The sequence below is a fragment of the Carcharodon carcharias genome, chromosome 1 (assembly GCF_017639515.1).
Source record: "Carcharodon carcharias isolate sCarCar2 chromosome 1, sCarCar2.pri, whole genome shotgun sequence".
NCBI lineage: Eukaryota > Metazoa > Chordata > Chondrichthyes > Lamniformes > Lamnidae > Carcharodon > Carcharodon carcharias.
In genome coordinates, this window is record NC_054467.1 from 76918464 (window position 1) to 77206821 (window position 288358).

At 43.7% G+C, this 288358-nt stretch overlaps 2 protein-coding genes across 3 annotated transcripts; one reads left to right on the forward strand and one right to left on the reverse strand.

Moving 5' to 3' along the window:
• The first annotated feature begins 13264 nt into the window (after window positions 1-13264).
• On the forward strand, window positions 13265-133414 carry cpe (carboxypeptidase E). Of its 2 annotated transcripts, XM_041196561.1 has the most exons (10): window positions 13265-13652; window positions 69738-69863; window positions 72850-73046; window positions 85845-86012; window positions 97198-97315; window positions 99943-100125; window positions 112650-112789; window positions 114530-114629; window positions 130778-130896; window positions 132083-133414. In XM_041196561.1, the coding sequence occupies exons 1-10, from the start codon at window positions 13367-13369 to the stop codon at window positions 132179-132181; spliced, it is 1536 nt and encodes a 511-aa protein (XP_041052495.1). In that variant the 5' UTR covers window positions 13265-13366; the 3' UTR covers window positions 132182-133414. The 2 variants fall into 2 exon arrangements, with proteins under 2 accessions (XP_041052495.1, XP_041052504.1); XM_041196570.1 differs by lacking the exon at window positions 69738-69863.
• Window positions 133415-150580: 17166 nt separating this feature from the next.
• Window positions 150581-167782, reverse strand: LOC121277418. Its single transcript, XM_041186900.1, has 3 exons — window positions 167654-167782; window positions 159411-159572; window positions 150581-156439 (listed from the first exon to the last, which is right to left on the reverse strand). Exons 1-3 carry the CDS (start codon window positions 167714-167716, stop codon window positions 155420-155422), a joined length of 1245 nt encoding a protein of 414 aa, XP_041042834.1. The 5' UTR covers window positions 167717-167782; the 3' UTR covers window positions 150581-155419.
• Between the last annotated feature and the right edge of the window lie 120576 nt (window positions 167783-288358).

Consider the following 288358-nt stretch of genomic DNA (forward strand, 5'->3'; position numbering starts at 1 on the left):
AAGTTTTATGGCTACATCACCATGATATGGCTCTGATCACAGAGAGTAAGTGAGCTGCCCTCAGCCAGACAGGAGTCAAACAGAGGCAATGTGAAGTTCTATGGAGTGTCCTCACTGCATGTCGTTGTCATCTTCCTGAAATCTAGAGACTATTTGGGACTCTGCTGCATCTCCATGACATGAGCTTGAGTACTGAGGGTATATGCACTGCCATCAGCCACACAGGAGTCAAACATTCACAGATGCAAGGTGAGGATATCAAGACTGCCTTCACTGCATCTCATCATCATCCTTGACGAGTCTTACAGCTATGAGGGCTCCTGAGTGTGCCTGCCTTGCCTGACCAGTGTGATTGCCTCATCGTCAGCATCCTCGCCTTCGAACACCTCATCACCATCATCCCCTTCGATGTCCACCTCATCAGAGGATACGGGCTATCTCCTCCTCAGCCAGGTCCTCTCCCTGTTACAATGTCAGGCTGTGGAGCACGCAGCAAGTGACGATGATGCACGACACCCTCTGGGGACTGTATTGCAGTGCTCCACTGGACCTGTCGAGGCACCAGAACCTCATTTTCAAAAGTCCTATGGTTTGCTCTACCAAAGTCCAGGTCGTGGCATGAGTCTCGTTAAACTGTCACTCTGCTGCAGTCTGAGGCCACTGTACAGATGTCATCAGCCATGTCCTCCGTGGATAGCCCTTGTCCCCAAGGAACCAATCCTGCAGCCTCTCTGGACCCTGGAAGATGTCAAGAATCTGAGACCCACTAAGGAAGTAGGGGTCATGGACTCATGCGCAGACCTTTAGGATGTGCTTGTGGTGGTCACAGACCAGCTGAAGATTTAGTGAATGGAAGCCCTTGTAGTTGATTTAGTCGACTGCTTGTTGCCACGGAGATCTACTCACCAGGTCAGTGCAGTTGATGGCACTCTGCACCTGTGGAAGACCTGAGACCTGCGCAAGTCCCAGCCCTCTTTTTTCCCATCTTTCCTGATCCCAGGCAAAATGCACAAAGTTCTGTGCCTTCACAAAAATGGTGTCAATGACCTCCTGGATACACTTGTGCATGGAGGCTTGTGAGATCCTGCACAGGTCACCTGTGGAGCCCTGCAAGGAGCCACTGGCATAAAAATTGAGCACTGTGGTCACTTTCAAGGCCAATGGCAGTGGATGCCCTCCATATCCCCAAATAGACTACATCAACTGCATTATCTCATCTACACAGCTAGTCACCGCCTCAAAAAATTCAATCAAATTTGTTAGACATGATCTCCCCCTGACAAAATCATGCCGACTATCCTTGATTAATCCTTGCCTCTCCAAGTGGAGATTAATACTATCTTTCAGAATTTTTTTCCAAAGGTTTTGCTACCACTGATGTTAGACTCACTGGCATATAGTTCCCTGGTTTATCCCTACCACCCTTCTTGAATAATGGTACCACATTAGCTGTCCTCCAGTCTTCTGGCACCTCTCCTGTGGCCAGAGGAGATTTGAAAATTAATGTCAGGGCCCCTGCAATCTTCTCCCTTGCCTCCCACAGCAGGCTGGGATACACCTCTTTTGGGCGTGGGGATTTATCCACTTTTAAGCCCACTAAAACTGTTAATACCTCTTCCCTCTCAATGCTAATTTGTTCAAGTACATCACAGTTTTCCTCCCCGATTTCTATACCTACATCATCCTTGTCTATAGTGAATACAGAAGCAAAGTACTCATTTAAAACCTCACTTACGTCTTCCGGCTCCTCACACAGATTGCCACTTTGGTCCATAATGGGCCCTACTCCTTCCCTGGTTATCCACTTGCCCCTAATATATTTATAAAATGCCTGTGGATTTTCCTTTATTTTACCCACCAGAGTTTTTTCATGCTCTCCTAACTTCTGCCCCTGCACTTTCTATACTCCTCTAGAGCTTCCGCTGTTTTGAGCCCTCGGCCAATATCATAAGCTTCCCTTTTTTCCTTATCCAATCCTGTACCTTCCTCGATATCCAGGGTTCTCTGAACTTGCCATCCCACCCTTCACCTTTACTGGAACATGTTTGTCCTGCACTCTCGTGACTTCCTTTTTGAATGACTCCCACTGATCTGATATAGACTTTCCTATTTGTCCACTTTGGCCAGATCCTTCTTATCATATTAAAAATGGCCTTCCCCCAATTCAGGATCTTTATTTCTGGTCTATCTTTGCACTTTTTCATAACCACCTTAAATTTTACTGAGTTATGGTCACTATCACCAAAATGCTCCCCCACTGACACTTCTACCACTTGTCTGGCTTTGTTCCCTAAAACTAAGCCCAGTACCACCCCATATCTTGTAGGACTTCAATGTCCTGGCTTAAAAAGCTCACCTGGATACATTTCAAGAATTCCGCCCCCTCTAAGCCTTTCATACTTTCTCTATCCCAGTTAATATTGAGGAAGTTGAAATCCCCTACTATTATTACCCTATCATTTTTACACTTCTCTGGGATTTGGCTATATATCTGCCCTTCTATCTCTCCCTGACTATTTGGGGGACTATAGTACACTCCCAGCAATGTGACTGCCCCCTTTTTGTTTTTAAGTTCTATCCATATGGCCTCTTTTGAGGAATCTTCTAAGATATTATCCCTCCTTATTGAGTAATTGATTCCTTGAACAATATTACGACATCACCTCCTCTTTTACATCCCCCTCATCTTGCCTGAAGTTTCTATACCCCGGAATATTGAGCAACCAGTCCTGCCCCTGCCTCAATCATGTCTCTATGATAGCAATGATATCATATCATCATGTGTTAATCAACACCCTCAACTCATCTGCCTTACTCATAAGACTCCTTGCATTAAAATAAAAACCATCCAGCCTTGCCATGCTCCCTTGTGTCTTAACTTGACTATATACGCTCTGCCTTCCAGGCTGACTTGATTTGTCTGTACATCATCCCCTACTATACCTTCACTCCATATCCCACCCCCTGCCAAATTAGTTTAGACTCCCACCAACAGCACTAGCAAACATCCCCGGAAGGACATTGGTCCCATTCAGGTGCCACCCATCGGACTTGTACAGGCCCCACCTTCCCGAGAAATAGACCTAGTGATTTAGGAATCTAAAGCCTTCCCTCCTGCACCGGCTCTTCTGCCATGCATTCATCTGCTCTATCCGGCTATTCCTATACCTACTAGCATGGGGCACTGGGAGTAATCCAGAGTTTACAACCTTTGAGGTCCTCCTTTTCAATCTGCTACCTAGCTCCCTAAATTCTTGTTACAGGACCTCATCCCTCTTTCTACCTATGTTGTTGGTACCAATGTGAACCACAATCTCTGACTGTTTTCCCTCCCCGTTCAGAATGCGCTGCAGCCATTCAGTGACATCCTTGTCCCTAGCCCCAGGGAGTCACATCTGCGGCTGCAGAAAGGCCTGTATATACCCGTCACTATTGAGTCTCCAACCACTATTGCTCTTCCTCTCTTTCTTCTACCCCTTGTGCAGCTGGCCTTTGGCTGCACTCCTCAGAGGAACTGTCACTCTCAACATTTTCCAACACAGAAAAACTATTCTTGAGTGAGAAGCACTCTGGGGCTTTCCTGACTACCTGCCTCCCTTCTTCTGATTGGTGGTCACTCATTCCTTCTCTGACTGCACTTCCTTAAACTGTGGGATGACCACCTCTAAAAGGTGCTATCCATATAACTCTAAGTCTCACAGATGCACTGCTGTGTTTCCAGCTGATGCTAAATCTCCGAAATCCAGTGCTCAAGCTGGTCAAATCGGTGGCACTTCCTGTAGATGTGGTCATCCAGACTTCCAGGAGCGTCTAAGACTTCCCACATCCTGCAGGCCATGCAACACAGGGGACTGAGCTCCCCTGCCATATCTTTAGTTAAAGTACTCTTGCCTAAATTTAAGCCAAGTAGAAAATTATTTAAGTTCCTTTCTTTAAAAAAAAAGCTAAAACTCTTACCTTTCCTCAACGTAGCTTTAAAATGGAGAAAAGCAAGTTACCCACAACCTAACAATCAGCTCTCTACTATGTGTTGCGTCAACTTTCGAATTCTGGCGAGGTTCTTGTTTTATCTCTTGAACTCTCACTGTTTTATCTCCTGAACTCTCGCTGTTTTATCCACTGAACTCTTGCTGCTTTATCTCCCAAACTCTCGCTTTTTTATCCGCTGAATTCTCGCTGTTTTAGCTCCTGAACTCTTGCTGTTTAACCTCCTGAACTCTCGCTTTTTTAACACCTGAACTCCCACTGTTTTATTTCCTGAACTCACTATTTTATCTCCTGAACTCTTGTTAATTTATCTCCCTAACTATCGCTGTTTAACCCCCTGAACTCTCGCTTTTTTATCCCCTGAACTCTCACTGTTTTATCCGCTGAACCTTCACTGTTTTATTTCCTGAACTCTTGTCATTTTGCCTCTTGAACTCTCGCTGTTTTATCTCCCAAACTCTTGTTGTTTTATCCTCTGATCTTTCGCTGTTCCACCTTCTGAACTCTCACTGTTTCATCTCTTGAACTCTTGAAAGTACAGTATTCTGCAAGTAAATGTCATGATATGAAGAGCATAATGTGGAAGTGTTTTCTTCCCAGATAGGGCTGGTAAGTTTGTTGCTTTAGGTTATTTCAGATTTTGATTTTCTCAGTAGTTTTCAGTTGCTGGTTTCTGTAGGTTAGTGACCATTCAGGTTAGCAGGAAGAATGTCATGTTTGACTTTCTTCCAGGAGTTTTGTTTTATATGAACAGCAAAAGGTAGTTTCTATAAGCAAGCTAAGTCTCCTATGATTCAAATGCGCTATATATGAGACACTGAATACATAAACTGACATGGCATTACACTGTCCTGTAATTATGATTGTTATGACCCCAGCTGAGATTACCCCTGGACAAGCCTGATCGTAACTTTTGTCTATTTGTTTAGCTACATAGAGAATAGCTACTGAACAGAGTCAAGGGAGTCAGCCGATGAACTTTTAACAAAATAATGAAACATTTTTTTTATTCATTCATGGGACGTGGGCTTCTCTGGCTGGACCAGCATTTATTGCCCATATCTAATTGCCCTTAAGAAGGTGGTGGTGAGCTGCCTTCTTGAACCACTGCAGTCAGCGTGGTGTAGGCATACCCACAGTGCTGTTAGGAAGGAAGTTCCAGGATTTTGACCCAGTGACAGTGAAGGAACTGCAATATATTTCCAAGTCAGAGTGGTGAGTGACTCGGAAGGGATCTTCCAGGTGATGATGTTCGCATCTATCTGCTGCCCATGTCCTTCTGGATGGCAGTGGCCATGGGTTTGGAAGGTGTTATCTAAGGAGCCTTGGTGAATTCCTCCAGTGCATCTTGTAGATGGTACACACTGCTGCCACCGTGCATCGGTGGTGGAGGGATTGAATGTTTGTGGATGTGGATGCCAATCAAGAGGGCTGCTTTGTCCTGGATGGTGTCAAGTTTCTTGAGTGTAGTGGGAGCTGCACTTGTCCAGGCAAGAGGGGAGTATTCCATCATGCTCCTGACTTGTGCCTTGTAGATGGTGGACAGGATTTGGGGAGTCAGGAGTTGAGTTACTCATCACACGATTCCTAGCTTCTGAACTTCTCTTGTAGCCACAGTATTTATGTAGCTCATCCAGTTCAGTTTCTGGAAAATGGTAATCTTCAGAATGTTGATAGTGGGAGATTCAGTGAAAGTAGTACCATTGAATGTCAAGGGGCAATGGTTAGATTCTCTCTTGTTGGAGATGGTCATTGCCTGGGACTTGTGTGGCACAAATGTTACTTGCCACTTGTCAGCCCAAGCCTGGATACTGTCCAGGTCTTGCTGCATTTGGACATGGACTGCTTCAGTATCTGACGAGTCACAAATGGTGCTAAACATGGTGCAATCATCAGCGAACATCCCCACTTCTGACCTTATGATGGAAGGCAGGTCATTGATGAAGCAGCTGAAGATGGTTGGGCCTAGGACACCACCCTGAGGAACTCTTTTAAAAAGTATTTGGAACTGCACCTTAAGTGCTGTAAGCTGCAGGGCTATGTGCCGGGTGCAGGAAGGTGGGATTAGAAAGGGCACCTGGGTGTCCTTGGGCTGGCATGGACAAGATGGGCCAAATGGCCTCCTTCTGTGCTGTAACTTTCCTATGGTTCTTGCAGTGATGTCCTGGAGCTGCGATGACTGACCTCCAACAACCACAACCATCTCCCTTTGTGCTAGCTATGACTTCAACTAGCGGTGAGTTTACTCCATGATTCCCATTGACACCAGTTTTGCTAAGGCTCCTTGATGCCACACTCAGTCAAATGCAGCCTTGATGTCAAGGACAGTCACTCTCACCTCACCTCGGGAGTTCATCTCTTTTATCCATGTTTAAACCAAGGCTGTAATGAGGTCAGGAGCTGAGTTGCCCTGGCAGAATCCAAACTGGGCATCAGTGAGAAGGTTATTACTAAGCAAGTGTTGCTTGAAAGCACTGGTGATGACCCCTTCCATTACTTTACTGATGGTTGAGAGTAGACTGATGGGGCTGTAATTGACTGGGTTGGATTTGTCCTGTTTTTTGTGTACTGGACATACCTGGGCAAGTTACCACCATAGCCACGTAGATGCCAATGTTGTAGCTTATTCAACAAGAAAAATGAACAATGTTACAATATTCCTTCACCCACAACTATACCTTTACAGATATATACAAATTTATAATTTAAAACAAGTTACAAAAGCTATCTTATAGTTTAATGTTCATAGTAAGTGCACAGACACATCACACTCTGAAGCCAAGTGACAGATGCCACCTCAGCCAAATGCTATGTATCTCTCCTCAACTCCCAGCAGACGCTTGTCACACCTTGAGCCAACCAGTCTCACTGAACTTCATCTTTCACACGAGGGTCTCCACTCTCCAAAGACTCGCTTTGTAATCTTTTCCCAAACTGACGCTTTCTCTCAGAAGTCTTCCACAAGGGTTTACCTACAGGGTTTTGAACTCTCCTTCAGATGTTCCTCTCCCCTGAGTTATCACATGAATTCAAGATATCCTCCACTCACTCTATCTTGCCAACTCATCTGAAAACAGTACACATTGCTTCACCTGCCTGTAGCAAAGATTTACTCGCCTTTAGATGTTGCTGTGTACATTCTTGCATCTTGCAAGCTGTTCTTGTTTTAAATCTGCTTTCTGCAGCTTTTGTCTCTTTAAACTTGAAGCTTGGAGCCTTTTGTTTTGCCTCTCACTCTTAACTTTACTTAACTGGACCTTTTCCTTGTCCCTGTACTTCCTTTGACTAGAAGGTTATCTTTGGACTTTCCCTTCTTCCGCTCCTCTGGATTTTGCGGTTTTTCTTCAGCCTGGGACTTGTTATCTATCCCTTCTAGGCTGTTTCTGCCTGGCAGCTATCTTCAAAACCAGCTGAACTCCAACAGCTTCCAAATCAAACAGCTGTTCCTCCTCTTCTGTGTTTGTGTCTGTGAGAGGGATCTGCCTCCCTGTCCCCCTATTGCTAGGCAACAGTCTAATTCTTCTACCCTTGTGTTTGCTTAACTTCTTAAGTCATAAAATCTCATTAGAAATGCAAGCACCTTTTTAAAGTGAAACTAAAACTCCATCTGACCCTTCTTAACACACAGATACAGAAATACAAATCAAACTTAAGCGTTAAAGTGAAAACTAATTCCTAACGCCTACAAATACCAATACAACTTGCATAAACTGTCTCTATTTCCTAATATGATTTTGCTACTGTAGGTTACTTGGATTGTCCACCACTTACACATTTGACAAGTGTTAAATACCATGCCACCACCAGATCTACATGGGGAACCTCAGCTGGAACTGAAGTTAGTCTCCTGTTCACTCCCTCTTGACATGAAATCATAGAATCATAGAAGTTTATGGCATAGAAAGAAGTCACTTGGCCCATCGTGTTTGCACTGGCCAAAAAACGTGCCACCCAACCTGATCATGCTTTCTAGCATTTGGCCCATAGCCCTGCAGGTTATGGCACTTGAGGCGCATAGCCAGACACCTTTTAAGTAACTTGAGAGATTCTGCCTCCTGCCCTTTCAGGCAGTGAGTTCCCGATCCCCACAACCCTTTGGATGAGATATGTTTTCCTCACCTCTAATCTTTAAATCTATGCCCTCTCGTCATTGACCTCTCTGCTAAAGTAAATAGGCCCTTCCCATCTACTCAATCCAGATCTTTCACAATTTTGTATGTCTCAATCAAAAATACCCTCAGCCTCCTCTGTTCTAAGGAGAGCAACACCAGCCTATCCAATCTTTCCTCATAGCTGCAATTTTCCATCCCTGCAACATCATAAATCTCCTCTGTACCCTCTCTAATGCAATTACAACCTCTCTGTAATGAGGTGACCAGAACTGCACACAGTACTCAAGTTGTGGCCTAACTAATGTTTTATTATTTAGCATAGCTTCTCTGCTCTTATGTTCAATGCCTCGGGTAATAAATGGAAGGATTCCATATGCCTTTTTAACCACCTTATCAACCTGCCCTGCTACCTTCAGGGATCTGTGGACATTCAATCCAAGGCCTCGCATTTCCTCTACATCTTTCAATATCCTCCCATTTATTGTGTAATCCTTTGCCCTGTTTCATCTCCCCAAATGCATCCCCTCACAATTCTCTGGATTGAATTCCATTTGCCACTTTTCTGCCCACCTGACCAATCCATTGATATCTTCCTGCAGTCTTCAGCAATCCGTCTTGCTATCTACCACGCAGCCAGTTTCTGTGTCATCTGTAAACTTCTTGATCATTCCCCCTAAATTTACATCCAAATTATTAATACATACCACAAAAAGCAGGGGACATAGTCCTGAGCCCTGCAGAATCCCATTGGAAACAGCCTTCCAGTCACAAAAATATCCAGCAACAGTTACTCTTTGCTTCCTGTCACTGAGCCAATTTTGTATCCAACTTGCTGCATTTCCATGGATCCTGCAGGCTTTTATTTTTTTAACCAGTCTTCCCTGTGGGACCTTGTCAAAAGCCTTGATAAAATCCATGTAGATCACACCAAAGGCATTACCCTCATCTATACTTCTTGTTACTTCCTCATATAATTTAATGAAATTAGTCACACACGGCCTTCCCTTAACAAACCCAAGATGACTATCCTTGATAAATCCATGACTTTCTAAGTGACAGTTTATCCTGTCCCTCAGAATAGATTCCGATAATTTGCCCATTACCGAGGTCAGATTGACTGGCTGTACTTATTCGGTCTATCTCTTGCTCCCTTTTTAAACGAAGGTACAACATGAGCAGACTTCCAATGCTCGGCACCTCACCTGTATCCAGTGAGGATTGGAAAATGACAGCCAGGCCCTCCACAATTTCCTCCCTGCTTCTTTTAACAGCCTGGGGCGCATTTCGTCCGGCCCTGGTGATTTATTCATTTTCAAGGATGCTAATCCTCTAAATATTTCCTCTCCCCCTATGTTTTTCACATCCAATACTTCACATTCCTTCTCCTTAAGTATAATATCTGCAATGTGCCCCTCTTTTGCGAAGACAGATGCAAAGTATTCATTAAGACCCATACCCACATCCTTTGCCTCTGCACATTGATTACCTTTTCGGTCTTTTATGGGCCCTACTCTTTCCTTAGTTATCCTCTTACTCTTAATGTATTTATAAAACATCTTTGGATGCTCCTTGATTTTGCTTGCCTATATTCTTTCATGCCCTCTCTTTGCTTTCCTAATTTCCTTTTGGATTTCACCCCTCCTCTTTCTATACTCCTCTCGACTGCCGAAGTATTGAGTTCTCGATATCTGACATAAGCTTTCCTTTTCTGCCTTATCTTACCCTGTAAGTTCCTTGACATCGAGCATGCTCTAGATTTTACCACCCCATCCATTCTTTTGTGGGAATCTGTTTACTCTGAACCGTCTGAATCTCCCCTTTGAATGCCTCCCACTACTCTGACACCAATTTACCTTCAAATTTGCTAAATTACTCCTCTGCTTAGTAAAATTAGCCTTGCCCCAATCTAGAACTTTAACTCTTGTTCTATCTTTGTCCTTTTCCTTGATTATGTTAAAACTAACAGAATTATAATCACTACTACCAAAATGCTCTCCCACTGTCTCTCCTTCCACCTGCCCAGTTTCATTTCCTAAAGCTAAGTTGAAAAACACATCCCCTCTTGTTGGACTTACTAAATACTGGCCAAAAAAATTCTCCTGAATGCACCTTAAGAATTCTGCTCCCTCCATTCCTTTCACACTAAAACTATCTCAGTTAATATTGGGGTGGTTAAAATACCCTACTATTACTGCTCTACTATTTTTGCACTTCTCAGAGATTTGCCTACATATTTGCTCCTCTATCTTCCTCTGACTGTTTGGGTGTCTATAGTACATCCCCAGTAGTGTGACTGCCCCTTTTGTGTTCTGAAGAGCAATCCATATGGCCTCAGTTGATGATCCTTCCACCATATCACCAATCCTCACAGCTGTAATTGCTTCTCTAACCAATATTGCCATGTCCCCTTCCCTTTTTATTCCCTCTCTATCCTATCTGAAAACCCTGTAACCAGGAAAATAACTGGTATTTCAGGCATGCTTCAGTATGAAGGAGTTATGATGGGTCCCTGAATAAAGTGTACATTATCCTGTGATGGTGGTCAATGACAAGTTGGATGTTAATTTGAAACCCTTTGTAGTTCAGGTAAGATGCTATATCAATTAAAGGAACTTGAATGGTATCAAGGGTATTGTTGTTGGCACCTTGAACTGTGGGAATCCTGCAACTAGATAGAAACCCACTACTCTATCCCACTAAGAGTTTGCCTCCATAGGGAAGCTTATCAGGTTGCTAGCTCTTCCAAATAACTGATCTGTTACATCCTGTCGATAGCACGCTGTGAACCATTGTCCCTCATGAAAGCTCGGAAATGACCTGGATATAATAAAATTCAGGAATATTGCAACTTTCGCTTCTGCATAGAATCCTTTGGGAGTTGTGAAGGTGGAATGACGTCTTCATGTCAACATGTCACAGAGGTCTTTCATTGTTTCTTTAAAGAAGTGAAACCTTAGTGTATATAGCATCTGGGATAGGTTTTGAAATATGCAACAGGATACCTTCTGATTCCCAGGTACCAATAGATGAAGAATGGGGAAGTTTTGTGCAGTTGGGCCCACCTCTGGTTCTTCTATGTTTCCTTCTATTCATCCTCTGCCAAAACCAGGAAGATTTCTGGGTATGTCATAGTTGGTTGAAACTCCAGGGAAGGTTGAGAAGGGGAAGCTGCTCATTTTGTTTCAGCTAAACAAGTGGCCTAAATCACCAAAACTTTCTCCAGGATTCCAAAGTTCCACACACCACCCTGACTTGGAACTATATTTCCGTTCCTTCACCATCGCTGGATCAAAAGTCTGGAACTCCCTTCCTAACAGTACTGTGGGTGTATCTATGCAAAATGAACTGCAGTGGTTCAAGGAGGCGGTTCACCAGTACCTTCTCCTTTAGGGATGGGCAACAAATGCTGGCCCTGCCAGCAATGCTCATATCACATGAAAGAATTTTTAAAAAGCCATGAAACATAAAACAATAATGAATAATTATAAAGCTGTGAATTGACTATGTTGATCAATCAAATCCTGTGACTGTAAAGAACCATTTCCACTTCATGTGGAGTACCTTATCAATAGGGAGTGCATAGCTTATATCAGCATCCCTGATATTGCAACATCACTTGCCAACCAATCAACACTCTCTTCACTTATGGTATAAATTGTTGTTTGCCCTTACATTGGTATTCTTGCGCGTGTCCTGATGAGTGCAAGACGAAAAGCCGAGACATGTCTCTTTTTTCAGAAATATTCAAGTTCTGTACTACCAAATGGCTATCCCCAATACTTGGCACTGATTTCCATGTAATGGCAGAAGTAGTGACAAGTGGTGTCATTCTGCCATATCTCCATAATTATAGTATTTTCAAAAGATTGTAGGGGACAAAATGATACTTCTGGTGGAAATTTGAACTGATGTGAAAAATGGATGGGTATGAAGTTAAGCATGTTCCCAATCTACTTCCCCCTCCCACCCGCCTGAAAGTTTAGCTGAGTGGGCAGAAAGTCTCAACCAAAGTATCTACAGAAAGAGATTTCAATAGGTCTAGCCTATTATTGACAGCAAAATCTGCAAAGATTTGAAGTTCGTGATAATGCAGAAGATTGCATTAAATGAATTAATCATATAAAAGATGTGATAACACTGAGAATACTAATGAAAAATGATCAATTAATGTTGCCTAAAGATTTTGACTTGCTCTTCCCTTTCCTCAAAAAAAAAAGACTGACATAGGCAGAAGCAAAGATTACAGGATGCGTAATCAATGTGACTTCAGATTAGAAACATAGAAACATAGAAAATAGGGGCAGAAGTAGGTCATTCAGCCCTTCCAGCCTTGGAGACCTAGCACCAGGATTGCAGCCCCTGGCATCTGCCAGGCTTCAGCCCCAGTGGGTGGGGGGGTTGGGGGGGGCATGGTGGTGGCTGTGGTGGGGAATGCTGCTGATAATTTCCTGCCAGCGTAACCAATTTGACCCTAAGTGGACATTCAATAGCTGATAATGAGCTATCTGTTGCTGCTGGCTGGGTAGCCGGTACCGTTCCGAACCTGCCTCTGGCAAGGTCGCCTGGAAGAGGGAACGTGTCAGAGATTTCTTTTGAAATTCCTCACCCTCTTGCCCCCAAAAGCCCCCACCCTGCATTGGCTGAAGTTCTCCCCAATGATTTGTTCCCTCATTAGAATTGAATCAGGTCATTTGCATGATATTATTTCCTGTTGGCAGTGCTCATTTTTTTTTGCATTCTTTAAGAGGAGTCAGCTCTGATCTCTTGTTAACTTCCTGACAACCTCCAACCGTAACTCACCGGATCAGATAGGCAATGGTGGGCGTCAGGATTTTATCATTATTGCGGAATGATAAGAAAAATGTTCTTCGATTCGACAGAAGTGTAGGAAAATGCTTTGGCCCCAACATCTTGAATTTTTTTGGAAAAATATACTTTATTCATAAAATATCTGAAAGAACATTACAAAATATTTCAAAATGGCCATCATAAAAAGTGCAATCATATAATGGAAGGAACAAAGAGATGTTAGAACACACTGGTGCAACTGTGCAGTTAGTATGATCTCCTTTACCCTTGGCAATGCCCTTTTAAAGTGTGTGTGTATGTGTGTGTGGTGCGTGTCAGCAATGAGTGGCTCCTCCCCTTTGCCGGGCTGTCAATTATTCGCACTGCTGCTTATTATCGGGGCGCCGGGTTCAGTTTCTCCCCATTCCCTCACTCGGCTCAGCTACTTTGAGAGGCGGGAGCAGCCAGCCCGATTGAACATGACCTTGTGGCGCCTTTTCCTGATCTGCTCGGCGGGGTGGGCAGCAGCAGCCTGGGCGAGGGCAACGATGCCCGCTGACACCCCGCGAGCCCGCACAGCTCCCGGCTGGGTGCCCGAGGGCATCCCATTCGAGTATCACCGGTACGCGGAGCTGCGCGAAGCCCTGGTGGGAGTCTGGCTCCAGTGCCCCAGCATCAGTCGCATCTACACGGTGGGCAAGAGCTTCGAGGGACGGGAGCTGCTGGCCATTGAGATGACGGACAATCCCGGAAAGCACGAACCGGGTAATTGAGACCGCGAACAGCGCAGAATAATCCATTCTTGCAATCCCAAAGTCAGCTTCTAAATTAAACTGTCTTTAGAGGGACATGAAGGAAATGAAATGATTAAGGTTTTATTAAAGACTGCAATAATGAAAATAGTAATGAATGAAAATTTTATTTCTCATTGTTTTTGTTATATTTCAAAGGCTTTCTTTTGTATTAATCATTGGGTAAACGTTATATAAGTATTGCAGTTGCAATATACTAAACTGGAGGGGGGTCACAGCTTTCTCTAGATTCTGCTCATTGGTGGATCTGTGCTGCTTTTTGTCTGAGTATATCGTTTCTTATGATTATGCTATTTAATCAAATCATCCTGAAGTGTTTTATGTTGGTAATAGACCGGATTTTGTGAGAGGGCTTTAGTCGAAGGGATGGGGTTTAGTTAAGGTGCTGATGAACTATTTCCCGATCTTAATCTCTACACCGGGATCTGTCTTGTCACCTGCCTGGCAGTCCGTGTAGAAGGACCTGTCTTTAAATCACTTCAGTACAGACGTTCTGACTTTTCCAGCCATTTTATCTCTATTATTTAGTCCTGGTTATACTTAATGGGCCTGTGCCGGTTTAGATCCCCTTCCCCAAAGATTAAATGTAAGCTCGCCTCTCTCACCTTCCCATTTTCAAATAGCTGGTGTTAAACCTTCCTAATGTAACAGCGTTTATATGAAAATCCAGAGCTCGCACCGCGGCACCGATGTAGCCATAATGTATTTTTGAATCTATAACAAGAACGTCATGGGGAGGGAGGGACATTATTGTTAGGGTTGGGTTACTTCCAAGTTATAAAGACGTGTGGATGGATAGTGATGTATAATTAACCGGATCCAACTGAATTCGCCCCCACATTTCCCACTGTAGGTGACGATGTGTGATCCGGCTGCGGTTGTCATGGAGGCTACTGGTATCTCCAGTTTGAAGATGAATATTTTCACACTCAAAAGGCAGATGTATTTCAATTTAAGAATGTGTCAGCGTGTTTCGAAATGTGCTTCCTTTTGAAAAAAAGACTATATTCATTGTGAGGGAATGGAAGCGTTCACAAGGTGGAAATGCCTCGAATGTCGCCGTGTTGTGTAACAGGGCATTTCACGGTATTCCCCCCTCTGGCGGGGTTCAGTTTGCACTGAAAGCATTGTTGTTTGGGGAGGAGCTTGTTCAAAAAGATGTTCTCCAAATAGGTAGCACAGGGGAATATTTATTTCAAGCTCAATTTCAAGAACTGGTTCGGCTTCTTTTGAAAAATACCCATGACATTATTTGTAAATGCTCCAAATATCTCAGCCACTCAAAGAGTGAAAGTTATCATCCCTTTTAGGCCATGAAGCTATTTCTGAAGGGAGAGAGAAGGGACTAATACAAAAATAATATGCTGGAGATTCAAGATATTGGGGATAGATCAAAATATCTTATCTTGCAAAAATTCATGTTGCAGGGAGGGGGAACTAAGAAGAAAAAGTTACTTCCTTGTGTAATTTCTAACTATAAGTTGAAGGTTGACTGGCAATTATTTTCAGATACCTGGCATCCTTTTTAAATTAATATATTTAATAATATTACATTAGCTTAAATCCAGGTAATTGTTGCAACATCTTTCAACATTGTAGTTGCTGGTGGCATTTAAATCAGCAGTTGTGCATAAGGTTCCTTTCAGACTGGAAAGCAAAGGTACCTTTCTAAAAAAAAGGAACATGACCTTTCAGAAGTAATTCATTTTAATAACTGTCTGAATAGAAACACATGCAGCCTTTATTCTGCCTGCTGTTTGGTGCCCTTTACTATGCAGTTGGAGCAGACATCTGATTCATGTTAATGATGTAGATTGAGGGATGTTTTCAACTGTGTGGTGCTGCTGAAAGCTAAGTGAGCCACATTTCAGGTTTCTCTGGGTTTGTTTGCATTAATGTAGCGATTCTGTTTAATTTTATGCAGTCCAATGCCAACTGCATCTTGCTGGTCAATACCTTGTGCATTCCCAAAAAAGTCCATAGACTAGCAGCAAATAACTAATGCTTTCTGCATGATACTGGCACCCACATGCTTCCATTATTATTCCTAAACGGCACTGAGAATAGACAACGTGTAGAGGGGTAGATGGATGGAAACTGTAACATGGGTTAAACAACTTGTGAAGCACTGAAGGAATGTAAAACACTGAATGAACAGCTGTTTATTGTTTAACAGTAAAAGGCTATGAATGAATAAACTGAGGTTAGTACAGTATGTCTTTTGGATGCTGTCTTTCTTGTGCATAAATGTTGACTTAGTCACAACATAAGTGTATTCATCTACTTCTGTCTTTTTGAGATTCCCTGATCTTAATCACTTCACCATTGGTGGTTGTGCCTACAGTTGCCTGGGCCCTAAGATCTGGAATCCCTGCCCCGCTCCTGCCTACCTTGCTTTCCTCCTTTAAGACACTACTTAGAACTGACCTCTATGATCAAGTGTTTGGTCGTCTGAGCTAATATCACCTTATGTGGCTTGGTGCTGTATTTGTTTTATAATCTTCCTGTGAAGCACTGTTTTATTACATTCAAAGGTTCTATAATTAAAATAAGTTATTATTTGCTAGTGAGCACTTTATTCTTGAGGCAAGGTACTGTAGCAGCTTGAATACTGATTTGTCTGCAAACGTGAAAATGCAGTGGGGAAACTGCATGTTTCTGAACTATACATTTACTACTTTAACCAAAATTGCTCAGGTGTCATGGGCCATGTACTTGTGCAAAATTGTTCTGTTATTGTAGTGTAAGAACACCTGCAATTAATTTGTTAGTAATGTAATACCAACCCTTTTCAGTTTGTTTGCTTTCTCCTCCACTGCATATGTTATTCCATGAAAACAACCGAGGCAGGCAAGCCAGAAATGAGAATGTTCACTCATTAACCATCCTATTAGAAATGTTAGTCAGTACGAGGTGTGCATCTTTCCAAAGGTCTATAGGAAAAAAATCGACATCACCTTTTTTCTTGAAGAGAGGAGAAAGGCCCCTTTGAACACTTGCCAGTTCACTGAGGATGGACACATATGGCAAGCAGATTGGTGAGTCAGGTTCCCTCAGGCTTTCAATATTAACCCCAGAAATTTGAAACAAGCACTATCAAGGTCTGTGTGTGTGTGCCTGTGTGTAAAATGTATCTTCTACCATTTTTAACCATGTGGTGCAAATTTGTCATTGATCTCAAAGAGCAACGGAAGTGAAAGGCATCTTGAAAGGAAATGTAAAATGAGTGAAGGTAAATCAGCAGCCTGAAGATAGATCAATCAGGGTCAAGCTGCCTGGCTTAAATTTCAGACAATGCTTGGCAGTTCACTGTCAGTCACCATCACTGGTGCATTCTGCATAGTTACGCTACTTGCCAACCAATCAGCACTCTCTTCACATACAGCATAAGTTGTTGTTTTCCCCTTATATTGGTATTCTTGCAAGTGTCCTGATGAGTGCAAGATGAAAAGCCTTGACATACCTTTTTTCAGTAATATTTCATTATCCTAAATGTCATTGAATGCCCTGTGATAACACAACAGGAAATAGGAAAAGTAGCAAATATTTTAATGGATGATAAGCTTTTCAATGTAGTATGAAAAATCGGACAGCCATTTGAAACCAGGGAGTAGATTATTGTCACGCTTTGAAAGGTTTTGACCATTTATCCCCAGAATGGATTTGGGGAAAAAAGAGTTACTTTTTACTTGTAAGATATTTAAATCCAAGTTAATTCAAAAATGTTTAAAAAAAAGGTTCTGAGATAAAAAAAATTGCTAAAATGATGACAGGTCACTGACCAGAAACTTTGACTCTGTTTTTCTCACCAGAGTTTCTGCCAAACCTGCTGAGTATTTCCAGCACCTTCTGTTTTTATTTGTGGCTAAAATGTTATCGGGCAAAGTTTTGATGTTGTTTCCCTGTAGATTGCAAATAGTGAGTACCTCACACCCACTGTACTTTGAAATCTTCAATTCTTTCTGGCTGAAAACAAATGGAGATTTTGGAAAAAAAAAGAGACACAAGCGATCAAGTAGACTTTAAATGAAAAGCATGAGGGAAAGGCATTGGCCAGATTGTGAAAGAGAATGGAGGAGGGTAGTGACGAGTTATTTTGTTTGAGCCAAGCAAAATTATCTGTTGTATTCAGAAGCATGACTTAATACAAATTGAATCAACTGATTTAATTGAATCTGATAATAACCGTTATTCTGTCAAGTACAGCAGCTTAATGATTTGCACATGGAGGGAAGCACAAGCAAAAGAAACAAATTCCTGATTTAAATGACAAGTGCACAGATTGTTGCAATTTTGGATTGTGCTATCATATAAATAGATATTGAATAATTTGAGCCTATTTCACACATATGTAGCATGTATTTCACTAATGGGAAGGAGCAACTAATGCTACCGCACCTATAAAGATATTCGCAATAGGCCAGAATTTATACAATTTTTCGCTCCTCAATCCAATGATCAAAAGTTAAGTTACTAACGGTGTACTGTATGTCGTGTCCGAATAGTTCATCTATGTTAATATTACCCATCAATTGAGCAGGTTGGTCTGCTTGGTCTAGCTGCTTAGCATTCTCTTAAGCACTGAATTGTTGCTTCTGACATGGCTGAAATCCTATTACTGTGCATACTAATATCTGTAGCTACTTGACAGATTTTTTTAAACTAAAAGGTAGCTGAATCATTTATATAACACCTTATTAATTCCTCACTATATCCCACAATGTTTTATGATTAATTTTAAGTGCTTTTAAAGTGTAGTTACTGTTGTTCTGCAGGCATATGCAGCAGTCAGTTTGTATGCAACAATCAAAGTACAGCAAGGTCCCACAAACAAGAACTGAACCAGATAATCCCAGTGCAAAATTAATTTGGGTAGTGCTGCTTTTAGAGTGTCTGATGACTTCCAGCAGAGAGCTGCAAGTTATGACTGATGCAGTTAGTAAAGCAGAGTTATTTAAGAAAGTCAGAGGGAAACTTTAAACAACTGTCATAACCTATAATTATGGTTGTGTTATGGTTGAGTTATGTTTGAGTTAGGGTTTAAGTTATGGTTATGTTATGGCGTTATGGTGAGATGTGACTCTAAATTCAGGAATCAGGCCACCAGTTCTTGAGGTTTTACATTAAACAAAATGAAACACTTTATTAATTTACACAGGTTAAATATATATACACATGGCTACAAATTACTACTATCATAACTTTTAACAAATTCCCAAACTAATCTCCGTTAAGGCAACAGCAACCCATAGACTTAACCTGACACCAGACAAAGAATTTTCACCTTACAAATTCAAAAATGAGGTTATTTTCTCTTTGGTTCCTGTGGAGACAGTTGGAGGCTTACAGCTGACTTTTGATCTCACATTTCCTCTGCCCTATACACACACAACACTGCTGAAGTTATACCTTGCCCAGCCTATTGAATGTTAATTCGCATTATATCACCAGCCTCTTCTAACAATAAAACCTCTTTCTTAGTTCCAATTTTATTAATATTATAAACATATTACTTGGTATCTGTTAGAAAGATGTCAATTTTCACCCCGGTTTTTGAATGCTCTATTCAAAAAATGCAAACGCTCTCTCTCTTACATTTCAAAACAAAGCACCCAGACTAGCTGGCTTTAATCAAATTAAAACACACCCAAGATTAAGCCTCTATTTTAAAGAAAAAATGTTTTCCAATAATATTACATACAACAATAGCTTTATGACATGCATAGGCTGTTTCCCACGTGGTGGAACTTAACTGGGAGTGGCGCACTCGGGTATGTCCATTGCGTCGCTGAAGGTGTGTGATCATGATGTCACTGATGAGAATGGGCTGATGCAACACCAGGATACCAAAATCCATGTGCAGGCAGTGCCTTCCTTATTCACTTCTGAAGCATCAAATGTCATGAAGCAAGATAGTGCCTGGCCTGGATCTATTTAAATGGCCTCAATTGGCAGCACGGCAGGATGGTCTTCCCACCAATGATTTAATGGGGTGGAGGCGGGAAGATAGCAGGGCCCCCAGCCGCCATCCTCCCACCTGATCAAATGTCCTCCATGCCACTAAATTGGCCATGGGAAAGGGCATTAAATTCTGCCCTATGTTACTAACTTGCTCAGTGTTATAACTTAGAGATTAACTTCATATCTGACTGCTTAACCAGTAACAATTGCAGACCTGGCCATTACTTATTTCCAATTCTGTGAATTCACTGTTGTTGCTTGCTGCTCTTAATCCTCCAGCAATGTTTACATTGGCTGGATCTTGTGGCAATTTTGGTAATTACTTTATGTTCCCTTCTGGAACTTGAAAATTGAGGCCATTATTTCAATAAAGAGGGAGAGGCTCTCCGTTTTAGCCAAAATGACACCAGAGACGCAATTGCGGAAGTCCTGCCCCAGAACATGGCATCCACCATTTTCGCCAGGATGGCAGGGGACAGAGGTGGGTACTAGTTTGCACATCTGTGGCTCATGGAGGCAGCTGTACCATGTAAAACTTCCGATGCCCAAAACACGACTTGTGGGCTTTAGACTTTTTAGGGCAAGGTCTAAAGCTGCCTGAGTTCTTTGGAGTAGTTCAGTGACACCTTTGGGAGAGGTCAGGTGTTCTTTGGGATTGTTAAAATTAGAGTTGAATGTGCGTAAAAGGTGGATAAACTCACTGGAGCTGCCAAAGGAACTGTCTAGCTATCAAGACATTTAACTCCCCTGGCCTTGAGTTTTTTTAAAAAAACAGTGCTTGTTATTTCACTCTGTTGATTATATGCCAGAAAGTTATCATTTTAGGATTTGTGCTGCATGCCTGATTTCACTACTTATTAGGCACTCAGCTGTGATAATATCAGTTCACAGATTCACAGCTACACGTAGTTATAAATAATACAAATGCTTTTTTTCAGAAGGGGTGAAGTAAGCCAAATGTAGCGAATGGGTTTTTATCAATTGAAGTTTTTTTTGAAATAGTGAATTCATCAATAAATGCTTAGAACCCATGCTGAGATTAAATTCATTTCTTGAGATCTGCCCGTGGTGAGTTGGTGTGGAGGTTGTAAGGGCAAAGGGTGATGTGTGGGGAGCTTGGGTTGGCATGAGTTGGCAATATGATTGGCACTAAGTTGTCATGGGTCTATGAAGGGCCATGGGGGTCATTGAGGGAAATAGGTTGTCGTGGTTGGTATAGGGATATAGGTTGGCATAGGGGCTTTATAGGGCCATGGGGGTGGGTAGAGGGGCATGGTTTGGCATGGGTAGGGCATGGCAAGTGTGTCAGGGATGAGGGTTGGAGAGTTACGTTTTAATTTTTTTTGAACAGTTGGCACTAAGTCCCAGAGCACAGAGGCCGGCCTTTCACGCAATTTGCCTCTACATCCCGTGAGCCCTGTGGCTGCCTTTGCACTGTTTCTGGGACCGGTGGGCTGTACTCCCGTTAACATCTGCCCTCCAGGAATGAAAATTAGACCATCTGTGGCACGCTTTGCTGAACCGGGTTTGCGGAGTCAAAATGAAACATTTTAGGCTCCAATGAAGAACTTTTCAGCTGTAACATTCACTGCTGCTGTGACGACAAGAGAAGCATTCAGTACCTGAGCGAGGAATGAATCTGGAATGAATCTGGTAGACAAAAAGAAGAATGAAGAACATCCCTGAAAACACTGCTGGAGTTGAGGAAAGGAAGGCTTCTTTACTACTCTTAGGATAGGATTTTCTTTTTCTGTAGACAGTGGTATCACTTCCATGCTTGCTTCAGCGTGAGGCTGCTCTGCTACAGGCAATGAGATCTCAGAGTTAGCTGCAGAAAGTAGGATTGCACCATCAACAACAATGGAATAAACTTCAAGATTGGGATCTATAGGCAGTTCCTGTGTAGTACTCTGGTCTGCAGACTTGCTTGAAATTTGAACATCAGCATCGGGTGTTCTTACTACCAGACCCAGTAGATTGGAAAGACAGCTAATGTCAGTATTTCTTCAGATAGTTGCTCTGTAATCAACTCTTTTGTCTGATGCTGTGGCTAGTTCCTTAAGGAAGAATTTTATGGCTGATGTGCGAGTGGCGGATCCTGCACATTAGCGCTTAAAATGTTGCGCACTGACATCAGACGAGGGTCCCGACGTCAGCGTGCGGTATCACGATAATTAGGTGGGTGGGCACGTAATGAAGCCGGACGCGCGCCCACCATTAATTAAAGGCTTTATTAAAGCCCTTAACTTGGTAATCGATGCTGATTTTGAGGAGTCCGTGTTATCTTCGCCTCGGCACGTGGGCCCAACGGGCAGGTGGGTAAATGATTTTTGAAGAAACCTCATCCACGGGCGGGATATGTGGGATCAGAGGGGTTGTTAATGTTTTATGTGAAGTATTTATTGCAGAACGTGTTCTAAACTTGCCTGTGTGATTGTTAGCAGTTCAGATCAATTTCCAACAGCTTTCTTTGTACTTTGAAGCTTCAGCTCACCAGTCTGCAGACAATAATATTTATCGGGCCTGCAGCTTTCTGGAGGCCTCCATTTAGCCTGGGTATAGGTTCTGACATCTCCCCTGAAGGCAGCTCCTCTGAGGAGGAAGGGAGGGATAGAATAAGGAGGAGGCCAGGAGTGGACAATCAGCCTCCAGGGAAGCCACCTTTGGGAGGCCAGGCGCAGGCACAAGGAGCACAGGGCCAAGAGGTTGTCTAAGGTGGAAGGGGCCACAGAAGATGCCACAATCCTGCTGTCAGGGTTTACAGGCGGCGAAGCAGCTACCTCAGTTTGACTGAGATGCAGTGCCAAAGGAGGCTCTGACTGTCAAGGGAGACAGTGAACTATATCTGTCAGATGATTGGTCCTGAGATCTCCCCTAACTGTGTGGACAGACACCCCATGCCAACAGCTCTGAAGCTCACAGTTGCCCTCCACTTCTATGCCTCTGGCTCCTTCCAGGGCTCGGTGGGTGATCTTTACGGTGTCTCCCAATCAGCTGTCCACACTTGTGTCATGCAGGTTACAGATGCTCTGTTCAGACGGGCATTGATCTTCATCCACTTCTTCTACGACTAGGCAAGTCAGATACAGCAAGCCAGGGGTGCAATATACTGTACACATGTGGCCATCAAGGCGCCAGCAGGTGAGCTGGGTGCCTTTGTCAACAGGAAGGGCTTCCACTCCATGAACGTGCAGATAGTGTGTGATCATAGGATGCAGATTCTGCAAGTCTCTGCAAGGTTCCAGGCAGCTCCCACGACGCCTACATCCTCAGACACTCCCAGGTGCCGGGGCTCTTCAGTGCTCTGGCTCAGCTGGATGGATGAGTGCTGGGTGATAAGGGTTATACCCTCAGAAGGTGGCTCATGATGCCTCTCTGCCATCCAAGAACAGAAGCTGAGCAGCGGTACAATAGCATCCACCGCACCACAAGGGCTATGGTGGAGAGAGCCATCGGTCTTCTCAAGATGCGCTTCCATTTCCTGGACCACTCAGAGGGCGCACTCCAGTTTCCCCCAGATCATGTCTCTGTGATAGTGGTAGCATGCTGCGCTCTGCACTATCTTGCGCTGGAAAGGGGGGACACAGTTGACGATGAAGACCTTGACGCAGTGGATGCAGCTGCACATGATGAATCCAGCAGTGGCTCAGAAGATGAGGAAGCACAGAGCAATGATGAGGGGCAGCACGCCAACTCGCAGCTACACCCAGGAGACAGGGGCATGCAGGACACTTTAGTCCAATGAACCTTCAGCTAGCTCTACACACACATGGATCAGCAGGACCAGCATTGCCTGGCGCTTCCACACGTGGCACTTTCATGCTACATCTTCCACCTCATCAGCTGCAACCATGGGCTTAGTGCAGAAACATCAATGGCCACTCAAACACTCATGATATGTCTGTGAAACAGACAAATGCAGCACAAAGGAAGCACCCTCAGCCATGGTCAGAAAAGTGGACTTTATTCAGTCCAAAATAAAGTGCAAACGTCGCTCAGACATACATAATTATATTTTCCCTAATCTCAGGCCAACACAAAATCACCAGTGACATACCTGTGGCATGCCTAACGTGCCTTAAGCTTACGTTTGCGGGTGCTACGTCTTGGTGATGCCCCATTGCTTGGAATGGTTTGAAAGACAGCCTGCTGACTGCTGTCCTGTTGGCCTCGATGACCTTGGCAGCCGTCCTCTGGCCCGTGGAGCCTGTGCTGGCCCCACCTTGTAGGGAGTAACCAGTTCCAGAGCTGGCACCTCCCCAGTTGTCGCAGCCTCAACAGATACAACGGTCACTGGCAGAGGGGCTGAGGAGCTGCTGCCCTTATCCAGAGCGGCCTGAGAGGAGCTTGCAGCGATGACAGGCAGCTGCTGCGCTGATGTGAGGTCACGTTGGACCTCTCTGCTCACTGCAGATGGATGGGCACCGAGCAGTGACACTTGGTGCGCAGAACATCTCCCACATTGTGAATGACCATCTGTGGCCATTAGCGCTGTGAGGGCTTGCAGGTCTGAATGTAACCCCATCAGAAGATTCTCAATACGATTGAAGCCCCTCTCCATGAGAGTCGCCAATCTCTCTATGGAGGAAGCCTGACGCTCTGTCCTGAGGTTTAAGCCATCACTGACGCTTCTGCCTGGATTCCTGCATCACAGAGACCAAGTGAAGCACACCCTCATGCAACCCTGCCAGATGCTCCCGCGCACCCGCTTGTCCTGCCGCTGCTGCATGGCGGACATCTCCAGAGGCACATCATCACTGCCGAACTCAGCATGTGCCTGGTCCCCTGCAGTCCTCCGGCTGCTGGCGCCATCGGCACTCTCTGTCCGTGCCATCTCCTCCAGCGATTGTGAAGTGCCCTCTCCACTGAGCCCCGGGACACTAGCCGACGTCATAATCTCCACCGACGTGTTTGTTGCTGCGCTGGTGCCTGGCTTGCTGAAAGGCTGTGATGCAAGTTGCAAGTGTTAGCCCTCAGGTGTGAAGGGGGGACTCCGGCCATGTTGGGGGAGGCCATGCGGTGGTGATGTTGAAATTAACAACAAGGACGGTGCATCATTTAGCGTTCAGTCAGTAACACTATTCATCCCTTTCACCCCCAGCCTCATAATGCGCTCACCCTTCAAGAACCTAAGGAGACGAACATTGGTGGGGTGGTAAATAGTCAAGAGGAGGCCCAAACATTGCACATGCATACAGACAGGCTGGTCAGATGGCCTAAGGAATGCCACATGGAATGTTATGTGGGTATGTGTTCGGTTAAGCACTTGGGCAAGACAAGCAAGGTATGGGAATACATGAGTAATGGTAGGACCGTGGGAAGTCACGACAATTACAGGGGCCTTGCTGGGCAGACCCGTTAAGGTAGCAGAACAGGAACATAAGGCGTTTAACAAGGTAAAAGCCAGACTTGCCTTTATTAGACAAGGAATAGAATGTAGGAAAAGGGAAGTCATGTTGCAAGTGCAGAAAACGCTGTCGAGGCCACATCTACACTTTTACGTTTAGTTGTGACCTGCGCTTCATGGGAGGGATGGCATTGGAGTGGAGAGAGTGCAGAGGTTCCTGACCAGGTTGCATGCTGACCTGGAAAGTTGGAGTGATGAGGAAACATTGCATACACTTGTGACAGTTGCCATGGAGCACAGGTGATTGACAGGTCACATTATTAACCTTCATACTGTTATGAGGGGCATAGAATGGGTGGACACAAGGCAACATTTCCCCTTGGCACGGGGATGACTAACATGGTGGCATTTATTTAAGTTGAGTGCCATGAGGTTGACAGGTGAGGTGCTGAGGACCTTTTGGACAGAGTAATGTGGGAAGCACTGGCTGAAAGGGTGGTGGAGGTACAAACCCTCCTAAGATGCAATAAGTCCTTGGATGTGCAGCAGCGATGCCATGGCATGTTAGGCTGTGGGGATAGTGGTCACAAATGGGATAAGGCAACTTTAGAAGGTGCTAGAGACTCACACCCTCAAGGGGCCAAGGGACCTTTGTGTATAACCCACGTATCTGACTGTATCAGTCTGTGAATGAACAGTATTGCTGCATTAACGATTGCAGCAATCATCAGTGCTTTGGATGGTGGGAAGACAGAGTGGATGGGACTGTGGCGCTCAAATACCTGGCCGCTGCACCTCAACCTCTCTGACACCTACCAACCTGGTCGGCTGCCTCCTCACCAGCTCCATGGCCTGCTCCTCATAAGTGGTGAGGCGCTGGAGCAGGGCGTGCCCATCACCAGTCTGCTGATGCTTCTGGCTATTGTTCTCAGTTTTTGCCTGCAGAACAGAGAAGGGCATTTATTGAGGCCGACTGCTCATTGCTCTGCATGCGCACACTGCACCCCAACCACAGTGGCCCATCTGAGGCCTCCAGCGGCTCCTGTCCACACTACTGGTGATCAGTTACCAGAAGATAGTACGGCTGCTCCCAATCTCCTCCCCCAACATTGGACGTCCATCACTTTGAATAACACACGGGTCTTAGCGCCCATGGCAAGGAGATCCAACCAGGTGTGGTGCTGAGGCCAGCAGATGGCTCTTGGCCACGACACCTTGAGGCTCCCCTTCTACCATCTCATCACCATCAATAAGACTTGTGTTGGAGTTCTGAGTATGTGTCTAGCTGCTTCCCCTGCAGTTGCCCCAGACTACTCAAATGCGACAAACACCAACATCTGCTGCGGGGAGAACACATCTTCTCCTCAACCACTAAGGCATTAACGATTGCAGCAATCATCAGTGCTTTGGATGGTGGGAAGACAGAGTGGATGGGAATGTAGCTCTCAAATACCTGTAAGCATGGTCACTATCTGTTTGCCCACCCAGCATGCGCCAAATGCCCAATGCAGTAATGACACTAAGACGGGGGGCCTCAAAGGCTAAGGCTACCTGCTGGGTAAAATGGCCAAGGCCAAGGTACTCACCCTTCTAGAGTGCAACAAATCATTGATTTGTTCCTGTGTGCCGCACAGCATCTTGAGAGCTTACAGCCTCTGTCACCTCCTGTCACGCCTACCTGGTCACGTGGGGGACCCTCCTTCTCCCATCCTCTGGAAACAACACCTCCCGATGGTTTGATACCTCTTCCAAGAGTGCAGCAAGGCAGGCATCAGAGAACCGAGGGGCACAGTGGCCCCTGATGGCCTACCCTGCAGCCTGCCCCCTCTTCGTCCTCTGCCCTCACCTCTTCTGGTGCCCAGTCACTGGCCATGGTGAACAGCCTAAAGGAGGCTGCCTGGCTGTTCTTTACAGACTGCTGGTTCCCCATTGGAATCTGAAACACGCTGGGTGGGCCTTAATTGGCCACTCCTGTGCAAAATGGCGCCGCGGTCCGTTTCGCTGGCAGTGATCGGCTCCGCAGCGGCTGCCGATTGGGTCAAGCCCGCCAGCCCGACAAACACAAAATTCAGCCCTTAGATGCAGTACAACATTTATATACTCGTGTACTGCAATATGTTCATTTTCTTTTGTTGCATCATTTCTAATGTGTAAATCCCTCTCTGTGGCTTGGTAGTGCTGTTTTCCTAAGGTATCCTTCCGAAGCTCTGTAGTTTAGTTTCTATATCTTTACTGAAAGAAAGCTTGAGTACTTCCATGGCTTGCTGATGAGATCCAACTGCAAGGTCTTGCTTACATTTGTATGGATTAATAACCTCGAACTTTCACTATTGGTTTGCTCCAATTTGGAGTTAAACATCTCATTCTCCCTGGATAGCTTTTTGCTGGCTGCTTACAATTGTTGCATGTCATTGGTATGCTCAGTGTAATAAACATTCATCTCTCTATTACCTTCTTCAATAAAAAGGTATTTTTCCTCAAAGAGACAACAAAGACTTCATGATCATTGGTCGTGGAGTCAAAGGGTATAGTAAGCACCAGGCCCTCTTCTTCCATTTGGTCTTCTGCCTTCGTTCTCTTCCACTCTTTTCTAAAAGAACAAATTAAGGTCTAGAATGTAATTTTGTGCATGGTCACCGTCATTCTTGGTGCATCCTGTTTCTGCTTTTTCCATCCTTTCCCCAAAGAGAAGGGAAAAATCTGCAATAACTTCCTGTGGTCCTTGAAGTTGAATAGAGGACAGTTATAGTGTCACTTTATTCAGACATGAAACTCTTGTCAGGTAACACTAAGACACGGCAGCTCCCATGTCTACCTTCAATTCGGCCAGATGCTCATTTATTTCCCCTAGAAAGTTTTGAAAGGAGGTTCCTTTAACAGATTTCTCCTTCTGACTTGTAAACACAGATCTCCTGGAATGGAAGACCAGTTTAAAATGGCCTAACTTGCCACAGCCATGGCTCTGCGCAATTCGGACAGGGCATTCTTCCCACCTGAGGACCTTCCACCTGCTACAACAGGGACATTGGAAATGGCGGTTGGCATCTTTTCAGGGTGTTTCCCTGGTTGCTGCCTTGCTACACTTTCGGTTTTACAGCCCACAAATTGAACAACTTCATTGGGCTGTTCTTGGGAAATCTCCCTCCCGTCTCTGACAAAAGCCTTATTCTGCCTTTGCTCTTCAGCATGTCCAGCCAGTTGTGCAGCTTTGCTTAAGTTTAAACCTTCCCGAGATTTAAAGAAGTCAGAGAGATCCTCATGTAACAAGTCAACAGCTATTCTATCTCTCATTAGGTCGTCTTTTAGTATTCCATACACCCAATTGTTAGCTAGGCGGTATAATTCATTGATGAATGTGTCAATCCTTTCATCCTATCTTTGACTGTGCCGATTAAATTATGCCTTCTCAATGACTATTTTTACGAAGACTGAAGTATGAGGCAAAGGCCCGGATGACTTCCTTGCATGAGGTTGTTTCTTTGTTCACCCCCTGTCTTACCAGCACATCGTCTGCTATGCTCCCAACAGCATATAACAAAGTGCTAACTTGATCTTTGTTCTCTTTACTTGCAAGACCTGAAGCTTTGCGGTACTGGGTGAAACATCTTCAATTTTGCCATAGCTCAGCCTGTCTGTGGCCCTTTGTATTTTGAAATGATTCTAGTAGGGGCAAATTAACAGCCATTTCTCACCCTGATTTGAGGTTGCCTTTTCTCACACTGCTTGTCTCACCAGTCGCTGGGCCGCCCTTGTTATTTTGTTGTCTCCAGTGTGGTCGCTGGGTTGGCCTTGAAGTCTTTCACCCACTGAGCTGCACCGTTGCAGGGCTTCACTTGAGACTTTTCCCATCATTTTCCACTGTTTCTCTGTGGGTGTAGTCACTGCTGCCACCATCTGTTATTGTGGTTTTATCTTGGGATTTGTTAGCTTCTTACTTTAGAAGAGATCTTTCTGGAGACAATGATCTTTTGTTGAAAACACATTTACTTACATACTAACTATTTACAAAGATTAAGTAAGGACAAGACATGGCTGGAGCTACTCTCTAAGATGCCTCTCCATCATCTTCGCTCAGTGAGTGACATCACTGTGACATAGATACTGAGCATATGTGTAAGGAGCTATCATTAGAGTTAACCCTTTTCGATATAGTGATAGGATTCAGATGAGCAAAAAAGCCTCACTTGTGCGGTTTCACATCATCTATTGGACATAAAAGAAAGAAAAATGGATGCAGGAAACCTGGTGTAAAATAAAAATGCTGGAATTGCAACAGATTGATTAAAACGGCCATAGATCTCACTCTTAGGTATCTATATCAGTGCATTTGGAATTTGCTAAAGTAAGAAATATTATTAGGTGAAGAGAGATTGGGTAACAGACTTTAAATTTACTTGGATTTTAGTTGTTTTCTCCTGAAAAGTGGGTTCAATGACACTGCTGGTTTGTGTACCCTTTCCTGGTTGTCACCAGACAGCACCTATTGCATTGAGTACCTTATGCTTGATTAGGGAAGCATTGTGGAACAATGACTAAAATCCCTGTTTGTTTACTTGGCTGAAAATTGAAGGATTATTAAGACTAAGATGTTACCATAGTGACTGAAGGGATTAGCCAGTGTGAGTTATAATTCTTTGTTTTACTAAGGAGCTCAATCATTTGCATGTTTAAAGCATTTCCAATTTAAACATTTTGCCATCCTGTCTAGTGAGGTCTGGTATTACAGATTTAGCATATTATGAAAGCAGAAGGACTCCCATAAACATGAGGTAGTTACGTTTTTAAAATGTATATGGCATTTTAAAAGACTACTGATTGAAAGCTGGGGAACTGCTTAATAGCAACATATTAGTTCAAAGCTAACTGCCAAAAAAATCTAATTCAACCTGGATATCAAAGGGCATAAGATACTGGTTTGTAACAGTCTGAAGCACATGGTTGAAGTATTTCCTCTTGTTATGAGCAACAACCAAATTTCATCCTGGTTCACGTTAATGGTAGCACAATGGAGTCCTGTTCTATGGAGGAAATAGTGAAATCTGAATGAGTTGTTTATGTTGCCAGATGTACACGAAACAGCAGCAGTTCTCCAAATTCAACTATGCAACAAACAAACAAGGTGTGTGAGGATTTGTCTGTCAGGTTTACTGAAGTCCAGAGTTTTATCTAACCAGAATATGTGACAAATGAGTGAGGACAAATTTGGCGTGTCTATCCGTGAAAAGCCTTTCAACTCATTTGATCTCATCTTTTCTGAATATCAACCCAGGCACCTTAGATCCAGACACCTCAGCTTCACCTGATTTATTAATTAGGGGATTTAACCAAATTTCCTTCAGGAGATTGAAATTGTTTTTCTAAATCCAAAATTTGTTCATAAATTATTAATTTAAAAATACTCCGGTTGTTTAATTGGAAATGCATGTGTGTAGTAACTCATCTTTTAACAAGTAGTGTGAATAGCACTCTTAAAATTAATAGTCAAGTAGCAATTCATTTGTTTTAAAAGATTTAGGTTTATTTTGTTCTAATTAAGCATTTTATCGTGTGTCCTCTTTCCTTGGATTATTATTTTAAAATGTCCATTGCATCCCTAACCCAGACAGCTGTGTGGCTTTGTCTACATCATGTGGAGTCAGCCATGATAAATTCGTTGTTGTGTCTGTCACTCTCATTTGTTGCCTGGGAACTGACGTTGGATGGTAAGTAGTTAGGGGATGTACTGCTGCAGTTTGCACACCAAACCAGGACTGCAGTTTAATTTAGTACGTTAAACTAAATATTTGGCACCTTGACCCTCTTAATAACAAATTGCTAATGGCAGCATCGGCATATTAAAGATTCAGTTGCTAACATTAAAGCAGTCTCCCTATTTTCTGAGTCTAATCCTTTGTGAAGTGGCTTGGCACACTTCCCTATGTACATGTCAATTCTTAATGTGACATGGGCTGGAATTGGATGCCAACCCCGCCCCCCACCCCCGCCCGTGGATCAGGCTGTCAGGCGGGTGGGTGCAAAATAGTGTGCTATGGAGGGGTTTGCTGCGCCTACCCACCGCTGCTGGGATTTTCCCAGTGGCAGGTAGGTGACATGACTTGTCTGTCTTTGGGCTAATTGAAGCTCTTAAGTGGTCAGTTAATGACCATGTAAGTGTCTCTTCCCACTGCCGCTGGTATTTTACCAATGGCAGGAGGTAACCATGCCATGTGGTGAGGCGACCAAGTAAATCCTGGCAGTCTGGCTGTAGGATCGGGGTGGGAGGTGCTCTATTCCTCAGGCACTCTATGCCCACTGGAGATCCCCACCTTGTGCCAAGGGCCACCCCTGCTGGTCTCCCCTTCTCTGATTGCGGCACACTTACATCCTGTTAAATATGATTCCTGGGCTGGTAGAGGCGAGCTGGCCCCTGACTTTCCAGTCTGAAGGCTGCTTCTGCAAAAAAATTCTGGCCATTCTTTGCAAACCAATATTACATAAAGTACATTGTTAATCAGAGAAGTCTGTCATGCCACAAAAATAGATTAAAAATCGTAAAACTGTGTCTACTGAAGAGCAATCTTAATGAAACCAAATTAGCCTCAAATTTCCTTTTTGTTTGTCAATAAATATTATCATAACGCATTTCCTAAAATTATCCAGTTATAACACAGCCAAAGAAACTGTGGGTCTGAGATTTACTCAGAGCTGGGAAAAGAGTTGGGGCAGGGGCGTGAATTTCTGGATGAGATATCTGGAAGTAAGAGTTTTTGCATGCCCTATCGAATTTACTGGCTGCCTAGGCCTTGTGCATTCAGAATGGACAGCTTCATTATCTGAGGAATTGTGAATCAAGTTGAACTCCATACAACCATTATTGACATGACCTTATGATGGAAAAAAAATCATTGAAACAGATTAAGGTGGTTGCACCTACAGGACACTTCCCTGAGGAATTCCTGCAATGGTGTCCTGGGCTTGGGATGATTGGGCTCCAACAACCACAACCACCTTCTTCTGTGCTAGGTATGGCTCCAACCTGTTTTCCACCAATCTCCATTAACTTTACTTTCACTCGTGCTCCTTGACTGCATGTTGCTTTGATGTCAAGAAGCATTACTCTCTCTTCACCTGTGGAATTCAGCTCTTTTGTTCATATTTGGACCAAGGCGGTAAGCCGAGCGATCCTGAAGGAACCCAAAAGGCACATCTCAATAGCAATTAGGGATGGATCATGCCAGCAATGCTCACATCCCAAGAATGAGTTAGAAAAAAAATTGGCAAGCTGGATTTTGGTAAGTGTCACTTGATAGCACAGTTGACTATTCTTTCATCACTTTGCTGATGATTGGGAATAGGCTAGCAGGATGGTGATAAGACCAAGTGGATTTGCCCTGCTTTGGTTGACATTATATTTTGTGCACTTCAAAAATGCTTCATTTGCAGAAAGTGGTTTGGAATATTGTGGGGACATGAAAGGCACTATAACAATACAAGATTTCTACTTCTTTATATGTTTGATCGTAAAATTGGCCTTTTGAATATAGTTTCAACCATGGTTCTTGATAATTCAGGCCAACGCTTTGAAACAGGAGTAGTGTACTTTTTAATCAGTTGTACAGGACCTTGAGAAAATATAGTGGTTAGAGCTTTTTCTGCAATATTATGCCTTGTTAATTCAGATTTTTATGTTGAATAAACCTGCTTTTGCTTGCTATGATGCTTGCATGATAACTGACATCTGATTTATATTTTCTACAATAAAAGAAATGTTTGCTTTCACAATCAATCTAAAAATTGAGTCTATAACATGGTCTGTAATTTGGTTATCCATTGTACAATGAAAAGTGTCAATTTGGAAATAGGATATTAAGTTATATAGGACCCGTGACCCTGAATTGGATGAAGCGGTTCTGGAAAAGTGAGTGAGTGAGTGAGTTACACAGGATATACAGCACAGACACAGGCCATTTGTCCCAACCTGTTTATGTTCCATTCAAGCCTCCTCATCTAAATCTATTATGGTAACCCTCTATTACCTTCTCCCTCATTGCCAATATTCAAAAGAATTTGGAGAAACACTTAATTGACTTTGACTGAATTTTGAAGAATATAAATCACATATGATTTGAAGGATCATTAGAATTCTAACTTTGAAGTAGAACCCATTTGGCGTACAGCTATGTGCCAAATTGTGTTACTGAGGATCCTTCAGTCAATGTCTGTAGAAAAGATGGTACACTGAGCTTGACATTAAAATGACACAAAAACCTCTTTATTGGTAATTTAACATTTTTTTCAGCAATCCATTAAAAGATAATTGACAGCTTTGTGCTTGATTATTAAAGCTGCATCATACCTGCTAAACAAACCCTGTCTTTCTCTGCTAGGTACAGCTAATATTCTTTTGTATTAGATTTCCTTTGTTCACTGAAACAAACGCCCTGTCATCACCCAATGTAAAATACTTGCCCTTCTGCTTTGACGCAGATTGGCATAAATTATTCAGCGTTTATAGTTTAATGTTAAGTCTACATCACCCCTTAGCAATATAAATGAATCTCACACTCACTTGGCCATATTAAGTGATGTCTGTACTCAGGCCCACTCACATAACTAGTCTAAATTGGCTTGAAATCTCCTGAACAAAAACAAAAATACCTGGAAAAACTCAGCAGGTCTGACAGCATCTGTGGAGAGGAAGACAGTTAAGGTTTCAAGTCTGTTTCAAGGCTTCAACAGAACTAAGTAAAAATAGAAAAGAGCTGAAAATAAGCTGGTTTAAGTGTGGGGGGGTGGGGGGGAGAGATGGGGGGAGGGGTTGGGGGGAGGGGGTAGAGCTGGATAGAGGGCCAGTGATAGGTGAAGGTAACCAAAAGATGTCATAGACAAAAGGACAAAGAGGTGTTGAAGCTGGTGATATTATCTAAGGAATGTGATAATAAAGATACAGATAGCCCTAGTGGGGGTGGGGTGAGGGGAAGGGATTGAAATAGGCTAAAAGGCAGAGATAAAAACAATGGATGGAAATACATTTAAAAATAATGGAAATAGGTGGGAAAAGAAAAATCTAAATAAATATTTGGAAAAAAGGGGGGATCGGAACAAGGGTGGGGATGGAGGAAAGAGTTCATGATCTAAAATTGTTGAACTCAATATTCTGTCCGGAAGGCTGTAAAGTGTCTAGTCGGAAGATGAGGTGCTGTTCCTCCAGTTTTCGTTGTGCTTCACTAGAACAATGCAGCAGGCCAAGGACGGACATGTGGGCATGAGAGCAGGGTGGAGTGTTGAAATGGCAAGCAACAGGGAGGTCTGGGTCATGCTTGCAGACAGATCGAAGGCGTTCCGCAAAGCGGTCACCCAGTCTGTGTTTGGTCTCTCCAATGTAGAGGAAACCGCATTGGGAGCAGCGAATGCAGTAGACTAAATTGAGGGAAGTGCAAGTGAAATGCTGCTTGACTTGAAAGGAGTGTTTGAGCCCTTGGACGGTGAGGAGAGTGGAAGTAAAGGGGCAGGTGTTGCACCTTCTGCGGTTGCATGGGAAGATCCCGTGGGAGGGGTTGAGGTGTAGGGAGTGATGGAAGAGTGGACCAGGGTGTCCTGGAGGGAACGATCCCTGTGGAATGCCACCAAGGGGGGTGAAGGGAAAATGTGTTTGGTGGTGGCATCATGCTGGAGTTGGCAGAAATGGCGGAGGATGATCCTTTGAATGCAGAGTTTGGTGGGGTGATAAGTGAGGACAAGGGGGACCCTATCGTGGTTCTGGGAGGGAGAGGAAGGTGTGAGGGCGGATGCACGGGAGATGGGCTGGACATGGTTGAGGGCCCTGTCAATCACCGTGGGTGGAAAAGCTCGGTCAAGGAAGAAGGAAGACATGTCAGAGGAACTATTTTTGAAAGTGGCATCATCAGAACAGGTGCAACGGAGGCGAAGGAACTGAGAGAATGGGATGGAGTCCTTACAGGAAGCAGGGTGTGAGGAGCTGTAGTTGAGGTAGCTGTAGGAGTCAGTAGGCTTGTAATGAATATTGGTGGACAGTCTATCACCAGAAATTGAGACAGAGAGGTCAAGGAAGGGAAGGAAAGTGTCAGAGATGGACCATGCGAAAGTGATGGAGGGATGGAAAGAGCCATTAGGACTCGAAATGTTAATTGTGTTCCTCTCCGCAGATGCTGTCAGACCTGCTGAGTTTTTCCAGGTATTTTTGTTTTTGTTTTGGATTTCCAGCATCCGCAGTTTTTTGCTTTTATCTTAATGTTGAAATCTCCTGATATTGGTTTGAATTGCTAACGCCCACGTTCATTTTGGTGTCAGTAAATTAGTGAAAGTAACGAACGTCATTGGTCACAATAAGATGGCTTGCAAAACCCTACATTGTATCGAGGTCCCAATTGAACATATTCCCATTAATAGTAATGCTCATTTTGGGGATTACAACCAGTTCGCTATCCAACCTAATAGCTGTCTCCTATAATTCCAAATGATCTGTTTTTGCCAAGTTACATATTGAGCATATTTGAAAGTCAAGATTTACAGCACTAACAGGTCAATCTTCATTTACTATTTTGGTCACTTTCTCACAGAACTCAGTTTAGAGAGGCAGGAGCTACAGTCAGTAATTTCCCTCCAGCTAATTTAATGATTGTAAATGCAACAGAATTCGTGCTTAGGCTCAAAAGTGGGATTTCTGCTGTTTCCCTGATAATGTTAAAGTGTAGCAACGAAAGCAGTGCCGAGGAAATTCCCAACCTGTTTCCTAAAGCCATACTGGGAGCTGCAATAGCCACTGAACCCTCCAGATAATTTTAAACTGGTTCCTGTATAATGCTTTCCAGTAGTTCTTCCACACCAAAGTCAAGTGCACAGATCTATAACTGAGGATTCAATTTCATCCCTGCTTTTTGTGCACACATGAGTTTTTTGAAGAGCAGAATGTTGTCCAGAAGTATTATAAATATTAACTATGGCATTTATTGGGGTAAAAATTCATTATGGCCCATTTTAGGCACATGACTGGTGCACTTTGACCTTGGGAGCCCCAAGGTTTGACAGAAATTGAGGCCTCTATAATACATGCCTTTTGCATCCCTGTAGGCAGCTGTCTAAGCCTGCAGTAGCTGTAAAGTAAATCCTCCTAGCTCCGCAGCAGGGAGGTCGTAAAGAAAATGGTTTGTTTGTTGATGGCTGCCGACTAGGCCATAACAAACTTCAAAACTGAGTGGAGTGGAGGCCTAGTTGACGAATTTATACAAAGGATTCTTAAACTGGCATTAGGCCCCTCACTAACATATACAAGGCCATTTCTACAGGTACCTGTAGCAGATCTTCTGAGGTTTTGATGGACAGTGATTGTGTGTTTATGTATGTATGTATATATATATATATATATATATGAAGAAAGATATGTGTATATGTGGTGCATGCATTCTGTTATGTGGGTGTGAGTAAAGCCACAAAATTAATTTGTTCTTGTATGCTGCAGGAGAGATCTCCACCTGGGTTCTCCAGCAGGAGATCAGTCTAAACCCAGGGAAACAGTGCATACAATTAAAAATGCCAGATAATGCACTTTTTTTCTGAGATTTCCATTATGTTGATGTTTGCCCAGTTGTCAAAAAAATCAGTTGAATTTTAGAGCAAAGCACTAACAATGATGTTATGATTTAGTTTTATAAGTTTTCCTTTTGTTGAAAGCGTATTTTATGCTGAATCTTGTTGGATAAATAATGGTTTGTTAACGATACACTGTGAATAATGCACACATTGACCAGCAGTTTCCAGGAAATATGACATGAGTTGTGAACCTCTGGAACTTGCTCTCAATGCACCCACTTTGTGGGGAGAAAGAGCAGAAGTCACTGAACTACTGAGTGTATTTTATAGGCTACCAATTATAGAAAAGATAGAGGAGAACATTTGCATAGAAATTACAGAGAGGTACAAAAACTATAGAGTAGGTGTAATGAAACCAATCAATCTCTCTGGCCCAAAGAGTCGATGTTTTAAACTGTACGCTCTCATTCCTGCTTGTTGTGCAATTTTTATAGTTTAAACAATTCAGCAATTTTATTATTTTTTTTACTACTTTTCGAAATCTCTCTCTTTCTCCATTTCTTATTCAAATATTTTATTCCCCTCTCTATTTCTGTTTCTGTAGAACCATAGAACTATGGAACACTACAGCACAGAAAACAAGCCATTCGGCCCTTCTAGTCTGTGCCAAAATATTCCGCTAGTTCCATTGACCTGCACCTAGTCCATAACCCTCCAGACCTCTCCCATCCATGTATCTATCTAATTTATTCTTAAATTGACTGTACCTGACTTAATTTCAAATTTGTCTACTCTAATTCACCCTCCTTCTCGGTTTATTTTACGTTTATGTTTGGACCCCACCACTCTGGTTTTTGCTTTTTCTGCAGTTCCTCACCAGCTCTTACCAAAGTCACAAATGACATCCTATATGACTCCTCCTGCTCGGCCTGTTTACAGCTTTGAAATGGTTGAACACGCCATCCTTTTCCAACACCTTTCTGCTGTCATCCAGATGGTTAGGCCTGCGCTAGCCTGGTGCCATTCTTATCTATCAAATCATAGTCAGATGCCTTCTTTTCCTGTTCTCTCACTGCTATCTCTGGTGATCCCCAAGGATCTATCCTTGGCCTCTATTTCTTTTCTATATTTTGCCCCTTGGCAACATCATCTGAAACAAGGGTCAGTTTTCACATGCATGCTGATGGTACCCACCTCTATCTCACCACCACCTCTCTTGACTGCTCCATTGGTTCTACCATATCAGACTGCTTGTCCAACATGCAGTACTGGATGAACAGAAATTTCCTCCAATTAAATATTGGGAAGCCTGAAGCCATTATCTTCAGCCCTCGCTCCAAATTCTGTTCCCTAGCTACTGACTCCATCCCTGTCCCTGGCAATAGTCTGAGGCTGAACCAGGCTGCTTGAAACCTTGGTGTCATTTTTGACCTTGAGGTGACTTTCAGGCCACATAATCACCCTCTTAATAAAGCTGCTTATTTCTACCTATAACATCACCTGACTCTGCCCCGCCTCTGCTCATCAGCTGCTGAAACCCTCATCCTTGCCTTTGTTCCTTCAACAATTGGCTATTCCAATGCTCTCCTGGCAGGATTCCCACATTCTGCTTTCCATGAACTTTATAGCTCAGTGTGTGGGTGCGTGCCCGACCCGCTCAAGTGTAAAATGGTGCTTGATGTCATCGGTCGAGCATCCCAACATCATCCTGTATTCGCGTGACATTTTGACTGCAGGGTGCACTCGAAATTCGGAAGTGTGCCCGCCGACAATTAAGAGGCTCCATTAAAGTCCCAATTGACGCCGATTTCTCCTGGTCCATCTAACCTCATGGTTGGCAGACGGGTGAATCTGGCAGTCGGACTTTGCATTTTTGATGAAACCTCATCCAAGGACGGGATAAGGTTTCCGTTATTAAATTTAAAAAAATGTTTGGACAGAATTTTCATAATCCATGTGTATCATGTGATATGTGGACATTTTTGTGCAGATATTAAAATCTTTATTGATTGAATTTAAATTCTTCAGCTCCCTGGGGCAGCTCTCTGCCTTCAGGGAGCTTTCATTCCACGCTCCCCTGCGCCCATGCTTATGTCATCGCTCACCCTCCTCCTGCCCCCACCCTGTCAGCGCTGAACCTTTCAGCGTTGTGTTTCATGCTGGCTGGCCGTTAATTGGCCAACCAGTGTGAAATCACGGTCGGGGACTGATCACGGTCAGTGGTCTGTTCCCTGGCTCCTCCCGGGCCCGCCGATTGTGCATGCCCACCAAACTAAAATTCCTGCCCTATGTCATCCAAAACTCTGCTGCTTGTGTCCTTAACCACACAAAGTCCCATTCACCCATCACCTTGGAGTTCACTGAACTACTGTGGCTCCCAGTTAAGCAATACACTGGATTTGAAATCATTATCCTAGCTTTATATGGGTCCTTTCATAACTTCAGAATATCTCAAAATGCTTTACAGCCAATGAAGCATTTTCACTTTTGTAGTGTAGGAATTGCAGCAGCAAATTTGCAGACAGCAAGTTCCCACAAACAACAATGTAACAAGTATCAGATAATCTAACTTGGGTGAGGGATAAATATTGGTCAGGACCATTTATTAAAATTATTAGTTGTTCCCTTTAAAAGGGCAACATGCAAATGTATTTGTTCTGTTGATGGTTGTGACTACGCAGTGTCACCCTTATTCTGCTTTTGAGGCTTTAGAAATCTGTTTCTATGCCTGGGTAGTCAAGGAGAAGGAGCATCTGCTGTCTGTTGGTCCACTTGAGGTCTTCTGTAACCAGTAAGCACTGCAGGGAGTGAAGAGCATAGTCAATACAGGCAATAATATAATTTAATTTGTTAAGTGTCCTTTGTTTTATGATTTATAATTTGGTGTTTATTGTTTGTGTCCTTTTAAAATGGAGCACTGCTGTCAAATTATTTTGGATTGATAGCCCAGTGTCGTCCTGATTCGCCAATTGGAAAAGTAGCCATCTGTTCCTATAGCAACTCATAACATTCAGGTGTCGGACTCAGAATCCTATCACAAATTACCAATCATCCAGCTGTGTTTTTCAGACGGTTAGAAAAGATAATTGCTAATTCCTTTCACCTCTGAGAGAGAGATTCTAAACCAAAGCGAGGCAGAGACGGACAGAAAGATAGGAAGGCAGATCGACATTGACCATGAAGATCTGAGAGCTATGTATCTATCTGTTTGTTGCGGTCCATGTTAATATTGCACACACCAGTGCTGGAGTTTGTGGGTCAGTGTGTTTGCTGGAAGCCTGCCTGTCTCATGTTACTGGAAAATCCGGTGCCCAAAGTCTCCCCCAAGAGACCATGCCATCCCCTGAATGTAACTCCTAACATTTTTCAATACCCTTACCTTTGAGAGCACAGACTGCTTCCCACATCAACTCTAACAGAGACCAACGTGCCTCATCCCATTAGGTGGGGCGTAGTGGTATTGTCACTGGACTAGTATTCTAGAGACCCAGGGTAATGCTCTAGGGACCTGGGTTCGAACCCCACCAGGTTGACATGTAATGGTGAAACTTGAATTCAATAAAAACTTGGAATTAAAAAGTGTGACAAAACCATTGCCAATTGTTGTAAAAAAACTTATCTGATCTACTAATGTCCTTTAGGGAAGGAAATCTGCCGTCCTTACCTGGTCTGGCTCACAAGTGATTCCAGACCCACAGCAATGTGGTTGACTCTTAAATGCCCTCTGACCAAGGGCACTTAGGGATGGGCAATAAATGCTGACCTAGCCAGTGATGCTCACATCCCATGAATGAATTTAAAAAAGTACCATCTTCAATATTACACTAGATTCCTTACTGGGTAAGTACCAACTCCCTCTGCACAATAATATGGTTGACTTTGCAGGGCATGAGCAGAAGCTTCAGTCCTTTATAAGACCTATTGAGATTTCCAAACCCACTGTCTGGTTCCAGTATATCCAGGCTTACATAATGAGGCTTGGGAGAGAGCCCAACCAGCTATTACAATGCAAAAACACCTGCACCCCAGAGGAAACATTGTTTTATTGACAGCTCAGTCTCCCTGAATGCTGCAGTCAGTTTCAGTGTTCGTTGACATAGATGAAGTGGTTTCAAGTTTTTGTGGTTTGTGGCTTTTGAAACTTTAAAGGGTTGGGTGGTGGACACTTTTATTACCTTGGTCCAGACTTTCTTTTTCAAACATATGAGAAAGTTATCGTTCTTTAAAAGCCTTTTCTTTACACATAACATTATACACTATGTTTTTCATAGGTTCCAGAAAGTGTACAGTGGGTCAGTGGGTTTGGAAGTGCCAGAGCTTGGCATAGGGGGCATGAGGAGCCTGAGGGGGGTGGGTAGAAGGGCAGAGCTTGGCATCGAGGCCTTGAGGGGGCATGGGGGTGGGGGAGTGTAACTTGGCATAGGGGGCATTAGGGGGATCTTTTGAATTTGCCTTTAAAAAGGCCCCTCATGTACACTAGGGCTCATGGCTCCTCTGAAGGGCTGTGAACCACGATTCTCCATGAAAATTGTGGAGGAGCAGGAGATACCTATCCCCATAATGAAGACGACCAGGTTGGGAGTGCCAGATGCGGGTTTCTGACAGGAACCTGCCCGCACCCTTTAAAGGCACTCCCAAAAATTAGACAGCTTGGGAATGAGACCAGGAATCCCAGAATTGGGACCTGTCCACCATTTTTAAAGGGTTAAAAACAAAAAAAACTGCGGATGCTGGAAATCCAAAACAAAAACAGAATTACCTGGAAAAACTCAGCAGGTCTGGCAGCATCGGCGGAGAAGAAAAGAGTTGACGTTTCGAGTCCTCATGACCCTTCGACAGAACTTGAGTTCGAGTCCAGGAAAGAGCTTATATTTCAGCTCTTTCCTGGACTCGAACTCAAGTTCTGTCGAAGGGTCATGAGGACTCGAAACGTCAACTCTTTTCTTCTCCGCCGATGCTGCCAGACCTGCTATTTTTAAAGGGTTCCTGAGTCAACCCAACATGGGGGAAAATCCAGGTCAATGTCTGAAAAACGGCAACCATGGGATCGAGGCAGTGGCGGATTTTGGATCTTGCTGGTTCTTGGGTGGGGTGGCTCAGGCCAGTTCAGGTCAAGGCAGGTTGGGTGGGGCCAAGGGTTGTTTGCAGTGTGGGGATAGACTGATGCACAAGCGTCAAAGGGATTAACTAGTCAGGAGCCACACTGCGCCAATGCAGCGCCTAGCTGAACTGTCCAGGTAAGTTTTTTTTTACTTAGTCAATTAAAACTGACGCATGGCACATTCTAAAAATGTCTGCTTTTGGACTTCTCCAGTTTTTTGACTGCTGAATTTGAGACACTGTAATGTAATTTCTTCTTTAGGGATCATTTGGCAAATTTGGTTATTTTTATTTTGGCTCCCCCAGGGGGATTGTAACAGCATGAGAAAGAATTTGCAGGTTCAGATTTATGTTTTAACCTGATTTGTGCAATGAAAATTTTGAATGAGATGGAACCATTTTGTTGCATTTATTGTTTCAGCTAGTGCTGTGTCCTGGATTGCAGCATCCATTTTATGTGTGATAATCAGTAGAAAAGGCCGTTCAAATCACAGTAAATTGCATTTCGACAATCAGCAGGAATAGATGACTTGTGTTTTTGTGTTGTCTGTACCGGGAAACTGCAATGCCTTTTGAAGATATTTTTAATATTTTCATAGAAAGGTGTCTGCTGGAGCTAAATGACAATTCCAACCTGCCGGAGAAACAGCTTTTCTACCGTACAATCTCTTGCCCTTGTGCGCATGTTAAGTAAAGCATAAAGTCTCCGGAGAATTTGTTTTACCTCCCACATAATTGTTTTTAATGTAGAACAGATTGGATAGGCAGGTGTTTCTTGCAGAACCAGCGGAGTTTTCATCAAAGATAACCAGCTTGGTCAATATGCCACCCAAATCTTAACCCTGTACAATACTTAAGCATTTCTAATGCACTTGAAATATTCAGACTGATCCCTTACCTTTTTAATTTGACAGGCCTATTTATTTCTGGCCTTACTGCACCAAGGCTTTACAAAGGCTGTGTAGTCTATTTGTTGTTTGCATGCTGTTTGAATTCATGTGCTCCAATCACACTGAACTTTGTTCAGGATCATGAATGTGGAATTAACTTTTGCTATATACGGCTGGAGGATGCATCAGAAGTACAAATTTCCATTGGCTACATTATGCTTGATGCATTAATTTTCTTCATTTGCACAGTGGAGGTCTGACAGATTTACTGGGGGTGGATTACATTACATTAAAGTTACATGCTGTATAGATTTCAGGAAATTGAGCATAAATTGCCATCAGCTCAGTGTTGAATATGGCAACAGTATGCCTGACTACTTCATCCTAAGAAAATCAAGAAGGCTGGGTGCACATATTTCACATTTCTGTTACCTTCTCAATGTATTATATTGCATCCATCCTAATCTTTTAAGCTTTCAAAAGTGATTATTACTAGCCTAGCATAGGGCTGATATTTTTATAATGGTACCATCATTCTGATAGATTCCGACTCATAATGCTGCTGTTAACCGAGAAGCAGAATTCTTTTAAATTTTAAAGAACACCCTTGAATATTTGCAGGATTCTTTAACGTTCTAGCCTTTGTTGTTGAATTACACAATGCTCAAGATGTAGACTGACCAGGCAACTACACATTTTTAGCATGATACCATCTAACGGATTCTCCTGAATTAGGAATATCCACTATTCTGTTTGCTTCTTTGAATACTGCTGCACAGTGATTTATTCTGTAAATTACTGCGTTTCTTTTTGACAGAAGCTTCAGCTAGTTTCACACTATCTACACTGTATGCATGACAGCAGTTTGTTCTTCCCCTATACCATACACAGTATTGCATTTCATCAGTCAGTGTTTTGCCCGCTTACAGATTTCTTTTCTAACTCCTGTTGTGAATCTTTTCATCACACTGGCTGTCCAAGCTTGACACACTTTGTTTGCAGTCCCATCCCTGTACTTCAAAGCCCTTTCCTCTTGTGTCAGATAACTTTTTCTGAACTTCATCTTTACAATTTGAACAGACCCTTAGCTGTTTCCTCCAGTCTAACAAATGCATCCGAGATGCCATTCAGACCATCAGAACTGTAAATTATTTGCTGAAAGTTGTGGGAGTGAATTTCCATTAGGGTTTTCCTAGTCATCTGCAATAACTTTGGAAGAGTCCTGGAAACCGTGGAGAAAATAGCATAACTGCTGTTTTTCCAAGTTTTTGAAACATTTCTATTGAGATTTTGATGGACAAGTAGGAAAATTTCTTCAAAAATGTGTTGTCTCCAACCCAATGTTTTAGGTTTTTAACTTCCCATAATATAGAGTCATGGAGACTTAATGGCACAGAAGGAGGCCATTCACCTATTAAGTCTATGCTGTCTGCTTGTAGAGCAAGCCAATCAGCGCTGTTCTGCCACACTATCCACATTTTTCGTCCAATTTCCTTTCAAACTTATTGATTGCCTCCACTTCCACCACCCTTGTAGGTAATGAGTTCCAGGTCATTATCATTCCCTATGTTTAAAAAAAAATCGACCACCCCCCCAACCAACACACCTTTTGCTCAAAACTTTAAATTTGTGTCCCCTTAGCCTTTGTACTGTCAGCTAATGGGAGCAGCTTTTCTTTGCGTACCTGATCTAAGCCTGTCATAATCTTCTACACCTCCACCAAACCCCCTTCAATCTCCTTTGCTCCAAAAAGATCAACCCGAGTTTCTTCAACCTAACCATATAGCTAAAATCTCTGGCCTAGAATCGTTCTGGTAAATCTCCTTTGCACCCTCTCAAGGATCCTCAAATCCAGTAGTGGCAATAATGTCAAAATGGAGGTGCTTAACTGAAAGGGGTCTCTGTAAGCTGGAACATTTATACAGAATTAGGCTCCACCGTGGCCTTTTCAATAGTTTAAGTATTTGCTAAATCTGCTCACACTTTGGAAAAATGGGAAAATTTTGAGTGAGAGTGAAAAGTAATGCCAGCCTTGCATTCTCATATATAGATTCTGATATTTCCTCGTTATTTTGTGAAATGGCAGTAATTTTTGCAATATTGAAATTTACGTTATATTTAATTAAAATTGAAGTTTGCTACAATCTAACTATCATTAGTTGAAATTCTGTGGGCCGTGCCTTGGAAACCACAATGAAGAGTAGCTGCAAATACTTACCATTTAATTCATTGAAATGATGTGGGGGTCACTGGCTAAGCCAGCATTTATTGCCCATCCCTAATTACCCTTGAGAAGCTGGTAGTGAGCTGCCTTCTTGAACCACTGCAGTCCATGTGGTTGTAAGTGCACCCGCAGTGCTGTTAAGGAGGGAGATCCAGGATTTTGACCCAGTGACAGTGAAGGATTGGCGATATATTTCCAAGTCAGGATGGTGAGTGCCTTGGAGGGGAACTTTCAGGTAGTGGTGTTCTCATGTATCTGCTGCCCTTGTCCTTCTAGATGGTAGTGGTCGTGGGTTTGGAAGGTGCTGCCTAAGGATCCTTGGTGAGTTTCTGCAGTGCATCTTGTAGATGGTACACGTTGCTGCTACTGTGCATCGGTGGTGGAGGGAGTGAATGTTTGTGGAAAGGATGCCAATTAAATGGGCTGCTTTGTTCTGGATGGTGTCAAGCTTCTTGAGTGTTGTTGGAGCTGCACTCATCCAGGCAAGTGGAGAGTATTCCATCACACTCCTAACTTGTGCCTTGTGGATGGTGGACAGGCTTTGGGGAGTCAGGAGATGAGTTACTTGCTGCAGGATTTCTGGCCTTTGACCTGATCATGTAGCCACAGTATTTGTATGGCTAGTCCAGTTCATTTTCTGGTCAATGGTAACCCCCAGGATGTTGATAGTGGGGGATTCAGTGATGGTAATGCCATTGAATGTCAAGGAGAGATGGTTAGACTCTCTCTTGTTGGAGGTGGTACTTGTGTGGCACAAATATTACTTGTCACTTGCCACTTGTCCGCCCAAGCCTGGATATTGTCCAGGTTGTGCTGCATTTGGACATGGACTGCTTCAGTATCTGAGGAGTTGCGAACAGTGCTGAACATTGTACAATCATCAGTGAACATCCCCATTTCTGACCTTGTGTTGGAAGGAAGGCCATTGATGAAGCAGGTGAAGATGATTGAGCCTAGGACACTACTCTGAGGAACTCCTGCAGTGATGTCCTGGGACTGAGATGATTGATTGACCTCCAACAACCTCGACCTTCCTTTCTGCTAGGTATGACTCCAACCAGCAGAGAGTTTTCCTCCTGATTCCCATTGACTCCAGTTTTGCTAGGGCTCCTTGATACCACACTCGGTCAAATGCTGCCTTGATGTCAAAGGCAGTCACTCTCACTTCACCTCTGGATCTCAGCTGTTTTGTCCATGTCTGAACCAAGGATGTAATGAGGTCAGAAGCTGAGTGACCCTGGCAGAACCCAAACTGAGTGTCAGTGAGCAGGTTATTGCTAAGCAAGTGCTGCTTGATAGCACTGTTGATGACCCCTTCCATCACTTTATTGATTATCGAGTTGTAGGCAACAATTGGCCAGGTTGAATTTGTCCTGGTTTTTGTTTTCAGGACATACCTGAACAATTTTTCACATTGTAGGGTAGATGCCAGTGTTGTAGCTGTTCTGGAACAGCTTGACTAGGGGCACGGCAAGTTCTGGAGCACAAGTCTTCAGTACTGTAGATGGAATATTGTCAGGGCCCATAGCCCTTGCAGTATCCTGTGCCTTCAGTCATTTTTTGATATTGCGTATTGTGAATCAAACTGGCTGAAGACTGGCATCTGTGATGCTGGGGTCCTCTGGAGGCGACTGAGATGAATAATTCACTCGGCACTCCTGGCTGAAGATTGTTGCTTCGGCTTTATCTTTTGCACTGGAATGCTGGCGTCTTCCTGCAGGCTTACAAGGCAAAAGGATATGGCAGCATTGCGGGCAGCTATTTAGGTAACGTTACCCAGAGTGTGACAGCAAGGGACAGTGTGTACAAACTTAAAAAAAACAGCAACAAATAGGGCCAAAGGGGGAAAAATGGTAAAAAGGCAAAATTAATGGCTCTTTACTTAAATGCATGTATTATTCGGAACAAAATAAATGATTTAACGGCACAAATAGAGGTTAATGGGCATGATCTTATAGCCATTACTGAGACATGGTTATAAGGAGATCAAATCTGGGAACTAAATATTCAGGGTATGTGACTTTTCAAAAGGACAGGCAGGATTAGCATTGTTAGTACGAGATGAAATAAGTACGATAGAAAGAAATGATCTTGTATTGGAAGATGTGGAATTCATATGGGTAGAGGTAAGAAATAACAAGGGAAAGAGGACACTGGTGGGAGTAGTTTATAGGCCCTATAATTGTAGCTATACTGTAGGACAGAGAATAAATAAATAGGTAATGAGGGCACGTAAAAAAGGCTGTACCTTAATCATGGGAATTCGAAAAATCAAATTGATAGAGGTAGCCACAAGGAGGAATTCACAGAGTGTATTTGGGACAGTTTCCTAGAACAATCTGTTGTGGATCCAACCAGGGATCAGGCTATTTTGGATCCGGTAATGTGTTATGAGGCAGGTTTAATAAATTGTCGCAGAGTAAGAGATCCTCTAGGGAACAGTGACCATAACATGGTAGAATTTAGCATTCAGTTTGAGAGTGAGAGACTTGGGTCGGAAACAACTGTGCCAAACTTAAATAAGAGTAATTACAAAGGAATGATGGCAGAGTTGGCTGGAGTGGACTGGGAAAGGAGTTTAGCAGAAAAGACAGTTGATGAACAATGGCAGACGTTTAAGACAAAGGTTCATGACTCACAACCAAATATTTTTCCCACTGAGGAAAAAGAGTTCTAGGAAGGGGATAAACCAACCATGGTTAACCAAGGAAGCTAAGGATATTATCAAATTGAAAGAAAAAAACCATACAATGTGGCAAAGATTAGTGGTAAGCCAGAGGATTGGGAAAGTTTTAAAAACCAACAAAATGTGACCAAAAAAAAGGGAGAAAATAAACTTTGAGGGTAAACTAGCAAGTAAAATAAAAATAGACAGTAAGAGCTTCTTTAAATATAAAAAGGAAGAGAGAGACCAAAATGAACATAGGCCCCTCAGAAAATGAGGCTGGGAAAATAATAATGGGGAACCAGGAAATGGCAGAGGAATTGAATAAATACTTTGCATCAGTCTTCACGGTAGAAGACAATAATAGCATTCCAAAAATACTAAATGATCAAGGGGCAAAAGGAGGGGAGGACATAAATACAATAACTATCACCAGAAAAAAAGTACTAGGGAAACTAATGGGGCTAATGGCCAATTAGTCCCTTAGACCTGATGTTTGCATCCTAGGATATTAACGGAAGTAGCTGAAAAGATAGTGGGTGCACTGGTAGTAATCTTCCAAGAATCCTTAGATTCTGGAAAAGTCCCAGAGGATTGGAAGACTGCCAATGTAACACCCTTGTTCAAAAAGGGAGGGAGACAAAAAAACAGGTAACTATATGCCAGTTAGCTTAACATCTGTCATTGGGAAAATGTTAGTCTGTTATAAAGGATGTAGTAGCAGAACATTTAGAAATACATAATCTAATCAAGCAGGGTCAGCATGGCTTCATGAAGGGGGAATCATGCATGACAAATTTATTAGAATTCTTTGAGGAGGTAATAAGCAGGACGGATAAAGGGGGACCAGTAGGTGTAATATATTTGGATTTCCAAAAGGCGTTTGATAAGGTACTGCACATATGGCTACTTAATAAGATAAGGGCCCATGGTGTTGGGGATAGTATATTAGCATGGATAGAGGATTGGCTAACTAATAGGAGAAAGAGAGTTGGGATAAGGGGGTCATTTTCAGGGATGGCAACCTGTAAATAGTGGAGTGCCGCAGGGATTATTGCTGGTGCCACCATTATTTACAACATGTATTAATGATTTGGATGAGGGAAGTGAATGTATTATCACCAGGTTTGTGGATGATGCAAAAGTAGGTGGGAGGCAAGCAGTGAGGAAGGCATAGGATCTACAGAGGGATATAGACAGATTAAGTGAGTGGGCAAAAACTTGGCAGATGGAATATAATGTGGAAAAATGTGAGGTTATGCACTTTGGCAGGAAGAGTAGAGGAGCTGAATATTATTTAAATGGAGAAAGACTGCAGAAAGCCGCAGCACAGAAGGATTTGGGGATCCTTGTGCATGAATCGCAAAAAGCTAACATACAAGTTCAGCAGGTAATAAGGAAGACAAATGGAATGTTGGCCTTTATTTCAAAGGAAATGGATTATAAAAATTGGGAAGTCTTGCTAAAACTATACAAGGCATTGGTTAGACCACATCTAGAATACTGTGAACAATTTTGGCCCTCTTATCTAAGGAAAGATGTACTGGTATTGGAGGCAGTCCAGAGAAAGTTCACAAGGTTGATCCCAGGTATGGAGGGATTTCCTTATGAGGAGAGGTTGATTAGATTGGGCCTGTACTCATTGGAGTTTAGAAGAATGAGAGGTTGCCTTATCGAAGCATATAGGCCAGAATTTAACGCTCGTCGGGTGGCCTGGCACCCGAGCTAACTGAGCTTAAGATGACGTGCGATGATGTTGGGTAAGTGTCCCGACATCATTGCACACTTGTGCGATATTTCAGTTGGCGGGCGCACGCAGGAAACGGCTGTGAGTGTGCCCACCAACAATTAAAAGGCCTATTAAGGCCATTATAGTTATAATTGAAATGAATTTTTCACTGCCCGTCCATCTTTACGGTTGGCGGGCAGGGGAAAAGGCCAACTGGCCTTTGCATTTTTTAGAAACGCTCATCTACGGGTGGGATGAGGCTTCCAACAGCAAATAAAGATAAAAAAATGTAAACATTTCATTAAGAACATGTCCTTGCTCATGTGACAGAGTCACATGAGGGGACATGTTTTTTAACAATTTAAAATCTTAATTTTTCATGTTCAAAACTCATCATCTCCCTGAGGCAGCTCTGTACATGCGAGCTTATACTCTCACCCTCCCCCCCTCCCTCTCCCCCAAAGGCTAGGCTGAGCGCTGCCATGTGCATTTCACATTGGGCAGGCCTTAACTGGCCCAACAGTGTGAATTCGCGGTCTAGCCCCGATTGCAGGCGGCGGTCGACTTCCCAACAGCTCCCGCTTGCCCAGCCAAGCCTGCATGACAAGGGAAAAATCCTGGCCATAAGATTCTTAGAGGGCTTGACAGGATAGATGCTGAGAGGTTGTTTCCTCTTGTGGGAGATCCTAGGACCAATCTCAGAGTAAGGGCTTGCCCATTTAAGACAGAGATGAGGAGTAATTTCTTCTCTGAGGTAGTGAATCTGAGGAATTCTTTACCGCAGAGGGCTGTAGAGGTTGGGTCGTTAAGTATATTCAAGACAGAGATGGACAGATTTTTAATCAATAAGGGAATCAAGGGTTATAGGGAAAAGGCAGGGAAGTGGAGTTGAGGGTTATCAGATCATCCATAATCTCATTGAATGGTGGAGCAGACTTGATGGGCTGAATGGCCTACTTCTGCTCCTATGTCTTCTGGTCTTATGGTCTTATGATTGAGGATGGGGATATTTTTGGAGCCTCTTCCTCCAGTGAATTGTTTGATAGTCTTCTGCCATTCATGCCTGGAGTGGCAGAACCGTAGAGCTTAGATCTGATCCGTTGATTGTGGAATCGTTTAACTCTTCCTATCACTTATTGCTTATGCTGTTTGGCATGCAAGTAGCCCTGTGTTGTAGCTTCACCAGGTTGACACCTCATTTTTAGGTATGCCTGGTGCTGCTCCTGACATATCCTCCTGCACTCTTCATTGAACCACGGTTGATCCATTGGTAATGATAGAGTGGGGGATATGCCGGGCCATGAGGTTACAGATTGTGTTTGAGTACAATTCTGCTGCTGCTGATGATCCACAGCATCTCATGGATACCCAGTCTTGAGTTGCTAGATCTGTTTGAAATCTATCCCGTTTAACATGGTGCTAGTGCCACACAACATGATGGAGGGGATCCTCAATATGAAGATGACTCTCTCCATCGTGTTGTGTGGCACCACCACTGTGCTAAATTGGATAGCTTTCGAACAGATCTAGCAACTCGAGGGTGTGACTTATATTGCTATTTAATGGTTCTAACTTGGAGCCCCATGATTTTTTTAACAATATTGCCCCTATGTCACCTAGAGAAGTCTTGTGCAGTAATACTTAAAACATTGGATCCAGTTAAGAAACGTCGTTTCCTTATGTGCCTCTATGTTGAATTTTGTTTGATAACACTCCTGTAAAATGCCCTGGGATGCTTTACAATGAAAAAGGATGTAAAGACAAGTTATTTTTGAAAAAAAAGGAACAACTTGCAGTTATATAGCCTCTGCCATGACCTCAACCTGCCAAAAGTGCTTCACAGTCAGTGAAGTACATTTGAAGTATGGCTGTTGGTATAATGTAGGTAAGAGCAGCAGTCAATATGCAAGCAGCAAAGCCCACCAACAGCAAGGAGGTAGTTGATTGGATATTCTGTTTTTTAATCATGTTGGCCGAGGGACAAATTTTGGCCACGGCACCAGGTGAGCGCCTTTGTTCGTCTTTGAATAGTGCCATTAGGTCTGTTATATCCAACTGAGAGGGAATACAGGCCCTTGGTTTATCTTCCTGTTCAAAAGATGGTGGCTTTGACAGTACAACACTGAAATGTTAGAATAGATATTTTGTTCAGATCTCTGGCTTGAGCCCACCACCTTCTGGCTCAGAGTTGAGCATGTTACCACTGAGCTGAAGTGAAAAAAGTCAAGGTTTTGTACGTGTGTATGCAGTGCCTTGTTGGTTAAATTCAAACCCTGTCAGGAACTAAAATCCTAATTTATTTTTACTGTCATGTGTATATTGGACAATTTGGGAAGCTATTTTTGGGAGCTAAATAGCCCAAAGGTCAACTAACATTTTCAGGGTGTGCTTTCAGCATTGCTAAAACGTTTCCACCTGAGGTGATGAATGACTCATACCTGGCATCACTAATTGCTTAAAGCAACCTGAAGGGAACATCTGTCTAGTGGTAATTACATCCATAAATAGCACGGTATCTGAGCAACATGTGTCATTAGCACAATAAAATGTCACTGTGGGGAAATTCTGACAAATCGTCAAATAAAGTCGGACACTCATTATCTTCTAAAAGGATGTTGTTTTCATCTTGGTTAGTTTTTGAGCATGTTCAATTCCAGGAACAGCTCAGAATTTTCTGCTCTGAAAATGTGCCTGAGAATTTAAAAAACCCACTAATGGCTGCCTTTTAAATGTTTTTTTTAACACGTGAGATCCTTTATCTGCTAATTAAATAAACCACAACGTTGTTGTTGATTTATTAATAAATTTAGTTTGTCCAAAATTTGTTTTGCTCCAGAATTTTCTTTCTCATAAATTGGAATTACAATGCAACGAAGGTGTGGGTCCTCTCAAATTCATTTAGTTTGGATTTTCGTGATTGGCCTCCTCCATCCCACCCTCTAACTTTACCAGGCTTTGCAGTACAAAAAAGCTGACTGTTTCGAGCGTTTGGTCTTTGATGTATCTGCTATCATATATGGATGACCTAGATACAGCATCATCAGAAGTATGATGGAGTTCAGCTATAATACTAGATTTATTCTGCAATTCTATGCATTGTGCAGGATTTTACAGGTGGCAGGATCTCCTCACCCCACCACATGAAGAGACAGTAGTGAATGCATCCTCACCAATTAAGCAGTCGCACAGCCGTTTAGAACTCCGAGGAGCATTAATTTGCTGGAGATGGGACTCACGCCCCTCACTTGGGCAGAAGTCCCACCTCATAGAGCTTCCAGCCAATCTGACTTGCCTGCAGCTAAGTAAACCCCAGAAATAAGTGTAGGGGTAGGGGAGGGGGGGCACGGTGGGGAGGGGAGATGAAGCCTGTGGTGGTGGGGGTCTTGATGGAGAGGCTGAGGCGAGGGAGCAAATGAGGGGGACAGACCTTTGTGGGGAGGGCACCTGATATGGAAAGGGGGCCCTTGAGGGAGGCTTACCCGCTTCACCCCCGAGTAGGGTAATCTACTAGGCTTCCCCAGGCAACTGAACTACTCCCGCAAGCCGGAAATTGAGGCTGGGGAGAATATTGGCCACTCAAGGGTCTCAAATGGGATGAGGGTGGGCCCTAGGCTTTGCCTACCCCATGTAAAACTGCAAAGAGGTCAGGGGTGAGTGGGAGAGTGGCAGGAAGGCTTCTCAAAGAATTAGACAGGCTTCCCTCCACCTGCAAACCCGCTGGCAGGGGACCATAAAATTCTGCCCAAATTCAAATTTTATGTACAGTGGTGTTAAAAATGCTGTCATATTTGAGTAATAAACATCTTAAAGAGTTCTTTCACTTTTAATCTGAAAAATTTGAGTTTAAGTGAAGAGTTAAGTTTTAAGTGAAAAGGCATTTGTCCTTGTTCTGTTTTAGCGCTGGGTGTCTGCTGTGTGTCAAGGGCAACATTCTTGCCTCTGTGTCAGCAGGTCATGAGTTCAAGCCCACTCCAAAGACTTGAACACATAGGGTCAGATTTCCAGTGTCGGAAACCTCTGCAGACCTTTAAAAATGGCAGATGGGTCCTGGATGTGGAAGTTGCACCACATTTCTGACATCTAAGTTTTTGCTGGCAGGGGGAAGCGGATGGAACGTGACTCACACAGGCGGAAAACCCAAACTGAGCAGGGCCATTTGAACTTGAGTTTAAACATACCTTTTGCAAGGGCCTTAACCCACAGTGTGGGAGTCGAGAATTGATGTTGCAGACGTAAACGCTCTTGAAGGGTGGATAAAGTCTGTTTTAAATGTCATGATCTGAATTTTTAAAAATCTCCCACTTGTTAAACATGGAAAAAAACAGACATAAGCTGTTTAAAAAAATCTTCTGATGGACTGCTTTGATTCAGAGGCCACCTGGTATAGGTCGGAAAGAAAGTACCATCTGGTCATTCAGTATTGATAGATGTCTTGGTTGATATTTCCTTAAGGGCTGTTAGTATGTTCTTATGAATGTTTGGCTGAGTTTCAAAAGGTGATTTATCTCACCCGGGATTTTTAAGTTCACAGTTCATTTGACAGTTTAAAGAAGCTATTAAAGGATTTTGTCTTTGATGTGGGATCTGAATAGCATTTTGTTTGTTTTTATAAGAGATTAGCCACTTGAGATTTGGAAGTTTTGAATGGGTTTCTTGAATACAAGTTTTTTTTTATTATCAAGTATGTATGAGAGCTGTATTAGATTTTTAGAAGTTTATGTTTTCATTTCCACATGGCTTCTATGGAGACTTGGTTGGTGGCCATGGAGGGGGCATGGTGGGTAGGAGGGGCAATGGGTGAAGGGAATTATCTGCATGGGGGTGGCTTGGGAAATATGAGGGATCACGTGGGTATGGGTGGAAGGGTGAGGAGGGTAGGGATGGGTGAGGACTAGGGGACCTAACAATGTCTAAAGCAACTGGGGTGAAGTCCCAAAGAACATCCAGGCAAGTGGGGTGTATTCCATCACACCCCTGACTTGTCCCTTGTGGATGGTGCTTAGGCTTTGGGGAGTCAGGAAGTGAGTTACTTGCCACAAAATTCCCAGCCTCTGACCTGTTCTTGTTGCCACAGTATTTGTATGTTTGGTCCAGTTCAGTTTCTGGACAATGGTAATGCCAGCCTGTTGATAGAGGGGGATTCAGCGATGGTAATGCCATTGAATGTCAAGGGGCAATGGTTAGATTCTCTCTTGTTGGAGGAAAATCCAGCTCCTTGTGTGAAAACTGGCTGTCGCATGTTGTATTACAACAGTGTTTACACTTTACAAAGTATTTCATTGGCTGAAAAGCATTTTGGGATGTCCTGAGACCATAGAAAGTACAGTAGGAATGCAAGTTACTTCTTTCCTTATTAAATTTGGCAGCTACTATAAGGAAGCTAGTGAACACCGAATGGATAAATGATTGGCAGTAGCCTGTGGTACCGGAGCTTGTAACATTACTCAAATATAGTAAAGGTAAATCCTAAAATGTGGGGGCTGACCCTGGATTATAAGAAAGGATGAAATGTTGTACAGTCATGATTTGATGAAGGAAAGATGAACTGTGGGGTGCCCTGTGTCATCACGAGATGTTTGTAGCCGTTAGTGTGGAATAGTCCTTGTTATAATGATTGAGCCCCTGTTAGTTGCCTTACTGTGAATTGATTTTAATAATGTTTAAATATATATAAGACACCCTCCTGTACCTTCTATTTAAATTGTGCATCACATTATAACTTTCCAATGAGTTGAATTGACGCTTAAAAATGATTTAGGTTGGGGGAATGGAGGTTTAAAGTCGGAAGTTCTTGGCTGTTTCTGGAATTGTCTGTCCAACATGAAAACAAAGTTCCTTTAACATTCAAACATTTCTAATAATCCACTACCATTTTAAGACATGAAAGGAAGATAATGAGCTTATGGCCCTGGGTTATTAGTCCAGCGACATTACCACTATGCCAATGTCTCCCCAATTTTAATTATAGTGGGTATCAATTGTATCTACTAACACAGACTAGTTCATTGCTGTTGACAAAAGTGTTGGTTACACTACCTGACAATGGGACAGTTCTGATATTCGTGGGGCAGGAGTTTTACCTTGTTGGGTGGGTGTGGTGGATGGGCCCAGGAGCAGTCGCAAAGCCGATCGCCGCATGTGATCGTGCCCCAAAACATCAATTTCAGCACAGAGCTGCCTCAGGGAGCTGAAGATATTTAAATAAAAAATTAAAAACTTATCAATGTTAATAACGCCCCTCATGACTCTGTCACTTGAGCAGGGACATCTTATAAATGATATTTCAAAACTTCTATTTTATTTTTAATTCCCTTTGGAAACCCCATCCTGCCTATGTGTGAGGTTTCATAAAAAATCCAATTGCCACTTGGCCTTTTCGCCTGTCTGCCAACTGAAAGGTTGGACATGCAGCGAAAATTTGCATTCAATTAATACTTTAATGGCCTTAATAGGCCTGTTAATTGTTGGCGGTCATGCTGCTGACTCCTGTGCGCGCCTACCGACTGAAATATCGCGCAAATATATGATGACGTCAGGAAGCTGGCCTGACATCATCGCGTGTCATTTTACGCTTGAGCAGGTCGGGCATGCCCGCCTGCTCAGCGAAAAATTCAGCCTATGGTTTAAGCCACAGGGCTGCCTTATTTTGTCTATTATTTTGTTGTTGCTTTTGTATTAGATAAGCCCTTTAAATCTGGGATTTGATCTTTAAGTTACAAAGGTGATTAATAGATGGTTTAACCATTAAGAGATTAGAATTACAGTATGAAACTTCAACTCTTTACATGCTGATATGAAAGAGCCTTTGTAAACATCTCATGTTCAGAATGGTAAATAGTACATCAGATGGACAGGAACATCGTCATCAATCTTTGAGTCATGTTCGTAGAGTGTTTCAGAGAGCCTTGTTGAAAGCGAAATAAATGTATGTTAGATCACTGTGCAATTGCACATTGTGCAACAGTAAGTTTGCATAGGAGTGTGCATATTTGCTTGCAGTGATTTTTCAATTGTAATGACTTCATGAAAAATTGTTTAGTGGATACATTTTTGTTTAGTGGGATGGGACTTGTGGGAAATAAGGGGACTATGAGCTGGTAGAGACATGCGTCAATAGCTCATGATGGTTTCATATGCAGTGAAGGTGGTAATTGGATGTAATTTAGATCATTGCATCATGTCTTCATCATTAATTGCAGGCTGTAAGGTCTACCAAATGTGTCATTATAAACAATAATATGGTGTCTCTTTAGGTGCTCTTAGATTGGTATCTGTTAGTTCAGGCAGCAAGACAGCAGCATCACAACATTCGATATATTAATCAATGCTTTCACATTTATGCGTGGTTAACTCCAATTGCGGGAGATCACCAGCCACCAATCCACCCTCCTGGATTGTCAGGAGTCCACTGGAATAAGTATCAATCTCCTGGTGGCCAAAAAAAGCATTTCGGGAACAAAAACAGCAAATGCTGATTAAACTCAGCAGGTCTGTGGAGAGAGAAACAGAGTTTACGAGTCTGTTTGGCCCTTCTTCAGAGCTTTGAAGACCTGCTTAGTTTCTCCAGTATTTTCTGTTTTTGTTTCAGATTTCCAGCATCCGCAGTATTTTGCTTTTATCAAAGCATTTCAGGAGACTGGAATGCACTTGCTTCCTTTGCCAGTATCCAGCCTGGGCATATGTTTCATCATGTGCTGCAACGTCAGCAGCGAAAGGAGCAGGGAAGCTCTCTTTTGCCTTGTTCACCTTCATTGCTTTCCAACTCTCTTCTATGTTTGTTTCGTCTACGCCATCTTTAATACAGGTAGCTGACACTGCATAATGTACACATGTGTGGGGCCTGCATCCTCGGTGCTTTGCTTGATTCCTGGGGGAAAAAAGCTTTCAACTGGGGGGAGGGATGTCCCTCCAGGCTCATTTACTGAGGCATTGAAGGGAGTGCTTTGGAAATAAACTCACAATGAGTAGCCAGCAGCCATTCTGCTGAAACTAACTCCAACCTCCCCTTTACTGCACAGATTATGTGTTCCATTTTAGATGCACAGATTCATTCTGGGAAGATGCTGTTGGTTCGAAAGCCTGGTAGTGCTTTGCTCTCGAGCAGAAGGTAAGAGGAACTCACAGGTTTGAGAGGAATATAGAGCATATTGATTTAATTGTGACTGTCCATATGTGACCGCCTGGACATTATTACACTCTAGGGGGTTGAAACTTTATTTTATTCATTCATAGCATGTGGGCTTTGCTGGCTGGGCCAGCATATATTGCCCATCCCTAGTTGCCCTTGAAAAGGTGGTGGTGAGCTGCCTTCTTGAACTGCTGCAGTCCATGATGTGTAGGTACACCCCCAGTGCTGTTAAGAAGGGAGTTCCGGGATTTTGACCCAGTGACAGTGAAGGAACGGCGGTATATTTCCAAGTTAGGGTGGTGAGTGGCTAGGAGGGGAGCTTCTAGGTGGTGATGTTCCCATCTATCTGCTTCCCTTGTCCTTCTAGATGGTAGTGGTCATGGGTTTGGAAGGTGCTGTTGAAGGAGAATTAGTGAATTCCTGCAGTGCATCTTGTAGATGGTACACACTGCTGCCTCTGTATGTCAGTGGTGGAGGGAGCGAATGTTTGTGGATGTGGTGCCAATCAAGCAGGCTGCTTTGTCCTGGATGGTGCCAAGTTTCTTGAGTGTTGTTGGAGCTGCACTCATCCCAGCAAGTGGGGAGTATTCCATCACACTCCTGACTTGTGCCTTGTAGATGGTGGACAGGCTTTGAGGAGTCGGGAGCTGAGTTACTTGTCACCCGATTCCTAGCCTCTGACCTGCTCTTGTAGCCACAATATTTATATGGCTCGTCCAGTTCAGTTTCTGGCCAATGGTAACCCGTGGATGTTGATAATGGGGGATTCAGTGATGGCAATGCCACTGAACGTCAAGGGGTTATGGTTTTATTCTCTCTTGCTGGGGATGGTTATTGCCTGACACTTATGTGGCGCGAATGTTATTTGTTGCTTGTCAACCCAAGCCTGGATATTGTCCAGGCTGTGCTACATTTAGAGATGGACTGCTTGAGTGTCTGAGGAGTTGTGAATGCTGCACATTGAACATTGTGCAATCATCAGCGATCATCCCCGGTTCTGACTTTATGTTGGAAGGAAGGTCATTGATGAAGCAGCTGAAGATGGTTGGGCCATGGACACTACCCTGAGGAATTCCTGCAGTGATGTTCTGGAGCTGAGATGACTGACCTTAAAGAACCACAACCATCTTTCTTTGTGCTAGGTATGACTCCAAGCAGTGGAGAGTTTCCCCCCGGTTCCCACTGACTCCGGTTTTGCTAGGGCTCCTTGATGCCACACTCGGTCAAATGCGGCCTTGATGTCAAGGGCAGTCACTCTCACCTCACCGCAGGAGTTCAGATCTTTTGTCCATGTTTGAACCAAGGCTGTAATGAGGTCAGGAGCTGAGTGGCCCTGGCGAAACCCAAACTGGGTGTCAGAGAGCAGATTATTGTTAAGTAAGTGCTGTTTGATAGCACAGTTGACCACCCCTTCTGTTACTTTACTGATGATTGAGAGTAGACTGATAGGGCAGTAATTGTCTGGGTTGGATTTGTCCTGCTTTTTGTGTACAGGATATACCTGGGCAATTTTCCACATAGCTGGTTAGATGCCAGTGTTGTAGCTGTACTGGAACAGCTTGGCTGGGGGCGCGGCAAGTTCTGGAGCACAATTTTTCAGTACTATTGCCAGAATATTGTCAGGTCCCATAGCCTTTGCAGTATCCAGTGCCTTCAGCCATTTCTTGATATCAAGTGGAGTGAATCAAATTTGCTGAAGACTGGCTTGGTGATGATGGGGACCTCTGGAGGAGGCTGAGATGGATCATCCACTCGGCACTTCTGGCTGAAGATTGTAGCAAATGCTTCAGCCTTATCTTTTGCACTGATGTGCTGGGCTCCTTCATCATTGAAGATGGGAATATTTGTGGAGGCTCCTCCTCCAGTGAGTTGTTCAATTATCCAACACCATTCATGATTGGAGGTGGCAGGACTGCAGAAGTTAGATCTGATCCGTTGGTTGTGGGATTGCTATTTGCATTGCCAAATCTTTCTCCTTTATCCCAACGGCTGAATCATTGAGCAAATTCTTTGTGGGTCTCTAAGTTTGTTGCTAGGTTAAGGGAGATGGTTTTTAGCAAAAGAAACACAGAGATACCTCAATTTCATAGCTTTGAACTAAATGAGAGTCAACGTGAAAGATTTCTAGTGATGTGTTCCTGCATAATGATTCTGCACAGAGAAATCAAGTATTCAAATTAGTACACTGCGCGCTGTCTCCTTGTTGGGTTTGATTCCAATCCAGAGTAATAGAACAGAACTCTTCCTTCATTACTGGCTATAGTATTCCTGCAGGGTCTGAGTTTGGGCCCGTTTAACCCTGTTTATAGTGGATGTGGCCCCACAACATAAAATTAACTTAAGTTAGCCCAAAAATAGCAATCTCCCTTAGGCTTATGGTTAAGTGTGAAGGACAGAATCTGTTCACATTGGGCAGCAGGTGGACTCCTCTAAGTTTGAGCACATTTTTGGAGTAAAAGAAGTGGCATTCTTGTAATGATCCCAGCTGGTGTTACTACTGGGCAAGTTGGATCCAAGGGTGGAACCCAACTTGATAGATCCTAATTTTTATTTTTTGTTTAGAAGCATGGAGGGCAGCTACTGAACAGAGTCACAGGAGTCAGTTAATGAACTTTTAACAAAAGAAGAAAACTTTCAACAAGATGAACAATATTGTACTACTCCTTCACCCATAACTATACCTTTACAGACACATACAGATTTGTGAGGTTAACACAAATTACAAAGGGTTTCTTGCACTATAATGTTCACAGTAAGTATGTAGTCCATGTACACCAATAGGTGACCTGTGGTCAGGCACACCACACTCTGAAACTAAGTGGGGTGCTACCCCAAACAAATGATCCTTCATCAACTCCCCCAGAGGCTTGTCACACTGTGAGCCAACCGGTTTCACTGAACTCTGTCTTTCACATGAGGATTTCCAACCTCCACTATTGAACAAACTGCTTTGGAATCTTCTCCCAAATGACTCTTTCTCTCTGATGCCTTCCCGAGGGTCCACCTCTGGGCCTCCTCTCCCCTGGATCACCACGTGTATTCAAGCTTTGCCTTCCACACGCTCTCCCATAGATACTCAGCTGTGTCAACAGAACATCACTAGTTTACATGCCCACAGTAAGGAGTTACAGACCTTTGGCTGTCTCCTTGGATCTCCTGGCTTCTCGCAGCCTATTTTGCTTTAAGTCTGCATTCTACAGCTTTCTCCTTTTAAGCTTGGAGCCTTACTCTACTTCTCACTCTTGACTTCACTTAACAGGACCTTTTCGGGATTCCTGTTCTTTCTTCCTTTAACTAGAAGGTCTTCTTGTGACCTTTTCCCTGTTCCACTGCCTGGTTTTGGCTTCCTCTTTAGTTTAGGACTCTCCTAAACTGCTTCTCCTGGCAGCTCCTTTCAGCTAACCTGAAACTACTTTTCTTTTTTTCTCTGTCTCTGTAGGCCCCTCTCTCTGGACCCCAGTTGCTACGCAACAACACAATTTTTTTTCTACCTCGTATTTGTTTAACTTCCCCTCAAGCGTCATAAAACCTCATTAGAATGCAGGCATCTTTTAGAGTGAAACCAAAACTCAAGTTTCCCCTTTCTCAACACACCAATACAGAAACACAAATCAAGCTTAAACTTAAAGCTAAAACTCATTCCTCACACCCACAAATATAAATATAACTGACTTAAACTATCCCTGATTACTAACACCCTGCAACTATCTGTCCAGGAAGTCTTGAGAATAACACTGGTTTAACATGCACTAATCACACACAAATAATCAAAACGGAAATAATCTGTCCATTGGCTATGTACTGTCTTTACAAACCATTAATAGCAAAAATAACTTTTTGTATAGTGCCTTTAATACAGTAAAACATTCCAAGGAGCTTTACAGTAATGTTATAAAGCAAAATATGACACCAAACCCAATGAGGAGATATTAGGTCAGATGACCAAATCTAGGTCAAAGGTAGGTTTTAAGGAGCGTTTTAAGGAGGAAAGTGAAATAAAGAGGCGGAATGGTGTACAGAGGAAATTCCAGATCCTGGGGCCTAGGTAACTGAAGGTGTGACCACCAATGGTGCAGTGATTAAACTCAGGGATAATCGAGAGGCCAGAATTAGAGGAGCACAGATATCTCGGAGGGTTGTGAGGCTGGAGGAGATTACATAGATTGGGGGTTGGTGGGGGGGTGGGGGGGTGGGGGAGGGGCGGGGGTTGGGGTAGATGGTGGTTATATGGGGTGGCATGAACCCATGGAAGGATTTGAAAACTGGAATGAGAATTTTTGCTTGACCTGGAGCCAACATAGGTCAGTGAGCAGATGGGTGATAGGGAAACAGGACTTGGTTTGAGGCATAAAAGTAATTTGGATGAGCTTTCCTTCCATAATGTGAGGTTTAAGCAGTCTTGCATTGCAGATTTTAGATTTAAACCAATTTGAATTTTGTTTAAGGTTCAAATGTCCTTACTAATATATATAGGGGTCATTGCAATCTTGTGCTCTCAGCAGTGAAACTGCTCTTGAAAAGTGCACAGTTTGGAAGGGCTACAATAAGTATTTTCTGACAAAGCATGATGGGCATTCCCCTGGCTTCTACTGTGGCTAAAAGGAAATTTGATAGTCCTTTGGCATGCAATCCTACTCACCTCATGTATAGAGGTGCAGGTTTTCAGTGATAGGAGACTCAAGCCCTGGTTTCTTGGTTGGCATTATTCGTACATAAGCAATATCTTATAGCCTCCTGCAGCATTAAAGTCACAAAAATCAGAAAGTCTAGTCATTGATCTACTTAGGAAACTGCCTCTATGCTGCGACTGTAACATAACATTTTTGGGAAAAAGCTCAAACTATAACCTAGGATCAAATGTTAGGGGTTAAAGAAGTTTCTACTCAATGACGTAATGTAGAAGAAGAATTTTTTCCAGAAATCACAAGCTTCAGCCTTGTAAGTCAGGTGCCTGCATGATAGAGCTTGCTTCTTTTCGGGATGAAAATTAATACTAGCGGTATAAGTTAATATCACCAATAATAATTACCAACTTGTAAGTGCTTAACTTTTGTGTGACATTTCTAGTATGTTGACTCATTGATTTTAAATAGATTAATGCCTCAGTCTAAATAGCAGAAAAATAAATGTTAAATGATTTATCCTTTTAATTCATCAACAGGCTTGTTATTATTGCTGTTTCCATCTTTTTGCTTAATAAATGAATGAAATCTACCATGTGACTCTGCTTTCGGGTGTTCTGCTGTGTTGCAAAACAGGAAAACATATAGAAATGAATATTTATATCTATTATGATCTATCTTTTTCAGAACAGGTGCAGATAGGACCTTCTTCTTCCTAAGTTCTCTGCCTGAAGGCTGGTCTTTGGCCACTATTTGATTTTTTTTTACTATGGGTAGGAAGCAGAGGCAGGCCCCAAGTCTGCCTCAGCCAGAATAGGAACAAATCCCATGCTGTTGGCGTTCATCTGCTCTACATGCTAGCCATCTAGCCAACTGAGCTAACCGGTCCCCCAGATAGAGCCTAATAATCTGCAATTGGGTAAAAATAGTACCCAGGATCTCTGCCCATTTTGCTACCCCTCTTAAATATTGCAGTCAGGCCTGAAGCGGGTTGCACAACTGTTTTATTTGTTCATGGGATTCTGGCATCACGGGCATGGCCAGCATGCATTGCCCATCCCTAAATGACCTTGAAGGTGGTGGTTAGCCATCCTCTTGAGCCACTGCAGTCCCCGTGGTGTAGGTACACCCACAGTGCTGTTCGGAAGGGAGTTCCAGGATTTTGACACAATGGCGATGAAGGAACAGTGATATAATTCCAAGTCAAATTGGTTTGGGGGGGAACTTGCTGGCTGTGGTGTTCCTATGCATCTGCTGCCCTTGACCTTTAGGTGGTAGAGGTTGCGGATGTGGAATGTGCTGTCAAAAAGAGCTTTGGTGAAGTACTGCAGAGTATGCTGCAGATAGTACACATTGCAGCTGCTGTGCATGGCTAGTGGAGGGAATATGATGGATGGGGTGCCAATCAAACAGGCTGCTTTGTCTTGGATGTTGTCAAGCTTCTTGAGTATTGTTGGAGCTGCACTGATCCAGGTGAGTGAAGAGTATTCCATCACAGGCTTGACTTGTTTGACTTGTAGATAATGGACAGGGTTTGGGGAGTCAGGAGGTGAGTTATTTGCTGCAGAACTTGCAGCCTTTGAACTGCTCTTATTGTCACAGTACTTATAAAAATAGTGGCTGGTCCAGTTAAGTTTTTGGTCAATGATAAACCTCAAAGTGTTGATAGTGAGGGATACAGTGATGGTAATACCATTGAATGTCAAGGGGCGATGGTTAAATTCTTTCTTTTTGGAGATATCATTGTCTAGCACTTGTGTGGCATGAATGTTACTTGCCAATAATCAGCTCAAAAGTGAATGGTGTGCATGTCTTGCTACACATTAGCACACAGGCTGCGTCATTATCTGAGGAGTGAGTTGCAGTTGGAACCGAACTCTTTGCAGTCATTGGCAAACATCTTATCTTCTGACCTTATGGTGCAGGGAAGGCCATTGATGACGAGACTGGAGATGGTTGTCCCCAGATACGGCCTTGAGGAATTCCTGAACAATGTCTTGGGGTTGAGATGATTGGTCTCCAACAACTACAGCCATCTTCCTTTGTGCTAGGCACGATCCGACCTCCTCCAGCAGGGAGTCAGTCCATCACTGATAAACCAGGAGTCCAGAATGTTTACCCCAGTTGATCCTGGCGGAGGACGCCATGGAGTAGGCCTGCTGAGACTTGTGCATCCTCTGCAGGTCAACGGGATCCGTGACCATGAGGAGCATGTCATTGGCGTAAGCAGCGATGAAGTCTTCCACATATAGTCCGCGCTGAGGCGGTCCCTTCAACCTCCCCCGCAAGAGGCATAGGAAAGGCTCCATGGAGATGGAATACAACTGGCTAGACACTTTTTTTTTACTCATTCACGGGATGTGGACTTCACTGGCTGGGTCATCATTTATTGCCCATCCCTAGTTGCCCTTGAGAAGGTGGCGGTGAGCTGCCTTCTTGAACCACTAGAATCTATGGGCATCTCTGACATGCCCCTCTCCCATAGCGCCATCAAGGACCCATTAACCTTCATTAGAGACTCCGCAGCGACAGACAAAAGTCAAACCTGGGTGACGAAATGCATCTTGAACCCGAATTGCCGCAGAGTTTGAGTATTTGTGATCCACCCTGTTGAATGCCTTCTTCTGATCCAGGGAAAGAAAGGTGATTGACAGACTAGCTCTCTGAAAATAGTGGATCAGGTCCCAGCCAACATGGATGTTATTGTGGATGGTTCAACCACGGACAGTGTACAACTGGTTCGGGTGGATCAGGTGGGCCAGCATGGTGCCAAGGCCAGCAGATAAAGTCCTTATAGTCAGTGCTGAGGTGAGTGCTCGTTCTTAAGCAAGTGGAGATTGCCACTCTTGGGCAAAAGGACAATGATGGCCCTAAACCAGGAGTGGGGCGTCTCCTGGTCGCCAGACTTTTCCCTGGGATCCACATGTAGTTGCCCCCCAGAATGTCCCAAATGCTCTATGGTCAGTTCGTTCAGCCATGGGGACTTGCCCCTTGAGCCAATGAATGGAGCATTGAGCCACTTGGCGCCCTCCAGGCTGACCTTTGGGGCCCTCTGGACCAGCCTTTGGCAGGTCCACCCAAAAGACTATGCGAGCATCCATTTTGGACGGATGTGGAGAAAACAGAGCAACATAATAGGCTTGGGCCTTGGCACAGACTCCATCCAGATCTAAGACCAGGAATCCATCGTCCAGCATCCCCAGGAGCTGTTTACAGATCCCAGGAGGAGGCAGTGGGGTTCCTCCCTGGGCTCTGCTGGGGCTCTGGGCCAGAGGGCAGCAGTGGTTTGGAACACTGCTCTGCCTCTGACACTGGGACACATGGTAACTCAGGGAAACGATCTGTCTCAAGCACCAATCGTCCACTTTGCCTATCAAAGGCGGGCCGTCGGACATAGGGAATTTCATTGTAATACATCTGCATATCATTATAGGCCCAGCTCGCCAGAATCAACCCCCCACACCGGACCATCTGGGCACGTCAACGTGACTGCATGCTGACGTGTTTCACAACTGTACATAAGTGACGTGCAGCTGGTGAGCTACACTTGGCTTGGAGCTTCGAGGTTTATTTGCTGATTGGCTTTGGGCAGCACTGGCAGTCATCAGCTCCAGGCTTTACAGGTGGCACCACATCACTTATAGGGGGCTCATGGGAAGAGTATGTGTGAGAGTGAATGGTGATGCCTCTTGAGCTGGCAGTGTGTGAGATGCCAGTGAATGTGGGATGAGCTTGGGTGTGTGAGTTTAGAGCGATGAGATGCTAGCCTTACCCTGGCAGCATGAATGTGATCATTCATCCTCTTTCTGCACTGGATGGCGAACCTCTTTTGTGCATTGTAGGCACTGACCATCACTGCCAACGCCTCCCAAGCTGGAGTGGTGAGATCGCTGGACCTCCTGTGGTCAGAGCAGGGACATCCTGGCGGGCTTCTGAAAGGCATTCTAGTGATGAGTCACTGAACTCTCCTTGGCTTTCAAGGCCACTGGAGCAGCCCTGGGCTGCAAGCATTGAGAACTGTGTGGATGACTGCAGTTTTGATATGGCGCCCGGAGTGAGGGAATGGTGAGGTAACGGAATGGCAGGGATTCAGAGGCTGCTGGCCAGTGAGACGTCGTGTTTCCTGTGGCTGCATAATTAATGAGGTTGGATTGGGATGATACGGCGCGAAAAGCCATTGTGGCCGGGTACAACGTTATTTTTCTTGTCGCTACTGCACTTAGTGCAAATCTGGGATGATTCCGCCCTTAGATGTGCACAGATATCGGAGGGTTGTTGAGCTGGAGGAGATTATAGAGAAGGGGAGGGGTGAGGCCATGGAGAGATGTGAAAAAAGGGAAGAGACTCTTAAAATTGCACTGTTGCTTGGCTTGGAGCCAATGTAGCTCGGTGAGCAGAGGGCTGATAGGTGAATGCGAGTAGTCACTTATACATTGCAGCAGATTGTAGAGAATGAACTCTACAAATAGGCAATGAAAAGTGAGTCTTCTACTTGTTTAGAGGTCAGTACAGCCAAAGCAATCTCTTGCATTTAGCTTTATAGAGTTTTTTTAAAGTCAACATTTGCAGATAAACTTGACAATGCTGCAGTTCAATTATACAATTTTCAAATGTTGCAGAACAATTAACAAATAATATATAGTAGGCAACTGCGGGACTCAATCATACAATCCAATCAGTAGGAAACTATCCAAACATCTAGGACAGTAATTTATCACTATAAAAAATTGATGTGAATCCATTTTAAGCTTGAATCAGTTAAGCTTTTTCCTGTAATTTGGAAGGAAACAAAGCAATTAAAATACTTTTCAATATGTATAAATGAGACAAGTTTCCAATATATTAGTTAAGGTTTCCAGGTCGAGCATTGCGCTGTACATAGTTGGCTTGACAAGATAATAGAAACGTATCATTGTAAGACATTTGGGTATAGTTCACTCTTCTCTTTTAATATTCTTGTACCTATATTGATCCTATTCATCATAGTTTATTAGGGGATTCATTTGTAATTAAGCTCAACAACTTTAAAATTGGAGACATTCTATTTATCTGCCAGATCCAGCATAAACCTCGCTATAATTGATTATAGCATATCACAGTACCAAATGTACAATAAGCCTGCAGTGTGCACCAAAATTTGCACCCTGTTTTTAATTGCAAAAATGACAGTGGTCTGGTTCACAATTAGCATTCAGCATAGTGCTCTAGAAATGGTACAGTTTTGTGTTGAGGGGTAGACCACACACATGTAATTAATTCATTTCAACTCTGTTTTACATCAGTGAGATGCTTTTCCTCTATTTTTGATTAATATCTTGATAAATTGTTTATTATTCCAATGTTATCTCAACCGTGAAGTGACTTTACAGGTAAATCGAGACCAAGGGATGAAACTTAACTCACTAAAATGGGTCTGTTGGGGTCATGTCAAAGGTTAAAAGGCAGAATATCTGGAACAGGTGCAGGATTTCAAGTTGAACACATCCACTCCTAGTTTTAATGGAAACGGGACACAGGATGGGTGATTGGAGATGGCAACTGTAATTCAATGTATTCCTGGAGGTTTCATCACATGTCTTGTTCCCACTCTCCAGCCATTAGTTGGCCACTGCATCTATCCTTGTGATGCACTGCTTTCCTATGCCAATTGGAAAGCAAAAAAACTCATTACCCAATTGGATGATGCTTGACTGACAGCTAAAGAGCCTTTTTCTCTCCCCATTTGCAACATTTTTATATCTGGTAAAGAGAAAAGCTCAAAGAAAATGACCAAAAAAACCCCCAATCTTTTACACTGTCCCAATGATTTTTCTCCAGGATTGCACACAGTGGTGTCCAGGAGATTACCTTCAACTCCTGGAGACTCCAGAACAATCCTGGAGGTTGGCAGCTCAATCTATTCATGAGAAGCAGCATGGTAATTTTTCTCCATTATAATGAGGCTGCTTGCCTTCATTTTGCCAGTCATTCTATTTTGAATTCATGTTGGTTGGGCTTCACAGGCCTGAGGGAACTTGTCATCTGACAGAAGGTGAGAAGGGCTGAGTCAATAAGATGAATGCCTTTCTGGCACTGCTTGTGCCAGGAGAAGGAGTCTCAGTCTCAGAAGATGTTCCAGGCCTAACAAGCTGTCCAGTAAATCCCATTCCTTCATCCCTGCCCCACCCCATCGTGCTCCTGCTCCCTGTGGTCAGCTTGCTCCCTGTCCCTTCCCCACCATAACTACAATTTGGCTGAATGTGGGCGGGAGCCTAACAATAAAACACTTAAAGGAGTCCCAGCCTGCAGGAAAGTTATGCAGGATGTTTAGGAAAACTGGTCTTCTGAGTTTCCCACCTTCATAATAGCAACACCCCTGCCGCCCCACCTTGCGCTCGCCTCAGGCTAAAATCTAGGCCCAGTGTTACAGCAGAACATGCTGCACGGTCGTGGATACTAATAATAATGTTGTCACCCATCCTCAGATGTAGTATTTCTCTGAAAGGATAGTCATCTCCTTGTAAAATATTTTGCAGTTTTTTCTATTCAGGATGGGCCAAACAAAAGTTTGTTTTCCTCTGCTGTTCTCAAGTCACAGAGGAATGCAGTTCAGCAATGTTCCATTTGTCATATGTGAGCTTCGACAGTAATTTTCAGCTGGCTAGTTCGCCATGGAGGTCATCATAGCTAAGACTGACTGATTGCCTTCTCACTTGGTAGCCACACCTCTGTAATTTCCAGTCGGGAATCACTAGGCCATTGCAGTAGAAAGAAGCGGTCAGACCGGGATGGAACGAAGGAGGGACAGTAGGAAAGTGGTGGTACCAGTAGCCTGTGTGCCAGTCCGCCACCTCCGTTCATGATTCTGCTGACTCTCCCGAGGACGAGGTGGGTGTTGTGTTCATTAGAGAGCTTGTTAAGAGCCCGCCTTCTGACCTCCTGCGATTGACATGGGGCGGGCGACCATTAGGGGATCTCTGAAGCTCACCAGCTGCAGCCTGGCGGGAACACGGGTGGCAGCAATGAAACAGTTTTATTTGATGGAAAGAAGCGCATGTTTGGACATACAAACTACTGAGCAGCAATAAAATTTTACTAACCAACCTTCCCCTACCTTATCCTGGGTCTAGTGCTCCATTTGCTCTAGTTACTTTGAAGATGAAGATCCTCTCTTGTTGGCTGTTGATTGGGGCTTGAATTTGGGCTGCTTCCCTAGTATTCTGTCTCTGTTCCCATGCCCCAACCACTAATCGGGCAACAGACCTGCCATTAACCCTGTGAAAATTCCACCTCCTGGCAGGTTGGCAACAGAGATGGAACTACGAGCCAGGATTGGTCCCACCTCAAACTGGAAAATCCGCCCAAGAAGTCCGGGGATATCTTTGCTGTCCAGGATAATCCTGGAATGGCCTATGGTTTTTGTGCAGGAATAGGAAGCCTGTTAGTGCTTGACATGGTCCAGCAGCATTAGTGATGGATGGCTAAACCAGTCTGTGACCGTTAGAGCTCAGGAAGTGGAGATTTAAGGAACAACTAAGGTGGGAAAGAGTGAAAGTTTTATCGGGAACAAGGGCATCTAAGATGAGAGAGTAGCTAGGTAGATTGATAGCAGCAGAAATATAGGTAGGTGAGAGTTTGGAAATGCATTGCTTGATGACTTGAGGAAAGAGTTTTACCTGGATGCTGGTACAGAGGGAATGGGTTTGGAAAGTGGTCAGGGGATGGAAGTGGTTGTGCTTGGTTTTGTCTGTAATTGAGCCTCTTCATTATGTAAATAGGATCCTTGCTCTCCTTTCAACCCACTTGATCTACAGGAACTGTCATTAAACTATTTCAATTTTAAAAATGTTATTTACCTGTGCAGACAAGCGATGCTGCACATGTTGGACCTTAGCATTGCTCCACCCACTCAACAGATGCGAGTGCCTGGCAGAGTGCACCAGCACAAACAGAAGACTTACACTACAGAACGGTCCATTCAAGAGAAAGGGTAATATCACTTTGTGCCGTATAATTTATCTGCTTTAGTGGCTTTGTTTGGTGGCGTGAGCGGACAATACGGCGAGAAGGTCAAAAATTGGTTTCACAACGTTGTGAAACCAGTTTGCAATCACCTGCTCAATAGAGGGCCGTGTTTCCCACTGTCAGACATCGTGAAAGTCATTGTACTACACCTGCATATTGTTATAAGCTCAGCTTGCTGGAATCACCCTCCGCACGCGGGATCATCTGAGCACATCAGCGTGATTGCATGCTGACGTGTTTCACAACTGTACATAAGCAACGTGCACTTGGCGAGCTGCACTTCACTCAGGACTTTGAGGTTTGTTTGCCTGTCTTGCTTCAGGCAGCACTCATGGTTATCAGCTTCAGGCTTCGCAGGCAGCACCACATCACTTTAAGGGGGCCTCTAGGTAGGTAGGTCTCTACCTACCACACCAGCCAAAAGGCTGGGGTGGCTTCACAATGTCTGCAGGGCGCGGGTTTGCTTGGGGAAGGGGCTGCAAGGTGAAGGCTGTACTGGGGAAGGGGGTATCCCATGTGTGTGTGGGGCACAAGCTGATCTGTGCAAGTGGCTTCAAGATGGTGAGGGCTGAGGAGGCAGTCTCCAGAGGAGATGAGGTCAGATGGAGATGTAAGGGTGTGTGTGCGAGTGTAAGTGCTGATGCCCCTTGAGCTGGCAGTGAGTGAGATGACAGTGAATGTGTGATGGGCTTGTGAGTGTGTGAGTTTAGAATGATGAAATGGTTGCCTTACCCTGGCAGCATGGATGAGATTATTCATTCTCTTTTTCCATTGGATAGCCAACATCTTCTGTGCAGCATTGGCACTGATCCTCACTGCCATCCCAACTAAGTTGGCTCCTCCTGCAGTCAGAACAGGGGCAGAGGACATCATGCGGGCCTCCACGGTGTCCAAAAGGCACTCGAGGGACTTGTCACTGAATTGGGGAGCTGCAGTCTTCTTGCCTTTCGGGGCCATGTCTTCTGTGCAGCAGTCCTGGGCTGGAAGCACTGAGAGGTGTGCACATGGCTGCATTTTAAAAATGGCACTTGGCGTGAGGAAGCGGCGAGGTGATGGTGTGATGGGCCAAGTGACAGCCCGTCCACCATTCCCGGGAATGCATGATTAATGAGGCGGGATTGGGACGATTCAGTGTGAAAAGCCGCTATTGCAGTCAGTGGGTAAAATACTCTTTCTCCCACCCACTATCACACTTAGTGCAAATTTGGGATAATTTCACCCAAACCGTAGCTCTACCTTGCATTTTCGGTTGGAATTTTAAATCAATATTATAAGTAAATGTGTGTGAATTAATATATTCCTTTGGTCTGCAAAGTGCTTGGCCTAAAGCCCAATGTGCTTACTGCATTTGTCCCATTACCATCAATGTATTCTCTTTCCTTGCTTGATTTGTTTTAATTAACTTTAGAGCTATAGTTTGAAATGAAAACACTAACACAAGCCTGTGATTTATAAAACGACAAAAGAGTGTTTGTCGGGGGGCTGGCTAGCATGGTGTGTTAGCAGACCATTGTCCTTTCACAGACTAAACGTAGCTCCAATGCAGTGAAAGCCTGCTCTGTTGTAAGCTCCTAAATGAAATGAGTGGGCAACCTTTTAACATCTTCTCAGTGGGAACTTGTTACAATTGGCACTTAGTTGACAATTTCTCGCTTAGAGAGGTGTTGAAGGGAACAGTTAGGATGGTGCAGCAGCAGTTGCTCTTCTGAAATCAGATTTGGGTATCAAATAGATAAAGGGCAGAAAGACCTAGAGCCTGAGGGCAAATGCATAGTGCTACAGTCCTTCTGACCTACATGTCAGGTCTGGAAATGTTTGAGTGAAAAATGGTAAATCTTTCAATTTTTCCCAGTGTTGTTACTCTTCAGTCTGCCATGTGTGAATGCAAGCGTGACATATGTTATTGTTAAATTAGAATTTCACCCAAAAATTACAACCTTTCACAATTCTTTTTTAGAATATTATTTCAAACCCATCCATATACAGATGTTCAAACCACAACTGATTTCTCTTTAGATGTGAATGGCTTGTCAAATTTTTATTGGTATTCTAATGACCATTTTGGCCTTGCTCTTATGTTAATCTTTGGTTTTGAACTGTTATTATTCTGCAGGGGTGGCTGTGTTTGCCGTGCAATAAGCTATAAACTCTGTGGTGGGGGGGGTGGGGGGGAGGTGGGAGGGAAGGGTGGTAATTGTCTTTTTGGCATTAGCACAAAATAGACAAATGAGAAACTCATTTCATTCCCTGACTTTCTTTTCTGTTGAAGTCAAACAGGCTCCCGTTTCACTATTGCTTGTTTTATGCTGTCACTGAAGACCGGTTTAATCCCCGGTAAATCAGTTGATGGCAACGTAAACACTTTGCAGCATTCTGTAATCCTTTCAAAAAAGATTTTTGCTTAGTCTTTCTCTTTCTTTTCACTTCACCTGCTACTTGAGTAAAAAGCTGCTGCTTTATTTTCTTCTTGTGTCTGCTCCCATCCATGCTGTTAAATTCATGCTCACAGATACATGCGATTTTTCTCTCTCTCTCTCTCTGCTTAGCCTCCATGATCTCCATAAGCGTGTTGCTGTTATCTCAGGAGGTGGGGGCCAGACCTGTTGTCAGGTCTTTGCCACCAATGTCGGTCTCTGTGGGCAGCCAAGGAGGGATGAAGTACCTCCCATGTAGTGCATTAAAGTGGGATGATCTGTTGACTTTTATGCAGCTGGCTTGGGCTGGTATTGTGGGCTTTAGTGCAGATTGGGCTTCCATCCTCTTGATCACAGTTAAGGCATAGCCTAGAGCAGTCAAGAGATATGGGTAACAAAAGAAATCTCTGGTGTTGGAGCTAAGTATAACACCACCCTTTAAAGATCCCCAGTGAACAGTTTAACTAGTTCCTAAAGTGTGTGAACATTAAATTTCGGAAAACTGCTTATTGTTCTTCTCTGTCTTTTGCCTTACAGGGGAGCCAGAATTTAAATACGTTGGCAACATGCATGGGAATGAGGCAGTGGGAAGAGAGATGCTTGTCTTCTTGGCACAGCATCTGTGCAATGAATACCAAAAAGGAAATGAAACGATTGTCAGTCTGATTCACAGCACACGGATACACATCATGCCATCCATGAATCCTGATGGGTTTGAGAAAGCAGCTACACAGGTAAACAGACACCAAGGGCTGAACATTAGCTCCCAAAAGACAGGTGGATTTGGGTTATGTCAGATTAAAATGCAAAAATCTGGAACAGGAAAATGAACCCATCTCAAACGTGCCCAATTCTGATTTTAGTGGGAGCATTTAAATATTATAAGAAGGTTCCCACCTTCATTTTTAACTGTGATTCTATTTTTAACTTTTGCTGGTTGGGTTTTCCAAGCCTCTGGAAACATGGCCAGCGCAAAGAGCAAAGAAGGGCTGAATCCATGAGCTAAGTGTCTTTATAGCACTGCTTATGGGCTAGGAGGAGCAGGAGTGTTTCCTTCAGGCTCAATAAGCTATTCAGTAAATGCTGCACTATGATCTGGCTGCTCCCTCCCGCCAGTCGCCACAGGAACCTGTCACGACCACCAAGTACTTCACCCATGTTCACTGTCTGCCTCACTCCCTCCGTGACCACTGTCTGCTCCCTGATCTGTGACCACCATCTACTTCCCCCTCCTCTGTGACCAGCATCGACTGACCCCTTCCATGGTGCCATCTAATTCCCTCCTCCGTGACCACCATCTGCTTCATTCCTCCGTGACCACCATCTGCTTCATTCCTCCGTGACCACCGTCTGCTTCCCTCCTCCATGACCACTGTCTGCTTCACTCCTCTGTGACCACCATCTAATTCCCTCCTCTGTGACCACCATCTGCTTCTCTCCTCCGTGACCACCACCTGCTTCTCTCTGTGACCACGTCAGTTCCCTTCCTCCCATCTGCCCTCCCCTTGCGGCTAATGTTCTGCTCCCCCTTTCACGACCACTTTCAGCTCCCCCTGCCGTGACCATCATCTTCTCCCCACCTCTCCAACCATGATCTATTTCCCCTCTGCAACACCATCTGCTCCGGCCTAATCTCTCTCACGCCCCCAGTACACCTACCTCTTCTCGTAAGTTCTTGTCTTTGGAGTAGGCTTCCCAACTGACAAGCTTCCAGCTTGTCAATCAAGCTGAATGTTGGTGGGGGGGAGCTCTACAGAAACAAAAGGAGTCCTGGCCTGCAGTTAAATTCTGTTGGATATTTGGAGGACATGTACTTCTAGATTTCCCGAGCTCATAACAGCAATGACCCCTCTCCCTCAAGCTTACATAGAACTCAACTATAGGTTAAAATCCAGGCCCAAGTGTGACAACAGAATTTGCCCCACATCCCATTCACAGATATATCATTTCTTTGAAAGGATATCCATCTGGTTGGGAAAAACTGTGCTTGGAAACATTCAGTTTTGCTGATTATGATGACTCATCTAAGACTTGAAACAATTCACCAGATTTTATTCTCGCTCTGCTTCTGAAGGCATTGTGTCTGGAATGTGTTTAGCAAGTTGGGTGAAATTCCGTTCATCATAGCTAAGACTGATCATTTTCCCATCCAATAGTTATAACTTTGCAGTTTCCAGTTGGGATCACTAAATGGGAAGTCCTTACCAGCCAGACCAGAATTGGTAATAGCAACCTTCTGAGCTCAGCAACTCAACAGAAACTGGAGATTAAACTGGGACCTTCCAGATATGTACTTGGTTCCATACTTGGTGATGCTATTGCAGCTGGGCAGCCAGAATCATCAGATTTTAACTACATTTTATTGGGGAAAAGAACTGCAAATGTATAAAAATTGAAAATAAAAACTAAATGCTGGCAAAGCACCTCGGGCCGATCATTATCTGAAAAGACACTGTGCCAACATAACATTAACCTGCATTGGCTATAGTCACAAATAACTTCCTATGACGGACTTTCTCATTCTCCTCAACCTCTTTACCTGTTACCATTTCATTCTCCTCCAGTGCCTCTTTTCTGCCCTCCACCTCTGTGCCACTGGTGTCTCTCTTTCAGCTCCACTCATGCCATTCACTGTGAAGCCACTGCATTTGGCCCAGCAGCTTCTCCTCTGCACTATCCATCGTGGTCCCCTTGCCTTCACCATGGACATGAGATCTTATGACAAAATTATCAGGAAGTATGGAGTCAGCTTCCAAATGTATGCCAATCATACAGAAACATTGGTTTATAAAATGTAGAAACACATTACAATGCACTTTAAAGAGGCAATCAGACAAAATGAACACCAAACCAAAGAAGGTTATATTAGGGGTGCTTGATCAAAGAGGTGAATTTTAGTTTGCCTTGTTCGAGACTTGTTGTATGAGCAATAACACGTGCACAGCTGTGCAAAAGAATTTAAAGGGACCGCTCACTAAAATATATGAGCTATGCACAACTAAATTTTAAAGGCAACAAAGATCTTAACCGATGATAGGTAGGTGGCAATTTAGGGGGGAATTCCGAAACTTAAGTCCAGTATGTGTGCCAGGGTGAAGGTATGCTCACCAATGGTCGAGTGAACAGGAGGTCAGAGTTGGGGGAACACAACAGTCTCAGGGGGTCCTTGGGCTGGAGAAGTTTACAGAGATAGATGGTGATTAGATTATGAAGGGATTCAAAGGCAAAAATAAGAATCTTAGGTGAAGATTATCAGAAGTGTCGAGTGGATGATTTATCTCAGCCTGTCTCTGGAGGATCCCAGCATCACAGATGCCAGCCTTCCGCCAATTCAATTCTCTCCATGTGATATCAAGAAACAGCTGAAGACACTGGATACTGCAAAGGATATGGGCCCTGACAATATTCCAGCAATAGTACTGAAGACCTGTGCTCCAGAACTTGCCGCACCCTGAGCCAAGCTCTTCCAGTACAGCTACAACACTGGCATCTATGTGGCAATTTCGAAAATTGCCCAGATATGTCCTGTACACAAAAAGCACAACAGATCTAACCTAGCCAATTACTGCCCCATCAGCCTACTCTCAATCATCAGTAAGGTGATGAAAAGGGTCATCAATGGTGCTATCAAGTAGTACTTGCTTAGAAATAACCTGCTCACTGATGCTCAGTTTGGGTCCTGCCAGGGTCACTTAGCTTCTGACCTCATTACAACCTTGGTTCTTTTTTATTATTCATTTATGGGATGTGGGCGTCGCTAGCTAGGCCAGCATTTATTGCCCATCCCTAATTGCCCATGAGAAAGTGGTGGTGGTGAGTTGCCTTCTTGAACCGCTGCAGTCCATGTGGTGTAGGCACCCCACACTGCTGTTAGGGAGGGACTTCCAGGATTTTGACCCAGCGACAGTGAAGGAACGGCGATATATTTCCAGGTCAGGATGGTTTGTGGTTTGGAGGGGAACGTCCAAGTGGTGGTGTTCCTATGTGTTTGTTGCCCTTGTCCTTTTAGGTGGTAGTGGTTGTGGGTTTGGAAGGTGCTGTCTAAGGAGCCTTGGTGAATTCCTGCAGTGCACCTTGTAGATGGTACACACTGCTGCCATTGTTCGTTGGTGGTGGAGGGAGTGAATGTTTTTGGAGGGGGTGCCAATCAAGTGGGCTGCTTTGTCCTGGTTGGTGTCAAGCATCTTGAGTGTTGGAGCTGCACTCATCCAGGCAAGTGGAGAGTAGTCCATCACACCCCTGACTCGTGCCTTGTAGATGGTGGACAGGCTTTGGAGAACCAGGAGGTGAATTACTCGCTGCAGGATTCCTAGCCTCTGACTGGCTCTTGTAGCTACAGTATTTATATCGCTAGTCCATTTCAGGTTCTGGTCAATGGTAACCCCCGCTGATAGTGGAGCCTTCAGCGATGGTAATTCCATTGAACATAAAGGGACGATGGTTAGATTCTCTCTTGTTGGAGATGGTCATTGCTTGGCACTTGTGTGGTGCAAATGTTACTTGCCACTTGTTTTGCTGCATTTGGACATGGACAAAAGATCAGATCTTCAGAGGTGTAGTGAGAGTGACTGCCCTTGACATCAAGGCAGCATTTGACCAAGTGTGGCATCAAGAAGCCCAAGCAAAACTAGAGGCAGTGGGAATTGGGGGTGAAACTCTTTGCTGGTTGGAGTCATACCTAGCACAAAGGAAGATGGTTGTGGTTGTTGGAGATCAGTCATCTCAGCTCCAGGACATCATTGCAGGAGTTTGTCAGGGTAGTGTCCCCGTCTTCAGCTGTTTCATCAATGACCTTCCTTCCATCATAAGATCAGAAGTGGGGATGTTTGCTGATAATTGCACAACATTCAGCACCATTCATGACTCCTCAGATACTGAAGCAGTTCAGGTTAGTTTAATTGTCAAGATCTGAATGTTTTAAAAATTCACTGCATCTTAAACCTGAGTAAAAATAGGTTTAAGCTGTCAGTGAGGGTTAAAAACCATTCTGCGAGACTGCTTTGATTGATGGGCCATCTGGTGTACGTAAGAAAAAAAAATTACCATCTGGTTGTGCAGTTTCAGTAGAGTTCTTTGTTGGCATTATACCAAAGGCATACCAATATGTCATTATGAATGCTTGGCTGAGTTTCAAAAGCTACAATTATCTCAACAAGTCCTGAGTTCACAGCTTGACAGTTCAAAGAGGCTATTAAAGGATTAGCTGTCTTAGATATGGTGTCTGAATAGAAGTTTGTTTTTAAAGAAATTAACCACTTGAGATTTAAAAGCTTTGAATGAAGTTTTGAGAATTTTTTTTATTATCGAGGGCAGGATTTTTCAGATGGCAGGATATCTCACTCTGCCATCTGAAATGTTGGCAGGGAATGCAACCCTGTCGATACCAGCTGTCTTGCAACCATTTAACATTTGTTAAATTGACTAATTGGCTGACGGTGAGACTTTTGCCCCCATCTGGGGAGGAAGTCCCACCTTAGAATGCTGCCGGTCGAAGAGGTGGCTGGCAGCTCTGTAGTCCCAGCAGAACTACTTTCGAGCAGCGGCCACTACTGGGACTAAGTCAAAAACAAAAATACCTGGAAAAACTCAGCAGGTCTGGCAGCATCGGTGGAGAGGAACACAGTTAACGTTTCAAGTCCGAATGACCCTTCATCAGAGCTATGTAAAAATAGAAGAGAGGTGAAATATAAGCTGGTTTAAGGGGGTGTGGGACAAGTAGAGCTGGATAGAGGGTCAGTGATAGGTGGTGATAACCAAAAGATGTCATAGACAAAAGGACAAAGAGGTGTTGAAGGTGGTGATATTATCTAAGGAATGTGCTAATTAAGGGTAGAAAGCAGGACAAACAGGGTACAGATAGCCCTGGTGGGGGTGGGGTGAGGTGAAGGAATCAAAAAAGGCTAAAAGGTAGAGATAAAACAATGGATGGAAATACATTTAAAAATAATGGAAATAGGTGGGAAAAGAAAAATCTATATAAATTATTGGAAAAAAAGGGGGGATCGGAAAGGGGGTGGGGATGGAGGAGAGAGTTCATGATCTAAAATTGTTGAATTCAATATTCAGTCCGGAAGGCTGTAAAGTGCCTAGTCGGAAGATGAGGTGCTGTTCCTCCAGTTGCGTTGAGCTTCACTGGAACAATGCAGCAGGCCAAGGACGGACATGTGGGCATGAGAGCAGAGTGGAGTGTTGCAATGGCAAGTGACAGGGATGTCTGGGTAGTGCTTGCGGACAGGCCGAAGGTGTTCTGCAAAGCGGTCACCCAGTCTGCGTTTGGTCCCTCCAGTGTAGAGCAAACCGCATTGGGAGCAGCAAATGCAGTAGACTAAATTGAGGGAAGTGCAAGTGAAATGCTGCTTGACTTGAAAGGTGTGTTTGGGCCCTTGGACGGTGAGGAGAGGGGAAGTGAAGGGGCAGGTGTTGCACCTTCTGCGGTTGCATGGGAAGGTGCCGTAGGAGGGTGTTGAGGTGTTGGGAGTGATGGAGGGAACGATCCCTGCGGAATGCCACCAGGGGAGGTGAAGGGAAGATGTGTTTAGTGGTGGCATCATGCTGGAGTTGGCGGAAATGGCGGAGGATGATCCTTTGAATGCGGAGGCTGGTGGGGTGATAAGTGAGGACAAGGAGGACCCTATCATGTTTCTGGGAGGGAGAGGAAGTTGTGAGGGCGGATGCGCAGGAGATGGCCCGGACATGGTTGAGGGCCCAGTCAACCACCGTGGGTGGAAAACCTCGGTCAAGGAAGAAGGAAGACATGTCAGAGGAACTGTTTTTGAAAGTGGCATCGTCAGAACAGATGCAATGGAGGCGAAGGAACTGAGAGAATGGGATGGAGTCCTTACAGGAGGCGGGGTGTGAGGAGCTGTAGTCGAGGTAGCTGTGGGAGTTGGTAGGCTTGTAATGGATATTGGTGGACAGTCTATCACCAGAAATTGAGACAGAGAGGTCAAGGAAGGGAAGGGAAGTGTCAGAGATGGACCATGTGAAAATGATGGAGGGGTGGAAATTGGAACCAAAATTAATAAATTTTTCCAGGTCCAGATAAGAGCATGAAGCAGCACCGAAGTAATCATCGATGTACCGGAGAAAGAGTTGTGGGAGGGAGCCGGAATATGACTGGAACAAGGAATGTTCCACATACCCCATAAAGAGACAGGCATAGCTGGGGCCCATGCGGGTATCCATAGCCACACCTTTTATTTGGAGGAAGTGAGAGGAGTTTAAGGAGAAATTGTTCAGTGTGAGAACAAGTTCAGCCAGACGGAGGAGAGTAGTGGTGGATGGGGATTGTTCGGGCCTCTGTTCGAGGAAGAAGCTAAGGGCCATCAGACCATCCTGGTGGGGGATGGAGGTGTAGAGGGATTGGATGTCCATGGTGAAGAGGAGGCGGTTGGGGCCAGGAAATGGAAATTGTTGATATGATGTAGGGTGTCAGAGGAATCATGGATGTGGGTGGGAAGGGACTGGACAAGGGGGGAGAGAATGGAGTCAAGATAGCAAGAAATGAGTTCCGTGGGGCAGGAACAGGCTGACACGATCGGTTTGCCGGGACAGTCCTGTTCGTGGATTTGGGTAGGAGGTAAAAGCGGGCCGTCTAAATCAGTGTGTGAAGAATAGGAGGTTATGGAGGCCTGACTAAAGGCAAGTTTGGGGCATTGGTAGGGCTTGACTGACAGGCCCCAGTGAGGGGAGTGAAGTGGGGAGGCTGGGTTTGAGATGCAGGTAGGGAAGGGTTAAAGGGAGATATGATGCCTCTGATGGGCACAGGAGGAACTTGCCTTACCTCCCCCACCACCCTCCCCAGCTTGCCTGACACCAGCCCCTCCAGCTAAAGCTGGTGGGCTACCCATTTGGCGTAGGCCTCCCCTGCCAGGGGTAAAATAGTCATTAATTGGCTAAGTGGGCATTAATTGGTGAGCTACCCAATGTCTTCACATATATTGTATGGGGGCTGGGTGGCAGGCGTGGGTTGGCATGGAAGCAGCATGGGGTTATGAGGGGCCAAATTGGGGAGAGGTGTTGCATATGATGCCAGAAAGGGTGGGGGGGAAGACATGGTTGGGTGAGGACTAGAGGGCCAAACAGCATCTAAAACAACTGAGACAAAGCCCCAGAGAACTGAAGCGTGCCTTTTAACAAGTTTGCCTTGGTACTCACCCGCCCCCCATGGCTGCCTAGGATCTGCTTCAGGTGTTGGCAGGCCCGACTCTATCCCACCATCCTGGAGTAAAGATTGGATCTAACCAAGATGGGGCTGCTGAATCGGGAAGCTTCCTGTCTCGAGCTCCCCACCTCTGTAGCAAAAATCCAGCCCAAGTAGTCTGACAGTTCAGGTTCAGTGGTGGGGTTGCATGGTGGTGTTTAGGTAGTGCTGCCCTGCCAACATAGAGTTTAACTGATGAATGTGTGCAACGTAGAACTCTTGCTGAGGCTTGGAAGGATCAGACAGTATGAAAGCTTCATGTTGTGGTAACTTATACTGCCATGGAAAGAAATCCCTCTGACCCAGCTGATGTGTGCAGGTCATTATGCAACCTATGGCGCAATTCTGTAGTCAATGAAGACCTACCATATTTTTACCTTTCATGGTGAGCTGTAGTCCTTTAAAATCCCCCAAAGTGTAAGCTCTCCGGAAAGTTTTCCCTGTGCCTGCAGCCTATTCAAATAGACATTGGGCAGAATTTTCCGGTCGGTGTGTGGGGGTGGGCCTGACGCCCCAATGTGTAAAATAACGCGTGATGACATCGGGCGTGCGTCCCGACATCATCGCGATATTTCATTCGGCAGGCGTGCGCCGCAGTCGGCTGTGCGCCCGCCGAAATGTCAACGGCCTAATAAAGTCATTAAGAAATTAATTAAAGCACTTGTGAACGCTGCCCGTCCAACCTTAAAGTTGACGGGCAGGCGCAAAGCCCAAGCAGCCTTCGCTGCTTGGCAGGATGAGGTTTCCTGGAGCATTTATTAAATAAATAAATAAATCATCATAAATTTAAAAATGTGTCCCAACTCATCACATGAGGGGATATGTTTAAATAAATTTTTCAATCATTTATTCAATCCTTTTAATATCCATTCAATCTCCCTGAGGCAGCCCTGTGCCTCAGGGAGATTGCTGCCCTCTTGAGCACGCATGTGTGAAAGAGCTGAGCGCTACCGGCCGTGTATTACGCTGGATGGGCCTTAATTGGCCTGCCCGTGTAAAATGGCGGCATTCAGCCTAATGCAGGCGGCGATTGGTTCCGCTCCCACCCAGCCCACCCGCCAAAGGAAAGATCCTGCCCATTAACCCACAAAATGTGGTCTTAAATGAGGATAATTCGCTGAAACGGAGTGGACTATATTAGTGAGAACATTTTAACAGAAATAACAACAACTTGTATTTATATAGTACCTTTAACGTAATAAAATGTTCCAAGGAGCTTCACAGCAGTGTTATAAAGCAAAAATTGACACTGAGCCACATAATGTGATATTAGGGTAGATGGCTAAAAGCTTGGTCATATGTAAGTTTGAATGAGCGAGTTAAAGGAGGGAAAAGAGGGAATTCCATAGCTTAGGGCTAGGCTGCTGAAGGCACAGTGACTAATGATGGGGCAGTTAAAATCCTAGATGCTCAAGGTTCCAAAATTACAGGTGCATAGATATCTCAAATGGCTTGTGGGACTGGAGGGTGGAGATTGATAGACGTGTGATTATATTATTCTTTTGTTGAGTTGCAGCAGTTTCAATGATTCCTGAAGACTGCTACCTTATAAACACTGAAACTTTAATTTGAACATATTTACAGATCATGGTGAGCTCTCTCTCACAAGCTTATGACCACGCTTGCTTTCCTTGTACATTCACTTTAGACTGTCCAGAGTCTCACATCACGAGTCTGTCAGTCTCTTCTACGTAATATGGCACAGCAGAAGGTAAAAGCTGAGTTGTTCAAACCCCAAAGGGAAACTTGAAACAACTGTCATAAGCCATTTTTTTGCAATTTGTATGTTTCGAGATACAGGCTTTGAATTCAGTAATAATAAGATCACTGAGTGTCAAGAGGTTTTTATAAAACTAAATTAAACATTTATTAATACAAGAAAGATTGTAAACACATACATATGCCTACAAAATTACTACTATAATAACTACAAAAATCCCCTAATTAATCTGACTCAGTTACACACTCGTTAAGGTAAATCTCATAGATTCAAAGAGACACCTGGCAAAGCACACCCTAGACAGTTCAAAATGAGTTTCTTTCAGCTGTAGATCCTTGCAGACAGCAGCTTCAGGCTTACAGGTTGGAGGCTTCTCGCACTTGATTTTAAAGTGCCTCTGCCTTAAACACAATCTCCATTCTCCTTTATACATTCCTTTCTCTTTGAATCATTGTATCACTTGGCTTTTAACTTTACCTCTTCTAACAATAACATCCTTTCATCCTACCAATTTTATTAGTGAGCCGAAAAAAATAAACACATCGCTTGGCATCTTTTAGCTAGGTGTAAGATTTCACCCGCAGTCTTGAATGGTTTCTTTTAACAAATGCAACTTTACACTTTACCTTCTACCCTTCTTATGTTTACCTAATTAACATCTCAAAAGCACTATACATCAAAGCATCCAGACTAGCTGGCTTTGATCCAATTAAGACACCCACAGGCACACACATAGACATATACCCCACTAGAACTCTATTTTAAAATAATTTCCAATATCATTGTTATATCTTCTCAACATATGACATCACAGACTTTACAATTAACCCTTTCTGGGACTTAGTCTAATACTCCATTATACTACAGTCGTGAGGATGTTATCAACATTTATGTAGAATTTGGGTCTGCAACTTTTCTACTTTGATTGTGTTCTTTATTATTTACAGATTGAATTGTAGAAGTGCTGTACAAACTATGAACAAACTTCTGATTAAGATTCATTGTCTGTCAGATTTGCTTCTACCACCATCTAGTGGACAACCATAGCCCTGGCACAAAAAAAGCCTGAGAACAGTTGTAATGGCAAGTCTGCCATAAGACAAAATCAGTGCTCATTAAAATTGGATAGATGTTTTTGAACACTTGGATTTCAGTTATTATTATGTACATTATTACTCATTATTTGTGTCGCAACAACACTTAAAAAGTAATTTTGTTTGCTAGCACAGAACTTGAATATTGCTGAAAAGAGAGACATGTTGCCAAAGCTTTTCATCTTGCACTCATCACCACAAATGCATAAGTGCCAACTTTCAAATGATCACAACAGTTTAAACTACAGGAGAAAAAGGTATTGATTGGCGACTCGACTCTGATTGCCATGGAGAAAGAAATGGGGAACTATGGGCTCCCCAAGCCCCCAAGTAATTCAAAAAAAGGCATATGACTTGAACCTGTTCCTTTTATTTGCGGAGAGTGGCTCCCTGAGTGTGAATGTATGTCACTTCTAGCAAGTGTAAATGAGCCATGTTATGAGCTCGACTAATTATTTTAAATTGGCTATTAGCGCACTCAGGGTTGTTTAGCAAGTGCTGCCCAATTGTGAAATCACGTGTCGCAGTGAACATTTTGTTTTACATTTTGCAAGTGTGAGCTGGTTGAGTACGGTCTGTATTCTTTCTATTATGAACAACCATACCTCTGTTTTCAGCAAAATGAAAGGTAACTTATTGAGTGGACTGCTTTAAGATATTCAGTGTGATGATATAAATGCAAATATTTACCACTGCAAAACAGCTGCATTCCAATGAAGGAGTGTTGAGTGGTAATGAGGTGCTTCCACATTTGCAGGGAATTGAAGAGAGAAGAGGGAGCGAGGGAGGGAGGGTCAACAGTTTGTGACACAATTCCTATTGCCTTGTTTCAGACAATATACAGGCTACCCTAAAAATAAAAATAACATTCAATTGCTGTAAATTGGGTGCCAATGGCATTCTTTTTGAATCAGTGTAAATATTCAATTGCCAGCAGATTTTCCCTGTTCTTGCAGCAGGTACAAAGTTTGGCTATCTTTTTTAAACTAGCCATGTAAAAAAAAATAGTTCATCATTGGTTTGCAGATGACAATCGATTGTATCTCTACTACATTTCCCTCAGAGATGATTTGAGACAGTCCTTTGCATTGGCAGGCACTCAAAAACAAATCTTCCTGACAGAGGAGATCCCATTTTAGTTCCTTTGTGTGGCACTTCTGCTTTTATTTCCCCTTCTAATTATATTGAACTAATAAACTAAGAGCACATTTTAATTTCTAACCGTTCTTAAAAGCATATCCTTAGCATTGTATTTCTGAATTTAATCGTGTCCTGTCACTTCTAGTTTCTTTTCTTTTTGGAAATATGTTTTTGTTCCCCTTATCCCTAAGGTAATCTCTCTTGCCGTTCTAATTACTGGCCTAAGCCAACCCCACCACAGCTCCCATGGCAATAAAAGACCAGTGAAAGAAATTTGGGTTAGAATGCATCACTTTGCAATTTTGGGCTTAATTCAAGGGTGCCAGTATGGTTCCTGACACCTTTTCCTTGGCGACTTATGTATTTGTACGTACATATGTACAAGTACAAACATAAACACTTTTTCAGTGCTATTCCTGAACACCTTGGTGCATAATTGTTATTGTTTTGGGACTCCCAAGGCTCTTGATGGCTGATACTCTGCACTTCTAATCAAATTTCGTCAGATAGTCTCCCATCAAAGTTTAGTCCATTACTATCCACTTCCTTCACAAATTAACTATCTGTGTTTTAGCTGACTGCTGATTCTCTGGACCTTTTCTCTCAACTGTTGGTCAATGGGATTATTAGGCATTGCAAGATCTGAACCATGCCCCTTGACTAGGAGTCCTGTCCTCTGACCCATATTGTTTCTGCTTAATATCAATGAACTATTTTACTTGTTCAGTAGTATTTACGCTCCATTCTGTGCATAGAGCCTAGAGTGTTTTCACAGTGTAATAGTTGAGTTGTTACACCATGATCCTTCATGTTCTGTGGTGACATGGTCATCGTTGTTTCTTTAAATTCTTCAAAGGCACAGTTTCTTCATGTCTCTCACAAATCTAACAACTAGCTTCTGTTCTTTGCCTTTGATGGATCTACCCTTAGTTCCTCTTTGTCTGTCAGTATTTCTGGCCTTGCCATCTCCTCGGATCTCAAATGGAATTCCTGCATCGCCTCCATCTTTCAGGGGGCTGGATTTCTTTTTTACTTCAAACGTTTGCTTCCCTCTAACAGAACTGACTTTAAAGCTTTTGTACAGCTAGGAAAGTCTTCTAACAGTTCTGTCACACTGCTGTTATTTGTTAGGTGATCCTTCATTCACTTCCAGCTTCCAGCTTCTATCATTATCACAGGTTTTCTCATTTCTTTATTTTCCTATTTTCATAAATTATGTCCAGTTGAGAATAAACATGTAATTTAAGTCATTGCTAGTAATATAAATGTCTCTAGTTTTTGAGAAATATTTAGCATCTGTTTTACAGATAACTTTAATTGCTTTCAGCAGTATATTTTTACGTAGTTTTTCTTTCCCCTTGTTTCTCCCTTCCAGACTGGTGATCTGAAGGACTGGTTTGTGGGTCGCAATAACGCACAAGGAACCGACCTCAACAGAAATTTTCCCGACCTTGACAGAATCGTCTATGTGTATGAAAGGGAAGGAGGGCCCAATAACCATCTTCTGAAAAACATAAAGCTTTCTGTAGACAGAAACACAAAGGTAGGAGGGTGACTGCAGGGATCTGGGACAAAGTAACTGCTCCCTGAGTAACTTGTGGCTTCTTTTTGCATGTTCAGAATTTGTCCCAATGTTTTCTTCATATTTTGTCTTGTATGGAATTATTAGGATAGAACGATGTCCTAATTAGTACTCCCCAGCTATCTCTCTTAAAAACAAAGATGCATACATACAGGCACACAAGACGGGGCTGATATCCACAAAAGGCACTTCTGCCAGAAATGTTTCTTGCAGGCAACATTGCTCACGGAATTGTGGGCCCTTCATGCCTAATTGTTCCAATTGTTTTAGTGGACTGGAAAAGAAGATGCAGACCTGTGATTTCCTGATGAGCACGTACTGGGAGCACCCGTTCTGGGAGCTGGCTCAAGTCTCTCCTACCTACCTGGAGAGAAAATAAAGACAGAATGTGCTGGAAATGCTCAGCAGGTCTGGCAACATCTGTGAAGAGAGAAACAGAGTTAATGGCCCGTAACTTCCAAGCTCCAGGATGTTGTAACTGGGGGCTACCCCAAAGAGGCGCTGGGGAACCCCACTCCCCCGCCACCCTGAGAATCCCCAGGTTAGGATTGCACAGCAATTACCTGGGAAGTTCAAACTTCCGTTGGGCAATTGCTTTGCAATGGGAGCCATCTGAAAGTACAATATAAATCACAAACTTTGGATGGTTGTGACTGTCTTACAGTAACAGTTACCCAGGAAAAATTAGGAGAATTTAAACCATTTCAAATTCCTGGGTAACTATAGTACTCACACGGCCCTGCCCCATGCCCCCCTGCTGAGTCCCCTGAACCCCCATGAGATCCCCCCCAACTGAGCAACCACCCCTCACCCCCCTGACCATCAGGCCCCCAACCAACAGATCCCACCCCATGGACCAGCCGGCTCTCACACCCCCATGAACCAACCAACTCCCACACCCAACCCCCACCCTCCCCGACCACCCAACTGACCCCACACCTCAATCCTACGCACTTACTTTCCAAACTTACCTTCTCCCTGGCTTCTGAAATTGACTGGACCTTTGAACTTACCTGCTTTACGGCAGCTAGTGCTGTATAAAAAGGGGGCATGGCTTCCTTACTTCTGACTCTCTGGTCCTCCAAACAAGGCTCAGCATCCGCTGGACTAGACAGTTCTTACCCAGCCTGAGATGGAAGGTTGGGCAAGAAAGGAGTGGCTGGATTTTAAGGTAAGAAACTAGGAGTGGAGTGGCAATCCAATTCTAATTGGCCTGGAAATTCCGTAGAGTGGCAAAGTTTGATGACCTTTCATCAGAACATGTGTGGTCCCAACATGGAGTCTAATGGAGCTCTACTTGTGATCAAGTTACTAAACACAGAATGTTCATTTTCCCTGCCCCAGCTTTCTGTTCTCCTTAGACCTCCATGAAACTGAAAAACCTTTGAGATTTTCAAACTCTTTCCTCAGTGTTTCCTGCAGGCTGTTCCACAGAGTGGTAGGGCATTATTTAAATTCGTTAAACCCCACTTTGTTATTTTGTGGTGTCAGCTCCATCAGGGGAGTTATCGATGGAGTTAGAAAATAGAAACTACCAATTATCCAAAGTGTCATTAAAAGCCACATATCCTTAAAGTTGCTGTTAGTTGCCAAAGTTTCATAGGTTGAGGCCTGACAACAAGCTGATCAGCAGGCATATCATCTGTCGCAAGAAGAACGAAGGATAAAACGGATAAAGCAGATTGTTATGATGTGGCAGATGATGTGTGCCAGGTGGATCAAATCCATGAGGGAAGCTTGACCACGTGGTTATAACTGTTTTGCAATTTGTATTCTATTTTGAGATGCGTGTCCTGAATTCAGAAGTAATACCATGACTTAAGGGGTTCTTAGAAAATTGACTTAAACATTTATTAACAAAAGAGAAGATTTCAAGCAATACATTGGTCTACAAATTACAACTAAAATAACTCCTATAACCCCTAATTAATCTGGCTCCCAGTTACACCTCTGCTAAGGCAACAGTGAAAACAAATAGATTTAAACAGAATCAAGCAAAGCAACATGATACCCTGGACAGTGAGTTTCAAAGTGAGTTTTGTCAGCTTTGGTTCCTATAGACAGTAACTTCATTCACTGAGACTGGAGGCTTTTCACACGTGCTAGATCTTAGAATACCTTCTCCTCTTACACATAGCCTCATCTCCTGTATACATGTTTCTTCCTTTTCAATGCAAATTCCATTGTTACATTATGTCTTTGGAACTTTACCTTTCTGATAATATAAATCTTTTCATAGTGCTAATTTTATCAGTAACCTTTGGGAAAATAAACACATTGTTCGGCTTGGCTTCTTCTGGCTAGGTGTAACATCTTACCATCTCTTTGAAATTCAAACTAACCTAATTTATCTAAAACTGCAAATTTTCTTTGTACCTTGCATTCTAAAACTTAAGCCATGTTTGCATGTTTAGCATTTGAAACCTAGCTTCTTGTTGATAACTCAAAGCTTCTAGACCAGCTGTCTCCAATTCAATTAAATTCCGCACACACACATACTCACAGAGAAACTAATCCAAAACCCACTATTAACCCACTTTTACTATAAATCACAAATTTTCATGACCCCCCCCCCCCCACCCCCGTACGGGAAAATGAACCATCATAATTTAAAAGGACGGCTTCATTTTCTTAACCCATCTTACACTACCTCATATACTTATCTATATGCTCACACTATTACATTACAAGATGCATACATTAACAGAACAATATATATACAAATCCTTGGTTTCAACAGAAATCATTCCAGTCCAGTGTCCAGGATTTTAAATGTCCAATTTTTGCTTTGAGCTTCAAACTTTGACAATGTATTTGCAATTAGATTTTCTCGACCAGTCACATGTATAATCTGTAGATTAAATGGTCGCAGTAATAAACTCCATCTGAATAGCCTTGCACTTCTGTCCAAAAATTTGTCCAGAAACTTTAAATGGTTTGTATAAACCATTACAAACTGTATAAACAATTGTTTCTGAAGACTTGTTTGCAATGTAAATCTCAAAATGCTGCAATGCTAACACCAGGCCCAGAGCCTCCTTTTTGATTGTTGAATATCTTCTCTGTTGTACATTCAACTTCTGTGAAAAATACACTATTGGTTTCTCAATTCCAATTTCATCTTCTTGTAACAATACAGCCCCAATAATGCCTGTGTTGCTTGCATCGAAGGCCAACTTAAATTGCTTGGCATAATTGGGTACTGCCAAAACTGGTGTCATAGTCAATACAGTTTTAAAACTGTCAAATGCTTCTGACACTCCTGTGCCCATTGAAACTTCTTGTTTTTTAATGGTTCAGTCAATGGAGCAACCACACTGCTAAAGTTTGGTACAAATTTCCGTTAAAACCCATCCAGGCCCAGAAATCTCAAAGCTTCACGGTTTGTTGTAGGCATGGGGAAATCCATGATAGCTTTGACTTTCACATCTCTTGGAGCCACCTTACCATGTCCAGTGGCATGGCCGAGATATGTAACTTGCGCTTTTGAAAATTCACATTTAGCCACTTTCATTACCAAATTAAATCCTTGTAATTGACTAAATAATTCTTCCAGATGTTGAAAATGCTCCTCCCACATTTGACTGAAAACTATCAAGTCACCAATATAAACAGCACAATCAATCAGTCCTGCAATTACTTTGTTTGTCAGTTCTTGAAATATTGCAGTGCATTTTCCATGCCAAATGGCATGGCTTTAAGATGATTTGTTCATGTGGAATCACAATAGCCGATATCTTCTTTGCTCTTTCTGGCAACAGTACTTGTCAATAACCACTTAGCAAATCAATCTTTGTGATAAACGTTGATTTCTCAATGCAATCTTCCAATTGTGATATAGGATATGAATCAGCTTTTGTCACTGCAGTCACCTTTTGATAGTCCACACACAGTCTAAGTGTGCCATCTGGTTTCGGTACCATCACAATAGGTAAACTCCAGTTACTGCAGCTAGAGTCAATGATGTCATTTTGAAACATGAATTCAATTTCTTCCTGTACTTATGATAACTTTGCCAGGTTTAATCTATAAGGATGTTGCCTTATCAAAGATGAAACTTCTACACACACATTGTGTACAGCTAAATTTGTCCTCCCCAGCTTATTCTCACAAATAGCTTTGTGTGACTACAATAGCTTCTCCAAATCACTTTGATACTTACCTGAAAGGTAACTCAATATTACATTTAAATTTTCAAGTACCCCCTTATTAACCAATTTGATTAGAGGAAAATCAATTTCAGAATCACTCGTTTCTACCTCTTCCTCCTTATCTACCACCTTCCTTTTGGTCCCTTTCTCTGTCAAAATGCTTTTTAGATATATTTACATGACATAACATCTGCTTCTTTCTTCTATCTGGAGTATTTATTCAATAATTTACTTCACTCAGTTTCTTTTCAACCCTGTAAGACCCACTAAACCTTGCCTTTAATGAGTCACCCAGTACTGGTAACAAAACTAGCACTTTCCCCCCAGCAACAAAACTATGAGCTGTAGCTTTCCTGTATGCCTTCATTTTCATCACTTGTTATGATATTTTAAAATATTCCCTAGCTAACTCACATGCTGTTTCCAACCTTTCTCTGAAGTTTGATAGATAATCCAGGAGAGTAGTTGCTGAATATCGACCCACCAATTTCTCATGAATCAATTTCAGTGGTCCCCTTACCTCATGACCATAGATTAATTTGAAAGGGATCAATCCATTGATGTATTAGGAACACCCCTAATAGTAACTAGCAAGAATTGAATTCCCCTAACCCAGTCCTGTGGATAGTCCTGACTATACACCCTCATTATAGTTTTTAAAGTTTGACGCCATCTTTCCAGAGCCCCTTGTGACTCACGATGGAAAGCTGTTGACTTAAACTGTTTTTTCCCTAAACTATTCATTACTTCCTTAAACAGCTGTGAAATTTGAACCCTGATCTGATTGTATTTCTTTTGATACACTATACCTTGTAAAAAATTTAGTCAACTCTTCCACAATTCTTTTTGTTGTAATATTTCTCAAAGATATTGCTTCAGGAAACCTTGTAGACATACTCATTATTGTCAGTAAGTACTGATTTCCACTTTTCGTTTTAGGGAGGGGTCCTACACCATCAATCATGACCCTAGTAAAAAGTTCTTCAAATGCTTGAATTAGAATTAAAGGTGCTGGCTTAATCACTGTCTTAATCACTGTGGTTTCCCTATAACCTGACATGTGTGACGTGTTGTACAGAATTTAACTTAATCTCTACACAATCCAGATCAAAAAAAATGTTTTTGTATTTTTGCCTGTGTCTTCCTAATTCCTAAGTGTCCCCCCATTTGAATTTATGAACTGTTATCAGGGTTTCATTTCTATATCCAAATAGTATAATAATCTGATGCACTTCCCTCCGGCTTTCATCTGCTGAAACATGATAAGGCCGCCACTTTCTCATTGAAGTGTTACACTTAAGGTAATAACATTCTGGAATACATTCTGCCTCTGTTTCCGAGTGAGCTGTCTGATATAACTGTTGTATTTGCATATCTTTTTTCTGTAGCTCTACCATCTGCCTTGAGCTAAATACCTCAGCTGCATTATCCTCCAGTCTTTCCTCCTGAACAATGTTATCAAAAACAGTGCCGGCTAATTGGACTTCAACACCTTCTCCTGCCTTTTAACTTCCAATTCTTCTTCTTTCGACCTGTGAGCCTGTGATCTTGTTATCACACAATCTGGAAACAATCCAGGATGCTCTTTCTGTAACACTTCTGTTGAAAACACCTCTGCAGGCTGCTCAACAGCCATAGGCATCACCCACATCTGTGACCCAACCATATCATTACCTAAAATAAAAATTGAACTCCTGCAATGGACAATTTTTCCACTACTCCAACATTACCTCACTTGTTTTCCACTTACTCTTTAAATTTATCTTCCACAATGGAATAGGTTTAGCATCTCCATGAACCCCACTTATTACCACCTGTTCCTGCAATACTCCCTCTGAATAACAAAAATCACTATCCCACAACATTAAGGATTGATTAGCCCCTGTGTCTCTTAAAATTTTAATATCTTCACCTACTCCACCCTGTACACATGGAAATACTTCCCGCTCACATATAAAATCTTTAAACATTTCTACAATCTGCTCCTCAGAATTCCCTTCGGTAAATTGTGAACACATTCCCACACCTTTACCTATCACTGATTCTTCCTGTTTTACCTGTACACAAACCACTGGGTTTTCCTGTGCCTGAACCTCAGAACACAAAGTATTTTTGCTTCCATAACTTTTCTGCATCCCAATAATCCCAACAGATTTTTCCTGTAATTTCCAAAACACTGACTTTCATGTACCCAACTTTATTACAATGAAAACACCTTAATTTTCGAGTGTCACTTCTACCCTCAGCACCTTCCTTTTTATTCTGAAAAAAAAACTTATTGGGAATTTATCTTCCCTGACTACCCACCTTCCTTCACCTTCCCATTTTCTATTGTTCTCTGATTTAAAAGGTGATGAAAAAAAAGTTTAGATCTATGAACAAACTCATAATCATCAACTGTCTCTGCTGCTTGTCTTACAGTTTTAACCCTTTGGTCCTCTAGATGAGCTCTCACTACCAAAGGAATTGAATCTTTAAATTCTTCCAAAGGAATTACTTCTTTAAGAGTGGCATATGTTGTCTCTATCTTTAATGCCCGTATCCACTGGTCAAAATTACTTTGTTTTACTTTCTCAAACTCAAATATAAGTTTGCCCAGGCTGTTTTCTCATATTCATAAATTTCTGCCTGTATGACCCAGGAACCAACTCGTATGCACTCAAAATAGCCTTTTTTCAGAGTTCACTGACATTTCTTCTGACAGTGAAGCATAAATCTCATGTGGTCTACCCACCAACCTAGATTGTAACAACGATGTCCAGTTTTCTTGTGGCCATTTCATCTGTTTAGGTATCTTCTCAAATGAAATAAAGAACTCCTCCGCATCTCTTTCCTCAAACTTTAGAAGAGCTTGCACAAATTTAAACATCTCCCCACTAGGTTTTAGGTTCAAGGTTTTCTCATCATCGGAACCTTTCTCAGCATCTGATGTCTCCTTTTTAAAATGTAGCTTTTTAAGCCGGTACTCTCTGTCTCTTTCCTTCATTCTCGCTTCCTTTTCTAACCTCAGCATTTCAAATTCCCTCTCTTGTCTTTTTCCTTTCTCCTGCCTTTCCACCAGCTCCCTTTGGAATGCCATTTCTCGTTCCTTTTTCTGCTGCCTCTAGTTCCAATTTTCTCATTTCCATTGCTTGTTCAAATTCAAGACCCTTCATTTCTAACTGAAGTCTCACTACCTCCAGCTGTGACTCATGAGTGGCAAGTATCCCTTCCAACTTTAAATGCTGAGCTGCTTTCTTTGCCCCTACAGATAACCTCAACTACAACTTATCCACCAACTCTGTTAACTTACCCTTAGATACATTTTGCATCCCAATCAGTTATATCCTCTACTCCCAAAAAAGTTTTAGTCATGGATACAGCCATTTTGCAGTCTCACCACTTTAAAAATGCCTCACATTAACTCCTGAATTCAAAGTATTTCTTGTACTCATAACCTTAAGATTCACCAACTCCATAACAACTAAAGAATTACAAATATATCCCGCCAATAGCCCCCAATTTTGTTATGACATAGCAGATGATGTGTGCCAGGTGGGTCAAATCCATGAGAGAAATTTGATCACACGGTCACAACTGTTTTGCAATTTGTATTTTATTTTGAGATGCGTGCCCTGAGTTCAGAAGTAATAAAACTACCATGAGTTCAGAGGTTTTAAGAAAATTAAATTAAACATTTATTAACAAAAGAGAAGGTTTCAAGCACATACATTGGTCTACAAATTACTACTATAATAACTCCTAAAACCCCAATTAATCTGGCCACCAGTTACGCCTCCATTAAGGCAACAGTAACAACAATTAGATTTAAACAGACCCAGGTAAAGCAGTGCAATACCCTGGACAGTGAGTTTCAAAGTGAGTTTTCTCAGCTTCGGTTCCTATGGCCAGCAACTTGATTCACAGAGGCTGGAGGCTTTTCATGCTTGTGTTGGATCTTAGAATGCCTTTCTCCTTACACGTAACCTCACCTCCGTTACACATGTTTTTCCCTTTTTAATGCAAATTCCATTGTTCTAATATGTCTTTGGAATTTTACCTTTCTCATAATATAACTCTCCATATAGCTAATTTTATCAGTAACCTTTGGGAAAATAAACACACTGTTTGGCTTGGCTTCTTCTGACTGGGTCTAACATCTTACCATCTCTTTGAAATTCAAACTAACCTAAATTAGCTAAAAATACAAATGTTCCTTACCCCTCGCATTCTAAAATTCAACCACGTCTATGCATTTAGCATTTCAAACCTAGCTTCTTGTTGATAACTCTAAGCCTCCAGACCAGCTGTCTCCAATGTAATTCAATTAAATTACACACACACACACACACTTTTCATGACAAGATGAAAATGTAATCTGTGTACTGGAAAATTTGCAGTAATCCATACGTAAAGTCCTCACTTAACCTCCATGTGCATACCCATTCTGCGCAGGAAATACCTGTTTAGCACAAACAAAAAAGAAATGTAGAAGGGCTGCTTTTATGGTGGGCAGGGTAATTTCAATACATTTGATGGATTCTTGGTGGAATTTCCAACTCTGGGGAGTAGGGTTGCCAACTGTGATTATATGTATTCCTGGAGGTTCCATCACATGATTTGCCTCACGCTCCAACCATTAGTTAACCCTTGTGATATACTGCCTTCCTACGCCAATTGAAAAGCAAAACGACTCATTACCCAATTGGGTGATGCTTGATTGTCAGCCAAACAGCCTTCCCCCATCCACCCCCACCTATTTTCAATATTATTATATCTGGTAAAGAGAAATGTTCAAAGAAAACAACCAAAAAATAATTTTTAATGTCCATATGATTTTTCTCCAGAGTTGCAAACAGCATCATCCTGGAGATTCCTGGAGACTCCAAGCCAATCTTTGAGCTTTGACAGCCCTAGGGGAATCTGCTTTGGAGTGGTGGGCAGGGGTCTTGGGATGCTTGAGAAAGTGGCTGCGTCAGATCTCAGATTGTTGCTGCACTATAACATGATCAATGGCCTCTCAAACTAGCCATAAAGTTTAGATACCCCTGAGCAATCAGGTGCCTCATGATCAAAACCAGAGACAATGGCCTTTGAATTTTAAATCCATCCCTTCACTGCCATAGATAACCCCAGATCTCAACATTTGTAAGCTACAAATGATGGGAAATACACAATATAACATATCCTGTCATTTGCATCTAATTTGAGTACTTTGGCAAAGATGTTGTAATATATATTTAGCAAATCACCATCATCAATGATTACCCTTTGTCAAAAACCTATCATGCAGTGGGCTGTCCAAACAATTTCTCATCTAGGGCTGCTGGAGTTGCTTCAGAGAGCTGATGTACTGGAATTCCAATGGAAAATCTTGGTCTAGATCTTGTTAGGGTTTTGACATCCAGAGCAAATGGGAACAACCTTAAAATGAGAGCTAGCCCATTCAGGAGTTAAATTAAAAAGCACTTTTTCACACAAAGGGTAGTGGAAATGTGGGATTCTCTCCCCTTTGAGCTGTGGATGCAGGTGAATTAAAATGATAAAGACCAAGATTGACAGATTTTTACTAGGTAAGGGTATCACGGAATATGGAGAAAAGGTGGATAAATAGAATTGAGGTGTGAATCAGCCATGATTGAATAGTGTAACAGACTCAAGGGGCTGAATGGCCTCCTCCTGTTCCAGAGTTCCATTTGATGCACTTAGTGGATGAGGGGATGTTTCTAATTGTAATCTATTCACCATGTTCCAATTGGAAATACCAAAAAGCATTTTTGATGTGGATTTGTTCAAGTTTGCCATTGGGCAGTTAATATTGTTGAACTGTTTCCAGCAATTTCCTCTTATATTGCAGGACTTATTCCAGAGTAATAGTGGTAACAGAAGACCAACTGTGAAGGTCCAATACAGTGCATGCAATGGTCGAAAGTTGTGACCATGTCTTGCACTTTCACCCTTTAACATTCCCTAATGTGGGAGAAAGGTTCACTGAGGCGAGCAATATATACACCATATTTTGTTGGTCTGTATGGGCCCAAGGCTAGAAAAATGTCAGCCTATGGTGAATTGTGTGTTAACTACAGACTCCTACTCTGTTGTGGATTTCCCTTATTCCTGTTACTTCTGTTGAAATTGGGTCAGCCATCAGCAGAAATAATTCATTGTAAGCTGTTTGTATATTGCTCTCATGCTGTGCAACTATCAATGTACAGGTCCCACACAGCCAGCGGCATCAGCAAAGTGAACTTGCTGGATTTGCTGAGACCAGCAGTTAGGATAACTCATTTTCCATGCTTCATAATTCTAAGGCACCAGCAAAACACTACAGCAATATAAAATCAAGCACTAACATAGTAAATGTGATGGGAAAATCGACTGTAAGATAGAAGTTACTGGGTATCCTATTGTGATTCATTGCAGTGACTGGTTCAAGGAATTTATGGTACTGCCTGTTTTGTTAACATGGGTTCCTATAGGCCAGTAATATGTGCTTTGCACATTAAATAGTATCACAATGCTGCTAAATGTGCACAAGTATGGAAAGAGCCTTTGTTGCCCTGAATCTTTATGATAATGTATATGACTGAGTGGCAGGTAAACAGTGTTGCTGTATAGCATGTGCTGTGCTTACTCATGTTTGAATTTGTTCCCAAGTCCACTAGGTGGGGCATTGCTCTATGTTCATCTCAAGCCACGGAGCTCCCTTGCACACAGAGGCAAAGTTGCGAGCCGCTCTGATTGTAAGGAGGGAAGCTGAGTGGCTAGGAATGGGAGAAGGAAACCTTTGGCTTAAAAAAGATAATGCCACAAGTGCAAGTATGGATTGAAAGTATATAGATTGAAGACTTTTAGAGCAACAAATCCAAAACTGTTCTTGTAAACAACTTGTGTTCAAGAGTATACAAATTCATAGTGTGCGTGTATGGGAGTATATTCTTTACTGCTTGTACTTCTAGAGGATCTTATGTAAATGTGTGATGCATTATTGTACTGAGAGAATCTTATTCCTACAGCTCGCACCAGAGACTAAAGCTATCATTCACTGGATCATGGATATTCCATTTGTTCTCTCAGCAAATCTTCATGGTGGCGATGTTGTAGCGAACTACCCATATGATGAGACTCGCACTGGTAAATACAAAAGAAAACTGATGATAAATGATATTTCCTAGGTATATATGAAACACAAAATGAACAAAGTGCTGTCAGCATGTCAGTCTTTCTGAAGATTGCTACATTTATATCAATTCCAAACCTGGACAAGGGGCAGCAAACAGGCAGGGTAGTGGGATATTGCAAGGTGCAGAGGAGGGAGTAAATAATGTTATTATGTCACCTGAAGTTTGTACAGTAGCAGTTATCAGGCATGTTCCAACACAAATATTTGCTAAATGCAAACTTCCCACTGTGGTAAAAATTCCAAGTTGATCTTTCAGAACTTTGCAGTTCTGTTAACTAACCTTGTTTTGGATTTTCTCATTATCATGTTTTTAGAAATAAAAAATCAGTCTGGTGGATATTTAGTAAAAGTGGAGTAACAAGGATTACCAAGTTAATTTATTTATCTGATGATACCTTAGCCGACAGTTTTACAAGAACCTCAAGACAGTTCATTTTGGTGAAACTGATCACTTAATTACAATGACAAACATAATATTTTAAGATGCTTCCTGGACATTGTTCTTTTAAAAATTCAATTTTCAGATAAAGGCAGGTTCTACACTTGAAACCCGTAGCACTACAAAATATTGGCTTTTGCTTTAAAATATACTTGTAATTGGTTTTTCATTTTCCACTTTCCCTGATATTACACATGTTCTGAAATCGAAGTTTAATTCAGGTTTCACTGGCACATACTTATTTCTGCTATCAAACCAATTATTTTCCCTGCCCCTATGATTAGGTATCAATGAGAGTCATAATGTAGCCCAGTCCCAACAGCTTTATTATCATGTAAGTGATTGTTGAGGGAAACTAGCAAACTAGTATTATGTTTTCAACAGACTTTAATATTTGCTTAAAAATGTTGAAAATATTGTAAATGTTGAGTTCAAACTGTTGCAAAGGAGAATCTAGGTAGATTATCAGGGACTGACCAGGCGTAATAAACTAGCAAGTGAACTTGCTACCTTGGAAAGGGCCTGTTTTTCCCTCTTGTATGCTGTAGTAGTTTTGACAGGAGTAGCAGTTTGACCTTGCACAACATGCTGACCAAAGCTAGGTGGCGCTATTGATTAGGGTAATTTACATAAAACCATTAATGTGTTGGCACAGTTAGCAATCGAGAATTTAGGATTTAGGATCTTTTTTACTGTTAAATGGAAATTAAATTTCAATTCCGGCTATTGGATTGAATCAACCTGACTCTATGACTCAGAAATATGGCTCCATGTTGAGCAACTCCTTAAGCCTCCCACTCACACATAAGCCAGATGTGCACAATCTGCCATACTGGTAAAGGTCAAAAAATTGGCATTCACGATTCACGCCCAAATCAGCTGTTGTACCTTTTGCATATGCAAACCAATTTTAACTCTCTAATTCATGTCTGAGCACAGTTTGATAGATTCTAACTACTGCCAGTACCTCATTCCAGGTACTCACTCGTCATAATGGTTGAAGTAGAAACTGAAATAAAGCAAGATTTATTTTTCAAAATTGTGCACAAATGTACACAATTGTACCTGAGATATTTGCCCAGTCTAATTTTGTTAAAATTTTGTTTGACAGTTCAAGCAGCAGGGATGGCAAACTGTGACAGAGCAAATGTATATGAATTGGCAGTGGAGTTTTTGCAATCCTTTATTTCCTGAATAGCAGTGACCTGGAAAACATTTGTAGTTTATTGCAACACTATTTCTTTAAACCCCTATCCCATGCTAGTCTATCCCTCCCATGCCATCCCTCTCCTGCTACACCCTTCCCATTCCTTCATTCATTCACATATCATCCTCATCCCTTCCCCCATCCCACCCCATTCTTCCTATGCCTTCCACGTCCCGCTCCATCCCCAACCCCATTTCACACCTTCCAGGCCATCTCAGCTTCTCTCCCATGTCTCCCCCTTCCACCCTGCGCTCCCTCCCTTGCTGTCCCCCTCCTACTGCCTCCCCATTGCAGTCCCTCTCCCTCTCATGTCATCTATCACCTTCTTCCCTCCCTCTCTCTCATACTGTACTGCCTTCCTACACCCAATCACTACTGGGGATGGGGAGAGGTGAGAGCAGGGGGCTGGCGCCCAGTAACCAAGGCCAAAATTTGTATCCCCATCTTCTGCCTGGCTAACATTAGAGTAGCATTCAGGGCTCCCCTTCCCAATGGAATTTTATACTCAAGTTCTCTCCTTCCACTTTGCTGTTAGAGTGCTAGCCTAGTAACTGAGACTGGGAAATGGCGAGAACCAGGGACCAGTAACAGAGGTGCATGCCCCAGGTTCTGCCCACCAATTCAACCCATCGGCTGATCATAGTATGTGGATGGACAGAAACTGTATTATAGATAAGATTTGTCCATATCTCATATCATTGGCAGAAGTTGGGTCTGGTCAATCATCTAAAGTACACAACTGAACAACAACAAAGTACAAATCCAATGTAATGTGTAGTGAACTAGGCAAAGTGAATCAGCTAATTGACACTTGCTAAAATGGCATCTTTAAGTGTTAAGATCAGTGATCATAGCAGAAACGGCATTTGCAGTAGAACTATTCATGTTTATTTAAACAGATTGCTTCAAAAAGTGTATGCATGTTTTGGCAGGTTCTACCCATGAATATAGTGCGTGTCCAGATGATAAGATTTTTAAAAGCCTGGCTGAGGGTTATGCCTCATTGAATTCAGTCATGTCTAACCCCAATAGACCACCATGCCGCAAGAATGATGACGATTCTAGCTTTGTTGATGGAATAACCAATGGAGGAGCTTGGTACAATGTTCCAGGGGGTAAGTGAAAATGAATTTCTGAAGAACACTGCATTAGACAATGACATCAAATTCTACCCTGTGTAATAGGTATCTACTGTATATGCTTTAACTATTGGTTTAATTGCACTTTGTTACATAACTTGTAAAAGAACCAATACTTTTTCTAGTTATACATTATTTGCATTTAAAAAGTATAGAAGTGCATTTATATTGCCTTTCAAGTTCTCAACACACCCCAAAGGAATTAATTTCAAGCCCAGTGACTATTGTTATGTGGGCAACTGGGGCAGCCAATTTCCATACAAATCTACAAGCAGTAAATGTGATAAATGGCAAGTTAATCTGCCTTGTTGGGATTAGTTGAGGAATGAATTTAACCCGACGCCCAGGACTATCCTTTTTCTTTGATCTTCATGTCCGCCTGATAAGGCAGATGGAGCCTCAAGTTACTGTTTCATCTGTAAGGTGGTATCTCTGACAATGTACCAATCCCTCTGTACAACAGTTGCATATCTTCTAAATTATGTGCTGAAGTCCTGGAGTGAACTTTGAAACCACAACCTTCTGACTCAGAGGTGAGAGAGCTATGAACTAAGCTAAACAGTTGAGCCACAGCGATACATTTAAGGTTAAATTTGGTGCGGCCTAGGCTTCTAATGTTTCTTGAACCTCGGTCAACAGCAGCAACTATTTGTGAAACAGGCATGTTAACCTATTTATCGCCAATTCTCTGAGCCATACGTCTTTCAAACAGAGCAAGGCCAGGTACAGAGCCCTGTATTATAGATTTATAGATAAAATTTATCCTTCTTTTCATATTCTTATGTCAGTTCCTTGAGATTAGTTGGAGGCTGGTTGGAAGCATTCTACATATCCTATCTGACAGCCATTAATTTTGAGCTTTTAAAAGCAAGCCCTCATAAAGGTTTTAATTTTACTTTTAAGAAAATATAGGTTAATGGATGACAAGTCTTTTAATTACAGTGATGATATTGGAAATACTCCATGAGTTGCTTTTATATTTATGGAGAAGTGCCAGTCTAGCTAGTGGATAGGAAGGACCTATTTTCATTAATGTAAAATTTGTCATGACTTAGCAGGTTAAAAATTTGACCATATTATTAGTGAAATAATGTTACATGCAGTGGGTCAGAATAAGCAAAAAAGTCCAGCCAGAATATCAAGGTTTGCTCTGTGATGTTCTTCCGATTGTCAGCTGTTTTGCAGGCATTTTTATGCTACTAAATGGAATTAGGTCTTCCAGATTTTTTTAAATGCAAGGGAGAATGTACTCCCAGGGTTACTTCTGAATGTGTAGGATTATATACTCTTAGTGAACCTAACTTAAGGAGCCATTTATTTGTGACTTCCGTTGTACCCATATATAATTTCTCAAACAAGGGGAAATGAGCTGGGCAGTAAATAAAAGCTGTTTTTACCACAACTGTGTAGTTTACTTTTGGATGGATTCACATGGTAAGCAAATGCCAGACTGAACAAATCAAAAAAGCAAAGTCTAATTTGTATTCTTTTGAAGTTGACGTCCCATTAGACACAATTTTGCAACTCACTAGAGCAGCTTGTTTAGATCAATGATTGGTAGAAAAGAAATATACAGATGTGATCCCCATAGAGACCAATAACTTTGAAAAAAATATTTGAATTTCCAGTGACTGACTGGAAAGATCACACACCAAGATTTCAAGTTTTCGGACCTTTACAGTAACAATGAAACTGAAAACAACATTGACTAAACGCTGTTTTTGTAAGCAACTTAAACTCTAGATTTCAGCCAGCTTTCCACCATTTAACTTTTAAAACAACCAAAAACCTCCCCTGTCCCTTTTGGAGTTTACTCTGTCCCTTAAATGGACACTTTATCCTTTAGGAACCAGTTCAAAGCTATTCTCAGCACCCAGTGGCTGGCTTCCATTTTCCTTTTCCAGCTGGATAACTTCTGATCCTCAAACTGACTGTCACAACAAAGGTTACCTTGGAGATTTCTCCCTCTAGCCAAAGCAGGGTGAATATTCCAGCCTTGCTTAAATCCTCAAGAACATGGTCTCTTCAATTTGAGCATGAGCTCCCACTTGCAGTCTGTGTAGTGAACAATAGAGACCAGCTGCCTCACTGCTTTTTCTCATTGCTCTCTATCTCACTCTCTGCTCTCTATCTCACTTTCTGCTCTCACTCACTCTCTGCTCTCTCACTTCATGCTCCTTCTCTCTGCTCTCTCTCTCTCTTTCTCTCCTCTCTCTCTCTGCTCTCACTCCCCCTCAGATTCTTGCAAGCTGTCTGTTTTCTGTCAGACTCAGCAATATCTTAGAAAACCCTTTAAGCCAATACTACAATGGCTTGCTATGGACTTTTCCCATTTCAAAGATCACCTCCATTGCAACATGAATCACAGGGCCTTGTATCCAGGTAGAAATGCTATTAGGCTATCCTCTAGACCGCCACCTGCATTCTAGCTTGAAATTGAACAGGCAGTTTAAAGTGTAGCTGTTAATAAAACCTGACATTCCTAACACCTTCCTGAGAGACTTGGAGACTACCAGTCTACCCACAGTCATCACAGATGCTCTTGCCATTGTCTACAGGTGTGAACATCTTGCACCTTCTTCCCAGTAAAACAAACTGCCCCCCACTCCCCCAACTTTTTAACCTTTACCAACCAAGACACGCAAGCTTGTTGTCAGGCAGAATTCAGACAGATCACATGACCCCCCTTCATTCCTTCATTTTACCCTAAATTAAAAAGCCTGTCCTAAAACTTATAAACGTCATATTTGTAACAATATGCACAGATTGCAGTGTGCTAATGAATTTTTTGATAAATAATTAGAAGCAAAATCCTTGGAGAGCCTTAAAAAGGGGTATTCTTGTTCCTCTGGGGAAAACTATATGTGTGGGCTGCTCTTTTGTATCAAGTGCTTGACCCAACTGGGTAATATGGAGACCCAGGGCACAAGCGCACATGATTGACTCCCCCTTTACTTTGCAGGACTAGAAGGCATTAATTCAAAAAAATTTTTGATTTGGAACACAGTCCAGGCTACTTCCAGTGTCGTAGAATTGTATAGAAATGTCATACATTCTTAGGTGGGTGTGTCACATTGGAGATCAATGCACATTTCAGTCCTGACTGTTATGGTACAATATTGGATTAACTTTGCTTGGGATATAGATGACAGCATAACCTTTATAAACACTAGCTTTGCTTTTAGCACTATTGCATGTTGCATGCCAGCCCATATCAAATCTGTTCCAAATGTACTTCTGGGGTAGGAATTACGGAAAAAATTACTTAAACTGGAAAATGACTATTTTTGTGCAAATTTATTATACCTTACATTGCTAGAAGTGTTTTTGAAACATAACACAGTATTATAATTGAGAGCTGCTGCCAATTCTTCAATGCATTTACCATTAAGAACTATTCAACTGATTTTTCACAATTAAAGTTTCTGAGAAGGGAATCCAGCAATATAAAATAGTGCAACAAAAGTGGTTTGTAGAACTAACCAGTGCACCAGTCGCCAAATACGTCTATGCCAGTGATTGCAGAAATAATACTTGTGAGTAGGGACCTTTGCTGGCATTTTAGGAGAGGAAGCAACAGGATGCTGACAGGATTGGATGTGAATGAATGGACTCAAAGCAACTACATCATTGTCTTTATCGTTAAGAATTTATTTAAACATAGTGATATGGACAGGAGGGAATCAGTTCAAGCAGCACCATTTTCCTCTTACTACCTGTTGATAAACAGAAGGTATTTTGAATTAACTTGTTTCAAAGAATAAGCGGTGGCATATTTTTTCCCAACCCCTCAATTTTTGTGAGATCCAATTTTACTAATAATCTATGGCAAACTTGTGTTAGGATTAACTCAGAAGGTTAGTTTCCTGCACACGTTCAAAGTCCATGAAAGGAGTGTCTGCAACATCCCACTCTGCGTTCACACAACAATGAGGAGATAGAGAAAAGCAGGTTTACAGTACAAGGACTGCAGAAAAACTGAATATTGGTTCATGCGAGTTCCAGAGTCCCAAAGTCAGAGTCCAATGAGGTGTTTTGAGTTCAGCTGGTTGGAGACCGGTGTTGTAAGATTCACTTTTCAGGTCGTGTAAATATCACAAGATAAAGTAGGCATGCAGAGATTGAGTTGGTTCTGTAGGTGATAGGTCACAATCTTCTAGCAGAGTCAGGTTAGAAGGGCTGGTTGTCCTGTCAGGGCAGAGCTGGCTCCTTTGTGTCTTGCCAGTTGGAAAACAAAAATGGGTGCGCAGCTCAGAAAGGTAATATTAAATCGTTCAAAAGGCCAGAGTCTTGGGTCATGTGACCTTCCTTCTGCACAATGACTTCAAAAAAAAATGCCTATCCAACATCTGGAATTGGCTTTGTTTTCAGGACTGATAATGTCTCAACCATTATGGGTTGAAAGGGTTGAAAGGGATGCCATGGCCTAAATGCCACTGAACCACCCTAGGAAACTGTACATAGTGCAGATGCTTGCCATAATGTTTGATTTTAGCTAACTGTGCTCTGACCAAAAATATCAAGACCAATTCTAGGTTTTGAGATCAGCTGACGCCTTCAAGTAAAAACTTTAATTTTGGTATTAAGGAAACAAAAAAAAATCTATTGTGTAAAGTTAATAATATTTTGTAATATATATATTTTATATTTTATGTTGAGGCTGCATTTTTGAAATTATGATGTCAAAGCTTAGCGAGAATGGTACCAGGACTGAGGAAATTCAGCTATGTAAAGAGACCAGAGGACACAACAATGATTTGCATTTATATAGCACTTTTAAATTAGTAAGATGCCTTAAGGGGTTTCTCAAGTCTGTTATTTAACAAAAGTTGACACCAAGCCATGTAAGGGGTGATTAAAAAATTCTGAAAAGGGCATTTCAAGTACAGTCATAAAGGAAGAGGTAGAAAGGAGGAGAATTTTAAGGAGAAAATTCCAAAGCTTAAAGCCTGGGCAGGGGAAGGCACAATGGCATTGGTGAAGTGATGAAAATTGAGGATGTGGAAGTAGCCAGAATTGGAGGAGTTCGGAGCTCAAATCTTTGAGATCAGGAGATGCAACTAAAGGATTTGAAAGAAATGTTAAGTATCTTAAGATCAAGGTGTTGATATAAGTCAGTGAGCACAGGGGTAACCAGTCAACAGGACTTGGTGACAATTAGAATGGAGGCAGCTGAGTTTTGGATGAGCATGTGGGAAACTCGGATTATCCTCCTTAGAGTTGAGAAGGGTAAAGGCAGATTTAATGGAGTTGTTCAATATTATAAAAGTTTTGAGAGTAAGTAAAATAATTTCCACTGGAAAAGGGGTTTGTAACTAAGGAAACAAAACTAAAAGAACTGGGGAGGCGAGAGATTATGTTTTATGCATACACTGTTATGGTCTTGAGTACATTGTCTGAAAAGGTGGAGGAAGAAGATTCAACAGTAAATTACAAAAGGGCTTTTAATATATAATTGAAAAGGTAAAGATTTTCAGGGCTATGGCAAAAGAGAAAGGAGAGGGATTAATACAATAGCTTTTTCAAAGAGCTGGCACAGGCAGGATGGGTCACATGGCATCTTTCTGTGCCGTACGATTCTATGATTAGAGGTTTCAGTTCAGAAAGAAATGCAGATTTTATCAGAAAAGTATTTTAAGTGATTCAGTTGTTTCACAACAAACTTTGACTAGGCAAAATGTTAACATTTTTTAATGTTGACAGGGGTGTTGGTTAACTCAGTTGGCTAGAATATGGTGCAAAACTGAGGAGGACAGTGAAGAACTTCAAAAGGACACAGACAAATTGGTGGAGTGGGCAGAGAGGTTGCAGATGAAGTTCAATGCAGAGAAGTGTGAGGTGATTCATTTTGTTAGGAAGAACATGGAGAGACAATATAAAATAATGGGTACAACTCTAAAGGGGGTGCAGGAGCAAAGGGACCTGGGTATATATGTGTATAAGTCATTAAAGGCATACAGTATCCCAGGCTTTATTAATAGGGGCATAGAGTGCAAATGCAAGGAGGTTATGCTGTTAGACCTCAGCTGGAGTATGGTGTACAGTTCTGGGTGCCACACTTTAGGAAGAATGTGAAAGCATTAGAGAGAATGCAGAAGAGGTTTACAAAAATGGTTCCAGGGATGAGACACTTCAGTTATAAAGATAGATTGGAGTAGTTGAGTCTGTTCTCCTTGGAGAGCAGAAGACAAAGATTTGATAGAGGCGTTCAAAATGTTCAAAATCATGAGAGGGATGGACAGAGTAGATAGGGAGAAACTGTTTCCACTCATAAAAGGATCAAGAATGAGAGGGCACAGATTTAAATCGATTTACAAAAGAAGCAAATGCAATGTGAGAAAGAACTTTTTCACACAGTGAGTGGTTCAGGTCTGGAATGCACTGCCTGGAAGTGTGGCAGAGGCAGGTTCAATCAAGGCATTCAAGAGAGCATTGGATGGTTATTTAAATAGAAACAATGTGCAGGGTTATGGGGAAAAGGCAGGAGAATCCCACTGACTCATATTGCTCATTCAGAAAGCCAGTACAGACACGAAGGGCCAAATGGCCTCCTTCTGCACCGTAACAGTTCTGTGATTTATGTTGAGGGTCTGGTGCTTGGAAGCCATTGTCTCAGTAGACCCACTGACTCCACTAGCAAGATCGGTTTATCAAATGCAAATTGCCTTCCTGTAACTCCCTTTGAATTTGGTCTGACCAACCCTAGGTTGTCTTTTAGTAGCTCCTTAAGCATAACGAGGTGTGACATTCCTGTAACTGAGAGGAGAATTATTTTGTTCTGGAGATTGCTAGGGATAACTCCCAAACGGTGGGTCAATCATCTTAATTGTCTTTGTTCAGCAGAAAAGTCCAGTTTAAAAATAAGAAATAGCAATAAGGATGAAGTTTTAAAACATATAGTGTTGGGTTTCTGTTCCGTGCCAGAAGAACCCAACAATAGAAAGATTTACTGCACAGAAAGAGGCCATTTGGCACATCATGTTTCTGATGGCCAGCTTAATCCCACATTTCAGCTCTTTGCAGGTTATGGCAGTTCAAATACATAGCCAAGTATTTTTTTTTAAATGTGTGAGGCTTTCTGTCTGCATCACCCTTTTGGGCAGTGAGTTCCAGATATCCACCTCCCTCTGGGTGAAATTATGGGCAGGATTTTCCGGTCAGTGGATTTTTGGCTGGGCTGCCGAATCTCCTGTGGTAGCTCCCACTGGGCCAAAAAATCCCGGCCTACGCCTCAACTCGCCTCTGATTCTTCTACCAATTACTTTAAATCTATGTGCCTGATTATTAACCTGTCTGTTAAGGAAAATAGGTCCTTCCTATCCACTCTACTTAAACTCCTCATAATTTTATAAACCTCAATTAAATCTCCCCTCAGCCTCCTCTGTTCCAAAGAACCCCAACGTATCCAGTCTTTCCTCATATCTAACACTCTACATTCCAGGCACTATCCTGATAAATCTCCCTTTCAGTGGACTCACATTACTGTAATGTAGTGACCAGAAACATATGCAGTACTTTAGCAGTAGTCTAATAATCACTGTTTTTTACAGTTCCAGCATAACCTCCCCATCTTATATTTTATCCTTTTGCTAATAAAGGAAAGTATCCAGTTTGTCTTCCTAACCATCTTACATGCCTGCCCTGTTGCCTTCGGCGATCTGTGGACATGCACTCTAAGGTCCCTTTGCTCCACTACACTCCTCAGTATCCATTTATTGTCTCTTCGCTTGCATTTGGAGAAGGCAAACCAGGCTTCCTACTTCTCTGAATTGAATTTCATTTGAAACTTTTCTGCCCACCTGACCAGCCTGTTGATTTCTTCCAAAATTTGCAGCTTTCTTCCTCCCTATCTACCACATGACTAATTTTTGTATCATGTGCAAAATTTTAATCGTGCCCCCTGCATTTAAGTCTAAGGGAAGAATTTATGCCCTGTCGGGGGGGAAGTTCAGGGCGTGTGCAATCATGCCTCCGATTGGCACCCCCAATCGGGGGCACAGTGTCATTTTACGTGGGTGGGCCAATTAAGGCCCACCCAGCGTGATGTCCGCCAGGAAGTGCTATGCACTCTCTGTGCGGGCAGTGGTGCGGTGCATGCGCAAAAGGGCGCACTCAACTCGCTGAGGCTAAGTGCTACCTTAGGGAGATCGGTGCCAAATTTAAAAATGTGAAATATAGACAAATAAAATTTCCCTGACATGTCCCCTCATGTGAGTTGGGACATGTCCATCACTTTTAATTAAACTCATTAAATTTTTAAAAACCTGCATGAAACCTCATCCCACCCAAGGATGAGGTTTTATGCTTTTTTTGAAGCTCGCCTGCCCGCCAACCCTAAGGTTGGATGGGCAGGTCCTTTAACTACTTCAATTACTTTTTAAATGGCCTCAATAGGCTGATTCAGCTGTGCCCCTGCCGACCTGAAAATTTAAATGACGTGGGGTGACGTCGGGAGTTCTGCCTGACGTCATCCCGCATCATTTTATGCGTTGGCAAGCAGGCCCCGCCACCCCGCTTGCCGACCTAAATATCCTGCTGTAAGTCATTGATATATACCATGAAAAGCAAAGGACTCAGTACTAAGTCCAGAGAATCTCACTGAAAACAACCTTCCTTTCACAAAAATACTTGTCGACAATTTTCCTTTGTTTCTTGCCACTGAACCAATTTTGTATCCAGTTTGTCACTTTCCCTTGGATCCCATGGGCTTTTACTTTTCTGAGCAGTCTACCATGCGGGAGCTTGTCAGAAGCCTTGCTAAAATCCAAGTAGACTACTTCAAACATGCTACTGTCATCGGTTATCCTTGTTACCTCCTCAAAAGATTCAGTCAAGTTCGTCAGAAAAGAATTTTCCTGCATGAAGCTTGATGCTGACTGTCCTTGATTATTCTGTGCCTTTCTAATTGACAATTTATACTCTTCCTCATGTAGTATTAGGGTCTGGCGCATAAGGGGTTAATGTGGGACAGAGTACAGTACCACCCACTCAGTGATATGAGAGGACACATGACTTGCACTTAGGTGTCAGACAGGGAAGCAAGTGTAGGAGCAAGCATGGACTCAAGTGCCTAGCTTGAGTCTTTACTATACCTATGTACATAGTTTCTAGCAGTTAAGAAATATGCACTGTTGAACTATCTAAGACTACGAATACCTTAAGACCTACCGAACTCTGCCCCACACCTTAAAACACCTCAGAACTCTTTCCAATATTTCTCACCATTGAGGTTAGGCTGACTGGTCTGTAATTACTCTATCTATTCCTTCCTTAAATTTTAATCAATGTTACGATGCTAACAGTCCTCTGGCACCACACCTATAGCCAGAGAGGATTGGTAAATGATGGTCAGAGTCTCTGTTATTTCCTTCCTTGCTTCTCTTAGGGTGGCCTGGGATATGTTTCAACTTGGCCTGGATATATAACCATTTTCAGCACGCTGAGCTTTTTCTTATTTCCTCTCACTATGTTTATCCCATCCAATATTTCACACTCCTCCTTAACTGTAATGTCAGCATCATCATCCTCTTTTGTGCAAATAGACGCAAAGTATTCATTAAGAACCATGTCCACATTTTCCACCTTCAAATTTAAGTTATCTTTTGGTCTTTAATTGGCCATACTCTTTCCTAAGTTATCCTTTTGCTCCAAAATATCTTTGGGTTTTTCTTTATTTCACTATTTTATTTTATTCAGTATTTTATTATGCCCACTCTTGTTGCTTTTCTAGTTTTAATTAACTGACATTCACATCCTCTCCCTCAATGACTACAGTTGTGCATGGCACTACCTGCTTAGCATTAATATATGACAGAGGTGGCCAAAGTTTCTGAACTTTCGAGCCACATACGATAGTCCCCAGACATTCGGGAGCCGCAAGACACAGACAACATTTACATTACATTTTTATTACTATTGCACACACTTGCGTGCTCTTCCTCCTCTCCCAACTCCACTCACTTATGCCTTCCCTTCCCACTCAGCCCTATTCTCTCATCCCCTCCTTGCCCAGATATGGGAGAGCAGTGCATGCAGCTGTCAGGGCCCACACCCTCGACACCTAGCCTAAGCCTCCCCTCCCCCACTCCCCCAATCCCTAACCTGCTCTTGGCCTCCCACCCCGCCTTCCCATCCCTGTCAACACTCTCTGCCGTCCCATCTCCCCCCGCCTCCCCCCAACCTTTGACCCTATTCTTGGCTTCACCCCCACCCCCGGCCCCGGCTTTGCTCCCGGTCCCCTTTCTGGCCCCTTTCTCACCCCAGTTTGGTGGCATCGATTCCTGCAGCCGAGGCAGCTCCAGGCAGACAGTCCAGTGTAGGAGGGCATTCTGCAGGCCACACGTGGGAGCAGCAGCTACTGGGAGTGTGGCCTTTGCGTCGCTGAACCATAAAAATGGAGCTGGACCAGTCAGGTTAGAGTTAAGTCAGTGGATGCTGCAGCTACACATGCCCAGCCAGGGCCCTGCCCAATTCTTCAGATTGTCCAGATCAATCTCCGTACCTTAACAAACATTCCATTTCATCTGTAAAAGAGCCACATGCGGCTTGTGAGCCATGATTTGGCCACCTCTGATATATGAGAAGGAAGACTAATTATCTGAGTGACATCTGTGAAGAAAGAAAAACTTGCATTATACAGCACTTTTCACAGTCATCAGTTGCCTCAAAATGCTTTACAGCCAGTGAAGTGCTTTTACAGCCAGTGAAGTGCTTTTGAAGTGTAGTCACTGTTTTAATGTAGGAAACACAGCAGCCAATTTGTGCACAGCAAGTTTCCACAAACAGCAATATAATGACAACCCGTTTTTCCTCAGCTGAAGAAACTGGGATCCCATCAATATCACTCTTAAAAGAAGAATGCTCACAAAGCATTACATATATGTGCAGGCACAAGGGGCAGGCTATAGGAATGTTGATGGACCGGGATTTGGGGGCCGGAATTTGGGGGATAACTCCCCTGCTCTTCTTCAAAAGAGTGCCATGGGATCTTTTACATCCATCCAAATGGAGCCTCAGTTTAACATCTCAACCAATAGTTAGACAGCTCTGATACTGCATCACTATCTCAATAATGCCCTGCAGTGTCAGCCATGATTCCTGTGCTGAAGGCCTAGAATGGGATTTGAACCCAGGGCCTTGTGATTCAGATATGAGAGTGCTACCAACTGAGCCAGAGCTGACACAGATGTTCTGTGAGCCACTTGCATGTAAGCCTTGGAAGACAGAAACTTTCTTTAATCTAGTGCTTTAGTTCTCTCATGCTACAGCCCGAGCATCGGTAGCAGAACAAAGACAATCCTTAGAGTATCTTTGGCGGGGAGAACCATTCTTGATTGCACTGAAGCTGCCACGTGCTCCAAGGTGGACTGCAATCACGCAAAGCCCATCATGGACCTACTATTGCGGTACATTCCTATAGCCTGCCCCTCGTGCCTGCACATATATGTAATGCTTTGTGAGCATTCTTCTTTTAAGAGTGATATTGATGGGATCCCAGTTTCTTCAGCTGAGGAACAACATCTGCCTCCAGTCAACAGCATCATGCTTGTTACCTTCTACCATCAGTTCCTCCTAGCCATGTAGGCTCTGTGTATCGTGTTCTGACTCATTGCCTGATGCCAGCCCTGTGGATGTCTCAAAAAAAAAACAACTCATGATGCCTGCAAGCGGTTCAATGGGACTTTAAATCCTGATTGAAAAATAAAATTTCTGTAATCATCATCTAGTGCTGCATCCTTGATTATTGTATGGGTTTGCTCCGTGACCACCATTATTGCACTTGGGAATTCTTGTTAGTTTTGTAAGATTTTTATAGTGGATTATTACTTATAGCAGTTAGTAAATCATCTGAATGATGACACCAGCATTTTAACTGGACACGTGCCAGTTAGTATGGTGTCAGAGTGACTTTCAATACTAAATCTTTCACAACACTTTTTAAACTCATCTAAAATTGTACGTGAGAGCACTCAGGCTATGTATGACTTCCTGAGCTGTGCCAAGACAGTTGCTACATATGAAGAATTCTAAATTACTCTTATCTATATGGAGAATGATTGCAGACAGACTAAATGGGAGGATTTGGGTGAAGGTCATCCCTTGAGGAAGCAGCAGTGTTATATTGAAGATGTCAGTCGGCAAACAGTCTGATGATGAAAGTATTCAAGTCTTTCACCTTATGGTAGACTAATATTTGGAACAGGCCCTTCGGTGTCCCATATGTATTTAATTCCAACAGTTATTCTGGAGCATGAACTCCAACAGACCCTTCCTATCTAATCAGGGGACCAATCAGAGGACTATTCAGGTTAACTGGTGCACCCTGCTTTTGATCGACTAGCTCAGCATAGATTAGAAATGGAACCTGAAGATTTCCTAATCTGTATAGCATATTTCCATGTCACAGTGCTTTTCTTCACTGCGCCGTCTCTTTTTGTCCATATATGTCCCAAACAGTGAACATTGTCAGATCTTTAATTTTGCAATTTGTTATTTTCCAGGTATGCAAGATTTCAACTACCTGAGCAGTAATTGCTTTGAGATCACACTGGAACTAAGTTGTGAAAAATTCCCACCTGAAGACACACTCCCACAGTATTGGAAGGAGAATAAAGAATCTCTCATTAATTACATTGAGCAGGTCAGTGAAAAATATCCAATAGATGGTGACGTTAGATCAAGCCCATTTTAAAAAGTGTGTCTCTTCACTTTCCTCATCATTTACATTGGGCTGAATTTTTACAGAGTTGGGCCAATTTCAGAGACTTTTGAAAACGGCAGGCAGGACCCAGATGCAGAAGTTCCATCCACATTTCTAATAGATCCGGTTTTTGCTGGTAGGGGAAGTGGGCGGGGTGTGAATCACACAGGCAGGGAACTCAAGCTCAGCAAGGCCATTTGAATTTAGTGCTGAGTTCAAACAGACCCCATTTTGGCTGTTGCAAGGCATTAACCCACAGCGTGGGAGTCATGAATTGATGGAGTAGGTGTGAATGCATGTGAAGGGTGAAGTAGGTCAGATTCAGTGGCGGCACCTAAGACTTTTAAATACCCTGCTCTTTAAACTTGAAAACAAGCAGGCTGAAGCTGTCAGTGAAAGTTAATAATAATCTGCTGGACTGCTCTGATTGTCAGGACATCTAGTACAGGTTAGAAGACACCATGACCATCAATTTCAATAGAGACCTTTGCTATCATTTCATAAGGACTGTTATAACAGTTGAGGTCATTGTGAACTGTTGGCTGAGTTTCAAATTCTACAAAAGAGTTATCTCAGCATGGGGGCTGAATTCACAGTTTGACTGACAGTTTGAAGAGGCTATTAAAGGGTTAACTGTCTTTGATTTGGGGATTGAATAGAAGTTTGTTTTTATAACAGAACACTTGAGGAGATTTAAAATCTTTGAATGGGTTTCATGGGAATGGGAGTTTGTTTTACTATCAAGTATGTATGAACAAGAGCTGTAAGAGATAGATTGTTGGAAGAGTTTTTTTCATCTCTACATTGCTCCCACGGTCTGCCCATGGTGGAGACTGGGCAAGTGGCTATGGAGGTGATGAAGTCCCAGAGAACTGAGAGAACAATCTGTTTCAGCGGTCAGTGAGCCTGACTCTATTCCAGCCTGTCTTCCTAGAGCGAAAATTGGGTGTAATGTGGCCCTTAAAACCAAGGCAGGTCAGCCAAGTTGAGAAATTTCCCGACTTGAGCTATTGACCTCAGTAGTGAAGATCCGGTCCATTATGTTATTTTAGAAAAGTTGTGATTGCAGAAGGTGTGCCATTGCTGCATGGCTGGTATTGTACCAATTCTAACAGAGAATACATTTCCAGCAATGGAGAGATGACAAAGAATATTTAAACTACAGTTACATTTTTCAAGTGTGTAAGAGATCAACACAGATCAGAATGTTGTGGGTATTTTAAATATAAAGATAACTTTTTTTGGCTTTTTGTCTCTTTGTTTCTTGTGGTGTACAATTTGCGTATCAACCAATGCAAAACAAAAAAATATCAATTTACAGATATGTATTTTCCTCATTTTCTCCTCTCTACTGTTGTCCTTATGCAACTGTCTGGTGACGTTTTTTTGAGACAGTCTAGTTCACAAACAATTCACCTGATTGAGACCTCCCTCTAGGTGGAGATTTAGGTGGTATCTCTCCGCCCCCCACACACACACCTTAAACCAGCTTATATTTCAGCTCTTTCCTGGACTCGAACTCAAGTTCTGTCGAAGGGTCATGAGGACTCGAAACGTCAACTCTTTTCTTCTCCGCCGATGCTGCCAGACCTGCTGAGTTTTTCCAGGTAATTCTGTTTTTGTGTTGGAGATTTATAAATGCCATCAGTCATTATTGACATAGTCATGACTGTATTTCAGGTGCACCGTGGTGTTAAAGGGTTTGTCCGAGACCATCAAGGGAACCCACTCTCCAATGCTACTATATCTGTGGAAGGCATTAATCATGATATCACATCTGGTATGTATGAACTCATTTAGTTTTTCAATTTTGGGAGGTAAAATGAAATTTAAAGAAGCATTTGGTTGTAAATCAGTCTTCAATGATAAGGGATTGTGATCATTATTAATTGGGGTTCTTACGATATCTTCGTGGAAGAAATTTTACATTTCCCCTGTCCAACCTCTGCTGACCAACGACTACATTACTCCTTACTTTTGGCTTTCATTTCCTGCAGCTATCTTAACTTCAAATAGATCTGTCAACATTCCATCAAAAACAATGGTGATCAGATAGAAGCAGAAGATCATGGACTAGTATAACACAGAAGGAAGCCATTTAGCTTACTGAGTCTGTGCCAGCTCTTTTGACTTCAATTCTGTTTGTTCTATGTGTAATTTATTCTCCTTCAAATATTTATTCAATTCCCTTTTGAAGGCTAATATTGAATATGTATCCACCACCCTATCAGGCAGTGCATTCTAAATCCTAACCACTTGTTGTGTAAAAATCTTTTCCTCATCTTGCTGCTGGATCCTTTGCCAATCACGGTAAATCATTTTACACCCTTGTTCAACAAAACCCAGTAATTACAGGCCAATCAATTTAACTTTGGTAGTGGGATAGCTTTTGAAAATAAGACACAATTAAGAGTAACATGGAAAAGTTTTATAAAATCCAGCATGAATTAGTTAAAGTCACGTTTAACTAATTTGATTGAGTTTTTTTGATGTGGTAATAGAGAGGGCTGATGAGGATAATACAGTTGATTTGGTGTAAATGGATTTCAAAAAGGTATTTGATAGAGTGCCACTTTTTTTTCAAAAAGTTGAAGCTCATGGAATAAAAGGAACAGTGACAACATGGATAGGAAATTGGCTGAGTGACAGGAAACAGAGAGTAATGGTGAATGGTTGTTTTTCAGACTGGAGGAAGGTAAACAATTAGGTTCCTCAAGGCTTGATACTAGCACCACGGCTTATCTTGATATATATTAATGACTGAGACTCGGGTGTACAAGGCACAATTTCAAAATTTACAGATGATGCAAAACTTGGAAGTATTGTGACCTATGAGGAGGATAGCGATAGATTAAAGAGGAAATTGACTGATAGGTGGAATGGGGCAACATGTGGCAGATGAAATTTATCACAGAGAAATGTGAAGCAATACATTTTGGTAAGAAGAATGAGGAGAAGGGGAATATATGCACGGATTGTTGAAGGTGGCAGGGCAGGTTGAGAAAGTTGTTAAAAAGGCATATGGGATCCTGGGCTTTATAAATACAGGCATGGAGTGCAAAAGCAAGGAAGTTGTGATGGACCTTTATAAAACATTGATTTGGCCTCAAATGGAGTGTTGTATCTAACTCTGGACACTGCACTTTACAGAGGATATGAAGGCTTTAGAGAGGGTTCTGGAAAGATTTATGAGAATGGTCCAGGTATGAGGGCTTCAGTTTGGTGGATAGACTGGAGAAGCTGGGGTTATTCCCTTTACTGAAGACAAGGTTGAGAGGAGATTTGACAAAGGCGATCAAAATCATGAGGGGTCTGGACAGAATAGATAGAGAGAGAAATTGTTCCTATTGGTGGAAAAGTGAAGAATCAGAGGACACAGACTTAAAGTGATTGACAAAATAACCAATGCAATATCAGGAAAAAAAACTTTTTTATGCAGTGAGTGTTCAGGATCTGGAATGCGCTACCTGAGAGTGTAGATTTAATTAATTAATTAGATTTAATTGCAAGATTTAATTACTGCTTTCAAAAGCAAATTGGATAAGCATCTGAAGGGGAAAAATTGCAGAGTTATGGTGAAAGGGAAAGGGAGTGGAATTAGAGAGCTGGCATGGACATAATGGACTGAATGGCCTCCTATGCTGTAACTATTCTATGATTCTAAACCATTGTGCTCTGGTTATTGCTGGAATTGGACTCAATACTCTAGCTGGGGCTGAACTAGTACTTAATATAGGCTAGCATACGTTCTTAGGTTTTGTATTTTATGCCTCGATTTATTAAGACCAGGATCCCACATGCTTTACTAACTAGTGCTAGCATTAGCAAGTTTCATTCCAGGACTTGAACACAGAAATCAAAGTTGACACTTCAATGCAATACTGAGGAGTGCTTCACTATTGGAAGTGTTGTCTTCTGAATGAGATGTTAAACTGAGGCCCTACCTTCTCAGGTGGATGTAATAGATGCATTATTACAAAGAAGAGAAGGGGTTATTCTTGGTTATTTCTGGCCAATATTTATCCCACAATCGACATCACAAACACAGATTATCTAGTCATTATCACATTGCTATTTGTGGGATTTTGCTGTGCACACATTGTCTACTGCATTTCTAACATTACAACAGCAATGACACTTCAAAAGTACTTAATTGGCTGTCATGTGCTTTGGCATGTCCTGTAGTCATGAAAGGGGCTATATAAATGCAAGTCTTTCTTTGATCTGCTTTGTTAACTTGCCCTGTCACCTTCCAAGATTTGTGTACAACCACCCTCAGATTTCTTTCTTATTGCATCCACTTTAAACTTGTAAAATTTAGCATGTCTTGCCTCTCTTCATTCTTCCTATCAAAATTAACTCACAATCTTCTGCATTGAGTTTCATTTGAATGTGTTCATCCATTTCACCAGTTTGTCTATGCCCTCTTGAAGTCTATTACTATTTTGCTCACTGTATACAACACTGCCAAGATTCATGTCACCTGAACATTTCAAAATTGTGTGTTTTACCAAGTTCAGGTCATTAATGCATATCAAAGACAGCAGTGATTCTAGTACTGAGCCATGGGGAACCCCACTGTGTAGCTTCCTCCAGTTTGAAAGTTAATCATTCTATCCCTTAACCAATTTTATGTCCGTGCAGCTACCCTTTTTATCCCATGGGCTTCAGTTTTTCTAACAAGCCTAATATGTATTACTTTATCAAAAGCCCTTCGAAAGTCAACATACACAACATCAACTGGCCCTGTCCTTATCCACCCTCTCTATTACCTCATCAGAAAACTCAAGCGAGTTAGTTAAACACAATTTGCCCTTAACAAATCCATGCTGGCTCCTCTTTATTAGTCCACGCTTGTCCATCTGGCTTTTAATTTTTTCCTGGGTTATGGTTTCAAAAAGCTTATCCACCACTTCCGTTAAAATGATGGCCTGTAATTTCCTGGTTTATCCTTTTTTCTTGATCAAGGCTGTAACATTTACAATTCTGTCCATGTATCTAAGGAGAATTGGAAGTTTGCGGAACCACCTCAGCCAAATTTAAAGTGGATTCAAGAAGAGGGAAATCTGAGGGTGTTTGTACACAAATCTTGGAAGGTGGCAGAACAGTTAACAAAGCAGATCAAAGATCGACTTGCATTTATATAGCTCCTTTCATGACTACAGTACGTCCCAAAGCACTCGACAGCCAATTAAGTACTTTTGAAGTGTTACTGCTGTTGTAATGTTGGAAATGCAACAACCAAGGTGTGCACAGCAAACTCCCACAAACAGCAATGTGATAATGACTAGATAATCTGTTTTTGTGATTTTGATTGAGGGATGTATATTGGCCAGGAATTACACCCCTTTCTTCTCTCAGCAACATAGGTACATTCTATTTGAACTGGGTGACTTATCAACTTTAAGTACTGCCAGCCTTTCTTGCATCTCCTCTTTATCTATTGCAACTTACCCATCTTCCTCTCAATCTCCTTGTTTACAGTAGTTTTGGAAAAGACCACTTCCTTGATAATAACGATACAAAGCTATGCCTTTTGCTTCCACCAGTAGATCTCCATTTTGGTTCTCAATTGGCCTCACCACTCCTCTAACAACCCTTTTACTGTTAATATGCGTATAGAAGATTTTTGCTTCCCTCCTACATTAGCCATTAATCTCTTCTTGTACTGTTTCTTTGTCCCTCTTTTCCCACTTCTGCTCTGTTGTTCTTATATCCAGTCTGACTCTCTCTTATTATCAAACTGACATCAGCCTTACACCCACTTTTTCTGATTTATCCTACTCTAACAGATTCACCATCCTGAAAACTCTGACTTTAGTTGCCCTCTCTTTGCCCTACATGGACATGTACGTGGACAGAACCAAGCCATCTCTTAAAAAGCCACCAATTTCCTCATTACATTTCTACCTGCTGGTCTGTGACTCCAATTTACCCGCGGACCAAATCCCTTCTTGATTCACTGAAATTAGACTCCTCCATTAAATATTTTTGTTATATTATGTCCCTTGACCTTCTCCAAAGGTAGTTTGATTCTTATGATACTATGATAGCTATTCCTGAGACGGTTGATGACTGAGATATTCTCCAGTTTAGCCACATAGAGTTAACAGTACAGAAGAAGGCCATTCAGCCCATTGTGTCTGTCAATCACTTCCTAATTCAAAATGAACCCCAAAATTCAGTTTCCTTCATATAAATTTGTAACTTTCTCAATCTAAAATATTTATGTATTCTTTTCTTAAAAGATACAATAGCTTTGCTTCAGTCACTCCAACATTCATCTGTGAAATAAAATTTCTCCATACCTTGCTCTTCACTCTCTCAGTGCCAGTTTTACATAGATGACCAATTCTCATGGACTCCCCAACAAGTGGAAACAATTTTTGTTGTGCATTCTATCAAAATCTTTCTTAATTTTAAGAACCAGCACAGTGTACCAGTGAAACGGAAGCCCTAATAACTCTATATTTCATATAACTGAGGAGGCAGTTATAATTTGATGTCAAGGTTAATAATTCATTCAATGGCATCAGCTCACACAGCGTGAATGGATCTCTCACACCAGGAATCGATCTCTCCTCAGGGCAGAAGTTCAGTGTGTGGGCAATAGCTTGACCTTTTTGGCCACAGTCACAAATTGAGCATTTCCTCATGCTCCACCTGTGGGACAAATGGCCACATCTTCCCTGGCCCATCCTCAAGTGGTTCAGTGTTGTCCACATTTTCCATGGAATGTTGAAACCTGGGACTTCACCACTAGGGTCAGTTACCCGGTTGTGGTTGGTGATGTTTACAGTCAGTTCAGAGGTGTGTCATCGAGAGGTGTGGCTGTTGTCAGTTTGTAGGGTGTGGAGTGTGTTCCAGTAGGGATTATGGGATTCCTGACACATACGTGATTATTGTTTTGAGGTCCTGTGTAAATGGGAGTGCTACGTTAGCTGTCAGCTGGTAGTCTTCTTTGAGGAAGCTGTTTTCCCTGCGGACATCAGGAGGTTCAATGTGTGCTAGCGCAGGAAGCTACTCGAGCTGTGTTCCAGAAACAATCCTCATGACTTCCTGAAGGTGGATATCTACCACATTTGTGTGGTGGCTCCTGAGCCAAGTTGGGTAACCACAGCGAGTGAAACAGTGCATAGGGTGTTGGCTCTGCTTCCCCAGGTGATACCTGCCAGTTTCCATATGAGATTCATTCTCCCCTTGACCTTGGCTCCGGTGTTCTGGACGTGTTGCCAGTAGGTCAAGAGTGACGATGAGATATTTTGATGTTGGGTCGTGGATGAGTGGTCAGCCGCAGAACTAGACATGAAGTTCTTCCCTGGTCTTCACGTTGTTCAGGTGGGAGGCTGAAATGACAGCCTTGGCAGCATTTCATTGAAGTCTCCATTTTCTGAAATTGGCTTCCAGGGAACATAGATCTTTAAAATAAATAATTCTTGAAGAGATATTTCATAATACCCAACAAAGATACACTCCAGTGAAAGACTCTAGGGCTCTAGGGGAAGGATGCACCATTCGGGGCCAACTAATGAAGTTAAAGATGGTATCAAGTTGAAAGAAAGAATAGAAAGAAAAATACGTGCAATTCTGGGAAGATTAGTGGCAGGTTAGAAGATTGGACAGAATATAAAAAGCAGCAAGGAATCACTAAAAGAGCAATATGAAGGGAGAAATTAGTATGAGAGAAAGCTATATAGATATATAAAACTAGAAAGGGTTTCTACAGGTGCTTAAAAAGGAAAAGGGTAACTAAAGTGAGTGTTGATCCTTTAAAGAGCGAGTTTGGGAAATGGAGAATAAGGAATTGGTGGATGAATTGAACAGATACTTTGCATCTGTCATCACTTTAGAAGATAGAGATAACTTCCCAGAATTAATCATAAAACAAGTGATGAAAGGGAGGGAGGAACTTAAAACAATTACAATTACCAGGGAAAGAGTACTGAGAAAATTATTAGAACTAAAAGCTGCCAAGTCCCCAGGCCCTGATGGACTTCATCCCTTAGGGATTAAAAGAAGTGGCTGCTAAGGTAGTAGATGCAATGGTTTTATTTTCCCAAAATTCCATAAATTCTGGAAGGATCCTATCAGATTGGAAATAGTGAATGTAACTCATCTGTTCAAGAAATGAGGGAGACAGAAAGCAAGAAACTATAGGCCAGTTAACTTAACATCTGTCATAGGAAAAATACTGGAATCTATTAAGGAGGTTATAGCAAGGCACTTAGAAAATCTCAATGCAATCAGGCAGAGTGGTTTTGTGAACAGGAACTAGTGTTTGTCTAATTTATTAGGGTTCTTTGAGGAAGCAACAAGCAACGTGGATAAAGGGGAACCTTAGATGTGGTATACTTGGATTTCCAGAAGGAATTTAACAAGGTGCCACATCAAAGGTTACTAAACAAAATAAGGGCCCAAGGTATAGGGGGTAACATATTAGCGTGGATAGAAGATTGTTTAACTAACAGGATGCAGAGAGTAAGGATAAATGGGTCATTTTTGGATTGGCAAGCTGTGAAGTGCCACCGGGATCAGTGTTGGGGCTTCAATTATCTACAACCTATATCAAAGACCTGGATGAAAGGACCGACTATATGGTTGCTAAATGTGCTGATGACACAAAAGTTGGTAGGAAAGTAGGTTTGAAGAGGACATAAGGAGTATGCAAAGGGATATAGATACATTAATGAATAGGCAAAATTCTGGCAGATGGAGTATAATCTGTGAAAATGTGAACTTTTCCACTTTGGCAGGAAGAATAACAAAGCAGCATTTTATTTAAATGGAGAGAGATTGCAGAACTCTGCAGTACAGAGAGATCTGGTTGCCTTGGTACATGAATCTTAAGAAGTTAGAATGCAAGTACGGCAAGTGATTAGAGAGGCAAATGGAATATTGTCATTTATTGCAAGGGGAATGGAATATAAATGTAGGTAAGTTTTTCTACAGCTGCACATAGCATTGGTGAGTCCATATCTGGACGTGTACAGTTTTGGTCTCCTTATTTAAGAAAGGACATCATTGTATTAGCAGTTCAGAGAAGGTTCACGACTGATTCCTGGGTTGAGGGGATTATCTTATGAAGAAAGATTGGACAGGCTGGGCCTGTATTCATTGGAGTTTAGAAGAATGAGAGGTGATCTTATTCAAACATATAAGATCCTGAGAGGACTTGACAAGGTGGATGCTGGGAGGGTATTTCTGCTTGTGGGAAAGATGAGAACTAGAGGGCATGGTTTAAAAATAAGGGGCCTCCCATACAAGATGGAGATCAGAAGAAATTTCTTCTGAGGATTGAGAGTCTGTGGAATTTTCTCTCCAGAGACCAGTGGAGGCAGGATTACTGAAAATGTTTAAGGCAGGGGTAAGTCAGATTCTCGACTAACAAGTGAGCCAATGGGCATAGGAAGTAATCAGGAAAGTGGAGTTGAGGCCACAATCACATCAGCCATTTTTTAAATTCATTCTTGAGATGTGAGCTTTGCTGGCTAGGCCAGCATTTATTGCCCATTCCTAGTTGTCCTTGAAAAGGTGGTGGTGAGCTGCCTTCTTGAACCACTGCAGTCCATTTGGTGTAGGTACGCCCACAGTGCTGTTAGAGAGGGTCTTCCAGGATTTTGACCAGTGACAGTGAAGGAACGGTGATATATTTCCAGGTCAGGATGATGAGTGGCTTGGAGGGGAACTTCTAGGTGATGGTATTCCTATCTATCTGCTGCCCTTTTCCTTCTAGGTGGTAGTGGTTGTGGGTTTTGAAGGTGCTGTCGAAGGAGTGTTGGTGAATTCCTGCAGTACATCTTATAGGTGGTACACACTGCTGTTACTGTGTGACGGTGGTGGAGGGAGTGAATGTTTGTGGATGTGGTGCCAATCAAGTGGGCTGCTTTTTCCTGGATGGTGTCAAGCTTCTTGAGTGTTGTGGGAGCTGCACTCATCCAGGGAAGTAGGGAGTATTCCATCACACTACTGACTTGTGCCTTGGACGGGCTTTGGGGAGTCAGGAAGTGGGTTACTTGTCGCGCTATACCTAGCCTCTGACCTGCTGTTGTAGCCACAGTATTTATATGGCTATTCCAGTTTAGTTTCTGGTCAATGGTAACTCCAGGATTTAATAGTGGGGAATTTGGTGATGGTAATGCTGGTAATGATGGTAATGACGGAACATCAAGGGGCGGTGGTTGGATTCTTTCTTGTTGGAGATGGTCATTGCCTGACACTTGTGTGGCGCGAATGTTACTTACCACATGTCAGCCAAAGCCTGGATATTGTCCATGCCTTGCTGCATTTGGACATAGACTGCTTCCGTATCTGAGGAGTTGCGAATGGTGCTGAACGTTGTTCATTGAGCGTACATCCCCACTTCTGACCTTATGTTGGAAGGAAGGTCATTGATGAAGCAGCTGAAGATGGTTGTGCTGAGGTCACGGCCCTGAGGAATTCCTGCAGTGATGCCCTGGAGCTGAGATGACTGACCTCCAACAACCACAAACATCTTCCTTTGTGCTAGGTATGAATCTAACCAGTGGAGAGTTTTCCCCTGATTCCCATTGACTCCAGTTTTGTCAGGCTCCTTGATGCCACACTCATTCAAATGCTGCCTTGATGTCAAGGCCAGTCATTCTCACTCTACCTCAGGTGTTCAGCTCTTTAGTTTATGTTTGAACCAAGGCTGTAATGAGGTCAGGAGCTGAGTGGCCCTGGCGGAACTCAAACTGGCTGTCAGTGAGCAGGTTATTGTTAAGCAAGTGCTGCTTGACTGTTGATGACCCCTTCTATTACTTTACTTATGACCAAGAGTAGGCTGATGGGGCGGTAATTAGCTACAGAGCCTCTAGTTAAGGAAGGGAATAAAACCTGCGTAGGAGCCTTTTGCTGGGCAGTAATGTGAGGTGTACCTATGTGAAACTGGATGGGGACAGTACAGATTGGTCTGAGAGACCATTCTTAGTAAAATAAACTAAACCAGGCATTAAACCACTTAAATATGGACATTAGGTACCAGCTGCTTGTTAAAGGACCCCCCTCTTCAAAACTCATTGGTGATGAGTGGGGCAGCAGTTGGCTCTGCCTTCTCAAAATTTTTTAGTGGCCTCAGAGGTTGCTAATGACAATAAGCGTGTAAAAAATGATTTTAATCTCTTCCTATGGAGCCACCATAACCCATTCCTACTCCCCCTCCCCAGGACCTAACTAACATCAGCTTCTAGTGAGGCAGGAAACTCAACATTGATATTAAAGGCAAAATACCGAGAGTTTCGGAAATCTGAAATTTAAACAGAAAATGCTGGAAATGTTCAAGAAGCCAGTCAGCATCTATGGAGAGAGAAATGGAGCTAACATTTCAGGTCTGTGATTTTTTTGTGAGAACTGGAAGCTGTTAGAAATGTAATAGGTTCTAAACAAAGCATGGAAGCAGGGAAAAGAGGAGGGGGGAAAGAATAAAACTGAAGGTTGTGATATGATGGAAGGCAGAAGAGATTTAAATAGGAAAAAAAGTGTGATGGTGCAAGATCAAAGGGGGCAATAATGGGAAAAGTGAAAACAAAACCTGGATATAGGCCTAGAGATGGTGTAAATGGCAGCAGCAGAATTATTAGCAGATGGCTGAAAAAATAGGAGCCATGGTTATGATGTGAAATTGTTGAATTCAATTTTGAGTCTGGAAGGCTGTAAAGTGCCTAATCAAAAGATGAGGTGCTGTTCCCCGTGCTTGTGTTGAGCTTCATTGGGATGGTGTTGTAGGTAGAGGACAGAATGGTCAGAGTGGGAGTGGAGCAGAGAATTAAAATGACAGATGATCAGAATCCTTGGGTTCTGGTTGTGGAATGGATGGAGACATTTTGCAAAGCACTCATCCTGTCTGCATTTGATCTCCCCAGTGTAGAGGAGATGGCATCGTCAACAGTGAATGCAATATTCTTAAATGAAGGAAGTTCGAGCAAATTGCACTCACTTGGAAGGAGCATTGGAGTTTTGGATAGTGGGAAAGGAGGAGGTGAAGGAGCAGGTCTTGTTTCTCTTGTACTTGCCTTGGGAAGGGGAGCATGTGTTGATGTGATGGAAAGGTGAAGCAGGATTTTGTGGAGGGATTGGTCCATTCAGAATGTCAAGAGGGGAGGGGAGGGGAAGATGTCTTTGGTGGTGGCATCATGTTGGTGGTGATGGAAATGGTGGAAGATGATGTGTTGAATACAAAGCTGGTGGGGTGGAAGGTGAGGACAAGAATAAGCCTGTCATGGTTCTGGAAGGGAGAGGAAGCGTTGAGAGCAAAAAGGCGGGAAATGGGACTGACATAGTTAAGGGTCTTGTCAACCACTGTGGAGCAGAATCCTCATTGAGGGAAAAAGGAAGATATATCGGGAGCAATAATGTAGCATCATCAGAGTAACTTTTTATTAATTCGCTCATTGTATGGGAGCACATACCTAATGAAGATGGTAGTGAGCCACTTTCTTGAATCACTGCAGTCCACTTGGTGTAGGTACACCCACAGTGTTGTCAGGGAGCAAGTGCCAGGAGTTTGAACCATTGACAGTAAAGGGACGACAATTATAGTTCCAAGTCAGGTTGGTTTGCGACTTGGAGGGGAACTTGCAGATGACCATGTTCCTATGCACCTTTATTTTTCTAGGAGGTGAGGATCTAGAAGATGCTGTCGAAAAGATTTGGCAAATTGCTGCATCTTGTACATTGTACACTTTGCTGCCACTGTGTACCAGTGCTGGAGTGAGTGAATGTTCACAGTGGTGGATGGGGTGCCAATCAAGTGGGCTGCTTTGTCCTGGATTGGCTGAAGACTCGTTTCTGTGATGTTGGGGTTCTCAGGAACAGACTGAGCACTTCTGGCTGTGATAGAGACTAAGAAACTGGAGGAATGGAATAGAGCCCTTTCAGCCACTGGGTTATGAGGAAATGTAATCAATGTTGCTGTGGGAGTCCTCACTTATCACCCCACCAGCCTCCCCATTCAAAGGATCATTCTCCTCCATTTCCGACAGCTCCAGCATGATGCCACCACCAAACATATCTTCCCTTCACCCCCCCGCTCCCCACCCCTCCCCAACGGCATTCCACAGGGATCGTTCCCTCTGGGACACCCTGGTCCACTCCTCCATCACCCCCTACACCTCAACCCCCTCCCACGGCACTTTGCCATGCAACTGCAGAAGGTGCAACAAATGCCCCTTTACTTCCCTCCTCCTCACCGTCCAAGGACCCAAACACTCCTTTCAAGTGAAGCAGCACTTCACTTGCACTTCCCTCAATTTAGTCTACTGCATTCGCTGCTCCCAATTCGGTCTCCTCTACATTGGAGAAACCAAACGCAAACTGGGTGACCGCTTCGGAGAACACATTCAGTCTGTCCGCAAGCATGACCTAGACCTCCCTGTCACTTGCCTTTTCAACACTCCACCCTGCTCTCATGCCCAACTGTCCGTCCTTGGCCTGCTGCAACGTTCCAGTGAAGCTCAACGCAAACTGGAGGAACAGCACCCCATCTTCCGACTAGGCACTTTACAGCCTTTCGGACTTAACATTGATTCAACAGCTTCAGATCATGAACTCTCTCCTCAATCTCCACCACCTTTTCGATCCCCCTTCTTCCAATAATTTCTATTTTTTAATATATTTTTCTTTTCCCACCTATTTCCATTATTTTTAAATGTATTTCCATCCATTGTTTTATCCCCACCTTTTAGCCTATTTTGATCCCTTCCCCCCACTCCACCCCCACTAGGGCTATCTGTCACTTGCTCATCCTGCTTTCTACCCTTCATGTCATCATTAGCACATGCCTCAGCTAATATCGCCACCATCAACACCCCTTTGTCCTTTTGTCTATGACATCTTTGGCAATCTCTTCTTTTCCTCCACCTATCACTGGCCCTCTATCCAGCTCTACCTGTCCCACCCCCCTCAACCAGCTTATATTTCACCTCTTTTCTGTTTTTCCTTGGTTCTGATGAAGAGTCATACGGACTCGAAACATTAACTGTATTCCTCTCCTCAAATACTGTCAGACCTGCTGAGTTTTTCCAGTTATTTTTATTTCTGTTTCACATTTCCAGCATCCGTAGTATTTTGCATTTATCTTATTGCTGTGGGAGTCAGTGAGCTTATAGAGGAGACAGCCTATCCCCAGAAATAGAGATTACAAAATTGAGGAAAGGAAGATTTAGAGAAGGATCATGTGAAAGCTAGGGAGGAGTGGAAATTGGAAGTTAATTAATTTTTTCCTGTTCAGCATGAGAGCAAGAAACAGCAATGATACAGTCATAAATGTACCTCAGCACTGTTGCAATGAAGCTCGAGGACCAGCAGCACATCTTTTGATTAGGCACTTTACGGTCTTCCAGGCTCAATAGTGAGCTCAACAATTTCAGGCCATAACCGTTACACCTGGTTTTTGGACAGCAGCTAGTATGGATTCTGCAGCTGCCACTTATACCGCTAGACCCATGTTTTGCACCCTGTCCCATTGCTGCCTGCCTTTTGCCTTTGCACATCATCCTTTTTGACATTTGGGCCCGAATCACTGTTGGATTGCCACTCTACTCCTACTTTTCTCCTTCACGCCAGAGCTCAGCACTTCTGGCTAGGGCTTCCGATCCTGGCTTTTCCAGAAATGCACAGCATACTTGAAATGGAGCCACTTCACCATTTTATGGCATAAGCTGCCGTCTTCCAGTAAGTAAAGAGTTTAAATATCCCAAAGCTTCTTTTGAAAAACTATGGAGAGAAAGTAAGTGGGTAAGGGATAGGGTAGGTGAGGGGGTAGGTTGGGTAAGGTAAGGAGGTAGGGTGGGTGAGGGGATAGGGTGGGAAAGGGAGTATGGTGGTAGGTGGGTGAGGTGGCAGTGTGGCAACTGGGTAGGGTGGTAAGTGTGTGGAGTGGATGGGTGGTAGGTGGGTGGGGTGTTAAGTGGCTGAAGTGTTAGAGTGGCAGATGGGTAGGGTGGCAGGTGGGAGAATGGGTAGGTGGGTCAGGGGGTAGTCAGGAGGGATTGACAGGTCACTGGCTGGTCATGTCAGGTCAGGGGCTAGTCAGGTTGGGTTGGGGGGTAGTCGGGGCATTTAGTGTGGGTGGAGGCCATCAGTGTGAATGATTGGGGGGTCAGTTGTATAGTTTCCCAGGAGATAGACTGGGTTTTTTACTGTCTAACATTTCCTGGGTAACTATCCAGGTAAGTAAATCGGAACCAACTTAAAGTTGTCGAGTTTTTCAGAAGGTCCCAGGGAGCAGGGGAATTGCACATTGGAAGTAAAACATCCTGGGCAAATCCCATGGAGTCAGTGCATTGGGACCTCAAGGGGCCCTGTGACACATCTTCTGAGGTGTGTCTGGTCTCTGACCATCTGGAGACTTAGTCACTCCGGTTTTCTGCTGTATGACAGGCTTTCTCTTTTGTTTTTGCTCCCCCTCCCCCACCTTTCCATGCTTCTGCACTTGCTTAAAATCTGTTACATTTCTAACTTTCTTCAGTTTGTAAGAAATGTTAACTCTCTTTCTCTCTCCACTGTTGAGCAATTCCAGCATTTTCTGTTAATAGCCCAACATTGATGACCTTGCTTAGGCAAGCTGCTAATCGAGGCGTCAGCAATGATGGCAGCTTGGGCTGAGTATACTGATGAGGCCCAGGCACCAGTTTCCACCGATCCTCAGCCTCTTGGTTTAGGTGCATGCTTGACATACCTGAGCCAGTGAATGGACCATGACTATTTTCTAAATCTTCGTCTTTAGGAGAACTGAGGAGGAAACTGAGGGAATGGGGGCAAAATTGTTGTGCTAATTTATTGTTCCTCTGCTACAGGAGTTCCATTATAGAAATGCCCTTGTGTACCAGCATGTTTTAAATAAAATGTTAGTGCTACGGTTCCTTGAATTATATATAAAAAAGCATCATCGGCACACATTTATTTGTACTGGGATATGGTTCTGCAAAATCCTTAAGGATGTTTGTAGAATTCAAGAGTTAACATCAATAAACCCTACTTCATAGTGAGTAGGGTTTAAGATCTCTGAAGAGTTCAAAGTCTGATGGATTTCTGAGTGGGTAATAACAAATTCTCTTCACTGAGCTCTCTGCTGCTAAATAACATATGTAATATAAAAGCAATTGATCCTCACAATTTGGCTTTGAATTTCTTTCTTGAAAGAACAGTCTTTACTGTCAATACATGGGAATATTTGAAAGTTAATTAAAATTCAAATGGCACAATCATGAAAGAAGCACAGAAGGATGTCGTGCAGCACACGTGGATTGAAACAGGAATTAAACACTTTAGTAGAGAGGCTGTGATTATTCCTGCCTCTTACATCTGTGGAGGATAAGGGAGGTTGGACAGATGTGCAGCTGTTTTGTAGATGATGCCCTGTTGTCAGAATGCCTGGGGGCTTGTCTTTCCCCTCCATTGTCTATCAATAATCCAATCCCTTCACATCTTTCTCTCAGCACAATTTCAAAAGATCAATCATCAGACCCAAGTTTGGTATAACTCATCATTTACACTTGCTCTAAATCAGTAATTAGTGATAATTAATATTTACATCTGCTGGGGATGGAAAAGAAAAGAGTGCTAAATAACATTTGCAAGCTATTTCGAAACATTTGTTAAATTTCCAACATGATCTCATCTGGGAGTGACTGCATCACATCTGCACTTGTGTCTAGCCAAAGTGCAGCTGAAAGCTGTGTTTAAAGATCAGGTCAAGGACCACTGACTCTTTTCAATTGACATATGCAACTCTTCCCAGCTTTAACTTAGCCTATTGCTCCAAGGTTCATGTTGAACCAGCTGCATTAAAGAGTGAAAGTATATTCATAACAGCTGTATGAGACGATGGAGATCTGACTTTGTGAATAGTACTGAGGGAAGCAAGTTTATACTTTTTATCTAGCCAGTGTTTCAAAACAAGCCTACAAATTGAGAATGTGGTTCTAGGAAGAAAAGTGAAGGGAAATTGTTTTTCACCTAAAGGATGATGGACCTGTGGAATAAGGGAGTGAATTTCCACCAAGGTTTTCTTGCACATTCACCAAAATTTCGATAGGAGAGCCTTGGAAATCCTGCAAAAACAGGATGAACAGTATTGACACTATTTTGTTAAGGGTTTTGTGGTTCCCTTGCTGAAGTTATGGCAGATGAGTGAGAATTTGCTCCCTACGTTTCCAGCAAAGACATTGACATGGATGTTATAAAAAGATTCAAGAGACAATTTGATATTTTTCTGCAGAGAGAAAGAATTGAGGGACACGATGACAAGAATAGAGGGAGCTGATTTTTTTAAAAAAAGGATAGGCTTGTTGGGCCTGATGCTCTTTCCCTATTCCTAAATAATTTTCTGTTCATCTATACACCATTTCTATAGCAAACACATTTAATCGTTGCATATCAGCCATTAAATGTGTTAACAGCCATTAAATGTGTTCCTTGGTTTTTAATTATTTTTATTCTCGATGATCCAGCTGTAAAAATTAAAATAGGGCACTGGAAGGAAGATGATGGTGCAAGGCAGACATCCCTGAAAGTGGATTTTGGACTTGGTTATTTCCTTGCTGCTTACCCAGCTGAAACGAGCCCCCCAGTGATAGCTCACACCTCCCTTTAAACTTGAATCCTGTTATTATTTTTAGGAACATTCCCACTGGCCAAAACAAACCTGGTGCTTTTGTAGACCCAGAAAGATAATGATTGAAGCAAAAAATTGCTTTGTTGCTTAATGTAGTTACTTAGCTCTGTAGAACTTCTGCTTGTTCTCAACTGATCAGATACTTAGGAAATCCCTTGAATTCATTAAGAACTGCTCTAATTGGAATATATATAAATTGCAAAAACTGTCCAAGGCTGGAAGGAATCTGTCAGTCAAAGAATATCCACTGGTTTGATTAAAGCTGTAACTCATGCACATTTTTTCTTTCTCTTCAGCTAAAGATGGTGATTTTTGGAGGCTTCTGGCTCCTGGAAACTACAAAATCACAGCTTCTGCTCCAGGATATCTAGCAGTAACTAAAAAAGTGGCAGTTCCTTTTAGCCCAGCCACAGTGGTAAGCTTCACTAATTTACTTAAAACAATCTTGTATCCCACTTCACACTTCACCCATGAAAATAAAAGGAGTTTCTGTGTTAGAAAATCTTGCACTGACTGTCCAGATTCCCACAACTAAATCTGAGCATGCAACAAGATTCATGACATGGATTAAAAAAAAAACTCTTACTGTGATAAATGCTCACTAACCCTTCCATTTCAAACACATTACTATTAATCTCTTCATAGATAGTTGGCAATAATGACCCAGTAAATAACTGGGCCATCTGGCACACGGCTGTCATAATTCCACTGCTTGGGAGTGTCTGGGGGTGTTGTGTCTGGGGCAAAATCTCTGTTTGACATCGATGGTCCCCAGTGTCAAAGGGATATAGCTGGACTCTGTATTGTGGGATTTCCTCCTCCTCCCACCAGTAGGTTCTGGCATAAGTGTGAAGGTTGGTTTGGCCCGAGTGAGATGAGGCATTTTGGCTGCCTGAAGGCTGGAACTGGCCTAGCCCATTTCCCCAGAATACTTAATTTTAAAAAAAACTTTGAAAATTCTTTCATTACAAAACATAATTGATACTCATATTTTGCTTAGACTAAATAGTGATAAAATGGTCAGCCCTTGAGGTTTGGCTTCTTGGTACAAAGTGGGAATTTTATTTGACTAATAATAATTGCTGTATGGCACTTTCATAATTATTCTTTGAATACGCCTCTGTGAACCATTTTGAAACTTTTTTCTATACTAAAGGTACTATACAAATATAAATTGTTGATAACGTTCTTTTCTCAAGTACTTACAGACCCTTATAAACAATGGTTGGTATTAACTGAATGTTAACCAAGTTTGGTACGATTTACATTTCCCACAGTTTCAGAAATCCAGTAGGTTATAAAGAAAGAAAGAAAGAACTTGAAATAATATAATGCTTTTCATGACTTTTATTCCTCTTTGTCTTGTGTGTGTGGTATTGGGGTGGAGGGATGCTGGGGGTGGTGGGGGGGGTCGTGGGTATGGTGGGAGAATGTGATTCTGCTGTGTAGAACTCACACAATGATCCTGTGTGACAAGCTCAGTGGACCAGCTGATGTTTTCTTGCCCTCATTTTTGTATATTCATCTAGTTGCATATGAATAATTTGCCAAGTACAGACGTTATTTTTCAAACATCTTTATCTTGGTCTGATTCTTTGTAGGTTGATTTTAATCTTGAATCATTTTCTGAGAGAAAAGAAGAGGAGAAGGCAGAAATAATGGAATGGTGGAAGATGATGTCTGAAACACTGAACTTTTAAGCCGGAGGCTGTTGCTCCTTTTCAAAGCACGTGCTTTAATGGGACGTGGGTGGCATACTGATCTCTTTCTTTAGACATTGAATTATTTACGTTTTCCTGTGTTTTAGTATTACTTGAGCACAGTAGGTATTATGTGAGGTGAACAATCTGGTGTCCCTGCCTTTATCAAGCCACTTCTTCAGCTAGGACGTATGCTGCCATTTGGTGGAGATTCCATTTTGTTCATCTTACTCAAAGATTAGTTCCCTCCCTTCATGGACTGTTTTAGATAAGTGTGGTCACTGTTACTGTGTCTTTGTATCTCTGTTATAATTCATTTTGTAGTCCCAAATAATGTCTTGACTAAAAATATCAGGTCATGTTTGGAAAGGGGAGGGAGAAAAATACCTTAATTTTAAAATAACTTGACGAATGAAGTGTGTACAGTCTTCACAAATTTATGTAACTGAAAGTATACAAAGTGAAGGCTAAAGTCCGTCCAGGATTTATTTATTTAAGGTAAAAGAAGGAAAAATATCATGTCAGATGTGAATTGGAAAATTGTTGTTGGTTAGTGTATGAACATATTGATTTTCTGTAATGGTTTGAACATTAAGTTTAAGGTAGCAACTTACATGTAATCAACCCAACAGAAACTGACATTTCTGCAGCAAATAGCAAAACTATGAGCCTGAGCACTTGGGAGGCAAAACTATTTTTCTCTTCTTCAGATTGTAAAATTAATTGTGCAGCACAGTTCCAAGTTCCATTGCACCTAAATGTATGAAATTCTTATTATTGCCCAGTAATGAGAAAAATTAAAAGGTTTAACTTACAATTTTAGGGAATGTATGTGTATTAGATAGTACATCAATCGTATAATACAATGCTGTGTTCTCTTAAAAATTCATTTTGCAATTAGCTAAAACTAAGGACAGTACCACGTGGTTGTATGGGGAATCTGATGTGCTCTGCCTTTTTAACGATGTAACAACACCCTATTCATGATGTTAATGTCTCATTACTTTAAAGAGTGATGTCAGGCCATTAGACAGAATAATTCTCCATTACATTAAAACAATGTTGGGGTGTATTTTATGTTCTGTTTTTATACACTGAACATTACACTGTTACCTCAGAAGTAGATGAGAAAGCAGCTGCATATATTAATGTCCTTATATCTTGCAAAATGACCTGTAAGTTGGGCTTTGCTGTTTAGTGTGTTAGTGATAAAGATGAAATGTTGCCCAGTGACCATTGTTTTTGTCATTTGTTCACACTCGGTCCTGTAATTTCTGTATATAAACTGTGTTGTCCATATCAGTGTCATAAGCCAGAGCAGAACTAGTGAAAAATGCAAAGTAGCAGCCATAGAGTAGTGTTCCTCCAGTCAGTTCAATTCTTAAGATTATCTGTAACCGGGTTCACTTATGAGCTGATTTGAAAACGTTCCTTCTGTACAACTTCTCTTTTTTTCCTATCGATAAGGAACTTTGGGCTTTTAAAAAAATGTTTACTTACTCTACATTATCATGGCACTTCGTGAATTTTCTTTCCTGCAAGCAAGAACTACTTGAGGGAGCACAGGCACCTTTCAGAATCTCTAAGAGACTAATATTACGCAGCTCAATTCTTATCCTAACACAATCAGAAGCCCTGACTAATCTCCCTCATTGTAACCCATAGGAACATCAAAGCCAATTGGGAATTTCTGCCAACAGCTCAACGTTGAGCAAGACTTGAACTGTAACTACTCACTGAGCCGTTAGAGAGAGCTCTCATTTTTCACACTGTTAGTTGCGTATGTGTTTACTTAGGTGACAATTAGTACCCAGTGCTACAAAATGGATATGCTATACTTGCACCATATGCTGTACAAATATTCCTAGATGAGATAGCAAGCAGATTTCAATGTTCCTAGTCATCAGTCTTGTTCTTATTGGAATTATTTCGCTACCCTTTCGGATAATTTTGCCTTCAAAAACCCTTCATCAAAAGTTATTTTTGATTAGGTTTTGTGTGAAAAATGCATGCTATTAAAATGAAGCTCATTTAATGCTAATTGATAATAGCTGTGCTGCATTTGAAGTAATGCTCAGAAACCTAAATGGTTCTTCCTGAATTGGTTATGTTGCGCTTTCTGAAGGTCGTGACTCCATTTTTGTTAGTCATAGTCATTTTCTCAGCTAGCATGACCTCAATGATGACTTCTAAATCATTGTGTTAGTGAAATGACAGGTGATTAACTGGCTTTCATGTCCTTATTTCTGAAAAGAAGATAAGTGAACCCGCAATCTCCCATTTCATTATTTTTAAGATCAGATATGGAGAACTTAATTTCTTGTTCTTTTTTAAATTGATTTCATTAAAATGTTATAAAATGCACAACTGCTGTGAGCAAATTCTGTATTGACTGAACTTGAAAACTCCTCCCATTCTCCCAATAGCTCACTTGATTAAGGCAGTGAGTAGCTAAGCTGAGTATAGGCCAAGAAAGTGTTCAATTTCCTGCTAACAGACAGAACCATGGTGGCAGACCAGCACAGCAGCTATGAGCTATTTTCACTGAGGCTGGATAGGGGATGGTGGTGACAGCTACCTGCCCATCAGCAGTGGATAGTCGATTAGGCCAATCAAACTGGCCACTGAGGGCACTTACCAGAAGCCATCAAAATTTGCCATACGGCAGATGGGCCTCCACTGAGACTAAGGCCTGGCTGATGAATTGAAACTGCTTTCCGACAGCAAGGGTAAAGGCGGGGGTGGGCGGGGGGTGGGGGGTGTGCGGTGTTGGGGAAGCATTGATGCCTCTTTATATTTCACCCCCTCTCCTGCAGCTACATTGCCAGAGGCTCAGCTGCAGGTCATCCTGTGCAGGGATTCTCCCTCCACAATGACGTTCTGGCAGTTGTGGCCACTTTTTATTTTTAATCTTTGTAAAATTCTTCAGTGGTCACCTCCATCCTTCTTTCAACCTACATTGGCAGTTCCCGCCCCTGACACTAATCTTTCAGTGTTGTGGGGGGAGGAGGGGGGCTCCTATTGGCCCTCCTTCCATCCTTAATTAGATGGGGCTTCTGGAGGAGCTGGCATTTGTCGGTTCCCAGAAACGAAAATTCAGCTCTCTATGTCAAGATGGAGGGTAAGTGCTGAGGGCAACATTGCTGTTACAAATTTACATCATTGCTTTGGCTTCAAAAACCCAATGCAAGGTGGCCAATTGTGCAGATGATATGAAGCTTGGAGAAGCATTGAAATCAATCAAAGGAAGAGATCTAGATATAAGCTAAACAAAATTTGAGTGGTGGCAGATGAACTTTAATGCAGACAATTGTAAAGGATCGCATATCAGAAGGAAATAAAGCAATATGTATACTCTCTCAATAGTATTAAAATAGCCAAGGTTAAAGTTGAATGAGATGTGGGAGTATTAGGCCAGGATATTTCCCTCATCTGGCGGGCTTGATGATGGGGGGGTGCAGACAGGAGTGGTTGGGAAGCCAACTGCCGCCCGCGATTGGACCGGACTGCGATTTCATGCTGGTGGGTCAATTAAGTCCCACCCAGTGTGAAACGTTCAGCGCTGTCTGTGTGGGGATGGGGGCGGAGGGCGAGAGGGCGAGTTTGCGCATGTGCGCGGTGCGCACTGGAAAAGCTCCCTGAGGCAGATGAAGGGTTTTGAAAATTAAAAAAAAAATTTTTAAATGTTAAAAAACATGTCCCCTCGTGATTGTCACATGAGCAGGGACATGTTAGCAATTATGATGAAATGAAACAGTTTTTTTTAATGACGGATGAAAATCTCATCCCGCCCGTGCATGAGGTTTCACAAAAAATGCAAAGGCCACTTGGCCTTTTTGCCTGCCTGCTAACAGTAATGTTGGATGAGTAGTGAACAATTAATTCAATTACATTGCTAATGGCCTTAATAGGCCTTTTAATTGTTGGCGGGTGCACTGCCGACTCCCGCGCTCGCCGTCTGAAATAATGCGCATTATTTTACAATTGAGTGGGTCAGGCACACGTCCACCCACTTCGTGAAAAATGCAGCCCTGAGTAAACCCAGCACTAAACATGTCCAATAAATGCAGAGCAACAATCGGCAAAGCCAATAAAATGAACTACAAAGCGAAAACATGAGACCAAGTAAAAAATCATGATTAAACTTTACAGTGCTCTGTTCAGGTTGCACTTGGAGTACTGGTCCAATAATTCATGCTGAAGGCAGAGCAGAGGTAAACCACGAGGGGTCTGAATTATGAGGAAAGGCTGGAAAAACCTGGGGACTTATTTTGGCCTGTGTGTGAAAACACTGCTAACTGAGTGCAGTGCTAATAAGACCAGACTATTTGAAAGTCTGGATTTAGCTCACAATTTTGGTCTTAATTGCTGAGTATCATAATATGTAATTGCAGATTTCTGGTTTAGCAACTCCAGACAAGTTTTAATTCAAGTGCTGTTTAGATTCAATTTTCATGGAGCAGCATTTGTGGACTCCTTGCACCCACATCCACTGAAGGTGTGGAGTGCTTTGGCGGGCATGGGTTGGCCCATTACAGCATAGCTCAGGAACTGAGGGAGCGTGTGCACAGATTCCTGATAGTTGCACTGGAGGTCCTGGTGGAGGAGGTCCAGAGGAGGAGGGATGCCCTGTACCTGCAGCAAGAATGGGTATGACATTGCCCTCTTCGGTCTCCGGCCCCTTTCTCCTGCAGCTGGCGCTGCTCTGTGCAGTGTCACATCCTCCTCCTATTCCTTGCCCAGACCAAGGCTGACACTTAGCAAGGTGCCCATGATCAAGCACTCTCTATCTCCTGGTAACTCTTGTATAGTGGAGTAGCTCAGCACTTGTTCAGAATGAACGTTGATGACATTTGAAGTCTTAAAGTTTTCCAGAGAACCTCCCAATGTATTTCCAAGGACCTCTTCACAACTCCAGCAGTGATGAACATGAAATGGTGAGTATCTCTTTAGGTAGCTCTTGACATCAACACCCCCTTGTTTGCTTTCAAACAGCTGATCACTGTTAGGAGAGGACATTAGTTGAAACACTTGCCACCAAAATATCATGTAGCCTCTTTAAAGAGTATTAGCAGGCATTTTAAGTGGCAGTGACAGTTTAGCCAGTCTTCGGTCAGCCGTTATTAGTGTTGACTTCACTCCATTACCAAGATGAGATCTGGGCTAAAGCATTGTTGCCATTTAGCAGGCACTTTAGCGCCTAAAGCACCTATTTAATGATTTTTCAGGAAAGGATGTAAAAGAAGCATCTGTGAGGTAATCTAATTGAAGCATACTAGCTATTAAATGGTGTGGAAAAGTTTAATCAATGAAACTACTTTTAAAATTAACACTAAGAATAGGGTAAGTGATCATAGGTTCAAGCTAGTATTGTTAAGAAGAGGATTGGGATCAACTGCTGCTGCCACAGTTGAACAGTCTACTTATGGTCCAATGGTGACCCAGCAGCCGGTTCAAAAACAGGAGTTGCAGCAGTGACCTGACTGCAAACGGAGATGCAGACACCAGGCGGGAAGTGAGGTCGACCGAGCAGTCAGCACCCTGTTTTTCTGACGAGTGCCTCGCAGCCCTCCTGGAGGAGGTGGCTGCCACAAGGGACACCTTTGTCCCCAGAGAGGGGAGGGGGAGGCCACCGCACCTCACAGAGAGGGCATGGGAGGAGGTGGCAGCACAGGTGAGCAGCCGTGACGTGGTGCAGCGCACCCGGGTGCAGAGCCGGAAGCGCTTCAATGACCTGCCGCGCTCAGGAAGGGTGAGCACTGTGTTGGCACGGGTCAGCGTGTTGAATTGTTTTGGGCTGGCCATCCCCCCGTGGTGCTCAGGGGTGATAGAGACAGAGTGCCACCTGGCAATCACGCCGGAGCTCGCCAAGGGGCTGTGCCCTGGCTGCTTGGACTGAGTGCCATCCACCTCGAGGGCCACGACTCGGATGTGCCCTGCAAGGTGCTCCTCAGCTGGGGTTGGCCAGGCTGCAATGGTAGAGAGTGGACTAATCAATGCTTCTCTGTCATTTCAGGAGAAGACATCCCATAACAATATTGCGAGGTCGCGGACTGGCAGGGGACCCCCACACCTCCTCATCCTCTCCTGGTGTGAGCAGGAGGCCTTGAAACTCGACAGGCCCCATGCACCTCGGTCAAGTGGCCGTGGTGAGGCTGGGGTGTCAGGCGAATGTAAGAGTGTAGTACACTGAAGTGAGAGTTTCAGATGCTGCAATCTTGTGCAGTCTCATCGCTGATGGGAGCCTCCAGGCTGGATTCCTCATTGATCATTGAAAGACGATGGCACCATGAGGCAGATCTCCATTGTCTCACCAGGATGCCTGGCATGCACAGTGGCAGTGTGATGGCTTAAACATGCCCTTCTTCTCCCTTAGATCTGTGACCAGGCAGCTAAGCGCAGGAGCTCCAGGAGCTATCCCTGACCCCGGAGGACCACCATGCTCCCGAAGCACCTGTGTCACACCCACTGTCTGAAGTAGGCACCAGCACATATACCAGCACCTTGGTGGGTATTAATTCTGTGGCTTGTATCTCAGTGCACATTGGTGAGGACACTCGCTTGAGGAACAGGCAGAGGCAGAGAGTGCCTAGGGTGCCGGCAATGGAGGACTGCTGGAGAGAGGATGATCCTCAGTCAAAGGCTGATGATGGGCCTCTGAGTCGTCCATTAGCCAGCAGATGCTGGATGCCCGTCGGGATGTGAGGGAGGATCTGGTGGAGATACATGAGAGTATGTGTGCCACGGTCTCTGTTGCGGAGACGTCCCTGTGGAGCATGAGAACTGCATCGACCTTCATGGCCGAGTCCAATGCCTTCTCCATGGAGAGAGTGGTGACTCTCATGGAGAGGCAGCTCCAGGAATAGAATCAGGGGTTCCTGGGGTTGCCCTTGTATCTGAAAGCCCTCACACAGCCAGTGACCTCAGGTAGTTGGTGTCCATGTGTGAGATGGATGAGGCACCTGGATTTCCAACTAGGTGCCAATCCATCAATGGTGAGCAGGGAGGTCCACAGCAACCTGACATTGGCACACGAGCTGCTTGTCATCGCTGTGGGCTCCTCTCAGGATACTCTGGATGATGGCAGCAGCTCCTCTACCCCTCTGCCAGTGACTGTGGCATCTGATGTGGCCACTAGGGAGATGCCAGCTGTGGCATTGACTGCTCTCTCCCAGGCGGGGCCATCACAGGCTCCACTGGTTAGAGGATGACCGCCAAGGTCATCAAGGCCAAAAAGACAGCAGGCTGTCTCCAATGCTGTTGCCAGTGAGGGGGGAGTACCCAGACGTAGTACCTGTAAATGTAAGTTTAAAGCACCTTAAGCACAAGAGGAACTGGTCATGGGTGATCTTCTGTTCCCCATTATGTTTTATTTTTTTAATGATGTGACCAACAACATCAGATATTGTTCTGTTCAATAATCTGTGAGTTCCAACATTAAATTACATTTACTTTTGTGTTATTTGCCTGAGTATGCTTCATTTGTTTTGTAGATGCAGGCTAGGCCAGAATGTAATGTTGGACGTGGGGCGTCTTGAAACTTTATTGCACAGGCATTGGGTGTATCTTGGGGGCAAAGGAAAGGGTCATTTCTGTTATCCATGATGAAGGTGGCAACCCTGGCATGAGGTGGTAGCTCTTATTTGGCAGCCCAGCTGAAGGAGCATTAGATCAAGGTGTCCCTGACGTCCCTCCCTGCCTGGAGGTTACTGAGGTCTGACTCCATGCCCTCAGCTTTCTCCTCACTGTGCTCCTCTTCTGACTCACTACTGGACTCATCCTCTGTGGTCTGTGCAGCTGTGTCAAGATTCTCTCCCTCCAGTGGGTCCCCCCTTGCCAGTGCCAGATTGTGGAGTGTACAGCATGTAACCATTATCAGTGACACCCACTCTGGGGGTATTGTATTGCTCCCCCTGAATGGTCCAGGCATCGGAAAGGCATTTTGAGAAGACCTATGGTTCTCTCTACCACTGCCCTTCTGGAGCCATGGCCCTGTTGTACCGCTGCTCCACCTCTGTTCTTGGCTGATGGAGAGATGTCATGAGCTACCTTTTCAAGGGATAGCCCTTGTCACCCAGCAGCCATTCATCCATTCGGGCTGGAGCACTGAAGAACCTCGGCACCTGGGAGTGTCTGAGGATGTAGGCGTCATGGGAGCTGCCAGGGTACCGTGCACAGACTTGCAGAATCTGCATCCTGTGGTCACACACTATCTGCACGTTCATGGAGTGGCTGACCCACAGGCACCTTGATGGCCTCGTGTGCAGTCGATTGCACCTTGGACGCAGGGGAGTCCAGCAATTACTGGCTCACTCAGCCTGGCTGGCCTCGTCCGTCTGGAAATTAATAAAAGACAAAACCCACCTGAACAGAGCTTCTGTCACCAGCTTGATGCAACTGTGGACAGCTGATTGGAAGACTCCACACAGATCCCCCATTGACCCCTGGAAGGAGCCAGAGGCATAGAAGTTGAGGGCCACTGTGACCTTCAGAGCCACAGGCATGGGGTATCCACCCACACAATTGGAGTTGATCTCAGGCCCAATCATCTAACCAATGGAGGTCATGATCTCCCTTGAGAGACAGAGCCTCCTTCGGCATTGCACCTTGGACATATTGAGATAGCTGCATCGTCGCCTGTAAACCCTGGCAGCAGGACAGTGGCGTCTTCTGTGGTCCCTTCCACCTTGGACTTCCTGTTGGCCCTACACCCCTTGTGCCTGCACCTCTCCTCCCACAAGTCCCTTCCCTGGAAGCTGCATTGGGACACCTGGCCTCCTCTCCCTTCTGCCCCTCTTTTCCTCCTCAGAAGAGGTGCCTTCAGTGGAGACCACAATCCCCATTACCAGGGTTACCGAAGGCTGTCTGATACCTGGAAAGGTCCACATGGTCAAAATCCTCCCGGGGCCTTGCCTTGAAGACACCAATGAGTCCTGAAATGACAAGTGGAAATGCTAAGAATGAAGCCTGGATCAGAGATTAAGCTGACAAGTACCAATAAGCAACCAGCAGCAAGTTATCTCCCAAACTCCTCATTACTCACAATGACAATGCTGCTGACCCTTTTTATCCCGCCCGTGGATGAGGTTTTGCAAATTGTGGCCTGCCTGTCTGCCCGTTTTGCCCATGCGATGAGCGCAAAATTGCACAGGCAACGTTAAATTGCCATCTAATAGGTGGTCAAGGGCCTTAACTGGCCTCTAAATTAATGGTGGGTGTGGCTCCAACTCCCATGCATGCCCGCTGACTGAATTATCGTGCGAGTGCGCAATGAAGTTGGGATGCTCGTCTGACATCATCGTGCATCATTTTGCGCTCATTCGGGTCAGGCGCGCGCCCGCCCACCAATTAAGAGGGCTATTAGACCCCTTAATCAATTCATTAAGTATAATTTTTTGCTGCCTGTCCAACCTTATGGTTGGTGGGTGGGTGAATAAGCCAGGCGGCCTTTGCATTTTTTGGGAAGCCTCATCCACGGCAGGATGAAGTTTCGAATAGTGACTAAAAAAAAACAGTAAAAATTTTTAGAACCCATACTTCACATATGCCTGTTCACGTGACAGACTCGCATGTGGGACATGTTTTCCTTATTTTTAAAATCTTTATTTCTCATGTTAAAAATCTTCAGTTCCCTGAGGCAGCTCTGTGCCTCCAAATCCCTCCATGGCCCCACTCCTCCCTATCTCTGTAATGTCTTTAAAACCTGCAACTGCTAAGACCTTTGCATTGTTCCAATTCTCTTGCACACCCCGTTTTTTCTTCGCTCCACTATTGTTAGCCATGTTTCAGCTACCTAGGTCCTAAGCTCTGGAATTCTTTCCCTTAATATCAATGCCTTTCTACCTCTCTCTCCTCCATAAAACCTACCACTTTGGCCTAGCTTTTAGTCATTTGTCCTAATATCTCTCTTTGTAGCTTGGTGTCAAATTTTGTTTTTGATAATACTCCTGTGAAGAGCCTTGGGACGTTTTACTATGTTAAAGGTGCTACGTAAATGCCAGTTCTTTTTTGTAGTTATTTAATTTCTCCCTTTCAACTTACTTAAATAATTGAGTGGCATTTGCAATTTTGTAATTCAAAGACAAAATTCCTGAATCTACAGAGCTTTGGAAAATAATGACCGATGAATTTACAAAATCCTTGCCTATTTCTTCTAAAACTCTGGGGCCGAAAACATCATGTCCTGGGGAATTGTCTATCTTAAGTCCGATTATTTCTCCATTTCCATTTTTAACTTATATTGAATCCACTAAGCTTGTCCCCTTGACTTATTTTGAGGATCCCTTGACCTTGTGATATTTTCTTCTCTTTCTCCATTGTGAAGATGTGTATGAAGTATTCCTTTAACAACTCCAATATTACCATTTATGGAGTTTAAACCTTTTTCAGCAGCTGTCACAGCCCCCAGCATGAAATTTGCTGAACAGGCAGGAGAATCTTTGTAGATTTTAATTTCCAATGTTCTATGTCTTTCTATTTTGAACCATTTTGCTATTTTTTCATCTCGTGGGGAAGTTTTGAAATCTGTATAGTCAGCAGTATTTTTAGCCAGTTGTGTTGATAAGTTTGGTGCAGATGTTTGGTGGGAGGATGGTTTGGGATGCTGTGGTTTGTGATTTTACATGAGGAGGGGGGAGCTATAAACATCAGGTTTGTGTTTTTGTTGATGTTGATTCTGAATTAAATTAATTCATAAACCATGCCATTTTTGTTTTAGAATAATGGAAATGTACACCAATATGCCATGCACCTTATACTAACATGGGGGTGGGGAAGGATATTAATGTAGTTGGGGGGGGGGGGGGGGGGGGGGGGTATTAGGGAACTGGGTATGGGCGGGGGTGGGGGGCGGGGGAGCGGGGGAGGAAACGGTGAGGACGTTTAGGAATCGGCGATTTTGAGGGAAAATTGAAAATTGAAAAATGGAGGCATTTTTGGACATTTAATCAGTTGGAAGGTATGGGTTATCATGGTCAGGGTTGGAAAGGCATGGAAAAAGGGCATTTGGGAGTGACCAAAAACATTTCAAACAATTTATCTAGGTATTTATTAATCTGTTTTAATGGGTTAGAAATGTTGGTTTGAGGGGACCTTGCTGTTTCTGCTCTTCTTATAATTGTGACAATAGTAGATGACATTTGTTTAAATGCATGTTCTTGGAAATTCTGTGGACACCAAACAAAGAAATGAAGTGCAGAAAATTATGAAAGGGTTATTTTTTAATCGCATTTTTGTACTAGATTACAATTATTTACAATGTATCTGGCAGCAACAAAGCCACCTTTTACATTTATAAACTTCATCATATTGGGATCTGGAGAATAAAAGAGCACAACATGTGCCAGAAACACTCCAGAGAGAGGGTAGGAAATATGGGCATAGAAGAGCAATCGAAAAAAATATATACTGGGAGCAGGATGGCTATATGGAAACAAAATGGATTTGATGCAGAAATTATAAAAATTAACAATTTTACATATCTTCAATAAACCAAAGTGAATGAATAATATTCCTTTTTTTACACAGTAAAAGTAAAATGTAAAAACTTACTTTAAAACCTATCTAAAGAAAGCACTAGCAATAATACAGAGCATTGCACAACGTCAGGATGTCCCAAAGCTTTTTACAGCCAATGAAATGTAGTCACTGTTGTAACGTAGGTAACATGGCTGCTAATTTGTACTCAACTTGGTTCCACAAACAGTAATGAAATAAATGACAAATATTGTATTTTCCATCATCTTGGCTTAGGGACAAGTATTGGTCAGAACACCAGAGAGAAAGCCCCTGCTCTTTTTGAATAGTACTATTGAATCTTTTACATCCAGCTAAGGAAGCAGGTTTGACATCTCATCCCAAAGCTGGCACCTTCAACAATATAGCACTTCTTCGGTAATGCATTGAAAGTGTAGCCCAGATTATGTGCTCAAGACCTGAAGTGGGGCTTGAATCCATGATCTTCTGATACCAAACTACTGAGCCAAAGCTGACATCTATTTATGGTGTATTATGGTAAAAATTGGCCAGATTTTCATATTAGGATAATGGTGAAACTAATGGTGCTTGCTGTTATTTATGTGCAAATGGCTCAGCAACATTCAGATGAGGAGCAAATGCAATGCTAAACTTTAAAGTCCGAAAGTTGCAGTTCGTGTTGTGTTGCTTTTCCATTAGCTTCTGAAAAATGGCATCTTGCTGCCTGGCTTAAGAGTGAAATGCATGGAATGTGTGAAGTTACTGTATCAGCATGGTAGATGCAAACTAAACTTGATACAGAAAGTTACATCTTGTACATTCCATTCTAAGTGCCCTTTTAACCATATACTAAGTATTAATTACTATTAAACACCCTCTCTGGCTCTGAAAGTTAACAATTACAAGTGTGGAGACCCATTCCTTAAGGTATTAATTGCTGTTGGAGATTTTAAAAATGTCAAATTTAAAATGATCATTTTTTAAACTTTCCCTTTATATCTCATTTTCTCACCCTTTTAATCCAATTTTTCTTTCCTAATTTCTCTTTCTGTATCTGAATTGACATTGAATTTACCTTCTATAATTTATACTTCCTTATCAATGGGAAGCAAAAGTGGAAAAATGTTGACTGCTTTGAGGCTAACGTCACTGTGATGGAACCTGTCGTTGAAGCCAAGCAGTCCGCTCTTATTAATCACAAGAGGGATCCGAGCGAGATGATTCTAAACACATTAAGTAAAGTCCAACAGACTGCGATGCGTTGAGCTAATGACTACTGGTTCCAACTTTGCCAGAATATTCAAATATCCTTCAACACAGGCAATACTGGGTGCATATATGAAGGGATCAAAAAGGCAACAGATTCATCTCCAAAGCAAATGGCTCAATTGAAACAAAGACAGGAAAGGTCATCACTGATTGCAATAAACAGTTGGAGAGACGGGTTTAATACTACATTGAGTTACACTCTAGAGTGAACATTGTCACCGAGGAAGTTCTAGACAATATAAAAAGCTTTACTGTCATGGCAGAGCTGGATGTTGAACCCACAATTGAGAAGTTTAACAAAGTTATGACACGCTTGACATGGACCAAGCTCCAGGTCCTGATGCTATACCACCTGAATTCAAGCACAGGAAACTGGCACTCTTGTAGCATTGGCACAAACCTCTCTTTCTCTGCTGAAGGGAGGAGGCAGTTACTCAGGATATGAATGGTTGTGGCCCTGTACAACAACAAGGGCAATCACCGCGGCTGCAGCAACTATTGAGGCATCATCCTGCTGAGCGTCGTGGGAAAAAGTATTTGCCTATGTTGTCCTTCTCAAACTGCAGATTCTTGCTGAATACATCTACCCTGAATTAGTGTGGCTTCGGAACTGGAAGATCAACAAATGACAATTGGCAGTCCCTTTGCTGTTAATTCTAAAATCCTTCAACTTGATTGGTTAATGAGCTCCACAAGTGCTTGACCTGTTCATGCAGGTTCCAGATACACTGTGTGGAGTTTTAATCCCAAGAATGAGGGGGGGATTAAAAGTTAAAACGTGGCAAGTGTGACCCCAACTCTCCCAATATCTGACCCTCGCCCAATTTCCTGCCCACTCCTGATATCAGAACTGCCCCTCTCTAAAATCCCCACATGCTTCCAGGGTCCCATTCTCTCAATGTCTGATCCCTGGCTGTGGCCTGGTACTATTGACTGTTGGTTACTGTTGACTGTCGGCCATTATCTCAAACTGGCGGCTGTGGCCGGGAAATAGAGGAAAAAAAGTTTAAATCAAGGCATGCTGTTAAATACCCAGGGCCTTGGAAAACCCATGCTTTCAGGATTCCTGAGCTAAATCATCTGCCGCTCCCTTTGTTCCTGGAAGTTAATATTGGGGCCTGTGTTTCACTCACTGTGCTATTATCAGTTTGCACTTGCAGCAATGCAAAAATGTAAAATGCTAAATGTGCAAGAGCAAGTTTAACTCACAGCAGATACAATTGCAACAGCAAAATTTGATCCAATGTAGTTTTTGGGCTACAGTAAGGAGCCTTCATTGCATCAGTCTGTGTGAAACATGACACTAATCATAGTGGTACTCTGTTCAGCTTGATTATATGCCTGTTCAGTTTAAACAGACCATTATAAAAATCATTGTAGTCACCAGACTGGCTATCGAGTCAATCTATTTGACTGTGAATCAAGGAAGTTATGGCACTGGGTTGCCGTTTCTCCATCAAAATTTCCTTCCCTTTTCTTCTACACGTGCTGAGCCACATTCAGGCACCTCACTCACTTCATGTGAACTTAAACCTGAAATCTCCTTGTTGCACTTCCTATGTACATTGGCCAGGAGTGATGGCACATGCTGTGAGTTTTCCTTAGCTCCCTGTATGGGGTGGAGTCTCTGTCTACCATAAACATGGCCCTAGATGTCAGATGTAGCAGGGCTAGGGGAAGAAATTATATAAACAGCAATTTCCTCTGCCATGGCCTCTCTAATTCTGAGTGACTCGGATATTGAGATGAATCTGGCATAAGATGGGGCATGCCTAGCAGTTCAAGATTGAGTTGTGGCCTGGATCCCCTAACAAATCCTGGCAGCTTTATGCTTCTCAGCCCATTATAGTTGGACAGTTTAACAACTAGCTTCACTTTACACACAAACATAGGAACAAGGAGCAGGAGAAGGCCATTCAGCCCCTCAAACCTGCACCACCATTTAATAAGATCATGGCTGATCTGTTAGTAACCTGAAATCTGCATCCCCCAATAACCTATCGCCCCCTTACTTCCAAGAATCTATCCGCCTCTGCCTTAAAATTAATCAAAGACTCTGCTTCCACCACCTTTTCAGGAAGAAAGTTTCAAAGACTCACAAGCCTCTGGGTGAAAAAATTTCGCCTCATCACTGTTTCAAATGGGCAGCCCATTATTTTTAAACAGCAACCCCTAGTTCTAGATTCTCCCACAAGACGAAACATTCTCTCCACATCTACCCCGTCAAGACCTCTCAGGATGTTATATGTTTCAATCAAGTCACCTCTTACTCTTCTAAACTCCAGCAGATACAAGCCTAGTCTACACAAACTTTCCTCATAAGGCAACCCTCCCATTCCAGGTATTAGTCTGGGAAACCTTCTCGGAACTTCCTTAAATGAAGTGATCAGTGCTGTACACAGTATACTAAATGTGGTCTCACTAGTGCCATGTACAGCTGAAGCATAACCTTCCTACTTTTGTATTCAATTCCCCTCGCAATAAATGAAAACATTCTATGAGCTTTCCTAATTACCTGCTGTACCTGCATACTAGCCTTTTGTGATTCATGCACTAGGACACCCAGATCCCTCTGCATCAGAGAGCTCTGCAGTCTCTCACCATTTAGATAATATACTTCTTATTTATTCTTCCTACTAAAATGGACAATTTTACATTTTTCCACATTATACTCCATTTGCCAGATCTGCGCCCACACACTCTACCTATCTATACCTCTTTGTAGTCCCTTCTTCACAACTTACTTTCCTACCTATCCTTGTGTCATCAGCAAATTTGACAACCATCCCATCTATCCCTTCAGCCAAGTCATTTATATAAATTGTAAACAGTTGAGGCCCCATCACTGATCCCTGTGGCACACCACTCGTTAGATCTTGCCAACCTGAAAGAGGCCCATTTATGCCTACTCTCTGCTTCCTGTTAGCCAGCCAATCATTTTTCCATGCCAAATGTTACCCCATATGCCATGAGCTTTTATATTCTGCAATAACTTTTGATGTGGAATTTTATCAAATGCCTTCTGGAGATTGAAGTATAGCACATCCACCGGTTCCCCTTTATCCACAGCATGTTACTTCCTCAATAAACTCCAATATGTTGGTTAAACATGATTTCCCTTTCACAAAACCATGTTGACTCTGCCTGATGACCTTGAGCTTATCCAAGTGCCCAGCTATAACTTCATTAAAATAGTTCCTAACAATTTCCCTATCACAGATGTTAAGCTAACTGATCTATAGTTTCCCGCTTTCTGTCTTCCTCCCTTTTTGAATAATGGAGTTACATTTGTTATCTTCCAATCTAATGGGACTTTCCTGAATCTAGGGAGTTTTGGAAAATTAAAACCAATGCATCAACTATCTCACTAGAGACTTCTTTTAAGACGCTAGGATGAAATCCATCAGGACCCGGGCTCTTGTCATCCTGCAGTTCCAACAATTTACTTAGTAACACTTCTCTGGTGACTGTAATTTTCCTGACTTCCTTCCCCATTTCCATTTCCTGCTTTATAGCTGCTTCTTGGGATGTTACTTGTATCTTCTACAGTGAAAATTGATACAAAATATCTGTTCAACTCATCTGCCATTTCCTTGTTTTCCATTATCAAACCTCTAGAGTCACTTTGTATAGGACCAACACTCACTTTTAACTCGTTCCTTTTTAAAATATTCATAAAAACTCTTACTATCTGTTTTTATATTTCTGGCTAGCTTTCTCTCATACTCTAATTTTTCCCTCTTCATTAGTCTTTTGGTCATTCTTTGCTGTTCCTTATATTCTGTCAAATGTTCTGACCTGCCAGCTGTTTTTGCACGATTGTATGCTTTTTCTTTAAGTTTGATACTATTTTTAACCTTTTGAGTTAACCACGGATAGTGTGTCCATCCTTGGACTTTTTGTTACTCGTTGGAATGTACCTATTCTGTGCATTCTGAAATATCCCCTTAAATATTAGCCACTGCATCTCTATTGACCTATGCATAAACCTAATTTGCCAATTCACTTTAGTCGGCTCAGCTTTCTTGCCCACGTTGCACTTATTTAAGTTTAAAATCATAGGGCAGGATTTTGCCGTCGGCGAGCAGTGGGCGGGGCCCGCTCGCTGGCGCATAAAATGAGACAGGATGATGTTGAGTGGAACCCCGGACATCATCCCGACCCATTTAAATTTTCAGGAAGGCGGGGGCACAGCAAAATCAGCTGTACGCCTGCTGACCTGTCAATGGCCAATTGAGGGCATTGACAGGATCAGTTAAACAATTAAAGGACCTGCCCGTCCAACGTTAAGGTTGGTGGGCAGGTCAGGAGTCCCGGCGGCAAATAGGGAAAACATGAAACCTCATCCACCGGTGGGATGAGGTTTCATGCAGGGTTCTAAAAAGTTTAATAAAGTTTTACTGTAATTTATGAACATGTCCCATCTCATGTGACATTGTCACCTGAGGGGGATAGGTTAGAGCAATTTTTTTTCCATTTTTAATCTTTTAAAAAGTGTCTGCAATCTCCCTGAGGTTGCACTTTGCCTCAGGGTCATGTGCCATTTTTCGTGCGCATGCGCGAAAGAACACAATCTCGCTTTTGGGGAATCCCCCCCCCGCCCGCACAGGGAGCGCATATTGCTTCCCAATGGACATCATGCTGGGTGGGCCTTAATTGGCTCGCCCACATAAAATGGCGGCGGGGCCCGCTTCTCTGGCAGGATGTCATCTCTACCAAACAGTCTCCACATCCTGGTTTCCTGAACTTAGGTCACTCTCTCTATTGTGCTAATACCATCATTAACTAACAGAGCCACCCCTCCACATTTTCCTCACTTCCTGTCCTTCCTAACTATCCTGTACCCCTCAATATTCAGGTCCCAATCCATGTGCTCCTGCAGCCATGTCTCTGTAATGGCTATCAAATCGTAATTATTTATTTCTATGTGCACTCTCAGTTCATCTGTTTTGTCTCGAATGCTACGTGCATTTAGAGACAGGGCTTTTAATTTTATCCTTTTATTCTTTTTATAACCTCTAGTTTAATCTGTTGATTTACTGTTATATTTGTATTCTTTTTCCCTTCCTGTCATGGTCTGTTTTTCATTTCCAGTAACAATACCTTTCTCTTTTGCTTTGTCTCTATTCTTTGATTTACCACATCTTCCCAGATTTGATCCCTTGCCACCACTATTTAGTTTAAAACCCTCTCTATTTCCCTAGTTATGTGGCTTGCAAGAACACAGGTCCCAGCACGGTTCAGGTGAATACCATCCCAATGGTATAGATTCCACTTTCCTCAATGTTGGTGCCAGTGCCCCATGAACTGGAGCCCATTTCTCCCACACCAGTCTTTGAGCCACACATTCACCTCCCTAATCTGATTTGTCCTATGCTAATTTGCATGTGGCTTAGGTAATAGTCCAGAGATTATGACCTTTGAGGTTCTGCTTTTTAATTTGGTGCCCAGGTCTTCATACTGACTATGCAGAACATCCTTCTTTGTCCTGCCTATGTCATTGGTACCTACAAGGACCAAGACGACTGGGTCCTCCCCCTCCCACTGCAAGTTTCTCTCCAGCCCTGAGCACATGTCCTGAACCCTGGCATCGGGCAGGCAACACAGCCTCTGGACTCACGCTCCTTGCTGCAGAGAATGGTGTCAATCCCTCTGACTATACTATCCGCCTACTACCACTACATTCCTTTTTGGCCCCCTCACTTGAATGGCTTCCTGTACCACGGTGCCTTGGCTAGTTAGCTCAACCACCATGCAGCCCCACTCTCATCCAAACAAGCTGAAAAAAGCTCAAACCTGTTGGACAATTGCAAGGGCCGAGGCTCCTGCACTCCTGCCCTGAGTCTCCTTACCTGCCTCATTTGCAGTCACATTCTCCTGTCCCTGACCACTGACCAAATCAGAAGACCCTGTCCTAAGAGGTGTGACTGCCTCCTGGTACAAAGAATCCAGGTAACTTTCCCCCTCCCTGATGCGTTGCAGTGCCTATAGTTCAGCCCCTAGCTCATAAACTCTGAGCCAAAGCTGCTCAACTTCAAACACTTACTGCAGACATGTTTGCCCTGGATCAAACAGGCATCCAGGAGCTCCCATATGCTACAGCTGTGACATATCATCCTGACATCTGTTATGTGTTCTAATTAACTACTTTATTATTTTATTCAATTATATGTTTTACTTTTGTTTTTATATATTTTATTAACCTTGCCACCAGTTGCTAGACTATTTTGAACCTTAAGAATAGAATAGTCACTTACCAATTACTCACCGAATAACAACTTCTTCTCCTGTTGTAGAGTGCGGCCACTTGCTGAAGGCTGAGAAAATTAGAAAGCAGAAAGAAAAAGAGCACCTTTTCCCTTCCTTACTTCCCTAACTCCCTTAATTACCCAAGTCCCAGCACTCCATTCTAAGTCACACTTCTTACAGTAAACCTTACCTAAAGCACCTTAATCCCCCATACACCAAATTCCCACTTTGAACCAAATTCCCTAATATATTTATTTGGTCTCTGTCTCACTCAGGCTGAAGTTTCCCCTCACTGATTGTGCACCTCTTACTGATCATGCGCTTAAAAAGTCCCTTTCTTATCTAGATCTGTGATGAGTCACTCTTTAGCCTAGCTTCCTGCTACAGTTATCAGCATCTAATTTAGGCCCTATTCAGGCAAAGGGCTTTTGGGTGATGGACAGTTAACTGCCACTAAGACAGTTGCCTATTTAACTAGGCTACTTAATTTCTGGGTTGTTTGTTCTCAGTCAGAACTTGACTCTTACTCCAAATTTGAACTTGAAAACAATTTACCAGTTGAATTCCTACTTTGAACCAAATTCCCAAGTATACTCACTCGGTCTTTGTCTCACTCAGGCCGAAGTCTCCCCTCACTGATCGTGAGCCTCTTACAATCTTTTTCTGCTTCCTCCTTCCATTTTCCTCAGGTAGGTGCCCAAATTGTCTCCATAGTGATGCAAGTGCCCACCTGTAGTTTAACTTATATAACCTCCCAAACCACCTCAGAGGGTCAGGAGCAAAGGTTGCTTGCATTCGATGTGCTGCATTTTGTCAACAAAACATGCCCGAGGATTTTTAGGTCTGGTGTGCCATCTGACTACTCAACTTAATCACCATGTAATTTATTAAGTCTGTTAGGCTACTTTTTTCATGCTTGGTGGTGCTTGGTACCCTGGATCTTCACCCCTCACATAGAACTATTGATTAAAAAAAACACAGGTGAGGAATGTCATTGCTGAACCTTATCCCTCCCTTTAGCAACATGCACACACTAACATGTTCCAGCAGAGATCACTGGCCAATGATCTAGAGATTGCAGAATTGTTCCTCCCTCAGTGAGATTTTGAAATTGGATTGAGCTAGGCTGCACAGACTTAATTATTATGCTGGCGCTGAGCATAAATGCTTCTCCATGTCCAACATTCTTTCATGTCCTTTGGGATGCAAGTTTACCATTGGTGGTAAGTCATTTCAGCTTTGCACTGATGATAAACTGACTGTAATTTTAGAGCTAGGGTGGAACGTTGTGGAGGTGTCGGTGGTTATGGCTGCTAGCTGGAGAGCTAGTGAGACCCCCATGTCACCTCTTTTTGGAATGTCCCAGCACGCTTTGTGCCACTCAGACACTTGACAGACCAGCGGTGGGCATTCCCTGGGATCAAGGATCCAAGAACTGCTGGTCAATCAGAGGCCTCCAATTCTACTTAATGGCAGCAGCCACTGCACTGCTGGTACAACAACTAACAGGCCTAGGACTGTTGCTGGATCCCAGGCCAGAAGTGAGTGATGGCAGGAGGAAGTACAGGCGATGGGGTTCACAGGCGAGGGGAGGTGGAAATCAGGACAGGGGGTGGCCTGGGTCCCTTGATCAGGCACTGAATGCCTTTGAACCAGTGAACTCCTTGGGAGCCTGCGAACAACCTCATGTGGATTTGCTTGTTGTGCTCCCCGCAAGGTGAGGCCCCTGTCTGTTGCCAGGTTAGTAACAGTGACTGTTGGATGAGGCCCTTAAATAGGTATTAATTGACCACACAAGGGCATCAATTGGCAGCAGGTTGGGAAGGCTGACCATGGGCCTTTCCATCCCGGGCATAATTGGGATGGGGATGGGAAAGCAGCAGGGTTCTCACCCGCCCAATTAAATGTCCCCCTGCCTCCAAACCCGCCATGGGAGAGGACACAACGTTCCACCCAGTGTCTTAGCTGGCTTCAGGAAACATCGAGATGTGGCTCCATGAATATGGCAATCATAGATCATTGTGGTTTGACACTGCATGGATTGCAAATCTGCTGCAGTGTCAAATCTGATTCACATAGAATTCACAGCACAGAAGCAGACCACATCCCAACTTGTCCATGTTGATATTTTGCATCACATGAACCTCCTCCCATTCTTCTTCATTTAACCCTATCAGTGTAACTTTCTATTACTTTCTCCCTCACGTCCTTGTTTAGCTTCTCCTTAAATGTATCTATGCTATATGGGTCAACTGCTCCTTGTGGTAGCCAGTACCACATTCTAACCATTCACTGAGTAATGAAGTTGTAAAGTACTTAGGGGTTTCATTGGACCTCAGGGACATTTTGTAAACCCACCTAACCTCGCTTCAATTTTGAGCAGGAATTCAACTCTCTCCATTTGTCTCTCAACATTTACATTTTCGATTTGTTTACAAAGAGCTTTACCCATTCTAGCAAGGCAGGAGCCAGGAAATTTGAAGCCAGTTCTGCCCTGCTGCAAGTTGGGCTGATTGCTGTGGTGTAAGAACATCCTTAGATAATTCTTTGAACAAAAATGGTCCTGTGGAGGATACAACATCCTGTAATGCAGCTGTCAGCATTTTTATATTTCTTCCTCAGATTTTGGCTCTCTGTTACTGGCAGATATCTTTCAGTCTTCATTTGAACTGTTTTCTTCCTCAGTCTCAGAGATGACAATGACTTCTCCACTAGATGACTTGGATACTTTTGGGGATAAATGGTGTGCAAAGATATGAACATAAGAATTGTGGATATCTGGGTCTACACTGTGCATTATCTGCAGGGAAATATTTTTAGATACCAATTGCTTAATGCGTTTAGCAGAGATGATTTTAATCCTATCTGTCTGGCAGGAAGAAGGGAGTGATGTTGAGAGCAGGCAATTAACTCTGATAGTATACTTAACTGCTTGTGACCCTCTCTATTCCCACTGATTTCTCTGTCAGCCTGCCTTTGTGAGCAGGTGGCAAAGATGTCATTAGTATGGATTTTCTTTAAGTATGCAGATCGGGGTCTGATAACCCTTGATTCCAATTTTAACCTGTGACATTAGCAGAGAAGGCATTATAGCTTTCTCACCTGGTGAAACTCACAGGAAGAGGAGCAAGGCCATAAAATGCTCCTACAAGACATGACCAAGGTAAGGTTAGACTTCCCTTGCCCTGGGTTATCCCTTCCTTGATTATAAGACGGTCCTGAAACCCCTTCCTGATGACTTACCTAAGTGCCAGGGGGCATTTTTTTGTTCCTCTGTAATAGCCTCCAGTTCCCAAAAATAATGTACCCACCTAACAGCCAATTACCACTTCCTGTCTGATTTGAGTGAGAGGCAGACTGTAGGTATGCAGATGCCAAAGTTGAGGGTAGGGTGGTGGGGTTTTCATGCAGTGCATTCCAGATCTTACCAACTTGCTGAGTAAAAAGAAGTTCTCCCCACTTATCTTCCTAATTATCTTAGTCCCTTGGTTACTTCCTACCAGTGGAAATAATCTCTCCCCATTCGCCCTACCAAAACACTTCATAATTTCGAACATCACTATTAGCTCGTCCCTTAGCTTTCTCTGGAGAACAACCTCAACTTCTCTAGTCTTCCCAGGTACTTGAAATCCCAGGTTTTCTTCTGGTAAATCACCTCTGTACCCTTGCCTAGGCCTCAACATCTTTTCCAAAATGTGATGCTCAGAATTGGACACCACAATTTTGTAATATGCCATGTAACTTAAGCTTCAGGTCAATTATATATAATTGATATTTATGCATGATAAATGTCATAATACAAATGAGGTGGCAGAGTGCAGAGTCCCAACTTTTCCAGTTGATCTGCTTCAAAATAATTGTTTTGCTATTTGATTGAGTGCTCTAGACTCTCTTATTATCTTCTAATAAGTTGTTAGACCAGTGGAAATAATTATCTCCCATTCTTGTGCCATTCGTTCCTGCTATTTGGGAGTTAGAAGTTATTTGCTACAGATGCATAACCTCTTTGCTTATTGACAGAAGTTAGTAAATTAGCAAATTTTCACTTAATAAACACAAATTAGCTGAACTTATCACCAGTAATAAATTAAATGTACAAACGGGGTACATGTGGATTGCTAACAAAAGTTCAACACTTGCTATCTTTCATGTCTTAAGAAAGTGCACAGGGCAATTCCTTCTTTTGAACTTTAAAGGCACGTTACTCATTTTATGTATGTTTGGGACTCCTAATTTACAATTCTATTAAATAAATGAACTCGTGTCACCAGTGGATTCCTTATCTGCTACTTGTCTTTGTTTGTTTTCGAGATTACTTTTTGAGTCAAGATGAGGTTCATTTCCCTCAGGGATCAAATCTAGCAACTGGGAATCCACATATGACAGGACGCCAGAGTCCTTGGATGAAGATTTCTCCAGATTCTTAAAATCAGCTTCATAGTTTACATGGTTTGGGAAGGTCACAGGTCGAGGCACGGCATACTTGTTATCCTGAAGCATTTCAAGTGGTAGTTCAAAGGCAGAGGGGCCTATTTCACTTAAGGAGCGCTTCAGAGTGTTGTGTTGGAAAGTTGATGTATGCCAGACTACACCACGGCACATCGAGGAACACAAGCAAGGTCGTGGCACATCATAAATTGCGTAAATACTTGCGTCAGGAGAAGAGTGCTCTGGGACGTTTGCCTCCAAATGCCCTGCTTCAGTTTTAGGCTTTTTTGCAGTTTTCTGATTAATTTGGGTGACAACAGAGCCACTGTTTGCAGCATGGTTGAAAGTTCTCAACTCTGTTGATTGTTGAAGCACATTCCCCTGGGAATTATTCAACTCTCCATGAGTTAGATTTTCATGGTTCCCATTTGCTTTATCCATTTGTGTTGCAGGATTTCGTGAACCATTCCTGATAGCATTGTTGTAAGACGGTGGTGAGGAATATTTAGGAATATTCTCTGTTAACCGGCTATCCCCTCTGAATCCATTGGCATTGGAGTCTTTTGATGAATTCATGCCAAGCTTTGCTTTGTTGGCAGACTTAAATGGGGTGGCTTGAACTGTCCCATCAGGAGACTTGAGATAAGAGCTCCTGCTTGACCTCTCTTCTGTGTCATGTTCATTGTCAATTTCCACTTGTCCGACGCTGTTGTTTCCTTTCACATTCCCATTAGTATTGGTCAAGTCCTTATCTTTCCTCACTTGTGTAAATTGAGCCAGGTTAGTACCAATCTGTGCATACGTCTCGTCATCTTTTTCTGACAATATTTTCCCGATCTGAAAAAAAAGTGTAATTGCTTGCACTCTGCATGGGAGCAGTTGGCTTATTTAGACATTAAACAGTAGAAAAAGGGCTTAATTTGGAACAACAGCACATAAGCATTTTCAGAAGACAATTTAAAAAGAGACCAATGCTTTCTTTAAAAACAAGCTAACAGCTCGCTGACCTTGATAATTCTTCTGCTCATTTTTTCCCTTTTCTCTTGTTCATCTCTCAATCAAGCCTTTCTGATTTCTTTAGCTTGAGGGACTTCTATGACTCTCTGGTAAATTGTCTTCATTGGGAAGCTAAGCAATGAGTGCTGGTTGTAGGAAATTTCAGGCTGGATTTTCATCCTTGAGGTAGGTAGCGGGAATCAGGAAAATTCCTAGCTCAGCCCACCCACCTCAGGAGAAGGTGCTCGCAAGGATGGGATTTTCATTGCGTTGGGTGGGGTGGGGCGTGGGGGGATTTCAGGGGGTGTGGCACTGCAGGCTGCAGTCAAGCCACCGACCAGGGAAAAGGTTCGGAGACAACCACTGGGGCTGCTGGGTGCCAATGTGGGCTTTTTAAAAGGCCTGCCTCAGTGCAGTGGGACTTTGTCCCACTTAAAATAAAACAGAAAGGCCCTATAGCCCTCACTCTCCACACATTTCTCATACCCCATCTATGCCATGACATGGCCCCCACCCACCTCCATGGCCCTCCCAAACAACCCCTATGGCCCCTCAGGCTCCCATTCCAAGCTATGTCACTTCCATGTCCATTCACCCACTACACACTGTATAGAACCAATGAACCCTATAGTGACAGTAGGATGTGTAAAAACAAAGCTTTAAAAAAACAGTCCTTCACTGATAACTTTCCACTTTCTTAAAAAAAAACCCTCCAGTTTAATACAGGCCAATAAAAATGTCAATTAGTTGTTTGGAAGTACAGTGCTGAAAAAAAGAGACATGTCTAAGCATTCTGCTTGCACTTATCAGGACACTTGCAAGAATACCAGTATAAGGGGAAAAACAACAATTTATACTGTATGTGAAGAGAATGCTGACAAGGCCACTTGCCAACCAATCAGCACTCTCTTCACATACTGTATAAATTGTTGTTTCCCCCATACATTGGTATTCTTGCGGATGTCCTGGTGAGTACAAGATGAAAAGCTTTGACATGACTATTTTTCAGCAATAAAAATGTCAATCATCCAGACCATTTAAAGAATCGATAGCAGAAACTGCAAGCACTTGAAGCCTCTTTATTTTGGGTAAATAAACATTGTGAAACTGACAGCATAGATCAGAGAGCCAGGGCCGTCAATCAAGCAATGTTTTCCCTGGGGCTCAAGTGTTTCAACAAGCTAATGGATTTCTGGGCTTTCAGGTTTGGTGGAAATCCAGCCCATCATAGTTGACTTCAAACTTCCCCTCACTCACTGAAATAAATTACAGTATCTGAACCACAGAGATCAACAAAGTCAGCACTGGCAAAGGATTAAACCAAGGATTATTCTAGTCTCAATGCAACACACTAGCAGAATTTACCTAGAGTGTTCTTGAATTTGTTTTGAATTGCTCATGTTTAGTAAATATAAATTGAGGTATTAAGGCAGCAAGAATGTCAGATTCAACCTATTATTAACTTTATTGGACATTTGGAGACAAATTAAATGTGTATTTTTTGAAATGACTATATGTTGTTGATGCAACGTTTGAAGAAAGCACCTGTGAATCTCATTGTAATTGATCTGTTCATTTAAGATGTACAGATAATTTTCAACTTTAAAATGCTGGAAGGGATCACTTGCACATTAAAGAACCTCTTCAAACTTCATCCAATTAAATCAATGGAATGAAAAATCAAGTGGGTTTTAAAATGGGCAGATGATATGATTTACCAGGACATCAACCAGATAATGAAGACAAAAATGACCCCCCATAGTTGCTGGCACAATGGAGGAGCTAAAAGCTGAATAAACTGTACCAAAATGTGACAAACATCATCAGATGGGACATCCTCCATCTTCAGCAAACATCAGGGCCCTGGCATCCCACAGGTTGTGATGAGGCTGTTGCTTACTGGTGCCTCTCCAACTGACACCTGGCAGAGTTTCTGGAATCAGTGGGACAGCTCCTCATTTGCATGGATCAGCAGGTGGCAGTGCCACAGTGACACCACTTTGCCCATATGAGTAGAAATTTTGTTACCCACCTGCCCATCAGGGAATGGAAATTATAGCGGGCTCCTCCCGATCCTGATGTTTTCCCCCACCTCCCAGCCACAACCCCTTGCTCCCACACCCCTGACAAAGATACTGTAATTTGTTTCAGTGGGTGAGGGGAGGTTTGATAATCATTGATTATCTCTGATAATCTGGGCCCTCATCCACAGCTAGGAAGGAGAAGTCCCTTCACTTATGTGTAAGGGGAAGTAATCCTAGAACTTGCAGAAATGCTGGACGGTTGAATTAACTGGGTTCCATCATTTCCTTCGGGGTTTCACCAATATTTTAGTGGGAGTAGAAATGCATAGAATTTCAGGGCCAAGATTAAAAAATTAGAACCACATTTGAACTCTGCATTGGGCATGAATACATCATTGTCAGATTAACAGCACAAAGTTAAATTGGATTTTGTGCAAATTCATATATCGAGGGCCTTTTACAGTTGTTTACATCCATATAGCATAAACAAGAAATAAAATTAGGAAGCACTTTTGACATAGGGTAGTGGAAATCTGGAACTTTCTCACACAAAAGGCTGTGAACCTTGGGTTAATAGGAGCTTTAAAAGCTGAGATCGACAGATTATTGTTAGGTAAGAGCATCGAGGGATATGAAGTTGAGGTGGGCAAATAGGGTTGAGGTGCACATCAGCCAATGAATAGAGGCTTAATGACCTACTCAGGTTCCTGTTGTTTCTTCTTACAACTATCGAAGAGATGCAAATCTTTATTTTATCTTGTGTTTCTTTTCAATAAAGTGACAAATACCTGACTGAGTTTAATGTAGATGAGAGTTATTCCAAAGATTGCTGCAACACATACTAACAGTAGTATAACCAGCAGGACAAGAGCAGCCACTAAATACTTCTGAAGAGAATTTGAAACTTCTGGTTCTCCATCACCAATAGTTGACTGCCCAGTAACTGGTACCTACAATAAGAAGATAAACAAAACAAGAGAATAAAAACTAAATTTCAGTTTAAAAACAAAAACAAAGAAGGGTATTTAATAAGCTTTATTTCCAACGGTACTTTTTCCCACTTTTTACTTCTCTATCTGTAACAATTAATGAGCATCGATAAATTGACAACAAAGTCACTTGGGGGTGTAGCACTTTTGGGTGGGAGGTTAGTTTTCTGGAATTTGGTGTTTAACTCCCCTTGCACCATGACAGGGGTGCCCAAATACCCCCATGGAGGTGCTTCTTTGGTGTCTATCTGCCCCTTGCCAGTGGAAATTCAGCTGAATGTTTGTGGTGGGGGACGGTGAAGGCAATTGCCAGGCACTCCTCTGCCATCCTGACCATCTTGCTTGAGGAACAATCAGGGCACCTCAAGTGGTCTATAAGAACATTAGAACATGAGAAGCAGAAGCAGGAGTAGACCATACGGTCCCTCGAGCATGTTTCGCCACTCAATATGATAATGGCTGACCTGCCTTAACTCCACTTTCCCACCTGCTCCCCTTGTCCCTGGAAAAACTCAGCAGGTCTGGCAGCATCTGTGGCGAGTCTGTAGGACTCTTCTTCAGAGCTGGACTCATACGGATTTGAAACATTAACTCTGTTTCTCTCTCCATAGATGCTGCCAGACCTGCTGAGTCTTTCCAGCATTTTATGTTTTTAATTCCTTTTTCCAGCATCTGCAGTATTTTGCTTTTATCCCCTTACCCCTAGATTCCCTGAGAGACCAAAACCTGTCTATATCAACCTTAAATATGCTCAATGATGGAGCATCCACAACACACTGGAGTAGAGAATTCCAAAGATTCATAACCCACTGAGTGAAAAAATATCCCCTCATGTCAGTCCTAAATGATTATCTCCTTATAATGAGACTGACGCCCCATGTTCTAGATTCTCCAGCCAGCAGAAACAACCTCTCAGTGTCCACCCTGTCAGTCCCCTTCAGAACTTTGCATGTTTCAATGAGATCACCTCTCATTCTTCTAAACTCTCGAAAATATAGTGCCAATTTACTCAGCCCCTCAATGTAGGACAACCCTGTTATCCAAGGGATCAGCCTAGTAAACCTTCACTCACCACCTCTAAAACAAATATATCCACCCATGGATATGGAGACCAAAACTGTGTGCAGTACTCCAGGTGTGGTCTCACCAAAGTGTATACAATTGTAGCGAGACTCTTCTGTATTCTTGTTCTCCAATCCCCTTGTGATAAAGGCCAAAATGCCATTTGCCTTTCCAAATTACTTGTTATACCTGCATTCTAACTGTTTGTGTCCCTTGTATGACCCAAGTCTTTCTGAACATCAACATTTAGAAGTTTCATACTATTTAAAAAATGTTCTGTTTTTCTATGCCTACTACCAAAGTGAATAACCTCAAACGTCACCATATTATACTCTATCTGCTACCTTACTACCCTTAGTCATGGCTTTGTAGCCTCTTTGTGGCCCCCTCATGATTATATTCCTGTCCAACTTTGTATCATCAGCAAACTTAGATATGTTACTCTTGATCTCTTCTCGTAAGTCATTAATATATGTTGTAAACTGCTGAGGCCCCCACATTGATCCTTGTGGCACTCCACTAATCACAGCCTGTCAATTTGAAAATACCCTGTTTATCCCTACTCCGAGCTTCCTGTCTGTTAAACAATCCTCCATTCATGCTAATATATTACCACAACTCCATGAGCCCATATCTTGTGTATAAACCTTTTGTGTGGCACCTTATCAAATACCTTTTGCAAATCCAAGAATGCTACATCTACTGGATCCACTTTTATCTACATTACTGGTTACAGCCTCAACAATCGTTAATAAATTTGTCATATATGTGTTCTCTTTGATAAAGCTATGTTGGTTATGTCTGATCATACCATGATTTTCTGCATGCATTGTTAAGACTTCCTTGATAATAGTTTCCAGAATTTTCACAGTGACCGATTTCAGGCTAACTGGCCTATAGCTCCCTGTTTACTCTTTCCCCCCTTTCTTGAATAATTTGCGACCTTCCAATCCTCTGGGACCTTTCTACAACTTAGGGCATTTTGGAAAATCACAGCCAGTGCATCCAATATCTCTGCAGCAATTCTGCTAAAACCCTATGATTTAGGCCATTAAATATTGAGGATTTGTTGGTTTTTAGTCCCTTAAGTTTCTCGACTACTTTTTCTCTGCTGACATTAACTACTTCAACGTCCTCACTCTTATTAGTTCCTTGGTTAACTTCTATTTCTGTTATGCAATCTGGGTCTCCTACTGCGAAGACAGGCACCAAATATTTGTTCAAAGTCTCTGCATTCCCCACGATAGTTTCTTCTGTATCTGCCTCTAAGGGGCCAATCCTCTACTTTATCTACTCTCTTTTTTATATACCTGTAGATGTTCTTCCAATCAATTTTTATGTTTCTGGCTAGTTTACTCTCATATTCTGTATTTTCCCTTTTTTCCAACTTTTTGGTCACCCTTTGCTGGTTTCTAAGATTGTCCCAATGTGCAGGCTTGCTATTTGAGTGGCACAGTTGGTAGTGCTCCTGCATCTGACCCAGAAGATTCTAGGTTCAAGTCCCATACTAGGACATGTTAGCCACGGAAGAACCCATCCACTGGTGCAGGCATGTTTGCATGTATTGGTGCTGACAGTGCCCAGCCTTGATAAGTTGGGAAGGTTGGTTGCAGGAAGGACATCTAGCTATAAAACCACCTGTCAAATGCCAAAAATTATTGTTAACGTGAAGGGTGATTAACCAGAATTGTGGTGACACCATGTAATATGGGAAAAGCTGAAAACACAAGCAAGCTTAGGCTTACTACTATTCTTCACAAAATTATAAGCCTCTTCTTTTAATCCAGTGCTATCCTTAACTTCCCTAGTTAGCCATGGATGGATCTTTCTTGCTGAGTTTTTGTTTTTTTTAATGGAATGAATTTTTGTTAAGCATTTTGAATTGTTTCTTTAAATGTTTCCCACTGTTCATTTACTGCCATACCTTTTAGTATATTTACCCCACCAGCCTTAGCTAGCTCTCCCCCATACCTGTGAATCGGCTTTACTAAGTTTAAGATTCTTGTTTTGGACTGGAGTATGTCTGTCTCAAAGTTAATAAGGAACTCAATGATATTATTACAACCACTTTTTCCAGGGGACCTTTCACAATGGCATTACTAATTAAATTGGCCTTAGTACACAATGTAGTAGTGATCTGCCTAAGGGCAAGTCCTCTGCTCTTTTGTCCACATCTTGTAATCTTGCGCTTACCTCTTCAGTTGCTCTTAAGAGCTTCCTATTTTCAGTTTCAATAAGCAATATTGTTTAACAATAATCCTGGTCATCTTGTAACCGTGGGCTGAATTTTCACTCCTATATGAAGGTGTGTGGGCGAGTGTGAAAATTTGCACCATCGGTTGGTGTGCCAGTTTGCTGGGACCATCCTGCCTCTGGGCCATTTTTATGTGGTGGAATGGTGGTCAGGTAGGTTTTGCCTATGCAATGGGTGCTGAGTCCATTTTTAATTTAAAAGTTTAAAAAGTTGGAGAGAGGTTACCTCAAGATGGAGGTGCCATCACTCCCTTGTACCTGAATTGCAGCCTGCTGCTCCTTCCAAATTGCGAAGGGCTTCTTACTGGCCCTCCTTCTTCTAGAACCTGCACGCCATCCTTAACTGGATGGTGGGCCTGCCCTCTGGCCACTAATTGGCCAATTTGTGAAAAATCAATGCTGGATAACTTCTTCTTACACAGTCCGGGCTCATTACCCCAATTTGACCCTGACAGTAGGATCCTGACCCAAAATCCAAAATCCTGCCTTATGTCTCTGTAATGGTGATTAGATCTTGACAATTTAACTCTATTTGCGCTGCTAATTTATCCATCTTATTATGAATGCTTTCTGTATTCAGATAAATAGCCTTTAATTTAATTTTATTGTACAACTATTTTTTTCATGGTCTTTACCTTTAAGCTCTCTGCCCCTTCTTGTGCCCCTCTGCTTGTCTTTATCAAAATTGCTATACTGCTCTATTGCCGCAACTTTTTAGATTTCTAAATTATATTTCACCTGCGCACCAGCCTCCCTAAAGCTCTTTAGTTTAAAGCGCTATCCATGGCGCTAATTCCACAATTCACCAGGATGCTGATCGCAGCCCAGTTAAAGCGGAGCCCACCCCTTCTGTCCCCAGTACTGGTACCAATGCCCCATAAATCAAACCACTTCTTTTTGCACCGCTCTTTGAGCCATACGTTTAATTCTCCAGTCTGTTGACCCTATGCCAATTTGTGCCTTGCTCAGGTGGTTTTCCAGAGATTATTACTCTTGAGATCCTGTTTATTAATATGGAACCCAGTTCCTCAAACTCCTTCCACAGAACATCATTCTTAATTCTACCTATGTCATCGGTTCCTATATGGACCACAACAACTGGATTCTTCCCTTTCCATTCCAACTGGATCATTTGTATAGATAGTTATATATATAGCTTGACCCAGAATAATTAGAATAGAGTGATAGGTTGCGCTGATGGTTCAGTTTGTAAGCGCATTTCTCCTTGTACCAATTAGTTTATTAAACTGGAATGTTGTAAAGCTCTGTACAATTAATCTCAGCATCCCTAGACTGCAATGGATGGTGACGATGTGGAGGAAGGGAGCTTGGAATGGGGGATTAAATGGGGGACAGGATTCCTGCTCCTGATTGCTTTCTAATGATACTTGCCGGGAAATTTACACGTGTAGGTGACAGATGAGCACAGCGTCACCAGGTTGAATTGCCTACTTAAAATGCACAGTTAAGGCTCACACACGAAGATGGGGTACTTGGGTGAATTGCCTGTGGAAGTTCTCCAATATGAGTCAGAAAACATAGGAGAGGAGAGGAGAGGAGAAAATTATAGCGGAAAATAGAAATATAAGTCTGACAAGTAGAATTAAAAATCCATCTACGAATAGTTTATGTAAGTATTTGGCTGCCTGGAAACAGATGGCCATTCCCACAGGCAAGGTCTGAAAGGACTCCAAGTCTGTCTTGACGTGGCATTGAGTCAGAATTGTCGCAGCTCAATGAGCAGTGAAGAGTTTTGCTGATGTTGTCATGGTTACTTGAGTTCAATTTATTTTAATTTCAATGAAAAATGACATTATTGTGGAATTTGCTGTTTAAAACCCTGTGTGCCCCATAATGTCAAAGCACTCTTCCTTTGAATTTTGAAATGATGTGTAAATAGCTAAATATACTGAACTCTCGACCACTTCTCAATTCATAGCACTCATGAGACAAATAAATTAATTTGAATAGTATTGCATATTTAATTCTGTTGAAAGGTTCAGATATGTAGTAGAAAGTCTGAACACAGCTAATAACATTATAGCTAAGCAAAACAGGAAAAACAGAATAGACATTTTAAATTAAATTTACCCTCCCCACAATTTATAGTCTAATAGACATTTAATTGTGAGTGTGCGTGTGTTGTGAGTGTATGTGTATGTGTGTGTGTGTGTCTGGTGTGTGGGGGGGGCGGGTGTTGAGGGGAGATTGTGGTGAGGTAAAATTCCAGTCTTTATCTTTAATTCTCATGCAATGATGCTGTGTAAAATAATCAGAAAGCTGACAACATATGTAATCCAGGCACACAGCTTGAATGGGTTAGGAGTCACACACACAAGTGATTTCTCATTAATCGCCATCTTCACAAAGACTTTTGAAAAATATCTTTCTTCAGTGCAATTTTATTTGTGATGAATCACAACTACAACAAAATTGTTGATTTGGCACTAAAACTGGTAATTCTTGTTGCTGTTTGTGGAGCACTGCTATAAGCAAGATGGTTGCCACATTTACTTAATTAATAATGGTAACTTTGAAATAATCTCTTGGGTCAGATTTTGCAGGCAGCAATGAAGGGGAGGCACCAGCTATTCAATAGACTTGCTCTTGGCCATATATTTTCCTTGGACTTTTGTACTCGAAGTTCATCAGCCAACCATGGAAAATGTAGCATCCCCTGCAAGCGATCTGAGACTTCTGTGAATAGGATAAGCAACTGTGCATCTCGTTTATCAGTCAAATTGTTGATATTTACCAATCATAACAAAATTAATTAAAATGGTGTGGGGTGCAAATTCATGTGGAAGAAGAGAGGTTTCATCCACAGCACAAGTGGTTCATAGTCAAGGTTTAAGTTGACAGCACAGAGAATGAACCAGGAAGTGTCAATGTAAAATAAGGTATGGAGTGCAAAATAAGGAGATGGGAAAAATCGGATCAAGAGAGAAGAAAAAGGAAACAGAAGGAAAAGTAAAAAAAAGAGTTTTTTTTATTTTTAAATCTCCAACAACAATTGAAATCTGAAGGACTGAATTCCACATTTGTTAAATGTACTTTTTAATGCCAGAGAGGTTATTTGGCAATCATTAAGTCTACCATGTCAATAAAAGGGTACTTATCCTGGATTAGACAAGCCTTAACTTTTCCTGGCATGTTTAGTTCATGTCCATGAGCTAAGTACAGTAACTTCACATTATTTAAATGTTGTATCAGATGACAAGGTAGATGGAATCACCTAGCTTTAGGAAAAGCAGGGCACTTTGGACAGTAACATCTTGATTTATGCATTTAATAGATCATGTGTGGTCAGTAAACATTTCTATCCAATTTGCACATTAATTACAGTGAAAACTGTTAGTCTGTTATCTTTATTTCAACATCCAACCCATTGGAATGCATATGACTTGCATTGAAATATTTTAAGAAATGTGATAACATGCTATATAAATTCTTTCTTTCTTCCTTTCCAGCACATGGTATAAAATGACCCTGTATAGGAAGTACTCATTTAACCATAATCATGTTCTTCTATTACCTTTTGAGTTTGCCAAGAATTTCAGGTTCCTATTGTTCTAAAGGGGGAAGCAGTTACAGTCAAGCCTGCATCTAGCCAAAGGCATAAAATAACAAGGAACTTTTTAACCACAATAGAAGTCTGTACAACAATGTATGAGGAAACTAACTTTATGAAACGTGTTTGGTATCAATGAATGCCATCCAGAAAAATATAACACTACAGCATACCTTATTTTAACAAAGGCATTGTATGGTTAATGTGTTCAATTAATTCATTAAAATGAGTGGAATTGGAGAGAATAAAGAAAAAAAGGTGGAATTATAAATTGGAACATTCTGAGGTATCAATGGAAATGGAACTTTTTTTTCCATTTTTAAAACCAATCGTCAATATTTCTGGCTGCAGAGTAATTCTCTTTCTACTATGCACTGATGGTTTACATTAAATTTGGAAAAGCACCCTCAAGCACCCCAGTGCAAATTTTTCCATTCCCATTTACCAGGCAACCTTATAATCTCCTTCAGTAATTGATAATTTAGCACCAATTAATCCTTAACTATGAGCCACTTGTGCTGTGGATGAAATCTCTTTTTTTTCCACATAAATTTGCACCCTATGCGCTTTCAATTAATTTTGTTATGACAAATTAAGATAAGTGCTCTTCTAAGTAGTGGTGCAGCTCAGTACCCGTTTAGTAGTATGTTGATTCAAGGAGACTCTATTCTTTACACAGATCATAGACTCTATCTTAACTCTCCATAATCTTCTGAGGGAAAGTTCTAAAAATACTCCATGGTCCCAAAGGCAAGTGAGTGAACTGCCAGAATATCAATACACACATTTTTATTTTTATTGAAGGATTATTCTAACCCAAACATATGCATTATTCCATTGTAGAATGGGGTTATTTTGAGTGAGTTATCAGTTTCTGGACATTAAAATTGCTGGAAAATCTGTGAATTGGAACTGGAATGGAATCAGAATTGTCCCAAACCAGTAGTACCGGAGTGAATATAATGTCGATATAGCAGTTAACACAGAAGTAAGACTTCTAATAGTCTGGACTGTACTTGAATACTAGTTTCAGAAGCAACAGAATAGTCTCCAACATGGTGATCCACCCAATTCCAGAAAGCAGAACTTTTGTACGATCGATGAAAACTCTGAATAATACATTAACTAATAAAGAGAAAATAATAAAGCAACTTACCAGCAATATCTCTAACCAAATGTAGTTCATCACCCAGAACGAGTAGAGTATTATTGTGATCATTCTTCTCCGTTTCCTGGGGGCTATCAGCAATGACTGGGACAGAAACCTATGATTGCATCTGTGGGAGACTGCAGCACTTATGGGAAGGCTTATATTTTTTGTTCTGTGTGAAAAAAGGAACTTTGGAATGAAACACTGTGGGTGGAATGACACATGGTTGGCAGGAACTTCTTGGAAAATCCAGAGGGAGGAACATGATTCAGTGTAGGCTTAACAAAATGCACAAAGACAATGTGAGAAACAGGGTGTTACGGGGAAATCACCGGCAGGTCATTCAATTTGATGAATTGATTAGGTGTATACTTCCTAAAGCAAAGAAAATCAATGTCCAATTAGAAACAAATACTAATTTGTGTGGTACAGTGTACTGCTACAAAATGAGTAAACTCCCAATCTCAGCTGCACATCATGGGAAGAATTTGACTGGAGGCCAGGAACTTCACCATATCCAAGCTTTTCCCTCTTATGTGCCTCAAGAACAAGTTTGAAAGAGACCTAGGAGTAAGTTGGCTGCCCATTGTCCCTACCGGGTGCTGGTGTTGGGTGCAAAGAACCTGAAAGAGCAGGATACGATTAAAAAAAATTCAAACTAATAGGTCAATTGCTTCATTGTGTTTTAACATTTTATAGTTTGAAATAATAACAATTGGAAAATGTGACACGTGACACATATAATGGAAAACATTTTGGCCTTGAACTTCTATGAGCCCAATGGGCATTGGTTGGGAATGTAGTGTGGCTTCCAAGAATTCTAGTAAATCAGGTTCTAGCCTGGGCCTAATGAAGGTTCTGACGAAGGGACATCAACCTAACATGTTGGGTGCAATTTTCTGGTCCTGCCCACCGTGGGAATTGTCGTGAGCAAAAGGCCCATTGACTTTGGGCAGGAATTTCTGGTCCTGTGGCAGGCGAGGTTGGAAAGTCCCACCTGTTAACTCTGTTTCGCTCCACTGATGCTGCCTGACTTGCTGAGGTTTTGCAGAATTTTCTGTTTTTATTCCAGCCTGGGCCTTTTTAGGTAGAAGTTCCATTAATCCTAAGCATGTTCGGTGACATCTGAGGGGGTGGGGCTGAGGGGAGGAAATTTCCATACTAGGAATTTCTTTGGTTCAGCCTCCCTAACGTTGAGCAACTTCAACCCAAGGACAAGATCAACTGGGAGTCCATGCCTAGGGCCTGGCCTGAATTCCCAAGCAAAAACTGGCTCCACATTCAATGTCAGCCATCTTATAACGGGGCAGAATTGGAACCTACACAAAAATGTCTTCACCAATGGCATGAACAGATCAGTGAGTGGCCTGCTAAACAGGCATCAAAGATGCACCTATAATGGCTTAAATGCTCACTGCTGCGATTTGAATCCCTAGTCTGAACCTTGGATATTTTTATGGGGTCCCGAGCAGAGGTTGATGTTATCTGAGAATTTTCAATATTTTTATCCTGGAGGAAAGAAACTCTCTTTCCCAGGTCAGGTGCACAATAGGGAAAATTCCCAGCTCCATGAATCCGACCTTTAAAAATAGCTGCCTGGATTTTTGGTCCAGCAGGGCAGACTAGATTAGAACCATGGAAGAAGTGAGGGAGCTGCTGGGTGTGGAGGTGGGCTGGGTGCAAGGCCTGCCTCAGGGTTCTAGCACTGTGTCCAAAAATTAAAAAAGAATAAAACATACCCTCCAGCCCTCATCCCTCACATCTTTCACCTCCCCACACAATCCCCAGGCTCCATCCATGGTAACCCATGCCCTATACCAACCCCCATGGCCCCTCATACCCTCCATGCTAACCTATGCCCCTGTAGCCACCCCAATGACCCTTTATATCCCTTTTGCCCCTCCATCCAGCTCCATGGCCCTTTATAGATCCATGCCAACTTGTGCCCCTGTACCCAGTCCCCAAGATCCTTTATAACCTCCAGGCCAACTTAAAGCCAATTCATGCCAACCCATGCTGCCAACCACCATCCTATGCCCTTATACCTACCATGCCAACACAGTCATTATCCACCATGGACAGACCTCAGGAGCCATGCAGAATGAGATAAATTGAAGTTCTATAGAACTAATTTTTAAGTGTCTATTGCAGACTTCACAATATTGAAAATACACTCTCATTCCAAAAAAAAAACATTTGCTACATGTAAAACTCCTTCAAGTACATAAAATCTTATAACAAACATTTCATTCAAGAGCACAATCCCTTATAACAACAGCATTGGAATTCACAGTCCCACTTAAAAGAGTCTATAACCACTTATAGCTGTTAATCAAACTATAAATAGCAGGCACTTTACTGTGATAATGGATGATTATGAAATCAGTCATGCAGCACTAATCCAGTAATGGAAGCCCGTAGGCTTATATCAACATTCAGAGTGAAATAGCAAGTAATCATTTTTTGTGAACACTCCATATATTTTTTTTCGAAGATTTAAAAGGCAGGAATTTTAAATGCCTTGACAGCCCCCTTTGACAGATACTATTGACAGTTCGTCTTGACACTTTTGACAGGTCCTCTTGACAGGTGCTCTTGACAATTTCAACAGTTGAATTTTGACAGGTCTGTTGACAGTTACAATGAGCTTGAGAGCTAATGAGTTAATGCACTTTGAATGCACATTCATGCCTACTTTTAACAATTCCAGAGGAAACCTTACTTCAACCAAAGGTATCCCGTGACCAGATCCAAAGGGATATCCTGGCTATCCAAACAAATCCAGAAAGTTCAGACCTGGTCTTACCAGATCTAATCTGTGTACTTTGGGTTTCACACTTCTGGGCTGCCAAAATCCCACTTAAGTGGAGGCAGCTGATGATTTAAATGACCAGCTGCCTCCATAAAACACAATATACACAAAAAACATAGACCCCATCTCTGCCCCTGCGAAAGTGGGAATTCACTCTGTGTCATGGCCAAAATATGGGCCTCTGTCTGCAGTATTCCTGATTTCATAACAGTGTTTTATGTAAGCATGTACAACAATGACAACAATAACAGCAACTTGCATTTATTTGGTTAAATGACAATGAAGAAAGAATTGGCCACCATTCATGGCTCCATGAGGTCCCAAAGACTTTTAGAGCCAATGAATTGGTATGTAGGGAAAAAAAGGCAGTTCTTCAATTGCTACTAAACACAATGAGGATCAAATTGATCTTCGGTGCTAGTGAAAAGCATTGATTTCAATGGAAAAGGTAATAGGGTGGGATTCACCCTGATACCAAAGCTTGAGCATTACAGTATTTAAAAAAATCTTTTACTGATTTTTCTCCTTCATTCCTACTCTGATGGCATTGATCTCTTAATACAATGAGGTCACATTATGCCACCCATGTGCCTATCCTTCATATGTGAGCCTTGACATTGAGTAGCCCCTGAAGACTCTTTCAGGAAGGTGTGTGACTTGCAGGGGAACTTGCAGGTAACGGTGTTTCCGTGATATTGCTGCTCCTGTCCTTTACTGGTAGAGATTGTGGGGCTGTCGGGTGTTGTCGACTTAAGCTTTCAGAGCTGGCCCAGTGCAGGTCTAAAAACACTACAGTCACAGTGCATGGGTTGTGGGGTGGGGGAAGGGTGGTGGGAGGAGGGAGGTGTAAGGGTGACAAACTGAATTCAGCAACAAAGTCACTGATCAAACAAAGCTTTCTGCCCAGGATGGTGTTGAACTTCTTGAGTGTTGCAGCTGTACCTAATCAGGCAATGGGTGGGTATTGCATCAGGCTTCTCATTTAGGCTTCGTAGATGGTGGAAGAATTTGAGGGATCAGGAGGTGAGTTCCTCCTCGCACAAGACCCAACCTGCCCTACTGTAACCATTGTGCTGATGTGGCTGGTCCAGGTAAATTGCTGAGAAAGAGCCAAGATATTAATGCTGGGGCTCTCTAATGGTGGTTGGCTGTTTCCTTATTGGCTATGGTCATTGCCTAGTATATTTGTGCTACTTGTGGCTGTGTTGTACAGTGGAAAAAGGAGGTTAAAATATTATTTCTGATGAATAATGTATGAGTTACTTGGGCCTGAATTTCACACCTGTCGGGCGCACAAGGTCGGTGGGGCTGGAAGTGGCCGCGATTTCTGTTTCCACCTGTGAGTGTCAAAACAACGCGATTTCACGCTGGCTGGCCAACTAAGGGCCGGCCAGCATGAAACCTTCCCCCAGATTGGAGAAGGGCTGCCGGCAGGGGCAGGAGCATGTTGGGGGCTGGGTCCAATGGGGAGCCAGCGGGGGTTTTAAATCAGCTGAGGCTGCCACAGGTTCCAGAGGAGACACAGGGACCTGCCCAAATATAAGCTACAGTCATGGCATCAGCACCTGCTTGAAACACCAGGTTGGGAGGGCAACGCAGGTGGGCACTCTGCTCCCTGCTTCTTGGATGAGCGTTTGTGCACTCTTGTGGAGGCAGTGAGTGCTAGGCGGGATGTTCTGATGCTGTGGGATGGCAAGACGAGGCCACCCACCAAATTAGGAAGGCCTGGGCAAAGGTCACAGCACAGGACAGTGGGCATGACGTGGTGCACGGCACCTGGATTCACTGCCGATAAAGATTTAATGATCTTCAGCAAGGGTGACCACTGATTTGCGATGGTACTGTGTGGGGAAGTCTTGAAGGGTGGCTATTCTTTGTGGAGCCCAGGGGTGTCAGATTCAGAGTAACAGAGGTACATTTGTCTGTGCCTGCTAAGGCTGGGAGATCAGAACGGTAGTCCTGGCGCATATAAGGTCGGATATGCAAATGTGGCTGGCATTTCAACCTGCTTCCCAGGGTCGGGCGGGGGGAAGTGGGGAAGAGTTGGAGGGGGGGGCGCGGGGTGCAAGACTAGTCTGGTGTTGCAGGTAAAGGGTGGACTAATGAATGGACCTTTGCCCGTGCAGGAGAAGAGAAGCCATAATGCTGATAAGCGCACAAGGATGGGTGGTGGGGTGGCCAACCTGTTCATCAAGCAAATGTGAGATGGATGCCCTAGAGCTCAAGTGTGAGTGTGCAACAAGGTCAATAGGTCACGGAGAGGCAGGCATCTCGGAGGAAGGTAAGAGTCCAGTGGACAGATGCAGGACAGGTGGAAGGTGCAAAAAATGTAGGGTCCTCTCATTTCAAAAGATAACTTCCAACCTAGAGTCCTCACTGACCCAGCAGTGAGGATGCCACCATGATACTGGGCAGAATCGTCCCAGATTTGCACAAAGTGTGGTAGCGGGCAGGGAAAAGGATGTTTTACCCGCCAGCTGCAATGGAGGCTTTTCGCATTGTATTGTCCCATTCTTGGTGCATCCCACCTTATTAATTATTCATTCATGAGGAACCTGCTGGTTCGCTGGTGGGCAGGCTCAAATTTGACCGTCACACTGGGACTCCAGCACTTACTTGCTCTGGGCACCATGTTTAAAGTGCACCAGAGCACAGCCTACTTCATGTGTACAGAGCAGGACTGCTCCAGGTGACAGATGGCCCTGAAAGCCAGGAAGACGCAGCCCACAAATTTAGTGATGCCTCTCCGAGACGCCTGCTGGATGCAGTGGAAGGCCGCCGTGATGTCCTCTACCCCCACTCTGGCTGCAGGAGGTCCGCCAGAGTCACCAATCCGGCCTGGGAGGTGGTGGCAGTAAGTCAGTGCCACCGGAGCACAGAGGAGGTCAGCCATCCAGTGCAGGGAGAGAATGAATGATCTCATCTGTTCCTTCAGGGTAAGTCAACCACCTCATCACTCTCAACTCCCACACTCACAAACCCATCACATATCCACAGGGATCTCAGGCCTCAAGGGACAACACCACTAACACTCACACACACCCACACATCTCCATCAGGCTCATACCCTCTGGAGCTCACATCCTCATCCTGTCCATGGCTCCGCTCACCACACAAACATTCCATGCAGTGCCATGCACCCTGCTGACTCTCTCTCCATCTGTTTATATGCAGGAGAAGCTGGCTCACAACAGCAGGGAGAGGTCCCAGGCCAGAGGTGGAGTGGCCCAAATTAGGCTCCTCACTCACTTTGAGGAGTGTGCCATTGTACTGCCTAGTGAGGACCTGGACCATGCCCGCGGTGACGGTGAGGTCGATGGCAAACACCGACGTGAGAATCCGGTACCCCATCATCCCTCTCTCAACGCAACTGTGAGTGCTCTCTCTCATGCTTTTGACTCTGCTGCCATGCACTAATTATTTCTACTTTGGTTCACAGGGAGCTCTGCCAAGTGACCGACACTCTCAGTCAGCCAGTCCCTCAGTTCCGTCCAGGTCCTCACCTCCAGCCAAGAGGACTCCTCCTCCATTGAAGAGCTGGAAAAAAGCTGGAAGACTTGTCACAGCGTTTACCCAAACCCTGCACCAGTGCAGAGACACACACCTCGGTGGGATCTAGATCTAGAGCAGGCTCGGGTTCACAATCTGGTGGCCACCGCATGGACACATGTCCGCAGCAGGAGGAGGCAGGTTAGGCCAAGTTCCCCAGCACTTGGAGGGCTGCTGGGGATCAGGCACCTGTGAGGGCCAAGTCAGATGACAAGCCTCTGGATTTGGCCTTCCAATTCACTGTGGAGAGTCAGCAGAAGGTGGGGGAACATCACGCAGAGCCCCACAAGAGAGTGGCACGTGACTCAGAGAAGTGTGCCAGCCTGCCCGCTGATGAAGTGGTGCCTGTGTATGCACGCATGGAGGTCTCCATGGGAAGGATGGTGGATGCCACGGAGACCCTGGTCCAACAGAATACAGAGATGCACGCAGACCTACACTCCATCAATGGCAACGTGAGAGGGAAATGGGGCACCTCGACATCCCTCCAGGTGCTCCTTCCCCTCAAGGAGTCAGACTGGGGCCCCAGGGCACCGGACACGCACCTGGACCACGAGTGATTCTGGAGGGAGAAGCGTATATGTGTGGCAGGGTCTTTCAGAGCCTTGTGCAAGCATTCTTCCACGCACGCTCATCTCAATATCTGGAGCATTTTCAATGCTGCCTTCTGGGGTTTGCTTTCAGTTGTCCATCTGAGCTGACCTGCATTTCCGTCTACCCACTGATCACAATCCCATGCAGCACCTGTTCCTGCCCAACACGAGGCTCCGCTCATTTTCAGTTTGAAAAACGTGGCTGTAGTCAAGTTTCTGCTCAGTTCCCCCGTCTTTTTCCTTCCCCCGGTCACTCATTTCCTTCCCCCATCGCTGTTGACCTGCCTGGCACACCTTCCACCTCCCCACTGTCACCTTCCAACATGAACCCTTTCATTTCCAGGATGTCCAGGTTAAAGTGCACACTCCCTACTTTCCCGAAAATCCCACCCCCATCCACATTGACATTCCCGGCCTCCTCCTTCCCAGCCCTAGGATCCCTGTGTGCCTCCAAGTCCCAATCAACCACCCTCCCTTCTATCGCTACTGTCGCACCCTCACCTTCTGGCTCCCTCTGCCCCCTTTCATTCTTACCACTCCCTCCTACCATGCCCACCCTCAGTTTGCTCCCCAGGAGGCAGTCATTGACTCCATACACCCCTCCCTTGCACGTTCACCTGAACATTTCCCCCCCTTACTCCCTGATCCACATTTATTCCTTCCCCCATCCTTACTCATTCCCTCCTTCGAACTCCTTCCCCCCCACAAATTGCTTCCCCCTCCATACTCCTTCCCCCCTCCGAACTCCTTCCCCCCTCCGAACTCCTTCCCCCCTCCAAACCCCTTCCCCCTCTGAACTCCTTCCCCCCTCCGAACTCCCTCCCTTACAACTTCCTCCCTCCTTACACCTACCTCCCCAGTTGCCGCATTCTCCCCACTAAACCCTCCTCCCCCAGGTACTCCCTCCTCCTTCTGCTCAGCGTCACACCCCCAGTACACCTTCCTCTCTCATTCAAACTTAGACCTTCCTCTCGTGCCCCCCCCAGGTACACCTTTCTCTCCTACTCATGGCTGGACCTTCCTCTCCCCCCACCTCACTGATCATCCACAGCAGTCCATGGCCACGGCTGCGATGTCCCAAAGCAGGCCTGAGACATCCACAGTGACCCCCCACCTTCCGTGAGCTGCTTCATGGCGGAGCCATGTCCGTGAGAATCCTCCCAGCATGCGATGCACATGATCCTCCAGGTTCCAGACCTGCCCTCAAATGTCCGCGATCTCAGCAAGGCCCTAACGGTAAGTCCCGACTTCTGCATGTCATACTTGTCCAGGTGTGTTCTGGGTTGGTGTGTTTTCCCGCCAGTGTAAAGGAAAATCTGGCACAGGGGGAATGAATTGGTAAGATCTTACTTTGCATCCCTTTAGTGGGATACAAAGCGGGTTCATGCCAGCCTATAGCGGGATCCCCTTATGCTTTCATGCCGGCTTGAAACCGATTTTTGGCCTTCCCGCCATATTGTCCCCCCCACCCCCACCCACTGCCACCAACAGGGGCATAAAATTCCGGCCACTGCTGTCCATAGTCTCATCAGGCCGCCTAGCATACACATTCACTATGTGATGATTTGTACCACTGAAATATTGCCTTCCTCTTTCGGATGTGCCATTCTCCAGAGGCATTCAGGACCCCGAGGACACTTAGTTGACACTGGAGGGGGAGACACACACAGATACACCCATGTCACACCCTCTCTTGCTACCAGGCACCGGAGGTCGGTGGGCTGTATTTCGTCAGTTTAGATGCTTGTGCACTCTGGGGAGGACACAGTACACTCGCATGAGGAATTAACGGAGGTAGAGAGTGCCCAGGGTGCCATGGAGGACTGCTGAAGACTAGGAAGAAGCTGAGTCCGAGGTAGATGATGAGATTGTGGACTTGTCCATCAGGCAGCAGATGCTGGATGTCCAATGGGATGAGTGGGAAGATCTGTCAGTGATCCCTGAGGATCTGCATGCCATGATCTCCGTCATGGAGGAGTCCACTAAGAGCTTGAGCGCTGAGTTGACCCTGAGCACCGAGTGCACAGCCTCCTCCATTGAGACTGTGGTGACTCTCATGGAGAAGCAGCTCCAGGGACAGAATCAGGGGTTCCTGAGGTCAGACCTGCACACCTACACACAGAGGAGGCCACTGCCAGTGTGAGATATGGATGGGGCACCTAGTCTCCCTGCTAGATGCCAGTTCATCAATGGTGGGCAGGGAGGTACAGACATGCCTCATGTTGGCGGACAAGCTGCCTGTGATCTCTGTGGGCTCCTTACATGGCACTGTGGACGAGGGCGGCAGCTTCTCTGCCACTCTGCCAGTGACCGTGGCATCTTTTAAGGCCGCGAGGACTGATGAATGTCCAGCCAGGTTGCTGGTCGCACCCTCCCAGGTGGAGTCTGCTCAGGCCTCACCGGCAAAAGGATGACAGCCAAATTAATCAAGGCCGACATGATAGCAGAGGCGGCAACCTGCCAATGCCATTCCCGGTGTAAAGGGTGGGAGGGGGCAGGGTGAGGGGTGGGGGGGAGTGGTGGAAAGATGCACCAAGATGTAGCTCTCGCAAGGGTAAGTTTAAGGCACCATGAGCACAGGATGGGATTATTATGAGTGACCGTCTTTCATTTCAACAGTGCGATCTATTGTTTTTGTGTGACAGTAGCAACTATATTACATTATGTTCCTTGATTGCAACCATGATAAAGATATAAATCTAGACTTTATTTCAATGGCTTGAGCGTCCTTCATGTTTTCCATAGGTGCGGGCTTCATCAGTGCCTTATGATAGACGGCAGGGGCAGCAAACTTTATTCCAGAGGTTGTGAGATGACAATGGGGCCATGGGATTGCCTCCTCAGTAATGTGTGTGAAGGAGGCGGAGCCCTTGCAATGAGAGCGAACACAGGCCTTGGCAGCCTAGCTGAAGGTGCGCTGAATCAAAGCCTTCTTGGTGTCCTTGCCTCCCTGAAGGTTCCTTAAGTCTGCCTCCATGTCCTCACCATGTACCTGCCTGGGGTCCTCATCAGATCCATCAGTAGAGTCTTCCTCTGAGGCCTGTGGAGCTGCCTCGCTATCCTCATCCTCCAATGGGTCCCCCCTTGCCAGTGCCAGATTGCACAGAGCTCAGCAGACACTGATGATAAGTGACTCACACTCTGGAAGATATCGCTGTCCCCTGGTCAGTCCAAGTGGCTGAACTTCATCTTCAGCAGCTCAATGGTCCTCTCACCCACCGCTCTTGTGCCTCTCTTCCGCTTCTGTCCTTGGATGCTGGAGTGATGTCACGAGCCACCTTTTCAAGGGATATCCTTTGTCATCCAGCAGCCAACCATTGAACTGAGCTGGAGCCATGAACAGCCTTGGCATCTGGGAATGTCGCAGGTTGTATGCATCATGGGAGCTGCCAGGGTACCTTGCACAGGCTTGCAGAATCTGGGTCCTCTGGTCACATGCTATCTGCATGTTCATGGAGTGGTGACCCTTTCCATTCACGAAGGCATCCACTGACCCGCAGGCGCGTTGATGGCCATACGAGTGTAGTCTACACCCTGGATGCAGGGGAGCCCAGTAATAGCTGTGAAGCCTCTGGCTTATTCAGCCTGGCTGGCTTGGTCCACTCAGTAAGGAATAAATGTGAGGACTTGTCTGAACAGAATGTCATTGATGAATCTGACGCAACTGTGGACAGCTGATTGGGACACTCCACATAGATCCTCCACTGACTCCTGGAAGGATCCGGATGCAAAGAAATTGAGGGTTACTGTGACCTTCAGAGTCACTGGTGTTTGGTGCCCACCCACACAGTGTGAGGTGACCTTCTGCCCAGTCAATCATCTGGCATATTGATGTCTTGGTGTCCTTAGAGAGGTGGAGCCTCCTGTGGCACTGGACCTCAGACATTTTGTGGTAGCTGAGGCACTGCCTGTACACTCTGGCAGCAGGATAGTGGCACCTTCTGCGGTCCATTCCACCTTGCTCTCTCTGCTGATCCTGCACCCCGTGAGCCTGCACCTCTCTTTCCACAGGCCTCTCCCTGTGACACTGCCTGTTGACACATGGCCTCCTCTCCCTTCTGCCCCTCTCTTTCTTGTCAGAGGAAGTCCCCCCAGCGGAGTACACAGTCCCCATCTGCTGAGATGCAGATGGCGCTGCCCGGTGAACTGAAGGCTGCGCTCGACAAAAATGGTCCAAGGAAGTTTGCAAAACAAAAGAGTCCTCAAAGCAAAGCTAACAAAGCAAATACTACGGCAGAAACCAGAGTAAAACGTTCGAAATTTCAGCAATAAAGCAGCAGATAACTGTCACCTGAACTCCTAACAACTTACACAGCCAATGCTCCGCTCTCCTTTTATCCTGCTCTTAGATGAGAAAAGTGAAAAAGTGAGTCGACCGCCTGCCCGTGTTGCCTGTGTGATGAGCACAAAATCGCACGGGCAACATAAAGTTGCCTTTAATAACACTTTTAATTGCCTTAAGTGGCTGATTAATTGTGGGCGGGTGTGCTGCTGAGTCCCGTGCGCGCCCGCCAACTGTAATATCGCACGAGTGCACTATGATGTGTGGACGGGTGCCTGACTTCTTCTTGTGAGATTTTATGCTCTTTCGGGTTGGACAGCCGCCTGCAACTACCCTGTAAAATTTTGGCTTTGGTTGTTACATCAGTATTTAGCAAATTTGCTGAGATTAAGGACAAGGTTTAGTAGTTGAAAATATTGGTTACCTTAACTGCTACTGACAGTGCCATCCCATAGAAAGAATTTGTCTGTACAGCAGGTGGCACACATTTACAAGTGCTTCTGTGCTGGCTCTGAGCTTGTAGAAGCAGTTACCTGAAGTGACGATCAGTTGGATTTACCAGGGCCTATAGATTTGTTTAGTGATACTATAGCAACAAGCTCAGGTGCAATCTAATTTTTTCTGGGATGCATTTTTTATCTTGTACCACTTCAAATATCAGACACAACATTTGGGTTGCTTCAAAAATAAATCAGGTCATTAATTAAAAAGTTACATGCCAAAATTGTTTTTGTCTCTTTAAGAGCTCCCTGCTATGGTGTAGAACTTATATTTAATAACCATGCTGCATGGACAGGATTATTACTGAGTTGGAGTGCTACACCAAATAAGAACTCACATTTGTATAGTGCTTTTCAGTAAGTGCAGCTCAAAAGAATTTAATTGACTCTGAAGAACTTTGGAATGTGCCGAGATGGTGAAAGTCCGAGATTGATATCAACACAATGGATATTTGCCAGTGGTGACAATAACAAAGGAGGAAATAGGAGAAAATGTCCATGAAGACAAGGTGAGAACAGGCTGTTCACAGATCCTAACTGTCAATTGTTTATCCCCAAGTAAGAATATTATTGCATCAATGTAACAATCCTATAATCCTCTGAACAGAATGGTGAAGTAGGCATTCAACAAAATCAAGTGTGGAGGACCAGCATGCTTTCTTGCAAAATGATGTGCTAAAAAGGACTTGTTACTTTCTGTACAAAGCTTTTTACTTGATTTGGGGGACTCTAGAATTTGGGGCTCTGTAAATTCCAGTAGGGTGGGGAATTGGTTGCCATTTTGGTAAAAGGGTTTGTGAATGCATTTAATGATCACCAGTAGCATGTAGAGTGGGCAGGTTACGTCAATCAGTGTGCAACATTGATAGGATGCAGGTGCTGCCATATTCAAATGCCATGTTCCAGCTCCAGTCCTACCCTCGTATAGTTGAGCACAAAGTTCAATGACATGAACAACTCCATGCCAGTGCTACTCAAAGGACTTATGAACTACTTAAGGTGAACTGCTGGATTATTTGGTCAGCCCCTGTTAGCCCCTCCCTGTAGGGAGCAGTGTTCTTGAGAATCTGAGGGGACTGAGCCAGATCAGTTCAACACTGATGAGTCACTGTGCTGAGGAGCCAAGTCAATGAATAGGATAGAGATCTGCAGCAGTGGCTGTGAATATTCTCCTTAAATAGCTTGTCCCTTGACGTTAAGCTTTTCCTTGAGAATTTATACAGCTTCGATACTGGTGGGATTAAGGAATCTCATTTTGTAAACTTTGTGCAGTCCATGTGCTTAAATCTCACATTACACTGTACTTGGTTAAACTTTGAATAGTCTACAGGGAGTAGTCTGGCTAGTGCTGAAGTACTTTCTGTTCATTTAAAAGCTTGTGTTGAAACAAGTTGCTTCCAGACATAGGTGGCTTAGTAGGCCTTCCTTTGGAATTGAGCATGGTTGGGAGAATGAAGAGAGGTCACACAGAGCAGTGCAAACTACTATAAGAGGGAGGAGGACAGGGGGAAGACCACTTTGCAGGAGGCCCTAGCTGTAGTGGGTCTTTATGGAGCAATTCTCTTGCCTCAACATTTGTGAGGATCAATGCTTGAGATGTCTTTGCTTCACTTAGAGATGTCATGACTGAAGTATGTCAACTGCTGTAGCCACAGTTGCAACCTCAATGCTGTACAAGGAGCACATTGCCTGTAGCTGTCAAGGTAACTGTGGCTCTTAAATTTTATGGCCTAGCTCCTTCCAGACTGCTGCTGGAGAAATAAGCAAAATCTTGCCATTTGCCATACACTGGTTTAAGGGAGGTCACTGAGGGTCTATATAAGCAGAGGGCAAATTTAATTCCCCTCCACAACCCGCAGGGCAGGCAGGGAGCTTACTTGGGCGGGTGGCAGAGGGGGCGCGTACGAGTGATGATGAGGTAGTAATTTGAGCAGTGGTGCAACTGATAGGATATGCCATTTGAAGATGAACTCACTCACCTTGACAATTTGTGTGAGATTGTTAAACTTCTTCCTGCACTGCATCAATGTTTTTGGAACATAACACATGACTTTGACATCCAACTTTCCTTCTTCCCACAACCTCCTGAGTATTTGATTCAAGGGCCTTTTGATTATCCCCCGTCCGGAAAAAGGATGCCTCTCCTCATTTCCTCCTCTTCCACCAAGACCTCCAGTGCAGTGACTGAAAAGCTTTATGCACGCTGTCCCATATGTTTTGCCATTGCTGAAAGGATCAAAGCACAGAATCAGTGTTCAAATGACTGCCATAACTTTCTGAAGCCACAATGTACCTCCCCCTAAGAGGTGCAGGCTGCCATTAAATAGTGCACCACAAGCAGAAATCATTAAAAGCAGCAGGCAGTTCCAATTTACCCTGCTGCCTGCAGCACAATGAATGGGCATGGGCTAATTGTGTACTGTGCATCCCATGCCTGTTTTTGGGGTTAGCCAATTTCTTTCCCATGCTGTTTACTGAATTCCTGTTTAATCAAACAGTTAGGGTTTTATAAACAGCTTTGTGAGTTGGTATACAATCCAACTTTCACTATTAAATTTATAGCCCAATAGTAGAAACACAGAGTGGATACATCCCAGATTTGCTCTAAGTGCGGTAGCAGCGTTTTACCTGTCAGCCGCAATGGCGGATTTTCATGCAATATCATCCCAAACTTGCCACCTTACTTATGTGTTCCCGGGAAACATGTCGTTTTCATGGCAGGCGGGACCTCACTCACCGCCACGCTGTCACCTTGCCGCTTCACCATGCCGGGCACCACATTTAAAGTCCAGCCGGGCGCACACATCTTGGTACTTCCAGCCCACGATTATTGCAGGGGAGATGTCCACAAAAAGCAAAATGACTGCAGTCCCCAGGTTTAATGATGCATCATTGGAATGTCAGTTGGACACGGTGGAGGCTTCTTTACCTCTTCTCTGATCGCAGGATGGGCAGCGGTATCATCAATCTAGCATGGGAGGCAGTGGCAGTGGTGATCAGCACCAATTCCATGCAAAAGAGGACAGTCACCTAGTGCCGCTACAGGATGAATGGTCTCATCTGTTCCACCAGGGTAAGTCACTCTTCTCATCACTCTCAATTCATACACTCACAAACCCATCACACATCCACAGGGATCTGACACCTCAAGGGACAACACCACTAACTTTCACACACACCCTCACATCTCCATCAGGCTCATGTCCTCTCGAGCTCACATTTTCATTCATGTCCATGACGCCGCTCACCACACAAACATTCCATGCATTGCCATGTGTCCTGCTCAGACTCTCTCCATCTGTGTCCGTGTAGGAGAAGGTGGCTCACATCAGCAGGCAGAGGTCTCAGACTGGGATGGGGGGGTGGAGTGGCCCACGTTGAGGAGTGTGCCATCAGGCTGACTGGTGAGGACGCAGACCATGCCTGCGGTGATGGTGAGGTCAGCAACGAACACCCACCTGAAGATTCTGTACTGCATCAGCCCTCCTTCAACACAACTGTGAGTGCTCTCTCTTCTGCTTTAACTCTGCTGCCATGCACTAATTAACTCTACTCTGGTTAACAGGGAGCTCTGCCAAGCGGCCGACACCCTCAGCCAGCCTGTCCCTCAGCTCCATCAACGTCCTTATCTGCAGCCAAGAGGACACCTCTTCCAGAGAAGAGCTGGAAATAAGCAGCCCAGAAGACCTATCACAGCACATACCCACGCCCTCCACCAGCGCAGAGACACACACCTCAGTGGGACCTAGATCTAGAGCAGTTTTGGGTTCAAAAACTGATGGTCACCGCACGGACAGGAGAAGACAGTTTCAGTCATGCTCCCCGGCACTCAGGGGGCTGCTAGGGAGGAGACATCTGTGAGGTCCAAGTCAGATGACTAACCTCTGGATTCAGCCTTCCATCCTGGAGAGTCAGCAGAAGGCGGGGGAGCATCGCGCACAGCCCTCAGCAGAGTGGCATGCCAGTTGGAGAAGTGTGTCTGCCTGCTCTCTGATGAAGTGGTGCCAAATGCCCACATGGAGGTCTCTATGGGGAGGATTGCAGATGCCACGCAGACCCTGGTCCAGCAGAATACGGAGATGCACACAGACCTATACTCCATTGCGGTAGGCATGGGTGAGTTCCTGCATTGGCAGTGTGGGAGGGAAATGGGGCACCTCAATGTCCCTCCAGGTCCTCCTTCCCTTCGAGGAGACAGGCTGGGGCCCTCAGGCGCCTGAAGGGAGGAGGAGTGGCAATGGACACCCCTGGGTCCATGCACTGAGGAATTCAGAGGCTGTCCTCTCCGAGTCCCTTTTGCCTGTGAGCCCTTCAGCCTCTTCTTCTGTCATCACAGAGGGAGCAGGCAGCCCACAAGTCATGCTGGAGGGTAAAGTGTGTGTGTGCAGGGCCTTTCGGAGCCTCGTGGAAGCACTCTCCCAGGCACACGGATCCTTCGCTTATCACACTCAGCTCAATGTCCTGAACGTTTTGAATGCTGCTTGCTGGGTTTTGCTTTCAGTTGTCCATCTGAGCTGACCTGCATCTCTGCCCACCCATTGATCACACTCCCATGCAGCACCTGATCTTGCCCAACACGACTCTCGTTTCGATTTAGCCAGCATGGTCTGGTTTCACAGCATTGCGAGCTCTTCTGTCTTTCCCCCTCCTCCAGTCACCCATTTCCTCTCCCCCATCACTGTTGACACCCCCTGGCATCACCTTCCACCTCCACTTTGTGACCTACCAGCCACAACCCTTTTCCTTTGGGGATGTCCAGGTGAACGTGCACATTCCCTTCCTTCCCAAAAACCCCACATTCACCTCCCTAACCACCTCCTTCCCACCCCCAGGTCCGTGTCTGCCTCCGAGTCTCCACCAACCACCTTTGTCATCCCTTTTACCACTACCATCGAACCCTCACCCTCCCTACCCTACCGCTTCACTCTGCCCTTGGTCATTCTCACCATTCCCTCCTACCACACCCACCCTCAGTTTGCTCCCCAGGAGGCAGACATGGACCCATCAGACCCTTCCCGTGCAATTCTGGTGGACAGGCCTAATAATGATATACTGATGTATTACAATGACCCTCCCAATGTCCAATGGTGGAGAACGTGGCCTACCATTGGCGGGCTGAGCGGACGATCGCAAACTGGTTTCATACTGTCGTGAAACCAATAGCACCATATCATCTGCTCACAGAACCAAACGCGCCTGAAGCTGGTGGGCACGGAAAATCTCGGCCACAATATGCACTTAATTTTAATTTTGCTGACACAGAACTGTAGTATATTCACCACCGAGCGGTGGTTTGGCTAAGATATAACACGACCCGTGGTCTTTGTTGCATGAAAGATTACTGGATGTCATCTGCATTGGTCTCAGTCAGCTAGATGACTGCCTGAATGCTCTGGGAAATTCTATAGAGTATGACAAGAGCTTTCAGGTTGGTGTATTGCCCGCAGCAGCATCAAATCCAAACTATAATAAAAAAAAATAGAAACTAAAAACGTATATACTACCTATGAGATGGCATAAATTCCAATTGCCATTTTAGCAGAGGCAGCAGTCAGTGGCAGCATTCTTCCTATCAGGCCCAGTTCACATTTTCCCAGTGTGGAACTGGACAGGCTCGTTCCCCCTTCTAATACTGTCACAAATTGTGACACACATGACCACTAACACGACCGGCTGAGTGCACAATGACACACTAAATGAAAGGAATACATTTCAGCCACCAGAAATGTTTTTGTGAGTTGAACATATCTACACTGTACATTATTTTGCATGGTTCTCAGACATTCTCCACATCTGAACTTATTTTAGCAAGTCTATTTTAAGAAACAATGCTTATTAGTTACCACTTTCATTGTGGTTGCATAAAAATAGACATTTGAAGGCATTTTGTCCAGTGGCATATTGGTTGCATTAAACTGCTTGAATTTGGAGCTTATTAAGGAGACTTTTGAAGTTGTCAAAGACTGCATTATTTTTTCAGTATTCTTTCTGCTGTGGCGATCACAAAGAAATTAATGCAGCAGTCAACCTCATTACAGTTAAAACTGTACTGGGGTGGGCATTCAAGGCCTCTGAACATGTGGCAAACATTGGTGAGATATGTTTCTGAACTCATATATGTGCTGCCGGATCAGTCGTATATTTAATTTTGTATTGATTATAACTAAATATTGTGGACTTCATGTAATTTGATTGGGGCAGTATATGGGTAAGTTTGACTATGTGACAGTGTAAAATGGCTGATAATCAGATGGCTGCCTGTGGTAACTGCATGTATTGTCCCTCCCTCCTGTCAATTGTGGGTCATGTGATGTACTGCGGAGGCTTTGACCAGTAAGCTCTTAGCACAGGCAATCCGTTGAGGGGGAGGGCAGGGTCTTTCAGGCGAGTGATCGGGTCTTGGTGAAGCACTTCTAGATGCAATAAAGCTTTACTGTTTCTTTACGAAACCTGTCTGAGTCATCACACTGCACTTTCTACATTTCTCCTCATATTTACTTTATTGGAAGTTAACTCTCTGACAATTAGATTACAACGTTGCAGAAATGAAGCTAGGGTTGCCAGTGTTAAATGAGCAGTTTATGCAATTGGCCTCAAGTTACTCAATCTTTAGATTCATGGAGGAATTGGTGTGCCTATTTTAAACGACTTAATGCTCCACTAAAGTAGTGGGAAGATGAATTTGAAACATGCATGTTAAGTGTTCAGACTATAACTTTGCCAACATTAATTTCTACCCTATAGTTAGGAATCAGTTGGTCCTTTACAGTAATGACGATGATTGTAATTCTGTATTCATTTACATTAGACAATATACAAAGTGTGCATGTGAGAGTGACATGTTTATATTGCTAGTGAAATGCAGATTATGATTGAAATCCACCAATTACCAGCAGTAAATGTTTTATTCTACCATGTCATCCTGTCCTGAACTGGGAGGTGATCCAAAAATAACAGCTGTCTGGCAATGGGTTATTCTTCATTAATGAGCCAACAATTTAGATGTCAACATTATGTCTATAATAAAGAACCATCTTCCGTATCCAAAATAAATTACCTTAAAATGTAGATCCAGTGATTGATGCTGCCTTTTTAAACTCTTGTCTTATTAAACAGAATGTCAGTTAACATCAGAGAATGAAAAGAAACCATTAGACGATTTAATGTTAACAAAATTAACAATTGAATGGATGAAGGCATTAAATAATCTTTATCATCAGAGGGATTGGACTACTTTCATTGTTGGACAGGCAGAGAAAGACCCTATGCTGCATTTTTCAGTGAATTCTGTTAAATGTTTAAAGAATAATTAGCTCCATTCTTTCTGGAGATTTCTTTATTTGACAGGGGTCTCCTGAGGGTGTCATTAAACAAATAAACTAAACTCTATAAAGGAAGAAAAATTCTCTTAACCTTGTAATTTACAGCCTATAAGATAATAAAATGTTTAATTTTACTGATTTTAACATGTTCTGTAAGTGGGGATATAATGGAGAATGGCTATGATAAACTGATTTAACAGCCTATTCAAGATCTCGTCAGCAGAGTCACATTTAGATTGGAAAATTTTGGACATGGTTTTATAACGACCAGGCTTGGAAAGGATACTTGTCATATAGGTTCATTCACCCTAAATTTTGATGGTGTTCCACAATTTTTATTTAGCTCATCATCTAAACCTTACTGTGAGTGGCGTAAACACGTGAATTAAGTGTGGATTTCCCACTCCAGGCTGCCCATTGTAGTAATGTGAATTGGACAGCCTTATTTGAAAATGGGCTGTAGTTGTGCTACACTGGAACTCTGCCCAGTTTGCCATCTGCATCTTTTTCAAAAGAAATTTCTATTATTTCGGAACAGCACCCAGCTAATTATTGTCAGCTCGATGGAAGTAAGGTGGTAATTGTATGATTCCTTTGCACACTTCCCATTATCCAACAATTACACCTCATTTGCATCAGGTAATTTTCCCACCCCCATAACATGGGTTGCTAGGCACTGCAGACAAGCTGGCAAGGAATTTAAAGATCCCAGCAGCTTTCTTCATGGAATTTATGGATATCATATTTCTGAATTGATTTTGGCGATTTTGTTTGGTTTACTTATGCAGTTGCCAACTCTTCTGTGTTTGTCCCTTATATTGTAGAGCTGCCATTTATTTTGCTCCTCCATTGTAGACAAGGCAACAGGGGCAATAAACAGGGAAACCTCTTTTGTGTTATTAGGGAAGAAGAGGAGGAGGAACACGGTGATGCCAGGCTGTGAGAAATGGATGATTTTTAAAATATTTTTGGGCAATATTGTGTTATTCTGTGAAAAAGCTGTGTGTGTGTCTGTGTGTGTACAATTTAATTAAGCTGGGTGGAGAATTATAGGAGACAGGTTGTATGGGGGGTTTAAAACATGAAAAGGGTAGAGATGTTAGGTTTGAGGTATGAGTGCATAGGTTAGATCTAACATTTGCATTTTTAGATAAGTGGAGAGTTTGGTTGAATATCAAAGGAGAGTCAGAGGTGAAAGAAACATGGTTGCATCTTGCAGGAGTTCCATAGGTAAATAGAAGGGGGGATTATATTTTATTAACAAAAAGCAAAGACAAGATGGAAACATGAAAGATCTTATATTTGGAAGGATTTGAGTTTCAAGGAGGTGTAAGAACAATGGAACCTGAGATGAAAGGAAAAAAGGTATTTTACTGTCGGGCTATTGAGCTGGAGCAAAGAGATGTAGCAGCTGAAGCTATAGCTGGAGCTGTGATTGAGAGATGATGCAGTTTTAATCAACCATCCAGTCAAGCTAGAAATATCCTGGGCTTCAAAAAGCAGTTTTATTCTGAAGTTTGGATTTTCACAGCAGAGTGAAAGAGTGTTAGAGGTCATGTGGTATGCCTTTATTGAAACAACAGCAGTTTGCCTTGGGTAATATTACTGGACTTTTTAATACTTAACATTTATAAGGGAGTGTTGCCTGGAAGGTGTTTACTTGGGAGTCTGACCAAGTAGAGAGTCTTTTTGGAAGAATGTTTTTTAAGACTAAATTTAACAGTGTAATTGTAATCTTGTGTATTCTTGTTAATAAAACTTTCACTTCCAATTTTTAAAATCCCAAAAGGGCTACTGGACTTCTCACTGCTGAGGTCACTTTGTCCCCTTCTTATTTTCAGAATACAAATAAAGGGTAAGCCAAGTTTCCCTCTGGGATTTGGTTTGTGCAACAATTAACATGGGTGGTGGTCATAACACAGGCAGCCAGGCAATGCAACGAATTCAAGGCAACTCCTGCCAGCACTCCCATACTAGGATATACAGGCAAATTCCTACCTCCAGTTTTACCAAAACCTGCAAAGACTCTTTTGCAAAAGGAACAATTGCTCATCAATGTTACAAGTTATACCCCAAAGAATAGCCCATCTGCAGCACAGCCATTGCACTGCCAGTGGGTGTAATTGTCACAAATCATCCTGGACTTTTGTGGCATGGGGATACCACAGGCTGTGCACAAATGAATTTAGCCAAACAATCATTTACAGTTTCACAATGCATCTGTGGCTTGTTTCATTAGCTACAGTGAGCAATACCAGCCATTTCTCCATGGAAATTGTTAGCTGCATGAGATAGCACTGCAATGTTACACAGTGCTGGAATTTTTGAGAGTCTTGGCAGCCCTGGGTGGCACTGACATGAGCATATGTGTTCCCCTACTCCATGCTACCAGTTAGATTAATAGAAAAAAATACCCTCTCTTTCATTGTGCAGCTTGTCTGTGACCAGCAGCACCACAGCATGAAAATGCATGCTCACATTCCTGGCAGCTGCTATAATGAGTTAATGTGAAATCAATCCAACATGCTGCTGCTCTTTGGTTCTGAAAGGGAAGTTTTAGGCTGTTCTTGGGAGATCAAGGCTATCATTTTCAGCCAAAGCCAATGACAGGTGATGGATCCAAGGAACTTATGAAAGCAACTTTTTGATCTTTCCAAACACAAAGTTGGCACAAATTTAGCCACCATAATTTTATTGTCAACCCTGTGCACTAGTCTTATTGTTTCATCCCACTGGGCTTGCCTTGATATTAATATACTTGATATTATATGAACCTTCTCCTAGATTTGACTTGAGTGGCAGGGATCGTTGAGGTAACTATATGTTTGGGCCAAAACAAAAACAGAATTACCTGGAAAAACTCAGCAGGTCTGGCAGCATCGGCGGAGAAGAAAAGAGTTGACGTTTCGAAACGTCAACTCTTTTCCACTCTTCTCTTTTCTTCTCCGCCGATGCTGCCAGACCTGCTGAGTTTTTCCAGGTAATTCTGTTTTTGTTTTGGATTTCCAGCATCCGCAGTTTTTTTGTTTTTTTTTTTCTATATGTTTGGGCCCCTTGCCTAAGGAAGGATATACTTTTCATGGAGGGAATGCAGCAGATGTTCACCAGACCAATTCCTGGGATGGCGGGATTGTCTTATGAGGAGACACTCAGTCAGTATTTTCTAGAGTTTAGGGGAATGAGATGGGATCTCTTTGAAACATACAAAATTCTTACAGGACTCAAAGGGTAGATGCAGAAAGGGTGTTTCTCTTGGTTGGGGGTTGGGGGGGGGGTGTGGGGGGTGGGGGGTGTGGAGGGAGGTGGGGGGGGCGGGGGTGGGGGTGGTGCGGAACCAGCGGACATAGTCTCAAAATAAGGGGTAGGCCATTTAAGGCTGAGATGAGGAGGAATTTCTTCATTCAGAGGATAGTAAATCTTTGGAATTCTCAACCCTAGAGGGCTCTGGAAACTCAGTCATTGAGTATATTCAAGATAGAGATCAATGGATTTCTAGGTATTAATGACATTAATGGATAGAATGATAGTGTGGGAAAATGGCATTGAGGTAGATGATCATCCATGATCTAGTTGAATTGTGGAGCAGGCTTAAGGGCCTGAATGGCCTACTCCTGCTCCTATGTCTCTATGCTCCTTCCAATGTTCTGAATTGCTGTGTGCCAATATGAATTTTTTTGGACTGAAGTGATCCTTAATCTCAAGGCAGATAGAGTCTGCACCTCTTGTGCTGTTCCACGGGCTGTGCCTGTCTCCTTAATAGTCACATGCAGGCATGTTAGGGGACCCACAGGGTGACATGCATGTGATGTCATTCTGAGCATCATGTGAATGCAGCCATGAACCTGGGAATTAGCTCTGCATAGCAATGGATTTGGGAAACAGGCCATTGCTACATAGAACTGTAAATAAATAATAATAGTTCTACGAACTATAATCTTATGTAGTTTTCTTAGGGCAACAGTCAAACCCTAAAGAACCCATCTAGACCCCAAACACAAGATGAAACATGGTGGCAGTAGACAGCAAGTAAAAAACCCAGAAAAACTCCAAGAAAAGACTACAGACCTGACAGACCTACAAATCCTTGGAAGAAGGAGAAAAAGAAAATTGACTGAAGACTTACCTGAGAACTTGGAGCACCATGAGTGCAGCAGATGCAAGCTGAGGCACAGGCCCCAAGTCCAAATAGCAGTGAGCCCTATAAACCAGTAATCTATAAACCAGATTACTGAAGCAGCAGCAGATCCAGAACATAGGACATGCATGGATTCTACCCTGCCCTTCCCAGAACAATTCAGAAGTGCTGAAGGCTCACAACAGGCTTAAAGCATGGGAGAAAGAGATTTTCCAGACATCAAACTTTCAGATTTGCACAAAAATGAACAAGAGAATCAGATTAGTACTTTCCTCTACGCAGTTGGAGCTATTGCCGACGACGTAATAGCAAGATAGGGAGTCAATGAGGCTTTAAGCTCTTATGATGAAGTACAAGCATTTGATTCATATTTCATTGTTTGAAAAAATGTAATCACTGAATGTGCAAAATTTAAGCAGAAACAAAAACTGGGCTAATGCATGGATTCATTCACAAATGACCTGTACAAGCCAGCAGAAAATTATGACTATGCGATTCTGAGAAATGAACTAATACATGATCACATGGGGGTTGGGATCCAGGGTGTAACTCTTTCAGATCTCTTGCAAGCGAGAGAAGGTTTAGCTCTCACCAAAGCAGTACAAATTGCTCAACAAATTGAGCTCAGGAAGCAAAATAGAGTTGTTGTTTGTGAGGAAAGTGATGTTCCTTGGAAAATAATGGATGAGTTAATTACTGAAGCAGCAGCAGATCCAGAGCATAGGACATGTATGGATTCTACCCTGCCCTTCCCAGAACAATCTGTTGGACAGAAATGAGTGCACTGAATTTGAAGCCTCCAAAATTGGGAATAAACATGCCAGGAAACCCTGCACAAGCAGAAGGCATGCACAGCAGGGGGAGCAGAGTGCCACAACTGTGGAAAGTGAGGACATTTTAAAATTGTCTGCTGATCTAAAACACATGTAACCCACAAGAAAAAAGAGAAAATACAAGTAGTGGAAAACCAAAGAAAAAAAAAGAACCTTCCTAGGGGAAGTTAATGAAACAGAAAATAATTACTGGAGTATTAAACTAGAAGTGGATGGACACCCCACAGAGTTTAAATTAGACACAGGCGCAGGTGCTTCTTTCTTAGCTGATGAAGTAAAGTGGCTCATAATATCATACTATAGTCATCATTCACCCAGTTACAAGGCCCAGCAGGGACAATACTGAAAGTCATAGGACAACATTTGGCAAGATTAAGATACAAGGATAAAGAAATTATTGAACCTCTGCATGTCATGCAGAACCAAGAGTCATTATTCAGCATGAAAGCATGCTTACAATTGAGGCTGATTTACAAGGTTGTTGAAATTGAGCAGCCTGGTGAGCAGAACTGATGAGCAGTCCAACGATGTATTCAGAAATGAATTCCCAACATTATTTTTAGGCTTAAGAAAGCTGAAGACAGAACATCACACAATCCTAAGAGCTGATGCTAAACCAATTTGCCTCTTTACACCGAGGGAAGTCCCTAACCCACTCTTGGACAAAGTCAGGAGGGAGATTGTGCACATGTTACAGCAGGGGTTATCTCTCCAGCAACCACACCAACAATGTGGTGTTCTGGAATGGTCAAAGTACCAAAGCCTCATGGTTCAATTAGAATCTATGTGCACTTGACTCAACTAAACAAATAAGTGGAATGTGAGATTCACCTGATGGCATCAGTGGAGTTTTGCCAATTAACAAAAACTAAGCTCTTCACTAAATTAGATACAAACAACAGCTTTTGGTAGTTGTCTCTGGACAAATAAGCCAAACTGCTGAACACTTTTATAATGCCATTTGGTCATTATTTTTTTAACAGGTTACCATTTAGAATTGCTTCTGCACCTGAGATATTCCAAAGGACAATGTCTCAGACCTTGGCAGGCACGGAAGGAATAATATGCCTTAAGGATCACATGCTTGTACACGGTTCATTGAGAGACAAACATGACCGTAGAATGAAAGCATTCTGCAGGAAGCAAGTTTGGTGCCGGAATGTGGACCAAAATGCTTTTCATATGATCAAAAATCTTCTTATTTTGCCTGAAATTCTAGCACACTACAATCCAGAATTGCCAACAGTTGTAGTAGCAGGTGCATTATCTACAGGTTTGGGTGCAGTTTTGTTTCAAGTTCAAAAAGATGGAAAAAGAAGAGCAGTTTAATATACCTCAATATCACTCACAGACACTGAGAAAAGGTCTGCAACCACTGAGAAAGAAACATTTGCAGCTACATGGGCATGCAAGAAGTTCTACGAACATACAAACAAAGAGCAGGATTAGGCCATTCAGCCCCTCAAGCCTGCTCTGCCATTTAATAAGATTACCGCTGATCTGATGGTAACCTGAAATCTGCATCCCACCTACCGCCAACAACCTATCACCTCATTGCTTACCAAGAACCTATTCATCTCTGTCTTAAAAATATTCAAGGACTCTGCTTCCACCACCTTTTCAGGAGGAGATTTCCAAATACTCACGACCCTCTGAGTGAAAAAATTACACCTCACCTCTGTTTCAAATGGGTGACCCCTTATTTTTAAAAGTGACCTCTAGTTCTAGATTCTTCCACAAGAGGAAACATCCTCTCCACATCCACCCTGTAATGAACCTCAGGATCTTATATGTTTCAATCAAGTAGCCTTTTACACTAATAAAATCCAGTGGATACAAGCCTAGCCTGTCCAATCTTTCCCCTTAACACAACTTGCCCATTCCAGGTATTAGTCTGGTAAACCTTCTCTGAACTGCTTCCAACACATTTACATCGTTCCTTAAATAATGTGTCCAATACTGTACACAGTACTCCAGTTGTGGTCTCACTAGTGCCCTGTACAACTGAAGCATAACCTCCCTCCTTTTGTATTCAATTCCCCTCCTAATAAATGATAACATTCAATTAGCTTTCCTAGTTACTTGCTATGCTTGCATACTTGCCTTTTACTGCCAAAATGGACAATTTCACATTTTTCCACATTATACTCCATCTTCCAGATCATTGCCCACTCACTTAGCCTATCTATATTTTTTTATAGCCTCCTTATGCCCTCTTCACAACTTACTTTCCTACCTATCTTTGTGTCATCAAGAAATTTGGTAACTATCACTTCAATCTCTTCATCCAAGTAATTTGTATAAACTGTAAACAGTTGAGGTCCCAGCATTGATCCCTGTGGCACGCCACTCATTACATCTTGCCAACCTGAAAAAGACCCAATTATGCCTACTCTCTTCTTCCTGTTAGCAAAACCAATCTTCTATCTATGCCAATATATTGCCGCCAGTACTGTGAGCTTTTATTTTCCGCAATAACATTTGATGTGGCACTTTATCAAATGCCTTCTGGAGATCTAAGAATAATACATCCACCGGTTCCCCTTTATCCACAGCACTTGTTACTTCCTCAAAGAACTCCAATGAATTGGTTAAACATGATTTCCCTTTCACAAAACCATGTTGACTCTGACTGATGACCTTGAGCTTATCCAAGTTTCTTGTTATAACTTTTTAAATAACAGCTTCTAATGATTTCCCTATGACAGATCTTAAGCTAACTGGCCTGTAGTTTTCCGCTTTCTGTCTCCCTCCCTTTTTGAATAATAGAGTTACATTTGCTTCCAATCTAATGGAATCTAGAGAGTTTTGGAAAATTAAAACCAATGTATCAACTGTCTCACTAGAGACTTCTTTTAAGACGCTAGGATGAAATCCATCAGGACCTGGGCTCTTGTCATCCTGCAGTTCCAACAATTTACTCTGTAACACTTCTCTGGTGACTGTAATTTTCCTGACTTCCTTCCCAATTTCCATTTCCTGGCTTATAGTTGCTTATAGCATGTTACCTGTATCCTCTACAGTGAAAACTGATGCAAAAATACCTATTCAACTCATCTACCATCTCCTTGTTTTCCATTTTCAATTCTCCAGACTCACTTTCTATAGGACCAATACTCACTTTGTTAACTTGTTCTTTTTAAAAATATTCATAAAAACTCTTACTATCTGTTGTTATATTTCTGGCTAGCTTTGTCTCATATTCTAGTTTTTCCCTCCTTATTAGTCTTTTAGTCATTCTTTGCTGTTCTTTATATTTTGTACAATCTTCTGGCCTATCACTTATCTTTGCACAATTATATGCTTTTTCTTTAAGTTTGATACCATCTTTAACTTTTCTAGTTAACCACAGATGGTGTCTCCGTCCCTTGGACTTTGTCTTATTCATTGAATGTATCTATTCTGTGCATTCTGAAATATCACCTTTAAAAAAGCCATTGCATCTCTATTGACCTATCTCTTTAACTGAATTTGCCAATTCACTTTAGCCAGCTCAGCTTTCATGCCCTCATAATATCCCTTATTTAAGTTAAAAAACTTAGTTCCGGACCCACTCCTCTTTCCCCAAACTGAATGTAAAATTGAATCATATTATGGTTGCTGCTACCTAGGGACGCCTTCGCTATGAGATCATTAAATACTCCCACCTCATTGCACAATGTTACGTCTAGTATAGCCTGCTCTCTTGTTGGCTCCAAAACATGCTGTTCTAAGAAATTATCCAGAAAACATTCAATGTACTCCTCATCTAGGCTATCTTTTCCCATATAACTATTCCACTCCAAATATAAATTAAAATCTCCCATGATTATCACCGTGCCTTTCTGACAAGCCTCAATTATTTCTTCCTTTATGCTCTACCCTACAATGTGGTTACTGTTAGGGGGCCTGTACACAACTCCCACAAGTGACTTCTTGCCTTACTATTTCTCATCTCTACCCAAACCGTTTCAACATCCTGGTTTCCTGAACTTAGGTCATCCCTCTCTATTGTGCTAATACCATCATTAACTAACAGAGCCACCTCTCCATATTTTCCTCGCTTCCTGTACTTCCTAAACATCCTGTACCCTTCAATATTCAGGTCCCAATCCATGTCCTCTTGCAGCCTGATTATGTGATGGGAGTAAGGTTTAAAATTGAAACTGACCAGAAGCCTTTGGTTGCTCTTCTTAACTTAAAGGACTTTGCAAAAATACTGCCTAGAATTCAACAGACTGAGATTAAGGAGCTATAAATCAGTGACTGAGTATGTTCAAGGGAAGTACCAGGTGACAGCAAATGCACTAAGACTAACAGTGAAAGGAGGGAAGCTAAAAGATTTGAATTTCATCAAGGAAGTGGAAGCAAATTACTTCACTCACTACCAACCACTTACCAGCCACTGAGATTACAAGAAATTAAGCAAGCATAGCAGCAGGGAGACAAATGCATCTAAATAAAAGAGTTCTGCCAGAAAGGATGGCCAGATCATATTACAAACAGCCCAGTGCTATGCCAGCATTTTGTCCAGAGAAAACATCTCATAATCTTTGATGATTTTTTAGTTTTTAATGACAGACTAGTCATCCTTAAAACACTTCAACTTGAAATTCTCCAAACAGTACATCAAGGTCACTTGGGGATAGCAAGATTCCAAGCAACAGCCCAGCAGCCAGTCTGGTAGCCAGACATTAATTGTTCTATTGAAGAGCTGATCTTGAATTGCCTTACATGTGCAGTGAATAGACAACAGCAGAGTAAACCATTGTCGCCCTCCACTTTTTCATTGAGGCCATGGAAATGCCTGGGAATGGATTTATTTGAGTTTAAAGGCAAAGTATTCATTATAATTATTGATTACAATTCCACATGGATTGAATTGAACAGATCGCACACTATCACGGCAGAGGCAGTCATTCAATCACTGAAAAGAATCTTTGCGACATAAGGCATCCCAGCCATTGTTTTGTCAGACAATGATCCACAGTTTGCTAACAAATTATTCCGCAGCTTTTCACAGGAATATGGTTGCATTCTTGTGACTAGCTTCCCTAGATATCCTCAGTTGAATGGAGAAGCAGAAAGGGGAGTTCGAACAATCAAAGAATTGATGAAGAAGAATGAAGATATTAACTTTAAGTTAAAATTTACTCCTCACTAGTTACCGCCCCACCAAGTTTCGTGTCATCCGCAAACTTACTGATCAACCCTCCTACATTCAAGCCTAAATCATTTATATATACCACAAACATCAGGGGACCCAATATCAATTCCTGTGGAACCCCACTGGGCACAGGCATCCAGTCACAAAACCACCCCTCGACCATCACCCTCTGCCTCCTGCCACTCAGCCAATTCTGGATCCAATTTGCCAAATTGCCTTGGATCCCATGGGCTCTTAACTTCATTATCAGTCTCCCATGCAGGACCTTATCAAATGCCTTGCTGAAGTCCAAGCAGACTATGTCAAATGCATTGCCCTCATCTACACACCTGGTCACCGCTTCAAAAACTTCAATCAAATTGGTCAGACAAGACCTCCCCTTAACAAAACTATACTGATTGTCCTTGATTAATCCCTGGCTGTCCAAGTGTAGATCAATTCTGTCCCTCAGAATTGCTTCCAATAGTTTCCCCACCACTGAGGTTAGACCGACTGGCCTGTAGTCCCCCGCTTTATCTCTTCCTCCCTTCTTGAATAACGGTACCACGTCGGCTGTCTTCCAGCACCTCTCCTGTGGCCAGAGAGGTATTGAAAATTATTGCCAGCACCCCTACTATCTTCTCCCTTGCCTCACTCAATAGCCTGGGATACATTTCATCCGGGCCTGGAGATTTATCTACTTTTCAACCTGCCAGACTGCTTAGAGCCTCCTCCCTTTTTGTGCTAATTTCTTTAATGATTTCACAATCCTTCTGCCTGATTTCCATACCCACATCATCCCTCTCACTTGTGAACACCGACACAAAGTATTCATTTCGAACCCTATCTACGTCCTCCAGCTCCACACACAAGTTACCATATGGTCCTTAATGGGCCCTACTCTTTCCATAAATACCCTCTTACTCTTAATGTGCTTGTAAAATAACTTTGGATTTTCCTTTATTTTACCTGCCAATGCTTTTTCATGCCCCCTTTTTGCTCTCCTCCTTTTTACGTTCCGCCCTACACATCCTATATTCCTCTAGGGCTTCAGCTTTTTTGAGCCCTTGGTATTTGCCATAAGCCTCCCTTTTCTCTTTATCCAATCCAGTATATCCCTTGACATCCAGTGTTCCCTGAATTTGTTGGTCCTGCCCTTTGTCTTTACTGGAATATGTTGGCCCTGTACGCTCCCTATTTCCTTCTTGAATGAGTCTCACTGCTCTGACGCAGATTTACCTAAAACTGGCTGCTCCCAGTCCACTCTGGCCAAATCATATCTGATCTTGTTAAAAACGGCCTTCCCCCAATTTAGAGCTTTGATTTATGGCCCATCCTTGACCTTTTTCATAACAACCTTGAATCTAATGGAGTTATGATCACTATCTGCAAAATGCTCCCCCATTGATACCTCTACCACTTGCCCGGCTTCATTCCCAAAATTAAGTCCAGGGCTGCCCCCTGTCTTGTACGGCCTTCTGTGTACTGGCTTAAAAAGCTCTCCTGGATACATTTTAAGAATTCCGGTCCCTCTAAACCTATCACACTATGCCTAACCCAGTTAATGTTGGGGAGGTTGAAATTCCCCACTATTACTACCCTATTATTTTTGCACTTCTCTGTAATTTGCCTACATATCTGCTCTTCTATTTCTCTCTGACTGTTTGGGGACCTATAGTACACTCCCAGCAATGTGACTGATCCTTTTTTGTTTTTATGTTCTATCCATATGGCTTCATTTGAGGAGCCTTCTAAGATGTCATCTCTCCTTACTGCTGTAATTGATTCCTTGATCAATATTGTGATACCCCCTCCTCTTTTACCCCCACTCCCTATCTTGCCAAATACCCTATATCCTGGAATATTGGGCTGCCAATCCTGTCCCTCTCTCAACCATGTCTCTGTGACAGCAATGACATCATACTTCCATGTGTTAATTTGTGCCCTCAACTCATCTGCCCTATTCATCAGACTCCTTACATTAAAATAAATACCATCCAAACTTGCCAAACTCCCTTGTGCCTTAACTGGCCTATAATTTCTATGCCTTCCAGACTCACTTGCTCTCTCTTCTAATTTTGGAAGTGCATCTTCCCCCGCTGATCCTCCTTCAGGATCCCACTCCCCCCCGCCAAGTTAGTTTAAACCATCCCCAACAGCACTAACAAACCTCCCCACAAGGATGTTGGTCCCATTCTGGTTCAGGTGCAACCCGTCCACCTTGTACAGGTCCCACCATCCCCGGAAACAGTCCCAATGTCCAAAAAATCTAAAGCCCTTCCTCCTGCACCATCTCTCCAGCCACGCATTCATCCGGACTAGCTTCCTATTTCTATACTCATTAGCGCGTGGCACTGGAAGTAATCTAGAGATGACTACCTTTGAGGTTCTGTATTCAATCGGTTTCCTAGCTCTCTAAATTCTGCTTGCAGGACCTCATCCCTCTTTTTACCTATGTCATTGGTACCAATATGTACCACAATCTCTGTCTGCCTGCCCTCCCCCTTTAAAATCCCTGCAGTCGTTCAGTGACATCCTTGACCCCGGCACCAGGGAGGCAATGTACCATCCTGGAGTCATGTCTATGGCCGCAGAAATGCCTGTCTGTTTCCCTTACTGTTGAGTCTCCTACCACTATTGCTCTTCCCCTCTTTTTCCTCCCCCCCATGCAGCTGAGATACTCACAGTGCCATGAGGGTGTCTGCACTCCCCAGAGGAACTATCACTGTCACCATTTTCCAACACAGAAAAACGGTTCTCAAGTGAGATGCACCCTGGGGATTTCCTGGCTACCTGCCTGACAACATTCTTCTGACTGATGGTCACCCATTCCCTCTCTGTCTGCACTTCGTTAGCTGTGGGGTGACCACGTCTAAAAATGTGCTATCCACAAAACTCTCAGCCTCACACATGCACCTCAGTGCCTCCAGCTGCCACTCAAGCTCTGAAACTCGGAGCTCAAGTAACTGCATCAGATGGCACTTTCTGCTCACGTGGTTGGTCAGAGTGCAAGGAGCATCTAGGACTTCCCACATATTGCAGGCGGTACACAACACGGGACTGAGCTGCCCTGCCATGCCTCTAGTTGAAAAACAACACCCTTACTTTAAGTTAAATAAAGTAAAAATAAGTTAAATTATTTATGTACTTTAAATAAAACCTAGAACCGTTACCTTCCCTTAGCTTACTCTATTTTAAACTGGAGAAAAAACTGGAGAAAAGCACTTACCCACTATTCACCAATCAGCTTTCACCTTTGTGCTAACGTCACTTTTTGAAGGTACCCTGAACTCGCGCTAGTTCTGATCTCTCCGTCGCTCTCTCGCGCTGTCTTGAGATGTCACTCTTGTTATTTCCAATAAGAACTGACTGCAGGACACTCTTCCCAGTCTGTTTCACTGTAATGCTGATGGCAGCACACTTTTCCCAGGCCGCTTCACCATGATACTGACTGCAGCACACTCTTCCCAGCAAAGAGCCTGGCATGGCATGGAGACATAGGGTATCCCTCCCAATAACTTCCCATGCCATTTTTCAAGCTTTCTTGCATTCCATTTCATCCTCAGTGGCCCCAGAAAATTTTGGCCATTATGTCTATAGGTGCAGAGAACCATGAGAAACAATAAAAGAGAAGAGAGAGAGAGGGGAGAGAACAGTGAGAGGAGAGGAAAGGGAGATGTTGTAACATGCTTTTTAAGGGTTATCGGCATGACATCAGTGGAAGGGAAATATGTCATGTGATGCAGCCTTAGTTTCATTTTTGCTTTGAGCAGAGCACAGACACACAACTCTGATGCCTTCAAGCTTTATACATAAGTATAACTGTCCATATGCGGCTAGTCTTAATAAATTAACTTATAACATGCTTACCCAATCCCCTATGAGTGATTGGTGCCTTGTGGCTTACACAGTAAATAAGCCCAAAGTATTATATCATTATAATGACATTGTGATCACCAGTGGTAAGACAGTGGCAGCAAGATTAAATACAGGTATGGCATGGTGAACAGTCTTGGATCATGCTACAGGGCATGAGCAGACCCTTGATGTTTTGTTCAGACTGCAACCAAGTTACAACATTGGAGCATGTTGAAAATGCAGTGTCGTGACTGCCAAGAGAAGCTTTGGAGACAGAGTGCTGAGCTAGCGCTCAAATAATGAGCTGGTAAGCAGGTGGATCCCTTGTGGTGAGATTGCAGTGCATAGCCTGTCAATTCACTGAGTGGCACAGTGCGTTGAGAGGACCAGTACCAGGTTAGCTCAGTCAGGGAAGGCGAGTGACCAGGGTGTGGGCCAGATCGATAGTGAGTAGAAGAGAGTCAAACAAAAACAAATCAAAAAAACCCTGCCATAAAAATCAGGTCAGAGAAGCTTGCAATTATAAGGGGCAGCTTTGGGAGCTGCTGAACTATAAATTGAATAAAAAACAAAGATGCCATTATTCCGTTGTGTGTTCCCATGATTATTCATCTTCAAGGTCGGAGCTTCGGAAAAGTACGGAAAGCAGCTTCAGTAAAACTCATCCCAACTACTACAGAAGAGGGAAGGTCAAAGGGATATTGTCAAAATGTTGACAAAATTCCCCAGTTTGAATTGGGATGCAGTTGTTCTACTATCTGAATTCAAAACATACATCAACATACAGAGCTATGGTTTCTTGATTCAGATGTGCCTGAACTAGACAAGCAAGCCATAAAAATGTGCCTAGTAATTGGGGCTGAAGGTCTACACTGGCTGAATGCAGCAGAATTTACAGAAGAAGAGCTAAAGGATCCCCAGAGGACATGTGTTGCTTTGGAAGACTGGTTCAGAATCAGGTTAAACTTCCATATTCATGAACTAGAGTTCATGTCATTTTGACAACAGTCTACAGAGACCATAAACCACTTTGTCAGCAGGTGCATAGAAAAGGGTATGCACTGTGATTTTTCAAATACACAGCTAGCGGACAAAATTGTTGAGTTAGTGATTACATCCACTCCCATGGATGCATTCCAGAAAGATTTTCTAGACAAGCCCAAAATTTATAGTATCAAAGAAGTTCTCCAGGATGGACATAAGCATGAAGCGATTCTCACAGGTCAGCAATGCTCACAGGTCCTAAATACAGCACCAGTTGTTGATGCACTCACTCGTATACCTAAGCCTGGCAAGACATGTGGAAGGTGTAGACTTCTATATGCATCAAGGAAATGCCCAGCTTTTCATCAATTTTGCAAGGCATGTTGCAGCAAGGGCCATTGGCAGCAGCAGTGCACTAGAGCAGCGGTTAATGCAGCTACAAAGAGCCGTGAACTGATCCAAACAGACCGTATACAACAGGTACCTTCAAGCAATAAGAATGACCATCCAATATCCCATTAAAAACTTACATGAAGTTATTGACAAACCAGTAAATGACAATAATGTGCACGATGAGACAGAGTGGTGAACACACGTTTCACACCATCAGACTTGTGGAAAACAGATGCCCTCACACCATCTGAAGTATTTGCCAAGATTGGAATTATCTGCCCTAAGAAAATTGGTTGCTATTCATTATTCAGCAAGATTGACACGGGGAAAGTGCCAACTTACTACCTCTGTGTGAATTCTAAAAGACATGTATCCACAGATGTGGAAGACTAAGGCAAAACCTACTGTTGTGAAACTTTCAGCATTCAATGGTTCACTACTTCCATGTGCAAGATCCATAGTCCTGGAGTGCAAGTGCAATAAATCCTCCTGGGTGTCACGTATGTCCTACATCATAGAAACTGAAGGCTCAGCAATTGCAGGTCTATTGGCATGATGTGACCTCACACTGGTAATAATCTATAGAATCAGTCAGACATCACAAGGCAGATCAACCTCAGAACCCACTCCTATCACCTCAGTTCATGTACTAACATCGAAATATCCAGAATGTTTTGACAAAATTGGCAGTTTCAAGGGACCTACAGCATTACGCTTGTGGGAGATTGCAAATCTGTCAATTGATTCACCATGTAAGTGCAGCATCCACAGACAATACATATTGAAGGTCAAACTAGACAAAATGGAGAAAGGCAGAATCATAGCAGAGTACAAGAGCACACAGATTGGTGCAGCTCATTCACGTGTCATAAAGAAGCATGGATCATTGAGAGTATGCCTCGATCCATGATGTTTAAAGTCAGCTTTGAAATGTTGTCCTTAAAAAGTAAGGTGGAGCAGACCATCGAGTTGCTGAAGATGCGGTTCCGGTGCCTGGACCTGTCTGGTGGAGCCCTGCGATACAGTCCGCAGAGGGTGTTATGCATCATCGTTGTCTGCTGTACCCTTTACAACCTGGTACTCCAACAGGGAAAGGAGCTGGCTGAGGAGGAGATGGAGGACCTGAAGGTCTCCTTGGATGAGGAGGACATCGATGGGGATGAGGTGAGGGGATCCTCGGTGGTGACAATGACAAGGATGAGGCTCTTGCACTGGTTAGACAAGGTAGGCACATGTGGGAGGCCCTCATAGCTGCCAGATTTGTGGAGGATGATGACAGCATGCAGTGAGGCGTCCCTATAGATCCTCACATCACAGTTGTGAATGTTTGACTGCAGTCTGGCTTATGGCAGTGCGAATACCCTCTCTGAGAATACTCCTGTCATGGAGATTCAGTGGAGGCACTGATAGCACTCAATTGCAGGAGGATGATGACACCATGCAGTGAAGACACTACATAAATCTTCATACCGCCTCAGAGAATGTCAGATTCCTGTCTGGCCGAGGGCAGCTTGCTTGCGATCCTTGGTCAGGGCCATCTCAGAGATGCAGCCATGAAACTTTAAACGCTTCTAATGCTGTGTCCACCTTCAGAACCTCAGCCCTTCAGGAGCTGGTACACAGCATCACTGGTTGCAGATGCTGATGAGATGGGGGCCAGCCCCACCTTAAAGATGCTGAGAGCACACAGGGAATGAGAGAACTCTGTGGCACCTGCCCACTACATTCTGGCAGCAATGACCAGCACCGCCGAGGTGTAGTATCAGTAATGTTTCCAGTGAGTGTGAGGCCGGACCATCACTGTGGTCTGAAGGCTGCACAGAGCACAGAGAAGAGACCCTGGACTGAGACACCTGCCTTTCATCTAGAGCAGAAAAGTTTCACATCTGAGTGACAAGAACACTGCTCATCAGAACAAAGAGCCACATTTTACTTTGCAACTACTGTACATGAAGGCACAGTACCAGAACAGACCAATGTACAAGACCTTCTCATAACCAGCATCTGAAGTGCCTCTAAATTATTGGTCTTAGAAAAAGATGTATAAATAGAAGAGTCAGAGTCCATTTGCCATGTAAGATTCAATAAAGCCTGATTAGTACTGCATCTTCAGCCATTGTTCACCTGGACTTCAGTCTCATCTTTCATCTTTTATGCTTCAGCCTGCACACATGCTTCTTCCATCACTTAATTCTCATGTCAACAAGGATCTCAAAGTCCCAGAACAGGGTGATGTTCTTAGGAGTATATTGACAATAGTGAACATTATGTACAAGTGATTAACACCCGTGCCAGGCTGTGCTTTACCCCTCTCCCTCCTCTCCTCTCTGTTTTTTGTCATCCTGGAGGGGAAGGTTACACCATCCTTTCCCCCTCTCCCCACGGTGGGATATTGTTGAATATAGAGCTCGGGGTGGGAGTGGCTCAGCCCCTATGGCTGCAACAGTGTTGCCTGCAGCCTGGCCTTCCTGGGTGACTGTGGAGGCGGTGCTGTCACCGGTGGTGGGGCCCCCTAAGGAAACTTGAGGGTGCAACTGCTCCCACGGCCCTGTCACCTTTCTGCCTCCTCACCAAGGCCCTGGGAGTGAAGAGCTACACCCACCCGAAATGACAATTGGGGTGTGTGTCAGGGCTACGCTGGGGTTGTTGGCCCCTCAGCTGTAGGTGCTGATTCAAAAATGTACAGCAAAGCTGTAATTTTCTTGAGGTCAGCTCGGGTGGTCCATGTGACCCTAGAGAAAGGGCTCACTGTGGGTGGGACCTTTCTGGCAGTGGACCCCCTTGGAGGCCACGGCCCAGACGATCATTATGTCCAACGTCCCGTCCTATGTCCCCAGTGAGCTCCTCCTCCCCCACCTCCATCAACAGGGGGAGGTCAGGCCAGGGGTTGCACCGATCCCGCTCGGCCTCTAGGATGTGGCCCTCCAACATGTGTACTCCTTCCGCACCAGGTATTCGTCCAGCTGGCCCGAGACGAGTGCGTGGAGGGGGGGCTTTAATGTGGAATATGAGGGGGCCATCTACAGGGTCTTCTGGACTGCGGACTGCGTGTGGTGCCAGGCCTGCAAGGAGGTGGGACATGTCTGTAAGAGCTGTCCCGCCTCCAAGTCCACCAGCAACATCCAGGCAGCCATGGCTGGCACCACCACTCCTCCCCCCGCCACCACTACATCTCCCTCCCTGCAAGGGGAGGTGCCGCCAGCAGCCACCACCATCTTGGCTGCTGGCGAGGCGGGGGGAGAGACCCTGTGCCACAAGTAGGCGGGGAGGAAAACCCGCCACCTGGAGGTAGCCTCCCAGACTCCCCAAACCCCCTAAACCTGCTCGAATCCTCAGACACATGAAAACATCGGCTCGGCAGTAAAAACATCATCCGGCCCTGGTGACAGGCTCCTGGGCCCATGTGCACCTCAGTGCCATGTGCTGGGCCTGGGATCGATCCCCCGCGGGTTTCCGGGTCCAGCAGCGGTGAGGCGCGCGACCCCGAGCGGGTGGTCCTATTAAAGAGGGTGGACCTGCCCAAACCCCAGACGGTGGAGCATCTGGAGGTGTTGGACGAGGTGGTGGGGGCTTTGCAGGCGTACGTCTCCCCAGCCCCCAGCCTACCCCAGAAGAGAGGTCACCCCTCGGGGGGGGAGGACCTCACGACTCGCGAGGTCGGATGTATTCCCTGCCCCAGTGAAGTGGGGGTGGCGTCTCCGCCCCATAAGTCCTCGCTATGCCCGCTGGGGGGAGCACAAACCCCCGTTCCCATGCTGCAGTCCCCTGAGCAGGACCCCTTGGGGGTGGGTGAGGGTATCGCCCTTGCGGTGTTGCTCCAACCCGACCGACCTTGTACCCCCGAAGTGCCATCTGGCTCGCCAGGGGACTGCAGCAGTCCCTTCATGGCCCCGACAGCTGTGTCATCGGGCGGCAATGGTGAAGAAGGCCTCCCCACTCCCTCCCAACCTTTAGTGCTGAACACCTTTCTGCTAGGTCCAGTGCTTTTTCCGGACTCGCCGGGCGACCCGGTGCTGGGGGAGGGAGCGGGGCTCTGAGCTGTAGCCACCCTTGACCCATATCCCCAAGAGGAGACCAGAGAGAACCCCCTGCACTTGATCCTGGGGTGGAATTGTGGTGGAGGCAGAGCCGACTGGCAGCTCCGAAAACCAGCCCCCGTACTCAATTTGGTGGAGCGGTTAGAAGCTGGAGGCAATGACCTGGAGGAGGATGGAGTTTCGGTGGTGAGCACCGGGGAGGACTTTGTCGGGTGAGGTGGTGGATTCCCTGGTGCCCCCTACCGACTCTCCCCTCATCCCTATTAGGGAACTCCAGGATTTTTTAAACGAGTAATCACGATCATCGACTCAGGTCCATTCGGCCCTGGGCCAGTGGTATTATTCTCCTCTTGTGTTCTGGTCCATCCGTGAGGCCTTCAAGGCCCCTAGGCTGCGCCGGAACGCCAAGAGGAGGGTCCACAGGTTTCTCACTGGGCTCCTGAAGGATAGGAAGGATTAAAAGATCCCTCTCCTTCTCACACTAGGCAAGGTGCTGGTAGCACATACTCCTGATAATGAAGACTGCCATAGCCAGCCTCAACATCAATGGCAGCAGGGATGCACTGCACAGGTTCCAGAACTTCTTGGTCCTCTGAGACAGGAAGTATGCATTGTGCTTCATGCAGAAAACCCATACCCATTCTGGGAGACAAAGCTACATGGCTCCTGCAGTGGCAAGGGGGGGCGCCTACATGAGTCACCTAGCCTCCAATTCTGGCGGGGTGGCTAACGTATTGGCCCCATATTTTCAACCGGAGCTCTTGAGGGTCAAGGAGCCGGTGCCAGGCCGGTTGCTGCATCTTACTGTGCGCCTGGGGGTTGCGGCGCTTCACTTTGTGAATGTGTACGCTCCCTTGGGGGCACAGCAGCAAGCGAGCTTCTTTGAGGAAGTGTCCACTCACCTTGGCTCCATCGACGTGAGCGAGCGCAATGTCCTCGGGGGGAGGGGGATTTCAACTGCCCAGCACCACATGCTAGATGTGAGTAAGTTGAAGGATCTGGTCGGGTCCTTCGACTTGGTGGACGTCTGACGAAATCTCCATCCTGACTCCAGCATCTTCACTTTTGTGTCATCTGGAGTCGGAGCATCCAGACTCGACTGTCTTTATGTTTCGAGGGCGTTTGTGTCCTGTGTTCCGTCGGCTTCTGTGCAGAAGGTGCTGTGCATAGACCACCGTCTGGTGTGGGCGGAGCTCACTTCGTTTTGTGCTTGGACGGGGTCTGCGTACTGGTACTTTAACAACTTGCTGCTGGAGGACGAGCAGTTCCTGGACTCAGTCCGTTGCTTCTGGGCCGGCTGGAGAAGGAAGCAGGGAGGCTTCCCCTCCTTGAGGCTATGGTGGGACGTGGGCAAGGCTCACATCTGTGTCTTCTGTCAAGTAAGCGAGTGGGTCGACAAAAAGGTGGAAATCCAGGGTGGAGGAGTTGGAGAAGGAGGTGCTCGACCTGGAGGCACGTCTCCGTCAGCCCGACGTGGACCCGGCCCTGCGGTTAGTGTACAATGAGAAGAAGGGCACGCTGCGGGACCTGCAACTGGTCGGGTCCCGGGGCGTGCTTGTGAGGTCACGGATCTGGTTCCTCAAGGAGCTGGACCGTGGCGCTGGAAAAAAGGCACGGTGTCCGTCAGCAGCTCCTTACACTGTTGGCCGACAACGGATCCCTTGTCTCGGACCCAGAGGGCATCAGGGACATCGCCTGAGACTATTACACTGCCCTGTTCTCTCCGGATCCGTCCAGCGAGGATGCTGGCAGAGTTTTGTGGCAGGACCTGCCGCAGGTTGGCTCGGAGGGTGTTGGAAAGCTTGACTCCCCAATAAGTCTGGGGGAGCCGACCGGTACCCTCAACAGCCTCTCCAGGGGCAAGTCCCCAGGGATGGACGGGCTGACCGTGGAATTCTTCAGGACGTTCTGGGGAACAGCTAAGTAGGGGTCCTGGGAGAGGGTTTTGCAACTGGGGAGATGCCCCTCTTGTGCTGCAGGGCGGTCATTGCCCTGCTGCTTAAGAAGGGGGATGTCCGCCACCTAAAGAACTGGTGCCCAGTCTCCCTCCTCAGCATGGATTACAAAATCTTTGCCTGGGCCACGTCTTCTCGACTTGGCACCATGCTGGACCACATGATCCACCCTGACTATTCCTACACGGTCCTGGGCTGCACCATCATTGATAATATTCATCTAGTCCAGGACATTATCCACTTTTCCCAGAGGCTTGATCTGTCGAGCGCCATCCTGTCTCTTGACCAGGAGAAGGCGTTCGACAGGGTGGATCACGAATATCTATTCAGGACTCTGCGAGCATTCGGGTTCGGGGCACATTTCATTGCCCAGATCCGATTTCTGTACACTGCCGCAGAGTGTCTAGTTAAGGTTAATGGGTCCCTGATGGAGCCCTTTCACTTTGGGACAGGGGTACATCAGGGCTGCTCCCTGTCCAGCCAATTGTATTCAACCTGCGTGGAGCCTTTCCTACGCCTCTTGTGGAGGAGGTTGTCGGGATTGGTTCTGTGTGGGCTGGGCATTGGGGTGGTTACGCTGATGACTTGCTCCTCATGTTCACTAACCAGGCTAACCTGCGGAGGATGCGCGAGTGCCAGGAGGTCTACTCTGCCATGTCCTCTGCCAGGATCAACTGGGGCAAGTGTTCTGGACTCCTCGTTGGTCAGTGGCAGATGGATACCCTATCCAAGGAACTCAGGCCTTTCACCTGGAGCAGGACCAGCCTCCTCTACCTGGGGATCCATCTCTGCCCTGCTGAGGAATGCTGGCCGCCGAACTGGCAGGAGCTGGAGGCCAAAGTCACCACTTGCCTGCGGCGCTGGACAGGACTGCTCCGAGTGCTGTCTTACTGGGGTCAAGTTCTGGTCATAAACCAGCTGATTGCCGCCATGTTGTGGTACCAACTGGTCACTTTAACCCCTCCCCCGGACTTTGTCACAAAATTCCAGAGAATGCTAGTTGACTTCTTCTGGGACAAAAGGCTGCACTGGGTCGCTGCTGAGGTTCTGAGTCTCCCGCTTATGGAGGGCGGTCAGGCGCTAGTGTGCCTATGCAGGCAGATGGCGACTTTCCGCCTTCAGACCCTGCAGCGATACCTTTACGTTGAGCCTCCTCCGAGATGTTGTGCTCTGGTAATGTATTTCTTCCACCAGGTGCATGGCCTGAATCATGATGTGCAGCTCCTGTTTGTGGACCTGAGGGGCCTTTGTATCTCCTTGCAGGCGTTGCCCGTCTTTTACCAGGACCTGATCAAAGTCTGGAACATGGTCGCCTCACGACACAGCTCTCTGCCGTCAGGAGTAGCAGCTATCGTCAGAGAGCCGCTGCTTAGGGATCCACACCTCCGCCACTTTTGGTGGCTGGCGGAGAGGAGGGCTGTGGCTGCCAGGGTGACTAGGATCGGGAATGTGCTGGGTGGGGGAGGATTGGGCTGGATGATTCCACAGAAGTTGGCACATTGCGCATCTGTGGATATCTGGCTCGTGGTCAATGCCATTCAAGACCTTAGGATGGTCGTGCTCGGCCCCGCTGTCATACTGGGTCTTGAGGTGGTGCAGGTGCACGGTTGCCTTCCGTCTGAGCATACCCCTGTTCGGACGGAATTCCACATTGGCCCCAAAACCTCCCTCGGGAGCTGGTGTCCCGCAACCTGAATCGCCTCGCCTGTGGCCTTTAGCGTGGCGTGGAGGCGTTTCCTGTACTGGCTGCTGCTGCACACCCTTCACTTCCTTGCCCTTGCCCGCCGCCTGGACATGCCCTGGTGTTCCTTGTTGCCGAGCAGTGGTGGAGGTCCCCAATGGGAGGCCCTCTATGGGGGTGTCCTCTCAATTTCCATCGGGGAACGGGGTGAAGGGTGTTGCACGCAGCAGTCCCGTACAACCATAGGTCATCGGTTCACGGATTCCCAAGATACCTGCTCCTTTTGTGATCTTGTGGAGCCTGTGGACCACATACATATAGGGTGTTGTGGGCTGCACCCCCTTTTAGGTTATTTTAAAAACCTTTTACTGTTGATTTGTTTGCACTTCAGTCCCATGCTCCTGATCTATGGGCACCTGGTGCGGGGGCCGCATGAGGGGGGCGGGCGGCGGACAGGAGGGAGGAGAACCTCCGCCTGAACCTGCTCTTGGTCCCGGCCAAGTTAACCATTAACAGGCCCAGGCAGCGGGCGATTGAGGGTGTTGTCCGACCCGATGGTCTGCCCATCCTCCGTAGCTATGTTCATGGCCGGGTCTCCCTGGTGAGGGGGCACGCGGTGTCTGCCGGCACTGTCGAGGCCTTCCGTGCCTGGTGGGCACCATGGGAATTGGGGTGTTTTATTGACCCTGTTAATCATATTTTGATTTGATGTTTGCAAGTTTCCTTTAAATTTTGTCTTTGTTTTTGCAGTTTCCCTTTAACTCTTTTGGAGTCAACCAATTAAACTAAATCAACAAAATGAGGGACAAAATTTGGGAGACTAAAAAACCAAAGACAAATTTAAAGGAAACTTACAAGCATCAAATCAAAATGTGATTAAGGAGGTCGATAAAACACCCCAGCCCCCGCGGTGCCCACTGGGCATGGAAGGCCTCGATGGTGCCGGCAGACACCACGTGCTCCCTCTCCAGGGACAGCCACCCATGAATGTAGCTGCAGAAGAGGGGCAAACAGTCGGGTCGGATGACCCCCTCGATCGCCTGCTGTCCGGACTCGTTAATGGTTAACTTGGCCTGGCCCAGGAGCAGGTTCACGAGGAGGTCCTCCTCCCTCCCGGCCATCTACGCACCGGGTGCCCATAGATCAGGAGTGTGGGACTGAAGTGCAAACAAAACATCAATAAAATGTTCTTTAAATAACTGAAAAGGGAGTGCAGCCTACAACCTCCTACCCTCCCTAAGGTGGTCTAAGGACTTCACAAGGCCACATAAGTCCGTGAATATACGGAACTGCTGCATGCAACACCCTCCACCCCAGGTCCCCGATGGAAAGTGGAAGGATACCTCCGTAGAGGACCCCCCAATGAGGACCTCTGCTGCCAGACGGCAACAAGGCACACCAGGGCATGTCCGGGTGGTGGGCGAGGACAAGGAAGTGAAGGGTGTGCAGCAGCAGCCTGTACAGGCGACCCCTCCGCGCTGTGCTAAAAGCCATGGAGGGCATTTCTGTGAGGCTGCTCAGGTTGCAGGGCACTGGCTCCCGAACAAGGGTTTGGGGTTTGGGGCCAATGTGGAATTCCATCCGAACAGTGGAATGTTCAGACAGAAGACCACCGCGCACCTGCACCACCTTGAGGCCCAGTATGATGTCAGGGCCGAGCATGAACATCCTAAGGTATTGAATGGCATTGGCTGCGAGCCGGACATCCATGGACGCCTGATGCGCCAACTCCTGTGGAAGCATCCAGCCCAATCCTCTGCCACCCAGCACTTCCCCGATCCTGGTCACCCCAGCAGCCACAGCCCTCCTCTCTGCCAGCCACTGAAAAGGATGGAAGTGTGGATTCCTAAGCAGCAGCTCTCTGACGAGAGCCGCTGCTCCTGACAGCGGAGAGCTGTGTCGTGAGGCGACCATGTTCCAGACTTTGATCAGGTCCTGGTAAAAGACGGGCAACACCTGCAAGGAGCCACCGAGACCCCTCTGTTCTATAAACAGGAGCTGCACGTCATAATTCAGGCCGTGCACCTGACGGAAGAAATATGTCGTCAGGGCACGCCTTCTAGGAGGAGGCTCGACGTAAAGGTATCACTGCAGGGCCTGAAGGCGGAAAGTCGCCACCTGGCTGCATAGGTACATCACCTGACCACCCTCCCTAAGCGGGAGACTCAGAACCTCAGCAGCGACCCAGTGCAGCCTCTTGTAACCAGAAGAAGTCAACTAGCATTCTCTGGATTTCTGTGACAAAGTCCGGGGGAGGGGTCAAAGTGACCAGCTGATACCACAACATGGCGGCAATCAGCTGGTTTATCACCAGAACTCGACCCTGGTAAGACAGCACTCGGAGCAGTCCTGTCCAGCGTCACAGGCAAGTGGTGACTTTGGCCTCCAGCTCCTGCCAGTTCGGCAGCCAGGATTCCTCAACAGGGCAGAGGTGGATCCCCCGGGTAGAGGAGGCTGGTCCTGATACAGATGAAAGGACTGAGTTCCTCGGATAGGGGATCTATCTGCCACTGACAAACCAGGAGTCCAGAACACTTGCCCAGTTGATCCTGACAGAAGACGTGGCAGAGTAGACTTCTTGGCACTCGCGCATCCTCCACAGGTCAGCCGGGTCGCTAAACATGAGGAGCACGTCATCAGCGCAAGCCGGGAGGACCACCCCGATGCCTGGCCCGCGCTGAACCAATCCTGACAACCTCCTCCACAAGAGGCACAGGAAAGGCTCCACGCAGATGGAATACAATTAGCCAGACAGGGGTCAGCCCTGACGTATCTCTCTCCCAAAAGGGTGCCTTCAGGGACCAATTAACCTTAACTAGGCTCTCTCCCACAGTGTACAGAAGTCGGATCCGGGCAGTGAAATGCATCCCAAAACCGAATGCTCGCAGAGTCCTGAATAAATATTCATTATCCATCCTGTCAAACACCTTCTCCTGGTCAAGAGACAGGGACAAGCTCAACAGACCAGTCCCCAGGGAAAAGTGGATGATGTCCCGGACCAAATGGATGTTATTGAAGATTGTGCAGGCAAGGACCAGTTTCCCTTTAACTCTTTTGGAGTCAACCAATTAAACCAAATTAACAAAATCAGGGACAAAATAAACACAGCCCCTAAATTAAGGAACTGCAAATCCAAAGACAAAGTTTAAAAGGAAACTTACAAACATAAAATCAAATGTGATTAAAGGGGTCGATAAAGCACACCAGTCGCTGGTGCCCACTGAGCATGGAAGACCTCGACGGTGCCAGCAAACAGTGTGATTGACAGTTTGCACTCAGTCTCTGCCACTCTGAGGTCCACGAGGTGGTGGGTGGGGGGGGCGGGGGGAGCGGGGAGAATGGCCACACCTTAACACATCTGCACACTGAGTCATGCCAACATGGCACTCACCCTCCCTGAGCTCAGCAGGTCATTGAAGTGCTTCTGGCATTGCACCCAGGTGCGCCGCACCACATGGCTGCTCACCCGGGCTGTCACCTCCTCCCATGCCCTCTTTGTGAGGTGTGGTGGCCTCCTCCTCCCATCTCTGGGGACAAGGGTGTCCCTCCTGGCAGCTACCTCCTCCAGCATGACTGTGAGGCACTCATCTGAAAAGCAGGGGGCCATGTGCCCACCTGACATGCCCTCCTGCCTGGCGTTTGCTGCCGGACTCGAGTGCATCTTCAGAACGGCAGCCAGACGTCTTCCCCTGGCAGCCTTTCTTGGCTGCCTGGGCCTTCCTTATACCGGCCACCATTGGACCTGGCGGCAAACAGGCCCCCGCTACCACCCGGCCCTTCCCGGCCAGTGACAAGCCGCGTTTCACGTTGGGTGGGCCTTAATTGCCCGCCAGCGTGAAATCGCAGTCAGGGCCTGATCGTGGGTGGCGGTTGGTTTCGTGGCGGCTCCCGGGCCTGCCCTCTGCACCCACCTGATGAGGGCAAAATCCAGCCCCAACTCACCTTTTCTGACATTAACTGAACTGCTTTGACTTCTGATCACCTCGGTGTTCCTGGCAGCTTTGTGCTGCTATTTAAACCGCTGAAAGTTCAAAGTAACAGTGGTTGAACATCAAATGCCAGAAAGTTGCAAATTTAACCCACAGCTTTTGGTCCTTTAAGAAACATTTCACAAGAACCGTCATTTGGAATTGTGCCACTGATGCAATAATATAATGTTATGCATCGATAAGACTGTCAGAAAGTCAAATTGTGTTAGATCAGGAGGACATAGCAACTGGAAAGAGGTGACGGATGTAGCGCCAAAGATTTTGAGTAGAATTTACAGGCTTTAGAGTCGATGATTGATGATATGGAATAGACCTTGGAAGAGTGAAACATGAATTTAGGGACAGCGTGAGAGGCCCAGAGTTCCCATCGTCTCAGTGGGTAAATACTCTGGTCCACATGAATAATAGCCAATTGTACCGGAAAGCTGTCAGCGCCTGTGAAATTGTGCTTCTGCACTGGCTGAGTTATCAGGAGAGGAGGGATATAAACTGGAAAAAATAAAGAGGACTTTTGGCTTCAGTAGCTTGTGAAGAATGAAGTTAGGTATTCTGTTATAAGGCATTAAAGATAACAGCAAGGTCTTTAGAAACCAGGAAAGGACTCTCATTTATATAGTGCAATATCACATCCTTAGTATGTTCCAAAAAACCTTATAAGAAATGAATTAATTTTGAACTCTAGTCACTGTGGGCAATTCTTCAGCTAATTTTCATACAGCAAATGAGATGACTGATCCGTTAATGTGTTTTTAATGGGGTTGACCAGGGCACTGGGATAAATTGCTCCTTTTTGAATAGAGGCATAAGATTGTTTGTGTCAACCTTAACAGGAAAATGGAAACACTGTTTAATAACTCATTTGAATTGTACTATAAAGCCAGAAATGTATCAAACGATTACAAAAGATTGTAGGGGAGGTTAGAGAGAAAAAAAACACTTTCTCAGGGAATGTTTAGAAGATGGAATTCTCTGCCACAAACTATTGTTGAAGCGGAGCCAGTGGATTCTTTTAATAGGGAATTCTACAGTTACTTTGTAAAGAAGAATATAAAAGGCTGTGAGCCATAAAATTCAACTCCATGCTTTCTTTTATTTGGCTGCTACTGACGCTGTTTTAGTTCCGAAATGCCATCCGTGGGGCATGTGCACACTTCTGGTGCAGTCCAGATGCCATCTTGGTAAGCAGTGCAGGCACAGGAAGTGTGTGCCAGAAGTTTGCAAAGTAGGCAGATTGTGAAGTCAATTCGTATGTAACCCCGATTTGACATCAGTGACGCCATTTTGGGTCTTAATACTTAAGCTAACACCCTCTCAATCTCACACAGCATCAAGAAAGACCCCTTCCCCCCACCACCCCACCACCAGCACTATCTAAAGGGATCATCAAACTTTCAACTTAATTGCTGATTGACTTCTATTGGTTGTTGCTGAATTTATAGAAACGTTTGGTGATTTGTACTCTTATTTAAAAGTTGGTTAAATCTACAAATGCGGTAGGTGCTGAAGGACTTTGTCTTGACTTCAAGGATTCTGCACAAAACTCTTGTTCTCAGACATGGGTGCAGTAGTTTGCATCCCCTTAAAATATAGCACAACAGGGAGAATGGGTGGAGGTGATACAGAGCAGAACAAGCTGCTGGAAGAGAGAGGAAGTAGAGGAAAAGAAGGGCTGTTAGTAGGAGACCTTATTTGCCCAGGTCTTCGGGGGTTAATTCTTCTACCTGAACACCAGTGAGGTACAGTTGGGGGAATGTAATGCAGGATGCTGGAGCAGGAACTGGGGTGCAGTAGGCCGTAAAATTGTACAGGAGAAAATATATAGGGATCAAATGTTATGGGGAGAAGGCGGGAGAATGGGGTTGAGAAACTTATCAGCCATGATTGAATGGTGGAGCAGACTCGATGGGCTGAATGGCCTAATTTGATCCTATATCTTATGGTCTTATATCAGAGGCCTGATTCTCAGAACGGGCGCTGGGGAGGCAGTGAAGTGGCGATGCTGCATAGAAGCAGTTGGAAAATAACAAGGTCATTATGTTAAATTAACATACCTCGGACTGGAATTAAAATGCTGCCTTCCAAATTAAACATGCACCGCACAGGGATCACAGGCTGTCAAATCACCAACCAAAGGTTGTCATATTTATGTGAGGCCTTAGACTCTGAGGGGACTCTGAGAGAAGGTCAGTCATTGTGGAGCTGCCTTCCATTGGAATAAAGGGGAGAGGAGAGAGGAGGCCAGCAAACTTGCAAAGGAGAGGGGCAGGTCAGAGGAGCAGAGGGGCAACTGTTGGGCATTCCATCCAAGGGCAGCAGTCAGTAAAGACGAGTAGTGGAAACATGGGACAGATCCACCCAGTGCCCCTGGACCCACAAGCACTGGAGGAGAGGTGCAGAGGATGAATGCACCAGGCCCCAGAGCCACCATTAGCAAGGCAGCAGGAGCAGCAAGAGCTGCACGCCATGGTTGGACAGAATGCACAAGGATGCCATAGGGAACAGCATTAGGAGTAAGGCCGAGGATGGGCCGTGCTCTGTGCTGCATGCTGTATGCCAGAGTGTTCAGGAGTTGCATGAACTACCTCCAAATGTCAGAGCGCCAGTGCCAGAGAAGACTGTCTGTAAAGGAAGTCCGTAACTGACCTTTGCGCGATGGTGCAGGACAACCTGTGACCAATGGGAAGGTGTGGGCTCCCGATGCCAGTGGTGCTGAAATCACTGCAGCACTGAATTTCTATCCCTCTGGCACCTTCCAAGGGTCCACTGGTGACAGGTAGCTACACACCACTAAGTTAGCGAGGTGACCAAAGTTCAGTCTTCTGATGCGGGTGGCTGATGTTGCTGTCCTGCCTCCTCCTCATCCTCTTCATCTGAAGAGGAGTGAGTCTCCTCCATGTCCTCTGGCCTTACCGCTCTGCTGCACTAGGTCGCGAAGAGAGTACCAGATGTCTTGCTGGGTCATATTGCAGAGCTCCTCTGGGACGGCTCAGGCAATGGAATTGCATCTAGAACAGGCCAAGAGTCTATTTGATTGTGGCCCAATGAAACACTGCAGGCAGGTCTGGTGCCAGCACTTGTGCTCCCATCAACTGATGCTGGAATTGTTGCCATCCTGCCTGCCCCTGTCACTTGATTGAATGGGCCAGTGTCTCTACCTTGTTAATTGGCTGATCGCCAAAAAATCGTGTGCGACTGGCCATTTCGGCCCCAAGCATCAATGCCACCCAATTTTGGATCTGCTGTGGAACCCACACTGCCAACATTAAATTCTGCCCAGTGTGTCAGATATCTCTGCTTCACTAAAGACGTCTTCATTGAAATCTTCCACCTGTTGCAGCCACATGGCAAGCTTAGAGCAGGGCAAGAGCAGCATTGCCAGTGTTTGTGAAGGTGACTGTGACCATGAACTTTATGACCATGTCTTGCTCCTTCTTGTTTGAATTGGGCCAGATTTGCAACATCTCCTAGTCCTCCATTGGCTGGTGCATAAGGTAGGTCACTGAGGTTCTCTATGCAGATAATTGAATAGATGTAATTCTCTCCTGTCAGAAAGAAGCAGGCAGAGTAATTACAGAGCTTCATGAGGATTATCGACCTTCACCATGATGCAGAGTTCCAATGACTGCCTGTATGTCACTTTGCAAGTCAGCTTTGAGATGTACTACAACTGGAAAAGATTCCACTCCCTCTATGTCCAGCTGGTGTGTGATCATTCGCACCACATCGTGCAGGTCAATACCCAGCCTTTATTCTGTGACAATCTGCTTGTACCATCTACATTTGAGATACCATAACAAACCAGAAGGTCTACATTGGTCACATGGCTCATATGTACTACCTGCGATATTTGGGCAGCATGGATATAACAAAAGGAATGTTGCTATGCAAAATGTGATCAAACAGACTATTGAAGTGTTTAAATAATGCTTCTGCTGCCTGGGCCATTCTGGAGGAGCCCTGCAGTACTTGCCAGAACACATGTCAAAATTTGTCATGGTCTGCTACATGTTGCGCTACCTCACTGTCATAAGGGCTCAGCCCTTTCCACCAGGAACATGGTGACCAGTTGAGGAGGAGGAGGATGAAGAGAAGGAAGGGGAGGATGATGGAGGAGGCAACCAACACAGCCCTTCAGTACTGATTGATAGAAATTATTGGTCATAAGAATATTAGAAATAGGAGCAGGAGTAGGCCATTCTACCCATTGAGCCTGCTTTGCCATTTGATAAGATCATGACTGATCTGATTGTGTCCTTAACTCCGCTTTCCTGCTTGCTACCCATAAACATTGACCCCCTTGTTGATCAAAAATCTGTCTAACTCAGCCTTGGATATATTCAATGATGCAGTCTTCACTGCTTTCTGGGATAGGGAATTACAAAGAAATTCCTCCTCATCTTCCTCTTAAATGGGACGCCCATTATTTTTAAACTGTGGCCTCTAGTTCTAGATTTCCCTCCGAGAGGAAACATCCTTTCAACATCTACCCTGTCAAGCCCCCTCAGAATCTTGTATGTTTCAATAAGATCGCCTCTCATTCTTTTAAACTCCAATGAATATAGGCCCAACCCACTTAACCTTTGCTCAGAAGGCAAGTCCTTCACCCCAGGAATCAGCTGAGTGAACGTTCTCTTAACTGCTTCCAATGCAAGTACATCCCTCCTTAAGTAAGGGGACCAAAATTCTGTAGAGTTGTCTAGGTGCGGTCTCACCAATGTCCTATACAGTTGTAGCAGACTTTCCTACTCTTATTCTCCATTCCCCTTGCAATAGAGGCCAACGTTCCATTTGCCTTCCTAATTACTTACAGTACCCGCATGCTAACTTACTGTGATTTGTGTACAAGGGCACCTAGATCCCTCTGTATTCTGTAATCTTTCTCCATTTAAATAATATTCTGTTTTTCCATTCTTCCTGCTAAAGCAGACAAACTCACATTTTTCTAGATTATACTCCATCTGCCAATTTTTTGCCCACTTACTCAATCTATCTATATCCCTTTGCAGGCCCTTTCTTTAATCCTCACAACTTGCTTTCCTACCCATCTTTGCATCATATACCAAATTGGCTACAATACAGTCTGGCCCTTCATCCAAGCCATTAATATGGATCCTAAATAGTTGACGCCCCAGCATTGATTCCTGTGGCACTCCGCTAGTTCAAAGTTGCCAACCTGAAAATGACCCATTAGATAGGTGAGTAGGAAATGCTGTCTGAAGATGAGCTCACTCAACTTGAGAACTCATGAGATCCTGTACTGGATTCATGTTCTTGGAGTTAAAATCCTCCACTGCTAGTTTCTCCCATTGTCTCCTGAGCATATATTTGGAAGGCCTCTTACACGCCACCAACTCTGATACAGAATGTTTCTTATTCTCTTAAACTCTTGTTCTCTCTCAGGCCCAGCTGTTCCTCAGAGTACCAGATCTAGTTTTCAAATGACTCCCACCATTACTTGCAGCCACAAGGCACAACCTCTTTAAGAGGTGCAGACTGCTTTTAAGTATCACTATTCTCTAGCAATATTGGATGGAGATGAAAGTTATATTCCTGAAACTATGTTATATTCTAGATATTATGAATTTTGGAATCAGATATTCAAAACAATATATTTAATTAATTAAAGATTTATGTATTTAAAACAGCTAATGAACAGTGTGCAACAGAAACAAAAAATGCTGGAAAAACTCAGCAGGTCTGACAGCATCTGTACAGAGAAAGACAGAGTTAACGTTTCGAGTCCACACGAGTCTTCTGAGCTCTGAAGAAGAGTATACGGACTCGAAACATTAACTCTGTCTTTCTCTCTACAGATGCTGTCAGACCTGTTGAGTTTTCCCAGCATTTTTTGTTTTTGTTTCAGATTTCCAGAATCCGCAGTATTTTACCTTTATCTTAATGTTGCACTAGTTGCAAACAGGGAGCATGTAAAGAGCAGGCAGTATCAGTTCAATGTGCTGTCAGCAGCATGGTGAACAGGTGCAGGTTAACCACCTACCACAATCCCCAAACCTGTTTTTGGCTTTATCCAATTTAACACCCTTAGTGTGTACAGTAAGCACTACATGCATCACACCAGAGCCTATGTAGAAAATTTGGATATCATTGCACTGTGATGGCCAGTTTGAAATGTGTTGTAATGTTCGTTTAGATATTTTATGAATTAAGTATATTTTTGCAAAAAAATCTCCCTTTGTTTTTCAATTGGTCCTTGTGTTGTATAATTCATTCTTAGTTGCAACAATAGGTTAGAAATAGAATGGCTTGGCTTGGATTTAAATCCTATGGAACTGGAAGATATAACCCCATTCAATTTAAATCAATTTGGTTCCATAGAAATTATAAATTAAATTCTGTAAATTTGCTTTCATTTTCAGGTAAAATTAGAACAAGTGATGAGAGTTTGCAGAGCTCTGAAATTCAGAGGGATCTTGGTGTCCTAGTGCATAAATTACAAGAGGTTAGTATGCAGTTAATTAGGAAAGTGTAGTAATTATGATTTTATTTAGTGTGTAATGTACATTTAAGAATAATACTTGTTAAGGAAGATCACATGATCTGTAGTAACCAATAGGGGAGTAGCACGGGCTACCTCAGCAGTCAGTGTAGAGATAAAGTTGGAGTTGAAAGCACATTGTATTGTAAATAAACTTAAACTTTCCACCCAAGAAGTGTCTGCAGATCAACTCTATCATTAATAGCACAACTTGACCACCCTACAGCAGAAAGCTAATAGAATGTTATCATTTATTGTAAGGGGAATTGATTACGAAAGTAGGGAGGTTCTGCTTCAGTTGTACAGGGCATTGGTGAGGCCACACCTGGAGTATTGTGTATATTACTGTTCCCCTTATTTAAAGAAAGATGTGAATGTATTAGAAGCAGTTCAAAGAAGGTTCATTTAACTAATACCAAGAATGGGCGGGTTGCTTTACGAGGAAAGGCTGGACAGATTAAGCTTGAATTTAGAAGAGTAAGAGGTGATTTAATTGCAACCTTTAAGATCCTAATAGGTCTTGTCAGGGTGGATGTGGAGAGGATGTTTTCTCTTGTGGGATAATTTAGAACTAGAGGGTCACTGTTTAAAAATAAGGGGTCACTCATATAAGACAGAGATGAGTAGAACGTTTTTCTCTCAGAGGGTTGTGAGTCATGGAACTCTCTTCCTGAAAAGGTGAAAGCAGAGTCTTTGAATATTTTTAAGGCTGAGCTATATAGAATCTTGATTAACAAAGGAGTGAAAGGTTATTGGGGGTAGGCAAGAATGTGGGGTTGATCTTATTAAATGGCGGAGCAGGCTTGAGGGGTTAAGTGACCGATTCCTGCTCCTAATTCATATGTTCCTAATATGTATGTAACAATGTATTGAGATTAATTTGACTGTGATCCCTTCTAAAATTCCAGCTATTACTATATGTGAAATGAAAAACTGGCTTACTTCTTTGGAATAATATATTATTATATGATTTTCAATTGTGGACAAACAGCTTTCCTTTGACAACAAGCCTTATGCGTTGGCAAATGTTCAAGGAACAAATAACTAGCTTTCCCCTCTGTGGAGATTTTGTCATCCCCTAGCAGCTAACCTTTGCTTCTGGAAATACCTATCATATTTGCATGAATGCACAGTCTAAACTGGGTAAGTATATAGACGAGTTTAATTGGACCAATGCCCAGCATAACTAGCAAAAGAGATGTGGACCAGACTCCCTCCAAAGGCAATTAATGTAACTTCCAGCAACTTCTGTAAAAGGAAAACTGCATAACTTCACTGTAACCTCTCTTATCTAGAATGCTTGGGACGAAGTCATTTCTGGATTTCTGAATTTTCTGGATGAAATAATGACATTAGAATGCCTAGCCAAAAATGTGTGAACTGGAAAATACCATAGATATAAATATTTACCTGAAACATAAAGGAGTGATAAAACATTATAAAGCAGCAATAAAAATTACGTTACTGATCCATATACTGTAACTTCCATGTTTCCACTACCAAAGTACTGCACTAAAACAATGCTGATGACATCGAAGGAACAGGTCATTCATAAACTATTATTTCACCAATAGTCGGGAGGGATGTAGAAGAAAATGGCCAACTGTAAAAATTGCTAATCCTGGGTCGTATTTCATCCAGCATGTTGATTGATGGGATTAGGCTTGGTGATACTGATGGTGTGTCTGCACAAGGTTTTTAAACTTCATCAAACATTTGCTGCAATGTCATTTGTTTCATGTGGTTTTGGCTGCTCCTTTATTAATCCCTTCTGGATCCTGTGCAAATGCATTACATTTTACTGGCTTATAAAACTTTGTTGCTCTAGAAAGCGAATGAAGCAAGAGGCCCGATTTATCCCCTCCTCCATTGTAATCTTCTCCTCAGAACATTGGGGAGAATTTTTAACTCATTGGGCTGAAATATCTCGTGAGTGCTCACCCGACGTTATCACGTGTCATTTTATGCTCGTTCAGGTTGGACGCGCGCCTACCTAACGAGCACAATATTCTGGTGTCTGTGTGTGTGTGTGTGTGTGTGTGTATATGTGTGTCTTAATTGGATTAAAGCCTGCTGGCCTAGAGGCTTTGATGTATAGAAGAGAAGTAGATTTGAAATGTTAATTAGGTAAATTAAAAGGTGAAGTGCAAAGGGGGAAATTTGCATTTTTAAATTAACTATTCAAAAGAATGGGTGAAATATTACACATAGCCAGAAGAAACCAAACAATGTATTCACTTTTTCCAAAGCTTACTAATAAAATTGGTGTTATGAAAGGGTCTTATTATTAGAAGAGGTAAAGTTCAAAAGACATAATGATACAATGAAAATTTGCATTCAAAGAAGAACATATGTATAAAGGAAGAGAAAGCTGTTGGTAAAAAGGGGAGGGGTTCTAAGATCTAAAGCCTTCAGCTTGGAAGCCTCAACCCAGAGCTGTAAGAAACTCATTTTGAATGCAACTGTCCAGACACCTGCTTTGCCAGGTGTCTGTTTAAATCTGTGTGTTTTCCTGTTGCCTTAACACAGGTATAACTGAGAGTCAGGTTAATTAGGGGATTTTTTTTAGAAGTTATTATCACAGTAATTTGTAGATATATGTATTTGCTTACAATCTTTTAATTAGTAAATGTTTAATTTAGTTTTATAAAATCCTCTTGAGACTTGGTGGTCTTGTTATAAATGATTTCAAAGCCTGCATCTTGAAATATACAAATTGTAAAAATTAGTTATGACAGTTGTTTCATGTTCCCTCTGGGATTTGAACAACTCAGCATTTACCATTGGCTATGTCATAATACTGCTCCATGGCCAGCTTTAACAAGGAGATTGTACAATATGCCCAGTCTTCCAAGTGTTCTGCAGTCCACTAAAATGCTCATTCATTTGCAGCCTGCACTAAGGGGTGAAAAGTTCAGGAGCATTTGGTGGCACCTTGTACAGATAAGGTGGGATCCAACTCCAAACATGTCAATGTGGCTGCGTTTGAACTCTATCTGCTGTGGAGGAATGGTCACTTTATACAAGGTTTCCCTAATACGTGGCTGCTTCCCTCTCCACCACCTCACACGTGCTTGTGCACTACCATCAACTGCAGCCCATGCCCCCACCCAAGTCACCTCAACCACAGTGCAGCCTTTCCCCCCACCACACAACTCACCTCAGTCGCAGGGTAGCCCTTATATACTCCTCTGCAACTTGCTTCAATTGCAGGACAGCCCTTGCCTTGGCACCGCATTGTCAACCAGATGGGAAAAAGCGACTTGCCTGACTTGCACCATGCCTCAACCTTGAAGTCCAACTGGTGGCCCTTGCGAGTGCACGCAGCTCCAAGTTCCCCTTGAAGTACAGCTCGCCAAGTGCATGCCTTATATTTGCTGTTGTGAAACATGTTGGCGATGATCCAGCATTGGGGGAGGATTCTGGTGAGTTGGGCTTATAATGATATGCCAATGTATTACAATGAGTTTCCTGGTGTGGGAAACATGGCCCATCATTGACAGGCAGAGCCCACAATTGCAAACTGGTGTGAAATCGATTTTTGGCCTTCTCGCCATATAGTCTGCTCACGATGCCAAACGTGCCCGAAGCCAGCGGGCATGGAAAATTCTACCCATAGTTACAATTTATGCCAACTATGTTGCAGGGTTCTCCTAGGGGCACTGTCCCAAGCATTTGCTAAACACCAAATAGCATCTTTGATACTGAAGACCTTCTTAATAACATCAACATCACCAGTGCTGCAACTATTCATAAGATGACACAAAAAGCTGTTCCTGTAGTGGCTTTTCATTGATCTAATAACTCCCTAGTTCATTGGCTGAATTAAAGATGTGCAATTGAAGGGTAAAATTGTAGGAAAGACATTGTCAGCATCTAATTTTTCCATGGTGGACAGGGGGTTGAGTTGAACAATTGTCCAAAAGAAGCACAGTTCTGCAGTCAGCGCCAACCCAACCTTACGACAGTTTGCATGAGCCTTGAGGACAAGAGGATTATGGAACCAGTTACTCACGAGCTGTACTTCAAGGGGAACTTGGAGCTGAGTGCACTCGCAACGGCCACCGGTTGGACTTCAAGGTTGAGGCATGGTGCATTCAGGCAAGTTGTTTTTTCCCATCTGGTTGACAATGCGGTGCCAAGGCAAGGGCTGTCCTGCAGTTGAAGCGAGTTGTGGAGGAGTATATAAGGGCTACCCTGCGACTGAGGTGAGTCGTGTGGTGGGGGGGAAAGGCTGTACTGTGGTTGAGGTGATTTGGGTGGGGGCATGGGCTGCAGTTGGTGGTACTGCATAAGCACGTACGAGGTGGTGGACAGGGAAGCAGCCACGCATTAGGGAAACCTTGTATAAAGTGACCATTCCTCCACAGCTGATACAGTTCAAATGCAGCCACATTGACATGTTTGGAGTTGGATCCCTAGCTTATCTGTACAAGGTGCCACCAAATGCTCCTGAACTTTTCACCCCTCAGTGCAGGCTACAAATGAATGAGCATTTTAGTGGACTGCAGAACACTTGGAAGACTGGGCACATTGTACAATCTCCTGCATGTTTTGTCACTTAGTAAAGCATCGGCATAGTTTTCATCCCTTTAAGATCATGAGGCTTAGCATTTCTGCCAATAACCAAGAATTTACACTTGTGTTCCAGCAGCATTTGCACACACGTGTGAGCACGGTGAGCCTTTCCATTGACTTTTTGCAACACCGCACCACCATCTCTCCTGCACCAGTGTGTGTTGTGGCATACACCTCCAGAAAACACCCGTCTTGTCAGTATTATATATCTGTTCAAGGCTAAGTTCACCTTCCTTCATTAACTTTGTAAATTCAGTCACACAACATTTGGCAGCCTCTCTATCAGCAGAAGTTCATTCACAAGTAGCCTTTAAATGGCGAATCCAATAACTATGTTTAAACTTTTGTAAACAACTTGGGAAGCACAAAAAACTAATTCTCAAATCAGGACGAAATTGTTTGGCCTTTTCCATACGCATTGTCCCTGAAATAGGGAACCCCACACTACGATGTTGTTGGAACAATTCATATTAGCATTGCAGTGTTCTATGTTCACAAATTTATTGAACTGTCTTCACGGAATTTAAATGGATTTTCATTCTGCTTCTTGACATCATAAACACCCACACCATGGGCCTCACACAAAGTTTTCAATGAAGCACCCTTATCTAGTTTCTTTTGGATTTCCATCTTTTCTGATATTATAATCGTAACATGCTTATGTTTTGCAGCACTTAGTGAGGGTTTTTAAAAAAACAAGCTATATCCTGGGAATTCTTGGGTCTGCTCAAAAGCACTACTGCAAGTGGACTGAGGGTAGAAAATGGCGGTGATAGGGGGATGCAGTGACTGTGTAGTGCAGGAAAATGCAGCACGAGGGACACAATTTCAAAATAAGGAGGAAACTACTAAGGACCGAGATGAGGAGAGTTTTTTTTTAAACACAATGGTTGTGAATCTTTAGAATTCTCTACTCCAGAGGGCAATGGAAGCTGTCATTAAGTATATTTTAAGGATAGATTGACAGATTTCTAAATACCAATGACATAAAGGGATATGGGGATAGTGTGTGAAAAAAGCATTGAAGTGGATGATCAGCCATGATCACATTGAATTATGGAGCAGGCTCGATGGGCTGAATTGCTTACCCCTGCTCCTATGTTCCTACATTACAAAGCCACTCAGCTCATGAAGGCCTGTGCTTGCATAGATCAGGTGAACCTATGGCCAGGATTTTCCCCTTGATGATTTGGGGGCGGGGCTCGGTCGCCGGGGGGACCCCCGACGTCATCATGGTCCATTTAAATTTTTAGGAAGGCGGGCGGACAGCGAAATCAGCCATTGACAGGATAATTAAGCTCATTGAAGGACCCTGCCCGTCCAACCTTAAGGCTGGCGGGCAGGCCAGGAGCCCCAGCTGGCTCCAGATTATTGATGAAACTTCATCCACTGGTGGAATAATAAAGCGCATGTGTTCTTTATTAACATGTCCCATCTTGTGTGACATTGTCACATGAGGGGCACATGTTAATAATTTTTTAATGTTTTTGTTTTTAATATTTTTGACACTATCAGTATTCTCCCTGAGACAGGACTTTGCCTCAGGGAGAAGTGCGCTCTTAAAGGCACACTTTGACAGCTGGGGACTCCCCCCCACCCCCCCCCAACCCCCTGCACAGGAAGCACATAGTGCTTCCTGTTGGGGATGCCGCTGGGCGGGCCTTAATTGGCCCGTCCACTTAAGTGGTGGTGGGCCCTGTTTCAGTGGCTGGGGTCGGCTGCCCGCCCGCCGCCGAGCCGGTGGGGCTCACCCGCCATCCAAAGGCAAGATCCTGCCCCATGTCTTCGTAATTTGTTGCAGCACCTGGACAGTTGAGTGGCAAGTCTGCGAGTTGCTTGGGCTTGCTGAAAAGATTTCCAGACAACTGGTGTTTCTAAACGATAGATTTCCGAATTGGAGAGGTTACGGTGTATCTTAATAGGAATGGGTTTAAAAGGTCCAGAAACAGTCAGTCAAATACTATAGCCAAGATAATAGTCTGTATGATGCTGAGACCAAAGAATTGTAAGCTGTAGAAAGCAAGCATCCAGGTTCAATAACGGAGATGTAAATATAAGATAGATAAATATACTTCAGCTTTGCTCAGTTCACATTTGCAATCAGGGTTTAAAAGTTACTAATCTTTCCCTTGGATGATTAAGCAAGTAGGGTAGAGCCCATTATGGAATAGGCAGTTCATAGTCAATACAATAGTGCCATGATTGGTCAAAAGTCTTATTCTCATTTTATGGTTTCATGTGTTCTTAAAACATTAGTTTGCACCAGGAAGGAAATTATTTGAAAACCCAATTCTTGACTATATCAGTATTTCTGCTTCTTATCCTGCTTCTTATCTTGCAAACAATCCTTCAAATTACTAATTCTACAAGTAAGCATTTTTCAAGGGTTTGCGACAAACAATGAGGAATATATCAGAGTAAGCAGCATTGGTTCGGACTCACCATATATCCATATGTCCCTAGGACATTAACACTTACCTGCGAGGGATTAGTTAAATATATCTATTGATGCATCATAGACCATGTTTTCAAGGAGCTTGCATGCTTATCTTAGAAAGTTAGCAAAGGATTTCCCAGTGTTTTTCCTAGAATTAGCCAGAGATTGTTTTCTCTGAGTTTTATCTTTCCCCCAGCAGTTTGCAATATTTTCGATTGAAGAGAGTGATACATGAGATCTCATGAATGATGGTCTGATGCCTTTTACTTGCTCTGCTTTCTGTAGATTTGCATATTTAAGGAGCAATTTTCTTGTTCACAATAGCCAGACAAATCTTATCATGGGTGCTTATTGCAACAAATAAAATAAACTGTAGGAATAATAGCTAAATATATTGCAAACACTCCTTTCAAGTGAAGCAGCATTTCACTTGCATTTCCACTAACTTAGTCTACTGCATTCGTTGCTCCCAATGTGTGGTCTCCTCTACATTGGAGAGACCAAACGTAAACTGGGCGACCGCTTTGCAGAACATCTGCGGTCTGTCCACAAGAATGACCCAAACCTCCCTGTCGCTTGCCATTTTAACACTCCACCCTGCTCTCTTGCCCACATGTCTGTCCTTGGCTTGCTGCATTGTTCCAGTGAAGTCCAACGCAAACTGGAGGAACAGCACCTCATCTTCCGACTAGGCACTTAACAGCCTTCTGGACTGAATATTGAATTCAACAACTTTAGGTCTTGAGCTCCCTCCTCCATCCCTACCCCCTTTCTGTTACCCCCTTCCTTTTGTTTTTTTTCCTAATAAATTATATAGATTTTTCTTTTCCCACCTATTTCCATTATTTTTAAATATTTTTAAATCTTTTATGCTCTCCCCACCCCCACTAGAGCTATACCTTGAGTGCCCTACCATCCATTCTTAATTAGCACATTCGTTTAGATAATATCACCAATTTAACACTTATGTGTTCTTTTGTTCTGTTGTTTGTGACATCTTTTGATGATCTGCTTCTATCACTGCTTGTTTGTCCCTACAACCACACCCCACCCTCCACTTCTCTCTCTCTCTCTCTCTCTCTCTCTCTCTCCCCCCCACCCCCCCACCGCCCCCCCCCACACACCTTAAACCAGCTTATATTTCAACTCTTTCTTGGACTCAAACTCAAGTTCTGTCGAAGGGTCATGAGGACTTGAAACGTCAACTCTTTTCTTCTCCGCCGATGCTGCCAGACCTGCTGAGTTTTTCCAGGTAATTCTGTTTTTGTTTTAAATATATTGTAACTTGTTGCATTCATTGACCTGAAGAAAAAAGTAGCACATCTAGCAAACATTATTAACAGAGAATTAGTCTGAAGGGGATAAAAAGTGGTGATTAACATCCTTAACGTTACCCAATTAGCACTAATTAAATACAGAGACAAGAAAGTAGGATTTCATACATCCTTCATAGTAGCACTGTTAGCATTTAGTTAACATTGCTTTGTAGAGGATTGTTATCATAAATAAAGAAATATTTGCATTTATATAACATTTTTCACAACCTGAGGACCTCCAAAGTGCTTTATTGCTAATGAAATAGTTTTGATATGTAGATGCTGTTAAAATATTGGAAATGCTGCAGCTCATTATGTGCACAACAAGATCCCACAATCAGCAATGTGATAATGACTGGATAATCTGTTTTAGTGATGTTGTTTAAGGAATAAATATTGGTCAGGGCACCAGGGATAACTGTACAGCTCTTCTTCAAAATAGCGCCATGGGATCTTTCACATCCACCTAGGAGAGTAGATGGAGACTCAGTTTAACCTCTCATCCAAAAGATGGTGCCTTTGACTATGCAGCCCTCCCTCAGTACTAAAGTGAAGTGGTAGCATGGATTTTATGTTCAAGCCTGAGGCTTGAACCCACAACCTTCTGACTAAGAGGCAAGGGAAGATTAACCCCAGCCTGTCCTTTCTGGTGCAGGGAACATGCAAACTATATGCTGCTTGCTCCTTATTAGTTGTGCTGTAAGCACTGAACACACTGTTAATTGGTTGCGTGCCTCAGCAAGGCACCCTACTTCATGTGAGACCAGCACAACTTAAAGTCAACATCCTCACACACTTAACAATGCTGCAAGCTTTACACCCACACCTCACAGTTTGCATATATTGCCAGCGATTCATCCATGATAGGCACATTGCCCAAGCAAACAGCATCTTATTCACAGATGTACTGCCCTCTCTCATGCAGAACATGGCAGCACATTACTGGAGGCAGCAGCACCTAATTGGCAGGGGGTCAGCATAGCTGCATATCTTTATCCTGAAGGAGGAGATGGTGCTGGCCATCACTGAAGTGGCTATGACTGATGCCATGGCTCGAGGTGGAGAGAAAATGTCCTTCTCACATTCCATTTTCCCCTCATTCCCCAATCTCTTTTAATTTATAAGCTGCAGATTGCATAAGTATGCCCCTCTTCCTTTTCGCCACTCCCTTCAACACAACCATACCCTTGTGCAATTCTCCTTTCCAACACCCAAGAACTGCAAACTGGCCAGGCAAAGTACAGAAGCAAGACATTCAAGAGGACGAAGAGACTGATGATAAAGAAAAACCATCGCTCAATCTCACACTTGCAGTCACCAGCTCAGATACTGAAAATGCACTTACCTTAGAAGATAGGTGTAGTAATTATAGTTTTGTTTAGTGTGCAATGTACCTTTAAGAATAATACCTGTAAGGAAGATCACATGTTCTGTAGTAACCAATAGGAGAGTAGTTCAGGCTACCTCAGCAGTCAGTGTAGAGTTGGTGTTGAAAGCACATGTGTAGTTGCTGCTGAGTATATTGTAAATAAACTTAAAGTTTCCATCCAAGAAGTGTCTGCAGATCATCTCTAACAATCGTAGCAACTTGGCCACCTTTATAATAAACTGGCGACGAAGATGAGATAAAACAGGATTGAACAGAATAATTCAAGTTAGAAAGAAATCGACACTGTACCTCATCCAGTGATTGTAAGTAGCAAATTCTGTTAGAATTGAAGAAGTTATCCCAACTCAAAATTAGGGAGAATTGATCTTTTTGAACCAGCCCCAGACGATTGGTCTCACTACATAGAACACCTCACATTCCTTTTCAAACTAAAAAGATTACGAGGGAAGAAAGAGGCAAGCGATCCTCTTGAGTACTTTTGGGAGAAAAACCTACAGTCTGATTCAAAGTTTGACGACACCCAATGCCCCGGATTCTAAAAATTTTGATGAATTGGTGAACCTCGTGAAGGGTCATTTTCAACACAAGCCCTCAGTTGCAATGCAGAGGTTCAGGTTTAATTAGAGGAATAGAGCTCTGGGTGAGACAATTGCATTCTACGTGGCAAATTTGAAGCAGCTAAAGGAACATTGTGAGTTTGGTACGATTCTAAACGACATGCTCGGAGATTGTTTAGTGTTTGGTGTGAATGAGAGCCCTATTCAGGAAAGATTATTGTGTGAAGTGAATTTGGGTTTCATGAAGGCGCTGGAGATAGCACTGGCCATGGAAAGCGCTGTAAAAGATTCAAAAGTAATACAGGGTGCGCAAAATGGCGCCGTCCTCCACATCGTGCAGGAAACCCCAGCCGAAAAGGGCGCGAAAATGCAAGACTCTGCCAAGAAACGGGAAATAGCCCCCATTAGCCGAAGAATAAAGAAAAATAACAGCAGCGAAATTGAAGAATAATTTTAATTGAGGCTGAAACAAGCAGTCTTTTAGAGATTGGCTGTTTAAAAAAATCAAATGCTATAGTTGTCTCAGAAATGGACATATAATAAGGCAGTGCAAGGAAAGATTCAAGCAGGCTTGTAAACAAAAGAAGCCGCCCAATGAAATCTATGATGTAGAAGAGCTAGAAACAACTAATTCTGACATTTACTCATTGTTTAATCTGAAAGTTCGAAAGGCAGAACCAATATTTGTCACAGTGAAAGTAAATGGCAAACCTGTTAGAATGTAAGTGACATGGGAGCTTCCACTACAGTAAGTGGGGAACATACCTTCAGATATCTGAATAATGGTGAACATCAATTAAGTTTAGAAGAAACAGCTGCCAAGCTCAAAACATATATGGGTGAAGATGTTCAAGTAAAAGACATTAGCAGAGTAACTGTCCATTATGGAAGCCAATCGGCAAAGCTGGCAGTGTTGGTATTGAGAGGCAGAGGGTGAAATTGGCTAAGGGAAATCAACCTTGACTGGCCACTGAGATTCCAAAAGGAAGCTGGAAGTGTTCCTGTTTTGAAAAAGGAGTGTGTAAGGACTCAACAATCTGAAGAAATGCAGGCTATCTTAACCTGGAAGAACAGCAGAAGAAACTCGAAGTGACCGCTTTGTGGAACACCTTCGGTCTGTCCACAAGCATGACCCAGACCTCCCTGTCACTTGCCATTTCAACACTCCACCCTGCTCTCATGCCCACATGTCCGTCCTTGGCCTGCTGCAATGTTCCAGTGAAGCTCAATGCAAACTGGAGGAACAGCACCTCATCTTCCGACTAGGCACTTAACAGCCTTCCAGACTGAATATTGAGTTCAACAACTTTAGATCACGAACTCTCTCCTCCATCCCCCCTCCCTTTCTGGTCCCCCCTTTTTCCAATAATTTATATATTTTTTTCTTTTCCCACCTATTTTCATCATTTTAAATGTATTTCCATCCATTGTTTTATCTCTACCTTTTAGCTTATTTTGATCCCTTCCCCCCACCCCACCTCCACAAGGGCTATCTGTACCTTGCTTGTCCTGTTTTCTACCCTTAATGTCACCTATTAGCACATTTCTTAGCTAATATCACCACCGTCAACACCTCTTTGTCCTTTTGTCCATGACATTTTTTGGCAATCTCCACATATCACTGGCCCTTTATCCAGCTCTACTTGTCTCACTCCCCCCTTAAACCAGCTTATATTTCACCTCTCTTTTATTTTTCCTTAGTTCTGTTGAAGAATCATACGGACTCGAAATGATGCTGTCAGACCTGCTGAGTTTTTCCAGGTATTTTCATTTTTGTTTTTGTTTTGGATTTCCAGCATCCACAATTTTTTGTTTTTATCTCGAAAAGATCTTGCTTGGTGACAAAGTTCGAGACGAGGTGAACAGCCTTCGCAGGGAAAAGGAAAACTTATTGAAAGACCTTCACACACTACAAGATACCCTCAAGTCAGAGTTTGTACCTCTGGAAAGGTATGAAGAGGAACAGAAAGAATTCATCCTTTCTTTGAACAAACTGAAGAATAAGTTGGCAGAGAAGAAACAACAATGCTCAATTTTCCAGGAGGCAACAAACAAGTACAAAAAAAGGGATGGAAGAAACGAAGAATCAGCTAAATGAAGCTAAAGAGGCTTTCAAAGCAAAAGCCACAGAAATTTTTCAAGCAGACAGATAATGAAATTTTGGGAGACTCAGTCACTGAACTCGGATAAGTTGAGCTGGCATCCGAGAGAAACCTAGCCAATAATGAAGTCAAAAAGAAGGCCAAGAGTAAAGTCTGTGCTAGAAAGAAGAAGGCATGTCGAAAGAAGATACAGAAATACTAATAAGGCTTAAATTCTGGCAGCATATGAATCACTTAGTCGTTTGCCTTTACAAGAAAATGATGAGCTTGGAAATTGTTTTATTGTTAAATTTCTTAGATCCCTCACCGGTATGTGCACAACAGATTTGAGACTGGACAAGTCGGGGCCTAGTCCTGTTTCAAGTACGAGAATAAGTGCTGTATGGTTGGTCACAGGATCCCGTATCTGATGGAATGAAACCATACTTCAACAGAAGACATGAAATAACCAGCCAGGATGGTGCCTTATTGTGGGGAGCATGAGTGATAGTTCCTCCAAAGGGAAGGGATCCACTTTTAATTGAACTACACAGTACCCATTCAGGAATTTCCTGAATGAGGACCATTCCCCGCAGCTGTCTATGGTGGCCTGGGATGGATGGTGAAGTAGAGAGTTTAGTGAAGAATTGTGTGCAATGTCAGCAACTGCAAAAGTTGCCTTCAACAGTTCCATTACACCCTTGGGCATGGCCAGGTAGACCTTGGGTGTGGTTACACATTGACTATGTAGGGACCTTTCATGGGAACTTTGTTTCTTCTCATTGTCAATGCCCACTCAAAATGGGTGGATATATATGAGGTGAAGTCACCAACATCTTCTGCCACAATTGAGAAGCTACGTTAAAGTTTTGCCATTCACGGACTACCAGAATTGGTTGTATCCAGTAACAGCATGGCATTTACGAGTGCTGAGTTTCAACAGTTTATCAGTCTCAACGGTATCACTCATGTGAAAACTGCACCATACCACCCTTCCTCAAATGGACTGGCCAAAAGGGCGGTTCAGACGTTCAAGGCAGGCATGAAAAAGCTAACTGGTGATTCACTGGCAACAAACTAGCACACTTTCTTTTTCATTACAGGACTAACCCTCACATAACAACCGGTGTCGCTCCTGTGGAGTTATTGCTCAGACGCTGTCTTAGGATGACATTGAGCTTATTAGTGCTGAATTTAGAGCGGAAGTTGGAAAGGAGTCAGGGAAGGCAGTAAACCAGACATGACTGGCATAGTCGCGAGAGGAAATTCATCATGGGAGAGTTAGTATACATGAAAAGCTGTGGAGAAGGACCAAAGTGGTTACTTGGTGAAATAAGTGCTGTCACTGGGCCCCTGTCTTACCACATGGAGCTGGAAGGCTGGATCATCTGGAAACACGTGGACCATTTAAGGAAGCGAGAGACAAATCACCAACCTTTGGTTCCACCTGTGATCATGACCAGTCTGCATTTCCTGTTCAGGATACTCAACCCAGGTCAGATATGTCTGATGTTCCTGTAAAAGATTTGAGGGTACAGAACTGCAAGTGCCCACTGAAGTAGCTGATGTTCATGAAACTCCGGAAAAGAAGGTTCCTGACAACAAATCTGGAGTTGTGGAGCTGCAACATTCCACATGTACCAGGAAACCATCTGAAAGACTGAACTTGTAAATTCCTTACCCAGTGTAAATATGATGTAGTCTTGAAAATCTTGTACTTGTAAATATAAAATGTATAGCCGAGTTAAAGGGGAAGGAATGTAATAATTGTGGTTTTGTTTAGTGTGTAATGTAGCTTTAAGAATAATATTTGTAAGGAAGATCACATCATCTGTAATAACCAATAGAAGAATAGCGTGGACTACCTCAGCAGTCAGTATAGAGATAGAGTTGGAGTTGAAAGCACACATGTAGTTGCTGCTGAGTACATTGTAAGTAAACTTATGTTTCCACCCAAGAAATGTCTGCACATCAATGATAACAATAGTAGCAATTTGGCCACCCTTGCAACAATAGGTTAAAGGTAGGATCTGCACCTGGTGAGGCAACTGATGACCTTCAGTCAGGCGGGGCAATGGTTGCACAAGTGCTAGCTCAGCGGAGGGTAAGGTCACACATAAGGTTTGCTGTAATGGATTGAGATGACAAGTTTGATGGGGAAGCCTACAGAAAAAGTTTGATAAGTATGCATAATAGTGATCCTTTCTTTTCCTGATATATATAAATAATCTAGATCTTGGTGTGCAGGAGACAATTTCAAAGTTTGCAGTTGACACAAACTTGGGAGAATTGTAACCTGTGAGAAGGACAGTGTAAACTTCAAAAGGACATTGACACATTGGTGGAGTGGGCAGATAGTTCAATGTGGAGAAGTGTGAGGTGTTACACTTTGGCACAAAGAACATGGAGAGATAGTATAAAATAAAGGTTACTATTCTTTAGGGTGTGCAGGAGCAGAGAGACCTGGGTGTATATGTACATAGTCATTAAAGGTGGTAGGACAGGTAGAGAGAGCTGTTACTAGACCATACAGTATTCTAGGCTTCATTAATAGGGTCATAGAGTACAAGAGCAGGGAGGTTATAATGAACTTATATAAGACACTGGTTAGACCTCAGCTGGAGTATTGTGTACAGTTCTGGGTGCCACACTATAGGAAGGATCTGAACACATTGGAGACAGTGCCGAAGAGATTTACAAGAATGATTCCAGGGATGGGATACTTCAATTATGAGGAAAGATTGGAGAAGTTGGGACTGATTCCCTTGGAGAGGAGAAGGCTAAGAGGAGACTTGATAGAAGTTTTAAAAATCATGAGATTTTCGACAGAGTAGATAGGGAGAAACTTTCCCACTCAAAAACGGATCGAGAACCAGTGAGCACAGTTTTAAAGTGTTTTGCAAAAGAAGCAAATGTGAGGTGAGAAAAAACATTTTCACACAGCAAGTAGTCTGGAATGCACTGCCTGGATGTATGGTGGAGGCAGGTTCAATTGAGGCATTCAAGAGGGCATTGGATGATTATTTAAATAGAAACAATGTGCAGGGTTACAGGGAAAAGGCAGGTGATTCGCACTAAGTTAAAATGCTCAGAAAGCTGGTGCAGACATGATGGGCCGAGTGGCCTACTTCTGCACCGTAATAATTCTGTGATTCTGTGAAAATGTTTGGTGTATTGAAGCCTACCAGAAAGCTTGCTGTCAATGTCAAGGAGCATGGAGGATCCCAGCATTAACTTTGTACAGGTCTTTGTGTAAAGCTTTGAGCCCATCCCTTCCAGCATGGAAGTGGTGGCCAACTCCATTAGCATACTTGCAGATCCAGCCATCACACAGCATCTGATGATCTATATCTCAGTTTCCATTCAGAAGAAACTGAAGTCTCCCAACATCTGGGTGTTGCAGTGGAAGTTCAGACTGAAGTCGAGTAAGGTCAGCTTGTTCCAACACAAGCTCAGGCTGCTGCCAATTTCTGCAGATATCAACAGGCAACAGGGGCTTGCATTGATTTTCCAGCATTCTAACAAAATCTGATGTCCAATACATTGCAAGGATTGCTGAGGCATCACCCTTGAGGTGGCTGTGGCTCCATAGAGGATGAATCTGCTGTCTTCTCTCAGGGTGACAGCATTCATTCTCTCATCACTGTCTGTTTGCCAGTGCCCTTGCTCTTGTTTGTCAGTCAGTGAGCCCAGACTGTTGCTCCCATGCCCATGTGGCGTAGTCTGAAGCCAAGCCTTCGAGAGCCAGAGCTGCTTGGGGTTATCCTGCAAGGCCATCTGCTGTCTCCTCCACTGAAAGTCAGCAGCCTTCCACCAGCATTGCTGCAGCAACTGGGGTAGCACTATGTAAGGGCACTGGGATACGCAAAGGCACATGGAAGACAGGCCTTAAGGGAAGACACAAGGTGATTAGTTGACATTTGTATGGAATACTGGATGGCTTGATTTATAATGTTGATTTGGATTATGTGCTTTGTTCTGCCTTCGACTTCAGCATTTTGACTAAGAGGTTGCAGTAATGGTCAGTATTAGAGGGAAGGAAAGGTGCGAGATTCTTGGTAAATAGAGATTTGGGGTTACGTTTATTGGTATTGTAGTCGGATAAGCTGATCATGGACAGCCCGGGTAGAATGGGTTGCCTCCTCCACCATCCTCCTCGTACTTTACTTCTTTCTCCTCTTCGTCCTCAACCTCCTCTTGCTCAGCTGCTTGCCATATAGCTGGTGAAAAGGGCTGTGCCTTCATGATGATGAACTTGTGCCACTATGAATTCTGACACAAGCTCTGCTGCATTCTGCGGAGCTCCTCAAGAGGGGCTCAGAAAGTGGAAGCACTGCTTCAGCACTCCAATGGTCTGCCCAATGACATTTTGTGTGACAGCATGGCTTTTGTTATGTGCATACTGCTCAAGTGTGCCTGGGATGTTCACTGGACTAATAAACCATGTGGTCAGTGCATGGTCTTTGTCACCCTATTGCCAGCTTCTGGTTTATCATGATGGTTTAAATGCCATCATGTTTCTGCAGAGTGAGGCAGAATAAAGACAGAACTGATCCTTGTACTGACCGACTTGATGCAATGAATATGCTCAGACACCAAATGGGCATTGAGGGATTGGAATCCCGTTCTGTTGCAGTCCATAACTGAATGCACATTCAGTACCCACAAAGTGACATATTTGCAGTAAATGACATCTTGTCTGAATGAAAAAGCTTGCTCTCCTGGCTAAGCCGTGTGCTCACTTCACCTGCTTCTCCCTGACAAGAGAATGAAATGTATTCAGTTCTCTTTAAATAGTGAGTGTCAGCAACCTCCCAAAAGCAACAATGGATAGCAAACTCCAGCTCCAGCCTGGAAGGGACTAGATGCATAAATCTTCTTGGCCACAGTCGCCTTCACAACTATTGGCGATGCCATCTTCACCCTGCTCTGCACCTGCAGTTCAGCCTCCAGCAGCTGGCTGACTTAAGTGAAGATCTTCTTAGTGAAGCAGAGACATGAAGTTGAGACAGGAGAATTTCTTCCTGTGGACCCCACCTGGATATGGCCTCTTGTTGATAATCCTTCTCCCACTCCTCCCTTTTCGAGCAGCTTGTCCTCCTCTCTCCCACTGGGCTCACTCTTCCTGCCATGCTACAGGCCAAGGGAGAAAACACCCATGACTTGGACAAAATGATCTGAGCAGAACCCTTGAAGTCAGGATCAAGGCCTTCACATGTGCCATGCCACTCCCTGTAGACTTCAGCCCCTTAAATAGCAGTGCAAACCACCAAATCCTTCACTACCTTAGCAGCTAACAATAAAACTCAACCAGTAACTAGCTTGAATGTAGCTGATGATCACTTTAAGTAGTACTGGTTGGGGGAACTGGGTGGGGACCGAGTCATTCCTGCTGCTAAATGCATGTTCAACTGTATGAGAATAGGAGAGGGCATTAATTGGAACGATGGTCAAAAATGGCACCACTAGAGTCAAACCTGTGTTACACGCTGGCTGACATCACAATCTGCCTTCTCTGTATACTTTTCATACGGGTTTCTAGCACCTACACTAATGACCAACCCAAAATAGCATCTGCTGCAATGCACATCAGAATTGTGCACACACAGCATGCGCACCATTTTGGATAGGGCCTAAGCAACTGAACTTTGTAGAAACAATCTTTGTTTTCTGTCCACTTTGGCTCCCAACAAGAGTTACACTTTATGCTCCAGATCTATAACTGATGAGATCAAAAAGAGCAGTGTTGTTTTAGGCATGTAGAAATCTTCTTAACCTATAGGCCAGACCTTCTCTCCCGGGTGGAGTGCGCAGAGATGGGAGAATTCCCGGCTCTATATGCCAGACCTTTAAAAATGGCTGCCTGCAGTTCTGATTTTTGTTTGATTAGAAGTCAGGCCCGCTGCCCCTGAATCAGGGGTGGAGGCTGCTGGTTGCAGAGGCAGTTGGGTGAAAGGCCTGCCTCTGTGCTCTGGCACTTTGTTGTTGAATTTAATGTAAAAAAAAATGATTAAAACAAAAAACAGCCCTTCAGTCATCACCCTGCAACACCCACACGTTCCCCTTGTCCCATCCATGCCAACCTATTCCACCTCACAATCCCATGCCAGTCTATGTCCCTCTACCCACCCCGTGACCACTCATTCCCCCATACCAACTCATGCCACTCTACACATCTCTGTGGCCCCTCATATCCCCTATGCCATCTTCAGCTCCTCAATCCACCCCAATGATCCCTCATGCAGCCTGTGCCATCTCATGCCCGTCTACCTACCCCCATGGTACCTCATACCCCGATGTCCCCCACATCCCCATGGCCCTTTACAGCCCCTATGCTAACTTAGTGCCAACTCATGCCAACCCATGTCCCCCACTCACCATCCCTTCCATGCCAAATCACATAGTATGCATCATGGGCAAACCTCAGGAGTCACGCCGACATAAAATAATGTTCTGACTATTGATGCTGTTATTATTTAAGGAAAACTGACATTGATATAAAATACATTAAATACATACAAAATTCAAGCAATCCATGTCCAAATGCAGCAAGCCTGGACAATATTCAGGCTTGGGCTGACAAGTGGAAAGTAATATTCATGCTACACAAGTGTCAGGCAATGACCATCTCCAACAAGAGAGAAACTAACCATCGCCCCTTAACATTCAATGGCATTACCATCACTGAATCCCTGCTATCAACATCCTGAGGGTCATCATTGACTAGAAATTGAACTAGACTAACCATATAAATACTGTGACTACAAAAGCAGGTCAGAGGCTAGGAATCCTGCAGTGAGTAACTCACCTCCTGACTCCCCAAAGCCTGTCCACCACAAGGCACAGGTCAGGTGTGTGATGGAATACTCTCCACTTGCCTGAATGAATGCAGCTCCAACAACACTCAAAAAGCTTGACACCATCCAGGACAAAGCAGCCCACTTGATTGGTACCACATCTGCAAACATTCACGCCCTCCACCATGAACGCACAGTGGCAGCAGTGTGTACCGTCTACAAGATGCACTGCAAGAACTCACCAAGGATCCTTAGGCAGCACCTTCCAATTCCATGATCACTACTATCTGAAGAATGAGGGCAGCAGATACATGGGAACACCATCGCCTGGAAGTTCCCCTCCAAACCACTCACCATCCTGACTTGGAAATATATTGCCATTCCTTCACTGTTGCTGGGGCAAAATCCTGGAACTCCTTCCCTAACAGCTGTACCTACACACAGTTCAAGATACAGCTCACCACCAGCTTCTCAAGGGCAATTAGGGGTGAGCAATAAATGCTGGCCTAGCCAGCGATGCCCACATCCCATGAATGAATAATAAAATAAAAACTAATCTATTATGAAAACAAACATTTCTATTCTACAACCATTTGGATTTTTCAATCAAACTGTTTAACAGTCACCCCACTGTGGTAATACTGGTTTGTAAAATCAGTCTTTACAGCACAAATCCTATAGTGAAAGCTATGCCAACAGACAGAATGGAATAACAAACATTGATTTTTTTTTTTTAACTCCAGGCTTTTTTTTTCCAAACTTAAAGCCTAGCAAAGTTAAATCCATTTACAGCTTTGACTGTTCCAATGAGTTTTGACAATACTTTGACAGCATTGACAGTTCTTTGACAGCTTTGATAGTTGCAATAAGTTTAAGCACATTTTATGCACATTCATGTTCACTTTTAACCAACTCAGAGGATGCCTTACCTATCTCAAAGAGTATCTTACCTCTCCCATATTGTGCCTTACCTCTCCCAAAGGTGTCCTGAGACCATATCAGAAGGGATACCTTACCTCTATAAATGGGTGCCATGGCTATCCAAACAACTCCATGAAATTCAGACCAGCTTTTACCTTGTCTTAACTGCACACTCTGGGTTTCACACTCTTGGCCTATTAAAATCCAAGTTGCATGGAGGCAGCTGATGATGTAAATAGCCAGCTGCCTCCATAAACCATGCATGTGTTGTGGTGCCTTCTAAGAATCAACCACAGAAGACTCAGATACAGGTTAATGATCATTTTATTCAAGCAAACGCAGAGAGAGTCTGCCTTAGACTAGCTAAAGCAGATCTCTCGATGACAGGAAAACCACCTTTTTTAAACACAAGTAGTCACGTACACATTGCATTATTCAAATTCAAATCTTGTCAGTACATAATCATATAATAAGCAGATGTCTCCAGTCCTAGGTATATATCTTTTACTCACCCAAGCAGGGCCTCTTTATCTCGTTCTAGCCTGGCTCCGCCCCTGGCACTGTTTGTCTTTATCTTATCTGTTTATCCCCATCCCTCCTTCTCTCTCCTATCCAGTTAATCCCTTATGTTCCGCAAGGTCTTTCTGGAGGGTTCTGCTAACATCAGCCCTATGGTGTACAAGATTCACCTGGAGAATTCTGCTGACCTTTGGTTTTACTAATAGGAGTACCTGTTTAACTCTTACACATGAGTAAACCTAGACCTGACTCCAGTTCGGTCCTCGTGAAAATAGGGACTGCTGTGTTCAGAGGAGGGACTTAGGATCTCAGGCATGTCTGCCATTTTCGCCACTACAGAGAGCCTCTCCAGGGTGAAAATCTGGGCTATCATTTCTTTCTAGAATGTTGTTCAAAAAGTAATTAGTTAATTGTAAAAAAAAACATACAGGGAAGTTGATTTGCTCAATTCTGCCATCCTTCGCGGTAAAATATTTGCAACATCTGGGGTCAAGTGAAGTGACAGTGAGTTTATTGCATCTGTCCTTGTGTCCTGTGTTGTCCTGGAAACAGGGTCAGGCTGCAGGAGGATCTGGAACTCAAGGCTGCATTACTCTGAGCTGGCATGGATTCAAGATGGTGGCTTTAGTGGAGAGGAAACAGTGCTTCTTTGATTTTGTTATTTGAAAGGCATTGACAAAAAGGTAGAACTCTTTACCTTTACTATTAACAGTGGAATTGCGGCATTAATGATTTTATGACTTACACCTTTATACCATGTTAGCATTTGACAATAATATATATATTCTTATTTTGTGAATTATACATAATATGATGTAACTATATCTAGTTTACTTTAAGTCATCGCTTTGTGCAGTTGTGCTTGTTCCAGGCATTGTTGTAACACTCGACCAGATAACAAACGGCACTAAAAATGTACATAAGGATGTATTCTAAGTTATATCCACATTATCATTGGATGCCTGAATGAACTTTATTGCAACTGGTTCTCTTATACCATTTCAATGGGGCATGTATATCTTTGTCTCCCAATGGTCAGATAGTAAGAACAATTTCAGGTGATCTCATGAATGTGATTTGATGCTGTGCTCATTCCCAGTTGAAAACGTAATTTCCAAAATTGAATAAAACCATTTTTTAAAATCAAAATAGGTAGAATCAAATCAGGCTTTAATAGATGAATATGTTTGCATAACACAATAGAACAGGACAGTAATCCCTATTATCTAATAGATAAACTGTGTTAAGGTGCGGCTGTACGGTATCTGGAACCAGTTTGTGGTATAATATTAGCCTCTAGGTGGCGACATCATTGTTTCAAAGATTTATTGTTGGGACTTTTCTCACAGCTTCAACACCCTGCTGGCCTCCAGTTCATCAAGATGCTATCCACAGCAAAAGTTCATGTAGTTACCCAATAAAATCAGTTTTGAAGGGAGAAAAGTAGTCAATAATTATCTACACAGTCAGGTCACTTATATTATTGAAGGCTTTCAATTTATGTTGTTTCTTATACCATTAATAAAAGATAATGAATATCACTATTTAATTGTATCGATTCCAGCTGAAGGGCACACGGTAGGTTTCACATGCCTGGCCTGCCAAAATTCCACTGCCTCCATAAACTGCACATGTGTGAACCCAGGCCTGACTCTAGTCCTATCCCCGCAAAAATAGAAAATACCAAGGAAAACCTGTTCATAGAGCAAATATTGTTCTTAAAACACTTCAAGATGTTTAGAGTAAGGATAACTACGCCCCAATATAAAATCATCTCTCTCCGTCTTCTCAATTTATCACTACGTATAAAACAATCTGATGAAGAATTCTAATTTCTGTAAATGACAAAATGGGACTTATTTATGACACAGGTTCATCCACATTGGCAGCTCAGAGGGTGGGCTGTGCAGAATTTTCCAAAGGGAATACCTACTCCCAATTTGAATAGTTTTCCTATGTAGTACTCTTGGCTGACAGCATAATATATGATGAGGCAGCAGGTCATAAAGGGCTGCAGCTCACCATTAAAGGAGAAGTTATGATGTTAGAAAAGTGGACCAATCATTTACAGCGACATAGCGGTTGACATCACTCCCATTAGCATTAAAGGAACTGGAGATTCTGATTCAGGAGATGGCACAAATCAGGGTGATTTTAATAGAGCTGAAAGGCATCATGCACTCAGTATACAGATGCAAATTGCATGAAGAGAGGTTGCAAACTAGATGCAGGGAGTTTTCTAATTTGGTTAATGCAGTAGCCCAATTCCCAAATACCTTGCTGCAAATGAGGTAAAAGTTTTTGGTATCAGGAGGATGATAAGTGGCACACTTTGGCACATATTTCTGGTAATGCTCCACAAGCGTAACACAAACCTATGTTGTGAAGTGAAATACCCTTTAGAAAGTACAATTTCTAGCTCTTTTACACAACCACACAGCCATTGTATTGTGCCAAAGCTAGAGCATGCATTTCTCTTCCAGATGGAGGTGGCAATTCAGGATCAGCTTATTAGGTTTCCAGGAAGCCCAAGATGCCATGACAGCATTTTCCAGTGGAGTCAGTGGCCAGGATACAGACATTAGTCTTTGCCTACTAAAATCTACCGTCTCCTTTAAAAAAGGCTTCATGCTATGATAACGTTTACTTCTACAGAAAGAACCATGTCTGCTCCAGATATTGTACAGTACATGGAATTAGGACATGAAAGTTCATTAAATATGTACTTAGTCTTTGGCATTCAAAAATGTAACCCAATGCTGAACCTTGTAATTAACAAAATATTCTTTGAATATATTATTTTGGATAAAACCAAAAAGCGCTGGAAAAACTCAGCAGGTCTGGCAGCATCTGTGGAGAGAGAAATAGAGTTAACTCTGCTTCTCTCTCCACAGATGCTGCCAGACCTGCTGAGTTTTTCCAGTGTTTTTTGTTTTTATTTTAGATTTTCAGCATCCACAGTATTTTGCTTTCATATTATTTTAGTTGTCTTTAGTAAAGTGTTTATTTAAGATGGGAGGGGAAGAGTCAGAAGAGCCACACTCCATTAAACTTGTTATCACAGCAAGTGCCAGTTCTATTCAATGGCCCGATATTTCTTGGGGTCTGAAAAGACTGAAGGAAAGATTTGCACCTGGATGGAAAAGGAATCTGGTTTCCAACTTTCCAGCAGAATTCCACCTAATTTGCATTGGTCATTAAATATCCGGCACAGAGGGCCCTTGTCTAGAGGAGACCCTGGGCTTTCCTGGAAACCTATCCCCTTTATCCCTTTCATAACAGAACTAATGTCAACTGAGGCTTGGCATGAACCCCATTAATTCATAAAAGATTCAAAATCTTGAGGAGTTTCAGGGCCAAAAAGTAAAAGGGAAGTTTTATCACAGATTAACTAATATCATCAATAGAAGATTAAACGCTGCAAGAAAACTTTAGATCAGCTAAGTGCTCAATTTTAAAAAAAAAAAACATGTCATTTGGAAGAGATAGGGTGGAATCGTCCCACAATTGCACTAAGTGTAGTAGCGAGTGAGAAAAAAATCGTTTTACCCGCTGGCTGCAATGGTGGGTTTTTGTGCCATATCAGCCCATTGCCATCTCATTAATTATGCAGCCATAGGAAACACGCTGTCTCGCTGGCAGGCGGCCTCTGAATCACCCACCATGCTGTTACCCCACTGTTTCCTCACTCCAGGTGTCATATCTACACTGCAGCCTTGCACATAGTTCTCAAGGCTTGCAGCCCAGGACTGCTCCAGTGAAGACATGGTCCTGAAAACCAAGAAGAGCTCAGTGACCCGTTACTGGAATGCCTTTTGGAGGCCCGCCGTGATGTCCCCCACCACCGTTCTGGCCGCAGGAGGTTTAGCAATCTCACCACTCTGGCTTGGGAGGCAGTGGCAGTGACGGTCAGTGCCAACGATGCACAGAAAAGGGTGGCCACCCAGTGCAGAAAAAGGATGAATGATCTCATCTGTACCTCCAGGATAAGGCAGTCATCTCATCACTCTGAATTCTCACACTCACAAGCTCATGACACATTCACTGGCATCTCACTCACTGCTACCTCAAGGGACATCACCACTTACTCTCTCACACATGCCCTCATATCTCCATCTGGACTCATCTCCTCTGGAGACTGCCTTCTCAGCCCTTATCACCTCGATGGCCACTTGCACAGACCAATATGTGCCCCACACACAACCTGGGATACCACCCTTCCCTCGTACAGTCCTCACCCTGCAGCCTCTTCTCTTGTCTGAGGCCACCTCCCTCTTCCCCAGCAAGCCCTTGCCCTGCAGCTGTTGAAAAGCCACCCCTGGGTAGGTAGAGACCTACCATGAGCCCCCCTAAAGTGATGTGATGCTGTCTGTGAAGCCTGATGCTAATAACTATGAGTGCTGCCTGAAGCAAGGTAGGCAAACAAACCTCAAAGTCCCGAGCGAAGTGCAGTTCGCCAGGTGCGCGTCACTTATGTACAGTTGTGGAACACATGAGTATGATAATGTGTCCGGACGATCCAGCGTGGGGGGGGATGATTCCGGCGAGCAGGGCTTATAGTGAGGTGCTAATTGAAATTAGATTCCTGATGTGTGGCAGTGGGAAACACGGCCCACCATTGACACGTGAAGCAGATGATCGCAAGCTGATTTCACGACAGAGTAAAGCCTGTTTTTGGCCTTCTTGCCATAGTGTCCATTCACGCCACCAAACTCACCTCCGCCAATGGGAGTGGAAAATTCTTTCCATAGAGACCAACTCAACACAAGTGTAGTTTTGCGAGAAACCTGCTCATAGAGCAAATATTATTCTCAAAAACACTTTAAGATGGGTAGAGCAAGGATACCTACACCTATCCACATAATATCACCTCTCTCTGTCTTCACAATTAATCACATATGTGTAAATCTGCTGAAGAATTCTAATTTCTATTTTATCTATAATGATACTTGAATATTTCAATCATGAAATAATAGTTGATTCAATTCTTTTGATAGTCTACAATAATTGCATAGCTCCCAAAAACAGATTATCTGGTCATTACCACATTTCCATTTCTGCGATCTTTCTGGCCGTAAATTGGTTGCCATGCATCCTACATTATAACAGTGACGACACTTCAAAAGTGCTTCATTAACGGTGAAGTACTTTGGGGCATCCGGTAGTGATGAAAGGCACTATATAAATGCAAGTCTTTCTTCTTTCCTGCTGAATGTATAAGACAATTTAAGAATATTAACCATAAAATAGTAATTAAGTTAAATATAGGATTAAAAAATATATAGTGTTAAATAAGAAGTAATAACAGCTGATTTGGATACTGGTGGCAACTTGTAATAACTTAACCTTCACATGTCACAGAATAGGAGTTACTTATGTGACATAAGCTTTTAAAGTTCTCATATTAAACTGTTTAAGCCCCATTAAGCAATAAAATCAAGTGATACATCTAAGTAGCTCTAACCACTGGAAAACACTTAATCCCAAGGAATTTTCATTCTGCTCTGATTGAGTCTTTGACCTGGAAAAGATAAATACTTGTTTGATCAACCAGCGAAACAAACAGCCAACAGATATATCACTGTGGCAATGTTTAGGACGACAGGATGTAACAGCTACAAATGCAATCAACCCACTGTTTGCATTTCTTTTTTCTGCTGATGAACTGTGCCTGAACAATGTATGGATTAGCCTGATAACATGACAGCTCATAGATTAAACTGCAGGCCAATCAGTCAATGTAGAATCAATGTCTAGAGATGGAGAAATAGGGCTAAGTGGTGTTGACAGAATCTATATTGAATGATCAATCTCAGGTTTATCAAACCCTAACACATTTTGGTGCAACAACAAAGGTCCTCCTTCTTATCAGCAAGCTACCCATTTGAATCAATTAGCTACCTTCTTTGTCAGTTTAGAAAATGATAGTAAAAAGTAATAGCAAATTCAGATCATCACATCAATGTAAATGGGATTACTGTACCTCCAAAAGCCTGTCCTACATTCATTTTGCTTTGCAGTAGCCATAGCATAATGGTAACTGCCATTAAGGTTATCTCTTGTCTACTTTTTTAAAAAAAACTTAATTGGAGGTTATCCTCCATTTTCAAATAAAAGATCTGGCTGTCTCATTAGCTATTTTCAAGTCAGTAATAGTTGACGCCAGCAAATTATGCCCCATATGTATGAATCTCTGCTTGTGTCTCCCTCCAACGTTGGTAAATGTGCACACTACTCCTTAAACAATGCATCAGCATAAAGGTAGTGGTAGTCAGCAATTTGTTACCAACAAATTCATTTCTACGGTCTGAAAGAGGCAATCAATATTTTTTAAAAAAAGATGTACTTTTGCTTTTATAGCAGCTGCAGCATTATTGTGAATTGTGTGCCATCATGTGATTAGAAAGGTTTGTGGGTTACCGTGCTCGCTTGACTTTTCCTGGAGTGCCTTAGGGGCTTGAAATGAATGTCCCAGAATTTTTCCTAAATTGGCCTAGCCATTTTTTCTGTGTTTATTTGTTTCTCCCAGGAGGTTCTGTCAATGGTGTGCATGGCTGTACTATGTCTGGATGGTCATTTCATGTCCTTCCTTCAAGATGTTTGCATTTTCTGCTAGAACTCTTGAGCATTTCAGGTGGTAGACCTTATATGCAACATGTGACAGGAACTTAGGCACACAGTCAGATAGTATTTGTTACCAGATGTGCATATACTGAGTTACTTGACATTCAGTGGCATTGCCATCATTGAATCCCCACTAATAACATCCTGGGGGCTACCATTGACCAGAAACTGAACTGGACTAGCCATATGAATACTATGGCTGCAAGAGCAGGTCAGAGACTAGGAATCCTGCAGCGAGTAATTCACCTCCTGACTCCCCAAAGCCTGTCCACCATCCACAAGGCACAAGTCAGGAGTGTGATGGAATATTCTCCACTTGCCTGGATGAGTGCAGTTCCTACAACACTCAAGAAGCTTGACACTGTCCAGGACAAAGCAGCTTGCTTGATTGGCACCCCATCTACAAATATTCACTCCCTCCACCACCAACGCACAGTGGCAGCGTGTGTACTATCTACAAGATGTACTGCAGAAACTCACCAAGGCTCCTTAGGCAGCACTTTCTAAACCTACGACCACTACCATCTAGAAGGACAAGGGCAGCATATAGATGGGAACACCACCACCTGGAAGTTCCCCTACAAGCCACTCATCCTGACAGAGAAATATATTGCTGTTCCTTCACTGTCGTTGGGTCAAAATACTGGAATTCCCTCCCTAACAGCACTCTGTGTGCACCTACACCACATGGACAGCAGCGGTTCAAGAAGGCAGCTCACCACCACCTTCTCAAGGGCAATTAGGAATGGGCAATAATGGCAATGTTAATGAAATCTATCATCAGAAACAAAAGACAAAATTTTGCCACGTCACTGAAAGTGTATTCCGTGGGAGAACAGGGTCGGAAACTCCCAGGAATTTTTGTCAGGATCCTGATATGATCTCACCCTCCAGCTGCTTTCCCAGGATGGGATGGAATGAGAGCGGGGAACCCCTTTGGATCTGTGGTAATTAAGAAATATTTGAGGTTGTTCAGAAGCCAATTATTAGCTGGTTTAACACTGAATCCTGGATTTCCCAGCCGTGGAGCTGTTTCCTGACTGGTCAGAAACTCACTAGGGATGAGTGGGAAGAGCTTCTTCAGTGAAACTGACAGACTGTGAAGGTTTGATCAGTTACACCGAAGAGCTCCAACTATAGCCATTGAGAAACAGTTGTTCAAAGCGCTTCTTCCCTCCAAGAGTGCTTTCACTATTTGACAGTTTTTTTGCCTACATCTTGGAAGGCATTTCTCTTGTCTAGGACTTCACTTGCCTTCAGCTACACTTCCCTGCTGCCAGCCTTCAACAAGGCATGAGAGCAGCTAATGCTGCTGCACCTTTCACCTCTGCTAAAGATCAACAGCAGAGGCTACACCACCACCAAATGCTGCAGCAGCAGCAGCAAAACACCAGTAACCACATGAGCTGCCTTCTCCTCAGCTGTCTTCCAGAAGACAGAGGAGATGGACATAGAGAACCAATTCCAAGGAGTTGAGATCCCCAAACATAAGGTCTAAAGGCAGAGGATCAACTCTCTTGTCATAGCAGGACACCAGTGTCTCAGAAGGCTCAGGCTTTCTGGCAGCCTGCTGCTGACATCCACTCCAGCCTCCTGGAACAAGACCTCCTTCCCAGCGAGGCAGGTGGGTACACATTGCCAATGGTATACAAGACGCCTGTCACTGGAGGGCCAGCTCACCCCACATCAAACCAAGGCTTCTTCCACTCTCTCAGGTGGATGCAAAAGTTCCTATAGCACTATTTTGAAGAAGAGCAGGGGAGTTATCCCCAGTGGACTAACCAATATTTATCCCTCAATCACCATCACAAAAGAAGATTATCTAGTCATTATCACACTGCTGGGAGTTTGCCGCGTGCAACTTGGCTGTTGCAATTTCTACATCGTAACAGAGGCTACACTTCATAAGTAGTTAATTGGCTGTAAAGCGCTTTGGGATGTCTGAAGGTCATAAAAGGTGCTATATAAATTCAAGTTTTTCTTTTTTATTCCTATTATTCAGCAATACTTGTATTTCTGTTTAGTATTGGTTACACAGAGAAGCACCTTTCAAACGGATTTAACAAAGCAATAAAAATAAACACAGTAATGTTGTTCAGTGCTTATCGCAGTTTGTGCAGGAGACAAGCAACCAACTAAATGCTGAGATAAGTGAGCATTTGGGTTCTGACAATATCACATCCTCACAATGTTACATCTGCATTAGATGATAAGTTTCTATCAAACATTACTGTGGTTTATTAGCATCCAAGAGTGGTAATAATTTTTAAAAAAATAAATCCCATTTATTGTAGATGATAACACGATAGCATCCTATCTGGGTAGGAAGAAAGAACTCAGTTCTTTTGAAAAGGAGACCCTATTTACTTCAAATGTACCTGGATCCTACTCATATCACATACCCAACAGTTTACTTACATAATGAGTCTCCTGTTCCCTACCTAGCTCGCATACCCTCTGGACTCTATTTATTTCACATATCAGTGTGTGGATAGATAAGTTATTAGTTTTTTAACCCAGGAAGAGGCATTAAAAACATCAAATTAACACAAGAAAGTAACAAATGCATCCCAAAATTGCCACTTGGATTTCTTTATCTGGGATATTGCTGGATGTCTTTCATATGTTTTTGTAATATGAATTAATCCGTGTCTTTGCTCCCTCCAGGCTTGAATATTTTAATGCTTTCCTTGCCAATGGTCTAACTTCCACCCTCTGTCCATTTTATTTCGTTCACAATTCCACGACTTGCATCCCATCCTGCAGCAAGCATCCGTTGCCCCCGTCCTCACTGACAGACATTGGTTCTTGGTTCACCAGTTCCTCAGTTTTAAAATTCTCATCCCCATGTTTAAATTCATTTATGGCCTTTCCCCTCCTTATTTCTGTAATCTCCTTGAGCTCTACAGCACCACATGCCTCCCAATCTCTATTTTTTCAACAATGGCCTCATGCAGCTTTCCTCCTTTGCTTCACCATTGACTTTGGTGGTGTAGGTGCCATGTTCTAGTGCTTGCATCATAAACCTCTCTGCATCTCCATGACTTTCTCCTCTTTTAAACCGTTTTTTAAAACACTTATCTCTTTGACCAATCTTTTGGTCAACCCTCCAAATATATACTGAGGCTTGATCTCGATTTTTCATTATAGCCTGGATTTAGTGGTGGTAATGACGGTGAAGTCAGCATTTGCTGTAATGGACAGTAACATTTGGTGTCTGCACATGGACAGAATAACCTGGAAATTGAGAGATTCGATGCTACTGTAAAGGCTGTGCTGTTGAAGCTCAACCCCCCAGATCTCCAGACTGCAATCAATGAAAATCAATTGAATTGATGAGAAGTTCCACTCTGACACTGTAAACCTTGCAATAAGAACTTATAAAAAAGTTACACCTTGTTGAATGAGATGTAACTTGGTTTTTAATGGTGTACTAATTTCATATTTGCTGCTAAACTCCCTCAGTAGCTCTGGAAAGCTAATTTCATATTTGTGGAATGTCAAATTCTCCATAATGATAAAAATCACTCATGTTTTAAAAAATAGACAATTTTTCTTCTTTAAAATGTTTGTTTATCTTTATTTTAGTTCTACCTTAATCCAATCATGTGTATTTATTTTGCTATCTGAAAATTTAAATTAAAACTGAAGGGTATTAAGTCTTTTTGAACTTCCTGGCGGTGTGAGAATACTTCTGTGTGATTGGTTGCTTACTGCTTGCTGACATCACTGCCGCTACATGCCCTTGACTTGGCGCAGATTTAAACTGCTGTCAGGAAAGGGGAAGCTTCTTTGAGGTCAACTGTGAAAACCATTGCAAAATCCAAACCAGAGTCTCTGTGAAACACTGGCCATGATTTTACAGTTGGCGTGCGGGGGCGGAGCAGACATGGACATGCCGATGCGTAAAATGAGGTGTGATGACATCGGACATGTGTCCTGACGTCATCGCGCTGTGTTGCAATGTTCGTTTGGTGAGCATGCGCTGGAGTCGGTTGCACGCCTGCCGATAATCAAAAAGCATATTAAGGCCATTAACGAAGTAACTAATGTCAGTTTACGCTGCCCATCCAACCTTATGGTTGGCGGGCAGGTGAAAAGGCCAAGTGGCTTTCACATTTTTTAGGAAACTTCATCCACGAGCAGGACGAGGTTTCCTAAAGCTTTTATGAATTAGATAAAACATTTTTCTGAAAAATAAAAACATGTCCGATCTCATGTGTCACAGTCACATGAAAGGACATGTTTCATAAAATTTTATAGAATTTATTTATTGTTTTCAAAAGTGTTTCAATCTCCCTGAGGCAGCTCCGTGCCTCGGGGAGATTGTAGGGCACTTCCGAGCGCATGCGCGAAAGAGCACTGGCCCCAACTCTCCCTTCTCACCCCGCCCACACAGGTAGCGCTGAGTGCCTTAATTGGCCTGCTGGCGTAAAATGGCGGCATGGAGCCAATCGCAGGTGGCGGGCAGCTCCGCACTGTCCCTGCCCGCTCCCGCTGAGCCTGCCCGATGCAGGGAGAATTCAGGCCACTAAGATTTTAAAATTTTATGGTCTCTCCACTGGCATAACTGAAGGTGGGGGTGGGGATGGGGGGCAAGTAAAATAAAGTAGGTGGTCAGCCCACTGCCTTCCTGCCCATCCCTATATTACTGGGGGGCTGGGGGGAGGGGGTGCACTAAGGTGTCAGACAGCCGGCCCAGCCGGTCTTAGGCCTATTGGGGCTCTCATATAGTCTATTAATGGCCACTTACGACCTCATTCCATCTCCGCCACAACAATACATGTGGCTGGGGAAGGTGTCAGGATGGCAACCAGCATGGTAGCTTTCACTGCATCAGCTAAAGATGGGCATTCTCCTTTGGGGCATTCCCTTTGCCCATCAGGGCCCCCCCACCTCAATTTGGTACCCACCCCCGCCCCCATTGTGCCTCCACCCCAGCCTCTAAAACCTGACACCCCACCACATCCCTCCTCCTCAGTGGAGTCATGAAATTGTCCAAATGCCTGCTGTTACCTTAAGTCTGGATGACATCTTCAATTCTTCTTGGGGCTCCTAGCCTCAGCAGTGGCCACTACAGTGTCCTGGTGCTGCTGAGATTATAGAACTGCCGGCCAATCAGATTGGGTGGCAGCTCTTGAGGGCAGGACTTCCTGTACTTGAGGAGTGGAAGTCCCATTACTAGCTCATTAAGGCCTCCCCAACGTATTGGCACTGTGGGGCAGCCTGATTTAAAGTTGACAACGTGCCGACTGACTTTTCAATTGGGGGGAGGGGGTGGTTATAGTGAAGAATACGCCGGCCAATAAGATTCACCCCCAAGTTGGGGTAGCTCTCTGATCGAGTCCTGTTGCTGGAAATGGCAGCTGCTCAGCAGCAAGCTGACAAGAGGCAGGCAGCTAATTTCGCCAATTAAAGGTCATCTTCCTGGGCCATTTTGCTGGTGGTGGAATGGTCCCCACCATGTGGTCTTCCAGTATTGGCTTCTCAGCAACTTTACAAGAGTGTCCACTACATCTGGTGGCTACATGGGCCAAGGACTGAGGGCCCAGTGGCAATCACTGCCCCCGTGCCACAGCAGCTGGGGTCTGCCTGCCTGGCCCTGGCAGAAAGAAAGTTTTGTAACTCCCCTGCGAGGTCGACTCAAAATGGAGGCGTCTTCTCATTCTCCTTGCAGCCTCAGCAGCAGCCACCTCTCTCGGTGGCGCTGCAGAACTGCCATCCCTCTAACTGGACAGGCAGTGTGGAGAGTTGGCCCGTTGCCCTTAATTGGACAGTGGGCCCAGCAGTGGCCAATTGAGAGGCTACTATCGGGAAGATTGCTGGCCTGGTTCTGCTGCCTGCCCGTGTAGGCTCGGCACACACATATGGTCCCAATGTCAGGACTTAACTCCATCGCAGAAAATCCCAGCCATATTTTTCATCATCATTTATGTTAGCTTTGCATTGTCCTCACTAGGATTAACACATTTTGATGGTTTGCAGATGAATGACCTGCAGGCCCTTCAGCGATATTCAGGTGGTTTGCTGATTACTTAAGTTAATAATGCCCTATTCTCATTTTTGTCCTTAATGAAGAAATTATTATAAGAAGGGTTTGCACATGTTTTCCTTAAGGAAGGTTATGAATGCTGAAACATTGAATGGTTTGTCCATGAGCCTTTTTGTAAAAATTGTGCTAAGTCTTTATAATGTAATTGCAGTGCTGTGCACATTTCTATTCAATGTACATAGAAACATAGAAAATAGGGCAGGAGTAGGTCATTTGTACCTGCTCCACCATTCAGCATGAGCATGGATGATCCTCTAAACGCCATACTCCTGCCCCTTCCCATACCTCCTGATAATTTTAGAGTCCAGAAAGCTATCTATTTCCTTCTTAAATATATCCAATGACTTGCCTCCACAGCCCTCTGTGGTAGAGAATTCCACAGGTTCACCGCCCTCTGGGTGAAGAGGTTTTTCCTCATTTCAGTCATAAAAGGTCTACCCTGTAACCTGAGATTGTGACCCCTTGTTCTAGAACCCCCAGCCAGAGGAAACATCATCCCTCCATTCAGTCTGTCCAGCCCTGTCAGAATTTTATATGTTTCAATGAGATCCCCTCTTATTCTTCCCAACTTGGCGATATTACAGGCCTAGTCGGCCAAATCTCTCCTCATACGACAATCCTTACATCCCATGAATCAGTCTGGTGAATCTTTGCTGCACTCCCTCTATGGCAAGTATATCTTTTCTTAGGTAAAGAGACCAAAACTGCACACAATACTCCAGATGTGGTCTCACCAAGGCCCTGTACAGCTGCAGTAAGACATCCTTGCTCCTGTACTTAAGTCATCTCGCAATGAAGGTCAACACACTATTTGCCTTCTTAGCTGCTTGCTGCACTTATATACTTGCTTTTAGTGAATGGCATACAAGAACACCCAGGTACCTGAGTACATCAACATTTCCCAATTTTTCATAAATTAAATAATACTCTGCCATTCCGTTTTTCCTACCGAAGTGGATAACTTCACAATTATCCATGTTATACTGCATCTACCATGTATTTCCCCACTCACTCACCCTGTGTGAATCACCTTGAAAACTTGCAACATCCTCCTCACCACTCACATTCCCATCAAGTTTTGTGTCATCAGCAAATTTGGCAATATTACATTTGGTTCCTTCATCCAAATCATTCATATATATTGTGAATAGCTGGGGCCCAAGCACTGATCCCTGCGGTACCCCACTAGTCACCCCCTGCCACTCCGAAAAAGGCCCATTTATTCCTACTCTCTGTTTCCTGTATGCTAATCAATTCTCAATCCATTCCAATATATTACCTCCAATTCCATGAGCTTTAATTTTGCGCACTAACCTCTTATGTAGGACTTTATCAAAAGCTTTCTGAAAATCCAAATACACCATATCCACTGGTTCTCCCTGATCTATTCTGTTAGTTATGTCCTCAAAAAACTCCAGTAGGTTTGTCAAACATGATTTCCCACCCTCCCACATTTGCTACCCTCCAATCTGCTGGGACTGTTCCAGAATCTACAGAATTTTGAAAGATGACAACCGACATATCCACTATTTTCATGGCCACCTCCTTTAGCCTGGAATGTAGATTATCAGGCCCTGAAGATTTATTGGCCTTCAGTCCCATTAATTTCTCCAGTGCTATTGTTTTACTAATACTAATTTCCTTCAATCCCTCCTTCTCACAAGACCCTTGGTTCCCTAGCATATCTGGCAAGTTATTTGTGTCTTCCTCTGTGAATACAGAACTAAAGCAGTTGTTTCATTGCTTTGCCATCAACATGCTGGATGTTACCATTGCCCAGAAATTGAACTGGACCTGCTACATAAACACCATGGCTACAAGAGCATGTCAGAGACTGGGAATTCTGCAGTGAGTAACTGAATCCGCAAAGCCTGTCCACCATCTACAAAGTACAAGTCAGGAGTCTGATGCAATACTCTCTACTTTCCTGGATGAATGCAGCTGAAGAAGCTCAACACCATCCAGGTCAAAGTAGCCTGCCTGATTGGCACTCAAACCATCAAATTAAACATTCACTCCCTCCACCACCGATGCACAGTAGCAGCAGTGTGTACCAGGTACAAGATGCACTGCAGCATCCCACCAAGTCTCCTTCAACAGCACCTTCCAAACCCTCGACCTTTATCACCTAGAAGGATGGCAGCAAATGCGTGGGAACACCACCTGCAAGTTTTTCCCCAGGCCACACATCATCCTGATTTGGAACCAAATCACCGTTCCTTCACTGTCGCAGGATCAACATCCTCAAAAGGAGGAGTTTGTACTTGCACCACATGGACTGCAGCAGTTCAAGAAGGCAGTTCACCACGACTTTCTCAAGGACAATTAAGGATGGGCAATAAATCTAGCCTAGCCAGCGATGCCCACACCCCATGAAAGAATTGGCAAAAATAAAAGGCCTGAAGCATTAACTCTTTCTCTCTCCACTGGATGTTGGCTAACCTGCTGAGTGTTTGCAGCATTTTCTGTTTTTTTTTCAAATTTCCCACAGTATTCTGATTTTTTATTGTTGTAGAATACAAGAGAATTAACTGGCAGTTAATGGGCCAGATGATCTATCCTTGTCCTTGACTTTCTTTAAGTTATTACATTAAACCAGAACATTTGAAGAAGCTTCTTACAGCTGTTCGGAAGAATCTGCCAGGTATGGTAGTGGAGGCAAAGAAATACAATGATGTTCAAAGTACATCTCAAAGTTATAATGGGAGTATAATAGCATACTGTAGAGAATTGGAGTTGGGTGAAATTATATGAATGGTTTTGTTGAACACTGGCTTTTTACGTCTTTTTATATTCCTTGGTCCTGGGGTGATAGTCTCCCCCTAGGTGCCAGTCAGTGAAAAAATTGAGTGCTACAATTGCAGAGGATGCAAACTTTAGCTCTGCAGTGTTGCTTGTGCTGGTGCTACATGAGCCTGGAGCTTGGAAAATGGTAGCAATGCCAATTCTGGCCAGTCCAAGTTTAGCCCGCGTGGGCACCATGATAGTAATGTCACTAACACTGGAGTGCTGTGCATGCACTAGAAGCAGGCAGATTGGGCAGATTGTGATGTTAAACATCCCCTAATGTTGATTTGGCAACCAAACTGTCACCTTGGACCTCACAGGTCCTATTAACATGCTGAACATGTGTTCTATATTAGGGACCCTCCACTCATGTTATTTAAAGGATCACCATGGGATTCCATGTTATATGCTTTTGACTTTCATTTGCTAATGCAGAGAGAGTGGAAGCATTGTGCTGTGTGTTGTAGGAGGAGTTTGGGATAGTTTTTGCAGTCAGAAGCGAGAAGTGCTGGATTTTGACAAGGAGGTGAGAGGCATTTGAAGGCCTGTCAGGAGAAAGCCTGCTTTCACTAATCATGGTTATAGTTATAATCTCTCTTGAGCTAAGGCATGGCAGGGACATGGAACAGAGGGAGCAGAGCAGGGAAGCTATATGCAGAGGAGAAGGAGGAGGGGGGTTCTCAAAAAGAGGCAAATCCATTTAAGGTCTTTAAAGAGCACTTCTCACCTCCATCCAACCAGAAACAGTGTCTGCAGTGGTTACGATTCACCAAGGTGGTGGTTACTGGACTGTGCCACCTCCTCCAATCCAGCCCACAGTTGAAGAGCAGGGCAATGACTGTGCTGCTACTGGCCGTCACCCTCAATTAATACATCAGTGGATCCTTCCAGACAGGAGCCAGTGACATTCCAGTTTGCCATCCATCACTGCATCACCCAGAAGGAAAACAACAATAAAAGCTTGGAAATAAGATACTGGTCTGAACTGTTTTTTCTGCTGAGGTGGCAGATGTGCTGTATGCCACGAGTGAGTCACATGGCTTTGCTAGGGTAGTGGGACTCCCAATGGTGGAGTGAGTTATCCACTGAACGCATATGATTCTGTGGGCCAAATGCTACCGCACCCTGAATTTGCAGTTGCAGTGCGACCATGCGTAGAACTTCATGTTGGTGAATGCCCACTGTCCTGGCAGCAGCCACAACAGGTTCCATTTGCAGCAATCAGCAGCATCCATCAAATTTAAGCCACCACGATGAACTGGAGGTTGACTGCTTGGTGACAAGGCCTTCTTGCTCCACACCTGACTCAGGCTTCTTCTCCACCTCCCGAACATGTGTGGATAGTGTGTCTATATCGGAGAGCCCTGCCACCCTCAGGAATGTTGTGGGATGACCATCAGCATTCTAAACAATGGTTTTGTTGACTGGATTGTTGTTGGGCAGTAGCCGTCCAGTACTCTCCGGAGCATCTGCTTTGTCCTCCATAACCTCGCAGCCCTTGCCACCAGGTGAGGCGAGCCTCCAATTGACATGCAGGATTGGGAAGGAGGCATCTCTCCTTTCACTGGCTAGTAGCCTACAGAGTTGAACATGCTGGGCTACACATTGGGCACAGGTCTCTCCTGCCATCAGTTATTTCAGAGCGGCAGCAGAATACGGCCATTAATAATTAAGGGCCTTAAAAGGGCCATGGGTGGGTGACCTTCCCAATGCCTTCCCATCCGCTCGAATAATCATGGAGGGGTTGGGGGCGGGCATGATGGCATGGCGCCTTAATTTCCACGTCCACCCACCTGTTTTCCCACCTGTGGCTGGCCCATGAAATTCAACCCCTCGTCTTTCTGCTTTGCCTACGTAACAACAGATCCTCCGTGTCAAAGTAATGCATTACATGTGAAATATTTGTAAAAATGATAAGGCTGCTAAGGGGCAGATTCTGTGTTGTACTCCCTGAGCTTCCAGGGAACATATGACAGGAAGGAGTGGGTGGTCGGCCTGTCAGTCTCCTGTAAATTTTAATCGATAGAAATGTGCTCCTGTTGGAGGCATGGAATCATCCCTTACATAACCACAAGGCTTTCTTATGCTTTCATGATTTTGACTGAATCAAAATAAAACCAAAGTCTGGGTAATCAAATAAACCTAAAGCATCAAAACAAAATGGCTGTTCACAAACCAATCTTTGTGTAAGTCCAGCATCTGATTGATCTATAATACAGAGAATACTAACTGCTGGTAGGTTAAGGCATCACATTTAGACCTGGAATCCTCACTTGATGTTAAAAGATACACAAGGAGTCACTGGAAAGTGATCAGAAATGGAAAACCTGTCTGAGTTTTTAAGATTTCTCTAGACTAGGGGAACTGTGGCCTATTGGAGTTGTCCTAAAGTAATCCCCAACTGAGATCAGCTGACTCAATACAAATGGTGCTAAATTCTTGGAATTCTCTACCCCAGAGGGCTGTGGAGGCTCAGTCATTGATTATGTTCAAGACAGAGATCGATAGATTTCTAGTTACTAAAGACATCAAGGGATATTGGGCTAGTGTGTGAAAATGATGCTGAGGTAGCTCAGCCATGATGTAATCGAATGGCAGAGCAGGCTCGAGGAGCTGAATGGCCTACTCCTGTTCCTATTTCCCATGTTCTTATGCTCCTAAAGCCAGGATTGAAGCTGGGATGTTTCTGGCCTGGATAGCTTAGTCATCACAAGGAATTGTACAAAAACAGAATTACCTGGAAAAACTCAGCAGGTCTGGCAGCATCGGCGGAGAAGAAAAGAGTTGACGTTTCGAGTCCTCATGACCCTTCAGCAGAACTGGTTGAATCCACGGAGATGGGTGAAATATAAGCTGGTTTAAGGTTGGGGGGGTCAGTGTTGGGAGGGGGGAGAGAAGTGGAGGGGGGTGGTGTGGTTGTAGGGACAAGCAAGCAGTGATAGGAGCAGATAATCAAAAGATATCACAGACAAAAGAACAGAAGAACACAGAGGTGTTGAAGTTGGTGATATTATCTAAACAAATGTGCTAATTAAGAATGGATGCTAGGGCACTCAAGGTATAGCTGTAGTTGGGGTGGGGGGGGGCATAAAAAATTTAAAAATAATGGAAATAGGTGGGAAAAGAAAAATCTATATAAATCATTGGAAAAAACAAAAGGAAGGGGGAAGAAACAGAAAGGGGGTGGGGATGGAGGAGGGAGGTCAAGACCTAAAGTTGTTGAATTTAATATTCAGTCCGGAAGGTTGTAAAGTGCCTAGTCGGAAAATGAGGTGCTTTTCCTCCAGTTTGCGTTGGGCTTCACTGGAACAATGCAGCAGGCCAAGGACAGACATATGGGCAAGAGAGGAGGGTAGAGTGTTAAAATGGCAAGCAACAGGGAGGTTTGGGTCATTCTTGCGGACATACCGCAGGTGTTCTGCAAAGCGGTCGCCCAGTTTACGTTTGGTCTCTCCAATGTAGAGGAGACCACATTGGGAGCAACGAATGCAGTAGACTAAGTTGGGGGAAATGCAAGTGAAATGCTGCTTCACTTGAAAGGAGTGTTTGGGCCCTTGGACGGTGAGGAGAGAGGAAGTGAAGGGGCAGGTGTTGCATCTTTTGCGTGGGCATGCGGTGGTGCCATAGGTGGGGGTTGAGGAGTAGGGGGTGATGGAGGAGTGGACCAGGATGTCCCGGAGGGAACGATCCCTATGGAATGCCACCAGCGGGGGAGAAGGGAAGATGTGTTTGGTGGTGGCATCATGCTGGAGTTGGCGGAAATGGCGGAGGATGATCCTTTGAATGCGGAGGCTGGTGGGGTGATAAGTGAGGACAAGGGGGACCCTATCATGTTTCTGGGAGGGAGGAGAAGGCGTGAGGGCGGATGCGCGGGAGATGGGCCAGACACCGTTGAGGGCTCTGTCAACGACCATGGGTGGAAAACCTCGGTTAAGAAAGAAGGAGGACATGTCAGAGGAACTGCTTTTGAAGGTAGCATCATCAGAACAGATGTGATGGAGGCGAAGGAACTGAGAGAATGGGACGGAGTCCTTACAGGAAGCGGGGTGTGAGGAGCTGTAGTCGAGGTAGCTGTGGGAGTCGGTAAGTTTGTAATGGATATTGGTGGACAGTCTATCACCAGAGATTGAGACAGAGAGGTCAAGGAAGGGAAGGGAAGTGTCAGAGATGGACCACGTGAAAATGATGGAGGGGTGGAGATTGGAAGCAAAACTAATACATTTTTCCAAGTCCCAACGAGAGCGTGAAGCAGCACCGAAGTAATCATCGATGAACTGGAGAAAGAGTTGTGGAAGGGGGCTGGAGTAGGACTGGAACAAGGAATGTTCCACATACCCCATAAAGAGACAGGCATAGCTGGGGCCCATGCGGATACCCATAGCCACACCTTTTATTTGGAGGAAGTGAGAATGTTGAAGGAGAAATTGTTCAGTGTGAGAACAAGTTCAGCCAGATGGAGGAGAGTAGTGGTGGATGGGGATTGTTCGGTCCTCTGTTCGAGGAAGAAGCTAAGGGCCCTCAGACCATCCTGCTGGGGGGACGGAGGTGTAGAGGGATTGGATGTCCATGGTGAAGAGGAGGTGGTTGGGGCCAGGGAACTGGAAATTGTTGATGTGATGTAAGGTGTCAGAGGAATCACGGATGTAGGTGGGAAGGGACTGGACAAGGGGAGAGAGAAGGGAGTCAAGATAACGAGAAATGAGTTCCGTGGGGCAGGAGCAAGCTGACATGATCGGTCTACCGGGACAGTTCTGTTTGTGGATTTTGGCTAGGATGTAGAAGCAGACCGTCCGAGGTTGGGCGAATATCAGGTTGGAAGCTGTGGGAGGAAGAACCCAGAGGAGATGAGGTCAGTGACAGTCCTGGAAACAATGGCTTGATGTTCAGTGGTGGGGTCATCGTCCAGGGAGAGGTAGGAGGAATTGTCTGCGAGTTGACGCTCAGCCTCCGCGAGGTAGAGGTCAGTGCACCAGACAACAACAGCACCACCCTTGTCAGCGGGTTTGATGACAATGTTGGGGTTGGACATTGTCATCAAACCCGCTGACAAGGGTGGTGCTGTTGTTGTCTGGCGCACTGACCTCTACCTTGCGGAGGCTGAGCGTCAACTCGCAGACAATTCCTCCTACCTCTCCCTGGACCATGACCCCACCACTGAACATCAAGCCATTGTTTCCAGGACTGTCACTGACCTCATCTCCTCTGGAGATCTTCCTCCCACAGCTTCCAACCTGATAGTCGCCCAACCTTGGACGGTCCGCTTCTACATCCTAGCCAAAATCCACAAACAGAACTGTCCCTCTAGACCGATCATGTCAGTTGTTCCTGCCCCACGGAACTCATTTCTCGTTATCTTGACTCCCTTCTCTCTCCCCTTGTCCAGTCCGTTCCCACCTACATCTGTGATTCCTCTGACACCTTAAGTCACATCAACAATTTCCAGTTCCCTGGCCCCAACTGCTTCTTCTTCACCATGGATGTCCAATCCCTCTACACCTCTGTCCCCCAGCAGGATGGTCTGAGGGCCCTTAGCTTCTTCCTCGAACAGAGGACCGAACAATCCCCATCCACCATTACTCTCCTCCATCTGGCTGAACTTGTTCTCACACTGAACAATTTCTCCTTCAACTCCTCTCACTTCCTCCAAATAAAAGGTGTGGCTATGGGTATCCACATGGGCCCCAGCTATGCCTGTCTCTTTATGGGGTATGTGGAACATTCCTTGTTCCAGTCCTACTCCAGCCCCCTTCCACAACTCTTTCTCCGGTTCATCGATGATTACTTCGGTGCTGCTTCACGCTCTCGTTGGGACTTGGAAAAATGTATTAGTTTTGCTTCCAATCTCCACCCCTCCATCATTTTCACGTGGTCCATCTCTGACACTTCCCTTCCCTTCCTTGACCTCTCTGTCTCAATCTCTGGTGATAGACTGTCCACCAATATCCATTACAAACCTACCGACTCCCATAGCTACCTCGACTACAGCTCCTCACACCCCGCTTCCTGTAAGGACTCCCCATTCTCTCAGTTCCTTCGCCTCCATCACATCTGTTCTGATGATGCTACCTTCAAAAACAGTTCCTCTGACATGTCCTCCTTCTTCCATAACCGAGGTTTTCCACCCACGGTCGTTGACAGAGCCCTCAACTGTGTCCGGCCCATCTCCCGCGCATCCGCCCTCACGCCTTCTCCTCCCTCCCAGAAACATGATAGGGTCCCCCTTGTCCTCACTTTTCACCCCACCAGCCTCCGCATTCAAAGGATCATCCTCCGCCATTTCCGCCAACTCCAGCATGATGCCACCACCAAACACATCTTCCCTTCACCCCCCCCCCGGCGGCATTCCATAGGGATCGTTCCCTCCGGGACATCCTGGTCCACTCCTCCATCACCCCCTACTCCTCAACCCCCACCTATGGCACCACCGCATGCCCACGCAAAAGATGCAACACCTGCCCCTTCACTTCCTCTCTCCTCACCATCTAAGGGCCCAAACACTCCTTTCAAGTGAAGCAGCATTTCACTTGCATTTCCCCCAACTTAGTCTACTGCATTCGTTGCTCCCAATGTGGTCTCCTCTACATTGGAGAGACCAAACGTAAACTGGGCGACTGCTTTGCAGAACACCTGCGGTCTGTCCGCAAGAATGACCCAAACCTCCCTGTCGCTTGCCATTTTAACACTCCAACCTCCTCTCTTGCCCATATATCTGTCCTTGGCTTGTTGCATTGTTCCAGTGAAGCCCAACGCAAACTGGAGGAACAGCAACTCATCTTCCGACTAGGCACCTTACAGCCTTCCGGACTGAATATTGAATTCAACAACTTTAGATCTTGACATCCCTCCTCCATCCCCACCCCCTTTCTGTTTCTTCCCCCTTCCTTTTGTTTTTTCCAATAATTTATATAGATTTTTCTTTTCCCACCTATTTCCATTATTTTTAAATCTTTTATGCCCACTAGAGCTATAACTTGAGTGCCCTACCATCCATTCTTAATTAGCACATTCGTTTAGATAATATCACCAACTTCAACACCTCTGTGTTCTTTTGTTCTTTTGTCTGTGATATCTTTTGATTATCTGCTCCTATCACTGCTTGCTTGTCCCTACAACCACACCACCCCCCTCCACTTCTCTCCCCCCACTGAACACCCCCCCCCCAACCTTAAACCAGCTTATATTTCACCCCTCTCCTTGGCTTCAACCAGTTTTGCTGAAGGGTCATGAGGACTCGAAACGTCAACTCTTTTCTTCTCCGCCGATGCTGCCAGACCTGCTGAGTTTTTCCAGGTAATTCTGTTTTTGTTTTGGATTTCCAGCATCCGCAATTTTTGTTCTTATCACAAGGAATTGTGCGCTTACCCACTAATCCACTGGGGGAGACCACTGTTCTCAGAGTTTGAATCAGTAATGAAGGTAAAATAAAAGTTGCAATAGAGTCATGGGCTGGAATCTTCCATTCTTCAGTCTAAGTTCGATGGTGGGTGCGGAAGTAGGAGTGATTTCTGCTGGGGGTGTGATGACTGACTAAGCGCAATCTTGCGCTGTTCAGCTCATTAAATATGCATCCATGAAAAGTTCACTAATACTTGAGATGGGGTTAGGCAGGAAGTTGACAACCCCACCGCTACCTCATGGAGTCAAACTCCAGGCCGCCATATTTACTTCAAGTTTGCACTATCCCTTCCACCTTTGTCCAGCCACTGCTCCACCCTCCCCTGCTAACCATTCCTCCCTTCCTTGGCCTCCTCCATGCAATTTGCGCTGTCACCACCTGGTCTCAGGCTTGGGTTGACATTTACAGACCCTCCCCAAAGAGCACAGTGCAGCAGAAACCCACCGGTAATCATGGAAGAAGTCTACTTTGCCAGCTGTACCCCACTTATGTGCAGTCTTAAAGTGAATGTTCTAATTTCTGACTGGCGAGAACATAAATTGGAGGGGGATCTTTATTCCGGTGAGATGGCCTTTTAATGAGCATGCATGACTTGCTAATGCGTGCAAAAAGGCTTCCCGGCATTGTTTGTTGGGAAGCTTAACCCGCCTTTGAAGTCATGAGGACTTAATTCCTAAAGTTCATCCCATTGCTGAGAAGCTGATTTTTGGCCTCATGCCAAATTAGGTTCCTCTACCCACCAAGCTTCCCGCTGCTGGTGGGATTGGAAGATTCTGCCCATAGGATCATTACAGTACAGAAGGAAGCCATTCAGCCCATCGAATCTGGGCTGGTTCACTGCAGAGCAATCCAATTAGTCGCATGTCCCCTCTCTATCCCCAAAGACCTGCATATTGATTTTTCTCTATAACTGGCCATCCAATTTCCTTTTGAAATCATTCATCACTCCTGCTTTCACTACCCTCAAGTTCCAGGACATTACCACTTGCTGCGTCAAAAAGTTCTTCCTCATGTTCCTCCTTTATCTCTTGCCCAAAACCTTAAATCTGTGACCCCTAGCCATTGTATCATCAGCTAATGGGAACAGCTTTTTTTTTAAAATCTACCTTACCTAAGCCTGTCATAATCTTTTATGCCTCCATCAAATCTACCGCCAATCTCCTTTCCTCCAAGGACAATGACCCCAGCTTCTCCCACCTAATCTTGTAGTCCCTCAGCCCCAGAACCATTCTGGTGAATCTCCTTTGTACCTTGTCCAGGACAATCACATCCTTGCTAAAATGTGCTGACCAGAACTGGAGGCCATGCTCTAGTTGTGGTCTAACCAGAACTTCATAAAAGTTCAGCATAACTCCCCCACTTTTGTACTTTATGAAGCCTAAGACCCGATATGCTTTGCTAACTCCTTTCACAGTATGTCCTACCACCTTCAAAGACTTATGCACATGAAACTCCAGGTTCTCCTTTCCCTCTACACTCCTTAGAACTGTGCCATTTAGTCTACACAGCCTCTTTCTATCCCTTCTGCCAAAATGCATCACTTCACACTTCTCTGTATCAAATTCCATTTGTCTATTTGGCTAGCTTAGCTATATCCTGTTGCAGTCGACTGGTATCATCCTCACTGTCTGCCACATTCCAAGTTTGGCATCATCAACAAATTTTGAAATTTTACTCTGTATTTCAATACTCAAGTTATTTTTCAAAAAAGGAGGTCCTAGCACTGCATATTGCAGAACACCACTGTCTACCATCCTGCAGTCCGAAACTATTGTTTAACATGACTCGCTGTTCTATCTTTAAGCCAAATTTTTATCCCAGTTGGCACTTACCCTCCTATTCCATGAGCCTCAATTTTGTTAACCAGCTTTTTATGTGGTACTTTGTCCAATGTTTTTTTAAATTCCATATAGACAACATCCATTGCTTTCCCTTCATCAAACTCTGTTCCTTCATCAATAAGTTCAGTTAGATTAGTCAAGCCTTTTACAAATCTGTGCCGGCTCTCCTTGAATACCTCAAGCCTTTCCAAATGCCAATTTGTGTTCAGCTTACTCATACAATCCGGGCTGCAAAAGGTAACAAAAGAGAAAACTAGTTCGCTGAAACGGTTGGTAATAGAAACAAATTGACTAAAGCATGGCTGACACAGCTTCTGAAGCATGGTTGACACAGTTCAATTTATCAGGGATTCTCACGAGTAACAATTTATTACAATGAAAAAAACTGCTCTTGCACGTGGGAGGAAAACAATTGTCAGCTGAAATGCTTTATGTTTTCTATATATCAAGCCACAGTAGTAAGAAAGCTATGATGCTGGACCAAACCCTTTACTTTTGTAACTTTGCAGAGAACTTCCTACAGTTCAATCATTCGGGAGCAGAATCACGTAAATGCTATAAATAATCATTCTGTTGGGGCAAGATATATTACAAGATGCACACATAGACAGATGCACTGAATGACACAGTATCTTAAATCATTCGCACTTCCCAAGTTGTTGATTTGTACAGGAACTCTCAAATGGAAAGTATGTCACAGGATACACTATTCTGCAGGGTTTCCCGTGCTCTCTGAGTGATAGAAGCCACATAATAAATTTCTGTCTTCATATTAATGAGTACTCCTGCCATGTCCTTGTTCTTTCTCTTTAGATTTGGACTGACAACCACAATTTGATTTTTTCCTGACCTAAGTACAAAGAGTCCATTGTAGCAGATTTTTGCTTTTGCAATCTTGTAGCATTTTTCATTGCTGAAATGAGTGCTCATCTCAACTAATAGTCCAAAAATGATTTGGGAATTGAGACATTTATAGTTAATTATAACATTGATTATAACCAAGTTTGGGTCATAGTTGGTTGACTTGCCTCTGAAAAGTAGCACTGCCTATGCTCTGAAGACAAAATGTAACTCTGCTCATGTGGAGTCTGCATTCTCACATAAAATTTCTCCTTTATACAAGTTCTGCCTCTGATTACATTTGAAAATTGTTTTAATTAAACTGAAAGAAATCGCTGATTTTGTGCTCTGGTGCTGGGAATACTGCCAGGGCCTACCAGCCAACTGAGGGAGTGATGCCTGGAGGTACAGTGTGAAGCAGGCATTCATGTTCCCTGCTCATCAAGTAGAAGAGAAGGAAAATAAACACATATAAACATGCTACCACATCTGCCAGCTTTCTGCGTTTTCATGAAGGGCTTGAAATAGTCATAAAAAATTCTCCAAGATGACAAGTGAATCTGTTTGAGAAATATTGAATGGGAGCCAGAGAAAGAAAAAAATGTTCCATAAGGTGAAATGATATTTTGATTAAAACAAAAGCACAAAGAATAAAATTTGGCAAGAGATAGGGTAAAGGTCAGTCTGGTGTCCAATTGCCCCGAGTTTGTGTAGAAAAAAGCCTTAAAAATAATACCAAATCAATGGCAACCTGCCATTCCAGTTCAAAGCTTCCCATGCCATTGCAAGTTCCATTCACCCAACATGACTCCAGCAACAGTGACTGATACATCTACATCTGGAAGTTTTCTTGGGAATCATAGACCCTAAAGGATAAACCAGGCCAGTGCAGGAACATGTGTAATTTTCTATATATTGGGAAAATGTTTCAGGAAAATTCTTATTTGTCAACATTTTGCTCTCAGTTTTTGTATTTCTCTACTGAAGGTACTGTGACTGAAAACCCCCCAAGCCGACATCCTTGCATAAGTCCTGGGAAAGCACTCACTCATGACTTCCAGCATTGATCCTGCCAAAGGCCATGGACTCAGCAGGACTGGCCCGTAACCTAAAGGTAGTGGCGAACATCCGTACAACTGGGATTCATCTGGGACACCTGTCAGATGGAGTAGACACAATATTGCTGACTGTGGGGGTCTTCATTGCCACCCCCAGAATTATCTTATATGGGGTTGAAAGATCTTCAGATTTCACCTGAATTTTTGTGACTCTAGGTCTTATCACAAGGTGGGCCCTACTTCTGCCAATGAGCCATCTGGAATGCCTGATCTTTCTCAGCTTGATGACCCGTACTTTTTTATTATTCATTCATAGGATGTGGACATCGCTGGCTAGGCCAGCATTTATTGCCCATCCCTAATTGCCCTTGAGAAGGTGGCGGTGAGCTCTCTTCTGGCACTGCTGCAGTCCATGTGATGTAGGTACTCCCACAGTGCTGTTAGGGAGGGAATTCCAGGATTTTGACCCACCGATAGAGAGGGAATGCTGATATATTTCCAAATCAAGATGGTGAGTAACTTGGAGGGGAACTTACAGGTAGTGGCGTTCCCATGTGTCTGCTGCCCTTGTCCTTCTAGATAGTAGTGGTCGTGGGTTTGGAACGTGCAGTCTAAGGGGGCTAGGTGAATTCCTGCAGTGCATCTTGTAGATGGTACACACTACCATCTTATTGTGTTTTGGTGGTGGAGGGAGTGATTGTTTGTGGATGGGACAGATATAAAGATACCCATTCTAGGAATAGCTACTTGTGGCAATGCCCCAAATTGCCTCTTTGATGCAAACAGAAACTCAGCTCTAAAAGAAGGCTTAGAGGAAATAAAACATGCAAGGTCAATCCATGTTTCATGGTCCTGGTCAACATCACTGCCTTTCTGCTTGAGTTTTAGTTGGATTGTGGAAGAATAGCTGGAAATATTTCATCCAATGACTTGTCCCGAAGCAAGGTTTGTGAGTGCTAGGGGCCCTCTGGTGCTTCAGGCATCTGCAGACATCCAATTCCTCATCTAGGTTTGAAACTTTAGGGCACATTTTCCCATTGGCATGAGTTGAACATCAAATTAACCCATTTAAAATAACTGGGTTAATTCCAGAGTTAAAAAAGCAAGCAGAAAATATACTTCATGTGACATTAGTGCAAATGTCAACAGATTATTATTTCTTTACAGCACATCACATTCTAGCTTAATTCTGTCTTCACGTAATGTCTAGACATGAACATTTTCCAGTGAAGGTTACATGGATGGGGGGTAATCAAGAATGGGAACCATTGCTGCTTCCCCTGACCACCCCCTTAACCCTCACCCCCCAACCCCCCAGTAGCCCAAGGACCTGTTGTAGCATTCTCAATGTCATCTTAGCTACAATAGGCCAAGTCAACCTGGGTCAGGGATTAAAACTGGAAACTTAGTGATTTGAGGGGTTTCATATTAATAGAAGTTTTATAAACCTTTTTCTGAAAGAAGAATATAGAAATCTTCTGTCGAAGGTCAGACCCACTGTGAAGTGTTGTTAGCTCACATCCAGGCCTTTGAGATCTTAATATCTACCCTTCTGGGTCTTATTACCCCAAATACAGAGAACTGATTTATCTAAGTTTTAATATGTTCTTATACTAAGGTGTGAAGCAAATAAAACTGTTGAGGATGACCTCCAAGATTTTTGGCTGGAACTAATGTCACACAAAAACAATTAAATGAGTTGCTGATTTATGATACCTTGTAAAAATGCTCAGTGCATCAGAGGAGATCTCAGCACAGATTTTAATGATTACTCGGTAAACCATGAGTGTGTGTATAGATTGCTGAAGCCAAACTGAGATGAGTGGTATTGCTTGTTTGGGTTGTATTCCTTCAGTCTGCATTATTGTAGCAATCACTCAGAGGATGAAATAATTGGAATTAACATGATTCATGTGCTCTATACTACATGCCAAAAGGTATGAGGAATTAGTGGTGTCGTGGTAATGTTGCTTCATTAGCACCCTAGAAATCCTATCTAAAGCTCTGGGTTCAAATCCCAGCAATGTTGAATTTAGATTCAATTAATAAATCTGGAATATAAAGCTAGATTCAGTAATGATGACTATAAAACAATCATCAATTGTTGCAAAAACCTGTCTGGTTCACTAATGCCTTTTAGGGAAAGAAATCTGCCATCCTTACCCAGTCTAGCTAGCCAACATGTGACTCCAGACCCAAAGCAATGTGGTTGACTCTTAACTGCCCCCTGAAATGATGAGCAAGCCACTCAGTTCAAGGGCAATTAGGGATGATCAACAAATACTGGTGTTGCTATTGACCCCCATATCCCATGAAAGAATAAAGCAAGTTACAATATTTTGGGCTTAGAATACTCACAGCAATTTGAATAACAAACGATTAGTCCATTATAATGGCATTTCTCTTCTAAATGAGTTAATGAACGAGTTAAATAGTGCAGAGATGAATTTCATATGAATGCTATTATAGTTTGAAATGATATACCTGTCACTGTGCAGAATGGATGCTTCACAGCTACTTCCAGGGAGGATTGTAAAAATAAAACAGGATGAATTAAATTCTTGATGTAGACAATATTTGGGATGAGGCCAGAGTAAGAAAGCAGAGAAAGGGATAAAGGAAGATGGGATCCGGAGGGACAAATACTTGCTACTGGGAAGTGGCTTTGTTTCAAACTCACCAAAATTGAAGAGGAAATCAGTCTCAGCTGGGATGGACAAGCTTTTGGCCTTGGTTTATTGACGTGTGTAACATTTGTGAGTTCTTCTGCAGATAATGAAAATAACGTGCTGTAATCTTTGCCCAGGAATAATTCTATAAAGTACAAAATGTAAGTTAAAAAAATTACAGCTTCATTTTTCTACTTTCTTTCCCCATGAGTTATTAGTGCACTAGACTATTTATACCTGGCTAAAAGCAAAAAAACTCCAGACGCTGGAAATCCAAAACAAAAATAAAAATAAAAATACCTGGAAAAACACAGCAGGTGTGGCAGCATCTGCAGAGAGGAACACAGTTAACGTTATTGTGTCGCAATGTTAACTCTCCGCAGATACTGCCAGACCTGCTGAGTTTTTCCAGGTATTTTTATTTTTATTTATACCTGGCTTTTTGCCACAGTGAAAATAAATCTCAGGATGGGCAGAAACCTTGAAAGGATTGTCTAGTGAGGCAACTCATTCGTGCTGCTATTGAAAAATGCTTTGTTGAATTTTGTCTATGTTGCAAAAACATGCAGCAACTAGTGTTAAGCCAATGGTCTGAAGCTCTGTTGCTGAAGCCATCATAGGTGGAATTCAATGCCACCCCTGGTGTGGGCTGGGAGATGGGTGACAGGGCCATATAATGGAGTGGGAAGCTGGGAGCGAGAACCTGTTTCATTCCCAATTCCCCCCAGTTAAATCCAGGGTGGGAATGGTTGAGGACAGCTGTGGTAAAGTGGAGTGCTGTGCATCTTTAAGAGAATGTAGTTAATTGACTATGTGACTGATGTGACCAATCACTACACAGTGCAGGCTACTTGGGTAACAGGGAGTCTAGAGTTGGAGGTGATTGAAGAAGCACATATGGTGTTAGTACTGTTCTTAAGTCCAATAAATCACCAGTGTTTGGTCTCTCTCTGCCTATATGGTTTCAAGCACCAAATAATGTGTTAATATCAAGGGCTTGGCTAGCGTTCGCCAGATGAAGCATGGCTGATAACCAAAAACATAAAAACAGCCTTCCTGCCTGAGACCAATTGAGGCCCTTAAGGGTCTCAACCTGTCACTGCTGATATTCACACTATGAAGGCAAAATGCCAGGTATACCCTGCCAATAGACTGTGGGGGAAGGGGTAGGTTTCCCCTTGCTCAGATGTCCTGTGTCCAATGGAAGGTCCCAGCAGTGGCAAGGGCTACTTCCTGTGTGAAGAACCCCCCACCAACCATTAAACTGACTCTCCCTCTCCCTTTGCTGGATCCAGTCAGTTAGGCCTGGCAAGCCTCCCCAACTTTCCTCTCCTTCAGACCTCCAGCACTGATCCTGGTCCAAGGTCAGCTGCAGTACCTGCAGTGACCACCACTCCCAGTGATACTGCTGGTACTGAAGAGCTGTTGACCTCTGATTGGATCCACTCGGTAAGACCTGGGCATCCCGAGGCTGACCAGGCAGGTGCCTGATTGGCTTTTAATCGCATTGGGGCACTGGGAATGGCTGCAGCACGGTTGCTGCCAAACCTGCAACTGGTGGTTGGCTCATGGCTGCGGCCATTAAATCCAGCCTAATACTTCTGATACATTGAATTGCTCGCTAACAAATGCTTTAATAACACCAATTATACAAGAGATTATACACTGCTGCAATACTAAACTATTAAGCTGACAATTCTTAGCAGAATTGGCAGACTAGACATGGAGAGGACATAAACTTCAGCAATCATTTTTTTTCCTTTACATTGTACAAACCCATATAATCTGCGGCCTTCAGCAACCGTTTATGTCACCCAAATAGCATATTAACTTTAGAAGCTACTATCTGGATGTTTTTTTATTCATTCATGGGATGTAGACTTTGCCGGCTGGGTCAGCATTTACTGCCCATCCCTAGTTGCCCTTGAGAAGGTGGTGGTGAGCTGCCTTCTTGAGCCGCAGCAGTCCATGTGGTGTAGGTAGACCCACAGTGCTGTCATTGGGTCCAGATCACACAACCAGGCTAGCAGTTTGGTAAAAGTCATTTTAGACCAGTTTTTAAGAAGGTTAGATATACTAATTGGAACACACTGTAAATCCTGCTGCCGACAAAGGAAAAGGAAATCAGAAAGTCAGATCCAACTCCAGCCACTCCCCCGAATCCTCTCACCATTTCCTTGCTTCCCCCACCCCCCACACCATTCACCCCACTCCCCCACTCCCCTCACCGTTTTCCCCCCTCCCCCACTCCCTTCACCATTCTCCCCCCTCCCCCACTCCCTTCACCATTCTCCCCCCTCCCCCACTCCCCTCACCATTCTCCCGCCCTTCCCCCACTCCCCTCACCGTTCTTCCACCTCCCCACACCCCTCACCATTCTCCCCCTCTCCCCTCCCCACTCCCTCACCATTCTCCCCCCTCCCCCACTCCCCTCTCCATTCTCCCCCTCCCCCACTCTCCTCATCCTTCTCCCATTTCCCCCACTCCCTCACCATTCACCCCACTCCCCTTACCGTTCTCCCCCCTCCCCCACTCCCCTCACTGTTCTCCCACCCTTCCCTTACTCCCCTCACCATTCTCCCCCTCCCCAATCCCCTCACCGTTCTCCCCCCACTGTTCTCCACCTTCCCCCACTCCCCTCACTGTTCTCCCACCCTTACCCCACTCCCCTCACCATTCTCCCCCTCCCCCTCCCGTCACCGTTCTCCCCCTTCCCCCACTCTGCTCACCATTCTCCCCCTTCCCCCACTCCCCTCACCTTTTTCCCCGTTTGCCCCCCTCCCTTCACCATTCACCCCCTCCCCCACTCCCCTCACCATTCTCCCCCTCCCCTAACCATTCTCCGCCTTCCCCCACTCTCCTCACTGTTCTCCCACCTCCCCCTCTCCCCTCACTGTTCTCCCCCTTTGCCCCACATCCCTCACCATTTTCCCCCCTTCCCCTGCTCCCCTCACTGTTCTCCCCCTTTCCCCCACTCTCCTCACCAGTCTTCTCACTTCACCCATTCCCAGCACTGTTCTCCTTCCTTTCCCCACTGTGGGTGTACCTACACCACAAGGACTGCAGCGGTTCAAGAAGGCAGCTCACCACCACCTTCTCAAGGGCAATTAGGGATGGACAATAAATGCTGGCCCAGCCAGTGACACCCACGTCCCATGAATGAATAATAAAGTGAGGAGAATGGCGAGTGGAGTGGGGGAGTGAGGAGAATGGTGTGGGGAGTGGGGGAAGTGAGGAGAATGGTGTGGGGAGTGGGGGAGTGAGGAGAATGGCGAGTGGAGTGGGGGAGTGAGGAGAATGGTGTGGGGAGTGGGGGAAGTGGGGAGAATGATGAGTGGAGCAGGGGGAAGTGAGGAGAATGGCAAGTGGAGTGGAGGAGGTGAGGAGAGTGGTGAGTGGTGCGGGGGAAGTGAGGAGAATAGTGAGGGGAGTACGAGGAAGTGAGAAGAATGGTGTGGGGAGTTGGGGAAGGAGCTGCTGAGGTTTCTGGGCACACAACGATGACGTAAGTGGTTTGAGAAATTGTGCATGTGCCATGGCTCCCTGATTTTCTTTTCCTGTTCGGCCGTGTCAGGAGTTACAGTTGGTAATCAAACTTGACAATATAATTTCATTTCATCATGTCAGCATTGGTTGGGAAAATTCACAAGTACCCAATAGGGCCAAGATGAAGTAGAAATTTTTTGAGGCAAATGAACTTACAATACATACCAAAAAGGGAGCCATTTTGCCAACTGTATTCGAACCTGTAATGTGCAGATTTAGGGTCTGTACTTCTGGACAGTATAAAGACAACATTTACAGGGAGTTAGTCCATGTGATCAATAAAATCGTCTGGGCCACTGGTTGTTGTGGAACACTTCAGATTTAACCAGAGACTGATGAAAGTATTTCTCAGTTTACAGAAGAGCTGAAGAAGCTGAAACATGTATCATTGGTTTCTCGATGGTGTGGTCAGAGATGCTTTGTGGTTTGAAGGAGACATCAATACAGATGAAACTGTTGGTAGAAGATGAGGTTGTGTGTTCTGATTTATTGAAATGCATTTGGGATGGAGGCTGCTGACAGCACACACTAGTGGCTTGTAAACCATAGAGTCTTCTTTTAAATTATTTGTTATGTCTAAAGGGAATATTCCAGAGGGTCTGAAATAAAGCAGCCATTATATTACCACACCAACTTGAGCTGGGCTGCCAATCCTTCAGAACATTCTGGAATTCAAGAATACTCAAGAATTAAAGAGTTATCTCCTGGCCAATGATGCAGGCAACCCAGGAGACAAACAATAGAGGCAGTAAAGAAACTGTTTCTTTTTTTCCCCTTGTTTTTAAATAAGTTTATTTCTTATAAGGATATTGATCTTGGGAAAGAGGTTGTTTGACTAATTTAGAATCTTCTAGTCAGGTAACAAAGGGCTGGATTTTCCCAGCTCAGGGGTGGTGAGCTTGGAGTTAGGGGAACTGGGAAAACAGTGGGGAGATGTGTTGGGAGGATCCCTGCTTCATTCCTGTTGCCAAGTATGTTTCCCAGGAGTACCAGTTGGATTGGCAACCCGCTGAATGCAGGCAACAGCTATTTACCATGGAGAAGTCCCAAATTTAGGTGATTTTTCCACGGTGGAGCAGGAGGCTGCTAACTTAATAGAGATGCCCGTGACATCAAGGCCACATTTGACTGAGTGTGGCATCAAGGAGCCCTAGCAAAACTGGAGTCAATGGGAATCAGGGGGAAAACTCTCTGCTGCTTGGAGTCATACCTAGCACAAAGGAAGATGGTTGTGGTTGTTGGAGGTCAGTCATCTCAGCTCCAGGACATCACTGCAGGAGTTCCTCAGGGTAGTGTCCTTGACCCAACCATCTTCAGCTGCATCATCAATGACCTTCCTTCCATCATTAGGTCAGAAGTGGGAATGGTCGCTGATGGTTGCACAATGTTCAGCGCCATTCACGACTCCTCAGATACTGAAGAAGTCCATGTCCAAATGCAGCAAGACTTGGACAATATCCAGGCTTGGGCTGACAAGTGGAAAGTACCATTCGCACCACACAAGCGCCAGGCAATGACCATCTCCAACAAGAGAGAATCTAACCATCGCCCCTTGACATTCAATGGCATTACCATCACTGAATCGCCCACTATCAACACCCTGGGGGTTACCATTGACCAGAACTGGACTAGCCATATAAATAATGTGGCTGCAAGAGCAAGTCAGAGGCTAGGAGTTCTACGACGAGTAACTCACCTCCTGACTCCCCAAAGCCTGTCCACCATCTACAAGGCACAAGTCAGGAGTGCGATGGAATACTCTCCACTTGCCTGGATGAGTGCAGCTCCAACAACATTGAAAAAGCTTGACACGATCCAGGACAAAGCAACCCATTTGATTGGTACCACATCCACAAACATTCACTCCCTCCACCACCAATGCACAGTAGCAGCAGTGTGTGCCATCTACAAGATGCACTGCAGGAATTCACCAAGTCTCCTTAGACAGCACCTTCCAAACCCATGATTGCTACCATCTAGAAGGACAAGGGCAGCAGATAGAGGGGAACGCCACCACCTGGAAGTTCCCCTCCAAGTCACTCGCCATGCTGACGTGGATATATATTGCCGTTCCTTCATTGTTGCTGGGTCAAAATCCTGGCACTTCCTCCCTAACAGCACTGTGGGTATACCTACATCGCATGGACTGCAGCGATTCAAGAAATAAGTTCACCACCACCTTCTCAAGGGCAATTATGGATGGGCAATAAATGCTAGTCCAGTCAGCGAAGCCCGCATCCCATAAATGAATTTTTAAAAAGCCTCCCTGCAGCAATCTGGAGTGGGGGGTTTGGAGGGGGCCCCAATGGAACTGGAGGCTCCATCTTCCTCTGGCAGGTAAGGCATCCCTGATTCAACTGGAGGGGTTTCCCATGCAATCTGAGAGACCTGCTTTCATGGCCCCTCTGAAATTTTATTTTATGCCGTCTCGCAAATGAGACATTAAACCAAGGCTCCATCTATCTGCTCAAGCAGGTATAAATGATCCCATATCATTATTGTGAAGAAGAGCAGGGGAGTTATCCCACTATCCTGACCAATGGTTGTCCCTTAATCAATACACAGAAACAGATTATTCTGGCCATTGTCACGTTGCTGTTTGTGGGAGTTTGCCATATGAAAATTAGCTGCCTCATTTCCTACATTACAACAGCGACTACACTTCAAAAGTACACATTGGCTGTACAAAGCCATCCGGTGGTCATGAAAAGCATTGTATAACTGCAAATCTTCCTGTCTTACTTCTTTCCTTTTTGTCTTCCTTTCCCTCTTGCCTTCCTTTCTTTCTTCCATTTTTTTAAACTTACTGCTCTGACGTTGCCTCCAAGTTGCCTCTCCCAGGTGGGTTTATGAGGCTTCGGAACTGTTGGCCCTCTGATTGGATCAGCTGCATGGAGTGCCTGCTCTCCATCCTTAATGGGACAGTGAGCTTGGAGGTAGCCAATTAGGAGGCTGCCTGCAGGAAACTAACTCCCCTGGTCTCGCTGCTGGTAAATGCAGGCTTGGGACCCCATATGATCCCAACATCAGGGCCCTGAAGCCTGTGGGAAAATCCCTGCCCAAAGAGTCCGTTCACTTTCTAATTGGGGTGGAATGGCATCGGAATGTCAGGGTGGATATGTCAAGCAACCAATGGCAGGTCTGTGGGTGTGGAGTAGCTAATAGTCATCTGATGAAAACCTCCAGGAATTGTCGGCTGTTTTCGATTTGAGGATGATGTTTACTCAGGTTTGTGAGTTTCTGTCATGGGTCTTCATGTGACTGAACAGACCAATTCCCGACCCACAGATCTTTGAACACATGGGGCAGATTTTCCCAAGAAGTTGTGGGATCTGGAATGCAGGATTTGCTTCCTTTTCTTTCCTGCTCTGCTACAGCTCTGCTTCATCATTAAGACATTGTGACTCAAAGCACGAAGCAGTTTAATGGACATGTTATTGCCGTTCTGAGCAAGCTCTTCATTAATGTCAATGCTGCCATGCTTTAGGAGTGTCTTTCAAGTGTTTTCTTTGTCCCTCCCTGGCCATTAGAGAGCTAAGAAAACAGGACCTGGCCAGGGAATCGTTTTTAGTCCATCTGTACACAGTGTCCAGTCCATCGCAGCTGATGTTGTGGGAATTTTGCCTGAATGCTTATTAAGCGGGCTTCGAAAAGGACACTAGCATTTGTTCAACAGTCTTCCCATTGAATCCAGAGGATGTGGTGGAGGTATTGCAGATGGAATTTCTCCAGCATTCTTATGCATCGCTGATACCCAGTTCAGGTCTTATTGCAGTATAGGAGTGTTGTGACAATATCTGTTCTGTTCACTAGCACTTTTGTTAACTTGTGGAGATCTTTGTTGTCAAACACTTGTTGCCATAGTTTATGGAAAGCTGAGCTAGTGCAGCTGATCCGTGGTAGGGTCTCTTCATCAATGGTGGCCTTTTGAGAGAGGTAGGTGCCAAGGTTTGGGAAGAATTCAACATATTTCAGAGTCTCTCCTTCACCATATACGGGAGGTGGAATATTTGGCTGACCAGGTGTGAGTTGAAATCAGACAGGAACCAGACTATTTTAGACCTGGGTAATGTGTAATGATACAGGATTAATTAGTGTCCTCATAGAAAGGTAATTTAATAATCCTGTCTCATTACATGTTACCAGGTCTAAAATAGTCTGTTTCCTGGTTGGTTGTCTGGTTTTAACACACACCTAGTCAGCCAAGCTGAATTTCACATTCAATATGGTGATGACAAATATGGACCTGACTCTGTCTTAAACTTAAATAAAGACAGTCACTAGGGTATGAAGACAGAGATGGCTAAAGTGGAATGAGAAAAAAGGTTAAAAGGTAACATGGTAGAGAAGTAATGGCAAAAACTGGACATTTTTTCCTGCACCTTCACCCCACCCGACCCAGATCAGAAAAGTTTGGGGAGCTGCTGAGTGCTGATCGGCTTTGCGTGCCTTACATTTCCTGCGCTCCAGTGAACCTTGACCTCACCTGACCCAGTGCAGATGTGGCAGTGTTGGCCGAACTCACCCAGGAAGAACAAAAGACTCTTGCAGAATCTAATGAAGTAGAATATTCAGCTATGTATTGTACTTGGGATCAGGACATATGCCTATTCTTGCTCCAGTACAGGGTACCTGTATTGAGTTTTGATGCCATTAAGGCCATCCCTTTAGAAGCCCACATGCTTCCAAAAGCCTTTAAATCCCATGGGCACTGTTGCCTTCTTGCAGCTGGCCCAAGTCAGTTCAAAGTGAGTTATTAAAGAGTACAGTACTACTTTGCATGAATAAAAAACAAGTAGTTATCAGTTACAACTACAGGTTATTTTTAACATCATTTCAGTTTGATTGATCTTTTCTCATTTTAATCAGGTGCGTTGATGCTGGGAAGTTGATGGGGGAAGCATGAATGAGTTATTAAATCCAATGTGTGAGAAGTGAATTAATAAGAGCAGCAACATGACCATTAACCTAAAGTGCTTTGCAATCATATCAGTTGGTTTTCCTGCATCCCCTATTCACTGAATTAGGATGTTCTGATTTGAATTAAGGCATTCCACTTTTCCTTCCACAAACCATCAAGTTGCCTCACAGACTCAGTCCCAAGGTTGCTGGATTCGAGGTACCCTACCTATATTTTAAAACAGCGAAGAAAACATTTTCTACAACGTGGAAGAAACGTTTGGGTTCTATATTACGTTAAAGCTTGTGGGGAAAGCCATGAGAAATACTTATGTGCGCATTTATAAAAGTACCAAAGTTATCTGCCAGTGATCCTGTGGGTATTTCTTGATGTCACTTTGGCAGAAACCCTGAGAAACAGCATAATAGTTGTGACCCTGTGGTCTCTGCTGATCTTCCATCCAGGTTACATTTGATTTGGAGAACCCTCACTGAAATTTTACCCCTTAATGTATATGTAAATGCAACACCAATGCTTAAAGTATGGAACTCATTTTCAATGCATTATAAGTGGAGTGACACAGGTGAAATTTTGCATTGTGAAAGTCACCTACATAAACGGCACATACAGTTTGAGCCTATTTGCAGGTTTACATGGAATCCTCAGTGAAGGTACCCTCTGCAGGGTTTCAGGTCACTCATTAATCTTTTCAATTCTACTGAAAAACACCCTAAATTCTCAAGTTTTTCTTCATAACTGCAATCCCCACTTCCCTGGTAACATTCTTCAAGCCCCACCCGGCAATTTGAGCACATAATCCAGGCTGACATTTTGGTGCAGGACTGAGGGAGTGTCGCATTATGGAAGATGCTACCTTTTGAATGAGACATTAGCCTGAGGCTATTTCCACTTGTTCAGCTTTAGTTGAGATGCTTCAGGAGCGTGTTTATTTCATTTTCTAGCTAACACTTCTCACTCAACCAACACCACCAAAAATTGTTCCGCTCATTTACAGTTAATGGGACCTTGAGGTGCATAAATTAGCTTTCATTTTATCTGCAGTTCGAGATGAATTCATTAGATATAGACCCTTTAGCAATATATAGAAAGGACATGATACCATGCTAAATAAGTGCCTGTCCTTCCCCAAAATCTGAGGGTAGAATTGTCCCAGATTTGCACAAAGTGCGGTAGCGGGTGGGAAAATGTTGTTTTACTTGCTGGTCGCAATGGTGGGTTTTTGTGCCGTTGAGTGCAGAAAATGGATGAATGATCTCATCTGTGCCGCCAGGATAAGTCAACCATCTTATCACTCTACACCCACATACTCAAAAGGCCATCACACATTCACTGGCATCTCACTCACTGCTGGCTCAAGGGACATCACCAGTCACTCCCTCCCACATACCCTCACATCTCCATCAGGCCTCATCTCCTTTAGAGACTGTCTTCTCAGTCCTTACCATCTTGAGGCCACTTGCACAGATCAACATGTGCCCCACACAGATCAACATGCGCCCCCCACACAAACCCTGGGATACCCCGCTTCTCCAGTCAAGCCCTCGCCTTGGAGCCTCTTCCCTTGTCTGAGGCCACTTGCCCCCCTTCCCCAACAAGGCCTAGCCCTACTGCCATTGTAAAGCCACCCCTGCCTTTCGGTTGGTCTGGTAGGTAGAGACCTGCCTGTGAGTCCCTCTAAAAGTGATGTGGTGCTGCCTACAGAGCCTGGCTCTGATGACCGCAAGTGCTGCCCCGAAGCAAGGTAGGCAAACAAACCTCGAAGTCCCGAGTGAAGTGCAGCTCGCCAGGTTCACGCCGTTTATGTACAGTTGTGAAACATGCTGGCGTGCAGTCATGCTGGCGTGCCCAGATGATCCAGCATGGGGGATGGTTCTGGCGAGCTGGGCTTATAATGAGATGCTAAAGGCCTGAATTTTACCTTCGATGGGCGAATGCGATCGGTGGTGCTGGGAGTGGCCGGGAAATAGGCCCCTGAACACAATCGACTGCCAACTGCGATTTCACACTGGCTGGCCAATTAATGGTTGCCGGGCTGGGGGGCAGGAAGAGGGCGGGCAATGTCGTTTCCTTGGGCACTGGTGAGCGCTGCGAGAAGGACAGCTGCCTCAGGGTGCTACAAACCTGAAAACAGGAAAACCAAAGATTTTAAAAGCTGCAAAAAAGCGTCCCTGCATTATAATCAATCACCTGAAAATATAGCTGACAAAAATGCCGTCTGCAGATATTTATTTTTATTTCATTTTATAACAGAAATTTCATCCTGCCCTTGGATGAGGTTTGATGAAAAATGCAAAGGCCGCCTGGCTGATTCACCCGTCTGCCAACCGTAGGGTTGGACAGGCCATGAAAAATTGGAGTCAATTGCGCTGTTAATGGGCTTAATCTCCTTATTAATTTTTGGCAGGTGCACCTCTGACTTTTGCGAGCACCTGCTGAGCAAAGTATCGCGTGGGTGCGCAATGACTTTGAGATGCTCGCACGACGTCTTCTCATGCGATTGTACGCCCGATTAGGTCGGGCACGCTTCTGCCCGTGGGACATCAAATTCAGCGTCAAGGTGTTGAAATGAGGTTCCCGACATGCAGCGGCAAGAAAGGTGACCTGCCAGTGAAGGGTGAAACTGATTTTTGGCCTTCTTGCCACTTGTTCCCTCCCCTCCCGCCTGCCAGCCACGGCACATGGTGCCAATGGGGCCGGAAAATTGCGACCAAAATCTTTGCTGTTATCTTTAATGTCACATATCAGGTGACCTAGCTTCAAGTCATAACCTTATGAAGCCAAAGACCCTCTCTATTTTTCCCATTTTCCTCCTTTCTCGCCTGAAAACTCAGCTGAGTGCGGAAGTATAATTTCACAGGCACTGACAGCTATCTGGTACAAATAGCTGCTCTTCGTGTGGATCAGTGTATTTATCCACTGGGACAATAGGAATCCTGAGTTTCTTCTGGGCTGGATTTTCACCACCGAGGTGGTTCGTTTGAATTGCTGCACCAGCTGCAGTAGAAAGGCCCCCAAAATTGTGATTTTGCTCCGGGCTGGGATGGGTGGGGGACTGGGTGGGGATGGGTGCAGAGTAGAGTCCAGCTTGCCAATCCCAGGATCAAAGTGTAGGCAGCCACAGGGGCGGCTGAGTGCCAAGGTGGACTGGTTAGCAGGCCAGCCAATGCTACTGAAAGAGTTCTTACACCATCATGCATACATGGCTGAGAGCCCAGATTCGTAAAAGTATTATCCCAGTAGGGGTTTCTGTTTTGACAACTTGAGAGAACTGCTGCCTGATTGACATTTTTAAGTGGTTATAATAAGTCATTCTTCCTTTTGTCAGCCTCTATTTATTTGTGCAAGATTAAGAAGCGTGGAGTGTTAGAAGCCTCTGTTATTAATACTTTAATGGTCTGTCTGATTGAAACTTTTATAGGGTTGTTGGAACAGCAGTTTTCTTTCAAAGGAAGATTTGTGAATGTTTTTATTTTCTGAGCAGCTCCACATGTGCCATTGTTACTATATAGCTCATTGGTTCTGTATATAATATATCACTGTGAATGGGCATGGAAGAGGCATGAGTTGGCATGGGGGGTACAAGAGACCAAGAGGGCGGAGGGGGAGGGGGTGGGCAGGCAATGATTTAGCATGAATTGGAGGGGGTATGGGAGCATGGAAGGGGTGTGTAAGACCTGTTGAACTTATCTTTCAAAAGGTTCCCGGGACCCACACTATGGACCATCACTTCTCTGAGAGGCCATGAGCTATGAGTCATGGAGAAGCTGGCTTGACTTCATGAAAATTGTGGGGGGCTAGGAGATGCCTACACCGAAATGGAGTTGGCCAGGTCAGCTCGATACCCACTCCCTTATCCCTTGCCAATGAAAATTAGGGGCTTTTCTCTGTCCCTAAGTTCATGCTTAATTCTATCAGGGTCAGGCCATCATTCCACCTCCTCAAATCATTGGCTTTGAAGTCCATAAATTCTACCCAAAATCTGTGCCACGATGTATGGCGCCTCTTTCCAGTTGCATTGCCGGCTGACCTCGCACAGTTTGTCTTTTCTGACTGTCTTATCAATGCATAACATTATATTATTGCACAAGTGGCATAATTCCAAATGAAGGTTCTTGTGAAATGTGTCATCAAATGGGTCATCGACAGAGACGCTGTGGGTTAATTACCAGTTGTTTGAATTTTGCAACTTTCTATTATTTGCTGCTCAACCACTGTTTTATTTTTAATATTCATCAGTTAGACATTGTACCACAAACAAATCTGCCAGGAATACCAAGATGATCAGAAGTCAAAGTGTAAATGCGAGAGTATGTCATTTTGATTGATACATATTTTCCTCCCTTTCCTTACATTATTCAATTCAACTTGAGTTATGTTAGGCACAGACTTAATTTTAAGAGCTATAAACTTACCATTATAAAAAAACTTGGCCTGAAAAGCAATTCAGCTAATCTCAGAAAATGTGACTTGGTATATAAATTACTTGGGATTTGGAACAAAAATAAACCAGAATCCTTCTGGTCATTATTTACTGAGAGGCATGCATTTGTCTGCTCCTGTTAGACTGGCTGTTTCCCATCTGCGTTCATTGAAATTATTCCTTTGACAACACAAATACCTGCAGATGTTCAAACTACATCCACACTCTGAGAACTTGTTTCTAATTTTTATCTCCCTCCTACGCAGCAATTCAAAGACTTCCAAGTTTCATATGTATCATTCAGTTTGGATACTTCTTATGTACTTTGTGCATAAAGCCCCTGAATAATTTGTCCAATCTCAGACAGCAAACGGAAATCCAATTTTTTTAACGGCCCAAATAAGATGAAAATTTGAAATGTTGGGGAGTGGATATTAATGCTCGGTCAGGAAAATGGCAAAGTGAGTAGCATGGTGTGTTGCACACAAGCTCATTTACTTTTAATGTCCATGTCTCGTTAGCATTTCACTTGCTGCCTTCCTGACCAAAAGGCCCAGGAAGTGTTTGCCTGGTCATTCGGGTGGGGATATATACCTGAAAGGGAAAGATTTGCAGGGCTGTGGGAAAAGAGCAGTAGAGTGTGATCAATTGACTTTTTCAAAGAGATAGCACAGGCAAGGCAAGTCAAATGCCCTCCTTCTGCTGTAAGATGTCTACCCTATACAGCCATTACTCATGGTACCCATGTGTCAATTGTAAACAGAAGAAAATGCAGGTATGCAGAATTATTAAACATGCTGTTGGGATTTTGGAGCACATTTTCAGCTGCTTAAGTAACACTTGCAAATAATGGTGCCTTAACATATATTGAAAATTCTTATCATCCTCCCTAGACTCAAGGAAGTGGGGCTCAAGGACAGAATTCAAAGAGTATTTCTTGGGATGGCCTTTTAAGTTCTAGGGAAAGGTGGGGCCATCCTTGGGTCACTTACAAGATTCTTTACAGCACAGTGTCTGCTTGCTTATAGCTGTAGCCCTCTCTTTCACTTACTGGCTAATCAAAAGTGGTTGATAAGATTAGCAAATAAGATGGCAATAGTGTCACTTTTATTCATTGGTACCCAAGCTCTCTCAGTGCCCTGATATTCAATTGTTGGGATTTACATGGAGAGTGAAGGGAGATTGTAGGTTGGAGAATGAGGCAAAGTCGGATTCTCAAGCTCACTGCAACTTATTTGCTCAATCTCAATTTTCCTACCCCTGTATCTACTAGGAAAGTGTTTGCCTCCCTTCCCAGCTTGCTGTTTTCAAAAGCTAAGTTGGGCTGGTGACTCAGGAGCCCAGCACATTTCACTCCTGTTTGTTCTAGTTACTGCTGCTTTCTATTATTGCCATATGGAATATGGCAGTAAGTGTGGAGTCATGGCCCCAAGGCCAGGAAATGGAAAGCGATTGAGAGAGAGGGCTGAGTCCTTTCTCTCCCTATTTACATGCCCCCACTTACCTACCTGTGTAGGCCTTGGTCTATTGACCTTCAGGACTTTTCTACCCCTTTAAATGCACATGTTGTGGTGGTTCGGTAACAGCCCAGAGAGCATTGCTGGGGTTTTGCGACAGGGCATTGACAGATTCCTTCCTGGTGACAGAATTCCGCCAGGAACCCCTCTGCACATCTAATAACCTGAGCTAGGAAAATGGGTTAAAGTTTGGATCCGAGTTGGGGGTCAGACAGAAGTCTTACTTTTACTAATTCACTGCTTCAAAAGAGGACAATCCAGCTGTATATTCCACCGATGTCAAGTGAGATCCTGTCTGAAATCACATTTTTGGAAAAAGAAACACATTGCAAACTGTAAATCTAAATAATTATAAAACTAATAGAGACTAGACAAAAAAATGCATAGGTCTAATTGTGAAGGAGAAATAATAAACTATGATTGCTTCATTCAGTTTCCGGAGTTTCTCAAAAGTTCTTCTAACAATATCCGCAAAGTTCCTTCTAAGTACTGGCAGACCTTGAATACTGTCATTGGACACTAACTTAGGGGAGCCTGACATGGAAATGACATTCATTTTTCTTCCTTGTTGTCAGAACGAAGTTCACCTTTTTGTGGACTAAGTTTTAATTTTAAAACCTATTATCTTTGAGGCCACAGATCTGTTTGCTGTGCTGTAAATTCTTTCAGCATATCAGGAAATAGATCCATATTAACAGTGCAAAGTTATAAACCTTTTTTGCTGATGATCCTTGTCAAAACATTAGCTCGTGTAATCAGTTTATCTTTGAACAAAGTACAAGTTCCACACAGTAGGACTGCACAAAAAGATGGATCAACCAATATTGTTGCCAATTTTGACTGATTTTCACTTAACAAACAACCTCGAAGATGGAAGCCCACAGTTTCTTGTCACTTAACAAACCCCTCAGCAATTATCGACCTGAGTTTTGACCTTTCTACACTACCTCTACAGTACTATGCTTTTGGAATTCACAGATCAATACTGAGTCATCGATTCCACAGACCTAGACAGGGCAATTTACATGGACCACAATAAGGCATTTAACACCGTCAGCTACAATGCATGATGTGAGAAGATTGATAACAATCAAGTTTGCTGAATCCTCCTCATAGTTTGCAATGGTTACCGTGAATTTAATTTCTGCAGTATATCAATGTTATTCCAACTCTTGATACCCGTTTAACCAAAATCAATATATATATGGTCAATATTCTGTTCTGCGTAAATAATGGTATTAATATTGAAAATCATTTTTAGTTCCGCTTTTATCCTTGCTCATTTTATAGTATTTTTGTCCACTGACAGAAATGTGCTCGGGACATATTTTTATTTAAGTCTTCAGTCTCCCATGACATTAAAACCTAATAGATGAGTTAATGTGATCTGACCTGAAATAAAACAGGGTGGACTTCACTTTCCCCAGTCTTTTAGTAGAAACTTTGTAACAGAGTCACCAAACAGAGCTTAAAAGTGGCTGCTGCACTCACCTTGGTGAATTGTATTTCCAGCTTAGGACCACAAACCTTTCTCAAATTTCTAAAGTTACTTTCCAGCAAAGTATCGGTGAAGATGCTTGCTGATTATCTTTGAGATTACAAATTAGCACCGAGTGTGAAAATGGAGCCAAAGATTTTGTCGTTTTCTGAATTTAAAGTATTTAAACGAAGACTGTGACCTATAATTGAATATTCGCAATTCAGAGAACTCTGTTGATTTGATCATTGTCATTTTTGCAGTAAATTGAAAACCAGAAGGCTCAAGTGTTAATTATTCATTTTGGACAACATAAACCCCATGCTACAAGTTCAAGTCAGTCATTTTTATGTAAGGATGGAAGGGTTTCCTATTTTACACCAACTGAATATGTCAAATTCTGATTTTATTTTTTGTGGGCTTGCATTTTGTAATTCTACCCGTCCTGCCCAGGATCATTGTGAAACCAATTACCTTCATATTTTACATTTACTTCCCCTTTAGTTTTCACAGTTTCTATTTACAGAGAACATTTGAATATCCAACAACATATACATTTATGCAACTTCAGGTGATTAAAGAATAAGTCCCTGAGGCGCTTTCCTTATTTGGTTAGAGCAGCATAACTCTACTTGAAGTTCCTCCACAGGATCGACATGATCAGGAACTGCAGCACTAGATGTATCCTTAGAAAGCGGCAGTTCTGGGTTGGGCAATCCTACAGAGACATTGGGCATGTCTATTCTAGGTTAATCTGTCACCTCAGGAAGTAATCATTCAACATTAATCACAGGTTGTTAGAATGGTCTATCATGAATATGGTCCACATATTTTCTAACAATTCCATCATCCACTTCCACCTGGAAGGATAAGGGACCAGTCCCTGAGACAATGGTTCCAGGAACTCAACAAGGGTCCACTTCCAAAATTCCGCACGCTTACTGTGTCTCCTACATGTGCGAGCTTTGCTATGAATATCCTGATTCAAGTTACGTCTACTCTGATTCCCCTCTACCTTCCCCTCTAAGTTTGGAAACACCAGAGTTAACCTTGTGCGTAGGCGGCGTTTCATCAATAATTCAGATGGCGTTGAACCCATAGTTGAATATGGCATTTTACGATAACTGTGAAGGAAGCGGTAAAGTCGAGTTTCTAGAGTACCTTCTGATAACGTCTTCATTTCAGATTTTAAAGCTTGCACTGCTCTTTCAGCTAAACCATTTGATGAGGGATGATATGGTGCTGTTTAAATATGTCTGATTTCATTTAAATTCATGAATCTCTGAAACTCTGTACTGGTAAAGACTGTGCTGTTATCTGAAATGATCATTTCTGGTAGGCCATGTATACTAAAACTATGAAGCAGCTTCTGGATAGTTGCGCTCAATCTTGGTGATCTGATGTTATATACATTCATGTCCCTTAGGGAAGGAAATTTGCTGTCCTTACCTGATCTGGCCCACATGTGACTCCAGACTCACAGCAATGTGGTTGACTTTTAAATGCCCTCTGAACAAGGGCAATTACGGATGGGCAATAAATGCTGACCTAGCCAGCGACATCCACATTTCATGAATGAATAAAAAAAATGTGCATCTAAGATCAACAAAAACATAGTACCTAAGAATGGCCCCACATAATCGATATGGAGTCTAACACAGGGTCGACCAGGCCACTTCCACGGATGCAGTGGAGCTGAAACAGGAAACTTTTGTTGTTGCTGACATTGGAGACAGTGCTTGACCATGCTTTCAATGTCACTGTCTATGTCCAGCCACCAGACATAGCTTCGTGCCAACATGTTCATCTTTGAAATGCCTGGATGTGCACTGTGAAGCTCTGTCAAGAGTGGTTCTCTTCCATGCGAAGGGATAACAACTCTTGATCCCCACAATGAGATTCCTTCTTGACAATGTAACTCTGTTTTACAGGCATGGAATGGTCTTATCTCTTCAGAGAGTGGTGAGTTTGACTACCCCTACAATACAAGGTCTCTGACTTGCAACAAAATTGGATCTCTGTTCATCCAATTTCTAATTTGCTTCACACACACAGGCAAAGAATCCAAAAAAATTAGTACTAGCACAACCTCTTGCAGCACCGGAGCATGTACAATGCTATCTGGTAACAGGAGACAGCTGAGTCCATCCATATTTGCAATATGTAAGCTAGTATATTCATTTGCAGATAAAACCAAAGTCCACCTTTGTTGATTCTTGCTGATGCTATTGGCATAATGGCCTTATCCTCATTGAATAAATCCATTAATGGTTTATGGTATATTTGCACCATCCAATGCACTTCATTCTAGCTCCTCGAGCTCTAGTGTTGGGTTAGCCTTTTCTAATCTGACTTCTGGCTTTTCTTTTTCTATTTGCTGCAGAGTTTTGCCTTGACCTTCATCTTGATTTCCCAGTCAGCCA

Coding starts and splice junctions, on each gene's coding strand:
- LOC121277418 (XM_041186900.1), bottom strand. CDS start 167,716: ATGATCACAATAATACTCTACTCGTTCTGGGTGATGAACTACATTTGG. Junction 159,573..167,653: donor TTTGGTTAGAGATATTGCTG/GTAAGTTGCTTT, acceptor TTCTTATTGTAG/GTACCAGTTACTGGGCAGTC. Junction 156,440..159,410: donor TCTACATTAAACTCAGTCAG/GTATTTGTCACT, acceptor CTTTTTTTTCAG/ATCGGGAAAATATTGTCAGA.
- cpe (XM_041196561.1), top strand. CDS start 13,367: ATGACCTTGTGGCGCCTTTTCCTGATCTGCTCGGCGGGGTGGGCAGCA. Junction 97,316..99,942: donor ATATGATGAGACTCGCACTG/GTAAATACAAAA, acceptor ATGTTTTGGCAG/GTTCTACCCATGAATATAGT. Junction 130,897..132,082: donor CTTTTAGCCCAGCCACAGTG/GTAAGCTTCACT, acceptor GATTCTTTGTAG/GTTGATTTTAATCTTGAATC.